Consider the following 257,435-nt stretch of genomic DNA (forward strand, 5'->3'; position numbering starts at 1 on the left):
TCCCCCCGCGCAGCCGCTGCCGTCGCCGCCGCCGCCGCCGCCGCCGCCGCCACCGTCCCGAGACCCCAGCGCACGGCGCGCCCCCTCCCCTCGTGCGCCCCTCCGGCCCCCGCGGAGAACGAGAGGGCAAGCGAGCACGGCGCTCCCGGCCCAGCCCGGTCCCCCTGTCTTCACCATCGCCTGCCCTCCGCCGCCTTCCTTCGCTTCCACCTCCACTCCCCCCCCCAAGTAGAGGCCCCCTCCGGGGGGGGGAGGCCCGGGTCCCGGAGCGGATTCCCCCAACTCCCTCAGGCCCGCCCCCGCCCGGCCCGAGTGTGAGGAGGGCCCGGGCCGGCCCGCGTCGAGAGTGAGGAGGACCCCGGGCGGGCCCCCGGGCCGTCTGGGGCCTGATCCATCAGGCCCCGCCAGGCGTGTGAAGACAGGGGCCCGGCCCGGCCCGAGGGCGAGCAGAGGGGAGGGGCCTGGTCCGGCCCGGCCGGTGCGCGAGGACTGGGGCCGCGGCCCCGCACGGCCGCCGCCGCCGCCGCCGCCGCCGCCGCCGCGATGGCCCAGCAGCAGATGACCAGCTCGCAAAAAGCCTTGATGCTTGAGCTGAAATCCCTGCAGGAGGAACCAGTGGAGGGCTTCCGGATCACCCTGGTGGATGAGTCCGACCTCTACAACTGGGAGGTGGCCATCTTCGGACCCCCTAACACCCTCTACGAAGGCGGCTACTTCAAGGTACCCCCCCACCCCCCCCACCCCTTCCCGGACCCGCTTCCCGGGCCTCCGCTCTCCGCCGCGGGCCGGGAGCGGGAGCGCGGGGGAGCCGAGGGGGCTCCTCACCTCGCAGCCCCCTCCCCCATCCGTGGAGGCAGGAAGGCCTTGCTCACCAAGTGCCTTTTCTTTGTCATGGGGCGGGGGCGGGAGGCCAGACTGCACCGGGAAATAGGAAAGCCTCTGTGGCTGGGGTAGTTGGCTACCGGGAAGGAGGGCTGCCTTTGTTTTGTTTCTCCAGCTGAGGGTGTGTGGAAATAGAGATGGTCTATCTTCTCTTTCTCGACCCATCCGAGCCTTCTCTGCGCAGGCTGGAACTGCCCCAGAGGGCAGGGTGACCTGCACTTATTGGATTGGACTTTTCTCTTTTTTTGGGGGGGGAGGGAATGTGGGGGAGGAACAGTAGCCTGTCATTCCCGATGTTGCTAGTGCCCTGACATTTGGAGGATTTGTTGGTCTTGGGTAGGAGTAGTCCAACTTTTGATTCCAGTAGGTGGTAATAAGGAAGAGGACCCTGGGGGAGGGTGGCCAAAAAAGGGAGGGTGGTGTGCTGGCTTTGCCTTGCTCATCTGCTTGAGGGGACTTTAATTTAGCCCTCTTTCTGCCCTCATTTACTCCATAGTCTCCCCTGCTTTCAGAATGCCCTTTGTCCTTTCCTACCAAGTTTACAAGCACTCCCCCCCCCCCCCCCCGTACAAACATCCACAAAGGGTGGGACATGTCAGGCAGAGAGATTGATAGTTTCCCACTTTAGGGAGAGAAAATTGAATGCTTTTGCTTAGGTGGTTAGCTTCTGCAAATGGGGTCGCCCCACAAATGAGAAGCAGCTGAGGTGAGAGGGTTTCTTCTCATGGTGGAGTGGCTCCTTAGGCAGCCTCTACATATACATTGTTTCTATTGTCTTCCACGAATTATTCCCGAGTTCAGTACTTGGAGACACTGAGGGTTTTTTGTTGTTGTTTGTTTTGTTTTTGTTTTGTCTTGATTTGACTAAAGCGTTTTTGTTTTTTTTTTGTTTTTTTTGTTTTTTTTTTTTTGGAGGGTGGAATCCCTGAGTGAAGACGGAGTTGGGGGTAGAGTCAGAGGAAATGAGTGTTTAGGAATCCATTTTTTTTTTCTAATTTCTAGAATTAAGTAAAATAGGCCAATGAGTCAATTTTAGTTTGTTTTGAAGGGAGGGGTTATCTTGGCACAAGTTTTAAACGAATATCTTAGTCATGTAGTTGTGATGTGTATTTTTAGGACTACCCAATTACTTAACTCTTATTTTGTACCGTTCAAAAGCCTCAATTTCAGGCTTTAAACTGGGTCAACTTTGTTGAAAATAGGATTGATAGAGAATACTTAACATTCATGCATGTGATAGTTGCTGAACACTTAGTAAAAGGACATTTTTAGAATCTTATGTAAGAGTGGTAGGTATCCTTACCAACTGTTTGCTTCATCTTTTGTGGTCAGTATACACTATACTTTTTAGATGCAGGTGCTTAAAATTACTGAGTAAAGGTTCACGTTATTAGTGACAGATTGGAAAGGAAATTTTTGTGTCCATGTTGAGGTGTGTTGTATGTACTGTCAAATATAAACAATCATTTGTAGATATTGGAAGTATTGCACAAAGTGGAGTTCATATGATAACTTTCCTAGAAAACAGTTGGAAAGCAAATGCCTGGTTAGTTTTAAAGGATACAGTTTGTTAGTTTGCTTTTTGTTTTTTGTTCTTTTGGTTGAGACAGGGTTTCTCTTTGTGGCTTTGGCTGTCCTGGAACTCTCTCAGTAGACCAGGCTGTCCTTGAACTCACAGAGATCCACCTGCCTCTGCCTCCTGAGTGCTGGGATTAGAGGCCTGTCCCACCACACCTGATTTAAGGATACAGTTTAATTTCCAAAAAGTATTATTACTGAATCAATAGTTCAGGTAAATGGGTTGTAGTAAATCTTCCTCTATTGGAGTTTTTTTTTTTTTTTTTTTTTTTTAACTATGAAAGAAAATAATACTTCTGCTTACTAATGGGGAACAGAATGTGGCACTCTTGATTTGGAAATGATAGTATAGAAATACTTCCTGTAGCATAATTTAAAATAAAGCCTTTGGGCTGAGACTGTAGCTCAGTGGTAGAGTACTTGCTTATCATGCATGAAGACCTGATTTTAAACCCCAGCAACACACACAACAAAATAAATTATAGCTTTAGTCCTGGTGCAAAGATTGGCTTTGGGGACTGGGTGTACCTCAGTGGTAGAGGGCTTGTCTAGCATGGTTAAAGCCCTGGGTTCTGGACCCACACGTGTCCTTGAGATCCCAGCAGTCGAGAAGCAAAGGCAGGAGTTTTGCAAACAAGTCAGAGGCCAGTCTAGTCTACATAGAAAGTTCTAGTCTAGTCTACATAGTAAGTTTCAGTCTAGTCTACATAGAAAGTTCCAGTCTAGTCTACATAGAAAGTTCCAGTCTAATCTACATAGAAAGTTCTAGTCTAGTCTATATAGTAAGTTCCAGGCTAGTCTACATAGTAAGTTCTAGTCTAATCTACATAGTAAGTTCTAGTCTAGTCTACATAGAAAGTTCTAGTCTAGTCTACATAGAAAGTTCCAGTCTAGTCTACATACTAAGTTCTAGGCTAGTCTACATAGTAAGTTCCAGTCTAGTCTACATAGTAAGTTCTAGTCTAGTCTACATAGTAAGTTCCAGTCTAGTCTACATAGTAAGTTCCAGTCTAGTCTACATAGTAAGTTCCAGTCTAGTCTACATAGTAAGTTCCAGTCTAGTGTACATAGTAAGTTCCAGTCTAGTGTACATAGAAAGTTCCAGTCTAGTCTACATAGTAAGTTCCAGTCTAGTCTACATAGAAAGTTCCAGTCTAGTCTACATAGAAAGTTCCAGTCTAGTCTACATAGAAAGTTCCAGTCTAGTCTACATAGTAAGTTCCAGTCTAGTCTACATAGAAAGTTCCAGTCTTATCTACATAGTAAGTTCCAGTCTAGTCTACATAGTAAGTTCCAGTCTAGTCTACATAGTAAGTTCTAGGCTAGTCTACATAGGAAGTTCTAGGCCGACCAGGACTGCATAGCAGGAGGGGGTGGAAAAGAGAAAAGAAAGGGCTTTAGTTCCTGTTTAAGATGGTTTTTGCCAGGCGGTGGTGGCGCACACCTTTAATCCCAGCACTCAGGAGGCAGAGCCAGGCGGATCTCTGTGAGTTCGAGGCCAGCCTGGGCTACAGAGTGAGTTCCAGGAAAGGCGCAAAGCTACACAGAGAAACCCTGTCTCGAAAAAACCAACCAACCAACCAACCAAACAAACAAAAATATGGTTTTCGTTTTTTCCAGACAGGGTTTCTCTGTGTAGCCCTGGCTATCCTGGACCTAGCTCTGTAGCCCAGGCTGGTTTCAGACTCAGAGATCTGCCTGTCTCTGCCTCTGCTACCGAGTGCTGGGCTGTTTTTGCTTTCATGTATGTATGTCTACCATGTGTGTGCTTGCTTGGTGTTTTCAGAGTTCAGAAGAGGGCATTGGATCCTCCGAAAACTTGAGTTACAAATGGTTGTCAGCCACCTTGTGGGTGTTTGGAATTGAACCTGGGTCCTCTGCAAGAGCAGCAGATACTCGTAGCCACAGAGCCAACTCTTCAGTTCCTGTTTAAATTTTTTTATTATTTTTTTTTAAAACAGGGTTTCTCTGTAGCCCTGGCTGTCCTGGAACTCTCTGTAGACCAGGCTGGCCTTGATCCACCTGCCTCTGCTTCCCGAGCGCTGGAATTAAAGGCGTGCACCACCACTGCCTGGCTAAATTTCTTAATATTAGGATTTGTGTGCCCTATTTTTTTTCTGTCTTAATTTTTAAAAATTGTGTTTTTGTGTGTGTGTGTGTGTGTGTGTGTGTGTGTGTGTGATGTTTTTGTGAATTTGGGTGAGCACAGGCCACAGCTTATTTGTAGGGGTCAGAGGACAGCTTTTGGGGTGTAGTTTTCCTTCCACCTTTGTGTGGGTTCTAGGGATTAAACTCAGATTTACAGGCTTGTATGGCAAGAGCTTTACTTGCTGATCCATCTTGTCTGCCTCGTACTAATTTTTTGATGCTGGGGATTGAACCCAGGGCTTCTCAAAGTCTGTCATTGAAGCTATGCCCTCAGCATTTTTACTAATTTTTTTTTTTTTTTTTTTTTTTTTAAGAAAAATGCCACCCATTCCCCATTCCCATCCAAAACTCCTTTCTCCCATGGTTCATATTTGTAGTGTTGGTGCCAGCCTGTGCTCCAGAATGAGATCCTGGTTACAGTTCATGATGGCCAGGAACTTACTCTGTAACTTGTGTGGACTTCCAACTCACCATCCCTCTTCTCAGGCCTCTGAAGGGCCAGGATAATAAATAGGTCTGTGCTACCCTGTTCTAGTAAAGTATAAAAATACTTTTTTTTTTTTTTTAAAGACATGCCTCATATAACCTAGGTTGGCTTGTAGCCAACTATGTAGCCAAGGATGACCTTAAACTTCTGATCTTCTTGCCTCCCACCTCCCAAATGCTGGCATTACAGGCTTTTGTCATCATGCCAGGTTTATGCCATGCTGGAGATTGAACCCAGGGTATTGTGTGTGCCAGACAAGCACTCTGCCAACTGAGTTATATCCTCAACATCAAAAATGGAAACTCTTTTAAAAACACTTGTGTGTGTGTGTGTGTGTGTGTGTGTGTGTGTGTGACAGAGAGGGAGAGAGAGAGAAAGAGAGAGAGAGAGAGAGAGAGAGAGAGAGAGAGGAGAGAAGAGAGAGTCTTCTCTCTTGGGGATTGGGTGCTTTCAGAAGCCAGAAGAGGACATCAGATCCCCTGGAACTGAGTTGCAGAGGGTTATGGGCCCACTAATGTGGTTGCTGGAAACTGATCTTGGGTCCTCTTGAAAAACAGCAAATGCTCTTAACTACGGAACATCATTCTCGCTCTCAGAAATTCTTTTATTTTGGGGGGCGGGGGAGTGGTTATTGAAACAGGGTTTCTACATAGTCCCCAGTGTTCTGGAACTCAATATGTTGACAGGCTGGCCTTGAACTTATTTTGTGTGTGTGTGTGTGTGTGTGTGTGTGTGTGTCTGGGTGTTTGCCTGCATGTATGTCCATGCACCATGTGCATACCTGATCTTCATAGAAGATAGAAGAGGTCACCAGATCCCCTGAAACTGGTGTTATAGATGGTTGTGAGCTGCTATGTGGGTACTAGTACTTGAACCCTGGTCCCCTGGAAGAGCAGCCAGTGCCCTTAATTGCCTGAGCCAGCTCCAGCTCCTAGAATTTTTTTTATTGCATTTTACATACACATTTGTTTTGTTTTGTTTTCAAGAAAGACTCTCTCTGTTAAGCTCTGGCTTCCTGGCACTCAATCTGTAGACCAGGCTGGCCTTGAACTCAGAGATCTCCTTGCCTCTGCCTCCCGAGTGTTTAAGATATATTTTTATATATTCATTTTAATCCCTGGAGACAGAGACAAGTGGCCATAGTGCCAGGACAGTCAGAGCTATATAGAGGAACCTGAACTCAAAAAACCAAACTTATTATTATTATTAATTTTTATTTTATGTGTATATGTGAGTGCTTGTATGTATGTATGTGCATTATGTGGCCTGGTCTGAGGAGGCCAGAAGAGGGCATTGGATCTCCTGGAACTAGAGTCACAGGTGGTTGTGAGCCTGTAAATGAGTGCTAGGAACTGAATCTGGTTCCTCTTTGAGAGCAGCCAGTGGTCTTGAAGCTGAGCCATCTCTCTAGCCCATGTTGCACCTTTGTTTGGTTTATTGTCTTTTTGAGACAAGGTTTCTCTGTGTAGACCAGGCTGGCCTCAAACTCAAAGATCCGCCTGCCTCTGCCTCTCGAGTGCTGGGATTAATAAGGTGTGCCGCCACCACCTGATTGCCGCTTTTTTTTTTTTTTTTTTTAATAGAAGTGCTTTGCTTGCATGGATGTCTATGTACCACATGTGTGCCTGGTGCCTGAAAAGATCTGAAGATGTCCACCTGTGAGCTACCCTGTAGGTGCTTGAACTCAAACCTGGGTCTTCTACAAGAATAACAAGTGTCCTTATCCTCAGAGCCATCTCTCCAGCCCTGAATCTTATATTTAAGTGTATGTGTATGCTCGCATGATCCTTCTGGGAGTGAGTTCTCTGCTTTTGAAGTGTGGGTACCAGAGATGCAACTCAGGTCAGCAGACTTGGCAGCAAATGCTTTTTTACCTGTTAAGCCAGCTCTTTGGCCAAGTATGAAAACTCTTAACTTTTTTTTTTGTTTCAGTCTTTGGGAGAAATTTGTTTAGTGGCATTTTCTGCTGTTTTTCTCCTTAAGTTATCTGATTAGTTCTTCCTTGGAAAAAGGTCAATTTGTGATCATTGTTTTTGTGTTTTTAAATTTCAGTTTTTAGTGTGCTCCTCTCCAGCTGCAGCTGAAAGTTGGCACAGGGACTGACTAGCTCACTCAGCTGGTTAGGAGTGCTTGCTGCCAAGGCTGATGACCACTAGTTACAGTTCCAGCTGAAGTTACTCTTGGTTAATTGTGGCATAAGTTAAAGAGGTCACTTAATAAACATTGTAGTGGTAAACTGGAAAGGAAGTTATAGGAAGACTACAGTATTCAATTTTAAGGGAATCTGTTATTTCTAACTTTGAAAAATGCCTTCTCAGGCAGTCTTCGGCTTTGAGTCTTTCCGCTTGCTGCTGCATGGAGCTCTTTTTCTACCTCAGTAAAGCTTTATTGTTCTTTAAGAAACGCTTTCCAAGTTGGGTGGTGGTGGCACACACCTTTGATCCCAGTACTCGGGAGGCAGAGGCAGGTGGGTCTCTGAGTTAGAGGCCAGCCTGGGCTACACACAGAAACTGAGGGCGGGGATACTTTCCAGCTGAGGATATACCTCAGTGATAGAGGTCTTACCTAGCATGCTACAGGCCATGGGTTCAGTCTTCACTACTGCAAAAAAATTTTCTTTAGCTAGTAGGCATGGTGGCTCACACCTATAAACTCAGTACATGGGAGGCTGAAGCAGGAGGATTGTCATAAGTTTTTGAATTACTGAGGCCAGCCTGTACTGATAACTGAGACCCTGTCTCTCTCTTAAAAAAAAAAAAAAAAAAAAAGCTTTCTCTAGTGAGCAAAGCTTGCTAGTAGTGTTTGAGTATATATGAACTCTTAAGGTTATGGGCTCTTTTGCTCTATTATTTCTTGTTTAATTTGTTCATTTATTTTTAAAAATTATATATATATATTTGTGTATTATGGATGTGTTGTCTGCATGTACATGAGAAGAGGACTTTGGAGCCTGTGGGTCAACAGGTGGGTGCAGGGACTTGAACTCAGAACTTGGAAAAGTAGCCAGTGCTCTAAACTGCTGAGCCATCTCTCCTGCCCCGGCTGTTTATCACCACTTACTTCATCTGTGTGCACCCTGAGGTCAGAGGACAACTTTGGGATTCATTTGTCTCCTCCCACCTTGTGGCTCAGACCCTGCCATTGCTTTAAGGGGAGTGCCAGTGTCTTCATTGCTGGACTGTCCCGCCGCCCCTTGTTTGAGCCTTTTCTTTCCAGACAGGATTTCTCTGGGTAACAGCCCGTGCTGTCCTGGATCTCACTCTGTAGACCAGCTGCGATCCTCCTGCCTCTGCATTCTGAGTGCTGCGATCAAAGGTGTGCACCACCACCGCTGGCAAGCTGTTTGATTTTTAGAGACAGGCTTTCCTGTACCCATGTTGGATTTGAAGTGAATTCCTGAATTCCTCTTCTTTTTGCCTTTGCTTCACCCCCAAGTTCTAAGCATTGCTACTACATCTGGCTTTTTTGTTGTTGTTTTTCGAGACAGAGTTTCTCTGTGAAGTAGTCCTGGCTGTCCTGGAACTCTCTCTGTAGACCAGGCTGGCCTGGAACTCACAGAGATCCACCTGCCTCTGCCTGTGCTTTTCTTTTCCCTTTCTTTCTTTCTTTCTTTCTTTCTTTCTTTCTTTCTTTCTTTCTTTCTTTCTTTCTTTCTTTCTTTCTTTCTTTCTTTTTTTGAGACAGGGTCTGTACATAGCCCTGGCTCAACTGGAATTCACTGTGTAGAACCAGCTGGCCTTGAACTCACAGAGATCCGCCTGCCTCTGCCTCTCAAGTGCTGGGATTAAAGGCATGTACCACTGCTGCCCGGCTCTTTTTTGTTTTTCTGAGAGGGGCCTTACTATGTTGTCCAGGCTGGCTTCAAACTTCTGGGCTTAATGGTTTCTCCTGTTTGAGCTGAGATCAGCTTTGATACTACATACTATTATTTTTTGAATTCTCTCTCTGAGATAGGGTCTCTTATGTAGTACTACTCTCTTGGAACTTACTCTGTAGACCAGGCTGGCCTCAAACTCAGAGATCCTTTTTGTTTGTTTGTTTGTTTGTTTGTTTTTTTAGAGACAGGGTTTCTCTGTGTAGTTTTGGAGCCTATTCCTGGATCTCGCTCTATAGACCAGGCTGGTCTCGAACTCACAGAGATCCGCCTGGCTCTGCCTCCCAAGTGCTGGGATTAAAGGCATATGCCACCTTTTTAAGACAGGGTTTCTTGACAAGTGCAACCACCCTAGCTGTCCTGGAACTCATTCTGTAGACCAGGTTTGATTTAAACTTTCAATCTATTTGGACTGTGAAGTTCCTCTGGTTACATTTTTCCTCCTACGAAGAAGTTGGATTTTACTTTAGAATTTGATGTCAGTGACATTTTATCTAGTTGCTGGGTCACCTGATTTAGAGCTCAGGCTCTTAATGACTGAAGGGTTGACTAAACAACAAAAGAAGATGATTGTCATCTTGGTAATATAGTCAGTATAGCACATTAGCATCTTTGTAAAGACATCCTATAACTAAATGTATGTAGGGGGAAGCGAAGCATTCCACAACAGTGATAATGAGGACCATTAATAAAACCTGCTGGCAGTAACAGCCTTGACTTCTGTGAAGATAAAGATTGCTTAACCTCATTTGGAGAATCTAAGAAGCAAAACAAACCTAATTCTATCTTTACCTTAACTTTTACAATATAGAAGTTAAAAGCCTGGTGTGGTGGCCCACGCCTTTAATCCCAGCACTCAGGAGGCAGAGGCAGGCAGATCTCTGTGAGTTCAAGGCCAGCCTGGTCTACAAAGTGAGTTTCAGGACATTGAGGGCAGTTACACAGAGAAACCCTGTCTCATCCAGTTCCAGGGTATCAGATGCCCTCTTCTGACTCTGGCAGGCACCAAGTGGGTATGTGGTACACACATTTACATGAAATAATAGAATAAATCTTAATTTTAAAAGTGTGCAATTAGCCGGGCGGTGGTGGCGCACACCTTTAATCCCAGCACTCGGGAGGCAGAGGCAGGCGGATCTCTGTGAGTTCGAGGCCGGCCAGCCTGGGCTACCAAGTGAGTCCCAGGAAAGGCACAAAGCTACACAGAGAAACCCTGTCTCGAAAAACCAAAAAAAAAAAAAAAAAAAGAGTGTGCAATTAAAAATAGTTTAAAAAAAAAAAAACAGGAAAAAGAAGTTGTCTCCAACAGGGAGGCATACCTGATTGATTTTGTGCTGTAAGTGTAACTCAGTAGTGGAGTGGGAGTTTAAGCATGTTTGAGGCTTTGGGTCAGTCTCCAACATCACTAAAACAGAAAAATACTTGCTCAAGGTACATACTTAGAATGAGCAAAATGGAGCTAATCTTCAAAAAAATGTTTTTCTTTTGGATTTTTTTTTCTTTCTTTTTTTTTTTTCTTTTTTCTTTTTCTGTTTTGGTTTTTGAGACAGGGTTTCTCTGTGCCAATTTGGCTGTACTGGAACTCACTTGGTAGACTAGGCTGGCCTCCAGAAATCTGCCTGCCTCTTGGTGAGTGCCAGGATTGAAGGTGTCCACCACTGCCTGGCTATGTTTTCAGTTCTTTTGGGTGTTAACCTAGGAATAGAATTGCTAGTTCATAGGATAAATCTATGTGTACTATTTGAGGAACTATTAGACTGCTAGACATAGTAGGTCTACCATGTTACATTCCTAGCCGTAGTCTTTGAGAGCTCTAATTTCTCCGTATTCTAACTGTATGTGTCCACTCTAAGAAAAATTAAGATCTGGTGTGATGGCATGCACCTTTAATACCAAACTTGGAGGCAGAGGTAGGCTTTGTGAGCTCCAGACCTGCTTGGTCTACATTATAGTGAGTCCCAGGCCAGCCAGGGTTACGCGGTGTTACTTTGTTTCCAGAAAAAGAGGTGGTGGTGCTGGCAAGATGATTCAGTGGATAAGGGTGCTTGCCACTGACCCTGAATGAAGATTGTGAGTTTAATATCCAGGACCCACATAGTAGGAGAGAACCAACTCCTATAAATTGTTCTGATTTATACTATAAATTGTTCTGATTTATACACGTGAGTGCACACATGCAAGAATACTTCTTTAAATTACATGTGGGTATGTGTGTCTGTGTGTACATGTGCATATGAGCACAGGTGCCCAGAGAGGGCAGAGGCATTAGATCACTGGAGCTGGAGGACAGACATCTGGGAGCTGTCCTCTGTGAGAACAGAGCAGCAGTGCCCTTAACTGCTGAGCCATCTTACCTCTCCAGATCTAAAACATTAATTTGTAACAGTTGAGTGTGTTTAACAGCTGAGATGCTACCTTCAATTTCGTGGAATTGACTGTTGGATTGTTACATTTACATATTGTTGTAAACCAAAGAATTTCATCAGAGTACTAATGCTACTGTCCAAAGGTTGGCAGTTACAAAGTAATGGGAAGTTGGAGCTCTAAACCTGTTTAGCTAGCCTTGCCTCTTTCTCCTCCATTTCAGTCTTTAAACCCTTGTTTATCCACACTTCAGGATGGAGCTATCAGGCCTGAGGTCGTAGCTCAGTGGTTGGTGCTTGCTTAGGGTGCATAAGACCTTTCCTTCAGTTCAACTCCTGACGCTACAAAAGTAAAATGAAAAAGAACAGTTTAGTAAGTTAAATGTTTTTGTTTTTCTTTATAAGAGCTGTTTAAATATAGGTTTGTAAATTTGGTAAGGAAGAAAAAGTCCAAGATAGGATGAATTTTTTCCCCCTAGAGACAAGGTTTTTCTGTGTAGCCTTAGGTGTCCTGGAACTCACTCTGTAGACCAGGCTGCCCTTTATCTCAGAGATCCTCCCCCAAGCCCAGTGGATGAAGATAATATAATTTTATCATCATAGATATTATACAGAAATTCAAGTTTTATAACAGTGATATTTAGCATGTTTATTTTTTTAAAAGACTGGTATAGGAAAACAAGCAATATGAATGTCTGTATTACCCCTGAAAGCCACTTAACTGTTCAAAATGTAATCCTCCAGAAATAGTCTATGCAGATGTAAACATACCTATATTCTCTAAAATTAAAAGCTGCAGCCTGGTGTGGTTGTACACACCTGTACTCTGCAGGCTGAAGCAGAATGATTGTCCCTTATAAGATGATATTAAAAGTGTTAACCAGATAACATTGTTTTTAAATTTTAATTTTATCTTGGAGATCTCACTGTTGCCAGTATGTGTGAACTAGTTGTATTGTTTGTGAAGGGTGTTGTGATTGTGAAGGATGCAACCTAAGTGACCTAGAACTTAAGACGACTACTTCTGCAGTCTCCTGAATGTTAGGACTACAAGCATTATAATGTACCACACCACTCTGGGCTTTTTTTATACTGTAGTTTTATGTTTTTATTTCATTTATTGTTATCAGACTTAATTTTATGTGTGTGAGTGTTTTGCCTGCATGTATGTATATATGTATGTACACTCTGTGTCTGCTTGGTGCTCCTGGAGGTCAGAAGAGGGTTTCAGATGCCCTGGAGCCACCACTGCCACGTGGACACTGGGAACCGAACCCAGGCCCTCGGCAAGAACGAGTGCTCTTAACTGCTGGCCCATCTCTTTCCATATCTAATTACTTTTCTTTTTATTTGTTTTGAGACAACTTGGGTAACCATGAACTCCTAGTCTTCCTTCACCTCCTAAGTGCTGAGATCTCAGGACAGACAAATACCATCGTGTTTAGTTTATGCCACATTTTTAATTGCTATTTAGTATACATGCTATAATTTTGTACTGCCTATGTTGTTGGACTTTTTTTTCCCTTTACCCTAATATAAATTTTATTTTCTAAGGAAGTTTACTCTATACACCCTTAGGATGTACTCTTTGCAATGAAGTGTTGTAGATTTTAGAAATATAGCCCAAACAGAGGTGTGCATCCATTCCAGAAACTGGGAAGATTGAGGGAGTAAGAGGCATAGGAGTTTGGGAGTGGAGGCCAGTCTAGGCAACATACACACAGCCCATCTCAAAAAGGAAAACAAGTGGAGTCATGGGTGCCCTATAACAACCCCCATCCACCTTGGCCAAAAGTATTACAGATATTATTTGGTTTTATCTATTATAAATGAATAGAAATAGATTTCTATAAGTCAGTATGTTTACATTGGAAACTTAGTAGTAAATTTAATGATTTCACAAAAGTAAAATTGAAGCAAGTTCTGAAGGATGTTTAGATTTTCTTTATTTTTTTCCTGAGTGATAGCTAGTATCTGAATTTGGAAGCGTTGAATACCAGTATCTTTTAGTTTAATATTTTTCCTTTTACATAGTTTCTTTTTACATAGGAACTAGATCAGGATAACAAGGCAGATTTCATTAAGTTTGGCCAAGGATTTCCAATATTTGGTGCTTTCCATAAATTCGATTATTGGGGGAAATGATTTCTATTTATTTATTTATTTACTTATCTATTTATATTTGTTTTTTTTGGTTTTTTGAGACAGGTTTTCTCTTTGCAACAGCCCTGGCTGTCCTAGGACTCACTTTGTAGACCAGGCTGGCCTCGAAATCAGAGATCTGCCTGCCTCTGCCTCCCCAGTGCTGGGATCAAAGGTGTGTGTCACCACCCCTGGCGGCGAATTTTTTTAAGGGTTTGTTTATTTATTATGTATGCAGTGTTCTGTCTGCACCAGATCTCATTATAAACGGTTGTGAGCCACCATGTGGTTACTGGGAATTGAACTCAGGACCTCTGGAAGAACAGCCAGCAGCCAGTGCTCTTAACCTCTGAGCCATATCTCCAGCCCCCTTGAAGTTTTTGTCATGGAGATCTCTAAATGCATTTTAGGTGGGGCTTAGGGCAGTGTTCTAAGAATATTAAGCATATGATGAAGGGCTAAACTACTTAAATCAATTTTGGAAACTTGTATAATGGTTGAAATGGGTAAGGTGGTACATGCCTGTAATCCCAGCTCAGGATCACATAGTAAAGTAATGGAGTCTGCATATTTATGTAAAATACTGTCTATTTCTCTGTCCTTTGTCTGTTTTTCTCTGTTTTAAATGAGGCTGAATTCAAGGCTAGTTGGGACTACATAGCAAGAACCCAAAGCACACCGATTTTATCAGCTTGTACTTTTCAGAATCAGAATCTTTAGGTTAGAGCAAGAATCTGGTGGAAATCTCTACATGTAATTCCACTTTTTATTGAATGTGTTAGTGTGGAGGCCATAGTGTGCATGTGGAGATAAGACAGCTCTCAGGAGTTGGTGCTCTCCTCTCCTGGCACTGAGCTCAGGCCATCTGGCTAGTGTGGTAAGTGCTGTTTACCTGCTGAGCCATCTTGGCTGCCCACAAGTTGTAGAGAAACTGATAACTTTTTATGTTTGTGTTTTGAGACAGGGTCTCATTGTATAGCCCTGGCTGGCCTGGAACTTGCTTTGTAGACCAGGCTGGAGTACTAGGCTGATAGCAAATGCTGGGACTAAAGGTGTATGGAGCTATACCCAGTTTATTATTTTGTTGTTGTTTTGAGATGGGGTTTTATTGTAGGTGAGGATGACCAGAGTGCTAGGATTATATACTACCTCAGCCAGTATCCATGTAATCCTTGCAAATCAACATATTCAGTATTGTTTTATGATTAGAATGTGTTTGTTTCAAAGTTATGTACTTGTAAGGGTTTTGTTAGTTTGTTTCAGTTTTTTTTTTTTTTTAAATATTTATTTATTTTTTTTAAGTTTTTCAAGACAGGGTTTCTCTGTCAGCTCTGGCTGTCCTGAGACTGCTTTGTAGACCAGGCTGGCCTCAAACTCACAGAAATTCACCTGCCTCTGCCTCCTGAATGATGGGATTAAAGGTGTGTGACACTACTGTTTTGTTTTGTTTGTTTGTTGTTTAATTAAAGATAAGATCTCATTATGTATTACTTTTTTTTTATTTTTTATTTTTTCATAATGTGTGTGCTTTTGTGAGCTCATGTGCATCACATGTGGGCAGCAGCCTGCAGAGACCAGAGGAAGGCATTGGGTCCCCTGGAACTGGAGGTGGAGGTAGTAGTTGTCAACTGCCACATGGGTGCTGGGGACTGAACTCTGGCTCCTCTGCAAGAGCAGGAAGTGCTGAGCTGTGTCCATACCCTCTGCTCTGTGTTCCTGACTGGCCGGGACTTGCTGTAAAGCAGAAAGGTTTGGAACATGTTTTGACCTCCCCTTCTTGACCGTGAGTGCTGCTGTTACTTATATGACCAGCTGATAAGTTCATTTTTTAAAAGAATTTATTTAATTTTATTTTCTGTGCATTGGTGTGAGGGAGTCAGATCTCTGGAATTGAAGTTACAGACAGTTGTGAGCTGCCGTGTGGTGCTGGAAATTGACCAAGGTCCTCTAGAAGACCTTAACCGGCAAGCCATCTCTCCAGCCCCATAAGTTCATTAAAAAAATTAATTTGTGGGTATATAAACCAGGTGCTAACTTTATTTAAATTTTGAAAGATTTGGAAAATAGTTTGCACTGCAAGGGAATAGAAGACTGGGTAGTAAGTAGAAGACTAGATTGAGTCCGGAATTTTTTTTTTTCCTTCAAGAACCCTCTTTTGGTGACACCACTTCTTTTTTTTTTTTCCAGAGCTGAGGACTGAACCCAGGACCTTTCGCTTGCTAGGAAAGTGCTCTACCACTAAGCTAAATCCCCAACCCCCAGTTTAGAATTTTTATGCTAATTGCCTTTGTAATTTATTCCAAGGAAAGTTTTTTATTTTATTGTTTATTTATTTTGAGACAAGAACCTAGATCTTACTGTGTAGACCAGGCTAGCCTTGAACTCACAGAGGTCTACCTGCCCCTGTTCTAATCTCCATGACTATTGAGACAAGGTTTCACTCTCTTAGGCTGGTCTGGAACATACAACTGGAACATACAATTCTCCTGTCTCAGCCTTGGGAGTAGTAGGATTATAAGTGTGCGGCCCCTGCACCCAGCCAGCATGCTATTCTTTTTCCCTTGCAGAGTTTTATCAGATGGAAAGAAGGCAGAGAGTGAAAGTTGTTTTTCTGCTGTAAAGGCTTCCGGTTAGTTTAGATTATTTAAAAAGTAGTTATTATGTGGATGCGTGTCTTGCCTGCATGTATGTGTAGGTGTACTTTTGTGTACCTGGTGCTTTTGGAGGTCAGAAGAGGGTTGATCTCCTGGAAGTAGAGTTGCAAATGATTGTGAACCACCATGTGGGTGATGGGAACCAAACTTGGGTCCTTTGCAAGAACAAGAAGTTTCTTCACTGATGAGGCATCTCTGCAGCCCAGCATGTGTTTTTAATATTGAGTAACTGAGGAGAATTTGTTCTTGACCAAGAATAGGAGAAATGGTAGGTAAAAACTAGGCATGGTGCTATATGCCTGTCAATAATCCCAGCATCAAAAAGCTGAGACAGGAGGATTTCTATGAGTTTGAGGCCTTCCTGGGCTGCATAGTAAGTTCTAGGCCAGTCTGGGTTTTCAGAGCAATAGGGATGAGGGAAGAAAAGAGAAATTGGATGAGACTCAGTTTTCCTTTTTTTAAGAAAGATTTATTTGGGACTGGAGATGGCTTAGCAGTTAAGAGCACTGGCTGCTCTTCAGAGGACCTGGGTTCAATTCCCAGTACCCAGCTGGGAGGCCAGCCTGGTCTACAAGTGAGTTCCAGGACAGCTACACAAACCTTGTCTCAATAAACCAACACATTCATTCATTCATTCATTCATTCATTCATTGTCTTAGTGTTCTGTTGCTGTGAAGAGACACCATGACCACGACAACTCTTATAAAGGGAAACGTTTAATTAGGGCTGGCTTACAGTTCAGAGGGTTAGTTCATTACCATCATAGTGGAAGCATCGCGACACTCAGGCTGACATGGGGCTAGAGAGGTAGCTGAAAGTTCTACATCCAGATCCACAGGCAGCAGGAAGAGACACTGGACCTGGCTTGAGCATTGAAACCCAAAGTCCGCCCCCAGTGACACACTTCCTTCAACAAGGTCACATCTTCTAATCCTGTCAAGTAGTGCCTCTTCACTAATGACCAAGTATTCAAATATATGGGCTTATGGAGGCCATTCCTATTCAAACCACCATATTGATTGTGTTTTATTTATGTGTCTGTGTTTGGGTATGTACATACGTGAGTGTAGGTGCTCATGGAGGCTAAGAGCTGGAGTTGCAGATGATTTTGAGTGCTGAAACCGAGCTGAAAAAGGTGCTGGGAACTGAACTCAGTAGTTCTTTTAACTGTTAAGCCGTCTCTTTAGTCTCTCTTCCTTTTTGCCTGCCTCCCTCCCCTCCCCTCCCCGCCCTCCCCTCCCTCACTCCCCTCCCTTCCCTGCTGCTTGGAACTAGCTGTGTAGACCAGGCTGGCCTCAAACTCACTGAGCTCTGCCTGCTTCTGTCTCCTGAGTGCAGGGCTTAAAGGTGTGCGCCACCATGCTCAGCCCCTTTTCCTTTTTTAAATTGATTTTTTAGATTGAAAATCAAAGTAATGGTTGCATCATGGCCTCTTCATTTATATGTATACCATATTTTGTTGTCATTTATTTCTATCCCCACTGCCCTTCTCATGTCCCTTCCCACCTCCCCCCTTCTGCTTGCCTGTTAAACATACTCCATACCTTCCTTCTGTATTCCCCACAACCCTTAAGACCTCATCCCCTCTAATTCCCCTAGGTTTGTTTAAAGTTAGATTTAGTGCATCTAATTTCTTGAGTCCTTATGGGTTGATTTTTTTTACAGTATAAGTAACCTTAAGAGGTGATAAAAGTCTTGAGTGCCCTTGAAGCTATTGATATTTATTTCTAGTGGAGTTAGAGACTAAGCATTCTATATTTTCTTTTTTTCTTTTCTTTTCTTTTTTTTTTTTTTTGTTTTTGTTTTTTTGTTTTTTCGAGACAGGGTTTCTCTGTGTAGCTTTGCGCCTTTCCTGGAACTTGCTTTGGAGACCAGGCTGGCCTCGAACTCACAGAGATCTGCCTGCCTCTGCCTCCCGAGTGCTGGGATTAAAGGTGTGCGTCACCACCGCCCGGCCCCTATATTTTCTTGATACTTTGAATTTCATTGTGCTAAAACTTCATTCTTAAGATTAATCAACAGGATAAGGGGGTTATAGCTTGATGGAATGCTTTATTATCATATTCAAGTATATAGCTATGAAAATAAATACCTGTTGAAATTTTTAATGTTGCCCAGCGATGGTGGCGCAGGCACTCTAGCACTCAGGAGGCAGAGGCAGGTGGATCTCTGTGAGTTTGAGCCCCGCCTAGTCTATAGAGTGAGCTCCAGGACAGCCAAGGCTACATAGAGAAACCCTGTCTCAGTTGTTTATTTATTTATTTTTGTGTGTGTGTGTGTGTGTGTGTGTGTGTGTGTGTGTGTGTGTGTGTATGTGTGTGTATGTTGGGATTACTGGCCAGGTGTAGAGGTATATCCTTATAATCCTGGTACTGAGGCAAGATGATTGAGAGTTCAAGATGAGCCTCAGCAACACGTTGTCCTCAAACTTCTCAGCCAAATTAACAGGGAAGCAGTATAATAGATGTATTTTAAAAGGTGGGTCCTAATGCCAGGCAGTGCTGGCGCATACCTTTAATCCCAGCACTCAGGAGACAGAGGCAGGTGGATCTCTGTGAGTTTGAGCCCAGCCTGGTCTACAGAGAGAGATCCAGGACAGCCAGGGCTACACAGGGAAACCCTGTCTTGAAAACAGCCAGCTAACCTTTGTTGTTTTTGTGGAAGATGATCATGAGAAATGCCATTCATTTCAACTCTGCGGCATCTCCTTCCACTGTTTAGTTTGTTTAAGATATCTTTTTTGTGTGTATGTGTAAGATGTAGGAATGTGCACACATGGCTATGGTGCACATGTAGAGTACAGAGGACAGCTTTTGGGAGTCAGTTCTCTCCTCTCCCTTAGCACGTTCCCTACTGAGCCTTTTCCCTGGCCGCCTTCCTTCTCCATTAAAACAACAACAGCAAACTTTCTTTTTTCTTTTAAAACTGTGTGTGTGAAGGCTAGAGGACACCTGGGTGTGATCCTAAGCAACTGTCCACCTTCTTTGAGACACATCTTGGCCTACAGCTTACCAGTTAGGGTAGACTGCTTGGCCTGGAGCCCCAGGGAATCTTCCTGTCTTTGTCTCCTTGGTGCTGGGAGTCCAAGCACATGTCACAGCTCCTGGCTTTTTTTTTTTTTTTTTTTTTTTTTTGGTTTTTCGAGACAGGGTTTCTCTGTGTAGCTTTGCGCCTTTCCTGGAACTCACTTGGTAGCCCAGGCTGGCCTTGAACTCACAGAGATCCGCCTGGCTCTGCCTCCCAAGTGCTGGGATTAAAGGCGTGCGCCACCACCGCCCGGCAACAGCTCCTGGCTTTTTATGTGGGTATTGGGGCTCAAACTCATGTCCTCGTGCTAGCAAAGCAAGCACTCCATTGACCGCATCAGCCCTCATCCACTGCCTGTGGTGCTGGGCGTGGACCCCAGGGCCTCTCATTCAGCAAAAGTGCTACCACTGAGTTACGAAAAGTCCAGCCCTTGAAGAGCTTTTTAAAAAGATTTGGGGTGTGTGTATAGACTTGTGAAGGTCAGAGTACAATTTGCAGAGATTGGTTTTCTCCCACCATGATGTGCATGCCAGGGGTTGAACTCAGATTGTCAGGCTATCATAACGGATTTACTATGTTATTTTAAGGATTTATTTGTGTATGAACATTTTGCCTGCATGTGTATCCCATGTGTGCTTGATTCCTAAAGAAGTCAGAGTTACAAATGGTTGTGAGCCACCATGTAGGTTCTGGAAACCAAACTTGGGCCCGCTGTAAGAAGAAATTTTCTTTCTTTTCTTTATTCTTTTTTTTTTTTTGGTTTTTCTCAACAGGGTTTTTCTGTGTAGTTTTGGAGCCTGCCTCTTGAGTGGTGGGATTAAAGGCGTGCGCCACCACCACTGGGATCTGTTTTTTTTAAAATTTTATTTATTTATTTATTTGTTTGTTTGTTTGTTTGTTTTTCGAGACAGGGTTTCTCTGTGTAGCTTTGCACCTTTCCTGGAACTCACTTGGTAGCCCAGGCTGGCCTCGAACTCACAGAGATCCGCCTGGCTCTGCCTCCCGAGTGCTGGGATTAAAGGCGTGCGCCACCACTGCCCGGCTTTTTTTTTTTTTTTTTAAGAACATAATTTATTTAACTTTTTTTTTTTTTTTTTAATATGTGCATTGGTGTCAGATCCCTTGGAACTGGAGATAAAGACAGTTGTGAGCTGCCATGTGGGTGCTGGGAATTGAACCTGGATCATCTCTGGAAGAGCAGCCAATACTCTTAACTGCTGAGTCCCCCTCCCCCCACACTAAAATAAAGACTAAAGATAGAGGCTTTGAGAAGAAGCTTTGCCAGGCAGTGGTGGGACATGCCTTTAATCTAAGCACTCAGGAGGCAGAGGCAGGTGGATCTCTGAGTTTGATCCAGTCTGGTCTACAGAGTGAGTTCCAGGACAGTCAGGGATACACAGAGAAACTCTGTCTCGAGAAACAAAAATTAACTATGAAAACCTTTCTTATACTGACAAGATGGGTCAGTTAGGTAAAGGTGTTTGCCATCAAGACTAAGGACCTGAATTGGAACCCCAAAACCTACATATTAAGAGGAGAGAATGAAGTTCAGTTGGTCCTTGGACATCTACATGCATGCTGTGGCAAATGTGCACCTCCTCCCAAAATGAATGTAATGTTTTGTTTTTTTTTAAAGTGTTTTCTTGGAGCTGGGGAGTAGTGGCTCATGCATATAATCCTAGTATATGGAAAGCTGAGGCAAGACTACTGTGAGTTTGAGGGCAGCCTGGGCTGCACAGCAAGACCCTGCCTAAAAAAAATGCAACAAAACAAAAAGTTTCTTTTCTTAAATAAACAAAAACAGAACAAGAAAACTTACTTTCTCCTTCTCCCAGAATTCCTCAACTCCCATTCATGCTGGATATTGACATGCCTTGGTCTAGTTCCCGTCTTGTGTAGGCAGCCACAGCTGCTCTGAGTTCACGGTACAGTGGCCTGTCCTGTCCAGAAGACGCTGTTTTAGAGCTTGGGGCAGGTGTGTGTGTGTGTGTGTGTGTGTGTGTATGTGTGTGTGTGTGTGTGTGTGTGTAGTGGGGGGTAGTATGTCATAGGGTAGTAGTGATACACATCTTTGATCCCAGCACTCAGGAGGCAGAGGCAGGCAAATCTCTGAGTTCGAGGCCAGCCTGGTCTACAGAATGAGTTCCAGGATAGGCAGGGCTACACAGAGAAACCCTGTCTTGAAAAACAAAGATTTCATTTGTGGCTGAGCATTCCATTGACATTGGTTTTCTACAGTTAGACCAGTTGTGAGTTTCTGTGTTAACCACTTTAACTGCACAAAGAAACTTCTCTGATGAGATCTGAGGGTTGTAATAATCTATGGGTAGACAGATAATGAATTCAGAGGACAGTAGTAGTAAGTTGTCCTCTGGGGCATGTGAGCTCCCCAGTCATGGGCTCTTTATTAGATTTACAGTGTGGATACATGTTTCCTCCTATGGAGTGGGCCTTAAGTCCAATCAAAAAGTGGTTGGTCTGGGCTGGAGAGATGGCTTAGTGGTTAAGAGCACTGACTGCTCTTTCAGAGGACCCTGGTTCAATTCCCAGCACCCACATGGCAGCTCACAACTGTCTGTAACTCCAGTTTCTGAGACCCAACACCCATAGCAAAACACCAGTGTACGTGAAATAAAAATAAATAAATTAAAAATAAAAAAAAAAGTGGTCACATCCATAATATTCAGTGCTGTGCTACCTTTGCACCGATGGGTATACCTTTTTTTGGTTTTTCGAGACAGGGTTTCTCTGTGTAGCTTTGCGCCTTTTCCTGGAACTCACTCCGTAGCCCAGGCTGGCCTCGAACTCACAGAGATCCGCCTGGCTCTGCCTCCCAAGTGCTGGGATTAAAGGCGTGTGCCACCACCGCCCGGCTGAGTATACCTTTTTTGAAGACAGGGTCTTACTGTGTGCCACAGGCTGGCCTGGAACTCCTGTGTGGACTAGGCTGACTGTCCTCTGCCTCTGCCTCTGGAGTTGTGTGATTAAAGGTCTGTGCCACCACTCCTGCCCTATGGACATATCTTGCACATATTGTACTTCACAGGATTCACAGCTGGGTAAGACTGCTGATGACTCTCTTCATCCTCATCTCCAGCTGCCTACATAAAACCTTGCAGTTTTGAGAGCTTGCCAGCAGAGATAGATAACGCTTCCTTTTTAGTACCAGCTTGATTTCTCCATGTCATCTGACCAGTTCATGGGATGTCTTCAGCAGCAGGGTCTTGTCATTAAGCCTTTTTCAGCCTTCACACAGTATCACTGTGTAGACTTGCCTGGCCTTGGACACATAGGCAAACCTGTGTAGACATTCTCTTGAATCAGCCCCCCCAGTGCTGAGATTACAGACACATGCATGCCACTATCTAACTTTTTCATCCATAGGAAACTGCCATTCTACGTTCTGTCTCTGATTTACCGATCCTGAACATTTCATATGATGAATTACATAGTATGTAACATGTGGTCTTTTATGAGTGGTTTCTTTCACTTAGCCGAATGTTCTCAAAGTTTATGTGTAGCGGGATTGGGGATTTAGCTCAGTGGTAGAGCGCTTGCCTAGCAAACACAAGGCCCTGGGTTCGGTCCTCAGCTCCGGAAAAAAAAAAAAAATTGATGTGTAGCGTAACATGTACCTCTTTTTATTTGTTTTGGAGGCAGTATCTTTATTACTCGATCTCCATCCCTGAGTACTGTTATGCAGCACATGTACCACCATACCCAGTTTGCAAGCCTACAGATGAGCTATATGTCCATCCTACTTCATTTCTTTTATTGCTGAATAACGTTCTGGTGCCTGGGTACATTTATCTTCTGTTCTATTTTTGTTTTGTGATTCTGAGGATTGACTAGAGCCTTGCAGATGCTCAGCAAGTGCTTTAACTACGGAGTTAACAGTCTATATCCCCAGCCCTGAGCACGTTTTGTTTTTTCTCTTCTCTTCCTTTCTCCTCTGTTTCTTGCTTTTTGAGACAGTCTTTCTTATAGACAAGCCCTGCCTTGAAATCCCTATGTAGCCAAAGATGACCTTGAATTTATTTCATTCTCCCAGCTCCACCTCCCAAGTGCTGGAATTAACAGGCTTGAGCCACTGTCCCTGCTTTATGCACTGCTTTTGACATCAAACAAACCCAGGGCTTTTGCATGATAGATAAGCACTCCACCAACTGAGCTCTGTCCCCCAGCCCTTTCCTTTAACTATTTCCTTTAAGACATTTGCTGTGCTCCCATTTACTCATTTGGTAATATATTTGGGTTTCTACATTTTGACTGTTACCAGTTTTGATTCTGTGAACATTTTATTTGTGTGTGTGTTGATGGGGATGTTACCCAGAGCCTTATATCGTAGTCAGGTGTTCTATTACTGAGTTAATTCTGATTTATATTGGCAAGTGTACACACCCATATAACTGCCACCACAAATTATAGGGCATCTCTGTCATTCTAAAAATTCTTTTATGCTGCTTTTCTGATCATTCCTACCCCACATTATTCTCAGACAATCACTTTAAGTTTTAATTAAAAATCGTTTTATGTATACAGGTATTTTGCCTGCATCAATGTATTCCACTTTTGTCCTGATGCCTCCAGGGTCACATGTGGAACCACCATGTGGGTCTAGAAACTGAACCCAGATCCTCTGGAAAAGTAACCAGTGCTCTTAACTGCTGAACCATCTCTCCAGCCCCACTTTACCACTTTACATCCTTTTTTTTTTTTTTTTTTGAGACAGGATTTCTCTGTGTAACAGCTCTGACTGTCTGGGAACTTGCTCTATAGACCAGGCTGGCCTCGAACTCACATAGATCCACCTGCCTCTTTCCCAAGTGCTAGAATTAAAAGCATGCACCACCATGCCTGGCAAAATTTAAAAATTACGTTTATGTATGTGGTGTTGTGTGCATACCACAGCACGTGTGTCAGAGAACAACTTGTAGGATTGGTGGGTCCTGAGGATTGAACTCAGGTTGTCGGGCCTGGCTGCAAGTACCTTTACCCACTAAGCCGTCTCAGCAGCCTGGCAGGTTTTTTTTTTTTTTTTTTTTTCCCCCCCAGTCACTTACTGTAATTTAGTTTTTCACGTTCCAGACATTTATATGAAATATTCAAATGAAATAATGCAGTGTATATTCTTGGGTATGGCTTATTTTGCTTGACAAGCGGCTTTAAGATTCACATTGTTGAGTAGGTAGAATGTTTTGATTGGTTACTTGTATCCTGTAATTTGTTGATCCTCTTGACAGACATTTGGATTGTTTTCACTACCTTTGATTTGTCATATGCTTAATTCTTCTATTTTCTTTCTTTGCTTCCCCCCCACCCCCCCACCTCTGACGCAGGGTTTTTCTGTGTAGCCCTTACTGTCCTAGAACTTACTCTGTAGACCAGGCTGGCCTCCAGATATCTACCTACCTCTGCCTCTTGAGTCCTGGGATTAAAAGTGTGTTCCACCACTGCCTGGCCAGTGCTGAGGTTTCTAATACTTGGGTAGTGGTTCCAGTTCATTTGCATTCGTTTGTTCGTTCATCCCTCCCTCCCTCCCTCCCTCTTCCCCTCCTCCTCCCCTCACCTTTTTCTTTGGAGACATGGTCATTGGATGTAGCTGAGGCTAGCCTTAAACTCCTGATCTTGCCTCTGCCTTCCAAGTGCTGAGGTTACAGGAATACACCGCCACACCTAGATTATGCAGCATTTAGGTAGGTGCTCCACCAGCAGAACTACATCCCCTTCTTGATCAGAATAGCAGGGAAAAAAACATTTATTCTTTAAACGCCATCCAGTTTCTGGTATTTTTGTTGTAGCAGCTCAAAAAGACTTAAGGCAGTTTTCACGGGGCTGGAGAGATGTCTCAGTGGTTAAGAGCACCGGCTGCTCTTCCAAAGGACCCAGGTTCAATTCCCAGCACCCACATGGCAGCTCATAACTGTCTAACTCCAGTTCCAGGGGACCTGACACCCATGGCAAAACACCAATGCACATAAAATAAAAATAATTTTTTTTTAAAAAGACAGTTTTCATTTATAATATTTGTATTGTGAATTAAGCAGAAATAGAAACAGCATTCACACTGAAGCAAGAAGAGCAGTTTCAGACAGAATAGGTTGTGAAAAAAAAAGTGAAATATATTAAAAATCTAAAGCATATACAGATAAATGGAAGGAAGGGAGGGAGATGAGGATGTGAATTGTTGGTGGAGCACTTGCCTGCATGTGGGAGGCTTTGAGTCTGATCTCCAGCACATTAAACAAAAACAAAATAAATACATTTTTCTAATATTAATTTTTAGTTTTTTATTTATGTCTATGCCATGTGTATGAGGGTGCTTGGGGAGGCCAGAAGGTGTTAGGTCCCCTGGAGCTGGAGTTACAGGCAATTGTGAGTTGTTATGGGTACTAGGAACCATACGGGCCCTCTGGAAGAGCAGTAAAGTGCTCCAACAAGCATATTTTAAAAGAAAATATGGCAATTTTGCCAGCAGGCTTGTACTATTGCAATAATTACTGCAACAATTTAGAGTTAATTAAAAGAAAGTTATAGGGACAGTGAGATGGTTTAGTATGGGAAGGTGATTGCCTCCTAATCTTACAGCCTGGGTTTGATTCCTAGAACCCATATGGTAGAAAGAGAATTGACTCCCCAAATTGCCCTCTGTTCTCCCAAATGTGCTGTGGCCCTTACTCTCCCACATATATACACATACAATAAATAAATAAATGTAAAAAAAAATTTTAAAAAGAAAAGTTCTTTTTTTTTTTTTTAAAGATTTATTTATTTATTATGTATACAGCATGTATGCCTGCAGGCCAGAAGAGGGCACCAGATCTTGTTATAGATGGTTGTGAGCCACCATGTGGTTGCTGGGAATTGAACTCAGGACCTCTGGAAGAGCAGTCAGTGCTCTTAACCTCTGAGCCATCTCTCCAGCCCCAAGAAAAGTTCTTTAGACTAAAGAGAATGTCTCATTTCAAAAGTATTCTAGTTGGAAGGAATAATCAGTGGAGTAGAGAATGGGTTATTGAATATAAAAGAATAGTATTCTTGACACATGAACATTATATGAAATTTAAGTTTCAGTGCCCATAAAAGTTTTGCTACAACTTTGCTTTTTTGTTTGTTTGTTTGTTTTTAGTAATATTTAAAGATTTATTTTATGTATATACTGCTCTATCTGCATGTACACCTACATGCCAGAAGAAGGCATCAGATCTTATTGTAGATGCCTGTGAGTCACCATGTGGTTGCTGGGAATTGAACTCAGAACCTCTGGAAGAGCTACCAATGCTCTTAACCGCTAATCCATCTCTCTAGCCCTGAACTTTGCATTTATTAATGCTCCAATGGCAAAGTTCAGTAGTTTCCACAGGAGACAGGTGGTGGTCTCAGCGTTCATGCTGCCCCATGGTGTACTACAAATCCCATGATGGCATCAGCTGTGATGGCTCACAACCATCGTCTGAGTTCTCAAGAGGCTGAGGCAGGAGGATGGCCATGAGTTTGATGCCAGCTTGATCTAGGGACTTTTTGTTTGTTTGTTTTGTTTTTTTGAGACAGGGTTTCTCTGCAGTTTTGGTGCTTGTCCTGGAACTCACTCTGTAGACCAGGCTGGCCTTGAAGTCACAGAGATCCGCCTGCCTCTGCCTCTCGAGTGCTGGGATTAAAGGCGTGTGCCGCCGGGCGGTGGTGGCGCACGCCTTTAATCCCAGCACTCGGGAGGCAGAGCCAGGCGGATCTCTGTGAGTTCGAGGCCAGCCTGGTCTCCAAAGCGAGTTCCAGGAAAGGCGCAAAGCTACACAGAGAAACCCTGTCTCGAAAAACCAAAAAAAAAAAAAAAAAAAAAAAGGCGTGTGCCACCACTGCCTGGCTCAGCTTGATCCATATAATGAGTTCTAGGCCCACCAGGGGTATGCACAGAGAACCTTGTCTCCTAAATAAAACATGTATTGATGCAGTTGTGTTCATGGTGTTGACTAGCATGCTTATTTGCTGTACTAGGATATTTTAACCTTTTTTTTTTTGGTATATTATTTTCATTTCATAACCCATTGGTAGCTCATGCTTATGATCTTAGTAATCAGGAAGTTGAAGCAGGAGGATTTCCACAAGTGTGAGGTCAGCCCAGATAGGGTAAGATCTTCTCTCAAACCAAAAAAGAAAAAAAAAAAAAAAATGAAAAGACAAAAGTCGACTTTGAGTGACAGACTCCCAGGCACAATGGAGGATTCTGTCATCAAATCATGTTAAATGGCAAAGCATTGTCTTTATTGTGCTACCACAGTGTAACTATGTGAAAATAGTAGATGTTATCAGATTACACTCCTCATAAAAGTCTCAAGGGAAAATAGTTAAAAAAGACTAGAAAATTGAAATGGAATATCTCATAAAAATTTCTTCATGAAATTAAAAATGAAAATGAAAGGGCTGAAGAGATGGCTCAGCGGTTAAGAGGATTGGCTGCTCTTCCAGAGGACCCAGGTTCAATTCCCAGCACCTATGTGCCAGCTCAAAACTGTAACTCCAGTTCCAGGGGATCTGGCACCCTCAACACAGGTGTACATATAGGCAAAACACCAATCTCATAAAAATAAATCTTTTTTTAAAAATGAAAATGAAATTGCAACCAACCACACAGCCATTTACCAGTGGTAAGTAATTAGTGTTTAATTCCAACACTAGGAAAATAAACTTTTAGGGTGATTAGCTTTTGGTGAGGACAGTTGCTGAGCGAGTTGAGGATGTTGACAACACCATCAGTGCTAATTAAGAAATTTAAGTGATGTCAGGTTGTTTCCTTGGCTCTAGATGAGTCTGCATATGTTACAGATACTGCTCAATTGATGTTCATTTGACTAGTGGGTATAGTATGAAGCTATGGAAGATTTAGTTTGTATAGGGACCAAGGATGTAGCTCATTTGGTTATAGTGTTTGTCTGAAACCAAAATGAAAAGGAATTTGTACGAATGCTTTTTTGGAAGAACCTGGGTCAAGAATTCAGTACAACACAAAAGTAGAATCTGCTAAAACACATTATAACTGATTGTGGTAAAAATGCATGTAGAACAGAAAAAGGCAAATTAGCAAATTGGTGAACCTATGCAATGTAATACGTGTTTCAAGCTTATGATTATTCATTTCATTATTTATTAGCAGATGCTTTAAGAGCAGGAAATATTTGAATCAGTAATGGACCAGTAATGATGAGAGAGGAATTTCATTCACTTTTGTGTATTTCCCAAAGAATGTCCTGATGTCCCTGTATGTAGCAATTCAGTGGCATGACAGTGGCTGATACTTAAGCTCAAGCTAGTAACTCACTGCATAGCCCAGATAGACCTCAAATTCATGGTATCCTCTTGCCTTACCTGCTCAGTTGCTGGATTACAGGTGTGAGCCACTATACCTAGTTCATTCTAGCTTTTGTTTGTAAAGCCCAGTGCTGAGACAGTTAGCTGAAGAAGGATCACTGAGACATTTTTTCTTTGAAAAACTATTTTGTGTGAGAGCCTGAGTATGTGCGTGCTTAGCAGGCGGTTGTGCTATGATGGGCGTGTGCCTTCTGCCTTGTCAGGGTCTCTCCTGTTCTGCTGCTGCTCTGTGGCTCGCCCGCTGTAGTGCCTGTGGTGGTCGGAGGACAGGCTTGGGTGGTGCTCCTCAATTGCTGCCCACCTGTTGTATCTTTTTTTTTACTAGCTAGAAGAGAAAAAGAAGTCAACACATAATTATCTTTCCGGAAACGAGGTTTGTTAGGAGAAAGGGCTTCAAGGCAACTCTTGACATTTAAAAGTGGGAAAGCATTGGAAAGGAGATCTACCAGGCCTGGTGGCACATGCCTATAGTCCTAGCAGAGGCAGGCAGATCTCCTTTGTTTGAGACCAGCCTGGTCTACAGAGTGAGTTCCAGGACAGCCAGGACTATACAGAGAAACTCTGTCTCCAACCCTCCCCCCCCACAAAAAACAAAAATAAAGAAAATTGTCTTGTTTAATAGAGAACTACAAAGATATAGCTCCTGTTTATTGCATTATTAGCATTTGCCCTTTCCTGTGCTAACGTGGAAATGTCTGTTATCTGTGTTGCATGTTGCATATATACATATATACACAGAGAATTTTATATAAATTTTATATAAATAATATGCAGACTCACTTAAATGTGACCCTATGTAAGTTTCTAAAACTTTGTATTCATTTTCCTTATAATAAGGTTCTGATGGTAACTCATAGTTATTTCAGCAATTAAATGAATTAACACATAAAATATTTTAGAAGCATGTCCAGTACACAGGAAATAAATACACAGTGAATGGTAACTTGCTTTTATCCTATACATGTGTATTATGTGTGGGGGTAGACCTGCATGTGTCTCTGTGGGTGCGCTCTCTGTGCATGCTGTGTAGAGGCCAGAGGTAGAAGTTGATGGCCTCTTCTGTTACTCTCTACCTTATTTTTTTGAGACAGGGTCTTTTACTGAAACTTGAGTCTGCCATTTCAACTAGGCTGGTTAGCTAGAATGACCCCCAGAATCGTCCTGGGTCTGGCTTATCCCCAAGCCCCTACAAGCGTTACAGATGTGTACCTCCATGCTCAGCCTCTCTGTGGTGCTGGGAGTCCTAATGCAGGTCCTTGTGTCTTGTACAGCAAGCGCTTTAGCCCACCGAGTCCTCTGCCTTTCCCTACTGTCACATTGTCACATCATGTGGACGGCAGCTTGGTGAGATGGCACTAACGTGGTTCCATAAATGGGACGGAGCGTGAAGTTAAGGCTTGTAGGGAGTTGAGGAGACTTGCCCAGGGTTAGTTACATGGGTTAGTTTGCCTTCCAGGTTCTGTAGCTTACCTAGTTTGTATGTCTTAACTATATTTTGCCCTGCTTCTCAAAACCGTACTTGAATGTTCAGCTGTGGAGGTCTGTTGTCTGGTAAGAGATCCGTAAAGATCCTTGCAGTTGGACTGTAGTTTGGAGACAGAACGTAGCCTTCAGGAAAAGTGTAATGGTCATGGCTAATAAGATGAATAAACATTAGAAAATTTGGGGGACAGGTAGACAGTGCTGGGTTTTAAGTTGAGGACCGTATGTATGCTAAATAAGTGCTCTCCCATGAGAGCACTTTGTACACTTTGCCCAGTATATTTTCCGGAGAAAAATCAGAGTTGGGGCATACTCTAGTACCTGTGCTTGGGGAATGAGATTGGAATCAAGTAGTTAGGCTGTTTAAGATTGCACCAAATCTGAGAATCTGGACTATTAAAATGAATCAGAATTGTCTGTCAGAATTCCAGTACGCTGATGGAGGTGTGTTTAAGGTAGCAGCAGGACAAGGAGGATTGTAGAGTGGTAGGTAACAAAGTGTCATTGCTTGCGTCATATGTAACCATTCATCCGACATGCTAAACCAGCCTATCCTTATAACCAGCTGAACTACTGGACTCATGGCTTAATGCCCTTTGCAATACCAAGTGTCATTATGTCCTGGTGGCTGATGCCTTAACTGACCTGCTTGTCTGGATTCCTTAATTCTGACTTTAAACTTAAAATTTGACCTCCCCTCCAAATCCTGCCTATCCACATTGCTCACTGTCTTCACAGAGGAAACACATCCACTGACCAGTAGCAATGCCTTTCAGTTCCTACAGAATGCGGAGTCTTTACCTCCAAAGTAAAACCACCTGAAAGGTGTTCTAGCCTTAGATTCCGTCATGGTTTAGTACTTAAATAATTTTTAAGTTACTCTTTCTAGCATTGAGATCATAATCATACTTTTCAGTTCATGGTTCCCTCTGAGATTCTGAACTATTAGAGAAGGAACCAAGGGTCCGAAGCTTGCGATCTCTTGAGCTGTACCTCAAGCCCCATTTTATGGTTCATTATTACTTTGGCTGTTGTGGGTCGCCTTTTATTTGTTGGTCCCCAGGTATTCATTTCCTTTTCTCCTGTTACTCCTTGGACAACAATTCTGATAGATTCTATTCTTTATTAGGCACTCTAATTCTTAAAGAATTAAACACTTTGAGACAAGTTCAAAGAATTTTTGGGAGAAGCCATTTGAAGGTATCTGATGTTTCATTATTACTCTGAGTATTTTAGTGTGTACCCTACAAACAAGGGTATTCTGTACACTCGAATTATTATTAACAATCAAGAAACTAAAATGAAGCTGGCTGTGATGATTAACGAACTCATACTTGTAATCTTATCAATTGGGAAGCCTAGGCAGATGGGTTGTTGTGAGTTTGGGTTGGGATACAGAGCAGGACCTCTGTTCCTCTGCCTCCCCAAAAGAGAAAGTAAGGTTGAGATGTAAGTACCATTTAATACTCAGATCCCAAGAAGATGAGAAAAATAAGGAAAAAAAAAAAGAAAGAAAAAAAATGCTCAGATCCCATTAAATCTGCCCAGTCACCATCAGGTTATGGTAACAAAGGGTGCACTTGTCTTGTACTGTCCTGCTGTAGAAGCTTTGAACACAGTAGCATTCCTAGTCTTGCTCTAGACTTCATGATCTCGATGTTTGGTCATTATAATCACTTATTTTGTAGACTGGCTTTCAGTTAGAGTCTGTGGAATTTCCTCACATTCCTTATATCCTTTAAGGTGGCACATCATTTCACGTCTCATTAATGGTAATATGTCTGCCAGGCTTCTCCACTACAATCACTTTTCTGTGTAATCATAATCTCTGAGTTTGAGGACAGCCTGGTCTGCAGAGCGACCCTGTCTCCCACAAAAACAAAAACAACCTATTCCTACTCAGCTTCCCTCTTGGCTCCCATCTCCTCCTCTCTTCTCTCTCTCCCACTTGCCTGTCCTCCTCCCTCTTCATGTAGCCCAGGCTAACCTCAAACTCTTATTCTTTCTTTCTGCCTCTACCTAACAAATGCTTGGATTCTAAGCATGAACCACCACACATACCTTGTCCAACTTTCTATTTTTAGTTTTTAATTTTTGAGACGGGTCTCACTTTATGGCTCATTACGTGGAACTTATTCTGTATCCCAGTCTGGCTTTGAACTTGAGAACTCCTGCATCAGTCTTCTAAGTGCTGGAACTACAGCACTTCACTTTGTATTCACTTATTAATGTCTCTAGAATTTCATTTCCTATTTTTATTTTTATTTTTTTGTTTTTTCAAAACAAGGTTTGTAGATGTAACCAGCCGTCTTATTAAATAAGAAACACAGAACCAATGCAAAGAAGAAAGCCAAGAGGTCAGAGCTAAGAGCTAAAACCTTACCCTTCCTCCTGTGGTGGTCCTACCTCTCCGAAGGAGAGCTACTTCCTGTGTTAAAGTCTTTATATAGACTTTCTGTTCTGCCTTCTCATTGGTTGCAAACCCAATCACATGACCGCCTCGTCACTGCCTGTCTGTACAGACCTCCAGATCTTCTATGGTTGGTATTGAGATTAAAGGCGTGTGTCTCCAATGCTGGCTGTATCCCTGAACACACAGAGATTTACCTAGCTCTGCCTACCAAGTGCTGGGATTAAAGACGTGTACCACCACTGCCGGGCTTTCCTATGGCTTGCTAATAGCTCTGACCCCTGGGCAACTTTATTTATTAACATACAAATAACATTTTAATACAAATAAAATATCACCATATTTTCCCTTTTCTATTTTAATAAAAAGAAAAAAGGAAAAAGCTTATAACTAACATAAGAAAAACTATATACAAAAGTACAATAACTATATACAGTTATTGAACTTATTGAACTCAGGTCTTCCCACCTCTGTTTCTGATTGCTGTGATGATAAGAATGGACCTGTTCAGTTGTATTGCATGCATATTACACTGGCATAAATGATCATGTTTAACTTTATTTTGTATATAACAGTATTAACGTGTGACTTAAGTCCAGAAGGTCATATTCTAGAATGGCCACTATATAGTTGGTGATATGTAAGTTCTACTTTACTGTGACAAGTGGCGTTAAACAAGTTGCACAAAGTGTGAGATGTTATTTCTGCCTCGGAGTTTCAGGAAATCCTCGTGATCTAAATCTGATCTGGTCTTGGAGGTAGTTTGCCGCCACCTAGTGGCAGTGATCTACCTCAGTATAAAAATGTTAATGGGGACAACTCTAGCTGGCGAAGACTTCTAGGCATTGGCAGCAATTTTATGTGAGGTTTGTTGATGCCAGGTTCTTTGTCACAATCCTGGAGGATTGGGCCAGGAAAAGACTGAGGACGAAAAAGGCCTTTTCTCTACCTCTTGCTTTCGAAGACAGATTTTGTTTCCAGGACTTGACTTTGTGAGAATTGGAGTGAAGGTGGGTAGAAGTGCTAACTATTCAGCTGGTGATTTTTACTTTATATTTAAAAATTGGGAGGCTGAGGACCTGGAGAATGGCTCAGGGTTATAAAAGTCTTTTTAAAATGGATTCTGAGAATATAGCTTAGTGGTAGAGCACTTGCCCAGAATGTAGGAGACCCTAGGGTCAATCTCTAATACCATACTCAAATTATTTTCTGTTTCTTCAGATTAGCATATGAATGGTGTGTGTGTGTGTGTGTGTGTGTGTGTGTGTGTGTGTGTGTGTGTGTTGTACTGGGACTCTACCCAAGTGTTTCACAATGTACCAAATGCTCAAATACAGACAAATTACAGGTATGTACCACTACCACCAACTTGGAAGACAGAATTTTCAAATTTTTTTTTATTTATGTCTGTATTTTATGAGTGCTCTATCTACATGTATGCCTACAGGCCAGAAGAGGGCATCAGACCCCACTGTTGATGGTTGTGAGCTGCCATGTGGGTGCTGCAGATTGAACTCAGGCCCTTGGAAGAGCAGCCAGTGCTTTTAACCAATAAGCCATCTTTCCAGCCTGAAAGACAGCATTTTAAAAAACAGAAATATTTAACTAGGCCCGAAGACATATGCCTGTAACCCTAGCACTCAGAATGCATGTGTCTTCAGGCCAGCTAAATATTTCGTTTTTTAAATGTTGTTTTCCAATTTGGTGGTAGTGGCACATACCTGTAGTCTGTCTGAGCATTTGGATGTGGGGAATGAGAAGATCAAGAGTTCAAGGCCATCCATGGCTACTTAGCAAGTTAGAGAATTAGAGGCTAAGACAAACAGTAAGTAAATTATTTAACTGGGACTGGAAAGATGGCTCAGGGGTTAATTAAGAACATTGGCTTCTCTTTCAGAGAACCTGGGTTTGATTCACAGCATCTGCATGGCAGCTCACAACCATCTGTAACTCTATTCCCAGGAGATCTGATTCTGTCTTCTGGCCTCTGGGTACTGCGTGCGTGTGGTGCATAGATACAAATGCAGACAAAATAGCCATATACATAAAATGATTATGTCCTTGTTTGGTTTGTGCTGTTGTAATTAAATACTCTGAAAGGAAAAGCAGCTTAGGGAAGAGAGTTTTTATTCCAGCTCACAATTCTAGCTTTACAGTCCTCAACTGGGAAAGTCAAGGCAAAGCCTGAAGCAGCTAGTCATATCACAGTTGAGAAGAGAGAAAAAAGAATGCATGTGATGTGAGCTTGTTTACTTTCTTGCTTGCTTAGGCTCAGCTTGAGTTCTCCGTGGATACAGTTCAGGACTCTGCCTAGAGAATGGTGCCACCACCCACAGTAGGCTCTGTTTTCCCACATCAGTTAACTTAAGATGCTACATTGACAAGCCCATAGGCCAACTCGCTGTGAACTGTTTCTCTTTGAGACTCTTCCCAGTTGATTCCAGGTTGTGTCAAGTTGATACTTAAAGCCAACCATCACAGCTTAGTTCTTTGAAAATTGATATATAGTGGTGTACATTGTGTGTGTGTGTGTGTGTGTGTGTGTGTGTGTGTGTGAGACTGGGATTGAACTCTTGTACATGCTAGGCAAATGTGCTAATGAGCTATGCTTCTAGCCCTTTAAAAAGCATTTGAATTTTTTTTAGGATTATTTACTTTACCTGTTTGTGTGTGTGTGTCTGAGTGTATATATGTGCATCACATGTGCAGGTGCTCACGGAGGCCAGAACAAGGCATGTCCTGGAACTTGAGTTGTGGATGATGATTCTGAGCTACTTGGATGTGAGTGCGAGGAACCAAATTCTCTGCCAGAACAGCAAGTGCTCTTCAGTGCTAAGCCATCCTTCTAGCACTTGTTTGTTTTGAGACAAGGTCTCTCTAAGTTACCCAGGCTGGTCTTAAATATACAGGCTTTCCCTGACTGCCAGCCCCCAAATCGTGACACGGAGACTTATTATTAGTTATGAATGCTCAGCCTTAGCTTAGACTTGTTTCTCAATAGCTTTTTAACTTAACCTGTTTCTCCTCCTCTGTTTTGCCTCAGGGCTTTTTACCTTTCTTTCATTCTGTATGTCCTACTTTCCTGCTTCCTCCATGCCTGCCTGGCTGGTGGCTGGCTGGCTGGCCCCTGGCATCTCCCCTTCTTTCTCCCTTGTTCTTTCCTGAGCCTAGATTCCTCCTCTTACTTATTCTCTCTGCTCACTAGGCCTGCTTAGCCATCTCCTGCCTAGCTATTAGCCATTCAGCTTTTTATTAGACCAATCAGGTGCCTTAGGCAGGCCAGGTAAAACAAATGCAACACATCTTTACATAGTTAAACAAATACAGCATAAAGAAATGTAACACCTCTTTGCCCAGTTAGACAAATATTCCACAACAGACCTTGAAATTTTTTTTTTTTTAAATTTTTAGTTACATATAGGTTTGGTGGTGGTAGGTGGCACACACCTTTAATCCCAGCACTAGGGAGGCAGAGGCAGGCCTAGGAGGTCTATGGAGCTAGTTCCAGGACAGCTAAGTCTACATAAAGAAACCCTCTTTCAAAATGCCAAAATAAAACAAAAATTATATATTATTTTATATATTATATAATATTATATATTATATAAATTATAAATTATATATTTGTGGGTGAGTGCAGGTGCCCATGAGTGCAGGTGCCCATGGAGGCTAAAGGTGTTGGATCCTCTGGAGCTGGGGTTACAGGTAGTTGTGATCTGTCTGACAGTGCTGGGAAACAAGCTTGAGTCCTACAAGAGCAGCACATCATTCATTCATTCATTTATTATTTTTGTTTTTTCAAGACAGGGTTCTTCCATGGAGCCCTGGCTATGCTGGAACTCTGTAGACCAGGCTGGCCTTGAACTCAGAAATCTGCCTGTCTCTACTGCCCAAGTGCAAAGGCATGTGCCACCACTGCCCAGCTGTAGTACATGTTCTTAATCCCTGGACCATCTCAATAGCTCCAAAACCTTGATTTTTTTTATTCTCTTGCCTCAGCCTCCCCAGTAGCTGGGACTGAAGGTATGTTAACCATGCTGGATTTGAATATTGAGTTTCTAATTAGAATCCCCAAACATTTCTGTTCCACTCTAGGACTATGCCAGATCAAATCTGCTTTTTTTAGTTTATGGAAATGTTTGTCTCCCCACCTTCCTTCTTCCCAAGGGCTCCACTTTGTAGCCCAGGCTAGCCTTGAACTCAAGGTTACTTTTCCTCAGCTTCCCTGAATACTGGGATTACAGGTGTGTTCTCCTAAGCCTGTCCGTCAGTTACTTTGAAAATACAGATGCTCCCATCCATGGTGGCATAAGCCTTTAATTGCAGCATTCTGAGGTAGAAGCAGGTGGATCTCTGAGTTCCAGGCCAGCCTGGGCTATGTTGTTTGGTGGAATATTTGCTTGCACTGACACTCCAAACTGTCAATAAAGTTTACCTTGAACCCAAAGAGGGACTAAGGAACGATCAGCTGACCCTGTCTCTCCATGCTTCCCAGATTGAAAAGGCCCAAGCATCTCTCTAAGCCCCTCCCTACTACTTCCTTTGTGTGCCCCCCCCCTTCTCCAAAACCTCTATGGCTAATTCCAGTCAGCCAGTTGTTGACTCTGCCCCCGATTCAAGGTAAACTTTATTGGTAGTCTCAGAATGTCAGCGTGAACAAAAATCCTGCAAAATATAGAAACACTCTGTCTCAAAAAATTAATTAAATAAATATAGATGCTTTTTTAAAAATTAATATGTTGTTCATTTTTTAAAAAAATTTGCTGGGTGGTGGTTGCGCATACTTTTTTTTTTTTTTTCTTTTTTTTTTGGTTTTTTCGAGACAGGGTTTCTCTGTGTAGCTTTGCGCCTTTCCTGGAACTCACTTGGTAGTCCAGGCTGGCCTCGAACTCACAGAGATCCGCCTGGCTCTGCCTCCCGAGTGCTGGGATTAAAGGCGTGCGCCACCACCGCCCGGCGGTTGCGCATACTTTTAAACCCAGCATTCGGGAGGCAGAGTCAGGAGGATCTCTATGAATTTGAGGCCAGCTTAGTCTACAGAGTGAGATCCAGGACAAGCACTAAAACTACATGGAGAAACCCTGTCTTGAAAAAACCAAAAAAAAAAAAAAAAAAGCAAAAAAAAAAAAATTTGTGTGTCTATGTGTGTGGGTATGCATGGGCTATGATACACAAGTGTGGGTCACAGAACAATTAGGGGAATTAGTGATTCAGTCTCCCAGGGGTTGAATCAGGTCATCAGGCTTGGTGGCAGGGACCTTTTTCTACCAAGCAGTCCATTGATGGAATGGGGTTGGGGCTTGAGGGTCTGGAGAGTTGGCCCAGTGGTTAAGAGCTCACAACATCTGTAACTCTGGTTCCAGGCTGTCTGATGTCCTCTTCTGCCTCTGTAGGCACTGGTCACGTATGTGGTGCACCTGCAGACCAGGCAAGTGGATTTTTCTCATCCTGGTCCACATAGTGAGTTCCAGGCCAGCCAAGGCTACGTAATGAGACCCTGTCTTAAAAGAATGAAGATGCTTTCCCAGAGCTGACCCTCAGATATTGGTGGACAGTTTATATTTAAAAATTTAAGGCTCACTGCTCAGATTTACTTTAGAATATTTGCCCTGCCTCTTAGTTTTAGACCCCTAAGAGTATCTTGACTTTGTTTTTGTTTGTTTGTTATTTTGAGATACGGTCTCACTCTGTAGCCCAGGCTGTTCTGGAATTTTCTGTGTAGTTCAGGCTGGCCCCAGACTTATGGCATCTTACTGCCTTGTTCCCTCTCTGCCAAGTGCTGGGATTATAGGTATATGTTACCATATCCAGTGAAGATACCCTGTTAGATAGACTAGGTTATTTTCAAGGTATACATAAAATAATTTATGTGCAGTATTAAAATGGACTCAGAACGTTCTAAGACTGATGGACTCGTTGGTACTAGTTCTTTTCTTCCTGTCTTACATCCTTTTTTTGAAATTATACTGGAACTGCCGGGCGGTGGTGGCGCACGCCTTTAATCCCAGCACTCGGGAGGCAGAGCCAGGCGGATCTCTGCGAGTTCGAGGCCAGCCTGGACTACCAAGTGAGTCCCAGGAAAGGCGCAAAGCTACACAGAGAAACCCTGTCTCGAAAAACCAAAAAAAAAAAAAAAAGAAATTATACTGGAACTGTGATTTTATTTCCCTTAAGTAGCTAAAGGTCAAAGTTTAGGTCTTTTGTGACACCAGGATTTTTGAGACTGCTTTTTAGGCTATTCTTCTGAAAGATTTTGGGTTCAAATAAGATACCATTTGGTTGTCTAAATCTTGCCTTCATATTGAACATAAAATCTTTGTGACTGTGTAAGTTACTTTTTTCATTCTTTCTTTTCCTTCCTTCCTTTTGTTTTTGAGACTGGGTTTCTCTGTATAACAGCCCTGGCTGTCCTGGAACTCACTCTGTAGTCCAGGCTGGCTTTGAACTTACAGAGATCCACCTGCCTCTGCTTCCCGAGTGGTGGGACTGAAGGGGTTTGCCATCACCACCTGGCAAGTTACTTTTTTCCCAAGTCATCCCATTAAAATTCTTTTCATTGGAAATCAAACTTTCCTTGGTAGGTCAATAATAAGTGAGCCTTTTTCCTCTGACATCTTAACCTCTGGTCTAACTGAATTGTATTACCTTCCTCTTTTGTCTGATAACTAAAGGATCTTTCCCCTGATTGTCCATTATGTAGCCCTCTGTGGCCTTGAAGTTGGGGGAACCCTCTGTCTCTGATTTTCAAGTGCTGGGATTGCAGGCATATACAATCATGCCTAGCTGTTTTTCTATTTTGTAGTACTAGGGTCTTGTGCCAGTCACTCCCATCCCCTCTTCTGGCATCAGTTATTAGGTTACAAATGGCATGTACCTTTTTGGAAGAGGGATGATCCTACATGTGATAATGGGAAGGCATATATTCTGTACCTTTATTCTTTGCAACTCTAGTTAAAACATGAGTTGCAACAGCCTTTTCATTTGTTCATTCCTGAATTTACATATATTTGAAATCAGAATAATCACAAATATGTGGTTATATAACATCAGGTTTCCAGGGTTTGCTTGTCTGACATAGAGTTTTCTTTCTGGAGGTGGTGTGTTAAAAAAAGACCATGAGCTACCTCGTTACACTTAACAATCTATTATTCAATAATTAGGTAATGTTAGGTAGCATGTTCTAACTTAATCCTCTGCCAGTTTAATTTGTTTTCTGTATCTTAGAAAATGCTACTTTTCTAAAGAGATGGCGTATTTGAACTTGGTTACTGTTTGAATGTAATACATGGATTGGTAAAGGGATGTGAAAACTTTGTTATATTTATTGTTTTTTATCTGAATGACTGTTAGCAGAGATAACCATTGTGTAGTTTCATCTTCTGTACTAAAATCTACTGGTTGACATTTCGTCTGATAAATTGTCAAGAGTTAGAGATTTCTTGTTTTTTCTCCTTGGCCACTGCTTTTATTTTAGAGTTAGTCTGATTCTCTTCAGTTGTCATTCATAGCTCCTGCCTGGGAGTCTGGGTCTGGTGTGTAATGCCAGTCAGGCACCCAGGAGGAGAGTGTGTGGGCACACCACTGTTCGTTCCTCCTTACTGTGGGAAACTTGACACTTGATGTGGACTTCCTTCTGCCTGGCTGGCTTTTTCCTCTGCTCATTATTCCCCACTGGCATATTACTCTACATTTCAAACTGTTGGCTTGCTGTGTAAGAGGCTCTTTTCATATAGACTTTTCAAATTCTTAGTCTATGAACAGGCTGGTGAATAGTATACTGTATTTCTTCTTTTTGGCTCATTCATTCAGGTCCTTTGCTGTAAGTGGCTTTTTGTATTTATGTCTCACATTATAAAATTATTTTCTTACAGTATTTTTGCTTTTTTTTTGTCAGAGTTACTTTTTGTAGCTCAGGCTAGCCTTGACTTTGGCAGTCCTCCTATCTCAGCCTCCCAGTTGTTGGGATTACAAGTATGTACCAGTGTGCCAAGTTTGTTTTTGAGAAGGATGTTGTTTCATATCCTTGACTTCTTCTAAATTCTATCCTTCTTTTCCACCTACAAACTCTGGTATAGGCATGTGCCAGTACAGCCATCTGGTTCATAGGCTTTAGTATTTAGATATTTTGCTTCTGTTGTTATTTTTATTTGTTTTGTTTTGTTTGTTTTGTTTTTTGAGACAGGGTTTCTCTGTGTAGCTTTGCACCTTTCTTGGAACTCACTCAGTAGCTCTGTAGCCCAGGCTGGCCTCAAACTCACAGAGATCTGCCTACCTCTGCCTCCCAAGTGCTGGGATTAAAGGCGTGTGCTATTTATTAAAAATGATCCTTTCTTCTTTGGATCTCTGTGAGTTCAACACCAGCCAGGGCTGCACAGTGAGACCCTGTTGCAAAAACAAAACAGAGAGGAACTATCCTTTTTCACTGAATTGAAATGGTGTCTTTGTTATAAAGTAGGTGACTCTATACAAGTGGGTATATGTCTGCACACACTTCCCTTACATTTGTCTGTTTGTCCTTGTACCTTTAGCAGTCTTAATTACTATAAAGTCTTGAAATCTAATATATATTCAGGTTTATTATGGTTTCTCTTTTGTTTTGATGTTTGGTTGGTTAGTTTTTTTGAGACAAGGTTTCTCTGTGTAGCCCTGGCTGTCCTGCAGCTGGCTCTGTAGACCAGGCTGGCCTCTAACTCACAGAGATCCGCCTCCCTGTGCCTCCCAAGTGCTGGGATTAAAAGTGTATTTTGTTTCTTATTTCAAGATTGTTTTGTCTACTCTTTGTCCATGTGAAGTTTTTGTGGAACTGATGATCAGACCTAGAACTTTGAACATGCTAAGTAGCCACTAGACTACATCCTCACTCATTCATTGAAGTTTTAATATCAGTTTGTTAGTTTCCAAGTGACTCTGCAGGGTGTATATATAATTTAATATGTGTACAGTATATCTGTACACCATGTGCATTCAGTGCCAGTGTAGGCCTGAAGAGGGCATTGGATTCCCTGGGACTAGAGTTACAGATGGTTCTGAGTCACTTTGTGGTGCTAGGAATAGAACCTGAGTCCTCTGGAAGATCAGCCAAGGCTCTTACTGGCTGAGCCATCTCTCCAACCTCCTTTGCTTAGATTTTTTTTTTTTATTTTCTTACACGTGTTGGGATTAAGTCCACCTCCGTGCCCATTGTGTGTGCGCACACCTGTGTATGCTGGAGTACCAGTGCATATGTGTGGGGACTAGTTGGAGTGAATGGGATTTTCGCATTGGAAAATGGACATTTTAATGACAGTTGTTCAGTCTATGTGTTTTATTTATCTCTGCACTTACTTAGGTCTTTATTTTAGAGACAGGTTTGATTATGTAGCTTAGACTTATTCTTTCTGCTTCAGTCTTTTGTGATAGGATTTCAGGCATTTGCTACCTCACTCATGTAGACAAATTTCTAAATGGTCTTATTAAATAAAAACCACGGAGCCAAATATAGGGGTGAAAGCCTTAGATCAGGGAAATACGGAAAGCCACCAGCCAACTTTACCTCACCAACCCTGCAGCTTCCAAATGCTCCAACTTCCTGTGTACCCAGGCTTTTATTGCCTTGCTGTTCTGCCCTCTCATTGGCTATCTTAGCCCAGCTACCTCACTTCCTCTTTCTACTCAGCCTGTCACTTTCTGTCTGTCTGTACAGACCTCCAGGCCTCGATGGTTGGTACTGGGATTAAAGGCGTGTGTCACCACTCTTGGCTCTGTTCCCTAGTGTGGCCCTGAACACACAGAGATCCTGCATGCTGAGGGATTAAGGGCATGTGCTGCCTGACTTCCTGTTTGCCTAAAATGGGTGACTTTTTCCCCTGATCTCCAGGCAAACTTTATTAAAGTACAAATAAAATATCACCACATTTCCTTTTTTTGTCTAAAAATAATTTAGAAAAATAAATTATAACTAATATAAGAAAAACTTTATACAATAAATACAATAACTATACAATATATACAAGCAATAAATCAACAATGTCTAGTTCATTTGCATTGACAAATTCAGAGAAAATATTCCATTATCTATCCTATTTTGGTGAGTCCAAAATATACCTAATTAACTTTCTATCCTGCCTTGTATTACCAACAGAAAACTATCTTATAATGTCTTTCAAACTTACACACTTTACACCTCCTTAGTGAGTTTCTTTTCTGAATTTCTTAACAAGGAAAATTGTTAACTACAACTATCTAATATTCAACTCCCTCAGAGACCCAAGAAGGAAATAATATTACCTAGTGAAACAGGAAGTGCAAACAAGTGACTTCCAAAAAATGAGTTATGACAGAAACAGCCAGCTGCCTGGACAGTCACCTGAGGTTTCTCTGCAACGTTGGGGCATCATCTTCAGCCTACAGGCTTAGTGTGTCTGACAGACTCATTTGTGAAGTAAGATGTACACAAGGCCTATAGCTCGATCTCACATTCAGTGTGAATATTCCATGTACCAGATAAACTCGAATTCCACCAATGTCTTGCCATGATTCAGGATTTTAAATTCTGGAAATTGCTGGTGTTTTTGGAATTTGGCTGCACATTCTTCTCAGCTTATGGGTGGCTTCATCTCCTTTATTAAATGCCAGTCTACCATTGAGAGGTTAAACTGGGTCAGCCTAGTTACTCCTTCAAGAATAACTGTTTCAGCTGCTGTTCCACTGCACACCAGAAGCCATCAGTGCACTGCCTGTTCAGCTGCCTTCGAAGAAAGGGGCACTGTACCTTTTCTGGATTGCAAAGCCACTTCAGCGATGTTGCTGTATTGCCCTGGCCTCAGAGGATGCCTGTTACCAAAGCTGCAACCACGCTTGTCTTGGCAAGGATCGGTAGTCCTTTGTTTTGTGTCCTGTTTGTCCATTTTGGATAGCATACTGTCAGCAGTCAATGTGAGGGCACTTTGTTGCCCAGTCGCTAACTTTTGCCATAGTGAAAGCTCCATATGCATTTTCTTCAATGCCCATATCTTCTCTGAAGTAGATTGGTGCTGCCAGGAGCAGACGTGTCTCATAGTCATAAAGAAAGGAAATCTATGTTACTAAAACATTTTAAATGCCATATTCTGTAGATCTCTGAAGGGTTTGAAGATGACCTGTCCATCTAAAATATATCCCTGCTTGACCTTGAAAACATACCTGATATGACTACAAGTTTGATTGTAATGTCTAACTACTTACTTTCATTTCTTTATATCCTAATAGTTGGTAATAATAACATTCAAGGATTAGCAAATTGCATTACATTGTTAAATGAACTGTATAGATACAATGTCTTGAGCAAGATTAGAAATATACATACAGCATTTTCTAACAATATCAATCTCAATATATATAATTTGTATACAACATATAAAAATCAATTCCAATGTAAAGTATTTAAAACTGGTAGTTGTCTTTTAAAAGTAGATTTAGCCGGGCGGTGGTGGCGCACGCCTTTAATCCCAGCACTCGGGAGGCAGAGCCAGGCGGATCTCTGTGAGTTCGAGGCCAGCCTGGGCTACCGAGTGAGTTACAGGAAAAGGCGCAAAGCTACACAGAGAAACCCTGTCTCGAAAAACCAAAATAAATAAATAAATAAATAAATAAATAAATAAATAAATAAATAAATAAAAGTAGATTCAATATTCTACCTTTTTATCTGTATCATGTCTGTATCCTTTTTTTCTTTTCAGAGTAGATTCAATAATCTACCCTTTATTCTATCATTTCTATATCTTTTTTTAAGTAGATTCAATAATCTACCTCTTACCTATATCCTTTTTTTTTCAAACAAGAATCTTAAATCTAATCTCCTTTGTTTAACCTCTTTCCTGACCATTAATAATAACAACTTAAAACCAACCATCCTAAACAATGACAATTACCCCAAACCCCAAAACCATTGAAAGACCAGCAGGAAGTAGCATGAGAAGCTATGTCCAAATTCCCAAAATATTGTTTATAAATGTTTATTTTTATTTAAAGAGGGTTGATTATAAATGATAAATGCAATCTCTTTGTAAAGAAGAGAAGGGGACATAGATATGATAGGATAAAGAGTAACTAACAACTTGTTTAAAATGTTTTACATTGCTATGGATTTTAGTTTATTGATACAAATTTAAAGTTAATTTTGTTATACTGTATGTATATTTCTACTCTTATTTAAGGTATTATGTTTGTATAGCTCATTTACAATTGTAATGTATAATTAAGAAATACAGATTAATAATTAATCTCCATGAAAATCAAACTTGTCATATTAAGTTTTTTAGATATATGTAGATATATTTCAGTTAGATAGTTAATCTTCAAACACTTCAAAGACCTACAGAATATGGCATTTAAAATGTTTTAAAAACTTAGACTTTTCTGAACAATGAGACACATCTGCTTCTGAAAGCACCAATTACTTCAAGGAAGATGATTGTCATTAAAGATACTCCATATGGAGTTTATCTTCTTCTTGGCAAAAGTAGCCATTTGGGCAAGAAACTGTTCTTGCCTAGATTGCTGATAAAATGTATAAATTGGACATGCAGGACACATAGGAAAATGACCACTGAATTTGCCAAAACAAGGTGAAATGATCCTTCAGGTTCCACTTTGCAGAAGAAACTGCCAGACATTCTACAGGACACAGACAGAAGTGACTGAGAGACTCTAGGCCTGTAGGCTGAAGAATGGATACCCCAATGTTACAGAAGAACTTTGGGTAACTGTCCAAGTAGCCAGCTCTCTGTCATTCTAGATTTTTGGAAGTTGCTGACAATGCTCTTCCTGTTTACTTAGGCAATATTGTATCCTTCTGAGGTCTTTGATGTAGTTGAAGACTAGATAGTTATAATTATGGTTTTCCTTGGTTTTGTTAGGAGATAAGGTAGATTTGAAACCTTGAACTCACAAATATAGGATAGATAGGATACCTTCTTTGATTTTTGCCAAATACAAATAGACTAAATATTATAACTATAATTCTTGCTTGATAACTGTTTTGTTATATGTAATTTTACTATGTTAAAGTTAAAACCTTACTTTTTAATTAAACATAAAAGGGGAAATGCTGTGGGATAATGCTTTTGTACACTGGTTTAGTAAAACACTGATTGGCCAGTAGTCAGGCAGGAAGTATAAGCAGGATAAGCAGACAAGGAGAATTCTGGGAAGAGGAAGGCTGAGTGGAGAGATGCCAACAAACCGCCCAAGGAGCAACATGTAATTGGACGCAGGTAAAGCCACGGAACATGTGGCGATACATAGATGAATAGTAATGGGTTAATTTAAGATATTAGAGCTAGCTAGCAAGAGGCCTGCCATAGACTATACAGTTTGTAAATAATATAAGCCTCAGTGTTTACTTGGGTCCCAGTGGCTGCGGGACTGGCAGGTGAGAGAGATTTGTCCTGACCGCAGGCCAGGGGACACAGGAAAACTTCAGCTGCACACTCATTTAAAAAATTTATCAGCAAGCATGGTTGTGCATGCCTTTAATCCCAGCAGATGCAGAGCCAGGTGGATTTCTGTGAGTTCAAGGTCAGTTTGGTCTACATAGTGAGATTCTAGGGCTACATAGATGATGTCTAAACAAACAAACAAAAAATTCCCCATGAATATTTTATAGTCTTCAGCATAGAATCACAGTTATCCTTGTAGGTTTATTCTTAGGCTTCAGGATTCCCACTCTGCAGTGGAGGGTGACCTTGAATTCCAGATCCTCCTACTTTAATCTCCTGTATGTTGGGATTAAGTGCACCACCATGCCCATTGTCTATATGCATACATGCACGTTCGCGAGTGCAAGTGCATGTGTGTGGGCACAAATTCTCGTGTGTGTAAATGTGTGTTTGGAGGTCAGAGGTCATGTCAGATGCCCTTTTTAATCCTGGCCACAGCCTTACCACCAGGAATATGCCCAGTCTTACCTTAATTACTCCCCATCAAAATAATTGTTACTAAAATAAGAGGTGTTTTTTTTATTTGCCTTGTTTTTTAGTGGTTACACTAATTATTCACTTTGATAAGTTTATTCTTTTGAGTCTTGTACATTTTTAAACATTTGTTTGTGTGGTTTTGGTTCTTTTGAGGTAAGGGTCTTGTTTTGTAGCCCAGGCTGGTCTAGCCTGGTGATCTAGATACCCTGTCTCTTGTTTCCTGAGTGCCAAGCTTACAGGCTTGTGCCACTGCAGTGGTTAGTTACAGTCTTTGGAGTGTGGGATGTGAGGTGTCAGTTCTAAGAGTGTCATTAAAGATAATGTTGACATTATTACATCTGAAAATACACACTTTGTAATTGAAGTATAGTTTTGCTAGATTGAATAATTTTTCTACAGACCTTTGAAAGCATGTGTTGCTTCTAGTATTGCTGTTGAGACATCTCTTACAAGTATTTTTTTTCCTTTGTCTCAAAAAACCAAAAAAGAAAAACAAAAAACAAACAAAAGCAACCCAAAAAAAAAAACTTTCAGTTCTCTTGCCTCAGCCTCCTTTAGTGTCAGGAATACAGTTATGCCCACCTTCTTTATGGAATGAACATTTTTATTACATTTTAATTTGTGTGTGCATATAATAGGTGTGTATGCTGTCGCTCTCCTTTGGAGGTCAGAGGACACATGCAAGAGTTGTTTTCTCCTGCACCACTTGTGTTTGTGGGACGGACCTCAGCTTGTCAGGCTTGGTGGCAAGTGTCAGTGGCCAGTGAGCCCCTCCCGGGCTCTCTGGGATCTTACAGTTTTACAAAGGTCTGCCCTTTGGGTTTTCCCTCCTTCCTTCCAGCTGTTGTGTGTGCATTAATGGGAAACATGCTACTGTGGTCTGTTTCATTTTTATTTTTTCCCTCCGAGACTGTCTCTCTCTAGTTCTAGAACTATGTAGACCAGGCTGGCCTGGGACTCACAGAAGCTTGCCTACCTCTGCTCAAGTACTGGTTTAAAGGTGTGCACCACCATGTCTGGCTTTTATTTATTTTTTAATCTTCAGTTATAATGAATATTAAGCTTTCTAGATTATTCTTTTAATGAAAACTTTCTCATTTTTAAAATTTCACTTTATCTTTTAAGTTATTTTTTTATTTAATAATTTTTGTGTGTATAGATATTTTGTCTGCATGTATGTCTATGCGCCACGTGTATGTAATGCAGTGCCCACAGAGGCCAGAAGGCGGCATTGGATCCCCTGGGACTGGAAGTACAGACAATTGTGAGCTGCCGTGAGGGTGCTGGGAATCAAACCCCGATCCTCTGGAAGAGCATCCAGCGCTGTCAACTGCTGAGCCATCTCTCCAGCCCCTAATTGCACTTGTTTGTTCATCCCATTCATTTCATTCATTCATTCATTCATTCATTCACTCATTGTGGTTTTTCTAGATAGGGTTTCTCTGTGTCCCTGGCTATCCTAGTACTAGCTCTGTAGACCAGGCTTGCCTCTAACTCACAAAGATCCACCTCCCAGTGTCGAGTGCTGGGTTAAAGGCAAGAGCCACCTTACTTACAGTTGTTTTTTTAAGTGTGTGTATATGTATGTGTGTATTTTATATTTTCATAATATATAAAAATACATTTATAAAACATTATCATCATTCATAAATACATTTATTTTATATAAATAAATTGAAGCTTATCCAGGCATGGTGGTGCACACCTCTGACCCCAGCACTTGAAAGGCAGAAACAGATAGATCTCTGTGAGTTACAGGCTAGCCAGGGCTGCTGTAATGAGTCCTTGTCTAAAAAAAAGAAAAAGAAAGAGGAAAAATAAAAGTGTAGAGATTTAAATAGTAGGGTTAATAAATTGTAAGGACACAAACACAAAGCCTTTGTTCCGTTGTCCTATCTTTTCATTGTTCCTCCTTGTCTTAGTTAGGGTTTCTATTATTGTGAAGAGACATCATGAACATGGCAACTGTTATAAAGGAAAACATTTAATTGAGGTGACAGCTTATAATGTAGAGGTTCAGTCCATTATCGAGGCAGGGAGCAGAGCAGTATACAAGCAGACATGGTGCAGGCTACATCTTGATCAGAAGGCAACAGGAAGTGGACTCAGTGTCACAATGAGGGATGCTTGAGCAAGATAGACCTCCAAGCCCGCCCCCACAGTAACTACACACTTCCTCAGCAAGACCACACCCACTCCACAAAGCCACACCTCCTAATAGTGCCACTCCATTTGGGGGCCGTTTTCTTTCAAACCACCACACTCCTACCTCCATCTCCCTTTACCTTGATGGAAATGGTTTGAGACACTTAATACTTTACTTTCCGTTAGGATTTTATGTGTGTGAGACGGTATAGCTATGTGTTCCAGGCTAGCCAGAACTCAAAACCTGTGTCAGTTTCCAAGAACGATTTGTGGCGTGTGCTATCTTGCTGACTCCGTTAGTCCTTCAGCCATAGCTTTCTATAATCCTGTTGAAAAGAGCTAATTTAAAATCTTCAATAGAAAGCCGGGTGGTGGTGGTGGCGGTGGCGGCGGTGGCACACACCTTTAATCCCAGCACTTGGGAGGCAGAGGCAGGCGGATCTCTGTGAGTTTGAGGCCAGCCTGGTCTACAGAGTGAGTTCCAGGACAGGCTCCAAAGCTACACAGCGACACCCTGTCTCGAAAATCAAAAACAAAAACAAAAAAATCTCCAGTAGGGGCTGGAGAGATGGCTCAGCAGTTAAGAGCACCCTGCTGTTCTTGTGGAGTTTTGCACCCAAATTGGTCATTCACAACCAACCACCTGTAATTCCAGTTTCAGGAGACCTCTGATACCCTCTGTGGCCTCCATGGACACTCCCTTCACATGCACAAATCCACACACAGACACACGCGTGTTCGAGTGTATATAGGCACTCATGTGCACGCCCCTCTTCCCCTTTAATTAAAAATCCCTTAAAAATATTTAAAAGTTTTATTCTGTATGAGTGTTTTTCTCACATGTATATCTGTGTATCACATATGGGTCTGTCAGAAAGTCAGAGCCCCTGAAACTGGAGTAATGGACAGTTGTAGGCTGCCATGTGGGTGCTGGGAATTGAGCCCAGATCCTGTGCCGAGAAAGTGTTCGTGACCACTGAGCCATCTCTCCTTCTCCAATAATAAAATTTTTAAAAAATTAAAATCTTCAGGAAATTTAGCCAGGATTTTAATTTCAAATAATCGCTTGCTCCTCTCTCTTTCTCTCTGTATTTTTATGTCTTACATAATTATATGGTTATTTTAAATTATTTTTTGCATATAATATATGTAAATTATGGGTTTTTTACAGTTATTTATGCATGCGTTTGTGTGCGTGCATGTCACAATGTGAAGATTGGAGCACACCTTAATGGAGTTGGTCCTCTCCTACCACGTGGGCTCACACTTAGGTTGCCAGGTGTAATGGCAATTGCCTTTACCCATCGAACCATCTCACTAATACAGTTTTTAAAATTTAACATTTAGTGTGCTTGTTATAATTGTTAGCTTGCCTAGTAATTTTAACCTAATTTTCTAAAGTCTATGTTCTTTTTCATGTGTGGCCAATGAATTCAGTTTAATGTATGCTGATGATTGTATAGAGATAGCTTTGATTTACTTGGGATTTGTGGAGTGTGCCTGTGCGTGCGTGCGTTAGGGAACACTTAACATTGAGCCAAGTGGTTGACAGCTTGGCCTTAGGCTTCAGTTCTTGCTTGCACAGGGAGAAATGTGAGCTTTCTGACCCTTGTCGGGCATGCACATCACTCTGTACATACACACGACCCACACACTGGTATGGTATTCTAAATTCGTAGGAATTTTTCAGAACTTTTCAAAGACATGGACATCTCAGAGCCTAGTTTTGTCTTTCAGGGTTTTGTGTGTGTGTGTGTGTGTGTGTGTGTGTGTGTGTGTGTGTGTGTGTGTGTGTATTTTTCTTACTGCGTAGGGTACTTCTGAACTTCAGTAATTTTAGGCAGTTGTTTTCAACAAAAGCCATAAGTGGAACTGTTTGCATGATTGCCCTGCTTCAAATCAGATGAAATAGACATCTCTCTGCAAGTGGAGTTTGTTGTTTTTCTTTTTTCTTTCTTTTTTTTTTTTTTTTTTTTTTTTGGTTTTTCGAGACAGGGTTTCTCTGAGTAGTTTTGGTGCCTGTCCTAGATCTCGCTCTGTAGACCAGGCTGGCCTTGAACTCACAGAGATCTACCTGGCTCTGCCACCCAAGTGCTGGGATTAAAGGCGTGTGCCCCTGCCGGCCGGCCTGCGAGAGGACTGTTTAGAACACAACTAGAAATAATGACGGTTCCCGGGGTGGGAGATGGTGTCGTCATGGGGCTGAGCAGGTTTCAGAAGGTCACTTCTCCCCTTCCGTCACTGTCACCCCACTACCCACATTCCACCCACCTTATTTTTTTAGGTTGATTTGTAAAATATTTGTTTTAGGGTTTTTTTTTTTTGCAATAGCAGATTGGACTAGATTTAGTTAAACCATAAAACTTGTTCTAATGAAGCTCTGCTGTTTTTGTGAATAGCCTCTGAAAAATGATGCACACTTTTGGTCTTTTAATTTTTTTTCCTTTTTTTGGAGAGTGTCTTGCTGTATAGCTGGTGTTGGTCTAGAGTTTGTCAGTCCTTCCATCTCAGCCTCCTGAGTGCTGGTATCACAGAACTGTGTGCTACCATGCTTGGCTTTGACTATTTTTCTAGAAGTGTGAAATAGCTGATCTTTATAAAGTTTGGGAACTTTTTTCATTGCTTTTATAACAGAACTCATATGGATCCCTTAGTTTGGATTTTAAGAAAAGATCTATGTTTTATTTTATGTGTATGAATGTTTTGCCTGAATGTGTGTATGTCTGTGCACAACATACATGCAGTGAGGAGGTCAGAAGAGGGTGTCAGATCTCCTGGTCTGGAGTTACAGACAGTTGTGAGCCATCATGTGGCTGCTGGAAACTGAATCCTGGGTTCTCTGCAAAAGCAGACAGTGCTCTTACCCACTGAGCCGTCTCTCCAGCCCCCTCCCCCCTTTTTTTAAATATTTCTTAGTATTTTAAATATGAGATCTTTCCAAGAACGTATATTGTAAAAAGTTTTATATCAAAAGAGCAAGGAATAGCCTAACTGTCCCAAGGTAAGAAAGCCCCTTTTGGTTCCACCCTCCTGAATGCTTAAGGGAAGTTCCTTGTCTGTGTATCCTGCATAATGGGCGTTAACAGCTTAGATGCAAGATTGTAAAACATCTGTAGCGAACTTCTGCCCTCCGGGGATCCGCCATTGTGCTGTAAGCCTGTATTTAAGGTTTCCTCCCTCCTTCAATAAACGGCATTCGGCATAAAATAAATAAAAAAAAGAAAGAAGAAAGAAAGAAAGAAAGAAAGAAAGAAAGAAAGAAAGAAAAAGAAAAAGCCCCTTTTGTCCTGATGGTACTCTATTTGAACTAGTCTTGATTGCTTAAGATTTTCATTCAGTTATTTAAGACGTTTGGGGCATCAAGAATGATTTTTGTGTGCAATGTTGTTTTCAGTTTTGACTGATAGTAGGGTTGTAGTAGTCTTCTATGTGTGAATACTTGAAACTCCATCAGTTGTTCTTGAAGATTACAGACAGATGGGCCATTTGGTCCCTTTCCACTATGGCTCTTTTAAGATTAGGGCCTGCTCTTTTGGATTACTATTTGAGAACATTACGGTTCATGCCTGAATACAGAGACTAGGAAAACATGTCATATGTTTTATATTAACTAGTGTAGTAATTAAATAAAGCTCACACACCAAAATTAAGTTTTTAAAGAAAAAGAAAAAACCCCTTTTGAAAGAAATGATTTGTGTGTGGTGGTGCATACCCATAATCCTAGTTACTACATGGGTGGGCAGGAGGACTCCAAGTTTGAGGCTAGCCTGGGCTACATAGCCTGTCTGAAAAAAGGGCTCATCTGTTTATGTATGTATGTCATCAAATATTATGCTAACACTAAAAATCACACTTAGAGAATATTTTATTTTATTTATGTTTTAAAATATGGACTGCTTCATGAATTGGATGTCTTCCTTGGGTAGGGTCCATACTAGTCTTCTCTGTAGCATTCCAATTTTAGTATATGTGCTGCCAAAACAGGTCCTTCTGATACTGTCTACTGCAGCACAGGCTGCCTTTGAGCTTACTGTACAGCTGGAAGTGACTTTGAACTTTTGGTACTCTATTTTTCTCTCCCAAATTGTAGATGTGTCCCACCATGGCTAACTTTTTGTGGATTTGAGACAATCTTATGATCTTATGTGGCCCAGGCTGGCCCAGCATAAGAATATTTTATAATAAAAAAATGTTCATGATATGATACAGGCAAAAACAGAATCTGAAAACAGGGGAAAAAAATTCAGTATATTTACATTTTGAGGTATTAAATTTCCCTTTTTGAATCACTTTTTTTAAACAAATGCATTTTATTGTGACATTTTCATATACATACATACTTTGTTAATATTTTTTTCATTTTTGCGTGCGCGCGCGCGCGCACACACACACACACACACACACACACACACACACACTACCCTGTTATCCAAATTTTCCTTTTTGTCAGTGCTGGGAATTGGACTTAGGGCCTCATACATGCTAGGAAAGTGCTCTACCACTGAGCTAAAAAACCAGCCTGCTATCAAATTTAACAAAACAAAACAAAACAAAAAGGCTTAGGGTAGCCTCGGAGTTGACTCAGTGGTTAAGAGCACTTGTGGCCCCTGCAGGGGACCCAGGTTTGATTCCCAACACCCACGAGGTGGCTCAACAATCCATAACCCCAACCCCAGTTCCAGGGGATCACACACCCTCTTCTAACCTCCAAAGTCACTAGGCACATATGTGGTGCATATTACATACATGCACACAAAACATTCAGTACAAATAAAATAAAATAAATAAACTTTTTAAAAATAAGCTTTAAGCTAGGTGGCGGTGGTGCATGCCTTTAATCCCAGCACTCAGGAGGCAGAGCCAGGAGGATCTCTGTGAGTTTGAGGCCAGCCTGGTCTACAGAGCAATATCCAGGATAGGCATCAAAACTACACAGAGAATCCCTGTCTTGAAAAACCGGAAAAAAAAAAAAAAACTTACTAATGTTGAGGAAATGTGTGAGAAGTGGCACTGTAAGACCTAGGAATTGAACTCAAGTCATGAGGCTTGGTGGCAAGTGCCTTTTATTAGGGTTGAGGAGTAGAAAAAGAGCATTTGTATAATGAAAAGAATCACTGAAAGGAAAAGACACCAAAATGTCAATGTTATTGTTGCTGAGTGAGGATGTAATGTTTGCATGATGTCAGTAAAAAGGAAAAATGTATTCTGTTATTTACTAGAAAACCATATTGTTTTGTTTGCCACAAAAATAATGCTAGCAGAGGATGAGGACCAGCTTAGCAGTAAGGTGCACATCTGGATGTAGTGGGCCCCACGCTGCATGGGAACAGCAGCCTCAGTATTTGGCACATCTTACCTTTCATTCCTGCAAGTTGAATTTGGGTGATTTAACAAAGACATAAATATTTGCTGAGATACTAACAGAATATACTAATAACCCTGATACTGTAAATGACTTCTCAGCAGCCTGCTTTTTAGAAAGGAACTTTGCTTCTTTGGGATATAATAGTGTGAACTATTAGGCAAATTAATAACTTGTCTCATTTATTAGCATTATCTTTTTCTTTCTTTTCAGGCACATATTAAATTTCCTATTGACTACCCATATTCACCACCTACCTTCAGATTCTTGACCAAAATGTGGCACCCCAACATTTATGAGGTAAGAGACATCTGTCATAACTTTCTCTGGATTTTTCAGATTAGTTCTTTAAAAAGAGACTAGGGATTTAACAGTCAAGGCCCTGAGTTTGATTTCCACATCACATTAAAAAAAGTAGTTTGGGCTTGAGGGTGTAGCTTAGTGGTAGAGCATTTGCTTAGCATGCACAAGGATCTGGTTCAGCCACAACACCACGCCCCCACCCACCTCTGAAATAGACGCTATATCTCAGTAAATTGTGTTTTGCTGTAACCACAGAGAAATATTCATGATTTTGTACTTACTCTGTAGCCTCTGATTTAATTACTTAAAATCAAGGGTAGTTTTATAATATATAGTAATTATATTCCAGTTAAAGATCAAGGCTTTAAGCCTTTGCAGCTCATTGCTAAGATTATAATGCACACGTGTTAACATTTGCAATTTAAAAATTTAGTAAAGTCTTATGAATTTATTTGTGTACCTATCCTCTAACTTTACAGCAAGGGTCACCTGTTGCTATGGGCAGAGCCTCAGCATTTTGGGGGGATTTACCCTCTTACATTTGGACTGCCTCCTTTCAGAGTTACTGCTGAGCACTTGAGACCCTCTTTTGGGATAAATCCAAGGTGAGGTTCTTCTGTTGGACAAGTCAGTGTGCCTGCAGGGAACATTTCTAGAGAACTGTTGGTTGAAACCTGAAGAAACATACTTAGCTTTGGGCAAAATTATGACACTGTTGGAGTAATGTATTAGCCTAGTAGAGCAGCCTTTTTATTTTTCCAAAGTTGCCTTTCCTTTTTTATTATGTTTGTTTGAGGCCAGCCCTCATAGTGTATCGTAAGTCTGTCTTCCAAGTTGTAGTCCTTGGAGCCTCACAAGTGGGGTTCCAGACAGCCACAGTTTTTGGTTTTTGTTTTTTTCAGATAGGACAAACATGATGAAATGGTGATATGTGCTGTCCTTTCCAGAAATAGCCTCCTGCAATACTTTCTGTTAGAATTAACATCATCATAATGTAACAGGACAGCAGTGGGGCCGGCCAGATGGATGGCTCAGTGAGTAAAGCCACCAAGCCCGACAGCTGGAGTTTAATTTCTAGAACCCACAGGCTGGAGGGGAGAAGTGACTCTTCAGAGTTGTCCTCCGACCTCAACACATACCATGGACACTTCCATCTCCCACCTCCAGTAAATACATACATGTTAAAAAAACCCAAAAAACAAAAGATGGAGTTGGCATTGTAGCACATGCCTTTAATCTCAGGCAGAGGACAGCCAGGGCTACACAGAGAAACTTTGATTATAGTTTGCTAAATACTGTTATCACCCAAAAGGATGTAAACTTTAGTATTTGTGAATTTAATTATTTAAAAAATACCATGTCTGTGAAATTAATAAAGATGGAGTTGAGAAAGTGGCACACACCTTTAATCCCAGCACCCAGGAGCCAGAGGCAAACAGATCTCCGTGAGTTCAATACCAGCCTGGTCTACAGAGTGAGTTCCAAACAGCCAGACAGCCAGGACTTTACACAGAGAAACCCTGTTGAAAAACCAAAAAAAAACTTTTACAGAGTGATAATGCTTTTGTAGAGTTCCTGTCATTCCTGAGGCTCTCACAACCTATTGTAACCCCAGCTCCTGGGATCTGACACATCTCACCTCTGCAGGCATCTACCCGCCCCACATACACACAATTAAAAATAAACCTTCACATAAAAAGCCAATTGAATATAGATTTGCCATCAGCGATTGTATAGTCTGCAGCAGGGTGTGGTGATGCTCACCATCATCCCAGCAGCTGGAAGGCAGAGGCAGGTAGATCTCTGTGCATTTGAAGCTAGCCTGGTCTACATAGAGAGTTCTAGGCCAGATAGGGCTACGTGGTGAGACCTTATCTTTTTATTAAGTAGTTTTCTGGTTGCATGTTTTAGTGCACTCAGAAGTGCACAACTGGATCCTGTGGCTTCATAAACACTATCATTTTCATACCAATGATTACAAACCTTACAGATAGGATGACCCAAGTGAAACATTACTGTTCCTGATCTCCCCCACCAAATTTAATGTATATGGGAGAGCCTGGTGTCACGGCACATACTGTAGTCTAGCCCAGAGAGGCTGAGCCCAGGAACTAAAGGCCAGCCTGGTCTACAACAAACCAGGCATATGCTATATTGATAGTGCTTATATATAATTTGCAGGAAATATATTTGAATCCTGGAACTGGCAGAATACTTTTGCTTACTTTTCCATTTCCTGTACTTTTTCACGGCTTTCCTTCCCTCACATCCGTCCCACCTGCTGACGGGTTCAGTGTTGCCAGTGTTGGAGTTGAACACTCTCTTGCTTGTAGAGTGTGGCCCGGCACTGTGCCCAGCCTCTGCTGTGTTTGGTGATAAGCCGTGGTTAGGTAGTGGACTCGGCGGCGGCAGCAGCTTGGGGAGTGAAGCAGGTGGAAGCACGTGTCTGTCGATTGTTTCTCTTCATTTCATTGCTCTAACTACACTGAGTTACTTTCTTACTACCTAGTAGATAGAATTATCTCTTTTGTAGAGCTTCTACTTTCTCTGAATGTTAACTTTAATAATTTATCCTAATTAGGAATCAACTGGCAAAGCTAAGGATAATACATTAGGATTTATATTGCACAGATTATATATTGCATGCAGTCTTATAATCTTTCAAACTAGAGAAATAGTTTAATATCTCATTGTTATTAAACTCACGTAAAATTAAAATCCAAAATTTTAAAATTCTAAGGTTTAGCTTAATATATGCTTTGCTTTAATTGTCCCAGTGTTTCAGGCACATTTAGATCAACTAAAAACCATTTAGATCAACTTTTTAAATTAATTTTTTGAAGCTACTTTGGATTTTTTTAAAAACTTGCATGGGGCTCGAGAGACGGTTCCGTGGTTAAAGAGCACTGGCTGCTCTTGCAGAAGGTCCAGGGTTAGTTCTCAGCACCACATGGTGGCCACAGCCATCCATAACTCCAGCTGCAGAGGGTTCAGTGCCCTCTTCTGACACCTGGGGACACTGGACACATACGTGGTGCACAGACATACATGCAGCTGAACACTCTTAGAATAAGAAGACTTCACGGCTAAAGAAAGGTTACAAAAACAGTCCTACTTTGGTCATTTTGAGGCAGGGTCTCACTCCTGCCCTGGGTAGCCAGACTCTTGATTCTCCTGCTCTACCCTTCCCAGTGGTGGGTTTAAAGGTGTGGAGCACCACTCCTTGTTCCCATATGTTCTTTCCGTTCGGGTGTTTTGGTTTGGGGAGAGTGGGGTTGAGATAGGTCTCAGTAGCCCAGGTTATAATCCTGTAGCTTCTGCCTGTTTCTGTTTTCCAGATTTTGGGAATTTATAGGTGAGAGCCACTGCACTCAGCTTTGGCTCTGTGTGTTTTTATTTTTTATGTTTTATTTTATGTTTATGGATTTCTTCCTGAAAGGATGTCTGTGCACCACATACATGCAGTGCCTGTGGAGGCCAGAAGGACGGGGTTAGATCCCCTGGAACCGGAGGTACATGTGATTGTGAGCTCCTGTGTGTACTGGTAATTGAACCTGGGTCCTCTGGAAGAGCAACCAGTGCTTAATCAATGAGCCGTCTCTGCAGTCCCTGGTTCTTTGTTTGTTGAGACTGGCTGTTAAAAGAACTCATTATAGAACCTTAATGCATGCTTCAGCCTGTACATTCCCACATGCATGCATGCATGCATACATACATACATATGTGTATACATGCATACATATAACATATGGAAACAGGCTCTTATTATGCACTAGGTAGCTTCCATTTCAGGGCAGTCCTGCTTCCACATCCCCAGTGATTGGATTATATTCCTGTGTCTTATTCCTGCCCCATTTGAAATCATAGGAAACAATATGCTTCAAACACTGTGCTTCAACTTTGTAACCCTAGTTCAGGGGAAAATGCTGAGTGTTGTGTTAAGATTTTGTTATCAGTGTTAATGGTGATTCTCTCTCTCTCTCTCTGTCTCTCTCTCTCTCTTGCTCGCTTGCTCGCTCGCTCGCTCGCTCGCTCTGGTTTTCAAGACAGGGTCTCTCTGTGTGTCGGTCTTTCTGCCTCTGTCTTCCTAGTGCTGGATTAGGTGTGGGCCACCACCACCCATTGATCATTTTTCTTAAAAACTTATGGAGCGCAAACCTAGGGCTATGGGCAGACTAGACCAGTGCTCTCCCGCTCTGGTCAGCGCTCTTTACTTTTTAACTGTGTATCCCATGGGCCTTCATGTTGCCAATCAGTTGCTTTTCTTTTCTTTTTTTTTTTGGTGTTTGGAGACAGAGTTTCTCTGTGTAGTTTTGGTACCTGTCCTGGAACTCACTCTGTAGCCCAGGCTGGCCTCAAACTCACAGATCTACCTGCCTCTGCCTCCCGAGTGCTGGGATTAAAGGCCTGCGCCACCAGCGCTCGGCTCAGTTGCTTTTCTTATTGTTGTGAAGAAAATACCTCACAGAACAGCTTCCTATGGAAGAGAAGGTTTATTTTGATTCCCTTTGAGGGAGAGTTACAGCCTCGGGGGCTTAAAACAGTTGATCACAAGCCCAGAGAGAAAGGTTTTAGGGTTCTCTGCTTTTTTTTTTTTTTCCCCCCAAGACAGGGTTTCTCTGTGTCAACCAGGCTGGCCTTGAACTCAGAGGTCATCCACCTGCCTCTGCCTCCTGAGTGCTGGGATTAAAGGTGTGTGCTACCAGGCCTGGCCACTCTGCTTTTCTTTGTTTGTTTGTTTTTGTTTTTTCTAGAATGGTACTGCCTATGTTAAAGTAGATTTCTCAAATTAGATAATCCCTCACAGACATGCCCAGAAAATTTATTCCTATTGAGATTCTAATCAGATTCCATCAAATTGGTAATTAAGATTAATCATCACACCAATCATAGATTTATAATTTCCATAACTTCTTTGAAACAGTTTTATTAAAGATAGTTTTCACATAGGCTTAGGCATGAAAGAGAAGAGAGACACGTAGAAAAGACAACCAGGAGCATGGGTGTGAGCTTCTCAAAGAAGAGATGCTCATTCTGTTTTACTCAGCTTCCTTTAAGAAGGACCATGAAGGCTGGAGAGGTGGCTCATCAGGAAAAACAATGACTGGTCTTGAAGAGGACTCAGGTCCAATTCCCAGCACCCACTTGGTGCCTCAAAACCATCTGTAACTCAAGTTTCAGGGGCTCTAACACCCGCTTACTGTGTCTCCACAGGTACCAGCTACACACATGACTCAGACATAAAATACTCACGCACAGAAGATGAATGTGCCTTACAAAAAGAAGAATTGTAGAAATAGTTGTTTTTTTTTTAAGGGGGGCATAAATACAGCACTCTAAAAGCGTTTTTCAAATACACAAATTCTGTTTAAAAAATTTAATTCATTTTAGCTTGGTGTGGAAGCTTACCCCTTTAATCCCAGCACTCTGGAGACAGAGGCAGATGGATCTGTGAGTTTGAGGCCAGCCTGGTCTACAAAGAGTTGCAGGACAGCCAGGGATACACAGAGAAATCCTGTCTTGGGATGGATATATATAATTTTAAATTAAAAAAAAATGTATGTGTGTGTTTTACCTGCATGTGTGTCTATGCACCATATTTCCGCCTGGTGCTCAGATGCCAGAAGAGGGCAGCAGATCCCCTGAAGCTGGAGTTACAGAATTGTGAGCCACTTTGTAGGCGTGCGAAATGAACCCAGGTTCTCTGCCAAAAAGAAAAAAAAGTTATTTTCTTTCCCTCCCTCCCTCCCTTCCTCCCTCCCTCCCTCCCTCCCTCCCCCCCCCCCTTTCTCTTTCTCTTGAGACATTGTTTCTCTGTGTAGCCCTGGCTGTCCTAGAACTTGCTCTGTAGACCAGGCTGGCCTTGAATTCACGGAGATCTGCCTCCCGAATTCTGGGATCAAGGCCACTACCTCCCAGCTACAGCAAGTGTTCTTGACTGCCAAGCCATCTCTGTAGATCCATACATATATGCTTAATCAGAATCTTTTATTTTTTTAAGACAGGGTCTTGGCTAGCCTAGGACTTATATGTAGACTAGGCTGGCCTTGAACTCATAAAGACCCACCTGCCTCTGCCTCCCGAGTGCTGGGCTTCAAGGTGTGTACCACCATGTTCTGCCCAGAAATCTGTTTTGGAAGCAGTGTTTAGTTACTGTTTTTATGATTAAAACAAATTATTAATTTCCTCCACTCTATAGCTCCTGCTGATCTGGAACTTGCTATTTAGACAGGCTATCTATCCTCCAACTCACAGACTCATTTGTCTCTCTGGGACTAAAGGTATGCAGCACCATGCCCAGCCAAAACAGGTTTTCTTTAATTGGCTTGTATAATATTCCTCATACCTGATACTCTGGAGAAAATTTCTGTATATTCTCCTATTTAACTCCCAAAGTCTGTATGTGGGTTTCATCTTAGGTTTTGTTTGTTTGTTTTTTCTGAGACAGGGTTTTTCTGTGTAGCTTTGGTGCCTGTCCTGGAACTTGCTTTGTAGACCAGGCTGGCCTCGAACTCACAGAGATCTGCCTGGCTCTGCCTCCTGAGTGCTGGGATTAAAGGTGTGCACGGCTCCCCCCCCCCCCCCCCCCCGAGAATTTCTTTTCTTCTTTTTTTTGTAAGTATTATTTTAGTGTTTTGAGGCAGGATCTCCTTTGTATCCCAGGCTGGCCTCCAGCCTCGGCCTCCGCAGTGCGGGGATTACACACAGAAGACCTGCCTGTGCTCACAGTGCTGAGTGCTGGACCCGGGCTGGGCCTGTTTTCCTTTCTTCTCCACATCTCTTTCTTTCTCTTCTCTATCTTTTAAAAATATTTATTTTATTTTATGTGCATTGGTGTTTTGCCTGTTTAAATGTCTGTGTGAGGGTGCCGGGTACCCTGGAACTGGAGTTACAGGCAGCTGTGAGCTGCCATGTGGGTGCTGGAATTGAACCTGGGTCCTCTGGAAGAACATTCAGTGCTCTCAACCACTGAACCATCTCCCTGGCCCTCTCTTTTTTCTGTTACTGCTTGCAGTTAAACCCCCAACCTTGCACATACTAACCACATACTCTACCAAAGCTTAGACCACTGTCTCCCATCTGTACTTTTTCTCTTCTTCGTGTGTGTGTGTGTGTGTGTTTGTGTGTGTGTGTGTGTGTGTGTGTGGCGGGGCCGTGTATCATGTTCTCATATATATATAGAACAGGAAAGACTGAATTTCTTACCACTATCTCCCAAGTGCTCAGATTACAGATCTGCTATTTCTGTACTTAAATCTGTGTGTGTGTGTGTGTGTGTGTGTGTGTGTGTGTGTGTGTGTGTGTGTGTGTATACCTTCAGTTTTTCTCAGATGTGCATTAGCCGCTTTTAGAACATGTTAATTTGGGGGCTGTTGGTTTTGTGCTGAGATTAGAGGTGTATGTGCAGTCAGGAAAATGCTAATCAAAATGACATTGCAATTCTAGTTCACTTTAGTCAAAGCAGTTAATCAAGAAAACAAAATACAGGGACTGGATGGAGAGATGGTGAGTGGTTAAGAACACGGCTGTTTTTCCAGAGAACCCAGCTTTGATTCTCAGCACGTACAAGGTGGCTTACAACCAACTGTAACACCGTCTCTTGGGGTCCAAAGCCCATTTCCCAGCTCTGTGGATGTCAAGCTCACACATGGCACAGACATAGTGCAGCAAAACACCCATACACATGAGGTTTTAAAAAGAAAGAAGGGGGTGTGGAGGCAATGAATACTACACAAGTTGTGAGAGAACAAGGAACTGTATAGTGGTTAGGCCTGTGAGTTAGTACAGAGACTATAAAGTCAACATGGAGGTTCCTCAAAAAATCAGAACTACCATGTAATCAGGTTGTATTGTTCCTTGCTATATACTTAGGGGAATCAAAGTTAGATACAGTGGAGATTCCTGTGTGCCTTGACACTATTGACAACAATCAGGTTACATAATCAGTGTAGGGTGCAATAATTGTCAACACACAATTACATAAACTAAATAGAACATTCCTGTTACTTTAACACTTAGGAGATGGAGTCGGGAGGGTTTCTACAAGTTTGAGGGTATCCTGGGCTAAGTAGCAAGTACCCAGGCCAGATAAGGCTTCCTGTCTCAAAAGTAAAATAAAGTGCAAGCTTTTAACCCCAGCGTATGAGAAGCAAAGGCAGGCAGGTCAGTGCCAGTTCTGGCCTAGCCAGGGCCGCAGAGTAGTTACCAAAAACAAAACAAAACAAAAAAACAAAAACAAAAACAAGGCCAGGCGTGGTGGTGCACACATTTAATCTCACTGCACCCTCTGGAGGCAGAGGCAGGCATATCGCTGAGTAGAGGTCATCTGATGTCCTGTCAGCCAGGACTGTGTAGTAAGACCGTATTTCAAACAACAAAACATACAGAGGGAAAATGAAATGTAGTATATACTCACAATGGAATATTATCCAGCCAAAAAGAATAGTCCTGTCATTTGTAGGAAAATGGTCAGAAATGGCAATTATTAGGTCAAACAAAATAAGCCAGATTTAGAAAGACAAATACTATGTTTTCTCTCTAATGACTCCAGATCTTAAAAATAGAAACAGTAAACAAATGAGACACACAAACATAAAAGTAGAATGGGGACTATTGGAAATAGGGAGGGTATCAGCAGGAGGAAAAAAAGAAGAGAGGGTGGAGGGGTAGATATGCTCTAAATATGCTATCGATGTATGTGAGAATGTTAGGCCCAAACCCAGTATTTTGCACATTTATACATGCTAATAAAAGAAACTGTTTTGTGTGTCCCTGTGTGTGTGCACACATGGAAGCCAGGAGAGAACCCAGATGTTGTTCATCAGATGCTGTCCACCTTCCTTTCTGATACATGCTCTCTCGGTAGGACCGAAGGACCACTAACTAGTCTAGGGTGGCTGGCCAGGTGGCCCTGGGAATACACCTTATCTGTACCCAGCACTGAGATTATAAGTGCCCACAACACTCAGGTTGTTTTTTTTTCCATCTCTCTTTATTAAGAAATAACACTCAGGTTTTTATGTGTATGGGTATTTTTATGTGTGTGGCTTGAGGGATGGCTCAGCCGTTAAGAACACTGGCTTCTCTTGCAGATGACCAGGGTTTGATTCACAGCAACCACATGGCAGCTCAGAGCTGTCTATAGCTTCAGTCCCAGGGGGTCTGATGCTTTCTTCTGGCCTCCTAGGCACCAGCATACATGTGGTGCCCATATATACCTGTAGACAAAATACCGATACACTCAGATTTTTATCGTTATTTTTTTTTTTAGCTTTCTATGTCATTTTTATTTTTTTATTCTTCTCTCATACATGATACTCAGCTTTTTGTGTGCACACTGGGCATTGAATTTAGGTTCTTCATGCTTGTATTTCGAGTCCTTTACCAGCTGAGCTCCCGAGAAAGACAACTTTAGGGGGGCAGATAGTATTTGGCAGTCTGACCCACAAACAATCCTATATCAAAATCTCTCTCTCTGTTTTCTGCAAACATCAGCAAGATGACTATAAAATTTATAAAGAAATAATAAAGAGACCTAGAAGGCCAAAACAACATTGAAAAGGAATTAAAACATAGTATGAAACTGTTCTTACCAAGAGAGTTTAGTACTGCTATGATGAAGAATTGAGAACCTTAAAATAGTGGAGAGCATCTGTAGCTATGAGAATTTTTGTTTTTGAGATAAGATATTGCCATGTAGTCCAGAGTAGCCTCCAGCATGCCATCGTCCTTCCTTAGCTCCCAAGTATTGGGATTGTAGGCAGGACTGTGATGCCCAGTGACAATCAATAGATTTGACAGAAATGACACCAAACTCATTGAGTGTTGTCCTTGCTAGGATTTCTGTTGTGATAAAGCACTACAACTTCTGGTGGAAAAGGTTTATTTGGTCTGCATATTCTGGGGCACTGCCCATCAAGGGAGGCCAAGGCAGAAACTGATGCAGAGGCCATGGCGAAAGTCTGCCCTCTGGCTTACTCTTCTCATAGTTTGCTCAGCCTGCTTTCTTATACAACTCAGGACCACTGCACAGGGGTGGCCCCAACCCCTCATCCACATCAGTCAGTGCCCCAAATACTTGTCCACAGATCAATTTGATAGAGGCATTTTCTCAGTTAAGGTTCCCTCTTCCCAGATGATCCTCCTAGCCTGTGTCAAGTTGACATAAAAATTAGCACAAGTGGGAAGTAGCAGTCTCATTAATAGTTGGATTTTCACAAACAAAAAAAATGATACTGAATCCCTTCTTCATAGAAAATTCTTCAGAAACTGCTCAGACATATACTCAAGAGGCAGAGGCAGGAAGATTCCTGTGTTTGAGGCCAGCATGGTCTGTAAAGTTCTTTAAAGAATTTTAAAAAACACAGTTAATAAAAGGATTAACCTAATTGAAAAGTAGCCAAAGTAAGCCACAAATGTGTACTTAGGAGGCCGAGGCAGGAGGATTACCAAAGCCCAGGAGTTTGAGGCCAGACTGGGCAGCCTCGGATTGGAGATACAGAGAGAACCAGACAATGAATAAGCTGAAATACATATCAGACCCACAGTGAGACTTCACTAACTCACAAAATGGTGCATGTGTTGTTAGGAAAAAGGCCCATGGAAATTAAGTTAAAACGATGCCACAGACCTCGGCATCTAACCCCACTTTGTAGATAAGGGAAAAGAAACAGGTACTCACATAGGACAAGCAGCACACAAGTGTAGAGAGCAGCACCGTTCACATACAACCCCAGTGCCCACCCACAGAAACGACAGCACAAGCTCCCCACGTCCATGGAATAGTGGAGTAGTTCTCAGGCACCTGCTACCAGGAAGAGCAACTAAGTGAAAGAAGTCCAAAAAAGGTTGCATGTGTGATTCCATTGATGTTAAAGGTTCATAATATATAAGGCACTAAATCGGAAAGCAAGTTGGTAGTGACTAAAGACTGGGGAGATAAAGTAATGGAGGAAAACCACTAAGCAGAGTGCTTTTTAACTGAAATGATAGAAACTTGACAGCTACTTGAAGTGTTAATCTCGCAGTGCTTTGAATGTACTAAAAAAACCACTGGATTGTGATTGTGTGTGTGTGTGTGTGTGTGTGTGTGTGTGTGTGTGTGTGTGTGTGGTATTGGGATCAAACCTAGAGCCTGAGGCATGCTAACACTGAATTATACTTCCAGCCAGCATCATATCCTCTCCCCCCGTCTTTTGCTAACTGTTTGTTTGTTTGAGTTTATTTGAAACAGTTTTACTCTTGTACCCTTGGCAGACCGATCTGTATCTCAGTAGGAAAACTAGGCTAGCCAGGAACTTAGAGATACCCACCTGCTTCTGTCTTCCAAGGGTTGGGATTATAGGTATGTGCCACAATGCCCCACCCAATTATTCATATTAAAAGTTTGATTTAGTCAGCCATGGTGACAGGTCTTTAAAGGCAAGGGATGGGTGGCTCCCAATTTCAAGGTCAGCCTAGTACACATAGAGTGCCAGGTTAGACAAGGTACTGAGACCCAGTCTCAAAAAACAACAAAAAAGTTTAATTTAGTAAGTGGAATAAGCTAAAATTTTTTTAAGGCATAAGTTCTTACCTCTAGAAAAGTAAATCTGGAGCTGGGTGGTGGTGGCACATACCTTTAATCCCAGCACTGGGGAGGCAGAGGCAGGTAGATCTCTGTGAGCCCAGCCTGGTCTACAGACCAAGTTCCAGAATAGCCAGGGCTACACAGAGAAACCCTGTCTCAAACCACACACACACACACACACACACACACACACACACACACACACAAAACAAAAACAAAAACAAAAACAAAACAAAAAAACCAAAAACACAAAGAGTAGATCTGTGAGCTTGAGGACCAAGAGCCCCTGTCTCAAAAAAAAAAAAAAAAGAAATGTTCATTAACTATCATACTGGGTTTCATTGTGACATTTTCATACGTGGATATAATTTTGATTATATTCCCTTCCATTATTCTCCACTTCCATTCTCACTGATCCTTTTTCTCTCCCCAACTGCTCCTCTTTCTACTTTGTTATCCTTTTTTCGTGAACGAGTTGCATGTGGTTGCTTACATGAGCCTGGGTACCTTCCTAGTGGCTTTTCCATTGAAGAGATTGTCTTTCCTTCCCCAGCAACCAGCAACCATTAACTGTCGTCAAGGAAGGGTAGGACCTCACGACTCCTCTTTCATGATAGGATGTTGGCAGGCCTTCTTGTTCAGGGATTATGAAGGTCTTCATAGCTGCTGTGAGTTGAAGAGAGCACCTGCCACGTCATGTCCAGAATCAGCCTTCCAGTCTCCATGATCTCTTAGAGACTTTCTTGCCCCTCTGTGGTGTCCTGTTGTGACTGAGCCGTCACTTCTCACTGCCTCTCTACACTTGGACTCCTTATGAGCCTTTGCAGTTAATTGCTCTCTGCCACAGGAAGGAGCTTTCCCGACCAGAGCTGACAGACAGCAGCACCAGTCTTCGGACGTAACCGTAGTTAGCTGGGAGACAGCTTGGCAGGCATCATGTCCACTTAACAGAGCAACACAGTAGCTTCCTTAGGAGAACTTAGAACTGCCTCAGCTACGGCCTTTGGCCAGCAGTCTGTCTGTCTGTCTGTCGGTCTATTTCTGGGACTGGAGAGATGCTCAGTGATTAAGAACATGTACTGTTCTTCCAGAGGACCTGAATTCAATTCCCAGCACCCAACCTGGTAGCTCACAGCCAGCTGTAACTGCAGTCATAGGGGTGGTAGGTCCTCTTAGGGCTTCTGTGGGCGCTGCACACCTGTGGTGCACAGATAGAGATGAAGGCAAAACACATAAAAAGAAAAATGAAATCTTTAAATAAATAAATAAGTAAATAAATAAATAAATATAGTGTGTGCGTGTGCGTGTGCGTGTGCGTGTGCGTGTGCGTGTGCGTGTGCGTGTGCGTGTGTGTGTGTGTGTGTGTGTGTGTGTGCAGAAGACAAGAAGAGGATGTCAGATCCCCTGAGGCTGGAGCTACAAGTGGGTGTGACCTGCCTGATGTGGGTCCTGGGAACTGGACTTGGGTCCTATGAAAAAGCCATATCTCTAGCTATTATTATTTTTTAAATATTTGATTGCTGGGTGTGGTGGTTCATGGCTTTAATTCCTACTTGGTAGGCAGAGGCAGGCAGGTATATGTGAGTCTGAGGATGGCCTGTTCTACATAGCAAACTCCAGTCCACCCAGGGCTGCATAGTGATACCCTGCCCCTCCCAAAGAAAAATGAGTTGTATTATATATTTTTTTTTTTTTTAAAGTGGTTTTGTGTTTTTTTTGTTTTTTTTTTTTTTAAAGATTTATTTATTTATTATGTATACAGTATTCTGTCTGCATGTATACCTGCAGGCCAGAAGAGGGCATCAGATCTCATTACAGATGGTTGTAAGCCACCATGTGGTTGCTGGGAATTGAACTCAGGACCTCTGGAAGAACAGCCAGTGCTCTTAACCGCTGAGCCATCTCTCCAGCCCGTATTATATATTTTTAAAAGTGTGTGTGTGAGATTATAACATAGTCCTAACATTTCCTCCTTGTCTTCCCTCCCTCCACACCCTCCCATAAGCCTTCCTTGTTCTCTTTCAATCCCATGGCCTCTTTCTTTCATTAATTGTTGATATATACATAAATACAACCTGCTCAGTCTGTTTAATGTCACTTATACTTATGTTTTCTGGGCTGACCATTTGTTATGGGATAACCAGTTGGTATGCTCTTCCCTGTGCAGTTTGAGCATTCCTTAGTTCTTTGTGGAGAGTTGAGGCCTTTGTGGACTTTAGTCTGTGTCTCAGTTGCCTCTTGCATAGCAAAAATTCTGAAATTTGCTCTGTTAGTGATTTCCCAATGTCTTGCATATTCTGATTTTTTTTTAGTTGATATCCGAATGTACCAATTCCTCAGTGTCTTTAATCCCTGATATTAATTAAGCCGTCTGCCTAGGCCACTTCATTTGTGATGTTTAGTGAATGATTTTTCTTAATTTTTTAATTTTATTTTATGTGCATTGGTGTTTTGCCTGAATGTATATCTGTGTGAGGGTCAGATCTTGGAGTTACAGCCAGTTGTGAGCTGCCATGTGGGTGCTGGGTATTGAACCCGGGTCCTCTGGAAGAGCAGTCAATGCTCTTAACCCCTGAGCCATCTCTCCAGCTCATAGTGAATGATTTTTAAACATTTTTCTTTTTCACAGTTTCCTCCCACTCCCTACTCTGTAATCTCTGCTAAATTTCTTGCCCAAGTTCTGGATTTCTTGTCCAGTTTTTTTTTTTGTTTTTTTTTTCATAGTTCTTTGAGAGTTTTGGATTTTGTATTTGCTTGATCATCTTTATCATCCCTTTCCCCATCCACTGAAGTTCCTTTTCTTTTCTCTGCTCTTACTCTTTCTGCCTCCCTCATCTCTCCTCTCTCTTAGAAACTCTTCATACTAATTTGTATTGCCCAAAGTGTTCTTGGATGTGTGGTCTCCCACTGTAGAATGCTCACCTTCCTAGGTCCTGGGGTCTTAGAGGATCTGACCCTTCCCTCCCAGCAGCTAACAGTAGCTTGTTTCACAGCTGGAGTGGGATTGTGTGCCCAGCTTTCCTCTCCATGTTATTTGATCAGGCTTGGGCTTGTCCAAGTGTTGTGCATGCTCTCACAGTGCTGAAGTTCCTATGTGCAGCTGCTCTGCTGTGTCCAGAGGAGCTTGCCTTGTGGTTCTTTCACCTCTGGCTCTGACACTGTTTCTGCCCTCTCTTTACAGTCATTCCCAAGGGTGGCAGTGGTGAGGTATATATGTCTCCTTTAGGGATGAGCATTTTGTAGTCTCTTATTTTCTGCACCTTGGTGGCCAGCTGTGGGTCCTCTGTGTCAGTCGCTGTCTCCTGCAGATGAGAGTTGAGAGATGGAAAGGAGCATAGAAGGCAAGCAGGCAGAACGTGAGGGTGTCAAGCAGTTCACAGGGCTTATCTAAGTTTCGAATTTGAGTAGTCATTGGGGTCATTGATCTTTTTTAAACTAGATCTTTGAACTCTTTTCTATGTCAACCAATTTGGTATCTTTGTATGTCCTTGTTGAAGAGTTAGAAGTTCCCTTGAGCCATCTCCCTGGCCCAAGAATAGTTTTAGTATAGGGAAAGGGAATGCCAACACATTGATATTTAACTCTGTCAGAATTAGCCAGCTGGTAGCCGGGCGGTGGTGGCGCACGTCTTTAATCCCAGCACTCCGGAAGCAGAGCCAGGGAGGCAGAGCCAGGCGGATCTTTGTGAGTTCGAGGCCAGCCTGGGCTACCAAGTGAGTTCCAGGAAAGGCGCAAAGCTACACAGAGAAACCCTGTCTCGGAAAAAAAAAAAAAAAAAAAAAAAAAAAGAATTAGCCAGCTGGACTCAGTTTAGATGTTGGCAACATCCAGAGCATCATAATCAGGAGCCACCCAAACATAACGCCTTCTTCTCTCTGTCAGGCCTCACCAGGGTATTGACTATGGCCGCATCAATGTTGTAGAGTTTCTTGACAGCCTGTTTGATCTCATGCTTGTTGACCTTGACATCGGTAATGAGCACAAGTGTGTTGTTGTCTTCTATCTTCTTCATGGCAGACTCAGTGGTCAGGGGGAATTGGATGATGGTGTAGTAGTGGTCAGGCTTGTTTCTCCTGGGCATGCTCTTTCAAGGGTATTTGGGCTGCCTTCAGAGCTGCAGGGTCTTGGGCTGCCGGAAGGTGAGTGACATGTGGATCTTCTCTTTGTGGCTGTGGACACCTTTCAGCACTGCCTTCTTGGCTTTCAAGGCCTTCGCTTTGGCTGCAGCTTGAGGAGGGCCAGGAGCTTCCTTCTTCGCTTTTGGTGCCATGTTGGCAAAAAGGTTGACTTTGCTGTTTACTCCATTGTGCTGTGGTAATTATTAGAGCAGTAATAGGAAATAAGTCCCCTGGATTATTTTATTTTTATCACCTGTTTATTTTTTACTTATTTATGTATTTATTATGAATGGGTGCACATAGTATGTGAGTGCATGTGTGATTGAACCGAGGCCAGAGGTCAGTCTTAGGAGTCATTCCTCAGGAACCATTTATCCTGTTTCTTTGGATACAAGATCTCCCTGGAACCTGGAGCCCATAGGCTCTGCTGGCTGCCAAGGAAGCCCAAGGAAGCATCTCTGCTGAGATGATGATGAGCACGCTCCACCACGCCCAGCTCTTCCATGGATCCAGGGGTCCAAGTCAGGTGCTTATGTTCATGTAGCAAACACTGCCAGCTAGGCTATCCCCAGCTCCTATTCTGATGTTTATGATGCTGATGGATTTCTCTAGATAGACACACGTCTAAATTTCCTTTAGGGTTATGAAATTTCACTCATTATCGGGGACCTATGTAAAAGCTCCTACGACCACAAAGCCTCTTGTGTGTTTTTTTCTCCTGTTCTCCCCACATACAGTTCTTTCTTTTACTGTGGTCTGTCTTTCACCTTTCTTTGATGTCCAATTATAATCTAGCTTTTAGAATACACTATCTTAATCTTATTTTCCTAAAATCTTATTCTCTTAAATATATATATATATATATATATATATATTTTTTTTTTTTTTTTTTTTTTTTTTTTCTGGGCATGGTGACTCACGCCTTTAATCCCAGCACTCAGGAGGCAGAGGCAGGCGGATCTCTGAGTCTGAGGCCTGCAATCACTTACTGAAGTAAGTGATTGCTGTGCTGGCATGAAGACCTCAGTTCATATCCCCATCACCCCTGTGAAAAGCCAAGTATGACAGTGCAGTGCACATCTGTAATTCCAGTGCTGTGTAGACAGGGACAGGAGGACCCCTGGCGCTTTCCAGCCAAGCATATGCTCAAAACTACAGTAGAGAGCCACTGAGGAGGCCCCGTATTGATGACCACTGGCTTCTGCAAATGCTCACAAATACATTCACATACATACAAAGAAGGGTTTTGTTTTGTTCTTTAAGACAGGGTTTCTCTGTGTAGCCCTGGCTATCAAGGAACTCACTCTGTAGACCAGATTGGCCTCAAACTCAGAGCTCAGCCTCCTTTGAGGATTAAAGGCATATGCCACCACTGCCCAGCACACAGAAGTTGGTTTTTGTTTTTTTTCCTCTTTGAGACAGGGGTTCTCTGTGTAGTTTTGTGCGTGTCCTGGATCTCAGCTCTGTAGACCAGGCTGGCCTTGAACTCACAGAGATCCACCTGGCTCTGCCTCCCGAGTGCTGGGATTAAAGGTGCATGCCACCACCGCCCGGTGCACATGGAAGTTTTTGGAAGCTCTATTTTATAATTACATAAACATCTGTATGTGTTTTAAATTTGAGTTATATGTAACAATTTTGTACATTATATTATACATATAGGTTCAAAAATTTTTTAACTCTTACCTCTCAGTTTTGATTCTTAAAAAACAAATGACTTAGCTGGGCGTGGTGACACACACCCTTGATCCCAATACTCAGGAGGCAGAGGCAGGCAGATCTGTGTGAGTTTGAAGCCAACATGGTTTACAAAGTGAACTCTAGGACAGCCAGGGCTCTTACACTGTGAAACCAACCCTGACTCAAACAACAACAAAAATAAAAAACAGACATAAAAAACCACAAGTGACTTGTTGGGCATTGCTGGCCTATACCTTTAATCCCAACACTCAGGAGGCAGGGGCAGGTGGATTTCTGAGTTTGAGGCCAGCTTGGTCTACAGAGCGAGTTCCAGGACAGCCAGGGCTACACAGAGAAACCCTGTCTCAAAACAACAGGAAAAGAAAGGCAGGGAGGATTTAAAGAAGCACATGACTATTTTACTTAAGCTATACTTTTCTGTTGAATGTGTGTCCATTTATATACCTCTCTGTATGGCATATGTAGGTCATGTGATGTGTTTGAAGTAATCTGAATGTACTTGTTGGATTAATTCTTATGTTTATGCAGCAAACTATAATAACTACACCAGTTAGTGTTTAACCACATAGTCAAGAATTATCTTGTTTGTTTGTTTATGAAGGATGGTGCTACAGACAGGACATACATCTTGGAGATTGGCCCAAGTGTTTTTGTTTTGTTTTATCTGAGAAAGGATACAACTTCTGCGTAACCCTGGATGACCTGGAACTTAATATATGTAGATCAGGCTGCCTTAAACTTGGAGTGATCCTCCTGCTTCCTGTCTTACTAAGTGCTGTGATTATTACAGGCATGTGCCACCAAACCTGGTCCAAGTGAATTTTTATACTATTTAATTCTTCTTCAACTTTGAATTTTAACATGGAGAATTGTTTTTCCCACAATAAAAAGAAACAATTTTTAGCAAAAAATTATATGCCTTATACATTGTATATTTTGTTTTTTGTTGTTGGTTTGTGTTTGTTTTATTAAAGACAGGTTCTTAATGTGTAGCCCTAGCTGGTTTGGAATTGGCTGTGTAGACTGTTGTCCAGGCTGCTGGCTTTTATCACACAAGTGTGTGTGTGTGTGTGTGTGTGTGTGTGTGTGTGTGTACACACGTACGTACGTATGTGTATGCAAGTGTGTAGACCAGGTGTGACTGTAGTCCAGGCTGGCCTCATCCTTGAGATCCTTTTGCCTCAGTCTGAGTACTGGGATTGCAGGTGTATGTTGTCACGCCTTGCTTACATCAGTTTTTACATATTTACCAAATGTCGTATTGTTGTCTTGTAGAATGGAGATGTATGCATTTCAATTCTTCATCCGCCTGTAGATGACCCACAGAGTGGAGAACTGCCCTCTGAAAGGTGGAATCCTACTCAGAATGTGAGGTAAGGAGTTCTGTAAGAAATGAAACTTACCATGTTTTGTTCTGCTTCTTCGCATCCATTCCTTTGTTTATTGGTATTTTGAGACAGGGTTACTTTGTGTACCCCTGCCTCCTGGAACTCACTCTGTAGTACAGGCTGGCCTTGAGCTCACAGATCCGCCCGCCTCTGTCTCCCGAGTGCTGGGATTAAAGGTGTGCGCCAGCACCGCCCAGCTATTTTGGAGACATTCTTACTAGGTTGCCAAGGCTAGCCTCAAACTCCTGGGCTGAAGTAAACCTTTTACCTCAACCGCCCAAATACACAGGACTACAGACACTTGCTACTTGAGTCCTGTTTTGGGTGGGTGGGGTCTCATTCTGTTTGAAGCTGTGAGAAGAATCTTTCCTGTGTTTGACAGTTTTCTCTCTGGGTTAGAGCATGAGGATGTGTTATGTAAGGCTTTTGCTTCAGAGGGGCATCTTGGCAATTGAAGGGTCAAGAAATGCTGCAAAAATAGGAAATTTATTGGGGTGGGGGAGGGTGAGAGGCTACTTCTGAGCTGGGATGAGAGAGGGGAGCAAGCTGTGGTGGGACGGGGGAAGGTGGGGAACGTTTGTTCTCAAAGGGAACTAGGAACGAGACAGTGGGTCGGTCACAGTGGTCTTTAGTGACGAGGATTGAAGGCGGCAGGTGCGAGTTGGGGAGCACCTGGTTCTGGAATGTGGGCGATCTTGGTTGACTAACAAGTGTGCCTACATCACTTTGAAGTGTTGACTTCCTGAGCAGTGGTGGTTGGGATTCCCATTTCTCTCCATCAGGTTCTTCATCTTATATTAAATTTTATTCTTCCTTAGACCCCATAACTCCTGTGTTTAAACTTTATTTTTATTTTTTTTTAACATGTATGTATTGATTTGACCTTTATCACAGAAGAGTGTGTGTTTGTGTGTGTCTGTGTGTGTCTGTGTGTGATAGCTTGAGTTCAGAACTTGTAGAAGTCAGTTTTCTCTTTCCATCACGTGGATTCCAAGAACTCAGCTCTGTTATCAGGCTTGACAGCCCCCTCCTCACCTGCAGTTACCACCTTGCAGACCTCACCTGGCTGTTTTTGAGGTACCTAGGCATGCCCGACTAGTTATAGTTTTGATGAAGTAAGAAATATACTTTTGGCCATTGTGGTGGCACACACCTTTAATCCCAGCACTCAGGAGGCAGAGGCAGGTGGATCTCTGTGAGTTTGAGACCAACTTGGTCTACATAGTAAGACCTCCTGGCAGAAAAAAAAATAAGAAAGAAAAGGTAGAGACTTTGGTTGCTGCTGTGAGACAGTGTCTGTGTAACCCGGGCTGGCCTTGAACTTCTGTGATAGTCCTGCCTCAGGTATCTGTAATGATATGGAGTGGGGGAGGCCTTGGCGGGTTTAGACCAAGGTGCCCAGTGGCGGGCGGTGGGTGAGACCCGCCATGTGGAGCTGCGGACTGTGGAAAGTTACTCACATGGCAGAGGTGATGTCCAAGTTTATTTTGTGGGGAGGGAGGAGGGAATGGAGGGAATGAGAGAAGGAGAGAGAGAGAAAGAGGTGCATAGTGCTACCTCTAGCAAGAGGAGGGGAGAGATGGCAGCAGGATGCTGGGCGGGTCCCCAAGGGGTGGGTCCCCAAGGGGCAGTTCAAAATACTAACAGTATTAGCCATCATATGTGATAAGACATATACTTAACTATGGTACACCAAAACTTTGTTTTAAATACTCAAGGTATTAGGTTTTATTAGTCATTAGTACTGTAACCATTAGAGGGACCTTTAATGTCGCTGGTTCTCTCATCTAAAGGCCTAGGGTAACACCTTGCTTAGTGGATAGAAGCCATGAGTAGATGGACTAGGAAAGCTGCTGGAATGGCGCTTGGTACCTAGCTGACTGTGGTCACTACTAATGAGCTTCTGGGGTGAGGAGTGAGGGGTGGGGTCAAATGTGAAATGACCATTTGCTATATATTAGAAAAGAAATACTCTTCTTAATTCCTCAGATACCTTTCATTTGCCTATGGGGAGAAATTGCTGCTAGCTTCCTGTATATATCACAGCCCACTTTACATAATGTCAAATTTAATTTGAATGCTAAACACATAAAAATAAGCATTATTTTAAACACTTTATTAAAATGCATCCTACTTGTTTTGAGAAGAACCTATAGCAAATGCTGCATATAGGAGCTATCTTTAGTTTTTTAGTTTTTGTTTGTTTGTTTTGTTTTTTGCTATTGGTTTTTTCGATACAGGGTTTCTCTGTGTAGCTTTGGTGCTGTCCTGTAACTCGCTCTGTAGACCAGGCTGACGTCAAACTCACAGAAATCCACCTGCCTCTGCCTCCTGAGTTCTGGGATTGAAGGTGTGCACCACCACACCCTGGTTTATAGGAGCTGTCTTAACAGACATTTAAAGTACTGAAAGTTAGGAGGTTTTTTTTTTTGTTGTTGTTTGTTTTGTTTTGATGTTTTGTTGTTTTGTTTTTCCCACTTTAAGTTGAAGTGTTTAGAAGGCTACTCGGGAGAGATTGCCATGCTCCGCTTTCCAAAGTAATTTGATAATATAATTAAATAGACAATGTATTTTGCTTTTATAATTTTGGTTACCCATAGTCAGTTGTGGTCTGAAAGTATTAAATGAGAAATTCTAGGAACGATCTCTAAGTTTGAGGTTGTACCTCTCTCCCTTGTGTCCTGACTGTATATTACACACCCATTAGTCACCTCGTGGCTGTCTCTCTACCAGTGCAGGGTATCACTTACTGTGTGTAGGAATGCACTGTTGTGTTTCAAGGGAACTTTATTTTTCTTGGCCCCTAACACAAGTGTAGTTGTAGGAGGTACAGCTTAAAGGAAGCACTGGAGCACCCAAGCTTGTCAAGCATGCAGACCTGCTTTCTCCAAAAACAGGAAGATGATGCCCAGTCACCCGAATGCTGAGTGACATGGTCACACACCCTGGTGATCCTTTGCTATTAGCAGCCAGCTCAACTGGAATTTCCCCCAACTCCTGAGAATTGTTTAGGGCTTAGTCCTAGGCGTTGTCTCTCAGTGCCTGGAACTTACCCTTATGAAAGAGGCCTCATCAACTTTGCATTCTCCATCAGTAGCACCCATCCACATGCTTACTACAAATCCTTCCTCTCTAGGACCCAGCATTGCTTCCCAGACAGTAGACCTCAGTTTATAACGAAGCTCTCAGGTGCTCCTGCTGTAGAGGGTATTCTGCAGAGGGCTTCCTTCCATGCAGCCATCCCTGAAGCTTTGGTATGAGAACTGTCAAGTGGAGACTTCCCTAAAGTTTGACTGTGTTTAAATATGGAAGACAATTAAACCAGGGATCAAACTCTCCAGAAGTTTTGGTCCAGTCTGACTGACCAAGTTCAGCTGTAACTGAGTTTTCCTGTCAGCTGTGATACCCGTAGGGACCCCACAACTGTAGACCAGGCCTATACTGTAGGCCTTGAATCACACATATCCACCTGCCTCTGCCCCGAAGTGCCACAAGCCCAGGATTTTTGTTGTTAAGAGAGTCTCAGACCTATTAGCTGAGGTTCCCTTTGAACTTTGAACCTTTTGCCTTAGGCTCCTGAGTACTGGGATTACAGGAATGAGCGCCATGCCTGGTTCTGTTGTTGATTTCTGATACCTAGTTTATAGGGTGCACAGCATACTCTCTGTAGTTCTAGTATCCCTGAAGGCCTTGAAAACTACTCCCAAGGATAAGAGGGGCTACTTTATGTAAAAGTTTTTTAGAAAATTTATTGAGATTTGGACACAAATACATACCCCCATCCTGGTTGTCCCTTGAAGTATGAGTCTGTTTTTTATTTCTCAGGGCTAGGGGACACCTGGGCCTGAGGATACAGTCTCTAAGGGACTGCTGCTACTTCTCTTTAGAGGCTGAGTGTTGAATCAATGTTTCTGTTTTTCTATTCAGAAAATAAGCCTCTTCCCTGATAGACAGCCTAGAACAAGATTGTTAATTATATTCTTTCCTGGATGGTGTATTCATTCAAGATATTTTTCCTTGGTAGATCTCTGTGAGTTCAAGGCCAGCCCCGTCTACATAATGAGTTATAGGACTACGTTGTAAGATCCTTTCTCGGGAGAGAGTGGAGAGAAAGAAGAGCTTTCTCCTCACCCAGAAATGCCTTTTCCTGCTTTATGCAGGTCTGTCTTGGTGGTGGTCTGTGAGTTGTACCTTAAGGTACTTGTATGCAAGCTCAGTGTATGGCCTTTGCTTTGGAACTGACTACCTTGCATCTCTGTGCTCCATGTAGCTGTTGGTGTCACTCCAGCATAAGCTCTTCTCGGTTTGTGAGATCTCTAGGGTCGCTCGGGAAGACTTTTGTACTGTATTGCTTGATGTCCCCTGGTTGTCTTTGAGATTAAAGTTAGGAATGTGCCGCCTCAGGATTTACAACAATAGGAAATGGTTTGACTTGTTCTTTTTGTTTCTGTTACTTGAAGAGGCAAAGTTTTTTGTTTTTTTAAACAATGTTTTAACTGTGTAGCCGAGCTGACCGCAGACTTGGGGTCTTCCTGCCTGTCTCCTGAGTGCTGGGGTTACAGGCTTGCACCACCGTGTCTAGCTTGTTAAGGGGGTTCTAAAGGTATGTAGTCAATAGCTAGTCTGTCTGAGGCTTGCTTAGGACCCTGCATGGCTCACTGTGTAATCTGACTGGCCTGGGACTTGCTCTAGAGACCAGGTTTGCCTTGCATTTGCTGCCTAAGTGCTCAATAAACTCATGACACCAAAACACTGACCCACCTTTAATCCCAGCACTCGGGAGGCAGAGGCAGGCGGGTCTCTGTGAGTTCCAGGCCAGCCTGGTCTACAGAGTGAGTTCCAGGACAGTCAGGGCTGTTACACAGAAACCCTGTCTCAGAAAACAAAAACAAAACAAAACAAAAAAAGACACACAAGGCAGATAGGGTGATCTTTTCTTCACATGACCTCGCTGCTAATTTGTCAGGGGTCATGGCTTGTCTGACTCGGGATTGGATCTGAATCCAGCTTTTGGGTTGCTGTAGCAGGACTGTAGTGGAGTTCCCATGGGGCGGTGTCCAGCTGTTCTGTCATGAGTGACAGCTGCTGCATGGCACTGGCATTATAATCTCTTGTGTTGGGGTTTCTTGTGAGCAGGTCTGTGGCTGTTGAGCACATTAGTGGGCATAGTCATAAGGTAGAGTTGTGTGTAAGGGTCTTTGTGACCGAAAGAATATAAATAAAGCCTTTTCTAAGAGCTGACCCTATACAGTGGTAAGGGTTGACTACAGCAGTAAGCAAGAAAAAGTCCAGCTGTCCTGCACTAAAGTCTGATGGGTTTGCCATCCCTGAAGGGTGGGAGCCGTCTCCTTTCTGAAAGAAATCCAGACACCCAGTGAGGAAGGACACTGGTGATGAGTGGTCCTTACATCCCTTGTTAGTGGGAGAAACAGCCTACCCTAGTTCTTGTTTTGGCCCTAGCCATGCTGAGACCAGGGCGTTTGTCACAGCCTGCTTACAGTCCACAGATACTTTCTCTGAAATACAGCTCCAGAACCACTTGTTCTCTCTCCTGTTTCCTGTAGGGTAGGGGAGCCAAACGGATGGACCTAATCCAGCAGCCACAGTTGGGTATAGAGTTTCTTCTCTCTAGTCTTTTCTACAACCCACTGGAAGGGCGAAGAGCCAGGGTCTGCCCCGAGCATTTGCTGGCAGAATAGCCGCAGCTAAGGGGGGATTGTAGTCTCACTTGTCCAGGACTCTTTCAAACTTCACTTGGGGCAGGGAGATTTTATTTGTTCCTTTGTGTGTGTGTGTTGTGTGTGTGTGTGTGTGTGTGTGTGTGTGTGTGTGTGTTGTGTGTGTGTGTGTTGTGTGTGTGTGTGTGTGTGTGTGTGTGTGTGTAATACCAGTGATCATTACCATTACTTTTTTTTTTCTTTCAAGTAAAGATATTTTATATATTTAAATTTGCTTCTATTTGAAAGGCAGGGTCTGCTGTAGTTAGTTCAGCCTGGCTAGGAACTTGCTGTGCAGCTCTGGCTGACTTTGAACTTAGAACTCCTGATCCCACCGCCTCTTCTTCCAGCTGCTCGGTGTGTGCCAGTGCTTACTAGTAAGCTTCCTTGTAAGCCTGGCCATCCAAGTTTCATCCCCAGAGCCTACAGAAAAGTGGAAGGAGAGGACTGACTCCACAAAACTGTGCTCTCACCTTCATACATGTGCCATGCCATGCATGCACGCACACACACATGCACACATATGCACACAGACACTTCATGCAATCATAAAATTTTTAAATTACTTTTTTGCATGACTTGGCAAGGCCCTAGGTTTGATCTCCAGAGGCATGTCCACCTCCTCAACCTCCACTCCAGTCTTAGTTATGTAGTTGTTGTTATTTTGAAACAGGGTCTTTCTACATAGCCCTGACTATCCTGGAACTCACTACACAGACCAAGCTGGCCTTTCAGTCTTAGTTTTTAAACTTTGTACTTTTATGTATTTAACTTGGAGATCCGTGGTTTTGCATCATATCCTAGGAATACTACATTCTGAACAACAGTCCAGCACTTCTCAGCGGGAACTGTTGTCTTAGTTGCTTTAGCAGCACATGTGTTATGTGAACCAGTTAAAAGTTACTATATGTTTGCCATGTGTTGTCCTGTTTGCCCAGTTAGAAGTGGATTCTTTGACCTGATGTTCTCTTTAAAGATCTCTTCCACAGGGGTTGGGGATTTAGCTCAGTGGTAGAGTGCTTGCCTAGCAAGTGCAAGGCCCTGGGTTCAGTCCTCACCTGGAGGCGCAGGGATCTCTTTCAGAGTTTTAACTGGATTATCTTCTGGTGTTACTGGCTGGTCTTTCAAAGAATCCTTTTAATTAGCAGAGTCAGGGTAAGTGAAGCTAATACAAGCAGTAGCAGCAGTATGTGGAGTTTACTTCTGGCAAAAGAATCAAGTTATACTGGGCCTATAACGCTCTTCTACAAATCTCTGTGTTAAGCTAGTTGTTTGTTTGTTTGTTTGTGTGTGTGTGTGTGTGTGTTTGTTTTCTTTTGTCTTTTTAAGATTTATTTATTATGTATATGGTGTTCTGCCTGCATGTGTCCCTGCACACCAGAAGAGGACACCAGGTCTCATTACAGATGGTTGTGAGCCACCATGTGGTTGCTGGGAATTGAACTCAGGACCTCTAGAAGAGCACTCAGAGCTCTCAACTTCTGAGCCATCTCTCCAGCCTTAAACTTAGGTTTTTAGGAAAGAACTTTTTGCTGCTCAAATGCCGGGGGGAGTATATGTAGACTGAGGAGGGGGGAAGGCCAGACTAATTTGTTGGTTTTGGAGGCATGGTCTCACTGTGTAGTCTTGGTTGGCTTAGAACTTGCCTCTGCTTAAAAGTCTGCAATAAAAATCTGAACACCATGTCCAGGTGTTCTGAGATCTACAGACTGCCACAACTTGCTAGTTTGCATACATTGTGTACGCGTGTGCATTTCCCTGCATGCACTGTGTGTGCGTGCGCATTTCCCTGCATGCACTGTGTATGCATGCGCATTTCCCTGCATGCATTGTGTGCGTGTGCTCTTTTCCCTGCATGCACTGTGTGTGTGCGCATTTCCCTGCATGCATTGTGTACGCGTGCACATTTCCCTGCATGCACTGTGTGCGTGTGTGCATTTCCCTGCATGCACTGTTTGCATGTGCGCATTTCCCTGCATGCACTGTGTGCGTGTGTGCATTTCCCTGCATGCATTGTGTGCATGTGCGCATTTCCCTGCATCCACTGTGTGTGTGTGTGCATTTTCCTGCATGCACTGTGTGCGTGTGCGCATTTCCCTGCATGCAGTGTGCGTGTGCGCATTTCCCTGCATGCACTGTGTGCGTGTGCACATTTCCCTGCATGCATTGTTTACGCGTGCGCATTTCCCTGCATGCACTGTGTGCGTGTGTGCATTTCCCTGCATGCATTTTGTAACAGGCTTTGTCCGTGTCCTGTTTTTCCCGCAGGTGTCGTATGTTTTCTTCTGAAGTAACACAGGATTTTCTTATTTCTGTTTTTTTCTTCTATGATTTTCTGCCCACATCTTTTTTTCTACTTATAGAATGTTATGCTGGTCCATTTTCCATTGTTAGCAATGATGAATTTCTTTGAAGAAATCAAGAAAACTCTTTGGAGAAAGACCCAAGAAATTATCCTTAACCTAATGGAGATGGAGTGCATGCGTGCGTGCGTGCCTGTGAGGGTGTGATACTTTAACTAGGGGAAGGTTTTCATTGAAAATTACTTTATGTGATTCAGAACAATCATGACAGCAGCTCTGCCCTTAGTCCTGTTAGGACAAAAGACTTCATCGAATCGGACATCTCGTCCCTGCTTCCCGCCCTTGTAACTTGTCCGTTAGCTTAGTTGTTTGGGGCCAACCTCAGGAGTGCGGAAATGACAGACTTGTACCACCCTGCCCAGTTCAGTGGCCTGACAGGTGACTGCTGAAAAGCAGTTTGTTAAAAAGATTCATTTTATTTTTAATTGTGCATTTGTACATCTGTCTGTGTGTGTGTTTGTTCATCTCTGTGTGTGTGTTTGTGCATCTGTGTGTGTGTGTGTTTATGCATCTGTCTGTGTGCATGTTTGTGCATCTGTCTGTGTGTATGTTTGTGCATCTGTCTGTATGTTCCTGCATGTCTGTGTGTATGTTTATTCGTCTGTCTGTGTATGTTTGTGTATCTGTCTGTGTGCATGTTTGTGCATCTGTCTGTGGCCAGAGGCTTTAAATCCCCAGGAGCTGGAGTTAGCAGGCAGTTTCAAGCATCCTGGTGTGGGTGGTGGGCGCAATAAAACAAGACGAAATCCCCCATATCAAGGCTGGACAAGACAACCCAGTAGGAGGAAAAGGGTCCCAAGAACAGGCAAAGAAGTCAGAAGAATACCTGTTCCCACTGTTAGGAGTCTGTCCCGCAAACCCACCAACCTAACAGCCGTACGTACGCCAAGGACCTGGTGCAGACGCAGCAGATCCTACGCTTGCCACTCGAGTCTCTGTGAGCCCCCGGGAGCCCTGCTTAGTTGATCGCACAAAGCTGTGGTCTCCCAGTGTCCTCCACCCCTCTGGCTCTCACAGTTCTTATCTCCCTCTTCTATGGGGTTCCTTAAGCTCCAGTGGGAAGGATCTGATAGAGACCTCCAACCTAGGCTCTCGCCCATCTAATTTTTGGCTGTTGGACTCTGTATCCGATTCCATCAGCTGCCAGAGGAACCTCTCTGATGACAACTAGGTTAGGTATCGATCTATCAATATAGCAGAATAGCATTAGGATTTTATTTTTTTTTTATTTTTCATTTATTGATTTTTTTTTTTTTTTTTGGTCAGTTGTGTTTAGTTTTACCCTAAGTCTCTTGACTATCCCGCCTCTGATTTCTACTCATCCAGGCAGTGTCGGGCATGGGCTCCCTCTCGTGGAGTGGGCCTCAATTTAGACCAGTCATTGGTTGGCCACTCCCACAAGTTCTGCACCTCCATTACCCCAGCACATCTTGTAGGCAGGATGGATTGTAGGTCGAAGGTTTTGTGGTGGGTTGGTGTCCCAGTCCCACCACTGGAAGCCTTGCTTGGTTACAGAAGATGGCCCGTTCAGGCTCCATATCCTCCATTACTAGGAATCCTCTATAGGATCACCATGTAGATTCCAGGGAGTTTCCACATGGCCCCCAAATACCGTCCAATTACAGTCACTTCTCCTTGTACTCTCTCCCTCCATTCCCCGTCCCCCTCCCCTGATCCCTCTATTCCCCTCCCTGCCCACACCCAGTCCAACTGCAAAATCGATTTCCCTTTTTCAGGAAGATCTTTGCATCCCCTGTGGTCCCTTGTTCCTCAGCCTCTGGACCGTAGATTGTAACATAATTATCACTTACAGCTGACACTCAGTTGTGAGTGGGTACTTGCCATGCTTGCCTTTCTGAGTCTAGTTCTAGCCCTTGTCCTGCAGTTTCGTGATGTCATTTTGTTTTTACCTGTTTATCTTTAGTTGAGGGACATCTGGGTTGTTTCCAGTTTCTCGCTGTTATGAATAAAGCAGCAGTGAACACGGTTGAGCAAGTGTCGTTGTGGTAAGATAGAGTGTCCTTTGGATATATGCCCAGGAGTGGTAGAGCTGGGTCTTAAGGTAGATCGATACCAGATTTTCTGAGGAACCACCATATTGATTGCCATAGTGGCTGTACAAGAATATGCTGCCACCAGCAATTGAGTGTTTCCTTTGTACCACATCCTCGACAGCATGAACTGTCACTTACATTGTTGATGTTAGTTAGCCATTCTGACAGGTGTAAGATGGAACCTCAAAGTAGTTTTGATTTGCATTTCCACGATGGCTAAGGATGTTGAACATTTCTTTAAGGATGTTGAACATTTCTTTAAGTGTTTCTCAGCCATTTGAGATTCCAATGTTGAGACTTTTGTTTATTTTTTAATTGGATTATGTGGTTTGTTGATGTTATATGTTTTGGATATTAGTCCTCTGTCGGAAGTGGAGTTGGCAAAATCTTTTGCCATGCTGTAGGCTGCCGTTTCGTCCCTATTGACACAGTCTCCTTTGCCTTACAGAAGCTTCTCACTTTCATGAGGTCCCGGTTGTTACTTGTCGATCTCAGTGCCTGTGCTATCCGTGTTCTGTTTGGAAGTTGTCTCCTGTGTCATGTGCTCAAGATTATTTCCCACTTTCTCTTCTATCAGGTTCAGTGTGTCTGGATTTATGTTGACGTCTTTGATTCATTTGGGGTTGAGTTTTGTGCATGGTGATAGATATGGATTTGCATTCTTTTACATGCTGACATCCATTTAGACCAGCACCATTTGTTGAAAATGCTTTCTTTTTTCATTGTATTTCTGGCTTCTTTATAAAAAAATCAGGTGTTAATAGGTGTGTGGATTAATGTCTGGGTCTTCTATTTGACTCCATTGATGAATGTGTCTGTTTTTAATGCCAGTATCATGCAGCTTTTATTACTATAGCTCTGTGGTACAACTTGAAATCAGGGATGGGGAATGACATCTTCGGGTATCTCTCTTTTTTTGGTTCTTTTCTTGGTCAGGATTGTTTTAGCTATCCTGGGTTTTTTGTTTTCCATACAAAGTTGAATATTGTCCTTTCAAGATCTGTAAAGAATTGTGCTGGAATTTTGATGGGGATTGCTTTGAGTCTGAGTCTGTAGATTGCTTTTGGTAGGATGGCCATTTTTACTAAATTAATCCTACTGTTCCTGGAGCATGGAAGATCTTTCCATCTCCTGGTATCTTCTTCAATTCTTCAATGACTTGAAGTGTTTTTTTATCATACAAGTCTTTCACTTGCTTGGTTGGAGTTACCTCAAGATATTTTATATTATTTGTGGCTATTGTGAAGGATATTGTTTCCCTGATTTCTTTCTCAGCCTGTTTGTCATTTGTGTGTAGGAGGGCTACTGAGTTTTGTGAGTTAATCTGTATCCAGCCACTTTCACTGAAGGTGTGTATTAGCTGTAGGAGTTCCCTGGTAGAATTTTTGGGGTCACTCATGTATACTGTCATATCATCTGCAGATAATGATACATTGACCTCTTCCTTTCCAATTTGTATCCCCTTGATCTCCTTCAGTTGTTTTATTGTTCTCGTTAGAAGTTCAAGCACTATATTGAATAGATAGGGAGAGAGTAGACACCCTTGCCTTGTTCCTGATTTTACTGGAATTTCTTTGAGTTTCTCTCCATTTAATTGATGCTGGCAATCAGCTTGCTTTATATTGCGTTTATTATGTTTAGGTGTGTCTTTGTATCCCTGATGTCTCCAAAACTTTTATCATGAAGGGGAGTTGGATTTTTTGAAGGCTTCTTCAGAATCTAAAGATGATCATGTGTCTTTTTTCATTCAGTTTGTTTATATGGTGGGTCACACTGACAGATTTTCTAATGCTGAACCTTCCCTGCATCTCTGGGATGAAGCCTATTTAGTCATGGTGGATGATCTTTCTAATGTGTTCTTGGATTCGGTTTGTGGGTTTTTTTGTTTTGTTTTGTTTTTTTTTTGTTTTTGTTTTTGTTTTTTTTGTTGTTTCGTTTTTTGAGACAGGGTTTCCCTGTGTAGCCCTAGCTGTCCTGAAATTCACTCTGTAGACCAAATGCTGGGATTAAAGGTGTATGCCACCAATGTCCAGCTTTGGGGGTGGGAAGTTGTGATTATTTTATTGAGTATTTTTACATCTGTGTTCATGAAGGAAATTGGTTTGTAGTTCTTTTTCTTTGTTAAATCTTTGTGTAGTTTGGGAATCAAGGTGACTGTGGCCTCATAAAATGAATTGGGCAATGTTCCTTCTATTTCTATTTTGTGGAATAATTTGAGGAGTATTGGTATTAGCTCCTCTCTGAAAGTCTAGTAGAGCCGGGTGGTGGTGGACACCTTTAATCCCAGCACTCGGGAGGCAGAGGCAGGTGGAGGATCTCTGTGAGTTCAAGGCCAGCCTGGTCTACAGAGCGAGTTCCAGGACAGGCTCCAAAGCTACATAGAGAAACCCTGTCTGGAAAATTCTGGTCTCTTATGGAGCAGGGGGTCTCCACCTGAGTTGGGGGCTGGAGTTCTGGTGGTCTGCATGGCCTTTGATCCAGGAGGGGAGTCACTCTTTCCTTGTGTTGGGCTGGGACAAGGCCATGGGGAGGAGGGGTGTGTTGGGGATAGTGTCAGGGTTTGGGGGCATTGAGAGAGTGGGGAGGTCCGCTGGCAGGCTGCCTACCTGGAGTTCTGACAGCCGTAGTAAATGGCTTCTTTCTGGTCCTTAGAATCCTTTAAAATCATATTTACTGTGTGTGTATGTATGGCATCCAAGCAGAAGCGTGAGGGCAACTTGTGGTAGTTGGTTCTCTTCTCGTCATGTTCATCCTGGCTATCAAAGTCGGTCACCAGGCTTGGTGGCAGCACCTTTACCTGCCGGGCCATCTCAGCCCACTGCCATTGTATCATCATTTTTCAGAAGTCATCAACTATAACCGCAAATTTGTATCAAATATTTTAAGAGAAAAACTTTAAAACTGTCTGTAAAAAACTGTTCTTTGTGAACATGGGATTCACAGTGGATTCTTCTCTCCTTTTCAGGACTATCCTGTTAAGTGTAATCTCACTGCTTAATGAGCCCAACACCTTTTCTCCAGCCAACGTGGACGCCTCAGTTATGTTCAGGAAATGGAGAGACAGTAAAGGAAAAGACAAGGAGTACGCTGAGATCATTAGGTGAGTCAGACCACGTGACTTTAGGACAGGCTCTCCATAGATCAAACTGAGCTATTGAAAGAGGACCCAGAACAGAAACCACAAAAAAAAAAATAAACTCCCTAGAGAGCAGTGTAAACTGTAGTGGTTTTGTTTGTCCTGGGGGGAAGGCATTTAAACCAGGCTAGCCTTGAACACAGAGGTCCAGCCTCTGCCTCCCCAGTCCATCACTGTGCCCTGCTTGTTTTTAGTGGTCAGCCACTGTGGGAGATTATTTGTATCAAGAATTGTAAATGGTAAAGACCTAGAGAAGCTACAGGAACATCCATGTGCAAAGTCTGGCAGCTAAAGCTTCAGGAAGTGGTGTTCTTACGTTTTCCGTTTCTCCAGTCCCCTATCCCCATCTTGATGACTTTGTACTTTGGGAAAGAGACTATTCTACAGTTAGTCAACTTTCGCTGCACGCCTGTTATCTGCCAAGCCATCACTAGGTAATGGAAAAGACTGAGGGGGACAGGGCACCTGCTCTTAGGAAGGTCATACTCTGATAGGAACCAGGCAGTCAAGAAAGGTGGAAATGCCCAGTAGGTATAAGCAGGATTATGTGAAGGTGTGACTCCCTGGATTCGATCCCCAGCACTCCAAAACAATGAGATTTAGTGATATGGGGGAACCTTAGAAGCCAAGGGGTTAAAGTCCAGAGTGACGGGCTTCGTGCATTCAAGGCATTAACAATGTGCTGGGCCTCTAGCTCAGTGGCAGCATGTTTGCTGCGTGTCCTGGGTTTGATTCCTAGCACCCCCCTGTAAGCTTGACCCTAATTCAGAACCCACAGAAAAGTCCAGCAGTGGATGTGTAATCCCTGAGCCCTGGGCAGGAGATGGGAGGCAAAGACAGAATTTCCAAACGCTGTGGGTAGTTAACCTAAGCCACACAGCAGTCAGCAGGAGGCTGAAGTGTTGAACAAGGACCCTCAGGATGGCACCGATAGCTGAGAGCCTTTATGTGGTGCAGGCATCTGTTCTCTGTCTGGAGTTTGGAGAGTGAGTCTGTCTTCAAGACTGAGGCCGAAGCCAAGTACGATGGCTTTTGCTCATAATCCCAGCCTAAGGAGGTTTAAGGACAAGAGGCCAGTTGAAGGCTAGTGTGGGTTAGTGAAGTCTTCTCAAAACAAAACCAAAGTAGACTTCCACAAACCATTTTGTGTTGTCCTCTGTTCAGGAAACAGGTCTCGGCCACTAAGGCTGAAGCAGAAAAGGATGGAGTGAAGGTCCCCACAACCCTGGCAGAGTACTGCATCAAAACTAAAGTGCCTTCCAATGACAACAGCTCAGATTTGCTCTATGACGACTTGTATGACGACGACATTGATGATGAAGACGAGGAGGAAGAAGATGCCGACTGTTATGATGATGATGATTCTGGGAATGAGGAGTCGTGACATGTTCCTTCAGTGCCCCTGTACTGCCCTGACGTCTCAGGCCAAAGGGAGGGGAGCAAGTGGGGATCTATGGTGGCCCCTCAGCAAAAACTTACTCATGGGGTGGGGAAACACACAGCTCCTGCTGACTCCCCTGCGGATCTCAGTTTGCTCCTTTTTATGGACCTTTACTGGAGAGAAAGTACCCTCCACGGAATGTCTGAATTTTTGCGTTCTTGACTCTCTCATCACTGTATTGATTCTTTTTTAAAAAACAAAAACAGCCACCACCCTTCAAACTCCCACCTCACTTCATCTCTGCAGAATGTTCACAGCAAAACACGTTGGTCTGTTTTTAGATTCTCGAAGATTAGTCTGTTTAAGACATTAATGTGTTTAAAGCTGGGAACCCACTGGGAGTCCACAAGTGCTGCATATATTGGGTAGCAAAAGAAAATGGGGGAAAAAAAACACAAAACCAAAAAAAACAAAAAACAAACAAAAAAAACCAAAAAAACCCACAAAACAAACTTAAAAAAAAAAAAAAAAAGCCAATTTGCCAAGATTTAGCTGCTCCTTTCCATTAGTGTGTGTGCATTTGTTCAGCCCCGTGGTGGTGAATTTTGTTTCTTTCCCTTCCTAAGGCTGGGATGCGGTGGGCATCAGGGACTTACTCTTGCTAAGCCTGATGAAATGTGCTGCTTCTGCCTCTGTGACATCGTCCCCACATGGAGGCTACAGCTACTCTGAGGAGAGAAATCAGATTTTGTTTTTTGGAATCGATTGGGATCTAAAGCCTGAAATAAATATTCATACTTTACATAGAACTGAGCACTTGGTTGCTATTTATTTTAAAGGTAGGGTAACTTTTTTCTACCAACGAGTGGGGCAAGTTGGGGGGGGGGGGAAGTGGAGGTTAGTGTGTGTGGGTTTTTAGTGGTGAAAACAAAGAATTAAAGATTACAAAATTATACCAGTTTGGTTGATGCTGCTGAGGGGAAGAGTGAAAAGTACTAGTGGCCACTGTTGGAGAGGAAACATCGCAGACACTCTCACATGAAGTTTTGTGTTTTTATTTAAGTAGCCACTTTGAATTATTCAGTATTAATCCTAGGTGCATGTGTTAAGATTTTGGTTTTCATTGAGCTGCTTATACTGGTAGTGGTCATTGTGGCTGTGTCGACTTGGATATGATCTGGAGGTTTTTCTCCTCTCAGTGTGCTTTGGCCATGGCACTTCCCCGGGCCTCTGTTGGGCGGGGCCCCAGGGACTGCAGGCATTTCCCAGATTTGAGCCAAGATTGAGCTCCAGCCTTCACCAGCCAGGGACTTCACGTTTGAAATGAGATTTCTGTTCCTGGTGTATCAAACTGCTATAATGTGAAGCCAGTTTTCAGGATAGGATGTTAAGATCCTAGAGCGCCAGTGTCAATTTTTACCTTCAGATCACAGCTCAGAAAGAAACCAAAGGGCAGACAGGAACTGGGGAGGATGGAGGAGGGAGGACGGATCCTCCACTGTCCAGTAGGCAGCCCTGCCTTCCATGCTTCCTCCTCCTTTCTGATCTCAGGGTTTTCAGTCACTCTTCAAACGCTCCTGAATGAATGCTATTTCCCAGCAGTTCTCTGGCCTCTAAAGTTTGTTCTGTTATTAAATGAGAATGTTGAGTCTGGCCCTGAAATAACTGATATTAATCTCCATGGGCCCAGGGCTGTACGTGCATCTAGTGACTCAGGAACACAGCTGCTGTGCTGTGTGGACCACAGTGAGGAGGAAAAACTCCCAGGGGCACCAGCTTGGTGTCCCCTCAATGCTCCCCAGCCTGCAAACCTGGAGCCAGAGCTTGTCATAACTAACGCCCATCCTCCTCCCCTGTGCCCACCCCCGAGAGCTTACAGCTAGTAGTTTGATCTTATTCTCTTGGCACCCTAAACATAAGCCTTTCGTGCTAAAGGATCTCACACCTGGACATGCTAGACACCTTGGCATTGTGGGAGGTGCCCTGCTGGCCTGTGTTGCAGGTTGACTCAGGGAGCCAGAGAGGCAAGTTGAGGTGGGCCTCTTAGCCTGTTGACATTGCTGTTGAAGGCTAGGTTTGAAATGGACGGCAGGCAGCTCCAGCCATGCTGACTGGCCCTGTGGAAAACCACCTGAGTGTTTTCTCTTGGGAGTAGATGGAGGTCTCGGCTGCAGGTAGATAGAACCTTCTGAGTACAGTTGGAAAGAACAAGGTTTTAGTCTATCCCCGCCTCACTGAGTGCTCTACTTCATGTATCCTCAGGCTGAGTGGACAAAGTGTGTAGTATCATGATGCTGTTGTCGCTTCTCAAAGTCTCCCCATGTCTCTCATCATTCCAGAATTCTCTCAGCCACACTATACTTGTGTACTCTCCTCTTGGCCCTCTCCTGGCCATTCTTTGCTGGTTCCCTTATGTTTGATCCTGTCCATTGGAAGGGAAGTGCATAGCTCTCTTGGAAAAGTACCCCCCCTCCCGCCCTGATACACAAGGTTTACATTTACAACTAAAAAGATGCAGATGCAATTCAACTGAAACCAGCGGACACACCTGACTTTAATAGTTTTCTTAGCTAAAATTGTAGATGGATTTTCAGTTTAACTTATGAGAAAAGTTTATCCGATGCATTTTGTGTTGACTCCCCCTTAGTGATTTGATTTTGTCTTTTTCTGCCCATCTGTCTACTAATAAAAATGTGAAATAAAATACACCTGTATTGCTACTTCCCCATGGGTCATCGCCCTTCCCTCCATGTTAAAAAAAAATACACCTCACTGTCACCCCGACAGGTCTCTGCCAAATAGTTAGAACTTGGGCTCCACTACCTACCTTCAGTCAATAAGCTCTTTTAAGATTCTTCAAGGCCTTTGTTGAACTTGCCTGAGGGGGGTTGCCATTCTCCCTGGGCAAACATTGTGTGTTCATTGTCAGAATAGAACGAAGCAAAAGAACGAGTCAGGCAGCACCATGCTCAGTCCCTCGTTCAGGAAGCCAAGGGACAAGGACTGTCACAGGAGACACAACATGAGCAGGCCAGGAGCCTAAGCTATGGTCGACAGCTAACAGGTGTCTGATGGCTGACCACTGCTCCTGGCTGTAATGATGTCTGTCACTGTGACCCCCAAATCCTCCAGACTTCAAAGGTGGTCCCATTTAAGTAGACATGGCCCACTTCAAACTCACTAATCCCCCTGACTCTGCCTAGGTCCTGGGATTATAGGGACATGCCCTTAGGCATTTCACTTAGCCTAGTCTGAAATAGAGCTATGACACTTCAGGATACTGAGCATCGTCTGTCCCCAACCCGACTCAACAGTTACCTATCTCACAGTGAAAGCAAAGGACAGGCCCAGACAGCTCTGGGGCCTTGAACACTGGCACGTGGCTTCCTTTCAGGTCATTTGGGATTTGGACAGCACTACCCTGAAACTCCTGCTCTCTGGACCATACAAAGATGGCCCCGGGTCCCAAGTCTTACTAAGGTGGCCAGAAAAGGCACATTAGCTTTCATGAGTACGGCCTGAAGAACAAGCGCAGAAGGAGACAGCAATTCAAGTGGCCGTCCCTGGGAGGTCGGTCCAGGGACTCTCCCAAACATCTTTAGTCACAGTACGCAGAAACCCAGCATGCTCTCAGAACTTTATTAGGTGGAGTTTGGGTGAGAGAAAACCCTGAACAGTTGCCTTTCTGGTTCAGGACAACTGGTATAGACAGAGGAGCCTTTGTTTGGAGACAGGCTTTCACTGAGATAGAAGCAGATCTTGGATTTCTTTACACGGGAGCTGACTGGCTGAACATCTCTGAGACCCAGTTGGGATTCTTTTTTGGATGGTTGGTCAAAGGCAAGCCCCTGGGGCAGCAGACCAGAAGCAGAAGGCCTTGCTGCGCAGGCAGACAGGTGTATGCTGGATAGGGTCATCTCTGCTATTCCCAGATTCAGATTTGTTGGAGGGGGGCCATGACAAGTGACAAGAGGATCAGTTGCTCAAAACCAAGTATGAAGCATTACAGAGGAGAGAAACGTAATGGTTCACAGGGAATGAGATAAAGAAAAGTCGTGATTCTTCATTGGTACCTGACCCCAACCCCCCACCACCAGTCCTTCAATGGCACACAAGCAGCCCGCTGAGCTGAGCTGGGAACCACGTGCAAGGCCTGAAGGCAGAGAGGCGGGGGTGGGGCTTGCTTCCTTGGCTACATCGAGGGTGTCCAGATGGGGAGAGCACACTTTTATGCTACCTGGTAGCCACACCCCAGCTCCTCCAGGCTTCTATCACATTTACAAATACATACATAAATACATTACATACAATAGTGGGTCTGGGAGGCAGGCTTCCCACAGAGGCTCAGCTGACAGTTACGTCTCAGAATTCTAGGAAAGGGCACCGGGTTCCCAGAAATGTGCTCCATGTGTGCTCTCCTGCCCAAGTGCCCACCCTCTTTTTCTCAGGGTCTAGTTTGTCCAGTACGGAGAGTTGCCATAGGTGGGTTTGGAGGCTTGAGACTTGGGCTGCAGGGAGCTGGGCTGGCTGCGCTGACCAGAGCCACTCTGAGGAGGAAGAGGAGAAAAGGCTGTAAAGGCTGGCACAGAACCCCCGGCCCACGGCAAGGAGGCTGCCTCCATCACTGCGCTCACCGGGGGGGCATCCTGCGGGAGGTGGTGGTGCAGCAGCTGGGAGTGAGGCTGCTGGTGGGCCGGCATGATGTGCAGGAAGGGTGCAGGTGCATAGCCGGGGGCCGCGCCAGGGGCCAGGGGCCCAGTGGAGCCCAGGGCAGAGGGCAGGCTGAAAGGCGGGGGTGTCCCTGCGTGAAATCCCTGCTTGTCAAACGTCTGCAGGACAGAGGTGACAATGAGAAGGGCAGACTGAACTAGACTTCCCTCCCCTCCACCTGCCCACCCCTGTACGCCCCCCTCCTCACCTGTGTCTTGTTGTAGACAGAACCAGTCATATCCGGTAGGCCAGTGGTGCCTGAAGACACTGATACTCCTAAGAGCAAAAACAGTTGTTCCCCTGGCATTCAGGCCAGTTCCAGAGACCCCGGGGTAGCCCTGCCTCAGCCAGACACGAGACAGTCACTCCAGGTTCTAGTCCTGGAGAGGGGATGACACTACCTTTAGCAGGCCCGGATCCAGCCGACTTGTTGGGTGCCTGGGATGATCCCCCATAGCCGCCCTTGGTGTAGTCTCCTGCTGCTGTCCCCTGGGTCAAATCGTCATAACCTGCATGGCAGGACACAAGAGGCATGTGTGGGCGAAGCAAGCCTGGCCTACCGTGGGCCTCTCGGGACAGGGCCCGCCTTTACCTGTGCTGTAAGTATGCTGCCCATAGCCACTGGCCTGCTGAAACGGGGTAGGGGGAGTGCTGAGGGTCACGCCATGCTGCTTCGCCGAGGTTGGCGGGACCTAGTGGGACGAGCAGGTGAGGTTGGAGTGTAAGAATAAGACAAAGAGGAGATCAGGCAGTCTGGGCCAGAGCCTCCAGCAAAACCAAGTCATAACCAAAAGGCCCAGGATTTTCCTAAGTGGAATCCGTGATGGACCTAAAGGCAGCTGGGGAATGGAATCTGACCCTGAGCAATCCTCAAGAGCAGATGTAACTAAATGGGGCTTGTGGATGGCCACACTCCTACGACTGACAGATGCTGGAAAACATGCCCAAGGTTTCAAGCTTGGAGGAGCCCACAGCCCTGGGAACCATCTGCAGAAATACTCACAAACATAGTGGGCCCATACTGGAAGGCACTGGGCACGCCTGTGTAGTAGGGGAGGCCGGTATAGCTGTAGCCAGGTGGCAGAGCAGGATTCAGAAAGGGCTGCTGTGCTGTGTGGTGGGTCTGAGACTGGCCCTGCTGTGCCTGAGCTGGTGTTGTTGGAGGAGCAGGGGATGCAGAGTCTCCTCGGCCAAACTTAGTGACATCACCTAGAAGAACACCACACCTCGTATCCAGGGCAAGGCCAGGCTGGCTGTTACAAACAGGAATAGGTCTAACTGCCAGCTCACACTCACACCTTCAAGCACCCCAGCCCTTCTGCATCCACCTTCTGGCCTCCTAGGACTAGCCACGGGCCAGCCCATCACCTCCCACTCTTGCCCACTGAGCCAACTAACCTGAATACGGATTATTAGCTAAACTCCCATCTCGGCTGGCAAGGGCTGTGGGTGCTGCAAAGGGAATTCCATAGTAATCCTAGAAAAGACCAAGGAGACTCCCTGAGCAAATGGTCTCACCCACCCTCAGAGAGCAGATCCAGCAGGCCCAACAAGCATGGGCACTCTGGGGGATGGCATACGCAGAGTACCCGTGACAGGCAGCTGTCCCAGAGAGCTGCAGGTGTGACAATACCCTCAAGTGTGCACAGCCCGGAACCCCTGCTTCAGCTGACAACAAACCCTAACGCTTGTCAGACAGAGGCAATCTCACACGACTTTTGTCACCACACGTGGAGACCTGGTAAATGCTATGGACCAACCCAACTCTACTGTGAGACTCTAAATGAACAGCCACTGGAAAGGCAGAGGAGGAAAGCCTGGAAGGCTTACCGGGGGACAGGGAGCAGTGCTAGGTGGGTACAGAACCCAGGTCTAGGCCCTAACAGTCTAGTCTCTCCCAATTCATTTAGCTCCAGCAACAATGGCGCTGCCCAGAGTCAAACTCAAGAATGTCAGCTGCAAAGGCTAAGAAGGTCATGCTCTACGGATGAAGAAATGCTTCCCTGGCCGGTACCACCCAGGGTTCTGGGCTGCCCTAGTCCTGAGTTGAGGTCACACCACACAAGAGCACCGCTACTGGGAACGGCACGCGCATCCTTTCACTGCAAGCCTGGGTAAGCTCCAGGAAAAGCATGCAATTCTCAACTAGAATTCCAAAAGGCACAGGAAACGGTGGGGAGGACACCCAGAAGGGGGAGCCCTTTTCACATAAGAGGAGGAAATCCAAAGGCAGGGAGAGGTTTAGTCCCAAAAGGAAGCCTAAAATATGATCCAAGGAAAACTCGAAAGCTGTTTCCACTGTGGGCTTATAGGAGATGTCCTCTAAGATAGAACTTTTAAAAAGAAAAAGTAAGGGCTGGAGAGAGAGCTCAGAGGTCAATAGAACTGGCTGTCTACCACTAACTCACATGGAGGTTCACAAATGTAACCAGTTCCAGGGATCTGATGTCCTCTTCTGCCCTGTGGCACCAGGCACACACAACGTACAAGCAGGCCAAACATGCATACACAGGACATTAAGGAAGGAAATGGAGACCCAGGAAGAACCCCTATGGCAGGATGACTTCATCTGTGAGTGTCATCGCTTCAGGCTACTCTTGGATTCTACCCAGGAGCTCTCTCTGCCTCTGAAAAGGACTCCAGCAGAAGGAGTGAAGGTGTACCTGCAGCTGTACACTCTGGGTGGCCTGGACAGGCAGCAAGGTGAAAGGGTGGTGTGTGTGTGTGTGTGTGTGTGTGTGTGTGTGTGTGTGTGTGTGTGTGCACACACATGCACCTACACTTGGGTAGAAGTCTCTTCCTCTGAGGAACATGAAAGGCCACAATCTATGCCTGTCACTGACCGATGCCCTAGAAAATACCAGGCTGAGACCAGCTATGCAGAGGGCAATCCTGCTTCATGAGGGCCCATTCCGGGTTTCCCTGCTTATCACTGCGGCTTTGCCACAGACCCATTCTTTTATCTCTAGACCCGGAGTCAGAACAGACGACCCTGGCCGACAGTGAGGCCAACAGCACAAGGGCCAACATTCTTGCAAATAAAGGTGAAAGGCTAACCCAGAAGGCACTTTGATAAGAAGTCAGCCAATTCCTGCCCGTCATTCCCTACAAGCAGAAGGGCATTGTGAGTGTGGCCATCGGCCACTCCAGCCCAAAGGAATCCTGGTGTCCTGAGATGAAGACAGGATTCAATTTCTAAGAGCAACTCTCACGTGATGTTTGCTTGTTTGTTCTGAGACAGGACCTTAGCATGTAGCCTAGGCTGGTCTTGAACTCAAACTCAGACGAATGCTGTGATTACAGGAATGTACCTCCATGTTCAGCTGTTCATAGTTTTGTTTTCGAATACAGGGTTTCTCTGTATAACAGTCCTGGCTGCCTGGAACTCAGTCTGTAGACCAGGCTGGCCTTGAAGTCAGAAATCTTCCTGCCTCTGCCTTCCTAGTTAGTGCTGGGATTAAAGGGGTGTGCTCCACCACAAAATGGAGCAGGAAAATAAGGGACTAGATTGGGTTCGGGGCATGGCTTACATGTGCTCTTGTCTGAAGTCTCAAATTTCCCCAGGATAAGCACTGCTCCCTTATCTGCCAAAAGAAATGCTCAAACCAAGCACAGCACCCCCAGACATAGCTTCTCAAAGGTGCTATGGGGGAGTCCCATGGCTGAGGTCCCGCAGGCCACAGACGGTGGCAGTCAAGCAAGGGAAGGAGGAGCCCTGAGTCTGCTGCCCAGGCCCACAGAGCCACTCTGTACTCACCATTGGCAGCCGAGACTGCAGCATCTGGAGCTCATCATAGCTGTAGATCTGCGGGAGAATCAGCGATACGTTAGGGACCACACACCAAAGCCATGTCGGGGGCCAAAACAGACACACTCAAGAATGGGACCTGGGTCAGGTGCTATAGGAACAGATCCTGTCTACGTAGTCTAGGAGGAGGAAGACACACACACACACCAGGTATTAGGTGGACAGAGACAGAGAGATGAGCTGCCTCAGGTGGGCAGCTGTGGCCTAACTCACAACCCCTCACCAGGTCCTGCAAGGTACCAGCGCCTGAGCCAACCAGTTCTATGTGCTCACCGGGTAAGCAGGAAGCAGTCCTCCAGGGCCCACGAGGTACTGATTGTGTAGCAGAGGAGGCACCCCTTGAGGCAGGTTTGGGGGCGCTTTGCCTACAAAGAGGAAAAATCACTCACTTCACCATGGGGTGGCTCAGCTGTTTGGGGGTGTAGGCAGAGGTCTGGAAGATCACTGTTGAGGGGGCAGGTAAGGGGCTTGGAGTACACACCTGAGGTCACCAAGGCTGTGGCCCTGGTACTATTGCTGGGCACGCTCACAGTGGTCCCACCCAGGCACAGGCTGCTTCCAGGCAAGACGACCCCTGAGGATGGGGCACTTGGGGCAGAGGTTGCTGCTGTTGAGAAGGTGGCTGATGACGGAGTGCTCTCCACACTGGCATGCTGGCAAAACAAAAGCCGAGACATGTGGATTTCACAGCAAGGAAGATGGACTCTCCCGGGCAGTGGGCAATACCAGCACTCGGTGACTACAGGGCGGTGAGTCACTCTGTCGTAGGGGCAGTGCAGCCTCTAGCTATAGGGCCAGATTCAGCCACCAGGACTCAAAGTGAACACCAAGACGACTAAAACTGGGCTGGAGGCTGGTCATGATGACACACATCTTTATTCCCAGTACCTCAGAGACAGAGGCAGGTGGATCTCTGGGAGTTCCAGGCCAGTATGGTCTACAGAGTGAGTTCCAGACCAGTTTGAGACTGTCTTAAACATAAACCCCAGTGGTTAAGAGCATAGACAGCTCTTCTAGAGGGCGAGTGTCTCTGCTTCTACCCCAGTACCACAAAAATAGCAATCAGGTGTAACTAGCCCCATGGAAAGGGCAGTTTGCTCTGCAAGACAAGATATTGAGAATCCGCTTTTGGAGACAGAGAGAAGAGAGGTATCTGAATACACTTACAACAAAAACAAACTATTTATAGGGTACTGGAGAGATGGCTCAGTGGTCAAGAATATGTACAGCTCTTGCAGAGTTTTGTTCCAAGCCCCGTTATCAGAAGGCTCACGACCAACTGTTATGCCAACTCCAGGGGCTCCAATCCCGTTTCTAGACTCACTGGGTACCCGCAGTCACACACAGATGCACACATACAAATAAGATAGTTCGGTGATTGAAAGCACTGGCTACTCTTACAGAGGACCTAGATTTGGTCCCTAGCACACACCTGGTGTCTCAATCAACTGTAGCTCTAAATGCAGGGAATTTAATAGCCTCTTCCTGACCTCTGTGGAAACAGGCATATATATATATACACCGTGCACACACACAAATGTGAGCAAACACTTAAGGGCATTCCCTAGCTGACCCTCCACTTTGAAACTCTCCTAGCCTGGATTTCTTGATCTTCTGAAAACATCATTCCTCAAACTGTTTGTCTCTAAGCTGTCAGTCAACTAGACAACTAATCACTAACACTAGCAAAGTCCCAATGACATTCATACACAATGGAATGCAACTAAATAATCTTTTAGACCAAGAAGCAGAACAATAAGTTTCCTGCAGACAGAAATTAGAAACAAACCTATTCTTCAACCAAGAAGAACATAAATAAATAAAGTGTAAAATAAGAAAAATCGTAAGAAACAAAATGGTCCCTGCTAACTAGTTGTGTCCTATAAGGAAAGAGCACACTCCAAGTCTTTGAAGACAAGCAAAGCCCTGACACCGAGAAAAAGCCCAGGAGTCCAAGGCAATGAATTATGAGGCCCTGGGTCATCTGAGATCTGATGAACCACTCTGCCCATGACTCACGGCGGTCGGGGGGGACTGTGCAGCAGGGCTGGGTACTTACAGTGTGTGGCGTGCTTGCGGGACGCGCTGCGTGTGCAGAGGACAAGCTGTTCTGGTGGCTGGAGAGGGAGCTAGAAAATAAGATAGAGCGCCACATGTCCAAACAATGGAGTTTTCCACAGAAGCCAAGACCGACCTGGTTTGACAGGCTATAATCAAGGTCAATCCTGCCCTTAGAATCCTGTGGCAAGTCTTCCTTGTGGTCAAAAATGATCCACAGGGCCATACACCGTGATATCTGATACATCCTGGCTTCAATAAATCATCACCTTTTTTGGCTATACTAGAGAGCTCAGAAGACTGAGTCACATGACGTTCTATGTGTGGCCCACATCTAAGAGTCCAGCTTAAATTCCAATCACATCCAGAGTTTGAATCAACTACGTTTGCTCTGAACTAAATGGATCAAAGACCTCTACCCAGAAGGTATGGGTAACAAGCCAATTCCTTTTCCCGTAACCTCTTCCAATAATTTATCTCTGGAATCTGGACAAAGGTGAGTCAGACACACATCATTCTTACTCCACATGACAGTGGCGTGGGTCAGGAACTAGAGCCAGGCAAGGCATCCAGTATCTACCTGCATGTGGCCCCACTGCTTCTCAGGAGGGTTTGGATTCCCCCAGCAGGAACATTAGAAGCAGTTAGCGAGGTTGGATGTGACCACAGCCCAAGCCAGTGGACTACAACCGAACGAAGCCTGCACGCTCCACCAGAGGTGACAAGTGGGTTTGTTCATGGCGTCCCCATCCCCTTCCTTCTCTTGCTGTCCCCCACATACCTGCTAAGCTGAGAAAGGGGGCTGCTGGACAGGTCCCCAGACTGGGACAAGGAGGGCAAAGTGGCAGTGTGCTGGGACGAGGAGGGCATTAGAGCAGTGCACGAGGTGGTGCTGGGAAGAGAGCCCGCAGACGGGAGGCCTGGAGGAGCCTCTGTCGCCGCCGCCGTCTTTGGAGCTGGCAGGGATGTAGTAGCTGCAAGAAACGCACCTCTTCAGCCTCAGAAGCACAGTCCCTAGCTGCTCACGTTCAGATGCGATATACCACACGGTACATTTCCTAGGACAGCGCCTAAGCACGCCACCGGATGGCTGCATTTCTTACAGACAGGACTACATAACCAGATGGGAAGGAAGGGTTTGAACAAAGAACCGAAAATGACCCGACCATAAACCGTCTTGATATGGACACATCAATCCCACTTTCACGACCTGGACACAAGCCCTCAGGAAAGACAGGCCAAAATCGATGTGTATGTAGTGAGACCATTTCCCTTCAGAAGCATGGCCCAAGAGAGTGGAGAGCGGACAGGCAAGAGCTCCTCAGGCGCTTCCATCCACTGGAAAGCAGTGAAGGCCCGGGCTGCCAGAGTGCACTGCACCTCAGGGAAATGTGGGAAGGAAGGGCTGTCCTCTCTCCAGCAGGAAGAATTCACACCAACGTCTACTTGCAAAGGCACAGCGGGCACTTCCTTGGGGTGTGTTTCAGAAAATCAACCACAGAGCAGAGACGACATGGACACAACTGGTGACCTTTGGAAAAGACTCAGCTTGACTGTCATCCACACATCTCAATCAGATATGTGCTTGGAAACACATCATTGTCTTTTCCCTCATGCAGAACTCCCTGTGACGAAGCACTCCGCTCTAACAAGGGGAGCTGAAAGTGGGCAGGGGACAGGTTGACCTGCAGCTAGGTCAACTCCGTTTCTTTCTGAGACAGTCTCATGTAGCACAGGCCAACCATGAACTTCTAAGTAAGCAAGGATGACTCTGAACTCTGGATCTGTCTGCCACCAGCTCCTGAATGCTGGAATTACACTGTATGCCACCACACCCATGAACTTTTGATTCTCACGCCTTCAAGTGCCACCATTACAGGCTTCTGCCAGTACACTCGGTCGGTCAGATGTGGTCCTGGAGATTGAACTCAGAGCTACAGATAGGCTAGGTAGGCACTCTACTGACTGAACTAATATTAAATATTTTAATGTTGTTGGGTGCTAGTTTAATTGGTACGAAATAAAGGGTAGAGTCGGGGGAAGGTGGGTTTGAGGTGATTTGACACTCCTAAGTCTTAGTGTCTGATTCTGAAGATAAAGCATCCAAGAAGCATCTCACCCCAGATTAAGAGGCCAAAGTCACCCCCACAAGCCAAGCTGACTTGACAAAAGTCTCACAGGAAAAGAGAGAGTAAGAACAGCTCAAGAAGGAAGTCTGACATGCACATTGGGGTTCCCAGGTAGTTCAAATTTTATTAACTGGGAAGTCTGAGGTCAGCCCGGATACACAGTGAATAAAACACCCTCTCAAAAGAAATAGTTTTGGGGTGTGGTGTGGTAGTAATACATCTTTAATCCTGGCACAGAGGAGGCAGAGGCAAGCAAAGCACTTAGAGTTCGAGGCCAGCATGGTTTACATAGCAAGCTCCAGGTCAGCCAGAGCTAGGAGTGAGACTATCTCAAAAATAAACAAAAAGTGGATTCCAAGGAAAATGTCAAGTACAGATTTTGGAGAATTAACCACTGATCAATTGGTGGTTTTCAAATTATGTTAGCCAGACTTTCTGTTTTCCACCAGTTGTAATGAGAACATACTTACTGTCTACTGTGTGCTGACTTCGGCCACCACCATGTCCGTTCTACAAAGGACATAGAGAGAGTTAACACACAGACATGTCCAGACAATCACCAGACTGACTCACAATTGGGACTGCAACAACCACATGTACAGTTAACAAAGATTTTACTCTCTCTTTCCTTATGCATCTATGTCTCTCTCTGTAAACGCATGTCACTCAGGGACCAGAAGAACTAGGGGCTGACACACGCCCGAGGTGGCTGCAAAAGCAGCAAGGGCTCTCAACCCTGAGCACGTCTGCAGCCTCCTGTCTCTCTCACCATACAACCGACTTCAGTAGATCATCGCTTTAACAAGTGGGCATTCCAAAAAGCGGACTCAGAACTTAGGGAAGTAACAAGGCTAAAAGCACTCCTAAAACAACTATCAAAAGTTGTTGAATTGATAAAGATGAAGTCCCATTATAACTACATCGTGATACTTTCCATTTCTCATGCACAAATAAAATTTCTAAATTAAAAAAAAGTAAAACTCTTTTCTAAAGAAAGAGTAACTTCCATACCAGGAATATTTCTAAGAAGATGAGATATGATCTTAAGACACGGCTTTTTTGAAGGCACAGACTGGCTTGAAGAGCGACTGTGGTGGGACTGACTGAGACACTAACAGGACACTTGCCTCACAGGCTGGGGAGGCAGCAACAGTGCAGCCAGCAGCAGAGCCCCGGAGGCTCAGACACCATCCCCAGGAGAAGCAGGAACAGAAACCGACGTGCTCTTTAGGATAAAAAAATGTCCAAAGAGGACTGGAGAGCCGGCACAGCAGAAGGGGGGCTGGCTGCTCTTCCAAAGGGTCTGTATTCAATGCCCAGCACCCACAGGTGGCTCACAGTCTAAAAGTGCAGTTCTAGGAGACCCACCACACAGCTCCACATGCTGCACTTCATACCTCTAGAGACTCCTGTCTGTAGATGCTTGCCAACCCTGCCCCTCCTTCTTCTCTGTCTGCCTACCAGCAACTGACAAGACTTCGACATTGTCTGCCCTGCTGCTTTTCTCTCCAACTCTTAACAAAATGGTCCTTCACATTATTTGAATGGTGATATCAAATATTCATCGATCAAGCTATCCTTAGAAACAATAGATTAGTAAACAAAAACCCCAGCACCCCAAACAATACAAGTAAATTCATTATTGTTGGTGGATATTATTAGAGCTGGATTCTAAGACCTTATTGCTATGGCTCCACATGTTACTATCAACTGTCTTACTTGGCTGTGGACCTTGTATACAATAATTCAGACCAGCCAGGCAAGAAGAACCTACTGGTTAATAATGATAAGCCTGTTATGGGGATAACTAATGCTTTCTGACTGGACTTGATGACTGTTCCACAGGAAACAGTTCTCATCTGGTACCACAGGCTGGGGAGTAAAGTACTATTATTGTTTTGATAAACAGAAAGCCCTTTCCCCCAAGCTACTACAATGGGCCAGCAAGATGGCTCTGTGAGGGGTTGAGGATTTTTAATTCAGTGGCAGAGCACTTGCCTAGCAAGCTCAAGGCCCTAGGTTTGGTCCTCAGCTGGGGGGGGGGGGGGGGGGGGGGGATGGCTCCATGAGCAAAGGCACCAGCTGCCAAGCCTGATGCCCTGAGTTACATCCCCAGGACACAAGTTAAGAGAGAACAACTCCTGCAAGTTGTGCTCTTGACTTCCACATGTATATTTCGCTCGCTTGCATGCACGCACGCATTAAATATATATTTGTTTTCCTCTCCTTTTTTGAGACAGGATTTCTCTGTTCAACCTTCGCTGTCCTGGAACTTGCTCTGCAGACCAGGCTGGCCTCAAACTCAGAGATCGGCCTGCCTCTGCCTCCTGAATGCAGGGATTAAAGGCGTGCAGTACCACTGCCTGGCTAGTAAATAAATTTTACAGCATAATTTGCCAAACTGCACACTAACTTCCTGGGAGAAGAAGCACTTACAGCAACAGAGCCTGGAGCTGAATCTGGTGGGTTGGCAGAGCTTTGGTATGCAATCCTGGTATGCACAGAACTCTGGTCATAAGAGGAAGACGTCGTCACTGGACTAGTGGAGCTCAAGGACGAGCTGGTCAGACTGGAGGAGGTAATGACTGAAGTTGTGTAGGTGGAGTTCTGTACAGCACTGGTCATTGGTAAAGAGGCATTCAAAGGGTCACTGAAAAAGAGTACACAGTGTTAGACGCACCCTGGCATCATATGACAGCTTCACCTTACAGAGGAACTCAATGTCACTTTAGAGTGTGATACTAACTACAAAGTTGCATTACAGTCTAATGTATCAGCATTTCCCTCTAGACAACTAATAAAACAATCTCAAATCTTTGTATTTGCAAAATAGCCCACTGAATCAAAATGAGGTGTTGGAGCGCTGTGGGTCACTGGGGAGTGTGCTACTGATACTGTGCAAGTCTGGCCATCTCCAGGTGCTTAGGACATGACTCAATAGTTCTGCTACCAGGAACGTTGTAACACAGCAGTATGATTCACCGCAAGCAAAAAGAGAAAAGAACCTAAATGTCTACCAACTCTGAATGTACCACATTTGCCTAGTGAAATGCTTGGCAACAGAAGCCCACACACAGTATGGATGACCTTTGAAAACTTTTAAGTAAAAGCTAAGGGATGCAAAAGCCACATTTTACACGATTCTAGTTACATGTCACATCTAGATGAGACAAGTTCTGACATACAATTTTTCAATGGGAGGGACAAGACAGGACTAATACAGGTGCGTGCCATAGCATTGTCTGGGAAACTAAGCATGTTGAGAGCTGTACAAAACCATTATTAGATTGTCTTCACCAGATTCTTAGACTCTGTTTTGTTTTCTTTTGCAAAGAAAGGACTATGTTCTGTCACAACTAAACTGTGAGCTCTGTACCTTAAAGACTTCGGGTACAAGCTGATAGGAATCGCATTACTATTTTCACTGGCTGAAGCTGTTGATCCAAACTCAGACAGCGATGGTTCTGATCCAAATTCCAGGGCCCCAAACTGAACATTTAATCCTGTGACATCTGCAGAACCAGGCATTTCCACTGCTGAAGCGGGAACCTGAAAAAGCAAAGCTCTGTCAGGAATAGAGGGCAGGGTCTCCAGGTCTCAAGGTTTAAAAGCAGATGCAAGCAAGTGGCTTCCCTGGACTGCACTGTCAAAGGCTGAGAAAAAGGAAGAAGACAAACAGAACCTTTTAAACAGGGAATGTCCACATGAACATTATAAACGGCTGTAGCGTTGTTAGGGGATGTGTCATGGTAGTCGGTACAAGAGGATACAGCGGTGATGAAAGCATTATCTGGTGAGGTAATCATACACCTCCCAACCAGGAGATATCACACACAATAACAAAAGTGGGTCTGTACTTGAACTAAGAGACTCTGTCTCCCAGCATGAATTCACTCTAATAATTAGCCCAGTGCCCGAGAAATGGCCAAATTCTCCCAAGTGATGATGAGCTATGCTTGAAGACACTGTATCCCAATGTCTAATATTCAGTTTTCCAACACTTGAGCTAGTGTGAAATAAACCCTTTGGGACAGGATTCATGATGGAATGCCTACCTTAGAAGCTGGAGGTATCCGGCGCTTAGGGAGTTTGATGTGTTTGGGCTGCGGTTGGTGGGCAGATACAATGTTTTCAACAGCCATATTGGGAAGCTGCAAAAGTCTGTTGACAGTAGCAGGACCATCTCCAGGTGCTGACTCTCCTCGGGGTTTGGCCTGGGCAGAAAAGGACTCCAAACCAGGAGGAGGAACACTGACTGCCGGGCTCTGCTGTTGCTGTTGCTGTCGCTGGCTCAGCTGGCTAAGGACTGGGGACGGCTCAGGCTGAGATTTGAAGTCTATGAAATGTAGAAAGAAACAGTGAGCAGAAATGAGGAATTCTGCAACGTCTGGACGTCTACAGCTTTACTTTCAAGAGGCGGCCATCACTACCAGGTGTTCTGAATCTATCTGAAAAGAGTGAAAAGGACGGAACAGGAGGGAAAGGAAACAAATCCAGTTGGTGCCTGAAAAGGTGACTGAATGGTTTGTTCCTTACCTCTCATGCAGAAGACATGAAGTAGAGACATCTATGGAAGGGCTACACACACCTGTACGTTGGCTAACAGATTTAGATGCTTATTATTTTATCAATTTTGCTATATTCTCTGTGTGTGTAGCCAGAGGTCACCACTAAAATGTTTTCCAGAGTGGCTTTCTACCTTATTCTATTGAGACAAGGTCTCTCCCTGAACCTGGAGGAACTCCCCATTCTGCTAGGCAGTCAGCTCCCATCGGCCTCCTCGGTGCTAGGCTTATAGATGTGCACCACTGCACCCAGCTTTGACGTGGGTGCTGAGAAACCAAGCACAGATGTTCCTCCTTACACATCAGGTACTGCACAAACTGAGCCATCTCCCCAGCCATCAACTTGGTACCTACCTTTACAAACTATTTTGATTACTACACATTATGGGTAATATTACAAACTGTACAGAACATGTGTGACAAACAACTCTTTCCACTGCTGCTCTCGTTCTTGACTATCAAAAACACACAGACGTAATTATAGATCTTCATTTCCTTTTCAAAGGCTGCTGCTGCCTTTTTTTTTTTTTCTCTCGCTTGGTTGGTTGGTTGGTTGGTTGGTTGGTTGGTTGGTTTTTGGAGACAGGATTTCTCTGTGTAGTTTTGGTGCCTGTTTGTTGTTTGGTTGGTTTTGGAGACAGAATTTCTCTGTGTAGCTTTGGTGCCTGTCCTGGAACTCACTCTGTAGGCCAGGCTGGCCTCAAACTCACAGAGATCTGCCTGCCTCTGCCTCCAGAGTGCTGGGATTAAAGGCATGTGCCACCGCTGCCCGGCCAAGGCTCCTTCATTTTAATGTGCAGAGAGCATCATCCCTCATCTTTAGGGTACTGAACTCAGCATATACAGTCTATTTTTTCATACTGGTATTATATGGATGAGCTATTAAAAACAAAATGGTAATGAATGAACCTAGTACACTTTTCTCAATACAACCAGATCAATTACTAGAACATGTCAATTGCATTTTTTTTTTTGGAGGGGGGGGTGAGGAGAGACAAAGTTTCTCTGTGTAGTCCTGGCTGCCTTGGAACTCACTCTGTAGACCTACCTGGCTGTCCCTGAATTCAGAGATCTGTCTGCTTCTGCCTCCTGAGTGCTGGGATTAAAGGTGTGCACCACCACTGCCTGGCTCCAATTGCAATTTAAAACAACAACAACAACAACAAAAATCTTTTCTAGTTTTATTGAATAGAAATCATGAAAAAGAAATGCAAACTGCCAGGTGATGTGGCATATACAATTAATCTCATTACTTGGGAGGCAGGGGCAGGTGAGTTCAAGGCCAGCCTGGTCTACAGAGCAGTTCCAGGACAGCCAGGACTACACAGAGAAACCCTGCTCAAAAAACCAAACAGAAAAGAAAAGAAATGCAGACTACCTGAGTGTTAGGATGCATGCCTATAATCTTAGACTGTCACAGGCCGAGACAGGAGCATTGTGAGTTAAAAGCCAGCCTGGGCAACATAGCCTTGTTTTAAAAAATTAAAGTAGCACATCCTATTTAAATGAGTTCATTTTCAACTTAGAATTTGGCATGTACCAAAAAGTTAGGCTTCATAGAGAACATGGAAACAAAACAACGTGCTTCTATCCATAAACTTATTAATTACGCGAGGAGAAGATAACAGGAGAGGCTTATAGCTATTATCTGATGGTGTGTTTGAATGCTGGCTGGATCCAACATCAACGCTTGTATGTGGTAGGCACAAGGCGTCAACACATGACCCAGGAAGAGTGGCTTGCTGTCCTAGAAGGTCTATACAAACAACATGGTTTGTACTTAACATCTGTTTCCTTAGCAAATCTGTAACTACGCTCTGTCAGGAAAAGGGGCTATGAATCCAGCTTCCAAGACAGCCGAAGGAGTAGCCCTCACAGACATTACTTTTGAGCATGGCAAGTTATTTCATGAAGCAGAGAAACCTGCAGATAACTCTAGAACTGAAGCAACCCCTACTGTCCTCTCCCACAAGCTTTCACAGGACTGTAACTGGAAATGACAGAGTAGTGTCAAAAGGGGACTTCGGTGGGAGTTTTGTGCAGAAAACATCAAGTTCACACATGCTCCCTCTATAGCAGAAAGTAAACCTGGACCAAATCATGATGGATTCCACAAAATGACTGAATGAGGATGCATCTTAGCTCTTATGGGCTTTCTTTCCCTCTGTAGTGTATGGTTAAAACCCAGGGCCTCACACAGCAACCAAGCACGCTACCTCTGAGCTGCACCCCACACCCTTAGAAAGTGACTGCGCGACACTCCATATTACTCCTAAGCGTCTTTAGTCAGTGTTGCAGACTAATGTTTATATTCCCCTACCACGCATCTACTTATCTTTTGTCTTTTGGCTGCCTACTTGCTTAAGTAATTATACTTCTTATGTGTGTAGCTGTTTCCCTACGAGCAGATCTGTGTACGGTGTGATGTGCCCACGAAGGCTAGAAAAGGGCACTGGATTACCTGGAACTGGAGCTACAAACGGTTGTTGAGCAAGGCCATGTGGACGGTGGGATGGAGTCCAACCTAGGTCCTCTGAAAGATCAACCAGGACTCGCTCATTCACCCCTCTAGTCCCAATTGCTTGGTTTTCCTGTTGTTTTTTTGTTTGTTTGTTTTTTTAATTTTTTGACAGGCTCTCATTATATAGTCCTGCAACTCAGACCAGCTGAGTTCCTCAAACTGACAGAGACCAATTTGCCTCCCAAATTCAGAGATCAAGGCATATTAACAAGCAGGCCCACAGCAAACAGCTTCTTTCTGTGACAGGTTCTTGCTCTGTACTAGGTTGGTCTCAAGCTTGTGGTGATCCTCCTCCCTCCCCTCTCCTGCCTGTTGGAATTTCAGGCATGAACTACCACACAACATTTCTGCCCTCCTAGACAGGAATCTGTCTACTCCTGTTAACTGTACAATAAAGAAATGTAGGCACTGGACAGTAAGACGACTCACTCCATTTTCCAAGGCTGCATGGATTCTAAGAGACCCTGGACAAGTTCCTCCATACTGCTCACATAGAACATGTTCTGCTGACTGACTCAATATACTCAAGCAGCTCAGAACACATACTTACCAAAATGATTGAGGACTGAGGACTGGGCTGCTGAAGGCTTGAGGTCCCAAGAAGCAGTAGTGGCCGGAGGACTTGTACTGTTCTGCTGTGCACTTGACGTGGCCGCGAACGGGCTCAAACTGGGTGCTTTCAACTTGTCTAAAATCTGGGAGCTGGAGATATTCACCATCTTTGAGGGGGCCAGCTCTCCAAATCCCGAGCCCAGGACGGATGACTGTGAAGACAGGGAAAGAGAGCAAGGCCTGAGCTTTTTTTCACTTCAGGCTTGCAAACACAGTGGTCTAGAACACTGCACCTCGGACCATCTGAACAGGCAAACCTTGCTTTAGAGAGCAGTAAGTACATGAAAATACAACTATGCCTTCACAATCAACAAAACAAAGCAGCATTCCTCCCTGGTTCTGATGTGAGGTTAAGAAAACAAACCATTTACTACAATCTTGAAAAAATTTTTAATTGTTTTATTTATTAGTTCCATTTATTATTTTTAATTCATGCCTGCTGGGAATCAAACTTGAGTCCTCTGTAAGAGCAGTAACTGCTTTTATCATCTCGCCTTCTCTCCAACCCAAAAATAAACTATTAAGAAACAAACCACTACATGACAAAAATATGCTGGATAGACTACACACAGAACTTCCATAACCTGCAAACAGTAGTTCTCTCTAATAACAGGAATAGCAGAGGTCAGTTCTGAGCGTTCCCTGCAATGTTAAACTGAAGTGAATGTCAAAAGCTCACATTCTAATGCCAGATACTGAAACCTGCAGGAAGCTAAAGAAATGCCCCGACGGTACTGGGCTCAGGTTCTTCAGATCACTAAGAACACCAGTCATTCTCTATAAGTAAGAAAAAACAACAACAATGCTTCCCTCCTCCAGAGACTCTACTTTTTTTTTTTTTTAAAGAATTATTTATTATAGTGTTCTGTCTGCATGTATGAGTGCACTCCAGAAGAGGGCACCAGATCTCATTACAGATGGTTGTGAGCCACCATGTGGTTGCTGGGAATTGAACTCAGGACCTTTGGAAGAACAAGCAGTGCTCTTAACCACTGAGTCATTTCTCCAGTCCTAAACTTAGGTTTTTAGGAATGAACTTTCTGCTACTCAAATGCCCGGGGGAATAATATATGAGCCATGTTTCCAGCCTGAGTGTGTGTATCTTACAGAAGTTAAATCAAAGGAGAGGAAAAAAAAAAGTTTTTAATTATCAATACTTTTTTTTTTTTCTTTTTCATTTTCTTTTTCTTTTTTTTGGCATCAAACTCTTGAGATCCTCGGGCCTCTGCCTCCTGAGTGCTGCTGGAGTTAAAGGCATGCACCATCATGCCTGGCTATTATCAGTATTCTAAGGTGTGGAATAGCCCAGTTAGAAAATTCAGAGTTCTTCACTTGAGAAAAATACACTAGGTCATGGGCAGCTTTGGCCCATCAATCACAGCTCCTGCCTCTTAGCACATTTGTGCCAATGTTATTTTGCCATCAAAGCCCTGCTCAAGCCCATCTGGCGTAAGTCTACCCACGTGCTAGTCTTCTTACTGACACAGCATCCACCATCCATCCCAGCTACTATCAAATACTTTCTCTACAGCCACTGCTTTGCTCTCTGTAACAGTACAGTCTCAATTCCATCTACTTCACTGAACCAATAAGATACAGAGTCCAAGTCCTAATACCACTGTCTCATTCTGCCTTATGTTAACCTATTTTTACTATTAGTAGTAGTAGTAGTAAATTGTTATTTATTTAATTTCACCAATGATTATAAATAGTAGCAACTTTTAGAGCCATGGCTCTAATATAATGCTAAATAGCCTTCACTACTATAGCGTCTAGAGCTACTGATTATAGTATCAACAGACTTGATGGTCGAGCTCCATCTTGGACTCAGGGACCACACAGACTCTAGAAGTTAGAAACACTGTATCAGCAGCTAACGGGAAGGCAGAGGGAGCACACTATAGGGTTTCCTCTGTATTTACTTTGCATTACAACAGACTTCAGCCGTCCTCCTGGAGCTGCATCCCTTCACAGGCTGCTCTCCAAGCTTACAGCCCCACCTGCCTGTCTTTGTCACTACCAACCCCAGAATTCTTCCTGATCCTTGCAAAAGCACTGAGGAGCCACAGTCACTCCGCCTCTAACAGTGGGTGGCACGATTTGAAGGAAAACATAACACTGAAGTAAGGACCTCTGTCATATTACTTGGCAATTGAAGAGAAAGGAGTGTATTTCAGGGAGTAGAGTGCCAAGTAGGCACACTTGGACAGACGAGACAAACATCTGCATTTTATTCAATTTGAAAACAAAAATTTTAGAACATATTCAATACACAAACAGACCTTGAAACAAAATCTAGGAGGAAATAATCTCTTGGGCTGCCCTGATGGCCCACACAGTACAGACAGAGTGGGAACTGACTCCTACAAGCTCTCTCTGACCTCTTCAAGGGGGTCATGGTGTACACACGGGCCTACCCTCAAGTACACTCATAATAAATAGAAATGAAAGAAAAGTTTTTAAAAAATCATTAATAAGAAGGAACTCTTCATCCCAGTTACTGGTCACTGACAAGTGAAGAAGTTTTTATCTCAGCCCAGGAAACTCAGTAGCTGAGCTCCACACGGAATCATCAGATATGTGCTTGGAAATCATCACATCATTGTTTCCTGGACGAGGACCTACTGCCACATTTCACTCCTTGTCAGGAGAAACTGCAAGGTGTGAGCCATGAAGTCTTGAGGACTTGCTAACGGGCGCCTTCCTAAAGACACCAACTGGAAATAAAATGAGTTACCAAGCTCTGAGGCGGATAGGCGTTGGCGGAAGTGGAACCACCAGTCCCTGGTGTCGTCTGATTGTTGTGTTGAGAATTTGTGAAGACGAGCGCTTGCCCAAAGCCCTGCTGCTGGGATGCTTCAAAGGAGTTGGCTTCTGCGGCTTGAGTGGGAGGGACAGGCTTCTGCAGCAAGGCCACCAGGTCAATGCTAAGCAGAGGAGAGACAAAGGAGCAATCAGCTGTCAGGAGCAAGTCACACCAGCCAGCAAACTGGAGAGCAAATCAATATAAAGAAAATTTAGCCAGAGATTGAATAAGCAAAACCAGTGGACAATGGAGTTTCAGAAAGATTAAAAGAGAAGCTGAGCAGTCACCAAACAGGTTACAAAGGCAGAGAGAACTGCAACTTAGAAACAGGCACTGACGGGTTCCAATGACACCCCGAGAGGAACTGCAATGTCTTACAGATACCATTACTTGAGCTCATGTTTCTTCAATTTTCTTTTTTTTTTCTGTTCAACATTTTGATTTATGTTTGCTTTGAGACAGAGTGTCACTATGTACATCAGGCTAGCCTCCAACTCAAGAGTCCCCCCAGACTCTGCCTCCTCAGTGGTAGGATTAAAGATGTGTGCCACCTTCAATTTTCTTGAAACAGAGTGAATCGATATTCTTAAAGCATCAAGACCTCAACCATGGCAGAAGTTTTTAAGTCTTAATTTTATCTGAAATATCCATATAAGCTGTGTACTCTATCCCATAAAACATTTAACCATGTATAATTTTCTCTCTAAAATATTTAATAATAAAGGAATAACAAACTAACACAGACTTTCAAGACAGGGTTTCTTCGCTATCCTAGAATTAGCTCTGTAGACCAGGCTGGCCTTGAACCCACAGAGATCAGCCTGTAAAGGCATGCAACACCATTACCCAGTGTAACCAAGTATCGTATAATGTCCCCATCACCCTGCCCAAAAGCATGGACTCAAGAAAATGAAGTTTGGGCTAAACGCTGCCTGCCACATGGATGACTTACCCAGTAGAGTGGGAGCTGCAAAGAAAGCTTTGCCCAGGATGGTACACCATGAGTCCTTCCAAAGGCTTGCTCCCAACAGTTCTCTAACTGAAACTCTCACCACGCCAGTGAAACAGGGTCTGGGGAGGTCAGTCATTCAGGCTTTCTTCCACATACAGAGCACGCTGCTAGGCCATGTTCTTTTCCTTATACACAACCATTTTTACTCTCCTGAAACCAATTCCATTTTGAGGCTAATAATCTAAAACCTAAGTTAGTGTTCTAATACATGATATCCCAACTCCAGTGAAACAAGTCAGTTATGTATACTGCATATAGTGCTAATAAAACTTGCAACACTACCAGAATCAAAGCAAGTTCTACTCCAAAGGTTAGAAAGACTCAAGTGAGAACCAGGACTGCAGGGTCTTCTGTAAAAGCACTGGAGCCTGGCATGGTGGCACACACTTTTTATCCCAGCATTCAGGAGGCAGAGGCAAACAGATCTTGGGTCTACAAAGTTACTTCCGGGACAGGCAGAGTCCACAGTTTTGACCAGTGAGATGGCTTAGAGAGTAAAGACGCCTGCCACCAAAGCCTAACAGCCTGAGTTCAGCCGCAGGGACCCACATGGTGGAAGGAGAACACCAACACTCATAAACTGTCTTCTGACCTGCACTCGTGTGGGAGCACATCACACCTACACCCCAAAATAGAAATCAAATGCACATACACAATAAAAAAAAAAGGAGGAGGAGGAGGAGGAGGAACTCTTCATCCCAGTTACTGGTCACTGACAAGTGAAGAAGTTTTTATCTCAGCCCAGGAAACTCAGTAGCTGAGCTCCACACGGAATCATCAGATATGTGCTTGGAAATCATCACATCATTGTTTCCTGGACGAGGACCTACTGCCACATTTCACTCCTTGTCAGGAGAAACTGCAAGGTGTGAGCCATGAAGTCTTGAGGACTTGCTAACGGGCACCTTCCTGAAGACCCCATACTGAATGAGGTTGTGCATGGTGGTACACACCTTTAATCCCAGCAAGTGGGAGGCTGATGCAGGTCGATCTCTGAGTTTGAGGCCAGCCTGGTCTACTTGGTTCCCAGACAGCCAGGGTTACAAGGTGAGACCCTATTACAAACAAGTAAGCACAAAAGCACATCATACCGAAATAGAATGGAGCGGCCAAACTCTAGGGATAACGGTCACTGGCAGCAGTGGAGTTTGCAGTCCCGGGTGCCATCTGATTAGCTGTGTTGAGCAGAGCATTTGGGAAGACATTGGCTTGTCCAAAACAGCAAGGTTTTTGTTTGTGTGTGTGTGTGTGTGTGTGTGTGTGTGTGTGTGTGTGTGTGTGTGTGTTTGTTTTGTTGTTTATCATTTCGGTTGGGTTTTTTGTTTGTTTGGTTTTTCAAGACAGGATTTCTCTGTGTAACAGCTCTGGCTGTCTTGGAACTCTGTAGACCAGGCTGGCCTCCAACTCACAGAGATCCACCTGCCTCTGCCTCTGGGGTGCTGGGATTAAAAGGCGTGCACACCACCACTGCTTGGAAATGTTCGGGTTTTTTAACATAAGGTTTCAGGTAGTCAAGGTCAGCCTCAAATTTACTTTGTATATAAGCCTTGCTTTGAACTCCTGATCCTTCTGCCTCCCACTCCTGAACACTAGGATTAAAGGCATTCCCCATCATGCCTAAACCCCTTATCTTGTTTTTCATATTTATTCATTTTATGTGGTGTTTCACTTGCAGGTGCATCTATGTGCCACATGTGTGCCTGGTGCCCGTGGAGACCAGAAGAGGACGACAGGTCTGTGAACTGGAGTCATGGACCACTGTGAGCAGCCATGGGAGTGCCAGTGTCTAAGCTGGGCTTTATGCAAGAATAAGTGCTCTTAACCACTGATCCACCTTTCCAGCTCTCTCAATTATCTTCCTAAGAAATTAAAGTACCACTAGTAAATTAGTCATTTTTCACTTAGTCATAAATGCAATGGAGGTGTATGCATCTTTCTCTCCTATAATAAAGTTCTAACTGTCTCATTTAGCTTGTTTTTGAGAAGCCAGATTCAAATTTGCCTTCTAGCATTTAAAATTTTTTTATTTTAAAATTAAATACCTTTAGAGCATGTGTGTACACATGTTTGCATGCTTGTATTAAGGTCAGAGAACAGGCTGTAGGAGTCAGTCACACAGACCCTTAAAATCATTTTCAAAGGTGTTTAGAATTACTGTGAAAAGTACGATTCAGTAAGAATTCAGCTAAAACCTGGTATGGTGACCCCCATCTGTAAGCCTAGGGGAGGAGTACGAGGAAGTAGAACTGCTGTGGGACCAGCCTAGACTACAGGGCAAAATCACGAAGAGGAAATAAGGTAATTCCGCCATGTATACATTCATTTCTGACCAGTCTCACTATAGCACACATTATCTTTAAACCCAGGACACTTCAGCCTCAGCCTTTGGAACACTAGGATCACAAGCAGTATTAACTACCAAGCCTGACCATCCAATCCAGGTTTAAGAATGTCATTAGCCTCAGGGCTGCACAGACCATCAGTCAAGAGATGTCCTAGCAAATCCAAGGATCTAAGTTTGATCTCTAGACTCTGTATGAAAAATACAGGGCCTGGTGGCACTGGAGAGGACAGGACAGATGGACTGACTCTTAGGCGAGGTGGGAAGGCCAGCCTAGCCTCTTTAATAGTTCCCAGCCACTGAGAAACTTATCTCCAAAAAAAAAAAAAACAAAAAAAAAACACTGGGCCCAGCAAGATGGTTCGTCAGGCAGAGGTGGATACTGCCGAGCCAGAAAACCTGAGTTTGAAATCCGGAATCCACAGGATGGACAAAAGTGAATGCCACAGGTTTTCCTCTGATTTCTTCCACAACAGTGCTATGGCACATGGGCATGGTGCACATGCACCAATGTGCACAAACACACAAAAATAAATAAATGTAAAACAATGTTTTTTCAGGGTGGACAGCACCTCTGAAGGACAACACAAGCCTGTCTGTCCTCTAGCCTCTACACACTTGCATCCTTACACACAGAGAATGTTAACCTCAAAGGGCCTCCTTCTTTTTCTGGAATTTAGCACATTATAATTAATATACCCATTTAAAATGACTAGTTTGAATCAGGATAGAGACCATCTAAACAAGTGCATGGAGAAACCAAAGAATTAATGTAGTAAGTGTATTCTTTAAATGAATAAATTGTTTTAGCCAGGAATAGTAATATAACACCCAGAACTCCAGAGGCAGAGGCAGGAAGATCTCTAGGTTCTAAGCTAGCCTGGGCTACATAGTAAGACCCTGTCTCAAGGGCAAAAACAAAACTTTACTAGAGACTAACTATGCATTATAACTAGGTTTAGTATAATCTCCAGCCAATTGCTAACAAATCCCAACAACACGTCATTCAATCACCCTTGGACACACTAATAAGACGTGAGTGAATATGGGTGCTGCAGGCAGGGGAAATACAGGCTAGATAGAGGAAGGAGAGAAACTCAAAGATCTGAGTAAACACAAAACAGTTGCCCTAAAACAAATAAAATTTCAATTAGGCTCTGAATGAAAAAAAGATAAAAAGAACCCAGAAAAAAACGCTTTACCTTTGCCCAGGTGAGATGTGGTTCTCTGCTGGAACAGATGAAGCAGTGAAAACTTTGGTTTCAGAAAGCTGTATGGAAAATTCAAGAGGAAAATCTTTACTCTTGGTCTGCACAATACAAAGCAAGGCATATTTGACTGGTGACCTTTTCAGACAGCAGAGTTCTTAGGGCTACCTAGAGGGCATCTAAGCTAAGCAACCAAGTGATCTCCCCAGGCAAGGCAAGCATGGCTCAGTACACCTGCAGGAACGACTTCACACTGAGGGACCAGCCTTCAAGTACTAGGATTCCATCTGTGACACCACAGAGCAGTGAAAGTGCTGAAAAGCAGGACACTCTGAAAAGGGTGAGTTTCCATTTCATTGATTAGTAATCTTTAGTCTATTTTAAGTCACAGGCTTATTACCTTTAGATCCACTTTTTACTTTATGTGGATGTTTGCCTGCCCATGTGTGCCTGAGGCATCAATTCCCAAGTCTGTCCTTGACCTATAAAACCTGAAGGCTCGGTTCTGCCCCCATCGCTAAACAAACAAACAAAAAAAAACAAACAAACAAACAAACAAACAAACAAACAAAAAAGACAAGCTGGGTGGTAGTAGCACATGCCTTTAATCCCAGCACTCAGGAGGCAGAGGCAGGAGGATCTCTGTAAATTCTAGGCCATCCTGGTCTACAGAATGAGTTCCAAGACAGCCAGAGCTACACAGTGAAACCTTGTCTGGAAAAGAACAAATAACTAAATAAAACAAACAAAAACAGCTGGGTGTGGTGGAATATGCCTTTAGCCCAGCACTTGAGAGGCAGAAGCAGAAAGATCTCCCTGAGTTCGACCAGATTCGTCTGGAGTTCCAGGACATTCAGGGCCACGTAGAACAGTGTCTCAACAAACAAACAAAAAACTGAAAACGCCCATTTCTTTCTGAGAAACACATACTGAAAAGCCAACTCTTTGAGAAGCCAGGGACAGAAGACAGGAGAAGGGGAGGAGGGGAGAGGGGAGAGGAGGGGGAAGGGACTAGGAGGGGGTGGGAGGGGTGGGAGCAGTGGGAGCAGCAGACATAATGAGATGAAGAGCTCTGGGCTTTTTCTGAGAGCAGCCATGACACACTGAGAGGAGGAAAAGTCTGAATGGACACTAGACACCTACATCTTCAGTCCAGTCTTCTGTTGGCCACTCTTCCACAGAATTTTTCCAGGCACCTGACAGGGAACAAAAAGGGCCCAGCATAGGTCAACCATATTACCAATGATTCTGTGTATTATGCAAGAAAAACAATTCATCTCATTAGTAATTTAAACATGATTTCTTTAAATCTATTCTAATCTTAGTAAAAATAAAAAATGATTCTATATAAAATACCCAGAACTAAATGCTTAAACCTAATTAATGCCTCAAACTGCAATTTAAGAAATATTTTAGCAATTCTGCTGTAAGAAAATGCAAACATGCTAAAATAAATAAATAAATAAAAAACCAAGACGATCAACAACAGATTTATTCCTTATGATACACATTATTTTACAACTGAGTAAACACAAAAGGGATGTGGAGCTCCTAAGAAATGACACCCGAATTTGACCTCGGCTCCATGCATGTGAACCCACATGAGCACATAATTACAGTTTAAAGAGAAGATAAAAATTTAAAGGAACATTATTTTAATGCAAATCTGCACCAGGCCCTATATCAAGTAGATTACTGTTATCAGATTTAGAGAACAAGGTTAAAAAATATTAGCTATATTACAGAGTTCCCAACTAAGTACAAACAATGTCATTACCATAACTGTCATCCTGTTCTAAGTTCAGAGGAGCAGGAAAATTTTAAAATTAACACAAAAGGAGGCTGTGAGAAACTGAGTTTGTTTCTAAGCAGGAAGACATGTGTGATGACAGCTGTAGGCAGGAGTAAACCATGAACTGGTGTGTTGAGAAACTGGTGGGAAAGCCAGAGGCATATGGTGCAATAGCCTACAGAATAAAAATGCCGCTCACTGGCTAAGAGGGAGGGCAATTCAGACTCTTTTTGTGCCCTGTTTTTTGATACAGGGTTTCTCTGTGTAGCCCTGGATGTCCTGGAACTCGATCTGTACACCAGGCTGGCCTCGAACTCATGGAGACCTGCCTGCCTCTGCCTCCTAAGTGCTGGGATTAAAGGCGTTCGCTGCCGCTGCCACCACCTGAATGAGCCCAGACTCTTAACAATTCTAGAACATTTAAACTTTACAGTAAGAATTTCATGCAAATAATTGAATTTCAGTCTATGGTCCTATACCCCCAAACCTATGGGATAACTTTGATAACATTATTTTCAGCCCCAAACAGTATGTTGGGTTGAGCTGGCTGAGAATCTAATTTACTGGTGGTGTCTGAACAGTATTGCAATGCTCTGGCTTCAGTCCTAGCATGCCAAAAACTAAAAGCCCAGGAGCAAGGAGTACAAGAAAGAGCCATAGGAACAAAGTAAACACACACTCGTTTTATAAAAAGACACAACCAATCTCCTTCCTTCTTCTCTCCCTCCCTCCCCCATCTCTCTCCATCCCTTTCTTTCCTTTTTGGTTTTTTGAGACAGGGTCTTACCATACAGCCCTGGATGTCCTGGAACTCCCTATGTAGCCCAGGCTGGCCTTGAACTCACAGGTCTACCTGCCACAGCATGAATGTGGAGGTCAGTGGACACTTGTAAGGGTCAGTTCTCTCCATGTTATTTATGGGTCCCCAGAATTAAAGGCATCAGGATTGGGGACACGTGCCTTTACCATTACCTGACTGGCTCAAAGGCTTATTTCTTTTCTTTTGAGTCTGGCCTCAAACTCTCTTCAACCTGCACCACACCCACTTCTGGGGTCAAACCTGGGCTTTCAAGCACTCTACCAGGAAATGACATACTCGGCTCTGTATGATTCTTAACTACGCAAAACTTCAAAACAAAACATTCATCATACCTTTGAGTCCATAAGAACTTTTACTTGGCAGCTCCTGAGATATACTGTGAGGCTTTGCTATCCCTTCTGTGGACCAAAGTAAAAGGAAGGCTTACAGCATATGAAAACAAGAGCAATGTCAGCACACAAAATAGTTCATTATTACAGCAGCCCCTCCGCATGCAGAGACCAAGGCCCAAAAAAGTTAAATGAAAATTCTAGAAACAAAACATCAACCACATTCATATAATCCTTAGTTTTGATTTCATTTAGTTAGTTCTAATAGTTAAATGTCTTACTATGCCTAATTTATACATTAAACTATTGGGGCTTGCTGTTAAGCCTGGTGTTCTGAGCCTATTCCTGGAATCCACCAGTGGAAAGTCTTCTGACCTCCTCACACTCACTCACACAAGAAGAAAAAGGTAGAGGGCAATAAAGAGGACTCATGGGGCCACGGTTCTAGTTTCTGCAGGTGTATACGTGGGCACAAGAACCCACACCCATGCCCATACACACAAATTCTTAAGGATTCATGCTCACTAAGATTTTTATACATAATCTGTGCCTTGCCCAAAGCAGGTAAGATTCACTCCTGTCTTCTCTGTGAAATGTGTGTCGGCCTCACTTGGGCCTGTTTTCCCACTCGGGGTTGCTCCGTTCTATTCACTATAGTGAATAGCCCTGAAATGTCAAAATCCTCGCCCCAGTCAGCTAGACAAAAGAAGACTCATGCTTCCCGCTAGGCTACAGTGTCAAGCCATGACAGGCTTCTGCTAGCTCCATGCTGCCTATTATTGTAATTGGAGATTAAGCTCTTGAGTTCTTGGTTGTTTTGTCACAATTGTTTGGATTACCATAAATTCTCTTCCATGTCTTTAGAATGAAGGCAAAGCCTGCTAAGATGGGAAGTGGTACCCATGCTGAAGCTACCTATCAGTACCCTGGGGAAAGGAGGTGGCAGCAAGGATGAGAACTCCGACTCCAGAACACTGTGCATGCCCCCCTTTGGTAGAAAGGGTGCTAGATATTCTCCACAAACAAATCAATCTTTCACATCCATTATGTACCTTTTACTTCTTCAATGCCAGGGATACATCTCAGGGCCTTACACATGGAACACTCTACCACTGAGTTACATCCCCAGCCATAAAAGATGCTAGTTTTAAATTATGATCTATTTTTATTTGACTTGTAATTGTTTATTGCTACTAGAAAAATATCATCTCAATTTTAATTATGGTTACAAATGTATATGCATTTATTAGAATTCAACTTGCTCTGCCCCTAAAAATTATTGAATTATTATGAATATCTTCCTGCATGTAGGAACATATACTATGTGCCTGGTGCCCAAGAGGTCAAAAGAGGACATCAGGTCCCCTGCAACTGGATTTTTGAATGGTTGTGAACTACCCTGTGAGTGTTGGGACTCTACCCAGGTTTTCTCTAAGAGCAATAAGTGCACTAAACCACTGAGAAATCTCTTCAGTCCGTTGTTTGTTTGGTTGTTTGTTGGTGTGTCTGACTTTAAAAACAGAGTCTTCTAGGTAAACCAGACTGTCCTGACCTCAATCCTCAGTCTCCCACGTTGCCGGGAATATAAATGTGTTCCCCAAGATTGGGCTCTGGTCTTTTAGCACACTTAAATTCCAACTGTATATATGTATTTGCAAGCACGCACACACTTATTTCTCTTCCTTTCTTCCCTTGTTTTTAAATGTGTATGTGTACCCTGTTCCTGCAGGAAGTGGTTACAGGCAGGGTAAACTGCCTGGTGTGGGTGCTGAAACTCAAACTAGAATTCTCTGGAAGAGTAATTAAATGCTCTTAATGGCTGGGCCATCTCTCTAGCCAGTCTCTTTTGGTAGTGGTGGTACCAGGGCTTTGTGTATGGTAAGCAAACCCTTCATTGCTAAGATAAATGGTATTATCATTTTTCTTATTTACGATACTGACTAACAGCTTATTCAAAATGTTATAGTAACAAAAGCACACAGAACTTCAAAGTTGTTGATATAAATTTATCTTTCTCTTATAAGAAATGGTGTTGGACATCACATCTACAAGCTGAGCTACAACCCCAGGGCATAGAACTATGTTCTGATATTATCTATAATGTATGACACCAATTCTTTCCCTTGAGATGTCTCATTAAGTAGTATCAATTACACTAGTAATTTTTGAGAAGTTTTAGGGTCTCTCTTTTCAAGACAGACTACCATGGTTAGTATACGGCATGTTCTCTAAAAGACTCGTTCGTGTATGGAAGGGTTGCTTCCAGGTGAGTCAATATGCTGGAGTATAATGAAACTTAACTCAAGTGGACCCCAGAGTCAGTGTGACCTAGGGAGCTATAAACTCTCAGAGCCACTCTTTCCTGGCTATCGTGAGGTGACAAGCTAGTTCCTCTACGCCTGGCTTGTCATGATGTTAATGCCTCATCATCAAATTAAAAAACAAAAACAAAAACAAAACAAAACAAAAAAACAAAGAGGGCTAGGCATGGTAACCCACACCTCTAATCATGACACTTGGAAGGCAGAGGTAGGTGATGCTCTGTAAATTCAAGGCAGGCCCTGTCTACATAGAGAAGACTCTGTCTCAGAAAGTTTAAAAAAAAAAAAAAGTCAGCGATTACAGACTGAGACTGTGTTAAAGTAAATCACTCCTCTCTTATTTTTCAGGTATTTTATCACAAAGAAAATAAGTCTGACTAAGACACAAGGTCTCACTACAGATTTCATGCTGTCCTCCATTCTGTGGTCCTTCTGCCTCAGCCTAAATTCCACCACACCCGAATACTACGTTATGGTGATATTTTATTTGTACTAAAATGTTATTTGTATGTTAATAAATGAAGTTGCCCAGGGGTCAGAGCTATTAGCAAGCCATAGGAAAGCCGGGCAGTGGTGGTACAAGCCTTTAATCCCAGCACTTGGTAGGCAGAGCTAGGTAAATCTCTGTGTGTTCAGGGATACAGCCAGCATTGGAGACACACGCCTTTAATCTCAATACCAACCATAGATGACCTGGAGGTCTATACAGACAGGCAATGACGAGGCGGTCATGTGGTTGGGTTTACAACCAATGAGAAGGCAGAACAGAAAGTCTATATAAAGACTTGAACACAGGAAGTAGTTCTCTTTCAGAGAGGTAGGACCACCGCAGGAGGAAGGGTAAGATTTTAGCTCTTAGCTCTGACCTCTTGGCTTTCTTCTTTGCATTGGTTCTGTGTTTCTTATTTAATAAGACGGTTGGTTACATCTACACTAGGTCTATACAAATATTTCTAAATAGTTTTTGTCTTCTCTGTAGATTCATTTCTAGACCATATGCTTCTGAGATAGTTCTATGTATTATAGAATGTGTTTGCTTGCTTGAGACTGGGTCTCACATAGTCCAGGCTAGCCTTACACTAATCACATAGCCAAGGCTGACCTTCAACTCCAAAGCACCCTGCCTTTACCGCTCAAATGTTAGGATTAGAGTTGTGTGCCACCACGAAAGGCTGCTGCTTCCAGGTTTATAACTTCTGTGCATTGGGCTATAATTATTTCACTGTTAGTTTATTGTATAATTATATTTTTTATAAATAAAGCTTCTGTAGTTAGACTACCAGGAATTACTCATCAGAGGATCTCTAAGTAAACAAATAGTTAACAACTATTGACTTATATATTCCAGAAAACAATTCAAAAAGCTGAGCATGGTGGTACATGCCTTTTATCCCAGCTACTCAATAGGTAGATGCAAGTGGATCTGAGTTCGGTCTACAGAGCAAGTTCCAGGAGAGCCAGGACTACATAGAGAAACCCTGCCTCAAAAACCACAGCCAGGCAGTGGTGGCCCAGGCCTTTAATCCCAGCACTCAGGAAGTAGAGGCAGGTGAATCTCTGTGAGTTCAAGGCCAGACTGGTCTGCAAGTGAGTTCTAAGATAGACTCCAAAAGCTACATAGAGAAATCCTGTCTTGAAAACACAAAACAAAACAAAAAACCAAAATAAATAAATAGCTAGGTGGTGCTGGCGAACAGCTTTAATACCAGCACTCAGGAGGCAGGAGCAGGTAGATCTCTGTGAGTTCAAGGCCAGCCGGGTCTACAGAGTGAGTTCCAGGACATCCAAGACTGCTTCACAGAGAAACCCTGTCTTGATAAACAAAAAAGCAAAACAAACAAACAAATTCTAACTTTTAGCAGCCACAACACAGAACACTAAGCAGTTTTATTTTATCTCTTAGGGACGGAAAGATGGCTCTGCAGTTAAGAGCACTGGCTGTTCTTCCAGAGGACCAGAGGATGATCCCCAGCGCCCAAATGGCATTGTACAACCACCTACAACTCCAGTCCAGAGGATCCAACGGCCTCTTCTGGCCTACTCAAGTACTGCACACATGTGGTTTCCAGATATACATGTATAAAAAACACCAATAAACATAAAAGATAAAAATAAATCTTAAACTCTTCTAACTGCAAGCAGTGGCACATGCCTGTAACTCTACACTTCAGAGGCTGGGATAAGAAGATTGGTGGTCCAAAGCCAGTTTAAGATATAAAACAGTACTTCATCTCATTTTGAAAAGGAAAGGCTGAGCAGGAGAGATTGCTCAGTGGTTAAGCACATATACCTGACTCGGACTCAGGGAGCTAAATAAAGGTCATGCCTCACCAAACTCAGATAACAAAACATTTTAAAACCATCTCTAGGGGCTGTTAATGATGTCTGCTTCTCTTCCAGAGGACCTGCATTCAGTTCCCAGCATCCAAGTCAGGTATACCACAGCACCTGAAACTGCTCTAGGAATGTGGAACCCAAACTCACATGCACTCTTCCCACCAGACAGACAGACAGACAGACAGACATACTAAGAAGTCTCTGAAGATGGGTGTGATGGCTAAGTTTTGAAATACCAGACTTCTAGACTATGGGACAGGAGGATCACTGAAAGTTCAAGGCCAACTCAGGCTGTAGTGAGACCATTTCTCAAATACAGACATAGAACAAAACAAAGATTTAAGACAAAAACAAAACACTTACCAGGACCTTCATCTGTACCATTCTGGGCAGCTTCCCAAACTACCAACTTTGTCCCACAGCCATCTGTAGAAGCAGACTCTGAATAGTCTGCAGGGTTGAATGTCCTGGGGTTTGAAGTAAACAAACAGAAACTAAAGCAAGTTTCAAAATCACAAAATAAATTTTGTGTACAAAAATATTCCAAATTTGGCCAGGTGTGGTAGCACACACCCACAATCTAGGTCTGGGGAGGCAAGACAGGCAGGTCTCTGATAGCAAGGCCAGCCTGGTCTACACAGCAAGCATCAGGCCAGCCAAAGCAACCTTGAGAGACCCTGTCTCTAAACACAAAAAAGAAAAAGTAAAACATATTCCAAACCAAGTAAGCTCAAGATCCTTGGAAGGGCTGCTGTAAAAGGCCTCGGCCGCCTCCGCTCCTACTCCTGCTCCTCCTCTTTGATGGCAGCCAACTCTTTAAGCCATTGTGATATAGATATTATTTTTTTTTGAGACAGGGTTTCTTTGTGTAGTTTTGGTGCCTGCCCTGGATCTCACTCTGTAGACCAGGCTGGCCTCGAACTCACAGATTCACCTGGCTCTGCCTCCTGAGTGCTGGAATTAAAGGCATGCGCCACCACCGCCCGGTGTGATGTAGATATTTTGTAAACATTTATTTTTATTTTACTTTATTTGTATGGGTGTTTTGTCTGTGAACCACATACTAGGAAGTGCCCTGACCAGAGCCTCCCTTAAATTGCAGTTACAAATGTTTGTAAGCTGCTGGTGGGTGCTGGGAATCAAACCCAGGTCCTTTGGATAAGCAGCCAGTGCTTTTAACTGTTGAGCCATCTCTCCAGCCCCTATAAGGAAGATTTTGTTTGTTTTGTTTTGAGACTGTTTTTCAATGTAGCCCTGGATGTGCTTGAACTGACTAAGTAAACCAGGGGTAACCTTGAACTCACAGATATCTGCCTGCCTCCCAAATGCTGGGATTAAAGGTTTATGCCACCACGACCAGCCTGATTCAGATTTTTTCAGTTTTTATTTAGCGTGTGGTGATTCACATGTGCTACAGCACACTTATGAAGATCAGAGAACGGCCTTCAGGAACAGGTTCCCTCCTCCACCAAAAAGGTCTCAGAGACGGAATTTAAGTCACAAGTCTGGGCAACAAGCACCTTTAACCATTAGGCACAATGATACACATGTCTTGTTTTTGTTTTTGAAACAGGGTCTCACTATGCAGTGCTAGCAAGCCTCAAACTCGCATAAATATGCCTGCCTCTGCCTCCCAAGTACTAGGATTAAGAGATATGAACCTCCACCCCATTTTTTCATTTTTTGAAAATAGGATCTGTCTCATGTATCCCAGGATGCCTATAAACTCATTATGGAATTGAGGATGACCTTGAACTTCTGATACTGTAACAGGTCCGGGACCTAATACAACTGATACCATGATGGAAGTATCATTCAGGCCTTGGAACCCAGCACAGAGGCAGCAAACCCTGCCAAAACAGTAACAAACTCCCAATCCAAAGTCCACAGTTCTGGGAAAGACCCTAAATGTACCAACCTTGCTTTTTGGCTTCTGTAGCTCTACTTTTGGCTAACTGTTCTTGCTAACTGATGTATGTCAACCCAGGGTGTGGTTTTTGTGCTTAAAAGCTCAGCCTGACAAAGGCTCAGAGCTGCAATGTGTCTCAAACACCTAGAGTAGTTACTGGCTAGCTAATACAGACTCTCTATTGACTTGAACCCATGTCTGAGTAGTTTTCTTTGGTGGATACCTCATAACAATACTCCTGGAATTACAAGTTTGTGCCAGCATCTCCTGTTTTATGGTGTGCAAGGGCCTGAACCCAGAGCTCTCTTTGCCTGTGCTAGGGAGGCACTCTATTAACTACATCTCCAGCCAAGCTTGCCTATCTTCTACAAAGGAAAGGCTACTTTAGGATCATCTATCTACTCTTATAAATGGTCCTCAAGTTTCTACAATTTGGTCTTTGGCATCCTAAGTAGTTATGAGACCTGAAACTTTTCTAGCCAAGAAAGAACACCAGTAAAAGTTTCCAATGAAGAGGCGGGCGAGATGGCTCAGTGGTTAAGATCACTTGCTGCTCTTGCAGGACAAGACTGTTCAAAATGGCCCGGAACTCCAGTACCTAAGTACCAAAGACCAAAAAAGTGGACAAACACTCTCAATGCATTGTGTAACTTGTTAATTTCAGAGGGAAACCTCATAGGTACCCTCCTACACATGGAACACAAATACACACTCAAGGCTCACACACAAAATAATACATCTTTAAAAGACTTCCAATGAGAAGTAATATATCAAGAGTTAACCCATCTCCTTCCCTCATGTCAGACTCTAAGCTTGGCATGTTTATTCAGGAGAAGTCAGTTTTTTGAAATAAGGTTTTTCAATGTCACTCTGGCTGTTCTGGAACTTGCTATATAGACTAAACTGGCTTTGAACTTACAGAGATAGATCTCCTGCCTTTGCCTTGGTGTGCTGGGGATTAAGGAAGAGTCTGTGCCATCATTTTGTTTGTTTGTTTGTTTGTTTGTTTGTTTGTTTCGAGACAGGGTTTCTCTGTATAGTTTTTGGTGCCTGTCCTGGATCTCGCTCTGTATACCAGGCTGGCTTCGAATTCACAGAGATCCACCTGGCTCTGCCTCCCAAGTGCTAGGATTAAAGGCATGCGCTACCACTGCCCGGCTGTGCCATTATTTTTATTTTATATGTAGAAGTGTCTGACCTATATGCACATATATATATATCATGCACATGCCCCTGCTCATAGAGGGATCCAGAAGAGTACATCAGATCCCCGGAAACTGAGGTTACAAATGGCTGTGAGCCACGATATGGCAGCTGGGTGCTAGAACCAAACCCAGGTCCTCTCCAAGAGCAACAAGTACTCTTTAACCACTGAACCCTCCAAGGCCCTAACCTTGCCTTTGAATGGAGTTATATTCTTCTTCATGTACAGCTATAGCTAAAGAAATGTTCCGCACTTCTCTGTATTTTCATTAAAATCCTAACTGGTGAGATGGTTCATCAGGTAAAGGCACTAGCTGCCAAGACTGACAGGCTAAATTCAATCATTGGACACAATGGTGGAAAGGATGTCTCTCAAAAGTTGTCCTCTGACTCCATATGGATGCCATGTGTATGTTCACAAATACACAATAGATATAAAAAAAATACAAATAAGATAATTCAATCCTAACTGAACAGCCATAAGGCATCATGATACCAGTGATTAATGAAGAACAAAATAAATAGAAATGTTACAATAAACACAGGAAGTAAATAGAAAAGCTATGAGCTTAAAGGTTGGGGATTGATATTTGAGTTGTATTGCCACACACAAAAGAAACAATGAGAAAAAGAAATCCTAGAAATAATAGTAGCTAATTATGACACCTTCCTAGAACGATCAGCCTTTACTACTATCATTTGGGATAAAAGTATTATTTATACATAAACATATTTCGTGTACAGTGACGGGATTTAGCTGGCTTTCAACTAGGCAACCGAGGATGATTATACACACATGCCAGCTCCGTAGGGAACCTTTGGCAGTGTCTGCAGACATTTTAGTAACTTCACGGGGAGAGGGGTGCTAGCTAGAGGAGAGGATGATGCTACGCATCAAAGTACACAACATCTACTATCCCAATGAAGCATTTATCCAAGCACAACTGCCAGCAGTGCAAAGGTCAGAGCCCTGATTTAATATCTACAGAAACAGCAATGCTCTAACTATACACAAGTCAGAGGGAGAGAAACTAGAATAACTAGGAAATAACTACAGCAATAGGATGGCTGTGACTTACCCCATGCTTTGAGCAGAGAACCTTCCTGCCCCTCTGCCTCTGCCACGTCCAAATCCTTTAAAAAACACAATTGTGGAATATAGTGGTATTTTTATATATATGTAAGTTGAATGGTTTAATCAAGCAGAGAGTTTCAGGCCAATCAGGGCGGCACAGAGACTTCCTAACCAATCTAGACTGTAGTATGAGACTTTTTAAAAAACAAACAAACAAAAACACAAGTTGCTGGGTGGTGGTGGTGGTGGTGGTGGTGGTGCACCGCTTTAATCCCAGCACATGGGAGGCAGAGGCCAGCCTGGTCTATACAGTGAGTTCCAGTTCAGCTAGGACTATTACACAGGGAAACCCTGTCTCAAAAAAAACAAAAAATAAAAATAAAAATCACAAGTGCTGGAAAGGTGGCCCAGTGGTTAAGAGCACTGGTTTCTCTACCAGAGGAGTTCCATCTCCATTCAGCACCCACATGGCAGCTCTCACCAACTGTACACCAGTCCCTAGGGGCATCCAATGCCCTCTTCTGCCCTCCACAGACTCTGCATACACGTGGCACACAGAAATACATGCAGGCAAAATATCCATACACATAAAACATTTTAAATAAATAATGCCCCATGGTGGTATATGCCTTTAATCCCAGCACTTGGGAGGCAGAGGCAGGCATATCTGAGTTTGAGGCTAGCCTGGTCTACATATAAGTTCCAGGATAACCAGGGTTGCACAGAGAAACCCTGTCTAGAAAAAAACAAAAAACAAAGAAAACCCTCCACAAAACCCCAAAATAAAGGATAAGCTATTCTTGCATTGTTAACAGTCTAAGTATAGCAGAACTCTCCAGGTCCCTGCATGACTCCCAAGTGCTGGGATTACACCTGGAACCACCATACCTTACTATAACAATAGGATTCTAGGGTCTGGGGTGTAGCTCAGTGGTGGAGTACATTCTTATCAAGGACAGGCACAGGGCTCAATCTTCAACACCAAAACAACAGAATCAAAGTAAAATGTAAACACAAAATCACTACGCGTCTGTCACAGGCATCAGTAGCTACATCTTGCCATCTTAGAGGACGGCATTCCTTCATAATGCATTTCCACACATTCTCAAAACCCAGCAAATCACCAGCCTGCCTTCTCCTCTTGTGCCCAGGATTCCATCTGGTTCATTCTCCCTTACCTCTGCCTCGGGCCCGCTTGCCCCGCTCTGAAGGTTTGTCTCCTTGGTTGCAATCAATTCCATTCTCTTCACCTTTGACTAAACAGGAAAAAGCAGAAAGGTCAACTTTTCATTTCCAAACCTTTGTACCAAACTTTTTTGGCACTTACAAAACCAAGCGCAAAATGAAAAAAAAATAAAAAATAAAATGCCAGGAATGGCTGCACTCTCTTCTGATCCCCTAAGTTGAAGGCCAGCCTGGTCTTCAAGTGAGACCCTCTCTCAAACAGCAGGTTAGAATGAAACAACATTTAGAAAACTGGAAAAATAAAAAGTGGCACAAAAGTGGAAGCACGTGACCAAACACTTCTCCATCACTAGGATGGTGGAACCAAGAAAATCAAGAATTCAAGGCCTGTTGGACAACACACTGAGACCTAGTGGGGAGGGTATGTGTGTGTGGAGGGGAACCACAAAAAACTGAATGGCCACACATGCAATCACAGATATAAAAGTGAAATTAAAACAACATGGTGCTGAGCATGGTGGCACATGCTTTTAATCCCAGTACTCATGATGCAGAAACAGGATCTCTGTGAGGCCAGCATGGTCTATTTATGGAGCTACGAGACATCCAATCTACATAGAGAGACCTTATCTAAATAAATAAATAACATGGTAATTTTACTTTCTCTGTATGGATCTTCCCTCATCAAATAAATTTTCTTTAAACAGTAACAACAAAATCAACATTCATTATGCAACAACCATAACAGAATCTGCTCCTTAGTTAAGTTAAAGGCTGGTAAATGCCGGGCAGTGGTGGCACATGCCTTTTGATCCCAGCACTCGGGAGGCATAGACAAGTCAAGGTCAGCCTGGTCTACAGAGTGAGTTCCAGGACAGCCAAGACTACACAGAGAAACCCTGTCTCGGAAAAACAACAACAAAATAATAATAATAAAAAATAAAATAAAGGCTGGAAAACAAAACAGTAATATCACATAGATGACAGACAGACAGACACAGGCACAGACACATACAGTATCCTTGTAAAAGGTACAATGAAAGACAGGTTCTTTAGGGTACTACCCAGAAGAGGCAAGCACAGACTCCTATTTCTCATATTCACACTGGCTTTAACGGCTCCATACGATAGAGAACCTTGACAGGACATCTTGGTCTCATTAACTCCCTTCATTTTTTAGTGGCTACTTAACTCCATGAGCTCCCAGTGAAGCCTCCTTTGCAGTACATTTAAATTTACTATATCCCTTCCCCATCTCCACCTGTCTCTGAATTTATTTCCTCACATACGATGTTCTATATAACACTACTAAAGTATTATATAAGGCCAGGTGTGGTGGCCCATGCCTTTAATCCCAGCACTTGGCTATCAGGGGCTGGCAAAGCTCTGTGAGTTTAAGGTCAGCCAGGGCTACATAATGAGAACCTGTCTCAAAAAATAAAGTAATATTTAAGAGATCGAGATGTGGCCAAGTAAGAATTCAAGTTAAGGCCCATGATTCAATCCCCAGCACCAAATTATACATTTTCCATTACATAAAATACTTTACTTCTCATTCTTAATGCTATCACCCAATTAACCTTAATTTAAAAACAGGGCTAGTGAAATGGCTTAATAGGTAAAGGCTCCAGCCAACCCTGATGACGGAGTTCAATCCCAGGACCCAAATGGTGGAAGGAGAGAAAGAGACAACCCAAAGTTGTTCTCTGAGCTACTACATGTGTGTATCATGGCATGTGCATACAACAAACAATAAATAAATAAAAATAATTTTAATTAAATGTAAAGCCAGGCTGATGGGCAGTGGTGCTACATGCCTTTATAATCCCAACGTGCAGGAGGCAGAGCCAGACAGATCTATGTGAGTTCAAGGCCAGTCTTGTCTACAGAGTGAGCTCCAGGACAGCCAGAGCTACACAGAGAAACGCTGTCTTGAAAAACACAAAACAAACAAAAATTTAGAGCAAAGCATAGTGGTGGATGTAATTTCACTGCTGGAGGAAGGAGAATTTATTAAAGCCAGAGACATATTGATAGTCTAATTAACTTCTAATTAATTTTATGAAGACTGAGGGGAAAAAAGGAGAGGGTGTTTTTTGAGACAGGATTTCACTATGTGACTCAGGCTGGCCCTGAACTCAATTATTCCTACTAAAAGCTCTCAAATTCTAGGATTACAGGCATAACCAGGCTATCAACCTTTTAAAAAATCTGTTTTAATCATTTCCATAGGTCTCTACACTACACAGCAAGTAGGTGATAAATATCAAAGGAATAAACTAACTATAAAATGTCTCCTGGCCTGTTCCAGTAAAATGGTGTCAAAATAGGGAACCCCAGGAAACCCACCAACGCACACACGTGGAGCTCAGAGAACAACTCCAGGTTAAACTCAACAAAAAACCCACCTATTGAATTTATCTCCTTTAGGTTTGTTTGTTGGGGGGTATGAGACAGGGTCTTATTATGTAACCCTGGTTGGCCTGAAACTTACGATGTACACCAGGATCAGCCTCAAACTCACAGAGATCCACATGCCTTTGCCTGGGATTAAAGGCATACCTCTTATTAATGTTATCCGTATCTATAGCATGAGTATCTATATATAATTGGGGAAGAAAAATAGCTTCATATATCAGTGAATGAACCTATACCTACCAACCCCAGTTCACTTGACCTCTAACAGAAACCAGTCTTAAAGGACACAAAAATGAACTACCTGCAGCCCAGGTCAGCACTGACAGGAAAGCCCATCACAGCACCTAACAGACCAGTGCAAGTGATTAGACTGAGGAATGTACCCTGACAGGTGGATGTATGGGTATTCTCTGAGCTGTTTTTCCAGGGGTATGAAGATGCGAAGCAGAGAAGCTGTACTCACACTCTCTGCCTCGGGGGCCACCTCTTCCTTTCCGGTTGTTGTTTCCCCGTCCACGATTCGTTTCTCTCTCCGTCCTCTTCTCTCTGTTTTCTTTGTTTTCTGAGCTTTCTTTTCCAAAATTCTTCTTCTTTCCCCCGACAGTCTCCCATGACGTCTATGAAAAAGTATCATTGAGTTGTCATATAGCTTTCAAACCCTACATTTTCATTCTTTCCCACTTAGTTCTGCTTTTCTGAAAAAGACAAAACCTAGAGGGACGGCTCAGTTTCCAGTACCCACATCAGGTGGCTCACAACTGCCTGTAACTCTAGCTCCAAGGGAGTCTGACAACGTGGACCTCTGCAGGCATACACACTTGTGAGTGCACACACACAAACTAAAACTAAGATCAAATCTCAAAACGGACAACAAACCTTGTTAAGCTCTTGTAATTATATATTGCATGAATAATTACAGACAAGATGTTCCTCTCTCACCACCAAGTCTTTTCCTATACAAATACAGGAATAAAATTAATAATATTTCCTGAAGCACTTCCTCTATATTTTAAATTGGAGACCATAAAAATTGTTGTTCCTCGAGTAAAAGTCTGCAAATTCAATTTATTACGTTTGCAAGTCTGATTAAACTAAGCACAATCCCACCTTCACATGTTACAGAACAGAAGCAAAGCCATATACCTACAACCCCAGTACTCAAGAGGAAGAGGCAGGCGGATCAAGAGTGCAAGAGCAGCCAGGGCTACACTGTCAGACCCTTCCTCTAAAATACAGTCAGTTGTAGCCCAGCACATGCTAGTAGGACATGCTGTAGAGACAGAGACAGGAAGACCAGGAGTTCAAGGCCATCTTGAGCTGCACATTTTGGGCTAAATAGATGGCTCTGTGCTTAAGAGTGGGCTCTGCTCTCGCAGAGGACCTGAAGCTCAGTTCTCAGCACCCATGGTAAGCAGCTGACAACTGCCTGTAACTACAGTACTCTTCTATCCTCCTGGGCCATTGTCTCGGAGGCACACACACACATGCTTTAAGATAAAACTCTAAAAAGAATACATTTCCAGGAAATTTATTGGAAGACCATGAAGCTAGGACAAGGCAGGTATATGCATATGAGACAGAGACACAGAGAGATCTTTACAGAACCAGACCAAAAGGTGGATAAGCTATTCATAAGCTATTCCCCATGAAGGGGTCAGGTTTCTATGCAAAGAATTTAAGAGAGAAACATTTTCTCCCATATTGTTCAGCAAAAGATATACCAGCCTTAAGCAACTCTTGGCTTGTGAGTTGTCCATAGACTGACAAGAATTCATTTGTGAGGGAAATCAGGAAAAGAAGCCTTTAAGGAGGCAGTCTAACACTATCATAACTACTAAAGAGATGATTGTATACAATAGTCCTCAAGTGTATGGACACAAGGTTTTTAAAGAGAACAAGGTCATTAAAAATACAGATTTCCAAAGCAACTTTAATCCCAGCATTCAGGAGGCAGAGGCAGATGGAACTCTGTGAGTTCAAAGCCAGCCTGGTCTACTTAGCAAGGTCCAAGACATCCAGGGCTACACAGAAAAACCCTGTCTCAAACAAACAAACAAACAAACAACAAAAACAAAAAACAAAGGAACTTTGTAACAACCTGCATCATTATGAATTTGCTATTTGTAAGATATGTCCAAAAACATACATAAGATCTGCCCTGATACATCTCAGTGATAAAGAAAAACTGTTTGTTCCAAATTTGTCTCAAAACCATCAGCACAGCCATCAACTATCAATATTATCCGTTAAAAACAAATACATACATTAATTTAAAGAGCTGATATATTAAACTGTATGTAGACATAATGAAAGAAAAAGTTCAGTACTTGTCATGCTCAGTATTTCTATCTGCACTTACATGAGAAAAGAAAATTCATCTTTAAAAATACCGATACCCAAGGGGCTAGAGAGATGGTTCATCGGTTAAGAGCACTGAGTGCTCTTCCAGAGCACCGGGTTCAATTCCCAGCATCCACGGCAACTCACAACTGTCTGTAAATCCAGTTTGAGGGGTCCCAACACCCACGGCAAAACACCAATGCACACAAAATAAAAACAAATTAATATTCAAAAAAAAATAGGATCCTCAAATGAACACCATTTCAAAGTACCAATTTTGTTTCTGAGACCCTGGCACAGAAACAGGGCTAGTCAACAGACTAGAATCCGTTTGCCTTCACTGCTTATCTGGCTGCTGGCCAGCCTACCCTGTCTGCACGCTTACCCCACTGCAGTTAACATGGGAAGACAGGCATTACCACTGGCTAGTCATTAGCCACAGAGCCAAAGACCATATCAGGTAAGACACATGGCAAAGAGCATGAAAGAAACTATGTCTCACACCATGTCCTCCTAACACAAATCAGAATTTCAAAAGGACTTTTCCTCTGCTTCATTTCCTTTACACCCACTCCCCTGTAAACAAGAGCACTCTTGTGACTTTGTCCAGACCCTAATTTGCTACTTTCTGCTCTTTGACAAAAACAAGGATTCAGATCTAACCCCTCATTATGAAATTTCCATGTTCATTTGAGCTGGTGGTAGGGCTGGAGAGTTTGTTCAGGAGTTAAGAGCACTTGTTGCGCCTGTGTGGCCTCGGCAGGCGTCTCCATGACGGGTAAGGTGACCTGCTGACGTCCCACGCAACCTAAGTCAGAAGCTCATTTTTTAGTAAAAGGGGGACCTGTAGAGCCCTAGCTCCTGTTTTGGATAACTGTTGCCTTGTGCTTGCTGACCTTGACCTTGATATCCTCCCTGTGCTAATTCCCTGCCAGGTTCCACCCTCCTGAATGCTTAAGGGAAGATCCTTGTCTGTGTATCCTGCACAATGGGCGTTAACAGCTTAGATGCAATATTGTAAAACATCGGTAGCGAACTTCTGCCCTCCGGGGTTCTCCTATTGTGTTGTAAGCCTGTATTTAAGACCTCCTCCCTCCTTCAATAAATGGCATTTGGCATTAAATAAATAAATAAATAAATAAATAAATAAATAAATAAATAGCACGTGTTGCTCTTGGAGAAGACCTGGGTTCAGTTCACGGCAGCCACACTGCGACTCCAACCATCCATAACTAATAACACTAGTTCCAGGGAATCCAACACCTTCTCCGACACCCTCAGACACCAGGCACACGCATGGTGCATACAAATATGCAGGTGAAACACTCACAGACAATAAAATGAATACATCTAATAAACAATTTTAAAAGTTAAATACTGAACAAGGCATGGTGTAATCCCAGCACTTATGAATGCCTTGAGTTTGAAGTCAATCTACCATACATAGTGAGTTCTGGACCAGCTAGGAGAACTTAACACAAAAAAAGCAGTAACAATCAGGCATGGTGGTACATGGTTGTAACCCCTGCATGGGATGCTGAGGCAAAAGTATCAGGAGTTTGCAGGACGGTGGTGGCGCACGCCTTTAATCCCAGCACTGGGGAGGGAGAGCCAGGCGGATCTCTGTGAGTTCGAGGCCAGCCTGGGCTACCAAGTGAGTTCCAGGAAAGGCGCAAAGCTACACAGAGAAACCCTGTCTCGAAAAACCAAAAGAAAAAAAAAAAAAGTATCAGGAGTTCAAAGCCATTCTTGGCTACACAGCAAGCTCAAGACCAGCCAGGGTTACATGAAACTTTAACTCAAAATAAAAGCTTACCCAACTATCCTGACCCCCAAATTGATATCTAAGGAAGCTAGAGGAAAGCAGTAAATATCAGTGTCTGGGTACACCTCCACTGAAAAGAACAAGGCCCTAGTAAATGACTTGGAAAAGTTCTTTTCCCACTGATTTCTTCTTTATTAGAAAGGAAAGTGCAGTTGAGTTTTTATAAAACCAAAGAAATGTACCCCAAAATGTCTGTAAAAGGGCATGAACTTTGGGGGAGACAGGGCTTCACATAGGGAAGGCTAGTCTTACACTCACCATGTAGTCAAAGATGAACCTGACTTCCTGATCATTCTGCTGCCTCAATGCCCAGTACTATGGGTGACAGGCAAGAAAACCAGGCCTTACGTAAACATGCTAGGCCAGCACCCCAGCAACTGAGCTGCATCCCTACATACTGCTGAACATTTTAATTCTCCACCACTCCGCCTGCCCCCGGAGCTGAGAACCGAACCCAGGGCCACTGAGCTAAATCTCCAACCCCTTAATTCACCTTTTAACACACATTTTCCCAATAGATTTATCTTTGATGTATTAAGCACACGGAGTGGTACTCTCCTACACGGAATCTTATCTACAGTTAAAGCTGCACTCCAATAGCGAACTACCTTCCAAATTATCTAAGGCTTATGCAACAAGGTTCTTTTTGTTGTTGTTTGTTGTTGAGAAAAGGGTCTTTATATGTAGCCCTGGTTGGCTTCACACTAAGATTTCTCTCCCTCCCTGGGGATAGGATTACAAGCATGTGCCATCATGCCCAGCATTCATTCATTTAAAAAAAAAAAAAAAAAAAAAAGATCATTTTATATGTTGTGTATTAGTGTCTACATGTAGACGTGTGTACCATGTGCTTGACTAGTGTCCATGGATGTCAGATGTGAGTGCCAGATCACCTGGAATTGCAGTTACAAAGTTGTGAGCTGCTGTGTGCTAGGAAATGAACCCAGGGCCTCTTTGAGAGTAGCATGTACTCTTAACTGCTGAGCCATCTATCCAGCCCCCCAAAAATTCATCTATCAATATCAACTAAAAAGAAAGCACTGTTTAGTTATGGTATTTGGTTTCTTACAACATTCAATTTTTATATAGTGGATATTTGTAATAACCTCCCCTATAAAGTGGCAATCTGGCTAAACACAGACATTCAAAGAACGGCAATCACAGGGCAGTGGTGGCACACACCTGTAATACCAGTACTCTGGAGGCAGAGGTGGGCAGATCTCTGTGGGTTCAAGGCCAGCCTGCTCTACAAAATAAGTTCCAGGACAGCCAAGGCTATATAGTCAGACCCTATCTAGGGGAGAGGAAAAAAAAAAAAAGAAGAAGAAAAGGAACACTAGATGCTCTTACAGAGGAACCAGGTTTGAGTCCCAGTATCCACATGATAGCTCACTACCATGTGTAACTCCAGTTCCAGGTGATCAAATGCCCCCAGTTCTGGCCTCCACAGGCACTACATGCACATGATACACAGACATAAATGCAGGCAAAACACTCATACACATAAAATAAAACATATATATATATATATATTTCTTAAAATAATGTGGTATTGGGGCTGGAGAGACAACTCAGCCTAAGGGTATTGTCTGCTCTTCCAGAAGAGCTGGGTATGATTTCCAGCACTCAAGTAGTAGCTCACAACAGTATGTACTCTAGTCCCAGACGATCTGACACCCTCTTCTGGCCTTCTCATGCACCAGAAAAACAAGTAGTGTGTGTGCGCGCACACGTGTGTGCACAAAGAGAACACCTATACACATAAAATAAAATGCATAAATCTTTTAAAACAAAGTCTCTCTGTGTATGTAGCATGTGTGCATGCATGCATGTGTGTGCATGCATGCTCTTCTGTGTGTACATACATATGTAAGTGCATTCAGGAGAAGGTGTCTGAATCCCCGGAGCTGGAGCTATAGGTCATTGTGAACTACCATAGGAGAGTTCTAGAAACTGAACGTAGGTCTCTTAACTACCGAGCCACCTTTCCAGCCCCAAGAAAGTCATTTTGGGTGCATTCATCAATATTCTTTCTTTTCTGTGAAGTATTATTTGTTTTAACTTGCTCTGAAGTAGTTTCCTCAATTTAGAAACATAAACCAAATACAATCCAATTTCCATATAGAGATCAAGGGAATAAAGCTTATAACAGCCTGGTATGATCTTCTATATCTGTGTATATTTTAAGTGTCTATATTTTAAGTCTTAGAACATGCTTATGGAAAATTCATTAATAAAAAAGTTATCCGTAAATCCTGGTTTTCTGTTAGTCTAAAGATGTAAGTAGGGCAGAAGGGGCTGGAGAAATGGCTCAGTGGTTAAGGGGTCTTGTTTTCCAGCATTTGAAAGGCAGATGAAGGTGGAACTGAGTTCGAGGCCAGCCTAGTCTACAAAGGGAGTTCCAGGACAGCCAGGGCTACACAGAGAAACCCCAATTCAAAAAAACAATACAAAAAAAAGAGAGTACTTGTTGGTTTTGCAGAGGACCTGGATTCAGTTCCCAGCACCTATCTGGTGGTTTACAACCACCCATAACTCTAGTTCCAGGAGATACAATGCCTTCTTCTAATCTCCTGGGGTACCAGGCACTTAAATGGAGTACGTACATACATACATACACACACACACACACACACACACACACACACACACACACACACACACAAATACAGACACAAACTCATTTTTTTTTTAAGCATGGCTGGGGATGTAAGTCAGGAGTGCCCCAACCCCTCTACCACAAGCTCCATCCAAGAGTAAACCAAAAGCGCAATCTGAAAGTGTGGAAAACAGTAACACTCACCGTGTCGGAATCTCCTTCCAGCAGTATATTGATAGCTTTGTTCACATCTCCATTACAGTCATGTAGAGCCACTATGCATTCATCCTGATTTTTTCCGGTCACTTCCATAAGCTATTCAAAGTTTCAGAAAATAGTTAAGGGGAACCAGAACACTCAATATTAACTTTGCTGATTCTTCTACTCAAATCCAACAATCATGCTGTCCCTCCACATGGGCCTTTTCTAGACTCCAGTAAGTTTAGGTTCTAAGTGCAGGTGGACTTTCCCATGCCCCCCACTAATACTAGTAGACTCACCCACAAATCAATTTCCTCGAAGACAAGCCACTTTTTTATTTTTGGAAAGAGAATCTTATTATGTAGCTGTAGCTGGCCTGGAACAACTTGCTATATAGATTAGGCTGGCCTCAAAGTCATAGTGATCTGCCTATCTCTGCCTCCTAAGTGCTAGTATTAATGAGGTGCACCACAACCCCAAGCCTACTAATCAGTACAACACAGACCAACATTCTCAGAACTCCTAGATCATGCTCAAACTTCGGTCAATAGCATAAAACTCGCAGAGTTTTGATTCCTAAAACATTAACTGGGACTATATTTGTACATGGCCACCATCATTAACTGCATTAGAATATTCCACATAGAAATCTAATTATAAGACTTTAGAGTCTCACAAGTAGAATTCAACAGCTGTCACAAGCTACTCTCCTAAACACAGTATTGTCTCTAGAAACTTAGGCATGATTACAGCTGAAGTCAAAGGATACCTCAGGCCATCCTCCTCATTAGCCTAACTACTTAGCATCTTCCTCAGTAGAACAATCCACATATTAGATCTAAGTTCCTTAATTTACTAAACAAATCTATAATGTAACTATTGCGTTTTAATGGAATTTAATTTATTTTAATGTACTTAAGTTCAAAACAGCTTGACTTCAATATTTCATGAGCTTCGTGCCTGTGGTCCAAAGGCTAGTTATAGGAAGACCTGTCTAGAACAAAAAACGTGGGGGCTGCAGCTGTAGTTCAGTGGTAGTGTTTGTTTAGGATGTCTGAGGCTTGATGCCCAGCACTGCAAAAGTAAGTAAATCTAAGTGCAGAAAGCAGGCCTCCTGGTCTAATAACATAACCGCAACTCTTTGCATTAGACCACTGGACTAACTACAGTTCTAATACTTTACAGTTTCCCAATGCTTTATGTTCAGATTTTTTTTTTTCTTTCACTACTGGAAGAATAAACTTAAGGACTTATATACACAAGACAAGTATTCTACCAGTGAGATAAATCTTTAGTAACCTTTTACTTCCAATTTGAGACAGGCTCTCACTAAGCTGCCCAGGCAGCCATCTCAGCCCTCCAAGTAGATGAGATCACACACCACTTGCCAAGTATTTTGCTACTGATAGGAACTATCTGTACTACTTGCCACACACAATTATTAAGACATACAGTAAGAATCAAGCTTTGCCTACTGACTGGATGAGTAAGATACAGAATTAAGAGCAGAACTTCACTCTGAACTCACAGATCAATGGTGTGTTTTACAAATGTTTTATTACTCAGATAACTGGCAATACAATACACAGGAGTATTTCTCAAGCTGTACCTAGGTACCCTATCGGAAAGGAAGAGAGAGTTCTAGACACTTCCTTTTTTCTTTTAGGGAGGAAGATAGAGCATGGCTAAGCCCTACAGACTGCTCTCAAACTTCTAGGCTCGAACAATCCTTTGGCCTCTGCCTTCCAAGTAGCCAGGACTATAAAGAGCACAATCAAATGAGTTCTGTGGTTTTTAATCGATTACTTTGATAACTTCAAAACAATCACTATGAGCCTGATGTCAACAACTGTAAAAACAAGGAATCCACAAAGTAAAAAAGCATACTGTGGAGCACTTGTTCTCAAGAACAGTTGCTAGAACACAACTAAGGACTGAAATATCTGAAATTGGCATAGAGAGCAATGTCTGATTTCTAGACTCTAGAAGGGTGAAAAGCAGTAAAAAGGGTTTGGAATTCAAGTTAACTTATCCAAAAGACTTCTACTGAAATTTGAAATGAAAACATCATTCTAAAAAAATCTATACTTTGTCAATTGAAGTTTGAAATCACACTGACATTTGAAAAGGCATCTCTTTCCTAGAACTAAAAAAAATGTTCCTCACATCCCAAAAGTTATTCTTTCTAAATCTAGGTATACAAAAATATTAGTGAGCTTTCATAAATGTCTAGTCTGATGGTCACATGCAAACACACTAATTACTTTAAAAAATTCTGTTTGTCAAGATAAGCATGCTTGCTGGGCAGTGATGGCACACAACTTTAATTCCAGCGCTCAGGAGACAGAGGCAAGTAGATCTCTGTGAGTTCAAGGTCAGCCTAGTCTCCAGGACAGCCAGGGCTGTTTCACAGAGAAACCCTGTCTCCAAAGAACCAAAAACCAAACAGAAACAAAACAAAAAAGATAAGCATGCTATATTTCATCATCTGGCTACCAATAATAAGTATTTGATCACAGACCCCAAATTCATTATCAAATACAAGTTCAGACTAAACAATAAGCATATTTTAAAACTAGAAATCTCTAGTAAAATTATCTCTTTAAGATTATTAAGAATCAGGCTGGAGAGATGGTTTAGAGGTTAAGAGTATTGGTTGCTTTTCCAGATCTTAAGTTCAATTCCCAGCACCCACATGGTGGCCCACAGCCATCTGTAAGGAGATCTGGTGTCCCTCTTCTGGCATGCAGGCATACGTGCAGGTAGAACACTGTATACATAATAAATAAAATGTTTTAAAAAAAAGACAGTGCAGGGGCTAGAAAGATGCCTTGGCAGTTAAGAGCACTGGCTGCTGCTGCTGCAGAAAACAGGTTCAGTTCCCCGAATTCATAGGGTGGTTGATAATCATCCATAATTCTAATTCCAGAAGAGCTAATGCCCCCTTTTGGCCACCCTGGATAACAAGAATGCATGCAGTGTACAATGTGTTTTGCCTGCATGAATGTTTGTGTGAGGGTTTCAGATTCACTGGAACTGGAGTTACAGACAGTTGTGAGCTGCCATGTGTGGGTGCTGGGAATTGAACCCAGGACCTCTGGAAGAGCAGCCAGTGCTCTTAACCACTGAGCCATCTCTCCAGCCTCAGAAAATATGTTTGTAACTGAGAATAAAGTACAAAGTCACAGTATCCTTTCCTAGAAACATACCTGTTTAACTTTAGCTTCGAAATCTGAATCATTCTTATCAAAGATCACCTGCGCGAGCCGCATCTGTTCAGCCGTTGCCTATGAAGCAAAAAAAAGTAGTAGATTTCAAAACTAAAATACAAAGACAGGTGCTAGAATCCAAGTCAAACAGAACTCTCAACCACTAAGCATCACACTTTTGAGAAACACTGATTAACCAAGTGTGATAGTACACGTTCATAATCCCACCACCTGAGAGGCTGAGGCAGGAGGATCAAGGTCATCTTTGACCACATGAGAATTTGAAGACACACTAAGTTATGTGAGTTCCCATACACGGAAGGGAGGAAGGGAGGGAGGGAGGGAGGGAGGCAGGGAGGAAGGGAGGCAGGCTGGCTGGCTGAAGTTAGGACTTGAGACTATATGTAACCTGCTCCCATAAGAAAACTGCCATGAAATTAAACAACGTTAAGCATTTGTTCCCTTGGCCAAATGACCCGACAGTCATGCTGCTTATTGGGATTTCCTATCCACTGAGGAGGCAGGAACAAAGCAGAGCAAGATGCCAGTGGTGGTGATGGCACGTGCCTGTGATCCAGCACCCAGGAGGGTCCTTCTGCCCAATCTACACACCAAGTCCCAGCCTAGTCAGGGCTACACACAAGACAACACAATGACACCCAACTGGTTCTGGGTGGTTCTAAAGGGAAAAGCCTGCATGTAGTTGAAGAGAATAATTCTGAAGTTAATTCTCTGTTCAACTACACTGGCGGGGTGGGGGGGTGGGGGGGTGGGGGGGTGGGGGGGTGCCGCTTTTAGTCAGCTCCACAGAAAATGATCCTTTATTCAAAACTCTGTTCTTAGAAAACAGACTTCTGGAGGCAGAGGCAGGCAGATTTCTCTGAGTTTGAGGGCAGCCTGGTCTACACAGCAAGTTCCAGGACAGCCAGAGCTGTGAGACAGAGAAACCCAGTCTCAAAAACCAAAAAGGAAGGAAGGAAGGAAGGAAAGAGAAGGAAGGAGAAGGGGAAGAGGGAGGGGGAAGGGGAGAGGAAGGAGGGACCGAAAGAAAGAAAGAAAAAAAAAATGGACTTCTGGGCCCAGCATGATGGTGTACACCTTGAATCCCAGTACTCAGGAGGCAGGCAGATCTGAGTTTGAGGCCAGCCTGATCTACAGAGTGAGTTCCAGGACAGCCAGAGCTACACAGACAAAACCTTTCTCAAAAAAAAAAAAAAAAGAAGAACAACAACAACAACAGGAAGAAGGAGGAGGAGGAGGAGAAGAAGAAAACGAACTCCTGAATTTTTAAGGTTTCCTTCTGTATTATTTATAGCAATTAAATATTAGTAGCATTGTGCAGTGACCACTATAAAATGCTCATTTGGGGTTGTGGTTGTGGTCTGATGTTCTGCTCTTTTGTCTTGTTTTTATAGCATCAGAAATTGAATCTAGAGCCTCCCATATGCTAGGCATATATGCATAAATAAATTTTATATATATATATATATATATATATATATATATATATATATATATATATAATCTCCCCTCCGCAATCTGTTTTACATTTTTGTTGTTTTGAGACAGTCTTACTAAATTGCCCAGGTTGAAGCCAGACCTGGTGGCACATGCCTTTCCCATTTTAATTCCAGCACTCTAGAGGCAGAAGCAGTAGGAACTATGTAAATTAGATGTCAGAGGTATACAAAAAATTCCAGGACAGCCAGGGTTACATAACAGACTCTGTCTCAAAAATAGACAGACAGACAGATAGCCTAGGTTGGCTGTGAACTCACTCTAACCCATATAGGCCTTGAACTCCTGTATGCCCCCCTAAATAGCTGGTATTACAGGATTGTGCCACCAAGCCTAACTGGATTCTCCTTTTATTTTCTTTCTTGAGATAGTCTTGCCACATAGCCCATAGTCTTGAACTCTTCTCTCTCCAGCCTCAATCTACAAAGTCCTGAGATTACAGGCATATGTAACACTATGCTTGGCTCCTATACAGTATCTTAAATTTGAAAAAAATGTAAGGATCAGGTCCACAAGTAAATTAGGTAAAAGATATCAACCTTCTGTCACATCCCTGTACAAGTTTTTAATAGAGCTAACATTACTTAAACGCTTACTTCTTCAGTTAGTCTCTTATTTGCATGTCTACTGGACTGTTCTGGTGCATGCATGGTGGCATGTCTACTGGACTGTTCCGGTGCATGCATGGTGGCATGTCTACTGGACTGTTCCGGTGCATGCATGGTGGCATGTCTACTGGACTATTGGTACATGCATGGTGGCATGTCTACTGGACTATTCTGGTGCATGCATGTGTAGGTGTGTGTTGTGAACAAGGCCAGAGGAGAAGTTAGTCTTTTCCTGACCTTGGGGCCCATGTTTCCTTGGCTAGATGGAAGCCAGAAAACACCAAAGAAGCTCCTGTGTCTGAGCCCTAGAGCTGGGGTTACTGGTATGCCCGGGACTCCCAGCTTATGTATGACATGGGTGCTGGAATCCAACTCCAGATCTCAAGATTGTACAGAAGCGCTCTTGCTGTGCCATCTTTCCAGGCCCAGGGTCCTGTCTGGAAGGAGAATTTTTTTGTTGCTATTGTTTGGATTGCTGTTGTCAGTTGACTTGGGGGCAGTCTTATTATGTAGCACAGCCTATACTGGAGTCACTATATAACCTAGACTAACCTCAAATTCAAGACAATTCTCATGCCTCAGCCCTTAGAACACCAGGACTAAATAACACCAGGCCCAACTCAATGTAGAGATCCTTTCTCTCCTCCCACCATGTGAGTGTTGGTAACTAAACTCTGGTCAGATTTTGTCAGAAGCACCTTTCCATGCTGAGCCATTCCACTGGCCCTAAATTATCATTCTTTGTTTTGTTTTTGTGAGACATGGCTCCCTACATAGCCTGGAACTCACCAAGCAAACCAGGCTGGCCTTGGAATTCACATAGATCCTTGTGCCTCTGCTTCCCCAGCACTGGAATTAAAGCTGTGCACCACCATGCCTGGCTAAATTAGCATCTTAACTAAATAAAGTCTACATTAATTCCTGAACACATATTTAAAAACCTAAATACAGGGTCAGGTATGGCATGTACTGTAAAACCATGGCTGAGGAGAACGAAACAAGAAGATCACAGGTTCAGGAGCCAGTCTAAGGGACAGAGTAAGACAGCTTCAATCAGTACATCAATCAAAGCTTTTCCTGGGTTTGCTTTGTTAACAGTCTCCTAAAGGCTAAGCTAGGCTCTAACTCACCATATAGCCAAAGACGACTTGTGACTGTCCACTGCTTCTACCTCACAGTCAGATTACAGGCCTGTGTCTCCATAGCCAGTTTATGTGACACTAGAGACTGAACCAGGGGTCTTGTGCATGCTAGGTAGGCACTGTACCAACCCAACTACAGCCCAGCTCCATTCAGCTTTTATTATATAGTTCACTCGTTACAAGGAACCTTAACCAAGATGCATGGGGGTACTGGCAGTTTCTGCATTGTAAAGCACCTTTCAGAAGGCCTTTCCATTTCCTGTAGGTGGGTAATTATACAAATTCCAGCAGCTGTGGCCTATTATATCCAATCTAAAAGCCAATCCTATCATTCAATCTATTCATGCTGTTACCTCAGCTTAACTGCTAAATACTATTGCATTACACCCAGAAAGACGTCTGTACAGAAATTCAATGTCCATATTTGTTGACAATGTTAATGCAATCTTTCCCAATATACACAAGGACCAAATACACTTTCATTATTCCTACTGCACACCAGATAACCATTCCCCAGACCCACCATCAACTGAGAAATCCCAGTGTTGTAGACAAAGGCCCAGCAGCATGATAAGTGGACAAGGCAAGAGGAAAGGCCAAAGAGAACTACAACCTCTGAAATGGAGCTCCCTTGTTACACTGAATCTGGATGAGAGTCATTTCTGATCAAGCCATGAGAGCTCCTGGTGCTAAAATCCCAAAGGAGCAGTCTGTCCCATTTCATTAATACAATACCTTCCACTGCTTTTTATAGCAGATCTAAACATTGTATATCACTTTCAATGTAATGTCTGGGGGGTAGGGTGGGATAGGGGAACTGGAGCGATGACTCAGAGATTAAGACCAATGGCTGCTCTTGCAAAAAACCCAGGTTCAGTTCCCAACACCCACATGGCAGCTTAAAACCACCTGTAACTCCAGTCTCAAGAGAACCAATACCTTCTTCTGGTCTCTGTAGTACCAGGCACATATGGTCCACATACATAAATGCAGGCAAAACATTCACACATATAAATGAATTTTTAAAAATGTTGTGGGGCAGAGAAGACAGCTCACTTGGTAAACGTACTTGTGCAAGCACGAGGACCCCAGTTCAATACCCAGAGCCAACAGAGAAAGATGAACACGAGAACACAGGCTTGCAATCCTACCACTGAGGCAGCAGAGGCAGGCAGACCTCTGTGAGAACAGCTCGGTCTACACAGTGAGTTCCACACTAACAAGGGCTACACACTGAAACCCTGTCTCAAACAAAACAAGTAAAAAAAACCAGCAAGGTGAACGGGCTAGCAATATGGCTCAGCAGGTAAAGGCACAGTTACAGGCGATTAGTGACCTAAATTCAATCCCCAGAACTCTAATATAAAGGTGAAAAGAAGGGAACGCTACAAAGTTGACCTCTGACCTCTATTCACACCAAGACATGCTTGCCTTCCTGTGTGCACACATGCAAGCTTATGTGCTCTCATGGACTCATAGACTCTTTCTACAAAGACTCAAAACTAAACAAACAAAAGAAGAAGAAGAAAACTTTTACACCTTAAGAAACTAAAAAAAGAACAGCAAACTCAAACCAAAGCCAGGTGAAAAGTAACGGAAGGCAAAGAAAAGAAAATAAATGAAGATTAGAAAGGAGGATATAAATCAGGTTAGAACTCGATCCACAGCTGGATACAGTCACTCACCCCTTTAATCCCAGCACTGGTGAGACTGAGGAGGAGGATCTGGTCAAGTTCAAACCCAACCCTGGCTATGTATTGAACTTTCAGATCAACTGAGTTACAGACTATGACTCTGTATTTAAAGGGGTGGGGAGGTTGGTTCTTGGAGCCTTGCGGGCTTGGGGGGGGGGGGGCGCAGTGCTTTGCTTTGCTTTGTTTTTATGAGGCCCTAGGCACAGAACCCAGGGCCTCCAGCAAGGTAGTTAGTCACTCTTCTACTGAGGTAGCTACAGTACTACCTGCTCAAGAGCTGACTCGTAGTTGGGCAGGGAGCAGGAGGTATGTGTCATTAAAACAGATAAAACACTCAGCTACAAACAAAGAGATAAGATTCGAGAGTAGTAATATTAAGAGTAAAAGAAAAGGAACTCTATTACTAGAGAGACTGCAAGATGCGGCAGCATACACCCGAAATCCTAGTACTGAAAAAGGAGAGTGAAGCAGGAAGTTAGTGAGTTCAGGAACAGCCTAGCAAGACAGTGAGACCTCGCCTCAAACAAACAGCAACAATGGAACAAAAGGAAACCTGAACAAGTATGTGTCACCAAATTAGACAGCCTAGACAAAACAGAAAATCTCGAAAAAAGCCCAAACCAACTAAGCCTGACACCTGAGTTCCTCCACCCCTGGAATGCACATAAATGGTCAGGATGCAACAGTGTGACTCTAACCCCAGCATGACTACCAAAAGATGTGACGGGAGAACTGGCTTGGAAATTCGAGGGGCAGCTAGCAGAAACAACAAAAGAAACCCTGCCCCAAGAAGGCTGTCCTCTGACCTGCAAACCCACACTTACATCACACATACAAAGGAATGGGGCAGGGGCATCACCTACCAAAAGGACACTAATAATAGGCTAAGTAACTAAACTACTCATCACAACTTCCAAAAACAGTGGGGCATGGTGGCTCACACCTATAATCCCTAGCACTCACAAGGCTGAGGCAGGAGGATTGCAATGTGCTTGAGGGCTACCTGGGCCACAGTGACTTCTATGCCAGCCTGGTTTACAGAGTAAAATCTTGTCTCAATGAATGAATGAATGACTAGATTGTGAAAGAAAAACCCAAGCATAGTCAGTTTCTCTAGTTAATTCTAATTCACAAACTCTGAAAACAAGGGATACTTGCAACTCCGTGTAAACCAGGACTGTAGTAACACCAAAAACAAAGACATAAATAAGCATACTTTATCAGTAGATAAAAAAATATTATCAGCCGGGCGGTGGTGGCGCACGCCTTTAATCCCAGCACTCGGGAGGCAGAGCCAGGCGGATCTCTGTGAGTTCGAGGCCAGCCTGGACTACCAAGTGAGTCCCAGGAAAGGCGCAAAGCTACACAGAGAAACCCTGTCTCGGAAAAAAAAAAAAATATTATCAAGCCAGGCACTGATGGCACAATCCTGTAATCCTAGGTGGATCTCTGTGAGTTCGAGGTCAGCCTGGTCTACAGAGCCAGTTCCAAGACAGCAAGAGATACACAGAGAAACCCTGTCTCAAAAAAAAAACAAACAAAACAAATTATCAACAAACTACCAATAAACTGGCAACTTATAAAAATGACCATGCTCTAGTACCACATCAGGCTTATTTCAGGAATAAAAGTTGGTTTCTATAGTAACATCTGACATCAGAAATCCGAGAGTGTACCTCAGCAGTAGAGCATTTGCCTACTATGAGGCCAAGGTAAGGCAAGGGGAAAAATATGCAATGTATTATATTATATTTCTACAATAACAGATATAAACAACATTTTCTAGGGCTGAAGTGTGGCTCAGTGGCAGAACACAAGGGCCCAGGTGTTCAAAACAAACAAACAAACAAACAAAAACTATAATCATCTTCAGAGTCACAGAATGTACTTGACAAAATCCAACTTTTTCTTTAATTATAAAGAGAGTCCAAGAAACTCAGAATGGAAGAGAACATCCTAAATTTGATAAAAGGAACTACAAAATATGACAATTGTCATACAAATGATGAAAGATGACTAAAACTTTAAGATCAAAAACAAGGCCAGGCGGTGGTGGCAAACACCTTTAATCCCAGTACTCAGGAGGCAGAGACAAGCGGATGTCTGAGTTCAAGGCCAGCCTGGTCTACAGAGCAAGTTCCAGGACAGCCAGGGCCACACAGAGAAATTCTGTCTCAAAAAAAACAAAACAAAACAAACAAACAAACAAAAAGATTTAAATTTAAAACAAAACAAACAAAACAAAACAAACAAACAAACAAAAAAACCACATGCCTTTGACCTCAATAGAGGCAGGTGGATCTCTGTGAGTTTGAGGCCGGCCTGATCTATGTAGTAAATTCCAAAACAGGGCTTCATAGAAAAACCCTGTCTCAAAGACAAAAGTATCCCAAGAATACACCCTTCAATGTGCAAAGCATTTTGAAAATAAAGAGTAAACAGGGTAGGGCTAACAATGATCTGGTAAGCCATTATCAGTTTTTCCTATCTTTAGAAATTACAAAATCACAAACACAACTGATAGACAGGATCCTGTAAGTAATCTCCAGTCTGCTATCATGCCAGAACCAACTGATACTATTTGTTAATGGCTCAGATCTTAAGGTATACAGTAGAAAACACATTCATCATGCTCCCTCTTAGGCACTGAGTGAGCTCTTTAGCATCTAACAATGTAGCAACAGAAACCTGGACTGTAATAGGGAAGCAAGGTACAGGGAGTTGTGTTTTTCTTTCATTTAGTTTATTCTGTGTGTCTGTCTGGGTATCAGAATGCCCCAGCACACATGTGGAACTCAGAGGACTTGTGGGATTCAGTTCTCATCTTCCACTATTCAGGAAGTCATAATTTATTTACGATAACATTCAGGTGCTCAGGCTGGACATCAAGTGTGTCTACCCAATGAGCCCTCTCACTGACCTGAAATACTTGTGGTATTTAATACCTGAAGACTGGCAAAGTGACTGTACAAGTTCAAAGACTGGAATCCAAGAAAGCACAGCCCACATTGGTGATGTGCCAAAACCCGTGAGATAATGAAGTAAACAGGAAAACAGACAGGATGATGACTGGAGTTGAGGGTGACAGGGTAAGGTTGGAGAGATGGATGAATCAGTAAAGTACTTGTTGCACAAGCATGAAGACTTGAGTGCAAATCTCAGCACTAACCCTTTGTGTATGTGTTTTGAGACAGTGTAGCTTTGGCTGTCCTGGAACTCGCTCTGTAGACCACCAGGCTGGCCTCAAACTCAGAGATCCTCATGCCTCTGCCTCCTGAGTGATGGGCATGCGCCACCTCTACCCAGCTAACTTACCCATTTTTAAGAGGGAGAGCTAAAGGTGAGAGTTTAGTATATGGAAATTGCCCTGAAGGAGGCCAAAAGAAAAGAGACAAGTAGGTATTAAAAGAGCTAAAAGAGCCTGCGGTGGTGGAGTTTGATCCCCACTACCACCCAAACCAGAGATGAGCATGGTAGGACATGCTTGGAATCCTAGCACTCAGAAGTAGACGAAGTGGGATCAGGAGCTCAAGGCCAGCCTCTGCTACACAGAGAATTCAAGACCAATCTATCGTGGATAAAGCACTGTCAAGGCTGGGAGTGGTGGTACATTCCTTTAATCCCAGCACTCAGGAGGCAGAAGCAGGCAGGTCTCTGTTGAGTTTGAGCTCAAGGACAGCCGGGACTACACAGAGAAACCTTGTCTCAAAAAAAAAAAAAAAAAAAAAGGAAAAAAAAAGGCTGTCTCAAAAACAAATAAATCTGGGGGCTGAAGAGATGATCAGTGGTTAAGAACACTTGTTTTTCTTGCAAAAAGGACCCAGGTTCAGTTCCCAGAACCAACACTCACAACTGTAACTCCATTTCCAGGGGATTGGACTCCCTCTTCTGGCCACCACAGGCACTGCATAAACACGTAACAATGACATACATGCAGGCAAAACACTAATGTTCAAATAAAATAATCTTAGAAAAAGAGAGAGAGGAGCAACAAAGTTAGCATGGCATTGAAGAGCACACCTTTAATCCCAGTACTTGAGAGGCAAAGGCAGATGCATCTCTGTGAGGTCAAGCCAGCCAGAGCTGTATAAAGAAACCCTGACTCAAAAAAACAGTTTTCAATATATGTATATGTATATATGTATGTGTTATGTAGACACACACACACACATATATATTTATAGCATGGAGTGGGATGCATTGGTTTGAGAGTTTTCAAAGAGAAAATACTTCATGGAGTAACGCTGGAGACATCTCAGCAGTTCAGAACACTTGCTGTTCTTTCAGAAGACCAGAGTTCAGTTCCCAGCACCCACATCAGACAGCTTACAACCATCTGTCACTGCAGCAGAGGATTAGACATCCACATCTGGCATCCTCCAAGGTTGCCTGCCCACACTCGATATGCACATACCCACATATAGACATACAAACACACATACCCCATATTTAAAAATTATAAAAATAAATCTTTAGGGGTTTTTGTTTTTGTTTTTAATTTCAGATCCAACAATACAAATAACAAAGCCAGGAACTGTGGGTGTTATCTTTCTGAAGGTGGGTTTGAAAAAGTCTGAGCAAAAATGAGCAACAACTGTTGGCTCTACAGAGAATGTTGTTTTGTTTTGTGAACCAAGGGCTGGGCAAAAACCCAACCGCTGGCTATGCCTCCAAGCCCAAGGCAGCAACATTTAAGCCTGAAAATTCCTTAAGAAATGTCCACTGCCTGTAATTACACACAACTTATAACTTTTATTCCTTGACCCTATAAAAATATCACATAAAATATTAATTTTGAAAAGGCATCTGCATCAACAAGCACAGCCTAAGATTTTCAGCAAAATAATTACCAAAGGTCTCATACAAGCTAAGCACCATCTCATACATTTCTAACTATAAAGACACTCTTCCTTGTCTTACTCACTAAGTATCAACTACTGATCTATTGAGAAGATTCGGCCTTTTTAGTGTATTATGACTTTTACAAACATTCTTTACATTTGTCTGTGAAATCACTGCTTTAACTCTGAACAGAGTGCAGACTAGAGGACTTCTGAAAGCACAGCTGATAGGCTTAGCTGTTCATAAGCACAGTATTACAACAGTAATGCTATACATCAACAGTCTCAGTGCTAACTTGTGTTACCTTTATAAAATACTTTACAAACCTTAATCAATACGATACTTTACTCAATAAACAGTTCAATTATTTAAAAAACAAAGCACCAAACATAAGAGTATAATAGGGAAGTTACCAGGCTGAGCTCAAGAAGTGTCAAGAGGTCTGTACAGCTTAGGGAAAAAAGAGGAAAAAGCAGGGTCAACTAATAATTCCAACTTAAAACAACTTTAGTGCACCCTCCCCAACAGTTTGTAATTCCAGTTCCAGGGAACTCCAATGCCCTCTTCTGGCCTCCAAGGGCACCAGGCACGTAAAACAACCATATACATATATAATTTTTAATTTGTAAGAAAACTATGCTGGAAGATTCCCTAGTGAACCCATTTCTTTTTCTTTTTTTTTTTTTTTTTTTTTTTTTTTTTGGTTTTTCGAGACAGGGTTTCTCTGTGTAGCTTTGTGCCTCTCCTGGAACTCACTTGGTAGCCCAGGCTGGCCTCGAACTCAGAGATCCGCCTGGCTCTGCCTCCCGAGTGCTGGGATTAAAGGCATGCGCCACCACCGCCCAGCGTGAACCCATTTCTTTAGTTGGACTGTTTTTCAGAAATCTTTGAATAACTTATTGAAGTAAGGGTATCTTTTTGGTTTAGAATTTTTGTTTTATCTGGGGGCAGAGGCTGAGACAAGGTCTTTACAGACCATGCAGCCAGAAAATCAGTATGTAAACTAGACTAGCCTGGAACTCAGAACAATCCTCCCACATCATCCTAGTATTACAATAAAAGATCCAGTTGGCCTATTTTTTGACTACTTTAAATTTTTTTTTATACATTTACCTATTTATTCTTCGTGTTTGTGTATGTGCCCATTCACACACATGCACCAAGTACATATGCAGAAGTTAGGACAGACTGCCAGACTGCCAGAGTCAGCCCCCACCCCTTTTTTTTCTGGAGCTGAGGACTGAACCCAGGGCCTAGCAAGCGCTCTACCACTGAGCTAAATCCCCAACCCCAGAGTCAGCTCTCTCTATCCATTGTGAGGGCCCTAAAAACCCAACTCAGCTCATCAAGCTGGGCACCAAATACCTTTATCTCCTGAGCCCCTATTTTATTTCTTTTAACCATCGTTACAGATGAGCATGAGGACTCATGACGGTAATATGAGCACTAAGAGGGCAAAGGCAGAGGGATATTAGTTGTACGTTTAAGAACAGTCTTCTCTAAATAGTTGACACTGTCTCAAAACAAAACAGTAACAAAAAAATCTGTAGGCATATTATTTTGCCTAATTATTATTATTTATATAGTAAATATAAATACATATTTTCTTAAACAGAAACCACGTTTTCTATAATATTTAATAAAATTTTATTTTCTACTTGTTTGTTATTTTGTTGTTTTTTGAGATAGGGTCTCTCTATGTAGCCCCGGAAGTCCTGAAACTTGCTATATATATGTAGACCAGGCTGACCTCTAACTTGCAGAGATTTGCCTGTCTATGCCTCCTGTGTGCTGAGATTAAAGGCACACGCCACCAACCCTGCCATCTTGTTTTTTAAATTATTTATTGTGTGTGTGTATGTGCATATGCACATCCCCCCACAGCACCCATGTGGAGGACAGAGAACAATCTGCAGGAGTAGATCCCTTCTTCAATCATTTGAGACCCAGGATCAAATTCAGGTTGTCAGTCTTAGTAGCAAGGACCTTTATTGGCAGAGCCTTCTCGCCAACCCTGACTTCTACATTATAATCCTCTGCCTTAGTCTGCCTAGTGCTGGGATTACAGGCATGGACCATCATGTCCACCTCAAATTTCAAATAATAATTTTATAATTTATGTGGGAGATACAATAAAAATTACCACTTCCTGATAGCAACTGTTTATAATTTCTAATTCTTTACAATCATTCTGCAAAGAATTAATACTCTTATTTTGTATTTTAAAACCTCAGTTGGCCTCTCTAAGACACTGGAGGAATACTCACTACTTTAATCAACTGGTAGAGCTAATCAATAGTCAAACAGAACAAACCTAGATCCTATGATATCATAATATCTTATCCAGTTCACATATAGTTCACCCATCATATACAGTTCAGAAGCAGAGCATTTGCCTAATATATTCAAGATTCTGAGTTTGATGCCTAGCACTGAAAACAGGAAAAATAATACATCACATTTACTTATACCAAAAATATAGAATTAATTCTAATCATAAAGAAGTATCACACAAACCCAAATTAGAAGACAATGTAAAATATAATTATCCTATACTCTTTAATATGTCAATGACAAGAAACTGAAGAACAAGCCTACCCTACTAATGGCAGACTTGAAATTCCAGCTACCCAGGAGGCTGCAGGAAGGGAGGCTGAGAAGAACAGCCTGTGCTGAGCATAATGGAGTTGGTATGGAGAAGAGGAGGACAAAAGGAGACATCGACTAGAGAGAACTGATGCCTAAATAATACTTAACTAAAAAGGAAAACAAGCACTCCAGAAATTGTATCTTGCCTAATTAATGAAGATGTAGACCCCGAAGACCCAAACTCAGCTTTACACAAATTCAAAACAGCTCTTGCTGCACTTAACTTGGACAGAAAGGCCCCTATGACTGGACATTTAGTGGGCAATTAGTATCCTAACCAATATTCTTTATTGCCACTTTAAGGTAATTTTGAGGAACTATTTTTACATTGGAATTAACATATAATTTAACAATCATTTTCTCTTCTCTCTCTGGGGTCTCATGTAGCCCAGGCTGGCTTCAAACACACTACAGCCAAAGATAACACTGAATGAACTTCTGATCCTCCTGCCTCCACTTCCTGAGTGCTGGGGTTACAGGCCTGTTCCCCTACACCCAGTTTTCATGGTGCTGATGTTTGGAACCCATGTAGAGGTAGAGAGCCAGAATTGATTGCAGAGGTTTTCTCTGACCTCCACATGTGTACTGTGTGCTTCCCCTTCCGCCTATGTGCGTCGTGCATGTACATACACCTTTATAACAAGAAAAAAGGGAGGGTGGTGAGATTGCTCAGTTAGTCAGAGCTCCCACCATACAAGCCTGGAGCCCAGGAACATACACATTGTAAAGTAAGAGAATCAGCTCCCCAAAGCTGTCCTACTTCTACAGGCATGCCATGGCGTGCAGAAGCCTGCACTCACACATATGTTCATCATAATAATAAAAATGAGGGGGAAAGAAACCTTAAAAATGGAATCTTAAGATGTTGCCCTAAGATCGCCTCAAAAATTTGTCCTCAAGTCATCTTGTCATAGCCTCACATGTAGCTGAGATAATTTTCCTTTTTGTTTGTTTTTGAGACAGAGTCTGTTATGTAGCTCTGACTGTTCTGGAACTCACTCAGGCTGGTCTCAAACTCACAGAAATCCACCTGCCTCTGCCTCCTAGGTGCTGGGATTAAAGTCATGCACCACTATGCCTGTGATAATTAATATCTGATACTGCTTTTTATAAAATTATGTAGAGAATCTTTTCAAAAATACTACTAAGGAAAATTTTATATTGGACTGAGGGTATGCTTGCTTGATGGTAGAACATTTGACTAACATACATGAAGTGCCAGTCTCAAGTTCCAGCACAATATACACATGAGTACACACTTGGGAATGTCACATAATGATGGTAAAGTACTTGCAAGTCTTTTACCCACTGAGCCATCTTATAGGCCCAAAATGCAATTTTAAAAACAACAGGAGGGCTGGAGAGATGGCTCAGTGGTTAGGAGCATTGGCAGCTATTCCAGAGTTTCTGAATTCAATTCCCAACAACCACATAATGGCTCACAGCCATCTATAATGGGATCTGATGCCTTCTTCTGGCATGCAGGCATACATGCAGATAGAGCACCATATACATTTAAATAAATCTTTATTTAAAAAACAAACAAACAATAAACAAAAAAAACCAAAAAACTCAGAAAACAGGGCTGGAGAGATGGCTTGGTGGTTAAGAGCACTGACTGTTCCAACAAAAGACCCAGGTTTGATTTCCAAAGAACACGTGGTAGCTCACAACTGTATGTTAACTGTGTATGTGGTATAGACATTCACATGGGCAAAATATCCATACAAATAAATAAAATGTAAAAAAGAAAAAAGGAAGTTAAGACATGATGGTACAAATCTATAAGGCAAGCACTGGAGAGTAGGAGGAAGGCAGATCTTCAGTTAGACAGCAGCCTGGATGATACAGCACACTGGACTAGCCTGAGTGAGCTATGACATCCTGTTTCAAAAAACTGAGATGGCTCAGCAAGTAAGAGCACTGGTTGCTCTTCCAGAGGACCTGGGTTCAATTTCCAACACCCACATGGTGGCTCACAACCATCTGTAACTCTAGTTCCAGAGGATTCAACAGACACCCTCTTCTGGCCTTCACAGGCACACACACACACACGGTGTGCAAAATGCAAAATACAAAATCTATACAGGCAAAATGCACATGCATGTTAACTAAAAATATTTTAAAAAGCAAAGCAAACAAACAAAAACACCAAAAAGGAAACAGATCCTCCTCACTGTTCAATCAGCAGCTTTTTCCTTTAGATGACCTAAGCTATCCCCCCCAGAGGCTCCACAAAAAAGCTATCAGTGAACATCTTTTAGTGTAGTCCAAATCCCAGGGAAGCTGGGGAGAAAAATCTAAAGTTTTGAGACCAGCACTGGTTACACAGAAAGCTCTGGGCCATCCTGGGCTACATAGCAAGACTCTGTTTTAAACCACTGAAAACGAAACACGATAAAAATAAAACCCTTTTGGAAGGAAAAAAAAAACTAATTCCCTGCTCCAGACTTGCAAACGCTTGCAAGGCATACAGGGTACCGTCTGCATCACTAACATTCATTTGGCCTTGCTTCGAAACCTCATACTTGTTGTGGAATAATACTATGTAATAATACTATGTAATACTATGTAATAATACTATGTAAATGCGTAACATTTGTTTATGCTGCATTTGTTTAATTATGTGAAGATGTGTTGCTGTTTCACCATGTCTGCCTTAGGCACCTGATGGGTCTAATAAAAAACTAAATGGCCAACAGCTAGGCAGAGGAGGTATAGGCAGGGCTGTTGGGCAGAGAGAATAAGTAAGTAGGAGCAATCTAGGCTGGGAGAGGAGGGAAGAGAAGAGAGTGAGGGAGAGAGAGAGTGAGACACCAAGGGCCAGCTGGACACAGAAGAGGAAAAGTAAAACATACAAAATAAAAGAAAGGTAAGAAGCCCCAAGGCAAAATGTAGATGAAGAGAAACAGGTTAAATAAGTTATAAGAGCTAATGGGACAAGCATAAGGCTGAGCATTCATAACTAATAAGTCTGTGTCATGATTCGGGAGCTGGCTGGTGGCCCAAAAGAAAGCCTGCTACACATACTGCTTTAATTTCTTTTTATTTCTTTTTAAAGACTAACTTTATTATTATTATTATTATTATTATTACTACTACTACTATTATTATTATTAATCACCAGGACTTCACTTATGGTTATTCTAACCTGTTTCTTCCATAATACAAGATAATTCATTTAATAAACTAAAAGATAGCCTAGCTACAACAGTTCAACAACAGAGTCTCCTATGTTGTTCTGTTCTGGCTAGCCTGAACTTGCTGGTAGACCAGGCTGGCCTCAAACTCTGCCTGCCTCTGCCTCTGGTGCTGAGATTAAGATTGTGCTACCACATTCAACATGGTAATCTTTCTTGACCAATTGTAAAGAATACTTATCAGAGTAAAAGAACTTAGGGGTAAGCACTAACATAGCAAATATTTATCTGTTAACAGCAGCAAAATACAAAGCTAATTTTAGACTCAATTTAACACAAGAATTATGTAAAAAAAAATTCTACTCTGTACCAAATATAACAGAAAATTTCAGTATGAAATTCTACAAAACTCCTGAAAAGAGTAAGGGAAATAACTCATTGGTAAAATATTTGCCTCATGCACAAAACCCTGTGTTCCAACCCCAATACCAAAAATAAAACAGAGTATCATCCAAGGCAGCCACAGTGGTCCAAGTCTGAAACCCCAGCACCTGGGAAGCTGAAGCAGAGAAATCATGAGTTCAAGGTCTGATTGGCTGGCCTGATAAGACCCAATCTCAAAAATCAAAAAGAACAATAAAAATGTATCAAGCCATGGGTCTGAAATTAGAAAGGAACAGATAAGACTCATTATTCGCTAAGATACTGCTTCATAGCCAACCCTGACACCTGAGTTCCATCCCTGAACTCACACGGTAGGAGAGAACTGGCTCTCTCAAGCTGTCCTTGGAGCTCAAAAAACACAAGGAGATACATATGTGTGTGTGTGTGTGTGTGTGTGTGTGTGTGTGTGTGTGCATGTGTGCATGCACAAGTATGCACACACACCGTTAATAAATGTAAGGACAATAAATCACATGAAGGGGAAAAGGTACTCTTTCTGTTAAGAAGCTTGTCAACTGGATCAATATAGTACAGAGTATTAATAACTTTGTACCGGACACTGTGCTCAGTGCCGTACTGAATTAACTGTCTCACTTCACTTGCAAGAATAACAAAGGAGCTGGGGGTGTAGTGCAGTAGTAGAGTGCTGGTCTAGAGCACAAGGGGTCTGGGTTCAATTCCTAGTGCTATAAACTGGACCATGAGACAAAGGAAGGAAGGAAAGTGCTGTAGCAGAGATGATAACACCTGGAATTCAGGATGAAACAAATGGTTCTCCTGGAACAACATTCAATTTGACCATTATCACCTCTTTCCTGCACTTACTATTTATTCACTCTGTAAATGCAATGTTAAATCCTGAGTGTTCTAGAAAGGGCCGATTAGAGCACTCCTTCTCCCTCAGTGTCTTTACTTCCACCCAAGAGACTCACCTGCACCACTTGTTTCTGGGGCTGTGCTGCGTGTGTTGTTGGCATCTGTGGTTTTTCCCGAGCACCTCGGCAACGATCATTGCTCACCGAAGTCATCATATACAGAATATACAAAATAATGTATGTACAAAATACAAAATCTGCAAAGAAAGAAAGCATTATAAGCAAAACTTCCAAATCATGGTTAAAACACACACACACACACACACACACACACACACATCTAATTCAAGGGGGGAAAGACACACAAAATAAAACATAAAAATGCTTCAGAATATTTTTTCAAAAAGAGCTAAGTACGGTAGTGCATGTTTTTAATTCCAGCACTTGGGAGTCTGAGGCAGACAGACCTGAGTTGAGACCAACCTGGTCTACACATAGCAAGTTCCAGGCCAGCCAAGGCTACAGAGAGACTCTGGCTCAACTTGGAGAAAGGAGAAAGGAGGGAAGGGGGGAAGGAGGGAAGGGGAGGGGAGGAGAGGAGAGGGGAGGAGAGGAGAGGGGAGGGGAGGGGAGGGAAGAGAAAAGAGGGGCTAGAGAAATGACTCAGTGGTTAAGAGCACTGGCTGCTCTTCCAGAGGTCATGAATTCAATTCCCAACCAACCACAGGGTGGCTCACAACCATCTACAGTGGACTCTGATGCCCTCTGCAGGCATAAAGGCATACATGCAGTTAGAGCCCTCATGCGCATAAAAATAAATAACTCTTTTTTTTTTTTTAATTTCAAAAAAAGAAAAGGAAAGAAAAATTGGCCCAGAAGCATTCTAAATTATGCTTGTATAATTTTTGGTGGGTGGGAGACAGTTGAACACAGAGCTACATAAATATTAAATGTACACTCTACAACACAGCTACATCATCAGTTACTTGTAAATCTTAAGGTAATTTTGCTCATGTAATCAAAAATGTTATGGTTGGGTCTGACAAGATGGCTCAGTGGCGACACCAGACCTGACAACCTAAAATTCACTTCCCAGGACTCACAAAGTAGGAAAGAATTAACACTAACAGGCTGTCATCAGACCTCCATTTGTGCACCTTCACACACACACACACACACACACACACACACACACACACAGTGAGAGAAAGTAAAAAAAATGTAAACACAATTTTATGTTAATGAGGACACAATAGCTCTGCTTGTAATGCCAATACTTGGGACACTGGGACAAGATGATTAAGAGTTCCAGGGGCATAGAGAGATGGCTTAACAGTTAAGAACATTTGCTGGGGCTGGAGAGATGGCTCAGAGGTTAAGAGCACTGGCTGCTCTTCCAGAGGTCCTGAGTTCAATTCCCAGCAACCACATGGTGGCTCACAACCATCCGTAATGAGATCTGGTGCCCTCTTCTGGCTTGCAGGCATACATGCAGGCAGAACACTGTATACATAATAAATAAATAAATCTTAAAAAAAAAAAAAAAAAAAGAACATTTGCTGGCTGGGCGGCGGTGGTGCACGCCTTTAATCCCAGCACTCAGGAAGCAGAGAGACAGGTGGATCTCTCTGAGTTTGAGGCCCAGCCTGGTCTACAGAGTGAGTTCCAGGACAGGCTCCAAAGCTACAGAGAAACCTTGTCTTGAAAAAAATAAAAATAATTAAAAAAAAAAAAAAAGAACATTTGCTGTTCAATTATGAGGACTAGATTTTGCATCCCAGCATTCAAAACAAGCCAGAGCTCCAGGGAAACCTTTAAACACAAGCTCTAATTGAAGCAGCCTTAAACCCAGCACCCCTTAAACCATGCCTAGAACCATCTAAAGGCAGATATAGAGATAAAGTAGCCCATGACTATAATCTTGGCACTCAGGTATAGGGAGAAGGATCAGAAGTTCAAGGTTATCCTCAGCTACATAGAACTCAAGGGATGTCTGGGCTACTTAAGACTTTATCTCAAATAAGTTAAATGTCAAATTCTGGATAATTTTCATCTTTGGCATAACCACCCCAGAGCATAAAGGGGAATAATTCAAACAGGCCAAAGCTAAGTTTCTACCCAAGTTTATCTACTGAAAATATCTCTAACAGAATGCAAGTACCCAGGATTGTTTTCTAGCAGTTTTCCCTGTCCCTGTTCCTCTGTCCTCTTCTCTGTGGTGTGGGTTCCATTATGCTGCCCAGACTGACCGCAAAATGAACCGCTTTGCTTTAGTACCTGGTAATACTGACCAGACTCTCCTTTTATGTATGCACTGCTTTCCTTTGGTTTCTTCAGGATCTACATTCAACTCATACTTTACTCTAGCTATTCTGTTTCCAGACTTGTCTTCATAATCTTAAGTGTTTATAAGACCAGAGGGCTGGGGATGCAGCTCAGCTGGTAGAGTGCTTGTCTAGCATGCACCCTGGGTTCAATCCCCAGTTCCCTGTAAAACAGGATATGATGGCATACATATGTAATGAAGGCCTGGGGAGGTAAAGATAATCAGAAATTCAAGGTCATCCTCAGCTATCTTGGGACTTCTGGGTGTCCTTTAGATCTGATGATCATAAATTACAAGAAACTAACTGTGGTGGTCTGAATGAGAATGGTTCTCAAGAGTCACATGTTTAAATACTTGGTCTCCAGTCAGTGGAAGTCTTTGGGAAGAATTAAGACGTGCAGCCTTATTAGAGGTGTGTCACTGGGGGTGGACTTTCAACTCTGAAACTCCTGATCAGATGTGAGCTCTTGGCTACTTCTCCACCGCCATGCCTGCTGTCTGCTGCAATGCTCCCTCCCTCCCCACCATGGTGATAATAAACTACTCCCTGAAACTGTAAGCAAGTGCCAATTAAATGCTTTCTTTTATAGAAGTTACCTCGTTCATGGTCTTTTCACAGCAATAGAACAGTGACTAAAAAACTACCCAAAACTCATCACACTACTTCAGACACTATAAATAAATATGTGTTTCAAATGTATTCGTTAGAAAAGGCCTAATATCTTCTTAATCAGACACCCTGATATTTACTTTCAGGGCAGGTCCTGTACTAACTGGGTATATTACAGCACTGCTTTTTACATTATAACAGCAAGTAACCAATTAACTAGAACATCTCACATACCCCAAAGGCTAGTTTAAACATTTTATCTTATTTCCAACTGCCTCTCAGTCATATGAAACACACTCCACATCCTATTTTGAGCTTAACAACTTTGAGACTACTAATTTGGTTACTTTGTTTTCATTATATAGAATGCTGGTTTTATCATAATTGTTTTCCTTTGAGAGCATCCTCTGAGTTTTTAAATTTTTATTTTACTCATGATTTTTGTGTGCTCACGCCCACTTGTGTGTCACAGCCAATATGTGGAGGTCAGAGGACAACTTTTGAAAATCAGTTCTCTCCTCTACAGTAGGATCCAGGAACTGAACTCAGGCCTCAGATTGTGTGGCAAGTGTTTTTACCCAATGAGCCATCTCAGAGACATCCTGTTATCTGAGTTTAAAGATCGCAGTAGGAAGTAGGGTAATCCCTGTACTTGGGAGGCAGAGGCAGGTGGAGCTCTCAGAGCTACACAAAACCCTAGTGAGGGAGGGAAGGAGGGAGGGAGGGAGGGAGGGAGGGAGGGAGGGAAGGAAGGAAGGAAGGAAGGAAGGAAGGAAGGAAGGAAGGAGACAAATTTTCTAAACCACAAAGAAATATTTATATTGCTTAAATGAAGCAATTCATTTTGGCAGGACTAGGGACTAACCTACAGCCTCACACATACAAGATAAGCAATCCATTTGTGAAAACAATGTAAGTATGTTTAATATAATAAAGAACCTCTTCTTATAGAATGTCGTCCAGTGAGAAAACTACAAGAACTTAATACACACCCTTACACTAAATTACATGAACTTTGTGATTTACAAAAGACAAGTTTTATAGCCTATTACAACAAAACATTATTTTGATGATTTTTCTCAAAATGCGTCAGTAATTAAAGATACTTGCTATCAAAGCTGACAACCCAAGTGAAATCACCAAGACCCATATAATGGAAGGAAAAGAACTGGCTCCTGCAAGTTGCCCTATCACATTCCAACATGGCATACACATACAATAAGTGTTTTTTAACAGGTTTTTTTTTTTTTTAAAAATTGGGGGCTGGGGATGTAGCTCAGTAGGTAGAGTACTCAGCCAGCACGCATGAAACACTAAATAATTCCCAAGTACTCCATTAAGCTGGGCATACTGATGCACACCTGTAATTCTCCATTCAGGTAGAGATAGAAAACCACAAGTTTAAGGCCATCTTCACCTACAAAGTAAGTCTGAGACCAGCCTGGGATACAGGAGACCCTGTTCCTCCTAAAAAGAGCAAGATTGTTGCAGAATACTTATTTACAGTGTAAAGATGTATCTCTACATAAGGCACCCTCTGATTGGTTTAATAAAAAGCTGAATGGCCAATAGCCAGGCAGGAGAGAATAGGCAGGACTTCCAGACAGAGAAAAGTCAGAGGTATGAATCAAGGCACGAGGGAGACATGTACCAAGTCTGATGTGCCATACCGAGGAAAAGTAAAAGCCACATGGCAGATGGGGCTGGAGAGACGGCTCAGCGGTTAAGAACACTGGCTGTTCTTCTAGAGGTCGTGAGTTCAATTCCCAGAAACCACATGGTGGCTCACAACCATCTGTAATGATATCCGGCACCCTCTTCTGGCCTGCAGGCAGAATACTGTATCCACAATAAATTTAAAAAAAAAAAAAAAAGCCACATGGCAGAATGTAGATTAATAAAAGCAGGTTAATTTGAGTTATAAGAGTTAGTTAGGGACAAGTCTAAGCTAAAGGCCAAGCTTTCATAATTAATAAGAAGTCTCCGTGTTGTTATTTGCTGCCTGGCAGTCCAAAGAGCCAGCCAAGAAAGCTAGCTGCACAAGATGGCTCAGGAGGTGAGTGACTGCTGAGAAAGGCTGACAATCTAAGTTCACTAAGGGGGAAAGGAGAGAACCAATCCCCTAAAACGACCCTCTGGAGTCCACGTGAGACCTAGCCCACAACAGCTAAATATTAAATTAAAAAATTAGGAGCTGCCAGTGGTGGTGGCAGTGGCACATGACTTTAATCCCAGCACTCAGGGGGCAGAGGCAGGCGGATCTCTGTGAGTTCGAGGCCAGCCTGGGCTACCAAGTGAGTTCCAGGAAAGGCACAAAGCTACACAGAGAAACCCTGTCTCGAAAAACCAAAAAAAAAAAAAAAAAGTTAAAGAGCACTGGCTGCTCTTCCAGAGGACCCAGATTCAATTCCTAACATCTATGTGGCAGTGTGTAACCATCTGTAACTTCAGTCCCAGGGGATCTGACACCCTCTTCTGGCCTCCCTGGGCACTGCATGCATGTAGTTCATAGACATGCCTACAGGAAAATCATTCATACACATAAAATTTTAAAAAATAAACAATTTCACTAATTCACTGAGTATAAACATTAAAATTTTATATCTCCACTTATCAGCAAATAAAACATTCCTAAACCGGGCGGTGGTGGTGCACGCCTTTAATCCCAGCACTCGGGAGGCAGAGGCAGGCAGATCTCTGTGAGTTCGAGGCCAGCCTGGGCTACAATGAGTTCCAGGAAAGGCACAAAGCTACACAGAGAAACCCTGCCTGGAAAACAAACAAACAAACAAACAAACAAACAAATAAATAGCATTCCTAATGAAGATGTAATTACGTGATAAAAATGCCCCCAGTTCCAGACTTAAAGCAAAATGCTCTAGTCCTGGCTGTCCTGGGGCTATCTATTTAGATCAGGCTGGCCTTGAACTCAGAGATCCTCCTACTTCTACCTTAAATGCTGGGATCAAACACATGAGAAACCACACCCAGCCAAAATACTTGCTTTGTAAAACCTAAGACCACCACTCGGTTTAGAGCTCAGTTTGCTTTTGGGTTTCTTTCTTTTCTTCTTTTGAGATAGTCTTACACACCACAGGCCTGGCCTCCAAATTTAATATATAGTTTAGAATGACTTTGAATTCTTGACCTTTCTGGCTCTACCTCCCTAGTACTAGGATTATGGGTAGGTGTTACTAGCATCAGCCGGTTTTGGTTTTTTTTCCGGAGCTGAGGACCGAACCCTGGGCCTTGCGCTTGCTAAGCAAGCACTCTACCACTGAGCTAAATCCCCAACCCTTGTTTTGTTTTTTAAGATTTACTTTTATGTGTGAGAGCTTTACCTGCATGTATGTGTGTTCACCACTTGTGTGCCTAGGAGATCAGAGAGGTCATCAGATTTCCTGGAACTAAAGAGTGATTGGGAACTGTTACAAGGATGCTGAAAACGCAGTCCAAGTCCTCTCTCTGCAAGAGCAGTAAATGTTTTTTGGTTTTGGGGGTTTTTTTGTTTTGTTTTGTTTTTGTTTTTTTAGACAGGGTTTCTCTGTGTAGTTTTGGTGCCTGTTCTGGATCTCACTCTGTAGACCAGGCTAGCCTTGAACTCACAGAGAGATCCGCCTGGCTCTGCCTCCTGAGTGCTGGGATTAAAGGTATGTGCCACCACTGCCCAGCTGCAATAAGTGCTCTTAACTACCGAGGCATCTCTCCAGCCTGGGTTTTTTATTTTTTTGAGATAGGCACTTGCAATACTATAGCCCAGGCTGGCCCAGAACACAATCCTCCTGTCTCAGCCTCCCAAGTGCTGGGATTATTGGTATAAACAAGCACTCTTAGCTTTACATTGCTTCCTTTACGTTTATTTGAAAAATGACAGGTCTTTTTTTTTCCTCTTTTGTTTTTCACAGGCACACACGCACGTGTGCACACACACACACAAACATACATGCCTACATACAAATAATTAAATTACATAGCTCAGTAGCAGAACACTTGTCTAGCATGTATGAAGTTCCAAGTGCTACTCTAATACTACAGGAGAAAACACACACACACACACACACACACACACACACACACCAAGTGCTACTCTAATACTACAGGAGAAAACACACACACACACACACACACACACACACACACACACACACACGCGCGCGCGCGCGGCTACAAATTTATGAAATTTAGCAAAACAAAAATAGAGGGTGAACTGGCTCAGTGAGTAAAAGCTCTCACCACAGAAGTCCAATCCCTCCAAGCCAGCAAAGAGCCAGATTAGGTGGCATGCGTGCACTTATGCCGAGACAGGAGATGAAGACAGAACCAGCAACAAGTACAAAGCCAGTCAGCCTGGAATACACAGCATGACAGACAGAAACAACAGACTGCCTCAGCAAGGTGGAAGGCAAGAATTAACCCCTACATGATGTGCACACATGCACATGCACACACTACAAAGGGACGGAAGAAGGGAGGGAGGGAGGGAGGGAGAAAGAGAGGGAGAAACTTACCAGAGTCACTAAAAAACCCTTAAAATTGTTTACTCCCTCTAAACTGAAAATGGAAGGCATGGAAACCAGATTAGGAAGAAACACCTTCAACTAAGACACCAAAACAATACATGGAGAGACTCTGCTTTCTTCTGGAAACAGACCCTTGGGTAGTAAATATATCTGTGTTTGCAGCCAGTACCCAGCTGCCAGACATAGGAACTGCATTTACACTTTTTCCATCAGCTCTACTACTTTGGAACAGGTTCCAAGAGAATTCTTAGAATAGAAACAGACAAGAGCAAGAGACTTCTAAAAATAATCTGTCAGAAACTCTTCCATATCTCAGGTTCTTGAGCTACAGAAAGCATGAGGTTACTCCAATCTATCCAGTAAAATTTCAAAACATAAATGAAAAAATAAAATAGAGAATAAAAAACCAAATGAAATTTCTATCCTTTTTACCTCATCTTATTCAAAGTAAACTTGATGTGATACAGTGATAGATTTTTAACTTAGAATTGCTGATACATTTTTAACTTCTTTAAAACAAAAGTTAGGGGGGCAGTGGTGGTGGTGCACGCCTTTAATCCCAGCACTTGGGAGGCAGCAGCAGGCGGATCTTTGTGAGTTCGAGGCCAGCCTAGTCTATACAAAGTGAGCTCTAGGCTAGCCAGGGATATACAGGGAGACCTCTCTCAACAAACAAGCAAGACTCCACCAAGACTACCTACAGAGGGGCAGGGGATATGGCTCACCTAGTGCTTACTTGTCCTATAAACATGATAACCTGAGTTCAAGCCTCAGGACTCACATAAAAGCCAAGCATGGTGGTGCACACCTGTAATTCTAGGGCTGATGAGGTGGACCTAAGGATCTCCATCGGGGCATGTGGTCAGCTAATGTAGCTGAACTGACAAACTGGGTTCAGGGTAGAGAACTGAAGAAGACACCCAGCATCAACTTCTGGCCTCTAGACACACTCACCCACAAACAAAGAAGAATGCCTACAGAGAAAATTAACTCATTTCTAAGTCTCTGCCTTTGGTAAAGATGATCCCAGGTGTACACTCATTCCCCAAATTCTAAAACCAGTAAGTAATGACAACAGCAGCAACTATATATTGTTTTATAGGTGCCAGATACTATTTTAAGATCTCAGATAGCCTGTACTTGCTATGCAGCATGACACTGGCTGTGTAGCCCAGGCTACCCTCAAACTTATAACTGGCCTCCAGCCCCAGCCTCTAAAGTGCTAAGATTATCAACATGTGCAATCAAGCCTGACTTTTAGGATATTAAATCACATACTATTCAGCACTCCAAAGTATATAATACTCCCATTTTACAGAGTCACAGCTCATTAAGTGACAAAGTGAAGACTTCAAACCCACCTGGCTTCCTCGTCTGTGAGGTACACTATACCATATTCAAATGTTCAATTATAGAAATAGAACAGTCCCCAACTTGGCCTCCTTCTATAAGGCAACCAGTAACTGTTGACATCACCTAAATACCTCATTCCTAATCCAAAATATCTAGCCTGGGCCAGAATCCCAGCAAGATCCACAGCCTTTCAAATACCCAACAACAATTACTCCTTTTGAGTCTCTAACATTATTGAACTCTCGTGATCAGTTCTGTTTTCTTACTTTCATTTAATTTCCAATCTGCATTCTTGCTTTTTCCATCAGAATCCATTATGCTCAACCTTCTTCTGCCTGGGAAATTAGTAAAGAATCTCTACTGGTTTAAAAAGTCCAGAACAGGCAGCAAGAAGAACTCAACACTGCCAGTCTGGGGGAGAATAAGGCAACAAGGGTGCTAAACACTCGATTCCGAGGCCTAATTCCCCGCAGCTCAACTGCTAGTGCTCACTTGCCAGGAGCTGACCAAGCTGATACTGTTATTGTCCCCAGCTGCAGAGGGCAGGGTCAGGCCTCCAGCAGCTGGTGGACAAGGATGAACTCCCTACACCCACACAATGCTATCAGCTAGGCTGTGCTTATAACCTGCCCATGAAAAAGATGAATGCTGGTGCACTCTTGAACATTAGAGGACATCCAATTTCATCTGGTACAGTTACAGTTCTCTGGCTACCTACAGTCAGAGAAAAAAAAGTATTTCATTGTCTGGGGCTTCTTCCATACAGGTGTCCCATTCCTATCCAGCTTTCTCAGCTTTAAAATCTCACTTTTTAAAAAATTATTTTATTGCTCTTTCATGGTGCTAGGGATCAAATCCAGGACTTCACATATGCTAGGCAACCATTTTATCACTGAGCCACATACCCAGCCTTTAAACCCTCTCTTCCTAGCAGGATTGAGGATTCTTTGCCCTCCAATGAAGTCACTCATTATTCATAACTAATCTTTACCCCTACTTCTACAAAACCCATGTCCAAACAAACAAACAGCCCATATTACACACAACATTTACTATGATGCAAAAAGAACCTCGGAAGTGTATTCACTAAGCTGTTTATTTGTTCTGAGAGGCAGGATCTCTCTTTGTATCCCTGACTGGCCTACTACATACCTCAGGCTTGTGTGCGGCAGAGGCAGGGGGCCTCCATGAGTTTAAGGCCAACCTGGTCTACATAGTTAAGTTCCAGGATAGCCAGGACTACATAGAGAGACCCTGTCCCAAATAAATAAATAAATAATAAATGAATGAATAAATAAATGAGTGAGTAAATAAATAAAGGCAGTGTTTCCTTCCTTGGCAATAGAGTATTACAAACACTGATTTTAAGCCTGGTGGTGGTGGCACACTCCTTTAATCCCAGTACTTGGGAGGCAGAGGACCGTGGATCTCTGAGTTCAAAGCCAGCCTGGTGTACAGAGCGAGTTCCAGGACACCAGGACTACACAGAGAAACCCTGTCTTGAAAAACCAAACAAATGCTAACTTTTCAGACTCATCAGCTATTTTAACTGTGTAATGAGTGATAAAGGAAATAATCCCAAGTCTATCTGAAGACACACTGAAGAACTTGCTTTCCTAATACAAACTCATCACATCTTTGTCTTCTTGTCCTCGGCTGATTTCTCAGAGTGGCAGCACTTATGTCTGCATAACTTCTGGGCAGCAGTAAGATGGCTACTTTCCAAAACCAAAATTCCAAGCCCAAAGACAATGCAGTTTTTCAAATGGTTTTCCTGTCATGCATTTCTCAGATGTCTTTACTGTCTTAAATCACTGATTCACAGACCTTTTTTAAAGTAGGAAGGGTATTTTTAACCCTATCATTACAGAGCAAGCCTTCAAACTTTAAACAGCTTTGGTTTTCACCAAGTTGCAGAATGAATTCCCTGCTAACTTGGATAATTAAGAAGCTGTCGGGGGGCTGGAGAGATGGCTCACAGGTTAAGAGCACTGACTGCTCTTCCAGAGGTCCTGAGTTCAATTCCCAGCAACCACATGGTGGCTCACAACCATCCGTAACGAGATCTGGTGCCCTCTTCTGGCCTGCAGACATACATGCTGTATACATAACAAATAAAAAAATCTTTAAAAAAAAAAAAAAAAGAAGCTGTCTCCCTATCTGCAAGCATCCACTGGCACAAGCACATATTGTATCATAACCCTAAAGAGGGGTGGGGGGCCAGCCCCCACCATTATTTACCCCAGGGACTCTTGAGGAATGAGGGATAGGAGACTTAGAAATAGAGGGGGAGAGAAACGGAGAGAAAACACAGCATAGACTCGAGAGGGCCTGGATCATTATCTAAACAGGCCCAGAACCTTATTCCAAAGGGCTACTTATAACAATGCCAAGGGGTGGAGCAAAAGACCTCCCCCTCGACCCTTACAAACACCTGATACTCAGGCCCGTGGTCCAATCAACCTCTTTATGCAGTTCTGCGGAGTACAGCCACTAGGAAACCTAGTGGGCTACAACAAAGGGGCAGGACAAAAAAGTTAAGACAAAAGAAGCAGAAGCAGCCAGTGGTGGTGGTACACCGCTTTAATCCCAGCACTCAGGAGACAGAGGCAGGTAGATCTCGGAGTTCCAGGCCAGCTTGGTCTACAGAGTGAGTTCCAGGCCAGCTAAAGCTACACAGAGAAGAAACACAAACAAACAAAGGAAGCATAAGCACATAGTTCATTTCTGTGTCATTTAAAAAACACTTGTCAAGGCTGTAGAGATGACTCATCAGTTAAGAGCACTGGTTAGTCTTCCAGAGGATCTGGATTCAATTCCCAGAACCCACACAGCAGCTCACAAGTGTCTGTAACTCCAGTTCCATGGTCTCCGACACCGTCATACAGAATACACACAGGCAAAATATCAAAGCACATAAACTAAAATAAAAAATTAAATTAAAAACTTGTCTTACTGGGCAACACTTGGGAAACAGAGGCAGGAGGATCTTTGTGAGTTCCAGGATAGCCAAAGATGCAAGGAAGTGAGGTAATGGTCTGTTAGTAAGTACAGGAGCCATATTTGAGCCCCAGAACCCATTTACAAAAAGTAGCCCCTGTATATCCTAGCATTATGGAGGTGGAGACAGGAAAATACCTAGGGCTTGCTGGCCAGCCAGTCTAACTGAATTGAGACCTTCGGGTTCAGTGACAATCCTATCTCTTATATACATATAGGGTGCGCCACCATGTCCAGCTAGTGGGGAGCGCTTTCAAGACAAAAGGATATCATCTCTAGATACTACTATAAAGCTAGGATTTTTTTTTCTTTTGTTTTTTTGGTTCTTCAAGACAGGGTTTCTCTGTGTAGCTCTGGCCACCCTGGAACTCACTCTGTAGACCAGGCTCGCCTGGAACTCTGAGATCTGCCTGCCTCTGCCTCCCCAAACAGGTATGATTTTTAATAAGGATATTGTTTTTATTCTATTAGCATCCTTATTACTGTTTTCACCATAAAAACCATGTCAAGTTACCTAAAGAATGTGCCAATCAAGTCATTTAAACATTAACACACCCGCTACTTATGTACCTACCAGTGTCAGCTTTTTACTAAAACACCAAAACACAAAACCCCTTAAATAAGGAAATCTCCCACCATACTACGCAAAAAAAGTATCCCCTATCTATTTCCCAGATGGTAATGTATGTAGAAAGACCTGTTAAAACTGTTGTCTAGGGGGCTGGAGAGATGGCTCAGAGGTTAAGAGCACTGCTTGCTCTTCCAAAGGTCCTGAGTTCAATTCCCAGCAACCACATGGAGGCTCACAACCATCTGTAATGGGTCTGGCGCCCTCTTCTGGCCTGCAGGGATACATGTATACAAATAAATCTTAAAAAAAAAAAAAACCAAACAAACAAAAAAACTTATTTAAAAAAAAAAAACAAACAAAAACCTGTTGTCTAAGTGCAGATTAACCTCAAGAATGGAAGCTCAAAAGATAGTTCCTTCCAGTCTCTACTGGGAACTCAGCACTCTATGTTGTAAGCAATGACTACTTCAGCTCTTTCCCGAAGGAACACACTCCTGTCTCCACTCTTCCCTAGTCACCTGCTTCACCTTCAGTCTAGTTTCTATCACCTCAGCACTCCACTGAAGAAATGCTACCCCAGGCCAGGACTCCTGCTTGCAGTCCTCCTCCTGCTCTCTTGTATGTTTCTACCACACAAGGTAATTTGAGTCAGCCTCCCTTGCCTTCTCAGGCACTGACAACACCATCTTGTTTCCTTTTGTCCTCAAACACTCAACACTGTTTCATTCTCTTAGTCCTGAAATATAAAAGTCAATACTTGAGCATGTCCCCTCGCTACAAACTGTGTGCTCTCCCTGGGGGAGTGACATAGCTCAGGGTAAGGCACATGCTGGGCAAGAGCAATGCTGTGGCTCACGAGTTAGAGCACCAGCATTTAAAAAGAAAGAAAAAGGGCTGGGGGTACAGCTCCTTAATGTATGCACACTTCATCGGATAAATATAAACTGGCACAGGGCTTAGAGATCAGCTCACCATACTGATTTCAAAAGCTACCAAAATCAGAATGGAAAAATTAAAGGAAAAGTAGCCTATTGTATTGAATCTCAGAACTCAAGTTCAACCAACTCGAAGTATCTCCATACAGAATACATAAAATAGAAAAAAATAGAAGTGTACAGTCTAGTGGAACCCTACACAGTTCAAAGACCCCCACCTCCGTATCCCACTCCCATTCCTTATCTAGTATCAAGACACAGCTTTTTACACTACAAAGGTATTCAATTTCCTTTCCTTTGCTTGCTTTGATTTATCAGCTAGCACCTGGCTGTACTCCCAGATAGCAGCATTTCAGACAAGCAAACAGCAGAGCAGTATGATTAAGAGCACTAGTCCACAAGTCAGATACACTTGAAATCTACTACACTGAGATTAGGAAACCTTGATCAAATACTGTTTCCTAAGTCTGTGGGAATTTAAAAAAGACATTGGATGCCAGGGGGTGGTGGCGCACGCCTTTAATCCCAGCACTCGGGAGGCAGAGGCAGGCGGATCTCTGTGAGTTCAAGGCCAGCCTGGTCTACAGAGCAAGATCCAGGACAGGCACCAAAACTACACAGAGAAACCCTGTGGGTGAGGGGAGATAATGGATTTCTAATGCTTGGTTATCATAACTGGTAATAATTATAGATTAATGTATGCTGCTTGAGTTTTTTGTTTTATCTATTTAATTTGCTTACGTCAAAATATTTATTCCAAAAAAAGTTGAATAATTTGACTGGAGTATGGTCAAAACACAAAGTTCACTTTATGTAATTAAATGACTTTTAGTTTATTTGCTAAGCTTTGCAACTATCACCGCAATCTAGCTAACAAATAACACTTGCCATTTCCTTGTCCCCCTCTGGGCCAGACCAGAGTACCTACCTTGGTGTAGGTACATGGCATTGTGCCAGCTCTACCACATTACCAACTTTTGTGGTAGTAAAATAGTGAATGACCATTTAACTGACAAGACTTTTGATTGGAATACCGGGGTTCTCCTATAGTGTGTGGGGATATTTTCCAATCACTGTTTTGAAGAGGGGAGCAGTACTAGGAACTGAATCTACGGTCTAGGCAAACACTCTACCACTGAGTTGCAGCACCTCCAGCCTTTTGTTGTTACTCTTTCTTTCTTTCTTTCTTTCTTTCTTTCTTTCTTTCTTTCTTTCTTTCTCTCTCTCTCTCTCTCTCTCTCTCTCTCTCTCTCTTTCTTTCTTTCTTTCTTTCTTTCTTTCTTTCTTTCTTGTTTTGAAACAGGGTCTGTGTAGTCCTGGCTATCCTGGAACTCCCTATGTAGATCAGACTGACCCAAACTCTCAGTGATCCCATGCCTCTACTGCTTCTCAAAATGAGACACAGCTTTTAAAAAATTGTATAAAGCCGGGCGGTGGTGGCGCACACCTTTAATCCCAGCACTCGGGAGGCAGAGCCAGGTGGGTCTTTGTGAGTTCGAGGCCAGCCTGGTCTACAGAGCAAGTTCCAGGAAAGGCACAAAGCTACACAGAGAAACCCTGTCTCGAAAAATAAAAAAAAATAAAAAAATAAAAATTGTATAAAACAAGCATGGTGGAGCATGCCATTTATCCTAGCACTTCAGAAGAGAAAGCAGGAAGATCTCTAAGTTCAAGGCCAATCTGGTATACAAGGAGAGTTCCAGGCCAGCTACAGGAACATCATAAAATTGTCTTGGGAGGAGGGGGGAGGGGACTCAGCAGTTAAGAGTGTGTGCTGCAGTTTCCAGCATTCTTGTTGGGCAGCTCACAACTGCCTGTAACTCCAGCTGGCCTAAGAGCACAAAAGCTAGCCTGGTCTACATGTCAAGCTCTAGGACAGCAAGGACTACACAGATTGTCTCAACAACAACAAAAAAAAAAACATGAGCTAGAGATACAGCTCAACAGTTAAGACAGCATACTCTTCTTGCAGAGGACTAACTAACTAGTTCAGTTCCCAGCACCCTTATCAGACAGCTCATACCTGCCTAAAATCCAGCTCCACAGAATCCTAGGCCTTCTAGCAGGTGCACACACACATGTTCACATACCCACATACCCACAAATAAATAAACGTGCACATTTAAAAAAACAAATAGGGGCCGGGCAGTGGTGGTGCACACCTTTAATCCCAGGATAGCCAAGGCTACTCAGAGAAATCCTGTCTCGAAAAAACCAAAGGGAGAGTGGGAGGGAAACTTATGGCAAAAAAAGTTTGATGGTTCAGAACTGCTTGATAATCCTTCCTCTCTTACTTCAATTCTTTCTTCCCCTTTTCCTTTGCACACACCCCCTTTTCCTCCTTTACCTCTTGTACAAAAACACTCCAAATAGTCACTGAACCTAACCTCAGAATAGTGTTGACCCCTGCATCATTGTGAAGTGTGATCTAAGACCATAATTATCATAACATGCTGCTCTTTAAGTTAAGCATACTAAACCCAGTATCTCTCTATATCTCTCACAGCATAAGCTGTGTGTTTATATGCCTAGATTATACATGTCCATCATGTGTACTCTAACAGGTAGGATTTTTCATTGGAAAAGTTTTGGCATTAAACAAGAAAATAAGTAGGCTTCTGTTTTGGTTTGCTTTTTTTGTTTGTTTGGTTGGTTTGGTTTTTTGTTGTTTGTTTTTTGTTTTGGTACCTGTCCTGGATTTCACTCTGTAGACCAGGCTGGCCTCGAACTCAGAGATCCGCCTGACTCTGCCTCCCGAATGCTGGGATTAAAGGGGTGCACCACCAATGCCCAGCCTTGGTTTGCTTTTTTGAAACAAGGTCTTACTATATAGCCATGGGAGGCTTGGAACTCTAAATGTAGACAAGACATCAGCAAATATATGATAATCCTCCCGCCAGGAGAACTTACAAATGCAAATTTACACTAGATGTGGTGGCAGTTGCCTTTTAAACTCAGCCAGCCAGGAGGCTGAGACAGGAGGATCACCATGAACTGAAGGTTCCATGCCAGCCAGAGCTATACAGCAAAACCCAGACTCAAACAAACAAAAAGGAAAAATAAAAACAGGCATTTTCTCCTCTACAAATAATCTTTTAAAACAGTCTTGAGGCTGGAAAGCTTGCTCAGCATTAAGAGCACTTGAGCTTTTGCAGAGCACCTGTGTTCAATTCCCAGCACACACATGGTACCTCAGAACCAACTCCAATTCCACTGGATCCAATGACTCTTCTGACCTCCATGGGTACCAGGCACACACATGGTGTACATACAAAACATTTATTCACATTTAAAAAAAAAACTTTAAAAGAAAAATATTAAATGTTAAGCCTTAGAAACAAAAATGTAGGGCTGGAGAGATGGCTCAGAGATTAAGAGCTCTAGCTGTTCCTCCAGAGAACCTGTGTTCAATTCCCAGCAACCACATGGCAGCTCACAACGGTCTTTATCTCCAGTTCCAAGAGATCCACACCCTCACAGACACACATGCAGGCAAAACACCAATGCACATAAACAAAACAAAAGAAAAAAAGAAGCAATAAGGCATGTTCTAATAAATTTTAGATGTCCAAATTGGGGGAGAAAAACCACATTTTTTCTCAGTGCTGGAGACTAAGCCTTGATGCTTGGGCAGGAAGCTCTCCATTACTGAACCACACCCACATTCCTAAAAACTGTTTAAAAAACAGTATTATTTTATATATGTGTGTGTGTGTGTGTGTGTGTGTGTGTGCGCGCGCGCACATGCCACAGCGTATAAGTGGAGGTCAGAAAACAATTGACAGGGACCTAGTCTCATTCTACCGCAAGGGTTCCAGGGATCAAACTCGGGCATCATCAGACTTGGAAGCATTTGTCTTTACCCAGTGAGGCATCTCACTGGCCTACGACTAGGTTTTGTTTTGTTGTAAAGGTGTATGGGTGTTTTGCATTTGGGTACTCTGTCCATACCACTAGAGGCCTGGTGCTCAAGAAGGCCAAAAGAAGGTATCGTATCTCCTAGAGCGAGAGTCTTATAGACAGCTGTGAGCCATCCTGAAAGTGCTGAGAACTGATCAGGGTCCTCTTAAAGAGCAGCAAGTGCTCTTAGCTAAGCTACCTCTCCAATCCCCTTAACACCTTTTCATTCAATCACTGGTTATCCCGGAACTCATTACGTAGACTAGGCTGGCCTGACCTCATAGAGATGGCCTGCCTCTGCCTCCAAGTGTGCTGAGATTAAAAGTGTGTGCCACCACACCCAGCACTCTAACAGCTTTTTTTTTTTTTTAAAGCTTACTACCTTTTTTTTTTTTTTTTTAACTTTATGTGCATTGGTTTGAAGATGTCAGATCTACTGGAACTGGAGTTACAGACAGTTGTGAGCGGCCATGTGGATGCTGGGAATTGAACCCTGGTCCTCTGGAAGAGCCATCTCTCCAGCCCCCTCTAACAACTTTTTTGTTGTTGTTGAGATAGAGTTTCTCTGTGTAGCTTTGGAGCATTTCCTGGAACTCACTCTGTAGACCAACCAGGCTGGCCTCGAACTCAGAGCGATCCGCCTGCCTCTGCCTCCTGAGTTCTGGGATTAAAGGTGAGTGCCCCCACTGCCCGGCCCTCTAACAACTTTTAAAAGGAGAATATTGCCTAGTCTTAACCAAGGCACTTCACTCCTCAACACAGCCCTGTTCCATACCTCAATTCCAAACACTTAACTGGGTACCAACTGAAACTCACTTCAGTTCACAAGCAACTATGTCCCTCTGCCAAAAATTCATAAAACCTGGTCTTCGATGCCCGTATCAAAGAATTTCAGAAGCATACCTGTGGAGCACACCTGTAAGAGGTAAAGGTGGAGGCAGGGAAGTCAGTTCAAGCTCATCCTTGGCTACCCATCAAATTCAAGGCCAACCTGGTCTACAAGACCCTGAGTTTAAAAAGACAAAATTGCCGGGCGGTGGTGGAGCACGCCTTTAATCCCAGCACTCGGGAGGCAGAGCCAGGCGGTTCTCTGTGAGTTCGAGGCCAGCCTGGGCTACCAAGTGAGTTCCAGGAAAAGGTGCAAAGCTACACAGAGAAACCCTGTCTCGAAAAACCAAAAAAAAAAAACAAAAAAAAAAACAAAGCACAGGGATTTGCCAGGAAAAAAAAAAAGTACAGGGATTTGAGGGTATAGCTCAGTTGCAAACTACATCCTCAGCCCTGAGTTCAATCACCAGCAACCCCATCACCCCTCCCCCAAAAAAGGGAGAAAGAAAAGGTAACTTTGGAAGAAATACTGATCAAAGAAAGACAAAAATTATTTTTTTTAAAAAAAAAAAAAAAGGTAAAAACCCAAATATAAGCCTTACACATTCCGACTGCTGGAACTCAGAACTGATCAATTTGGTTGACTTTGAAAACAGAAAGATGGACTGATTTCTCAGTCAAAACCTGCAAAACTCTCCCACGGGCTTTTTGGTGGCATTTCCTACACAGGCCTTCCTTTGACTTCCTTTAAGTTCATCTCCACTCCCCGTTCTGCAAACAGCAACGAAACAGCTGCAAAACTCTACCAAAGAGGAACATGGTGGCACAGACCTGAAATCCCATCACCTGGGAGTCTGGGCAAGAGGACTACAAGTTTGAGGCTACACCCTGAGCTGGAAGCCAGTCTGGCTACAGACTAAGACTCTGTCTCAAACAACATGCACACATAGAGGCTGCACACTAGGTGAACCTCCGAATTTCAGGCCAACCAGGGCGGTGTAGTGAGGCCATCTCAAACAAACAAAAACAATGTCAAGGCTAACATTTAAAAGCGAAATCACTTTAAGCTGGGTGGTGGTGGCACACGCCTTTAATCCCAACACTTGGGAGGCAGAGGCAGGCGTGAGTTCAAGGCCAGCCTGGTCTACTGAGCGAGATTCAGGAAAGGCGCAAAGCTACACAGAGAAACCCTGTCTCAAAAAACAAACAAAAAAAAAAAAAAAAAAAAAAAAAGCAAAATCACTTTAGACCATGCCTACATTGCAAGACAGGATTATACTTCCTAAATGCATTCTATATCCTTAAGAGGTAAACATCAAAACCTAAAATCAGGCCAGAATAGTATGCCACATGCCTGTAATCCCAAGAGACTGGGGCAGGCAGATTTTGAGTTTGAAGACATCTTGACTGCACAGTAAAACTTCATCTCAAAAAATAAAATAAAAACTACATTAGTTAAAATAAACTCATTTTTAACTAAATTAAACTCATTTAATAATTAAAATAAACTTGTAACCATGTTCTTCCACCATTTCTCCAAAATAATAAAACTCATTCAAACTAATACTAAGAGAGACTCCTGATGAGCACTTCACCAGTTACCAGAAAGAGAAGTAGAGTACTTCTAAAGGAAGCTTCATATGACTATGGCTAGCCCAATCCACATTTAAAGAGACCAGAGGAAACCAGAGCAGCAGGAAACAGGACGGAGAAGCAATTACCACAATCCTTTCTCATGGCCTCATTCCCTGCCATGCTACTTACTTCCACCCATATTTCAAACAAAACAATCTCCCTTTCTCTGAAATGTTTAGTTTTTGAAGGTCAGAGGCAGCAAGGAAGCAAATGGGGGGGAGGGATGAGAAGTGTGGGAAACATACACGGGGGGGGGGAGATATCTTACAGAACACGAGTAAACCGGAAGTAGGAAAATCAGGCAAGAACATAAAGTCAGCAAGCACAAGAGTGGAATGGGAAACTAAACACCTTTGCTCAGTAAGACAAATCTTCATAGCAACTGGAAAACAAGCCTAGCCAAAAGGCCCTAAAGGCAGGCAAAATATAGTGGATCATCACTAAAGAGTGGAATTTATTCTCTCCTAAAACAGGTGAAGACCATACCAAAGAACCAGTCCAATGTCTAAGCTATACTTCAGAACTTAGGTATGATATTCACCTTCCTTCTACTTTATTTGAAAAAACCAACATCAAAAAGAACAGGCACCAGGAAGTGATGGCCCATGCCTTTAATCCCAGCAGATGGAGAAGGATCTCTGTGAGTTCAAGGCCAGCCTGGGCTACAGAGTGAGTTTCAGGAAAGGTTCCAAAGCTACAGAGAAACCCTGTCTCAAAAAAAAAAAAAAAAAACAACAACAACAACAAAAACAAAAAAAGTTCATTCTAAACAGGCACGATAGTGCTTGCCTGTAATCCATGCAACCTGAGATCCCACCACAGAAAAACTGAGGCAAGGGGATGTTGAGACGGAAGCCAGCCTCGGCTAGGTAGTGCAACCCTATCTACACGAAAAAATGACTAAAAAAAAACAACATGCTCTTCAAATAAAAGATGATCTCTGGGTACCTCTGGGTACCTTGAAAGCTCTAAATTTTTACTGAACACAATGCTGGAGAACGTCAAAATGTAGGCAAATGTACACCTTGGAAATTAAGTAGAAAGGTGTAGAGATGGTAGAAAATTACAGGATTATGTTAAAGCAGGAAACAGCTGGAACGATGAGAAGACAAACCTCAAGAGAAAACAAGAGTCAAGAGTCCTGAGTGGTGACAGTTGACATGCCTGGGCAACCAACTCAAACTTGGGGGAAAGGTAGGAAAGCCAAGTGGTAAAGTAATTCAGTGGTAAAGAAAACTGAGTTGGAATGCACCAGGCTAAAGAATTCTCATTTGAATTTCTAACAGCACGCTTTACAGTTTACAAAGCACTCTTAACTTACGGTAAAGAAAAGAATAAACTGTGACACAACCAGACTACAAGAACAGGGCATGAGGAAGAAAACTTTAGTTTCAACTAACACCAAAGCCCTCCGGAATGAAAAGAAGTAAAAATTGAACTATGCCTTCAGGTTCAGTAGGGAAAGACTAGAGCGCAGAAGTTGGGCTTTAAGACCCGTCCCAGGACCGGCGCCAGACGTGAAAGCGGAAAGGTGGTCAGGATGAGGGCGACAGCGTGGCTGGGAGCTCCAGCCTACACGCAGGGACCGAGGTGGGAGAGAAAACCACACCCTCCGGGACAGAAACCCGGAGGGGGGAGGGGAAGGCGCCCCCTGGGGCTGGGTGGGGCCCGGCCAACTACGATGTGGGGGGAGCAGGAAGCACAGGGCAACCTGAGCGGGAGAGGAAGGCGGGTGCCCAGGCCTGGACACACTAAGGAAACAAGAAGCCAGCGAGGGAAGCTCGGCCCGGTCCACCCGTGTAGACCCTGGGGCATCCCAAAGCGGGCTGGGAGTTCAGAAGACCTTAGCCCAGGCCTAGAAAGCACACACTGCAGGTTTCAGGGCCCTGGAAAGGCGACCGAAGGGGACAGGATGACAATTACCGCTGCTGCTCTCGCTGGACTCGGGACCCGCCGCCGCCGCCGCCGCTCGTTACCTGCCAATGTGCCTCTTACAAAGCGGCGGCGGCGGCAGAGGCGGCCCTGCCCGTCACGTGATCTTACGTCACGGGAGAGGGCGGAGCCAGTACTCGAAGCTTGAGCGGGTCGACCCGGCTGGCCAGTACTGGCCTGGCAGCTGGGCAAGGGGTACTATGTGGAGGCTGTGGGGATGCTAGCATTGCTCGTGCTTGGAGTTTCAGAGTCATTTTATCCGCTGCCTACAGGGAACCCAGTACTAGAGCGTGCTGTCGCGCTTTGATGACCTCAGAGACACTGCAAGCTACTCGCATGCGGCCATCTCTGTCATCACGTGACATGGTCCAACCACTCAAAGCAAGCCGGGCCTCTGGACCTTGCCGGAGTGGACTACAACTCCCAGCGTGCTGCGCGGTAAAAGCACTGTGTAAGGCCGCCTTTTCCCGTCGAATTCGTAGATGCAACTCCAGACTCTGGCTACTACAAGTACGGTAGGACTAGCTTCCGGGTAGTACCAGTGGGTGCCACCTGCCAAACGAACCAGCGTGGTTCCTGCTGGGAGGTGTAGTCCTGGCGGAGAGTGGATCCAGCCACCACGTTGCGGGACTGGCGCTCCGCCCTGCCCTCTGCGCGGGAAAACGCCAACGGCTAGCCGCTGAGCCGAGATACCAGGAACGTCCTCCGGCTGATTGGCCCCGAGACATTAATGTAGTCAAGTGCGGATTGCTTTCTGCGTTCCCAACACTCCTCTTCAGGAAACGACTACCATTTTTTGAACGCCTACCCGTTGTCAGAGGTTTATAAAATCGTGTACTAGCCCAAGAGGCAAGGATTGACCCGGTTTTGCGATAAGAAAAGGGAGTTACTCCTGACCTAAGAGACCTGAATCGAGTTTTGGGTCTTTCGAAGTTATCAGAGCCACTTCTTAGTAAAGAGATTAACCCAAAGGGATTAAGCACAAAGAATGCTTTTTTTTTTTTGGTTGAGGCGGGGAGAGGGGGTGTATTTGGTTGGTTTGTTGGTTGGTTGTTTTTTTTGTTTGTTTTGGATTTTTTGAGACAGGATTTCTCTGTGTAGCCCTGTGTAACTCTCTGTAGACCAGGCTGGCCTCGAATTCACAGAGATCCACCTGCCTCTGCCTCCGCGTTGAGCGCTGGGTTTAAAGGCGTGCGCCACCACCGCCCGGCTCAAATAATGATTTATAAATGTGGCATATCTTTTTATTTTTTTTTATTTATTTATTTATTTATTTATTTATTTTGGTTTTTCGAGACAGGGTTTCTCTGTGTAGCTTTGCGCCTTTCCTGGAACTCGCTTTGGAGACCAGGCTGGCCTCGAACTCACAGAGATCCGCCTGGCTCTGCCTCCCGAGTGCTGGGATTAAAGGCGTGCGCCACCACCGCCCGGCAATGTGGCATATCTTTAAAAAAAAAAAAAGCCGGGCGGTGGTGGCGCACGCCTTTAATCCCAGCACTCGGGAGGCAGAGGCAGGCGGATCTTTGTGAGTTCAAGGCCAGCCTGGTTTACAGAGTGAGATCCAGGACAGGCACCAAAACTACACAGAGAAACCCTGTGGGTGGGGAAAAAAAAAAAAAAAAAGTTGAAAACAGTTTCACTCCAGCCCAGACTAACCTAGCCTCCTCATGCAGTCCACGATGGCCTCTTATAGCAGTCATCCTGCCTTGGTCTCCCAAGTGCTGGGATTACAAGCAAGAGCCATTCACCATGCCTGCTTAATAAAAATAATTTTTTAAAAATGTTTAATATATATACATTCGTATATGCACCATGTTCCTGTCTGATCAGAAAATGGTATCAGATCCCCTGAAACCGTAATTAGAGATGGTTGTAATCCACCTTCTGGGTGCTGGGAATCAAGCCAGTGTCCTCTGGAAAAACAGATAAACCCTGTCCTGAAAAAAAAAAAAAAAAAAAAAAGAGTATGTAAAGTATCTTCGTGGCACACCATAAGCCCTCAACAAACAGAATTATATTCACATCCTATTTGTACCCATAAGGTGCAACTGGTTTAAACATGATAGAAAGGGAATTAGCTTATACTGATGGGGTACAGTGCTAATTAATAACTTGCTAGTTACTAATAGACTTGTTCTATTTAAATTACTTGGCTAAAACAATTGAAATTTTTGCCCAGATCAAGGGAAGCCTTTGTTTTTCTGCCTGAATTGATCAAAGAATGCTCAGGCTGTACCTCTAGCAACAGGAACTTATTATCCTGGTTATTCATGTGTAGATGCATCTTATCTCTCTTGGCTAGTGATCGAATATTGTGTCTGGTCAGTTCAGTCTCTGTTTTCTTTTTCTATAGAAATGTTTGGGAAAGTCAAAGATTTAAAAAAAAAAAAATAAATCCACTATTGAAAATCAAAGGCTTGGGGCTAGAGAGATGGCTCAGCGGTTAAGAGCACTGACTGCTCTTCCAGAGGACCCTGGTTCAATTCCCTGCACCCACATGGCAGCTCACAACTGTCTGTAACTCTAGTTCCAGAGGTTCTGACACCTTCACACCAATGCAATGTAAAATAAATTTAATTTTTTTTTTTTTTTTTTTTCTGAGACAGGGTTTCTCTGTGTAGCTTTGCACCTTTCCTGGAACTCACTCTGTAGCCCAGACTGGCCTCGAACTCACAGAGATCTGCCTGCTGAGTGCTGTGATTAAAGACATGTGCCACCATCACCTTTAATATTTTTTTTTTTTTTTTTAAAGAAAATCAAAAGTTTAGCCAAGCAGTGGTGGCACATGCCTTTAATCCCAGCCCTGGGGAGGCAGAGGCAGGCAGATTTCTGTGAGTTCAAGGCAAGCCTGGTCTACAAAGTGAGTTCTGAGACAGTCAGGGCTCTCTGCCTGCTTGCTTCTTGATGTGACAATAATGAACAAAACCTCTAAACTGTAATCCAGCCCCAATTAAATGTTTTTCTTTATAAGAGTTGCTGTGAGGGCTGGAGAGATGGCTCAGCGGTTAAGAGCACTGACTGCTCTTCCAGAGGACCCTGGTTCAATTCCCAGCACCCACATGGCAGCTAACAACTGTATCTCCTAGATCTGACACCCTCACACAGACACATGCAGGCAAAACACCAATGCACATAAAATAAAAAGAAATAAATTTAAAAAAATAAAAAGAGTTGCTGTGGTTATGGTATTTCTGTACAGAAATAGAAACCCTAACTAAGATAACCCCTAAAAACCCCATCTTAAAAAAAAAAAAAAAAAAAAAGGCAGACATGGTTGCAAAAGCACTTGTGGGAGGCATAGGCAGGCAGATATCTATGAGTTAGAGGCCAACCTGGTCTACATAGCAACTTCCAGGTCAGCCAGGACTACATAGTGAAACAATCTCAAAATATAAAAATAATAATAAATAAAAATGAGATAAAAGAACAATTAGAAAGACATCTGAACTCAACCTCCAGCCTACATACATAGACACATAACACCAAACATACACACACATATACTTCACTGATTACAGTTATGACCTAGATACAATCTAATGACCCTTGGTGTCTTACTTCTCTAAAAGGCCAGCAGATTCCCACCTTAAGTATTACTTGTCCTTGGGCTGGAGGATGTGACTTACTAGGAGACCCTGAGTTCAACTCCCTCCCCTAAAAAGAAGTCCCCAAATCTCCTTCATCTGTGTAAAGGACATTTTCAGGTCCATGTAAAATGATGCATGTCAGAGACTTGAAAAAATAATTGAATTCTTAAATCTTGGTGGGGCTGGGAGTGGGGTTGGTGTAAGAATGTTTATCTAATATGTACAGGGCCCTGAGTTTGATGTTCAGCACCACATGCACACACAAAGTTATAAGGAACTTTTATTACAAATAAGAATATATTGTGGGGAAGGGGTTAGGGAGAAGCTCTGTCAGTCAAGTTCTTTCCTTACAAGCACCAAAATAAAATATAAAATAAAATAAGTATAGAGACTGTGAGGTGGCTTTGCAGGTAAAAGAGCTTACCACCAAGCCTGGCACTTGAATTAAATCGCTGTAACCCACATGGTGAATGGAGAAAATGAAATCTTGCACATTATCCTTTGACCTCCACTTCCATATGAAGTATGTGTGCATACACATACACAATAGATAAATGTTAAATTTTTTGGTTTTGTTTTTCAAGACAGAGTCTATGTAGCCCTGGCTGTCCTGGAACACTGTCCTGGACTTGACTGACCTTGGACTCAGAGATCGCCTGCCTCCGCCTCCCGAGTGCCGGGCTATGTTAAAATATTGTAAGAGCCTTGACATAATACTTCATAATACAATGTTTCGTGTGCTAAGTGGGAAAACAAAAAACAAACAAAAAAAAAAAAAAAAACAAGACTGGGAGAAGATGGGTTAGCATATATTCCTAGCAGGGGAAATTGTGTGAGCCCCAGGCAGAAAAGAATTCAATTGTTTGTCTAAATGGACAATGCCTTGGGAGTCAGTGTGATGCAAAACAATCATAGGGGTTGGTGGTGTCTGTGCAGTGCTTTGCATGTCAGGCTAACGAAGTTATTTCCTCCAGCTACTCATCTCTGTCTTTTCCATAAGAATTTGATGTTGTGCTCACTTCAGCAGCACATATACTAAAATTGGAACGATACAGAGTTAGCATGGCCTGCACAGGAAAACACGCAAGTTTGCGAAGCGTTCCATATTAAGAAGAAGAAGAAGAGGAGGAGGAGGAGGAAGAAGAAGAAAGAAGGAGGAGGAGGAAGAGGAGGAGGAGGAGGAGGAGGAGGAGGAGGAAGAAGAAGAAGAAGAAGAAGAATTTGATGTCAGTAGAGGTCCTAGAAGCAGAAAAGTGTAGAGGTAACAAATATCACCATAGAAAAGTCTCCTTAGAGACACTGGGGATTAAGCTCTAATGGTAGCGTGACAGGTGGTGTTGTTGATATTTTAGAAGAGAAAGGAGCCCCCTCAGATCCTCTGTTGCTGATAGGGCACTGGTTCTGCAAGCTTGAGGATGGGCCGGCTGGGGTCACGAAAGAAAAAACATTTCCCCAGACTACTCTCTTGTCGATTTTGTCTAAACTCGTGCAGACCTTCTCTTGGGTTTCTCAGGTTCCCCAATGTTACTGCCTGCAGAGAGCTGATCAGGACTGGCCATTTGCAGCACACGTGCTAAGAGGGAAAGAAGCTCAGCAACCATTCAGTCTGACCTTGACATTCCTCCAAACAAATGCTAATCTCCCAGCAGCTTGAAACCTGTTCCGGGCCAAAGAACAAAGTGGGTACACCTGTTTTCGTTCTAAAGCAAGACTAAATGCCTGTTAGTTAAGGATAAACCATAATGCTCTCATCTTTGCTGACAATGGGCTCTACTCTGGGGGAAATTGGGAGTAGGTCATCCATGTGGGACATGAGCTCTGAGCTCATCTCCAGCTTCCTAGTAGGAAGGAAAAACGCGCGCGCGCGCGCGCGTGCGTGTGTGTGTGTGTGTGTGTGTGTGTGTGTGTGTGTGTGTTTCTTGATTTTGTTTTGTTTTTTAGATAGGGTCTCAATATGCAGCCCTAGCTGTCCTGAACTCACTTTGTAGACCAGGCTAGTCTTAAATTCACAGAAATCCACCTGCCTCTGATGCCTACCTAGTGCTGGAGTTAAAAGTGTGCACCACCACGTCCAGCTTTGTTTTGAGAGACGATCTTACTAAGTAAGCTAACCTGGCCTGGGACTGTCAGCAGTCCTCCAGCTCTGGCCTCAGAAATGCTGAGATTACATGTATGAACTATAAACTACCTTTTGAAATAAGGTCTCAGTACCCCATCCTGAAACTTCAATATGTAACCAGGGATTAACTTGAACCACTGATCTCCCTGCCTCCACATTTACAATGTGTTGCCCGGATCTTAATTGGTCTTATAATAAAAACCTCGAACCAGATATTGGGGTAAATGCCGAAGATCAGAGGAAACAAGCCACAGCCACTTCTCACCTCGCCAATTCCTCTGCACAGGGGCCTTTAATCCCAGGAAGTGATGGCTGGGCGGAGAAAGGTATGTAAGGCGGGAGGAGATGGGAACCAAAGGCTTTTCAGCAGAAGTGTCCCTTTCAGCTAGAGTTTTTTCGGCTGGAGCCTTTCGAGTGAGGACTCAGAGGATTTCAGAGGATTCAGAGTTGGTGAGGTGAGACATGGCAGTACCTTGTTCCTTTGTCTCTCTGATCTTTCAGCATTTACCCCAATATCTGGTACCGGGATTTTTTTTTATTAAGTGACCAATTTAGCAGTTCATGTAACACCTGCCTCTTTGCCTGTCTCTTCGACAAGCAACTGTCAAATAAACGCCAGAGACAGAGACAATGAATCAATCTGTCTTTAAGTTATACATAATCTAGCAAGAAGATAGATGTGTATTTACACATGCATGTTTGTGTGTATTATTTATTTTTGTGAAACCAGATGTGATGGTCTGGCCTATAATTCCAGTACTTGGGAGACCAAAAGAAGAGGATTACTGTTCACTCAAGGAAAGCCTGGGCTACCTAGTGAGTTCCAGAACAGCCTGAACTACAGAATAAGACCCTTTATCTTAAGGGCTGGAGAGATAGATGGTCCAGCAGTTAAGAGCACTGGCTGTTCTTCCTGAGGGCCAGGTTCAATTCCCAGCACCCATTTGGTAACTCACAACAGTCTATAACTTCAGTTTTAGGGGATTCAGTGCCTTCTTCTGACCTCCATGGGTACCAGGCACCAAGCAACTCACAGATATACATGCAAGCAAAACACTTATACACCTGGTCGTGGTGGCACACACCCTTAATCCCAGCAACTAGGGAGACAGAGCCAGGCAGGTCTCAGAGTTCAAGGCCAGACAGCCAGGGCTATGTAGAGATGTTTTCTTTTCTTTCTTATCCAGCTAGATTTATTCTCACAACACATTACATTTAAGAGTAAAGTGGTCGGCAGCAAAAGGCATCAGGAGGGGAAAATGTCCTTCAAGAAATAGCAACTGCCGTGGCTGAAGGAACTACTCTCATTAATGGCACAAACCACGAGCTTCAAGTTCAAACTTGCGTGGTTTTGAGACAGGGCCTTTTAACTATTATTAGGTTGGCTACTGACTTGCTATGTGACCAAGGCCCTTCTCTCTTCTGCTTTTTATTTTATATAACGGATTTTATTGCAAACGATCTGTAGCTCCAGTTAGAGAAATTGTAGCCTACCTCTGGTTTATAAGTACCTTTCCTTTGGGGAAATCACAGGTGTATGACACCTGGGGGGCTAGGAGACAGCCAGGTGGATTCTGTCCAAAGTGGACTCGGTCCAAAGAGCAAAGTTAAAACTAATTCTCAGTCTTGGCCTCATTCGGTCTGGGAAAACTTCTTTGGGGCCAAAACTTTCCGAGTGGGATTCTTTTCTGTTGAGTGACAGCTGCAGGTGCTGGTCAATTCTGGCTGCTTAGTTTAGAAGCAGGCCAGATGGTGGTGTTCAGGGACTTAGATGTCTCTGGCTGAATGGGGCACCAGGGGAGAGGGATATCTTTTTCTTTAATTTGCTTAGTTTTATTTTTTTTTATTTTTTATTTTTTTTTTTTGGTTTTTCGAGACAGGGTTTCTCTGTGTAGCTTTGCGCCTTTCCTGGAACTCACTTGGTAGCCCAGGCTGGCCTCGAACTCACAGAGATCCGCCTGGCTCTGCCTCCCGAGTGCTGGGATTAAAGGCGTGCGCCACCACCGCCCGGCGATTTGCTTAGTTTTAATGGAGAGAAATGGAAAAAGAAAGCAGAATTACCGAGAGAGGTATTGATTCATAGAAATCAATAGGGGGGGGGGGGAGAACAAGCTTCCTGACATTCTGTAACAGGAAAAGATAAATGCTAACAGAGCTGGACAGAAGATAAAAGGCAGTTTCAGGCCTGGAAGATGGTTCAGGCATTTACTGCCAAGCCAGAAGGTCCAAGTTCCATCCATGGACCCATGTAGTAGGAAGAGGATTCCTTCAGGTTGTCTCAGACTTGTTGCATTACACATCCCAACCCCCAAATATAATAATTTGGTTTATTCAAAATATTTTAAAGCACATTTTTTACAGCTAGGGATTTTTTTGGAAACGACTGTTTAAAATGAATACACATTGTAGCACAGAGGGAGGTTATTTGTTGCCTTTCCTCTACCAACTCTGTTTTTCTGAGACATTGTCTCATGTAGCCAAGGCCTGGCCTGGAATTTCTGATCCCCCTGATTCTACCTCCCAAATACTGGAATTACAGGCTTTCTCGAATATGTCTGGTTTTCTAATGAACCCAGGACCCCAGGACTTCATGCATGCCAGGTAAACTGTGTCAACGGAGGTATAGTCTCCAGCCCGCAAACTCTTTTATTTATTTATTTATCTCTCTCTACATAGTCCTGGCAGTCCCAGAATTCACTATGTAGACCAGGCTGGCCTCAAACTCAGAACAGAGATCCACCTGCCTCTGTCTCCAGAGTGTTGGAATTCAAGGCGTGTACCACCTGGCCTGGTTTATTTTCCTTTGTTACCATGCCAGCTGAGGACTGAACCAAGGGTCCTAGGCTTGCCAGGCAATTTGCTCTACCACTGAGCTAAATCCCCAACCCCCACTAATTCTTAACACTGAGATACTTAGAACATGCATACTTCTTCCCCCAAACCCAAATGTTCCATCAAAGTAATTGTACATACTTTTCTGCTTAGGCCCATGTTCTTGTTTAAATTGATTTTGTTTGTTTGTTTTGAAACAAAGTCTCATGTAACTCAAGCTGCTTTTGAACCATATGTAACCAAGAACGACTCCTGATCCTCATACTTTGTCTCCCAAGTGCAGGGATTACTAATATGTGCCACAAGGCATGGCTTGGTTTGTGTTTGGTTTTTTTGTTTTTTGTTTTTTGGTGGTGGTGGTTTTTTGTTTGTTTGGTTGGTTTTTTCGTGACAGAGTTTCTCTGTGTAGTTTTGGTGCCTGTCCTGGATCTTGCTCTGTAGACCAGGCTGGCCTTGAACTCACAGAGATCTGCCTGGCTCTGCCTCCCGAGAGCTAGGATCAAAGGCGGGCGTGCACCACCAGCGCCCGGCTTGGTTTGTTTTTTGACAGGACCTTACAATGAAGCCCTGGCTAGCCTTGAACTCACTATGTAGGTCATCAGCCAGGCCTTGGATTTGCTGCCACCTTCTTGCTTCTGCATCCAGAAAGCAGGGATTACAGGAATGCACCATCATGCCCAGAGCTTTGTGGTTGAATTCCATGAGTTAAATAATCACCTTGTTACCAACTTAGAACCAAAGATGACCTTACAGCAAGCACCCTCTTCTCCTGGGGATATTTACATATGAGGGAGAAAAAAAAAGCACAGAGAAGTTGGGTAACTTGCCCAAGGTCTTGCTGACAGATCTCTGGAACAGCATACACCCTATCAAGTAGAACCCATCTAAACATTGATGGACAACTGATGTGAGTTTGATAACAGAAAGGTTACAAGATTTGGTCAAGTACCTCGGAGCCATTTTTCAGGGAAGAGAATAGATCACTACCGGTTCAAAGGGGACAAGGCTTCCTGATAGGTCTGTAGGGACTCTTGGGAAGGTGGTATATGCAGTGGAGATCAAATGACCACAGACATTGTCCTTCCCTGTCTTCTCCCGACTCCTCCACCTCCCAAGTGCTGGCGGTCCAGGGATGCCCTCCCACCAAGTGCTGAATTTCAGCCACTGCTGTTTACAGCCTTAATTTGGCCTTGAAGTGTGTAACATAGTAAACTTCTGGGAAACTAAGATAACAGTAAAACTTCAGAAACTTACAGGGTAGGGAGCCAAGCCTTCATGTACTAACAAAAGCAGAGCTAAAGCAAGCATGATGGCAGCTGTCTGTAACTGCACCACTGGAGAGACACAGTGTTGCTGCATTCCGGACCAGTCAGGGCTGCACAGAGCCACTGTCAAAGGAGGAAAAGGACACTGACGGCATGGGATTTTGAGAGGCTGCTTTGTCCTCTGGCCCAATACCCGCTCCACACAGACCTGACAGATTTAGACAGCAGCTCAGACCCTGCTTTCAAGAAACCTAAATCTAGCCGGGCAGTGGTAGCACACACCTTTGCCTTTAATCCCAGCACTTGGGAGGCAGAGGCAGGTGGATCTCTGTGAGTTCAAGGCCAGCCTGGTCTACAGAGAGAGTTCCAGGACAGCCAGGACTATACAGGAAATCCCAGTCTTGAAAACCCACCCCACCCCCCACCAAAAAAAAAAAAAAAAAAAAAAGAATAGCAATGGGAACTGGAAACAGATAAGACCTGAGACCTGACTCTGAAAATCACTTCTCCAGAGACTTCCTAGGTAACAACAGATTTCTTAAGAACAGGTAGATCTCTTTGGCTATTTCAGGTCTTTGACCCAGAACCCCTCCACTTCCCTTCCCTGAGGCTTAAGGAGTCTAAGGTGGAGTCAAGACTCTGAGAAGCAAGTTAAACCAGTTCCTGCAGGCCTGGACCTGCCCTGCTAGAGAAGAGCCCTACTGTAATGTAAGCTTCTTTCCACCTTAGCTACAGCCAACTTCACTACTGAGGTACAGGAGGAGATATGGCAAGGAGCGCACAGATCCGCATCCGTCTCTACAAACAGACGGGAGCCCAACAGGGTCTTTTTTTTTTTTTTTTTTTAAGAATTATTTATTTATTATGTATGGTGTTCTGCTTGCATGGATGCCTGCAGGCCAGAAGAGAGCACCAGATCTCATTACAGATGGCTGTGAGCCACCATGTGGGTGCCGGGAATTGAACTCAGGACCTCTTGAAGAGCAGCCAGTGCTCTTAACCTCTGAGCCATCTCTCCAGTCCCCCCAACAGGGTCTTTAGTGCTGTGGTCTCCATGGGTAAAACTGACATTCAGATTGCCTCTCCCCTGTTCTGCACAGTGGTAGCTGATACCTCCTCTGAGTCCCACCCAGACCTGCTGCATGGTGCCTGGTTCCTACTGGACAGCTCAGCTCCTCAGAGTCGCTGACACAACAGATTCTCAGGGAGCCCAGTTTTCAATTTCTCCCTCCAGGTTGCTTAGGCCCCTGAGTCCTATGGAAAAGCCACATATTTTTCTTCAGTGGCTGGCCTCTTGCCTAACTGTGGTTATACAGGGTAGATACAACCAGAAGGAATTACCAGGCTCCAGGTGAGAGTTTGGAGAAAGGCCTGGCGGGAGCCTTTAGGGCATGAAGCAGTGTGTTACAGTTCTCTCTAATCAGTTCCTCTATTCCTTGCTGCTCATGGTTATTCTGGCTGAGTTAAAATGAAAATCTGCTGTCTCCCCAGAACTGTAAAACCCACTCTAAAAATCTCAATAAATGACTCAGTTTGTTCAAAGCCTCAAGAATGCCTTACGGAAGCAACTTCATTCCCTGATCAAAGGAGGTCACATTGTCCAGAGAGATCTAATGAAGTGCTTACTTGCAGTCCAACAGCTACCTAGAGCCAGGCCTAGTAGACTTGGGAGACTGAGGCAGGAGATTTGCAACTTCAAGGCCAGTTTGTAGTGCAACACTATTTCAGAAAAGATAAAGTTTTGGGCATAATGGTGCACGCCTTTAATCCCAGCATTTGGGGGAAGCAGAGGCAAAAGGACCTCAGTGAGTTCCAGGCCAGGCTGGCCAAACAGACCCTGTCTTAAAATAAATAAATAAATAAATAAAAGATGGCTCAGCAGGTGCCTACTGCCAAGCCTAACCACCCTGGGACCCACACAGAGGAAGAAAGGGAAGACTCTCACAGGTTGTCCTCTGACCTCCACATGTGTGCTGAGACACCCTCCCCCCAACAAAGTGTAGTTAATTAAGCACACTGCAAAACTTATACTTTACCAAAACAAACAAACAAACAAAAAAGAACCCAAATCAAACAAATAGAACATCACCCCAAACCCCAAATACTAGGAGAATCCACCCGGGATGCAGTGCTCTTTCTCCAAAATGCTGCCAACCTAACTGCTGCAGGGAAGTACTCTAGCCCCAGCTACATCCCCTTGTACCCATTTGGCATTGCGTGAGTGCGTGCGTGCGTGCGTGCGTGCGTGCGTGCGTGTGTGTGTGTGTGTGTGTGTGTGTGTGTGTGTAGTGGGACAGCTCATCATGGGTGGCATGGTGCACATGTGGAAGGCACGGGACAACTGTGGTTCTCTCCTTCCACCTTAACATAGGATTCTGGCTGTTCATCCTTTGAGCCATCTTGCTGGCCTCTGTTATTTGTTTTGAGACAGGGTCTCATAGAACACAGGGTGACTCCAAATTCTGTTTTGTGATCTTTGTTTCAGGATCCTCTGTGATGAGATTACAGCCATATGTCATCATCCCTGGCTTCCCATATGGCTTTAAATGATACACACTTTTAAGAAGTTGTGTACATACGCTTGCCTTCGTATATCAATCCAGACAGAAAGCATGGGGAAGGTTAGGGATTACTGCTCCGGAGAACTTCATTACAGTACAGAAACTTCCTCAATAGCTGGCACTATAGTCCTGCCTGCCTTGCCCTTGCCCCCAGTCCTACGAATTTGCTTTGTAGGGCTGGGGAGGCAGTTCAGGGGTAGGGGCCTGAGTCAGGTGCACCCTGAAACAAATAGTTTTATAGTGCTGTTTCTGGGGGGGCGGCTGTTGTTTTTCAGCACTCTATTAGGTGTTGATTCAGGAGCGGTGCCTCAGAGTTTGCCTAAGCTCTGGCTCCCCCTACTGGGAAGGTGATAGATTCCTTGACCTCACAAGGCTAAACAATCTAGCTCCCCAACGAGAGGCTTGAAGCACAGAAAACTCCTTTGTTTTTTCTTTCCTTCTCCGTTTGTGATACAGTAATAGTCTTGCTGTGTAGTTCTGGTTGGTCTGAACCTGGCTATGTAGTCTACGTTGACCTTAAGCTTATGACAGTTTTCCTGTCTCTTCCAAATACTGGGATTACAGGCATGTGCCTGCCACTGCACTCAACTGAAGTTGGCAAAAGTATCTCTGCGGCCCAGAGACCAACTATTGGCAAGTCTAGTGATAGTTTAGATTTCTGTTGTGTGTATAGATGCGGGAGCCCACAAAGGTTTCCTAGTGAGATCGGAGCTTGCTTTACACAGCAGGGCTACATTAGGGGATGGCTGGACCACGTGCGTGGTCACCAGGTGTCTGGGATGGTCTACACTTGCTGTGCTGGGGGAGGTCTTTTGCCTCACCCCTTGGCATTTCTTTAAAAAGCCCTTTAGTAGAGACAGAAGGGGCTTGTGGGTTTGGACACAGGCCCTCCCAAGGCTGTCCTGTGTGTTTTCTGTCTCTCTCCTCTATCTACAAATCCTCCTTTCTCTCCGCTCAAGAGTGCCCTGGGGGAGTGAGAGGGAGCTGGCCTCCTCATATAGATACCTACGATTCTACAGAGTGCAGAAAGAGAGGAGTGGGAAGGAGGAGGGAGAGAGATGGAAGGAGGAAGGGGGAGATGAGAGAGGGAGAATGCTTTCATTGTAACCACTTTACGTGGGGGGCCTTAGGGTTTTATTTAACCTAAGCTGGCCTGATGGAGCCAAGGATGATCTTGAACTTTTTGTTTTTCCAGACAGCGTTTCTCTGTGTAATAGCTCTGGCTGTCCTGGAACTCCCTCTATAGACCAGGCTGGCCTCAAATTCAAAGATCCAATAGTCTCTGCCTCTCAAGTGGATCTTGAATTTCTGATCCTTCTGCCTTTGTGTGCTAGGGTACAAGCAGGTGCCACCCACCACAGTACCCAGTATGCCATACTAGGAATTGAACTCAGCTTACAATCCTCCTGTCTCAGTTTCCCCAATGGTAGAATTACAAGAGTGGGCCATAGTCCTAGCTTATTTTGGGTAGGAGTTGTTAGTTTGCTGTTGTTTTGTTTGTGCTGGGGATTAAAGCTAGGCCTTCGTGCATGCTGGACAAAGTGTTTTACAGTTGGGCTATATCCCTAGCCCTTGTTCTTTGTTTATGGGACTCTATGAGACAAGTATTGCTATATGGCCCAGCTATATGTCTACCATGTAGACGGCCTGTCTCAAACTTGTCAGATCCTCTCGCCTGTCTCCTCAGTGCTGGGCTGACAGGAGTACGCTACCACACCCGGCTGATTTGTTTGGGGCTGTCTCCTGTTACCCATCTGTCCTTGAACTATATAGCTACTCACAGGTAACTACTCATCCTGCCTCCGCCTCCCAGTGCTGGGATTACACGTGTGCACCACCCTGCCTGAGAAAAGCTGTCGTCCAGCAGAGGGACTCATTTTGTCCTAAGCAGCTGTGCAGCTAAAACTGCACAAGCTCCGTCGATACTCACTGTTGGCTGATGGCACCTAGGGGTGGGTATCCTTTCTCAGGAGTCTGTTAGTACCTTAAAATACACTCCACATCTTTAAAGGAAAAGGCCCAAGCCAGGCACACACACATAATCTCAGCACTTGGATTTTGGAGGCAGGAGTTAGTTTGTGTGGTTATCGGAGACCTTATCTCAAAAAGCAAAATTAAAAAATATCTAGTGATGGAACTCTAAATATTACAGTGATAATTTTGTATTCTTAGTATAATAGAGGGCAGAAAGGTTGCTATGAAGATGTTTATTGGGTGACACACTGAGGATGTAAACCTGCCACATACCTCTCACCAAGGCAATCAACTATGCCATTGGCAAATGCCCTTACCACAAAATACCAGGGATAAACCATTTATGAGGTCCGATACCTTTCGTTCTTTCAGATGAGGTCTCACTGTGTACCTTTGGCTGGCCTCCAACTCGAGATCCATGGACTTCTGCCTCCTGAATGCTGGGGTTCAAGTGCTGTGCTCCCATATCCAGCCTCTGGTTATCATTATTTCTGCTGTGTTGGGAGACAAGGTATCATGTAGCCGAGGCTGGCTTTGAACTATGTAGCTGAGACTTCCCGTGAATTCCTGATCCTTCTGCTCCCATCTCTCAAGCACTACAGTTACACCAAACCTGGCTTGTTTATTTCATTTTCTTCCTTGAGGCTTTCAGGCATCCCTTTTTCTTGAAGTTACTCCAGAGGCAGCTGGACCCATTGTTTTAGGGCCTGTGGCAAAGCTGGCCATTGTAGCTGGGACTGTGACAGAGAACAACAACTGCAGAGCAGAGATTTGACAGTAGAAAGGAAAAGGCGAAGAGGTTCCTGTATCTTCAAGGACACAGCCCCATGATCTAGTTTCCTTCCACCTCCTAGAGGACTCCACCACTTAACAACAGCCTCTCAGCCCAGGACCAAGCCTTTACTACATGAACCTGGGGGACACTTAGGATCTAAATCTTAACACTCAGAGAACAGGCACTTCATTGTTTCCAGTCCTCTGACTGGGTTGTTCCTCATTAAGAAAAAGTAGTCACAAGTGAAGGGAGTTTATAGAAGGCAGTGGTTGACAGTTTTTCTTCCTGCCCACAGCACTAGGACGTTAATTACAGATCTAGATACAGTTAATAAGCAGCATAGTAAACATGCTGAGCTCAGATAATGAGTAGGAATAGTACCTTCTAAAAATTCTTAACTGGTCAGGCGTGGTCCTTCATGCCTGTAAATCCAGCACTGAGGGGCTAAGGTGGATTACTTCAGAGCCAGTCTGGGCTCTTCAGTGAATACCAGGCTGGGCAGGGCCTCAGTCACCTCAAATAAGACTGTTAGGGGAATGGGAACATTAATGAGTGTTGATGGGCTAGGGATTCTCTTCAGCAAAGGACCCAAGGCATGATGGGAGGAGCCAGTAGCTCATCTGGAATGAGGCAGGCAGCACATGCTTGAAAATGAACAAGGAAATTCTTTCATGGCTGGCAGGAGAGGCTGCTGGCAGGAAGTGGCACCAGGAAGTCCACAAAGCCCTTCTGTGCTATGTATTTGGCTACAGTCTGACTGGAAAATGGGAGTAGGCCAAGAATCCACGGAGGCCAGAGGTTGAGGCCAAGTCCACTGCCTATCTGCTAAGGCACCTTTCTCTGAGCACGTTTCATAGAACTGAGTCCTGCAGTGACATTCTAAACACTCAGGAGGAAGATGACGGGGTGTAGTGGTGCATACTGGTAATCCCCGCACTTAGGAGGCAGAGGCAGGAAAATCAAACTTCAAGCCATCCTTGGCTAGATAGTGAGCTCAGTGCCAAAGTCCATCTCATAAAAGCAGTGGTCATTGGTAAAGACTTTTTAGATTTATTTATTTATTATGTATACAGCATGTATGTCTGCAGGCCAGAAGAGGGCACCAGATCTCATTACAGATGGCTGTGAGCCACCATGTGGTTGCTGGGAATTGAACTCAGGACCTCTGGAAGAACAGTCAGTGCTCTTAACCTCTGAGCCATCTCTCCAGCCCGGTAAAGACTTTTTGTGTGTGTGTGTACATTGGTGTTTTGCCTGCATGTACGTCTGTGTGTGTTGGAACTCCTGGGAATTAAAGTTACAGACTTATGCCTGCATGTGCATGTATGTCTGCATACGCACTGCACAGCAGAGGCCACAAGAGGGCATCTGATTCCCCTGGGACTAGAGGTAAGACAATTGTGAGCTGACATGTGGGTTCTGGGAATTGAACCCTAGTCTTCTGAGAGCAGCCAGTGCTCTTAACTTCTAAACCATCTCACTAGCCCATCAATGATTTGTTGTTGTTTTGGTTTTTTGAGGCTGCGATTAAAGGCATGTGCCGCCACCACCACCCAGCTCAGTGATCATTTTTAAAAGGTGATTTTTTAAAAGAAAATGTAAGATTTTTTCATGTGTATGATGAGTGTTTTACCTGCATATATGTACATGTGACATGTGTGTGTGACATGTGAATGCCTGCTGCCCTCATTTTTCAGAAAAGAGTATTGGATCTCCTGGAACTGGGGTTACAGATGGTTTCGAACCACCATAAGAACCAAAGTCAGGTCCTCTGCAAGAGCAACAAATGCTCTTAACTACAGAGCCATCCCTCCACCCTGATGCTTGTTTTATTCAGGCCCTGTCCAAACGTACTCTTTTCTAGGAGTGCTCTCATATTGCTTCAACGAACCCTCATATCCTTCCCATCTCGAAGTCTTTGACCACTGAGGTCCCGATGTGAGTTTGGTCTGAATTAGCTTATAGTATAAGTGTAAACACAACTCTAGCTTGTTTGCTCGGAAGGCAGTTAAGTGCCATGTGGCAGAGGACTAGGACTACATTTTTAGGCTCAGTGCCCTAGTACTGCTGGGTCTTGCAGAGTTAGTGGCATGAAGCCGGTAGGACTTAGTAGTCTTTTTCCCCACAGCTTTGGGAAGACCATCATTCACTGTGGCCACTGTGTCCTACCTTATGAAGAACATTGAAGATCCGTGGTTCCAGTTACAAAAAGGCCAGGATGAAGCCACTTCCTGTCATACTTTGTCATTCTCGGGGTCCACCAGTGACCCTGACTTACTCAGTTTTGTTCCTTTCCTGCACTACACTACTTCCCCTGGGCACAGCCACCCTCAGCTGCACCAGTGCAGCCCCAGAGCTGGGGAGCAGGAGCAAGTCACTTCAGGTACTCTAACCTTGACAAAGCCCAGCATGCCCACAACAGTCCTCTGGGTCCGTCCCTGCAGCTTCCCTGCCATATAGATGCACTCAAACAGCTCTGCACTAGGATAGTATTTATTTTTCCTTGGCAAAAATTCAAATGCTACATTTTAAAAACAGAAAATCTCAAACAAATGCATCACAGGAGACGGTCTGGCCACGGCACAAAGCATCCTACTCAAGATTTTTGTTTTTTTAAATATACAAGTCAGTTTAAAATGACAAGTTCTGTGAGAACTAAGAAATCTACAGCCTGTAGTTTAATAATAGAAAAAAATTAAGACAAAAGATTCATAGCATCCAGCATTTTGCTTAATTTCCTGTTCATAGCACCTATTTCTGTAGATTATAGGATGATGATTCTGAAACCTGTGGCATATGCTGTGTACTGTCATGTGAGCCGCCGCTTCCCTTCCCCAGCAGTCCCTGCCATTATCAGGACACTCTCTTGACACAAAGAGAAACTGGGAGAACTGGGAGCGACTGAGAAACTGGATGCAGGACGATGACTTCATTTCTCAGGCCTGGGTGCTGCCAGACCAGCACTGCACGCCTCAGCAGGACTAGGGTGGGTAAAAGTTCCTTTCGACATGATGTGTGGAGAGAACAACTGGCTTACGCTCAGTTGCCTGCAAGTTAAAAAGCCTCAGACGAAATACAAATAGTTCAAGAGAGGGACACGCCAAGTACGAATCCCATCGATGCTGTCACATGCAGTGAGGCTATCACAGCCACCCTGTCGCTACCCCAGGGATGAGCCAACAGAGCAGGAGCGTGACCTCCAGTGCTAAGCTCCACTGCACTGAGAAAACAGACAGCCCACACACAAAGCACTCACCACAAATCACACCTTCCTGAACAGAACCCAGTTAGAAAATACCAGCAAAACCCCAGGAATGGAACAGTTCCCTGTAAGTCATAGGACTATGAATGGCCACCATGCCGAGCTTCAGACTTCCTGCTCTTGGCCAGATCAGACCCCAAGCAGAGGCAGGAGGAGACTGGGGAGAGGATACTCTTCTACCAGGAAGCCTTCTACAGTCCCAGAGATACACCTCATGTTTTAGCCAAGTGACCTGGGCTAAGCAGACAGGAGGTTAGGAAGCGGAAGTAACACATATACAGGCATTCTTTCTTGGGGATACACGGGTAGGAAGGACAGGCAGGGGTGGGTCACTGTGGAGTCCTGGCATGAAGCCTCCCCTACCCCCAAGGCTGCTACTCTAACCCAAGGGTTTTCCTGGTGGGATTTGTTTCTCTAAGTTTTCACTTCCTACAATGTCAGACTTTAAAAAAGATACAGGCTAGTCCTAAACTGGACTCTGAGTAAAGTTGTTTCTTTTATAAATACTTTAATACAGATAATCCTCACTCCGAGTAGTATCAGTGACACAGTACCTCCAGGCACACAAGTGCACACACACGCACACACTCGCACGCGCACACATGCGGCTCCCAAACTTTCACAGAAAGTCTGACAGCTACCACATAATTATAAAGGGGCCCTACCTCTCAAGTGAAGTAAGGGTGAGAATGACCTTGTCATTTCAGTGTAAAGAAGCCAAAGAAAGGAGAGCGTGTGTCACTTAAGGAAAAAATTAAAACAGGGATTTGTAACAATGTTTGGTTGAGAAAGCAGAAGGTGGGGATAAATTCTGATTACTGAAAGGGGAAACAACAAAAATATCTACCAAACAAATTAACAAAAACCCCAAAACAACAAACCACCAAGCAACCAAAGAAAAGCCCCACCTTTTGGGTTTCCGCATAGCTTCCTCCTAGGGACTGCCTGAACTGGCAGACTGCTGCTGTCTGCACTACACAGAAAAGCTTCCACAGTCGGGGAATCAAAAGACCAAACGAGGAAACCGAGGGGGACGTTAGTGTAAATCTGCATTTTGGGAGAAAGTTAGTTGTCATTAACTCCACAGTCCAGCATAGTTTCCATGGAGCCCAGAAGGGAGGGGCCCTCCTGCCACAAAGAGCTTCGTTCCAGACGAGTCGTAGCAGTGGGTGTAAACAGCGTTGGGGAAGAAATCAATATCCGAAAAGTAATTCCTCCAGGTTTCATCATGATTCTGTGGGAAGAGAAGAAGACTGTTAGCACCGCTAGGAAAGGACAGGAAGGGACAGGACTGACTTCCGGTCTCTGCCAGAGGAGAGGGCTCTATACCCACGACCTGATGTCACACGATCGGTTTTCATGGGAACTGGTCTCATTTTCCCAACTAAACATTAGGATAAAAAATTATTGCGCTGAGCCGGGCGGTGGTGGCACACGCCTTTAATCCCAGCACTCGGGAGGCAGAGGCAGGAGGATCTCTGTGAGTTCGAGGCCAGCCTGGTCTACAGAGTGAGATCCAGGAGAGGCGCAAAGCTACACAGAGAAACCCTGTCTCGAAAAACCAAAAAAAAAAAAAAAAAAAAAAAAAAACCAAAACTATTGCGCTGAAAGTCTTCACCTTCAGCTTTCCACAGTCAAACTTGTTCATGACAACTTGCTGGCAGGAGCAACAGGAAGCTCTTATCCTTCTGCCGCTGTTACTTGGAGAAAATCTTAAGGCATCAGCATATCTGACTGTGTCTTTCACTCTGTTCTGCAATCTTCCTTCAGTTTACGGAGTGCTGAGATGACAAGCGTTTACTGCCACCAACCCACTGGGCCTCCATCTCCCCAGGGCCAATATGCGCGGCCACAACACAAAGTCGGGAAAGGACTTTCCTCTGCTCTAAGGAATGTCAATAGCGAAAAGTGAGGAGGGAGGCAGAGGGAAGACGCTCCCCTCCACAGCAAGCAACCATCCTCTCAGGGTTGAGCTTACTCACCAGCCAGCCTTTGCCAGTAGTTAGTTTTAGATTCTCCCCTGCCAGCCTGGGCTTGGACCCATAACAAGCTGAGAGCCTCTCTTCCAGAAATCTCTGTGCTCGGATATCATAGAAGAGCAGGGAGCCCTGCCCTGTGCCCACAGTGATAATGTGTTCATAGAAGCTCACTGATCGGATCCCTGAGAAAGAAAAGCACAGAGCAATCAGGGACAGTATGACCCAAATATCAGATGGTACTGTGCCAATGTCTAAACAGGACTCTCTGCTAATAAGCCACATTGCTGGGAATATCCACGTTGTTTTCTGCCAAAGATCGTGTGTCTGACATTCTCTGTATGCCATACCCTTGAGTAGCACTGGAGTCATCTCTCCTAACTATTGGCTCTGCTCCATCACGTTACTTATACTACAGCTCACTATTATCTTCCTGTTATCAGTATGGCCCTACAGGAAGGATTTGGTATTATGTTATTTACGGCAAGTTATAAACTACTTTGGATCAAAGGGAAAATACATCTGCTGTATCTGTGACTAAGTAAGTACAGGGCAAAAGGTACCTCTTGGCATCTGTGTGGAGCTAGGAACCTTTGTGAACTAGTATTTCTTCATGCAAGCTACCTCCATGAATAGTAACCAAAATCCTTTCAAAGCTGGGTATGGTGGTGTATGCCTTTAATTCCAGTACTGGGGAGGGAGAGGGGGAGGGAATCAGATCTGTGAACTCAAGGCCAGCCTGTGACACAGCAAATTCCAGGTAACCAAAGATACCTATGTGAGACTTTGTCTCAAAAACAAAAAGTTATAATGATGATGATGACAATAAAAATAAAAATTTTAAAAATCCTCTTAAAACTTCATTGTACACTATTCCAGCTACACCCTATTCCTTCTCCAGCTTTCATTATATCCACTGTCCTCTAGTCTAAATTTATGCATCTTAACTACTTGCAAATAGATCCTAGCGTTGGTGAGAGGGTGTCAAGGCTGACCACCTAAGTTTGATTCCTGTAACTCCCATGGAAGGAGAGAAACAACTCCCTCAAACTGTTCTCTGACTTCCAATCAGCACCATGGCACCCACCTTCTCCAACAATAAACAAAACCAAACTAAACAGCTTTTGTAATATCTACACAGAAACAACACTGTTTGAAAAAGAGGCTAAACTGTAGCCCCCACTGTTCCTTTTGTTTGTTTTTGTTTTTCAAGACAGGGTTTCTCTGTGCAGCCCTGGCTGTCCAGGAACCCACTCTGTAGACCAGGCTGGCCTAGTGCTCAGGGAGTTTTGCCTGATTCTGCCTCCTAAATGCTGGGATTAAAGGTGAGCACCAGGGGCTGGAGAGATGACTCAGCAGTCAAGAGCACTGGCTGCTCTCTCAGAGGACCCGGGTTCAATTCCCAGCACCAATATGGTTGCTCAAAACTGTAACTCCAGTTCCAGAGGTTCTTATCTGACACCCTTACACAGATATACATGCAGGCAAAACACCAATACACATTAAAAAAAAAAAGTGTGCACCACCGCTTCAGCTTCTGTGTTTTTAAAAATCATTGTGTACTGTGTACTCTGTGTGTGTACATAGGAGTGCTGCTGGCCATGGAAGCCAGAACAGGATGACAGATCCCATGGAGCTGATGTCATAGGAAGCTGTGAGCCATTCAATGTGAGTGCTGGAACCTGAACTCAGGTTTTCTGGAAGAGCAGTAAGTAGTCTTAACTATTAACTTTTCTAATCTGCTCTCCACAGGAGTCTTGGTGGGAGGAAGAGAGTTCTCAGAAAGAAAGGATTCTGAACTGTGAGTGTAGTACCAGCATGGGTGTCTTCCACTAAAGAAAATAAGTGATAGCTCTTAGAATACCCTGTCTGAATAGCAGCTGGGGGCTATGGGTACAGCTCAGAGGCAGAGCAGTTCAAACAAGCAGAGCCCTGGGTTTGGTTCCCAGCCACAATCCAGTGTTAGATGCTAAGACTTAGGACCCACTGACCAGAACTAAAACCCATGCTTTCTTCAGCTTCTTGAGGTGTATCTGTACCTTACACTACGAACTTATCATCACATCCAAAAGGGACCTCCTACTCCTTAACTCCACCCACCAAGTCAGTACCTAAGACTTTTAGCTCAGGCAGGGCCCCAGAAAAACTTCCCAAGGGACTAGTGCTAACCGCTTATCTCCTCACGGTGGTTCACACCAAAGGCTTCTTCAGCCTGGACATTCTGTTGCCACATGCAGGTAAGTAAGTTCCTCTCTTCTGTCACCAAATACTTCTACATGCTACACACAGATCACTATTCTTGTTTGGAAGTCAAAGAAGAAACAAAAGGGAAAACCCATTTGCAATGTAGTGGTAAGCCTGAAGGAACACACAGGGACTTACCACTGCCTCGCTCCCTGGAGCAGACAGACTTGACGTTGTATGATGGCTGCCGTGGATCCAAGAAGGAGACATGCGCTTGAGAGCCCACTGCATACACTGACCATTCACTACCATAGGCCAGACATACATTCTCTCGACAATATGGCAATTTGGTGGAAAGGAGCTGAAAAGAGGTACATCCATAACTAGCATAAATGGACATTCTTGTGCTCTTACCTCTGTGTGCTTCCTTTATACACAAATTACCTACCTAAGCCAGGGACAAAACCAAGTGAATGAAGTAACTTCTGGGTTGGGGAAAAGGTAAGGCTGGAATTAAATAATTAGAACGCCAGGAAAAGCCAAGAACTGTAGTTTATTTCCAGGAATGATTCCAGGCCACTAAGCCTAACTCTCACCCTGTTGCTCTTCAGATAAAGGGACTCATTTCTGACTACGCTCAGCCAGTTTCCCAAGCAATGGGAACTGTACACCAGAGAAAGCGTACCCATAGGACTGACTCCGTCCCAGGGAACCTGAGTCAGCCTTCCTCTTTGACCCTGAGGACTAGCAAATCTACAGGCTCTGCCTGCTTATGTAAGACACTAGGCAGAGCCAATGGGATGCAAAGCTGCTGTGTCAATTCCCAGAGCTTTGCTTTCTCTTTAGAAAAAGCTCCTTACAAATATTATAAGCAGCACAGACAAGACATGGACTAATGACCCACATAAACACTTTACTGTACAAAAAAGTTTCTAGCAGGTATTATTAATAAATCTGTTTTCTCCTTAACCGTGTTGTTGCAATCTCGGGTCTCTTTAAGACTTTCCTGTAGTTCTGGCACTGGAAAGCTGAGGGAAGATCCCAAGTTTGAGACAAGCCAGGGCTACCTAGTTAGCTAATCTTTTAAGAAAGAAAAACAAAATTAAAAAAAAAAAATTAGATGCTGGGTGGTGGTATCACATGCCTTTAATTCCAGTACTTGGGAAGCAGAGGCAGACAGATCTCTTTGAGTTGGAGGCTAGCCTGGTCTACAAAGCAAGTTCCAGGACAGCCAGGGCTACACAGAGAAACCCTGTCTCAAAACGTAACAAAACAAAGGCCTTTTCCTGCTTAAGCATGGTCTGGTTGTCAGTACTTCCCGTCTTTGAGAGGTATTTTAGAAGTGGGAAGATCAGGCTGGAGAGATGGCTCAGAGGTTAAGAGCACTGACTGTTCTTCCAGAGGTCCTGAGTTCAATTCCCAGCAACCACATGGTGGCTCACAACCATCTGTAATGAGATCTGGTGCCCTCTTCTGGCTTGCAGGAATACATGCAAACAGAACACTGTAAACATAATAAATCTTTTTTTTTTTTTTAAAGAAGTGGGAAGATCACAAGACCAGACTGGGCTACACACAGAGATCATGCCTCAAAAATAAATGTAAAAGATACAGACTTTTCCTCAAGAGAAACATGCTAGACTCACACCTTCATGTACTATGCAAGTTTATTCTCAGACCTTGGGAGAAAAAGTGTTTTGGACAAATCCACTCTGACTCTAGAAGAATGACAGTATTTTAAACCTATGATAAATTATCATATAAAATTACCAAGTCATGTTCACACCTTAGACAATGTATTTTCAGCTTTCCAGAGATGGAAGTAGCCATCCAGTGATACTGCTCCCAACTCCTACAAGAGCAATGAAGAGGAAGTTATACTATGCTCTGCAGCAAACTAAAGTTTCACATATGCAGGGGAGGAGCCTGAGGGGTGGGGCTCTCTTGTCCTCCACACCTGTCCTGGAGACTACATCAAGGATGCTTTCACCTCATCCCACGGACTGCAGCAGGTAGTATATTCAACTCCGCAAAGCAAGTGTAGTCTCTAACAATCACATGAACACACATCTGTGGGTGAAAATGTCTTTCCTATGTCAGAGTCCCCTGATATCCTCAAGACTATTAGAGCAGAGCTCACAAGCGAAAGGCTATTTTTCTCAGCCCCAATGTGGGAGCTTAAGTCAGGGCCTTGTGTGCACACACCCATGCACAGATGCAGGCAAAATACTCATATACATAAATAAAAGTTTTAAAAAATGAGTCCAGTTGGGGCCTTTTTCAGATTTTGCAGAAGCCTGTCTCCTTTCTGGGCCCTGGGTCTAGTCTTAGATTGTGCTTACAACCCCACTGTGAGGAGAGCTGGCACAGTGATTTAGGTGAAACTCAGGGGCAGGTGTAAGATAAAGGAAGCAGGGAAAAGTGAGGAGCTTAAAAACAAGATGGCTTTTAGAGGTATGGAAACCAAATCCAAACTAGAGCACCTGAGAAGGCACACGCAAATGAGCAGTGTCAGAGTAGGGTGGGCTCAGGGAAACTATGAACCAGACCACAAACACGGTCACCCCGGCCAAACACAGCAGAGACAAAGGCTTAAGCTTCACAGTCCGTTGTAACTTCTCACCAGCAGTCCTAGCCTCTAAAGAGGGTGCCCCGTGAGTTTAAAGCCAAGTCAGCAAGCACTGCCTTGGAGGAAAAAGGATCCCCCAAGACAAAGTCAGAAGGGACAGGCTTCTGAGGTCCCTTGGTGAGTTCATACCTTGTTCTTGTTGTTGAAGGCTAACGCTCGCACCTTGCAGTTGTCCGGGTTTGTATCCTCCTTGGGAATATCCTTTAAGGCCTTGTGAGTGATGTGAGCGTACACTGGGACTGCTGACACATTATGTCTTGCATCGCTTTTGGTCAATACATCATCTGTCACCTCCCAGAGTCCCATAGAACCATCCCGTGAACCTGCAGCATAGGAGATCGCCAGATGTCAAATATATTTAACTCTCCATGAGAAAACCCCCCAGAAGACTACATGGGCCTTTTCAACATGCTGCCTGGCAGAGCTTGGCTACATGGTCCACCCCAAATATTGCAGTATGCTTTGTTTTGTTTTGTTGTTGTTGTTTGTTTTTCAAGACAGGGTTTCTCTGTGAAGCAGTCTTGGCTGTCCTGGAAATCACTCTGTAGACCAGGCTGGCCTTGGACTCACAGAGATCTGCCCGCCACCTGTGTGTGCCACCATTATCACTTGGCTGGTAAGCATTAAGACATCTCACTCTGTAACCTAGGCTGGCCTCAAACCTGTAGCATTACTCTTTCCTCAGCATCCTGAGTGCTGGGATTACAAGCATGGGCCATCATACTCAGTTCAGATTTCTTCATCTAGACTTCTTTCTCTATAAACATCTCTTTATATTCAATTTTACAGAGGTCCATCAACCAATTTAAAGAGATCTGCCTGTCTCTGCCTCCCTGAGTACTGGAATTAAAGGTGTGTGCCACCACATCTAGCCAAGAATGAATTCTTAGTGCTGGAGATATAACTTGATAGAGCACTTGTCTAGCATGCATGGAAATCCTAGGTTCAATTTCCAGCATCACAGAAAACCTTGGGAGGGGGAGGCAGTTGGATCAGGTGTTCAATGTCATCCTTAGCTACATAGTGAGTTTGAGTTAAGCATGGGCTATGGAGACCATCTCAGGTATTAATAAAAAAACAAAGAAAAGGAAGAGAGATGGCTGGGTTTTTTGTTGTTGGTTTTTTAATTTTATGATCATTGGTGTTTTGCCTGCATGTATGTCTGTGTAAGGGTATCAGAAGCCCTAGAACTGGAGTTACAGTCAGGTATCAGTGCCATGTGAGGCTGGGAATTGAACCTGGGTCCTCTGGAAGAGCAGCCAGTGCTCTTTTTTTTTTGGAGGGGGGGGGGGTTTGAGACAGGGTTTCTCTGTGTAGCTTTGCGTCTTTCCTGGAACCCGCTTTGGACACCAGGCTGGCCTCGAACTCACAGAGATCCATCTGCCTCTGCCTCCCGAGTGCTGGGATTAAAGGCGTGCGCCACCACCGCCCGGCGCAGCCAGTGCTCTTAATGACTGAGCCATCCCTCCAGCCCTGAGATGGCTGTTTTTGTGCTCGGAATGTAACTCAGAAGTAGAATAGTTGCCTGAGCACAAGGACTTGAGGTCTGTTCATCTATCTATGTTTATTTATCTATCTATTTATTATTTATTTATTTATTTTAAGGCAGGATCTCTGACCCTGACCCCCTAGCTCTCCTGGGCCTCTCTATGTAGACCAGGCTGGCTTCAAACTCACAGAGATCGGCCTGCCTCTGCTCCAGGAGTGCTGGGATTAAAGGTGTGCACCACTATGCTTGGCTCCTAAATTCAATTTTAAATCTCATAAGTCAAACAAAACCTATTAATTATTTTCCTTAGTAAACAATAATGAACAAGCAGCTTTCTTTTCTTTATCCCTGCCCAGTGCTGACTTCATTCCCAGCCTCACACATTCAAAGAGGACTTTTCTCTGTAACCTGTTCCTGATTGTCCAACAAAATAAAATGTCGGGGTTGGGGATTTAGCTCACTGGTAGAGCGCTTGCCTAGCAAGCACAAGGCCCTGGGTTTGGTCCTCAGCTCGGGGGGGGGGGGGGGGGGGACGGGACGGGACGGGGGGACGGACACGGACGACAAAACAAAACAGGTCATCCACAGCAACACCGAACACTTATACCCCATTAGAAACAATTCACAACATTAAAGCCCATACACAAAGATACTTATTTGCTTATGTTTCTGTCCTCCACTCTCTCTCTCCTCCTACTTTTTAAGATTTATGTATTTTAAAGTACATATGAGCACTCTATGCACATACGTGCCTGCATGCCAGAAGAGGGCAATGGATCTCATTACAGACGATTGTGAACTACCATGTGGATTCTGATAATTGAACTCAGAATCTCTGGAAGAGCAGCCCATGCTCTTAACTGCTGAGCCATCGTCCAGCCCTCTGTTCCTATTTTTTAATCTTTGAGACTGGATGTTAACATAGCCCAAGCTGGCTCATGAACTCCTGATCTTCCTGCTTTCACCTCCCAAGTTCTGGGAAGGAGGAGAGAACTAAGAGCTGAGAGTCACCCTTGGGTCCCATGTGTGCCAAGGCATGAGCGAACTCACCCACACAATTACTTAATCTAAAACACTTAAGGTGGAATGACTGAGGAAAACAGTCCCCTAAGCTGGGTACAGTGGGTCATTCCTACAGGATCAGCAGAAAAGAGGCTTAGACAAAGGGAATGCTGCAAGTTCAAGACCAGTCTAGACCACGTATGAGTTCTACACCAGCCTTGGTTACAATGGGAGACCCTGTGCCCCTCAACAAAAAATGGTGGTCAGGGGGTGAGGTAGGGGCATCTGGGAAATATAGCTGAGTGGTAAGGGGACCCAATCAGCATACCCAAGGCCCTGACTTCACCCTAGTACCACCTCAATAAATGAATAAATAAAAATAAGAAAACAAGACAAGGCACCCCGGCCCCGTTAGTGTTAGTAGGTTATTTTCTATCACACTACTATAATTTCTAAACTTCCTCTTTGCCACATCAAATCTTCCTAAAGGAAGGCAACTTTACCAGACACTGCCATAGTATCGTTGATCCATGCAATGGAAAAGATCCAATCCTTGTGTCCATCCTTAGAGGGTAAGTGACATGAACAGAGAGGAAAACAACAACAACAAAAGATTAGTAAAATAAGGATCATAATGAATTCTCCTAAAAAGCATACAGGTCAGACTGGAAATATCTTGTAAAACATTTAAGTACAAAAGGGCATGGTTGCACAGGCCTGTAATTCAGGAAGTTGAGGCAGAGGACCCCAAGTTCCAGGACAGCATGAGCACATATGGAGACCGTGCCATAGAACAAAACAGGGCCAGCAAAGCAGCTCGGCAAATAAGGTGCTGCCAAGTCTGAGGACCTGAGTTTGATCCCCAAAACCCACAGCGAAGGAAGGGAGTACTGCAGTACTTCTCAGTGTCCTCTGGTCTCCACATGTGCGCCAGCACGTGCATCCACACACAGATCCACGTGTGCACCCACACACATTCGCATGTGCACCCACACACAGATCCACGTGTGCACCAGCATGTGCACCCACACACATTCCCATGTGCACCCACACACAGATCCGTGTGCACCAGCATGTGCACCCACACACATTCACATGTGTACCCACACACAGATCCACGTGTGCACCAGCATGTGTACCCACACATTCCCATGTGCACCCACACACAGATCCACGTGTGCACCAGCATGTGTACCCACACACATTCCCATGTGCATCCACACACAGATCCACGTGTGCACCAGAATGTGTACCCACACACATTCCCATGTGCACCCACACACAGATCCACGTGTGCACCAGCATGTGTACCTCCCCCCACACGAATAAATGTAAAACAACAAACAACAAAAACACGGCCTCCGATGCTCTTAACCTGTAGAGTAAGAGCTCAGAATATCTGGGAAGAATCAAAGGCAGAAGAAAACTGGCACTCCTGCAGACAAGAATTCAAAAAGGGGCGCACACCTTTAATCCCAGCACTGGGAAGCAGAGGCAGGAGGATCTCAGTGAGTTCGAGGCCAGCCTGGTCTACACAAGGAGCTCCAGGACAGCCAGGGCTACTTAGAGAACCTGACTCAAAATACCAAAACCCAAAATCAAACAAACAAAATGTCCAGAGGACACAGCTTCCAGCTTTCTACCTCAGTCTTCTCTTCACCTGGAACACGCCCATGGCGCTGCCCATGCTTCCTTTAGGTCTCTCCTTGTTCATATGTCTTCTCACTGAAGCTCTCTCTGCCTCCCTCTGAAACAGCATCCTCCCACTACACCCATCCCTGTAGCCTGCTGCTACTCCTCTACGGTGTATGTCACACTACACGTTACTGACTTGTATGATACACACACTGGTTCACAGGTCACACTCGCTGCTACTCCTCTACGGTGTATGTCACACTACACGTTACTGACTTGTATGATACACACACTGGTTCACAGGTCACACTCGCTGCTACTCCTCTACGGTGTAAGTCACACTACATGTTACTGACTTGTATGATACACACACTGGTTCACAGGTCACACTCGCTGCTACTCCTCTATGGTGTATGTCACACTACATGTTACTGACTTGTATGATACACACACTGGTTCACAGGTCACACTCGCTGCTACTCCTCTATGGTGTATGTCACACTACATGTTACTGACTTGTATGATACACACACTGGTTCACAGGTCACACTCGCTGCTACTCCTCTATGGTATATGTCACACTACATGTTACTGACTTGTATGATACACACACTGGTTCACAGGTCACACTCGCTGCTACTCCTCTATGGTATATGTCACACTACATGTTACTGACTTGTATGATACACACACTGGTTCACAGGTCACACTCAGCACTGTACTAAAGGTAAGGGCTTTATTCACTGCTATGCTCCTGGAGCAAAAAACAATGCCTGACTATAGATGAATTGGTACGTTTATTTTCTGACAGGGCAATGGGAGATACGTGGACCCTGTGAATTAAAAACAGCCCACTATTAGCCACAGAGATGTGCCATTTGTCCCTTCTATCAAACACATGTCCTAGCTCTTACCTATGGAATCCCAATCTCCATTCTACTCTCTGTTCTATCCCTCACCTCCAAGTCAGGAAAAACCACCCCTTTCTAGGTTAGGAGAGGATCCATGTTTTAAAACAAGGTTAGTTCTAATGAGGACCAATGAAAAAACTTACGTCACCCACACACACAGGATCTAATGTAGGCAGTCGATAGATGGCAAGACTGTTTGGGTTGTCTCCTCCAGTGGCTAGGAGTGTTCTAGAAGGATTCAGCTCTATTGCATGGATACCACAGCCCTGCTGAGACACACCTCCAGGTTCCCGGTCTTTCAGAATGGGAATCTTGGTGATCTGGCCTGTCTGGACATCCACTACGAAGAGCTGCAAGAGAAAAGAGGCACACAAAACACAGTTGCTATTGAGTGTGGTCAACACTGAGTACAAACACTCATTTGTTCAATTAAGAGTCTCCTCTATAGCAAACTCTGGGGAGTTTCACTGCTGTTTTCTGTTTTGAAACAAGGTCTCACTGTGTAGCCCTGACTGGTCTGGAACTCACTATGTAGACCCATCTGGCCTTGAGGCTCACAGAGATCCATTTGCCAAACACAGCAGGACACTTGGAATTATTAATGGCATAGCTAAGGCCATTAGTCAAATGAAACATGAAATAACTTAAAATGACTTAATATTAAAGTTTAACATTTTTTTGTTTTGTTTTGTTTTTTGAGACAGGGTTTCTCTGTGTAGTTTTGATACCTATCCTGGATCTCGCTCTGTAGACCAGGCTGGCCTCGAACTCACAGAGATCCGCCTGGCTCTGCCTCCCGAGTGCTGGGAAAGTTTAACATTTTACATCAACAGATTAGAAACAGATTCTGTCTACGGTCAAACCACCCTGAATGCCCCTGATCTCCTCTGATCTCATAAGCTAAACAGGGTTGGGCCTGGTTAGTACTTGGATGAGAGACCACCTAAGAATACCAGGTGCTGTAGACTTAAAAAAAAAAGAAAAGAAAGAAAAGAAAGGAAAAAGAAAAAGAAGAAAGAAAGTATTAAATTTTGTCCAAGCTTAACATGGGGTTCTCTCCTTCCACTCTGGGGGTGTCTAGCCTGGCAGTGGTGGTGCACGCCTCTAACTCAGTAATCAGGAGGCAGAGGCAGGTGGATCTTTGTAGGCCAGCCTGGTCTACAGAGTGAGTTCCAGGACAGCCAAGGCTGCACAGAGAGACCCTGCCTTGACAACAAAAACAACCAAAACCAAAACCAAAGAAAAAAAAAAACAAAAACAAAAAACCCACTGGGGGGGAGGGCAGGGGAGGTCCAAGGGTTGAACACATCTGTCTTCACCCTGAGAAGCAAATACCCTTACCCGCTCGGCCTTCTTGCTGGCCCTTCAGTCTTTCTTATTGGCACTACAAACATTTGGCACCACTGTAGAGTGGCACACACCTAGAATCTCAGCACTGTGCAAAGCAGAAGCAGGAGGAACAGAACTTTGAGGTAGCCTGGGCTACAAGACAGCCTATCTCAAAGAACAAGGGGCTAGCGAGAGGGCCCAGTGGCTAACAGGTCCTGCAAAGGACCCGTCTGGTTCCTACCACCCATGTAAGGTGGCTCCCAAACACCGTAATTACAGCTCTAGGGGAATCTAACTCCTCTGGCCTACACAGGCATCTTCATTAACATGCACATATTCACACACACACACACACACACACACAATTAAGTAAAAGAAACCTTAAAATTGCAGTATATAATTATTGTATTAAGTAGTTGTACAGCCTTTTAAGCCTTAAGGCTTAAAAACCGGTGAAAACTGAGGTGGCTAGGAACGGAGGGCTCAGAAAATCAAAATCTCATCTCTATCTTCACCCTTGAACTTACAGCGGGATGGCCAACAGTGCAGGACTGACCATCCTGCCTCTTCCCAGAGGAGCACAGGGATGTGAGGAACTGGCACAGAATTGCTTTCCACACTCACAAGTGCAGAAGCTTCAATGCAGATCCCTGTTACACACTCAAGTGCGGCTGTTCCACACTAACCTACTGGGACCAGTGCCAGACACTGGTAGCACCGAGGAAAGCCTCAGGCTCCGCTCCCTGGATCTTCAGGAAGAGCAAGCAAAGGTTGTTACTGAGACAGATGCAAGATTAGGAAGCGATGCATGTGGGCGGGGTGCGGGCGGGGTGCGGAGGACACATAAATGCACCCGCAGGACAATGGTTTTCCAAAGGGAAGGGAACCTTACAGAATTACTAGAAACACAGTATCCATTTCCAGAATGGAATTTAACATAGAGAGGAGAGCAAATGTAGCCAGTTTCCCAGACACTAAGACAAACCACACTGGGCCAGGGAGGGCTCTGCGTGAAGACACCTACTCCAAGGCAGACACCCTGAGTTGGATTCCCGACAGCCATGTGGTGCAAGGAGAGAATCAATTCTCTCAAATGTTTCCCTCTCATCTCCACACCCACCAATGTAAACAAACAGAGGTCTTGATACTGACATCAAAGAAGAGGAGAAATTATTACAGATAGAAAGAACAAAGGGGAGAGCCAAGACAAAGAAAGAACACAGTCAGTGTGCCAAGAAGGCCAACGGCTGTACGAGTCATCTGTCTCACTGCAAGAAACCACCGGACAAGAGCAGCTGAAGGAAGGGGCTCTCTGGCTCACTGTTCCAAGGTCCTGTCTTATCCTGAGAGCAACATCATGGCAGCAGGAGCTTGTGGCAGCTGGTCACACTGCACGCATGGTCAGGAGGCACAGATGATTAACGTGGGTCTTTCCACCTCGAATAACCTGACCAAGATAATCCCTCCCAGTCATACATTGCATATTTATTTGTGCTCATGTTTGCCTGTCTGCGCATGCATGCACACACACAGGTAACATGGGATGCCTATGGAGGTCACATGACAACCTGCAGGAGTTAGCTCTTTCCTTCGACCAGTGAGTCCCAGGGATTAAACTCAGGTCAAACTTGATGCCAAGTGCCTTCACCTGCTCAAGCATCATGCTAGCTCACCATACTTCTTTTGTGTATGTCTGTTCAGAATCTGAACCAGGGCTTCATGGTATTTCTATACATTTTTGGGGGAGGGTGGAGTGTCCTCAGACAATTACACTGTCCAGAGCTGGCCTTGAACTTACTCTATAGCCAGGCTAGCTTTGATTTTGTTTTGTCTGTTTTTTTTTTTTTTTTTTTGGTTTTTCGAGACAGGGTTTCTCTGTGTAGCTTTGCGCCTTTCCTGGGACTCACTTGGTAGCCCAGGCTGGCCTCGAACTCACAGAAATCCGCCTGCCTCTGCCTCCCGAGTGCTGGGATCAAAGTCATGCGCCACCACCGCCTGGCTTTGTCTGTTTTTTTTTTTTTTTTTTAAACACGGAGTCTCAGCCAGGTGGTGGTGGTACATGCCTTTAATCCTTTGATCCCAGCACTTGGGAGGCAGAGGCAGGTGGATCTCTGAGTCCTTTTATCCCCTGCCCAGGCCAGGGCTACACAGAGAAACCTTATCCTGAAAAACTAGGAAAAAAAGGGGCTGGAGAGATAGCTTAGAGGTTAAGAGCATTGGGAGCTCTTCCAGAGGTCCTGAGTTCCATTCCCAGCACCCACGTGGTGGCTCACAACCATCTATAATGAGATCTGGCACCCTCTTCTGGCCTGCAGGGGCACATACAAGCAAAACACTGTATACATAATAAATAAATCTTTTTTTAAAAGGAGGGGGGAAAAAAAGAAGAAAAAAAGAAAAACCAGAAAGAAACAAAAATCTCACTAAAGAAAAACCAGAAAGAAACAACAAAAAAAAAAAGGTCTCACTATGTAGCCATGGCTATCCAGAACTCAGTATATAAACTAGGTTGGCCTCAAACTCAGAGAGAGCTGCCTGTCTCTAGCTCCTGAGTGCTGGGATTACAAGCCTGTACCAACAGGTGCTGGTCACATTACTTACTGTTGTCTCTTTTTTGAAAGAGGGTCTCATGTAGCCTCTTGGCCTCAAACTTGCCATTCAGCAGCAGACCACCCTGAACTCCTGATTCTACCTCCCCAGTGTGACAAATGTAGGTGCATGCCACTATTCCCAGCTTTCTACACAGATTTTCATGGCTACAAAGTACTTTACTGCACAGATAAACTAGCACTTAATGAATAAATTCCCTGTTCTTCAAAATATATGCTGTGTCCAAATTTTTTATAATAGAAATGTAAGATCAAAAGTTGGGCATGGTGGCATGTTTATGTATTTGGTGCTTTGGTTTCTACAAGAAACTAGTACCTCATCTGGGAGCACTCATTTAATCAGTAGATGACAGAAGACTTCCACACCCCAATACAGTATTTAGAGGGTGTGTGTTGCTGAGGATTGAACCCTGAGTCTCATGAACTTTCCTAAGCTACACTCCCAGAAACAAGATATTTTTTGTTAATACAATGGCAAACATATATACATACAAGAGCAAAATACACAATAATTTTTCGAGACAGGGTTTCACTGTGTATCCCTGGATGTCCTGGAATTAGTTCTGTAGACCGGGCTGTCCTGGAACTCACAGAGATCTGCCTGCCTCTGCCTCCCGTGTTCTGGGATTAAGGGTGTGTGCCCCCACTGCCTGGTTTACAATATTTTAAAGATTATTTTAGAACTCCAAGGATTCCACACTGGCCCAGTACTGTCCAGATATTGACTGAGCAGTCTAGGGGTATTTCAGCGAAAAGTCTGAGAAGTATGGTTTAATATAAAGAATCCTGACAATCCATATAGTTTCTCTTATTTTTAGAACTGGAAAAAGCAGTCCTGTACTTCAGATTTAGGAAGGGAAGTAATACTCATGGATGCCACCAGGACAAACTCTTATTTGTCTAAGTGCCCACTCTCCTTTCATTTCTGGTGCTGGTGTCAGGCACAGTAAGTACATGTTTGGCCACTGGGCAGCTATCCCCCACCCCAACCTCTCATCAACCACACTGGGATTTGAACAGAAAAATGTCCAGCTGGCATGGTGGCACACACCCGTAATCCCGATACTGACTATAATGCCTACCAAAGATCCAGCTTGGATAAAGGCTATGAGCACCAAAAGGGGTGACATGTTCCTTCTCTGTTCACTGAAACCACAAATAAACTGCGCCTGAAATAAAGGGCTCAGATCACATCCAATTATGCAGGTGTTATTTATCAACTGGAAGTACAAGTGCTTAAAAATGCGTGGTAGTGTATCTATGAGTTTACACACATTTAATCATTATAGTAACTGGAGATGTGGAGACAGAAAAAGTGATTTCTGGCCCCCACAGAGCAGAGCCCAGGTCTGAAATCTCCTTCAATGTGGCACAGTCCTGGACAACAAAGAAATCATCAATATCCCAAAGGAGGAACGCTGCCCTAAATAACGTCTTGTCTCCTCCCTCCTGCTCCCCATGCTCAGACCCTACCTTGCTTTTCTACAGAGCTGAGGAAGAAACCAGGACCTCATCATGCTAGGCAGAGTGTTACTGAGCTATATGCCCAGCACAGGCTGGGGAATATGGGAATATCATTCGCTTCCTTACATACAGAGAACAGCCTAAAAAGAGCAAAGCACTACATTAAACAGGCCCAAATCTCATTCAAGCAACGCTTTCCAAAAGACGAGACAGGAAGAAACAAGTCTACTATCACCACACATAAGAGGCATAAACTCATTCTTAACCTTTATTCTTCCTAAAGCCTTATGCACGGATCAACTTTGCACAGAACCTTAGGGAGTATAAAATATTGCCACAATTATTTCCAACCAGAAACATTCAAATATACACAAAGAAATAATTTACCAACCTAAATATCCTCTCAATAAAATCAAATTGTCTGCTAATCCCAGCACTTGGGAAACAGAGGCAGGCGGATCACTGTGAGTTCCAGGGCAGTAGAGCTACACAGAGAAACCCTGTCTTGAAAAACAAAAACAAAACAATCAAAATGAAGTTGGCTGGAAGTGGGTGCACACACTTTAATCCCAACACTAGAAAGGCAGAAGCAGGCACATCTCTGAGTTCTAAGCTAGCCTGTTTTGTATATCAAGTTCAAGCATACCCAAGACTACTTATTGAGACCCCAAGACCCTGTCAACAAAACAAAAACAAAATTAGTCCTAAAAATAAGGAAACCACCCATTCTGGGATTAAAGAGGGAGGGGAGGCAGATAATTAGCAAGTTTCTCTCCTAACTACAAAATTTGTTCACCTGACAGTACTGTGATTAGCCCTCTGTGTGGTGGGGGATAAGGATATATGCCTAAAACGGGCAGTGGTGGCACACGCCTTTAATCCCAGCACTTGGGAGGCAGAGCCAGGCGGATCTCTGTGAGTTTGAGGGTAGCCTGAGCTACAGAGTTTGTTTCAGGAAAGGCGCAAAGCTACACAGAGAAACTCTGTCTTGAAAAAAAAAACAAAACAAAACAAACAAACAAAAAAGATATATGCCTGGTAGCTAAGCCCAATACAATTATTTTTGAAATGTTTTGAGATACGGAGTCTCTATCACCCAGGCTTTCTCTTGGAGAACCTTCTACCTCACCTCCTGAATAGCTGGGATTACAGATGTGCCCCCTTTTTGGGGGCAGTCGGGGAAGTATTAGGATCTAAACCATGGTACTGCACTGCACTAGGCAAGCACCCTTGAGCTACCACCACACCCACCCTGCCCCTCCAGAGCCACTCCAACAAGTGGCCCTGCCCTCAATTGTTCCATCTCCACCCACCCTCCTCTCTAATGCCGGGGGACTGACCCTAAGGCCTTGCATTCTACTACCCAGCCCTATCTCCAGCTCTCTTTACATGGTTATGTGAGAGAGAGAGTGAGTGTAATGACACACGCATGTCATGGCTGCACACGCAGAGGTCAGAGACAACGTCTCACTTGTTTCTGCTTGCACAGAGCGTATTTTAACTACTCGGTGATCCCAACTGCCCTTACACTTTATCTTGAGACAAGGTCTCACTAACTTCCCTAAACTCATACTGTAGCTCAGGAACACTGAAGTTCTATTTTTTATTTTTCTGTTTTTTTTTTTTTTTTTTTTTTAAGACAGGTTTCTCTGTGTAGCATTGGCAGTCCTGAAACTCACTTGGTAGACCAGGCTGGCCTCGAACTCAGAGATCCACCTGCCTCTGTCTCTCAAGTGCTGGTATTAAAGGTGTGGGACACCACTGCTTGGCTTTATTTTTATTATTTTTTTAAATAATTTATTTTTATTTTATAGGCATTGGTGTTTTGCCTGCATGTATCTGTGTGTGAGGGTGTCAGATCTTGGAGTTATAGACAAGTGTGAGCTGCCATGTGGGTGCTGGGAATTGAACTCCGGTCCTCTGGAAGAGCAGTCAGGGCTCTTGACCACTGAGCCATCTTTCCAGCACCTATTTTTATTTAATGATAGGGTCTTATGTCATCTAGATTGGCCTCAGATTTGCTATGTAGTCAAGGACAGCCTTGAATTCCAGATGCTCCTGATCTACCTCCCTAATACTGGGATTATAATAAATGTGCAACGCCATATATAGTTTTCAGAAGTGCTGGGAATATAGTTCTAAGAAGTCCAGTGTCTCCTGAATGACAGGAAGGCACACTACCAATTGATCTAGCCATAAACTTTTTATAAAAGCAGGCAAATGCTCTTAACCACTGAGCCATCTTTCTAGCTCCGCAGGCCGAAACCTTGATCTTCCCTCACGTAGTCTCTGGGGTAGTTGGGATTATAGGCTGGCACCGCTGCATCTGGCCAATAAATCCTTCTTTAAAAGCCTGTATCCCACTGGTGCACATGCCTTCAACGTCAGCACTCAAGAGGCAGAGGCAGGATCTACTCAGCAAGTTCAAGCTACCCATGGCTACACAATGAAGTCTCAAAAACACAAGACAGACAGACAGACAGACACACACACACACACACACACTACTTATCAGGAGAACTGAATATCTGGCCATGGAAAACTAAGTGTGCTATTTGCTTCATGTGTCAATGGTGACTACCATGTTATGCTTTTACGATTTTGGTTACTCTGAGAAGATAATCTCAGAAATCATTAATATTACAGCTACTTTCTCAACCCTGATGCTTAACCATCCTACCTCCAAAACTGGGCTGCCACAAAGGTCTCCCTATTTGACAAGCAGTTACAGCAATTAACTTGGATACTTCATGACCACAAGTCCATCTGTGAACTCAACAGGACATCTACGGCCATGACTTTAGGAGACGCTGAGAAAGAAAAAGCAGCCTGAACTTTGGCTAGGACTCGGTGTTCATCAGCATCAGAACAGGCCATTCTCTAATCATCTCTGAACAGAGATCAAACACGACTACTGTCAAAGCCACAAGCAGATGAAACACGTCCTTACCCTGGTGAATATGAGCGGCTGCTTCACCATCATCAGCTTTACCTTCCTTCTAGACAAGGTGTACAAGGAACTCACCCTCACTTCCTAACAGCATCCCATCCAGAGCAGAGTCCTTAAGACTTCCTCTCAAACACCCAACGCAAATCCTTTCCAAGTTCTTTCCGACACCCTCTTACAGGGAGGCCCTCCCTCCTACAGTACAGGTTATCCCTCTCTAGAGTGAGTTTATCTCACTTGTTCTACTACTTGGCTCCCTGGTAGTTTTTGGCTAGAAGGCATCGCGATGAGAAATGAATTCCTCTCTAACTGAAATATCTCTGCTAGGGATGGTGCCTTACAGGAGAACCACTTCCAGTTAGAAGCCAACCTCGTCTACAGGGAAGGAAGGAAACCCCATCTCAAAACCTAGCTAGCTCCACATGGGGTGATCCATGCCAGTAATCCCAGCACTTGAGAGCTGGAGCCAAGAGGCAACCCTAACACCAGGAGTTCAAGGCCACCCTAGACTGTATGAGATCTTGTCTCAAACAAAAAGCCTACCAGCAAAAACCTTTCTAAATAAACAAAACGCCTAACTGCACATCAGACCCATCCCTTTAAAGAGCCTGCTCTCCCCACCCTCCCCCTGTTTGCACTCCGTGTACTCTCCAGGCTCCTGCCTGCTAAACACAGGTGTCCCCTCCAAGGCTGCGTGGAGCTCCTCTTTTAAAGATCAAAGGTCCTTAATCATTTGGGCTCAATAGTACTCACCTTTGGGGGGGAAAAAATCACAGGAAAACTAGGAACTATCCCATATCTTGCCCAGAAAATTTACATACACAATAAATTTTGAAATTTTAAGAAAAGGTTATAAGACTGAAGCCAAAGGTGTCTTTTATTTCATAAATTTATAAATTAGTAACTCCCAATACAAACTTACCTTCTCCTAAACATCGACTAATTGATAAAAGCACATTATCTCAGATTCTACCTGAGATAATGTCTTCCATCTCTCTCTCTAGCCTCTCCCTCATCATTTGGATTTAGTCTATTCTCTCTCATAGTAAAACTCATGGCAATTCCTCTTGGATTTTTCTCTCCCTGAAGCAGTATCTTAACCATATTCTCCCCATGTCTCTCATACCCCTATAAAGTAAAATCCTAGGTGGTCAGACTTTACAACCCATTCCAACTCTCTTTAGATACCTGAAGCTTGTCATACTGGAATCGAAATCTCCCTCACAGATCATAGTTTTCTTTTCTTTTTGAAGCAGGGTCTCACTATGTAGCTCTGGCTGTCATGAAACTCAAGAGATCCACCCACCTCAACCTCAAGTGCTAGGGTCTCACCCAGCTAGTTTCCAGAGGACTGGCAGGCCAGATAATGCTATTACTGTTTTACAGAAACAAAACCAAGGACAGCTGGGAGGTAGAGGCAAGAGGCTCAGGAGTTCAAGGCAGGCTTTGGCTACATAAGATCAGGTTGCAACCCACCCTACCCCCAACATAACGAAATACTAAAGTAGGAAGCATCTGCCAAATGTCACCAAGTCAAGGGGGTGGGGTGGGGAGAACACTGTTCTTGGTTCCCTGCTTTGGTTCTAGAAGCTGAGCAAAGAAAAAAATAACACTATAAAAAGAAAACAGCCTGACATGGCGGTACATGCCTTTAATCTCAGTACTCAGGAGGCAGAGGAAGGCAGATCTCTGAGTTCAAGTCCAGCCTGGTCTACAAAGTTTCAGGACACCCAGAGCTACAGAGAAACCCTGTCCCCTAGCCCCCAAAACAAAACAAATAACCACCACCACCAAAAGAAAAGGCAACTGGTTCTGGAGCCCTGGCTGCTCTTCCACAGGATCCCGCTTTGGTTCCCAGCACCCATATGACGGCTAATCTGTTAACTACAGTTCCAGGGGATCCAATACCACTTCCTCAAGTACTCCGCACACACGGCACACAGACATACACACAGGCAAAGTCCCCATACACATAAAAATGAAAAAAAGAAGACAGCCAAGTGTGGTAGGACCTGTGTACAATCCCAACAGTTATCGGAGAGGAGCTAGAGGACTGGGCTTTTCAAGGTCAGCCTTGGCTATACAGTAAAAGAGATGCCAACCTAGCCTACATGAAAGAGCCTCCACTACTTCCAAGCACTTTAAGTCATGAAGACATAGGAAGACAGAGGTATTAAGTCTAAGTTAGGAATCAGGAGTGATTACACACAACTGTGATCCCAGGATTGGGGAGGCAGAAGCAGGCACATCTCTGTGAGGTCAAGGCTAGCCTGGTCTACACCGAGTTCCAGGACAACCAGGGCAAACAGAGAAAGGGAAGAGAACAGGCAAAGGATGGATGAAGTTAGGAGGGGACTGAGCTCAGTAGGCTGAGATCCATTCCTGGAGCCCACGTGGTGGAAGGAGAGAACCAACATCTGTAAACTGTGACCTCCACGTGCTCATTGTGGCAAACGCAGCACCCACATGAAACACACATGAAATTTTAAAAAATGAAAAATGTTTTTGATTTTTTGAGACAGGGTTTCTTTGTGTAACTCTGGCTGTCCTGGAACTCACTCTGTACATCAGGCTGGCCTTGAACTCACACAGATCTGCCTGCCGCTGCCTCCTGAGTGCTAGGATTAAAGGCCTGCGCCACCACTGCCTGGCTAAAACAGATTTTTAAGTTAGGAAAACAGAGTAGGTATTAAGAGTAAATTTTGAGCCGGGCGGTGGTGGCGCACGCCTTTAATCCCAGCACTTGGGAGGCAGAGGCAGGCGGATCTCTGTGAGTTGAAGGCCAGCCTGGTCTCCAAAGCGAGTTCCAGGAAAGGCGCAAAGCTACACAGAGAAACCCTGTCTCGAAAAACAAAAACAACAACAAAAAAAAAAAAGTAAATTTTGTAGAAAACTTATGTTATGAATGGGTGTTTTGTCTGCATGTATGTCTAAACAGCACACATGTGCCTGGTGCCCTCAGAGGCCAGAAGAGAACATCAGATCTCCTGGATCTGGAGTTACAGATGATTGTGAGCCACATGTGGGGCTGGGAATCAAACCTACATGTGCCCTTCACTGCTGAGCCATCTGTCTAGTCCAGAATACATTCAATTATCAGTCAATATGCTCACCTTCAATATTGTCAATGGGTTAAAGAAACAAGATACTTTTTCTACTCCAAGTGTCAACAATAAGTTTCCTAAACCACTGAGGCACGTCTGAAATCAGAAAAAGGAAGTTTTGTGCAGGCTTGCTACCAGCACCTAGTTTTGAAAGTGTTATGTGTAACACAAACAACCTTTAACAGAAGGAGAAGTGAAAATTAGGCCCCAACCACCATAGTATTATTTCCTTCCTCAAAATTGTTTAACATTTGGCCTGGGGTCTTTATAAAGACACTTCTCGTAGTTAAGGTATTTGATAGTTTTCGTTGTTTTTAAATTTGTATTTATATTTGGCCATGGGTACACATGCCACAGCAACCATGTGCAGTCACCTCGTAGTAGTTTGTTCTCTTTCCATCATATGGGTTATTTTTGTGTGCACTGGTGTTTTTGCCATGGGTGTCGGGTCCCCTGAAACTGGAGTTACAGACAGGTGTGAGCTTCCACATGAGTGCTGGGAATTGAACCCAGGTCCTCTGGAAGAGCAGTCAGTGTTCTTAACCCCGAGCCATCTCTCCAGCCCCATCACATGGGTTTTGAGGGTCAAACTCGGGTTGGCAGGCTTAGCAGCTTTTGCCCACTGAGCACCCAAGATTTTTTTTTTAAATTTATTATTATGTGTTTGTGTTGTTGAGTGTGGTGTGTGCCATGGCAGACATGTGGCGGTCAGAAAAAAAATCAACTTTATGGAATCAGTTCTCTTCTTCCACCCTTTATGTGGGTTCTGGGGATCAAACTCAGGTTGCCAGGCTTGGGCGGCAAGCATCTTTCCACTGAACAAGCTCACTGGGCCAAGGTTTTCTCGATGTAGAGTAACCTCTCTTTTAAGTAACCCCAAGTATGTTTTGGTCCAGAGTCAATTTACTCACCATTCAACATTACCCGTCTAGTCACACTAGGCGAGTTGAAATGGAGGGAGGGCTAGACAGAATCATTTATCCAACACGAGCCCTGTCTCTTGTAGCATCAACCATTTCTATAGCGTCTAAAGGCGGGCACCACCACCGCTGTCTGTCTGTCTCACAGTAAACTGTTCATATCATCTCTTTTTGTTTCTTTTGAGACAGGGTCTCAGTGGACAGTCCTGTCTGGAACATAAGCAATTCTACCGCCTAGCTGTCCAGGCACTATGATTGGATTCCATTACATGAGAAAGAATATTTGCCTTATTTCTGCTTTCAGTCAAGTTCTAGACACTTTTATGTGTGTCAAAGGCTGGTACACAGCAACTAAGCTGTCGCTGTCATGTACCCTGAGTGGTGCGCTGAACATCAACTTCTGTCCTTCCTTTGAGGTCTCCTACGTAAAAGATGACAAAACACCAAAACACCAGAAGCAGCAGCCGACACAGAGCCAGGGGCCTAAAGACACATGTTCATCTGACATTATCAGAAGATGCAGAAGTGTGAAAAGGAGCAGGAAAAAGGGGATGAGCGGGTGGAAAGGAAGAGAGTAAGTAAGGCACTCATGGGGGGACTTCTCCTGAGGAGCCCAGACCCACACCTGGGTTTGTTCCTCCTTGAGCACCTCTCTGTCCTAACACTACTACTGAAAAGTCTTTAAAAAAAAAAAAAAAAAAGATTTATTAATTATGTATACAGTGTTCTGTCTGCACGCCAGAAGAGGGCGCCAGATCTCATTACGGATGGTTGTGAGCCACCATGTGGTTGCTGGGAATTGAACTCAGGACCTCTACAAGAACAGCCAGTGCTTTTAACCACTGGAGCCATCTCTCCAGCCCATGAAAAATCTCTTAACAGATTCCAAATCTGCTTATATAAAAGGAAATGTAAACAGATGGGGACGATGCACTACACTTACCGTGTTGCATTTTGTGCCACACACCACTTGCCTATGATTCAACCACTGAGAAGCAAACACTTTATTAAGGGTCCCAAGGTGAAATTCTCTCTCCTTCAGGAGACTGGGAAGTTGCTGTGCTGCGTAACCATGTAACACCCGAGAGTAGTTGGTTCCATTCTGCAGCCGGACCTCCCGGTTCTTCAGGTAGTACACTAAGGATCTCTTCACCGGGGGGAGCCTTTTTCGTTTGTGCAGAGAGTGATCCCAGCCAAACTGTGGAAATCAACATCAGAAATCAGAGGTTTGGCCACTTTCCTCGAAGACAAGAAATCCCACTGTATTAGCGAAGAAGAACCGAGAATTCGTCCTTCAGGATTTACACAATCAAAAATGTAACAGAAGACTCACAACCCAGAAAGTACAGCTCAACTCGTCTAGCACTGAAAAACGGTTCTCACAGTGAATCCTACTTAGAAATGGGTAGACACGATGAAACGTTTCCCAGACCTTTGAGGAAAGTGGAGGACTCAGAAACCCTATATACTCAGGTGTCCTTGACAGGGAAGGTAATGAGGCCCCGATCACAGAACCCACCTGGGCTGCATTTCTACCCAGCCCCCTTCTCCCTCTCCGCCTGTGCTCCCCGTAGAGCATAAAGGGTATTCAAAGAGCCAGCGTGGGATCCCGTGTCTTCCAGGGATGTGGTCAATGGCCGCTCATCTGACATCGCGCGACTTGCGCTGCGGGCAGTTTTAGAATTCGAAAACTCAAATACCAACGGGGTGCAAAGGAAGAGTAACCAGCGTCGGAATCCCAACTCCGAGGGGCTCTCCTCTCCAAAGGGGGCAGTATAGAGATGACACCTGGTGTTTCTTCTACGTGTCTAAAAGAACCAGCACCTAGCTTGGAAGATTGTTTCCTTGATAAGAGACAATCAGCCCACATTCACGGCGTCAGCGGCAGGCTGACTTCGGTCTCTACCCAGATTCCCCCTGAATTCAGTTTCCTGCAGGACCCAGGAGGTCCTGGCTTCTCCTCCAGCTCTATCCCCAGCTGCAGACTTCCAGCAGAAGGCGTCATGTTGGAGTTTCCTTTTGGCTCTTCACCCTTCCGGCCTGCCTGCACGCCAGTAAACTGCAGACGGACCGGCCACGGCTCTACAGTCCCGGACCCCGGCTCTTGTCCCGCCCTGGCCCCTGGTTCCCGGCCCCAGCTGGAACTCCCTACGCCTCTGCTGGGGTTCTGGCCATGCCAGGCCTGTAAGCCCTCACCTGCGGGCCCTGAGCGTCGCTCCCGGCTCCAGGCGAGGCAGGCGCTTTCCGCTTCCTGCTAACTGCTTTCCGGGCCATAGTGGGCAGCGCCGCCGTGGCCCCGCAGCCACATGGGGCGGAGGAAGCGAGGGGCGGCAGGGCGGCGGATCATATACCGGGCCCGGGGCCGCGCGCTTTCGTGCGCCCGGCCCGGAAAATGGCCCGGACCCCGGGCGGCAGCCGATCAAAGAAAGGCGCGTAAAGGGAAGGAGGGAAAATCCGGGTCGGGAAAGGGAAGGGAAGGGGAAGGCAAAGCAGGACCGAGCAGCTTTCCGACAGCCAGGTCTGGAAAGGACGGCGAGCGGCGAGAACCAAAACACCCCCTCCCACTCGCCCGAGCCCCGTCACTCTTGCGCAGCCGCACATCGCAGCATGTCGCCACGGAGACGCCGCCTAGACCAGAGGGGTGGGACTTAAAGGGTTGCAAGGAGAATTGGTGTCCTCGGAGAACTTCCGCTTGCCACTTGCCAATGGCGGTTTAGCTGCGGCCAAGCTGAGGCCACAGGAATCCTGCCTTCTGGCGGGACATTTCCGACTTCAGCCAGCTCATCCTCTGGCATGCGGAAGTAAGCATGAGCTGTCTCGCTGCCGGCAGGTATATCCCTTCCAATCTCGGGCCTCTAACCATCCTGGCTGGATTAAAGATACTCTAGAGACCCTGATGGATGACCGTTTGTAATCAGACTATGAAAACACTGGACTCTCCAGAGGTCGCAGTTTCCCTGGGAGTCTCATGTTGGGAGAAGGAAAGACTAGGGCACAGATGGCAGCCAACAGGGGAACTTGACTCCAGGAAAGACATTTCACAGTTCCGAAAACTTGTCAGACTACATTACCAGAGAAACTGGAAATGAACCGATGATGGCTGGGACCACACCTCAACAAAGGACTGCTTAGTTAGGCATCCCTCTTGTCTTCTATGTAAGCTTAAACTAAACCACTTGTCAGAACCCTGGAGATAGACTTGGAGTAGAGAATGTCACTAGACGTCACTGTACTTTCCAATGTGGCCATCTTAATTAAAATATCTCTGCTCTTTTTTTTTTTTTTTTTTTTCACTTCAACTTTGTCTTTTTAATTGGCCTGTTGAGAATGAGTGGCCCAACCTAGTTTGTTAAGGTTGCCAAGGCCCAAGACTCTTACAGCTCTGATAGCAGTTTTTACTCCTGAAACTCCTTAACTTTTAGCACATTTCCCCAAATCTCTTACAAACTATCACTGAGCACACAGGATTGGACACTGTGAGGGAGGCAGAGAATCCTACTTCACGCTGCTTCAAGATGGATTCAGGGTAGAAAGCCACAGCAGTATGGTCAGACTTTCCCCTGTCAAAGTACCTTACCAAAGCTAACCCCGGCTACCTCACACACCTGTGGCATAGGTCACCTACACTTGGGGAGTTTTCAGATTCCATTCTCCACTTCTTCCTTACTCTGGCCCTCTCTCCTTCCTGACTCCTGTCTGAACCTCAAGTCACTTTTTTTTCTTCTTTTTTTCTGTTTTGTGAGACAATCTCAATATGTAGTCTTGGCTGGCTTGGAACTCACTATGTTATGTAGATTAGGCTGGCCTTGTACTTAAAGAGATCCACCTGCCTCTGCCTCCACAGTGCAGGCATGAAAGGTGTGCTCCACCACGGCTGGCAGGTCACTTTCTTTCCATTCAGCGTCACCCCTTTTAGGTCCCCAAGATCTGCTGTCACAGTTACACTGTACTTGTGCTTCAGGAAATGGGCCCAGTGTTATAATTCATGTCGTCGCCTGCCTCTCTCTTGGAGCCCAGGGTCTGTCTCCATTAAGGAGTGAAATCCTGAACCACAAAAAAGAGAGTGGTCATTTTTGGCATGCCAGTATAGTTTGGACTGGCACTGGTCACCAAAGTGGGTAGGGCTTCAGGATCACCCTTGCCTCCATTTTCTGAAGATCCTGAAGGAATGTGAGTGCCAGCTTCCACTTTCCTCAGGCAAAGAAACCCTTGGAGGAAGCAGGATGCTCTTGCTTGAGCCTGACTGGCCTCAGGCTGTGGTGCCCAGTTACCTGCTGGTCCCTTCAGGCTTCAGGCCTCACACCTCCAGGGAACTGTGTTGGCCCATCTGCAGTTCTGCCTACAAGAAGATTTGATTGATTTTCCAGATTGAAATGATGTGCCACCATCCCAAATCAGCACTGCGGCCAACCCCTGATACCACCTTGGGAAGGGCAGTCCCGTCCGTCTGTCTTGAGTCGTCCTGTCCCTTCAGAGATAAACACATTGTGAATGGGCAGGGCCGTGGTAGCGGTAGCTTCATTTTTTGGTTCTCTCTTGCCTCACAATGCTCTGGATGACCCAGGAGTCCACTGGACAAGAATCTGGAATCCTTTGAGGATCTCTAGGCTCAGGCTGAGTGGGGCTGGGATCTTGGTGTCTTCAACTACGTTAGGGCACACAGGGCACTGGTACAGGTTCATTCTGTAAGTTGTCCTGCACATTGGCATTCCAGGATCAGCATCAGATCCACACCACAGGTCATTGTCTCTGTGGAAATGACTAAAGGCCTGCTCAGAAGAGTGAAAGTTCATAATTGCTTGTTGTGCTGGGGGCTCAAACTCAAGGCCTTTCTTATTCTCAGCAAGCTCTTTACCACTGAGCTATGCCCTCAGCCTCACAATTTTTTTTCAGTGATATGAATCAAACCTAAGTCTTGCATGGAAAACACACAATCACTGAGCCACAACCCAGACTTTTTTTTTGACCTTCCTTTTTCTCCCCCCCACCCCCACCCCGATTCTCTAGGCCAGATTACACTCAAATTCCCTCCGTAGCCAAGGCTGGTCTTGAACTTTGACCCTCCTTTCTTTGTGTTTCTGTTGCTGTGATCACAGACATGTGCAGCCGAACCCAGTTTATACAGTGCTGAGGATCAGACCTAGGGCCTTGTGTATGCTAGGCAAACTTTCTGCCAACTAAACTAGACTTCCGTCTTTTTGTTTTGTTTTTAGAGGGGCTCATACTGTGGGGCAGGTTGGCCTTGAACTCCTGGCACTCCTCTGACCTCAGCCTCTGAGAGCTAGGATTACAAACGTGAGCCACCATGCTTGGCTTTTCTTCCTTAAGAAGTACTGTTTTGTCTCCCAAGCTGGACTTAAACTTTCCATCCTTCAGTCTTAAGCATCCCAAGTGACTATGATTACAAGTGTGTACCACAATGCCTGGCTACCTACAATATGTATGTATATAAGTATGTACATAGTACATGTGTATTATGTGTGTGTATGTGCATGTTTTTGTGTGGAATCATGGTGTTCGTGTACCTATTGTGGTGGTTTGAATGAGAATGGGCTCATACATTTGAATGCTTGGTCCCTAATGGGTGGAACTGTTTGGGAAGGATTAGGAGGTGTGGTCTTGTTGGGGGGAGGTGTGTCACTGTGGTGGGCTCTGAGGTTTCAAAAGCCCTCACCAGGCCCAGTCTCACTCTCAGCTACATAGGCAGTGGTGGGGAACGCCTTTCATCACTCTCAGCTACTGCTCAGTGCCATACCTGCCTGCTTGCTGTCTTGCTTCATGCCATGATGGTCATCAACTCTCCCTCTGAAACTGTAAGCAAGCCCCCAATTAAATGGTTTTTCCCCCCTTGGTCATGGTGTCTCTTCACAGCAATAGAAAAGTAACAAAGATACCCATGGATGTGCCGGCATATCAAGGCCCAAGGTTGATGTTGGAAATCATCCTCCATGACTCTTCCACCTTATTCAGTGAGGCAGGGATCTCAATCAAACCTGGAGCTTGCTGATATGGCTAGTCTCACTGGCTAGCTTGAGCTGTATAAAAATAAGATTTTCTACCAGGCAGTGGTGACCTTTAATCCTAGCACTTGAGAGGCAGAAGCAGGAGGATCGCTGTGAGTTTGGAAGCCAGCTAGTCTAAAAAGCTAGTTCCAGGACAGCCAGGGGTACACAGTGAAATGAAACCCATAGGCCCATAGGGAGTAGTAGCACTACTAGGAGGTGTGGCCTTGCTTGAGTAGGTGTGGCTTTGTTGGAGAAAGTGTGTCACTGAGGGTGGACTTTGAGCTTCAGATGCTCAAGCCAGGCCCAGAGTCTCACTGTCTTACTGCTGTCTGCCAATCCGGATGTAGAACTGTCAGCTACATCTTCAGCTTCCTGCCATGATGATAATAGACTAAACCTGTAAGCCAGTCCCAATTAAATGTTTTCTTTATGAGAGTTGCCATGGTCGTGGTGTTTCTTCATAGCAACAGAAACCCTAACTAAGACATCAGGGAAATTTGATTTAAGTCAGCATTATATATATTATATATATTTTTATACACATATGCCAAGTTCAGCATATCCCTCTGAGAAAGAAAATCCTTCTTTCTTATTCAATTGTAAACTGTTGGGGAATATTATTTTAAGGTGTGTTACTTTTGTTCATGGTGCATTTGTTTAACTCTGTGAAGCTGTGTTACTTTGCCTGTCTAAAACACCTGACGGTCTAATAAAGCACTGAATGGCCAATGGCTAGGCAGCACAAAGGATAGGCAAGGCTGGCAGGCAGAAATAATTAATAGAGAAATTTGGGAGAAGAAGGAAAAAGGAACCAGAGAGGAAGGAGGAGGATTTCAGGGGTCAGCCATCCAGCCACCCAGCTACACAGCCAGACACAGAGCAAGAAACAAAGAAAGGTATACAGAAATAGAGGAAGATAAAAGCCCCAAGGCCAAAGATAAACAGGATAATTTAAAGATGAGAAAAGCTGCCTAGCAACAGACCAAGCTAAGGCCGGGCATTTATAATTAAGAATAAGCCTCTGTTTGTGATTTGTTTGGGAGCTGAGTGGCAGGCCCCCAAAAGAATAAAAACAACTAACAGTAAACTGCACATTTGGTAAGTGAAAAGTGCTGGCAGCAGAATTAAGAAAGATAACATGAAGGCCTTGGGAGACAGGTCAGCAATTAAGAGCACTGCTGCTCTTCCAGAGGACCCAGGTTCAATCCCCAGCACCCAAATGGCAGCTCACACCTTTATGTGTCTCAAGGTCCAGGAGACATGACATGGTGTTCTGGCCTCCTTTGGCACTGCATACATGGTGCACTGACATGTTGAAATTCCCATATATATAAGATTAAAAAATGGAAAGGTACCATGTCCCATGAACAAGGAAGGGAGGACGTAGTACACACAGCAACAACAAAACAATGACATGTCCCTTGAATCCACAGGCTCAGCACAGGTCCCAAGTCCTGCTTTAAGAGTCTGAGATACATGTCCACATACACCAACATGTCTCCAGTGTCACAGCCAATCTTCAGGTGCAAAGTCCAAGGCACTTGTTTAGTGCAAAGGCAGTTCTGTTTTGCTGACAGAATGAAATAAGTAAATGCAATTGCCCTGTTTTTTCTCTCCAAAAAGAGAGAAACTCAGCCCCTAAGGTGTCTGTGGTCTGTCCCAGAAAACTTCACGTAAACATACAGGCAGAAGCAGCACTACCCAAAGGAGGTCCATCCCTTTGAGCCAAGAGGTCTGGCCCTCTGAGGTGGGCAGGAAAAACCATTATCTTTGGCTTGGATTTGTCAGGGAAATAAAAATTCTATAAAATGGCCGGGCAGTGGTGGCGCACGCCTTTAATCCCAGCACTCGGGAGGCAGAGCCAGGCAGATCTCTGTGAATGCGAGGCCAGCCTGGGCTACCAAGTGAGTCCCAGGAAAGGCGCAAAGCTACACAGAGAAACCCTGTCTCGAAAAAACAAAAAAAAAAAAAAATTCTATAAAATGTGAGCCAGGCATGGTGGCAGAACCTTTAATCCCAGCACCCTCTAGGCAGAGACAGGAAGTGCATTTGGTTTTTATTCTAACTCAGGTGGTAGGTAGCTGTGTCTTTACCCTAGTAACTTTCCTCAGACTTCACAATCCTATTCCATTGGCTAGTAAAAAAAGAACTGACAGACAGAAAGTCAAGGAAGAGGGGGAAATGTATCACTGTTCCAGGCCATCATATTCCAAGAATAAAGCGTGGGCATTTCTCTAAGTAAAGGCTTACTGGGTAGGTAGTATTAAAACATTTATATAAGGCTGGAAAGATGGCTCAGTGGTTAAGAGCACTGACTGCCCTTCTAGAGGTCCTGAGTTCAATTCCCAGCAACCACATAGTGGCTCACAACCACCTGTAATGAGACCTGGTGCCCTCTTCTGGTGTGCAGGGACACATGCAGGCAGAGCACTGTATACATAATAAATAAATAAACCTTAAAATTTTTTTTTGTATAAAAGTCTTACAAGGTGAGGAAGGTAAAAACATTTTAATTCCTTGTCCTAAACACAAGATTTATTGTTGTGGAATAATCTTTTTGTAGATTGTGAAGATGTGTCTTTGCCAAGGCACCTTTTGATTGATTTAATAAAGAGCTGAATAGCCAACAGCTAGGCAGGAAGAGGTTAGGTGGGACTTCCTGGTAAAGAGAGAGGAAAAAGAGATGAATCTAGGCGGCACAAACACCAGAGGACATGTAAAGGAAATAGGAGGTACAAGATGAAGAGAGATAAAAAAAAAAAAAAAACATGAGGCAAATTGTAGGTTAATATAAATGGGTTAACTTAAGTTATAAAAGCTAGTGGGACACGCCTAAGCTATAGGCCAAGCTTTCATAATTAATAATTATAGAGGGGCCCCAAAGCAGCTTGACCACACAGCTTCCATGACTGGCTTAGGGGCCCAGACACAGCTTCTGTGACAGGCTTACTGGCAGGCAACACCCAGATCCAGGAAAAGCCATAAGCTGACACCACCCAGGGATTCACCCAGGAATGGGGATGTACCTAACATCCCAAACATTCCAACCATTAGATAAGGTGGACAAATGTCCCTGAGTCTAGCACACACCTGTTTTTGTTTTACTGATACCCCTAGATAATTGTCAGCCAATCAGGGTCCTGAACCTTGGAAATCCCCTCACCCCAACCTCTGCTATAATAAAAACCCTACTCTGCCTGGGCTCAGGGCTCTCTGCTCCCACCACTGTGTGAGACAGACAGACCAAGCCCTAGAGCTTGAAAATAAAGGCTCTTTGCTTTTACATACGGGATTTGGTTTCCGTGGTGGTCTTTTGGGGGTCCTTGAGATCTGGGCATAACAATAATAAGTCTCTGTGTCATTATTTGGGAGCTGGCTGGTGGTACAGAGAAAGAATCACTACATATTGCACCCAACATGGAGCTCAATTATCCAGACAGGGCTGAGAAAGCTAAGAAAGATTCTTGACAAGTTGCTGGATGTGGCTTTCTCATCCGACAGCCTCTCAGGCAGGCCAGTGTTCAGCATACAGAGGTGTAGCTACTGGCCACTGCCTGTGGGCTGGAGCCAGCCACCAGTGCCATGTGCCAGCTCCATATGCTAAGCTAGGCCACGTGGCAGCTGGCATAACAGTTTAAGATTTATCTCAACGTAGTCAGAGAACACTGCGGGTGCTCAGTAAAGCTAGGTCCAGACACACACAAAAGAAATCTAAAAAGGTACAGTATGTTTAAAAATATGGTTAGATGCTGAAGAAAGACAAGAAAATGGGTGTAGACAGTCATACAAAAAATAATTAAAAAAATAAAGTCTTTAAAGAGAGAGTAAAGTAATATGAAAAAAAAATAAGCCACATAATGATGGGAAATACACAGGGTGCCTGGATTCTGTATGGTGCTTTGTTGAATATGAGTTTTTTTAATGCTAATGTACAAAAAACAATAGCTGCTGAGAGACATTGGATTATGGAAACTGCTAAATTAAACCAACCTATATATTTTAAGAATGTCTTCACTTAAGAATGGAAGTCAAAAATATGTTGCGTTGGGAGAGAGGTTATGCTTTTGTTTCCACAGGAAACAAAAAGTTATGGTTCTCATCAAAATTAACAAAGATCAGATTTTAGCCAGGTGGTGGTGGTACATGCCTTTAGTCCCAGCACTCAGGAGGCAGAGCCGGTGGATCTCTGTGAGTTCGAGGCCAGCCTGGTCTACAGAGTGAGATCCAGGACAGGCACCAAAACTACACAGAGAAACCCTGTCTCGAAAAACCAATAATAATAATAATAATGATAATAATAAGTTAATTAGATACAAAACTTTGAACTCACAGAGATAGGATAGATAATGGAGTATTTTCTCTCAATCTGCCAAATACAGATGAACTGGACATTGTGAATGTAATTCTTGCCTGATAATTGTTCTTATTGTATATAGTTTTACTATGTTAGAGTTAAAACCTTTCCTTTTTATTTAGACAATACCTGTTAGTTGTTCTTATTGTTTATAGTTTTATTGTGTTAGAGTTAAAATCTTCCTTTTTTATTTAGACAAAAAAGGGGAAATGTTGTGGAATAATATTTTGTACACTGTGAAGATGTGTCTTTGCCAAGGTGCCATCTGATTGGTTTAATAAAGAGCTGAATGGCTAATAGCTAGGCAGGAGAGGCTAGGTGGGACTTCCGGGCAGGGAGAGATGAAGAGGAGATGAATCTAGGCACTGTAGAGACACCAGAGGGCATGGAGAGGAAACAGGAGGTGCAAGATGGAAGAAAGGTAAAAAGCCACAAAGCAAAATATAGATTAATAGAAATGAGTTAACTTAAGTTATAAGAGCTAGTGGCACACGCCTAAGCTATAGGCCAAGCTTTCATAATTAATAATAAGTCTCTGTGTCATTATTTGGGAGCTGGCTGGTGGTACAGAGGAAGACTTGCCACAATTTATAGTATTTGATAGAAAAGACTCCTATTTGTTATTTCTTACATGATGCAGATACTTTAGAGGCCTTTGAGGCACAGGGATGTAATTACTTCACCCACCTTGGGAATACTTCTGAGACCCTGGGGCACAGCATATTTAAGGTTAATGTAGTTGGGTTTAATGGCACATTCCTGTAATCCCAGCACTTTAGAGGCTAAGGCAGGAAGGTCAGTGGTCCAGGCCAGTCTGGCTACATAAGGAGAGTCTGCCTTTTTTTTTTTTTTTTTTTTTTTGTTGTTGTTTTTTCAAGACAGAGTTTCTCTGTTTAACAGTTCCGGCTGTCCTGAAACTTGCTTTGTAGACCAGGCTGGCTTCTAACTCACAGAGACCCACCTGCCTCTGCCTTTTGAGTGCTGGGATTAAAAGTATGCACCATCATTGCCCAGCAAGGACAGTCTGTCTTAAAGTAACCAAAACAGACAAACAAACTGTAGCAAAAAATCTGCATTTCCAGAACCCTAGAGGTAAAGTCCGGAGGATTAGGAATTCAAGGCCATCCTTGGCTACATTGTAAATTGGAGGTCCATTTGGGCTACGTAACACCCTGGACCAGGTCTCCACATAAATAAATAAGATAAAAGGGACTTGAGATGTGATTTAGTGGTGGAGTGCTTGCCCAGCATCCAAAAACCCTGAGTTTCTGACCTCCACACTACAGAAGCAAGCAAAGAAACAAACAGAAACAAAAAGAGGAAGCCAGCGAAATGGATTGGCAGGTGAAGATACCTGCTGCCGAGCCTGACAATCTGAGTTCAGTGTTGCCGCCAGATAACAAATAAACTGGATCCCAAACCCAGTAACACTGGCCTCAAGAAGTGTAAGGTGTCCCACATTGAACATCTGGGTGGGACCTGAAATATTTTATCCACGACTTCAACTCTTTTGAGAACACAGATTCTGTTAATGTATGGCTTAGAACAGCACACACTGGCAGGATTTGTAAGTACACAGGTGCAGGATGTTTGATCACACTGTGTGAAGATGTATCTGTCCTTCCTCACCTGCCTAAGGCACTAAAGAGTTTAATGGCCAATAGCTACGCAGGAGAGGATAGGCGGGACTTCTGGAGAGAGAGAGGAACTGGGGGGTGGACTTCTGGGGAGAGAGAGGAACTGGGGGGTGGGCATCTGAAAGGTGGAGATTCTTCAGCCAGACCCAAAGAAAGTCAGACATACGTACTGTACTAAGGAGAGGTAACAAGCCACGTGGCAAAACATAGATTAATATAAATGGGTTAATTTAAGTTTTTTCGAGACAGGGTTTCTCTGTGTAGCTTTTGGTGCCTATCCTGGAACTCGCTCTGTAGACCAGGCTGTAATTTACGTTTTAAGAGTTAGTTGGGAACAAATCTAAGATAAGGCCAAGCAGTCATAATTAATAATAAGTCTCCGTGTCATTATTTGGGAGCTAGTGATCCAAAGAAAGTCTATCTATACATAGGCAATTAGATTTTGTTGTTGTTATTATTATTATTATTACTCCTTTTATTTTTTTATTTTTATTTTTTTGTAAAGATTTATTTATTTATTATGTATACAGAAGAGGGTGCCAGATCTCATTACAGATGGTTGTGAGCCACCATGTGGGTGCTGGGAATTGAACTCAGGACCTCTGGAAGAGCAATCAGTGCTCTTAACCTCTGAGCCATCTCTCCAGCCCCTCCTTTTATTTTTTTGCAGCACTCTGGCTTCCATGAATGCTAAGCAAGCGCTCTGCCACTGAGCTAAACCCAGCCCCGAGTTTCTGAGTTATTGAGGTTCCTTGTTGATCACAGTGGGATTGACACACTCTCCTGTGTGTCAATCTCACTGTGAGAAAATGAAGAGGTAAAACTTTTATACTCTTTGTCTGCTTGTTTGTTGTGTTTGTTTGAGAAAGGGTCTCATGTAGCCCAGGATGTCCTAGAACTTGTAGCTAAGGATGACCTCAAACTTCTGATCTTCCTGCTTCTACCTCCCCAGGGCTGAAAATGCAGGCCATGTGCCACCACTCCAGGTTTAATGTTGGTGCTGGTCTACAGAAAAAACTCCAGGCTATCAGAGGCTATTTGAGACCCAGACTCAAATAAAATAAAACAAGGACCAATGAGATGCCTCAGCAGGTAAAGGCACTTGTCACAGAAGCCTGGCAGACTACACGGGACTCTCAGTTTGACTCCACACAAACACCTTGACACATGGTCTCGGACACACAAATATAGATGTCCTATCAATTGCTGAGGAATATTCTAAGAGTAACACACTTTGTAAGATAGTCTTTTTCTTGCTTTTATTTTGATCACATATGCCTCCAGCTACTTCATCTTTATGGTTATAATGTGAAAGCTGCCATGTTGAACCCGAGGATCTACTACAGCAGTGGTCTTCAACAATACTTTTCTACCAGAGAAATGCATTTCCCAAAAATGGGCATATAAAGGCTTGGGCAAGATGGCACAGTAAGTAAAGGTATTTGTCACCAAGCCTGATGACCTTCGCTCCATTCCTGGGACCCATATGGTTGAAGGAGAGAACCGACTCCTTCAAGTTGTCCTCAGGTTTCCATATGCACACTGTGGCACTCCCAAATAAAATAACTTTAAAATTTAAAATGGGCAAGCAAAGCGGAGGATGGTGGTGTATTCTCATAATCCCAGCACTCACTGGAAACAAGAGCATCAGGAGGTTGAGGCCAGCAGGGCTACCCGAGATCCTGAGAATAAATAAATAGAAGGTAGGTGTGTACAGCTGAGTTTCAGTTTGAGTCTATTCTCTCTTCCACGCCTTTAAATGGGTGGTGATGCTTGTCCATAACATCTTCCTGCATTAGCTGCAGCTTGTCCAATCATAACACTAAAGTCTGCATCAGAGGTGGAAGACAGTGTGATCCTTTTTTTGTCTGCCGTGACTATAGCCACATCCACTGGAGAGGGTCAGTGGGTTCTGTGGCCTATCGGCCACACCCTGCTTTTGCTTGCCTGCTTCCCATATATTGCTCTGGGGAGTCCTTACCCACAATGGGGACAAGGCACCCCATGGTCTGTAGAGAACCTTGATGCCCAGGCAGTGGCCACTCACCCCTGAGCCTGGTCTGTGCTTACTCGAGAGGGTCAGGGCACACCCCTCCCCAGCCCCCAAGGCCCAACTTCCTTGAACCTGTGTTTATGCAGAGGAAATAAAACAAAATTTCCCTAATGTTGGCTCTGGAATATCTGTCTTTTCCCAGCACACTAGCTCACATCCAACCCTAAGAATGCCTTTCTTTCCTCTTAATTAACTTCTGCTATCTCTCTCTCTCTCTCTCTCTCTTTTTTTTTTCTTTTCAGGTTTTTCGAGACAGGATTTCTCTGTGTAGCTTTGTGCCTTTCTTGGAACTCGCTCTGTAGACCAGGCTGGCCTCGAACTCACAGAGATCCACCTGGCTCTGCCTCCCGAGTGCTGGGATTAAAGGCGTGTGCCACCACTGCCCAGCTAACTGCTGCTATTCTATCATTAAAAATGTGTGGGTGGGCTGGGCGGTGGTGGCACATGGGCTTTAATCCCAGCACTCGGGAGGCAGAGCCAGGCGGATCTCTGTGAGTTCGAGGCCAGCCTGATCTACAGAGCAAGATCCAGGACAGGCACCAAACCTACACAGAGAAACCCTGTCTGGAAAAAAAAAATGTGTGTGTGTGTGTGTGTGTGTGTTTTCCAAGAAAGAACATAAAGTTGAGTGGGTTGGAAATGGGGGAGGATCTGGGAATAGTTGGGGAAGAGAATATAATCAAAATCTATTGTATAAACAGTTTTTTTTAATTAAAAAATAGTCCATCTAGTGGTGCACACCTTTAATTCCAGCCCTCTCAAGGCAGAGGTAGATGGATCTCTGTGAGTTCAAGGCCAACTTTGTCTATATAATGAGTTCCAGGACAGCCAGAGCTACATAATAAAGAGAAGACCCTGTCTCAAAATAAATAATAAACAAACAAACAAAAATGTAACCCAGCACAGTGGCACATCCCTTTCATCCCAGCACTAGGGAGGCAGTGGCAGATACAGCTCTATGTGTTTGAGGCCAGCCTGGTCTACATAGTGAGTTCCAAGCTAGCCAGGGCTATATAATGAGAGCCTGTCTCAAAAACACAACAACAACAAGAAAATGGTAATAAAAGAAGTGTTCATGTGGGCGGGGAGCGGACTCTGTTGATAGAGCACTTGCTGCACAAACATTAGGACCTTTGATCACTAGCATCCACGGAAAAAGCCAGGTGTGTTAGCGTACCTGCAATCTCAGAGCTGAGCAGGAGGAGACGGAGAAGCCTAGGGCTTGCCAGGTAGTCAGCCTACGTGAATCAGTGAGCTCCAGGTTTAGCGAGAGACTGCCTCCAAATAAACAAACAAATAAAAGCAGGGCAGAGAGTGATCGAGAAATACACAAGACATCCACCCCCTAATCTCCAGATGCAAGTGCACACGGAGGTGCAAGAACACTGACACACACACAAGTCACACGCATACATAAACACACTCAGTACACAAAAGAAGTAGTAATCTAAAATGTCTAATCCTCTCCCAGGACATCAAGAGTCTTAGAGTAACTGAGGAGCTAGGGATAGGTCGGTAGAGTGCTTGCCTAGCATTACAAAGTACTGCCAGCACTACATAAAATGTGTGTAGGAGTGTAGTGCAGCCTGTCTAGCTAACACCACTCTGGAGGTAGAGGCAGGAGAATCAGGCATTTAAGGTCATCTTGACTATGTAGTTTGAGGTCAGCATGGGATACGTGAGATCCTGTCTGAAAAAAAGTGGGGAGGATGGGGCTGGAGAGATGGCTCAGAGATTAAGAGCACTGGCTGTTCTTCCAGAGGTCCTGAGTTCACTTCCCAGCAACCACATGGTGGCTCACAACCATCTGTAACGAGATCTGGTGCCTTCTTCTGGCATGTGTATACATAATAAATAAATAAATCTTTAAAAAAAGGAGGGGCGTGGGGTAACTGAGGCATTTTCAAGATTTGTAGCATGATGGTAAGTGTTAACTGTCAGCAGGATCTAGAATTGCCTTGGAGAAGGGCTCCTGGGCCTACCTATGGGTGATTCTCTTGATTATGTTAATTGATGTGGAAAGTGTTAGAATCCCCAGCCACTCCCCTAGCTACATGACCGCTGTCCAGTAGCCAGGCAAGATGCTTAGTCATCCTAGGGCCTTACGTCCTACGTAATCCATGCGCTGTGTGATCACATAATTTTCATTTAGCGTGATCAGTATCTATGCGCATGCATGGCATAGCTATGTAAGCCCATATGCCCATATGGGGGGGAAGGGTACCTATAAAAGTGAGTTCCACCTATTCCTCCCCTCTCTTCCTGCACAGTCATTCCATAGGCCTGTGCATACTCCTTCTGTTCCTTTCCCTTAATAAACTCTTACAGTGGGTTTTGTTGTGCCTCGTGGCTTTTCTTCCATGGTAAACAGTGCCGCTTAATAAATAATATTGCGCCTATAATAGATAACAGAAAGACCCACTGTAATTGTGAATGGGACCATTCTCTGGGCAGGAGAGTCTGTACTGTATAAAATGAAGAAAACCTGAGCACTCGCCTGCATTCATCCCTCATTGTTCCTGGTAGTGGGCATGAGGTGACCAGTTGTCTCAAGCTTGATTCCCACCATGATGGACTGTGCTTTGAACTAGGAGCTAAAATAAACCCTTTCTTGCTGAAGTGGTTGTGTTGTTGTTTGTTTGTCTGTTTTTTCAAGACAGGGTGTGTGTAGCTCTGTTTGTCCTGGAACTTGCTCTGTAGACCAGGCTGGCCTTGAACTCACGGAGATCCACCTGCCTCTGACTTCTGAGTGCTGGGATTAAAGGAGTGCACCACCATCTCCTGGCCTGAGGTTGCTTTTGTGAGAGTATTTTTTCACATTAGGAAAAGAAACTGAGACTCGGGGCCACCTTAATCAATGCAATACCAACTACCAGCTTTTACAATGCCTTTGTTCAAATCACCAGACTACCGCTTACCAAGGATGACCCAGGCATTGCCCAACTGACTTAATTTTTGTATCTTTGACCTTGCCCACTGAATACCTTTCTTATACAACCTCAGGACTTTTGGATGCACCTTAAAAGGACAAACTTCCAATTACTAAAGGTTTCGCACTTCTATGGACACAGCTGTCCCAGCCACCATGCCTTCTGTGACATGGTATACTAGAATGCTGTAGAATATTTTAAGGTGTGTTACTTTTGTTTATGGTGCATTTGTTTAACTCTATGAAGCTGTGATACTGTGCCTGTCTAAAACACCTGATGGGCTAATAAAGCACTGAACAGCCAATGGTGAGTCAGGAGAAAGGATAGGTAGGGCTGGGCCAGAGAGAATTAACAGAAGGAGAAATCTGAGAGAGGAAAGAAGAAGGAACAAGAGAGGAAGGAGGAGAACTTTCAGGGGTCAGCCACTCAGCCACCCAGCCACCCAGCCATTCAGCTACACAGCCAGACATGGAGCAAGAAACAAAGAAAGAATAGAGAAGGATAAAAGGAATAGAGGCCAAAGGTAGATGGGATCATTTAAAGTTAAGAAAAGCTGGCAAGAAACAAGCCAAGCTAAGGCCATTATTTATAATTAAGGATAAACCTCCATTTGTGATTTATTTGGGAGCTGGGTGGCTGGGCCCCCCAAAAAAGCAATGACAACCAACAACACTAGAACCTCTGAAACCATGAGCAGAAATAAACTTCTCTTCCCTTCAGTTGTTTCTGCCAGGGATTTTGCCCTGGTGATAAGAAAAATAATGACCTTGAGTCAAGTATGCCCTGAAGTGTACCTGCCATTTTTCCTTGTTAAACATCACCTTAAACTAAGCATGTTCAAGAATGCCCCCACCCCCAAAGTGCTTCCCTATATGAATATGCACAGAATCTGCCAGTAAAATATTCATCTTTCCTTTGGGGACAGAATTACTTTAGAAATAATCCCCGTGCACTCCTTGCCTGCTTCAGGTAATAATTTTTTTCTGTTGCCTTATTTCTTGGCCACAGTGCTCACAGTGATGCAAACGTACTGGGCTTGGTAAGAGCTGAGCTGAGCCTCTAGTCTAGGACCATAATCCCAGTACTAAGTCAATGATTATAAATATTTTAAGATTGATTATGCCAGTTGTTCTCCAGAAAGATCGTATCAGGGTGGACTCCTTATTTAAGGATTTTTATTAATTTAGTTTTACATATAGGAGAGTTTTGCCTGTATATATGGGTATGCACCATATGTATGCCTGGTGCTTAAGGAGGCCAGAGATGATGTCAGATCCCCTGGTACTGGAGTTACAGAAGGTTGTGAGCAGCTACCATGTGTTCTGGGAACCAGGCCTAGGTCCTCTGAGAGTAGTAAGTACTCTTTACTACTAAGCCACTTTCCCAGGCCTTGTTTGTTTGTTTTTTGTTTTTCAAGATAGAGTCTTAAGATCATTCTCTGCTTGCTGTATAGAAAATTCAAGGCCAGCCCAGGCTACAAGAAACACTGTCTCAAACAAGGAAAATAAAGGGAGAGTAATAAAAAACATGTAATATCAGCAACTTTTTACATAATAACCCCAGCTATTGGGAGGCTCAGAGAAGCTCCAACATGGTATTCTTCTGCATCTGTGAATTTTCATTTGTCTCCAGCTCAGACTAATCCACATGCCAAAGTGGTATAGTTGTGATCATAATATTATGATGAGATCGTAAGTAACAGGACCTGACAGTAGCTAACGTGATTCTTTGGAGGATATAGAAGTGTTCAGTCTTGACAGAACAGCTGAACCTCCAGGCCTTAGAAAACAACAAAAGGTTGGTGTGATGGTGACTGTCTATAATCCCAGCACTGGGAACATGGAGGCAAGAGGACCAGAAATTCAAGGTCATTCTCAGCCATTCAGTGAGTTTGAAACCAGTCTAGGCTACTAGGGACCTATGTCAAAAGAATGAGGGAAGAGTCAGGAAGGCATGCCTTTAGTCCCAGAACTTGGAAGGCAGAGGAAGGGCAGATCTCTGTGAGTTGAGGTCAACCTGTTCTACAGAGTGAGTTCCAGGACAGCCAGGGCTACACAGAGAAACCCTGTCTCAAAAAATAAAAAATAAAAAATAAAATAAAAAAATTGTTACTTATTTTCGTGTGGTGGGGAGGTGTGGTCAGAGGTGTAACAGAATATTATCTTAAGGTGTGTTATTTTTGCTAATGTTGCATTTGTTTAACTCTGTGAAGCTGTGTTACTGTGCCTGTCTAAAACACCTGATGGTCTAATAAAGAACTGAATGGCCAATGGCGAGGCAGGAGAAAGGATAGGCGGGGCTGGCAGCAGAGAGGATAAATAGAAGGAGAAATCTGGGAGGAAAAGATAAAAAAAGAAGTAGCTAGAGACGGAGGAGGACTCCAGGGGCCAGTCACCCAGCTGCACAGCAAGCCATGGAGTAAGAGTAAGATTTACAAAAATAAGAAAAGCCCAGAGGCAAAAGGTAGATGGGATAATTTAAGAAAAGCTGGCTAGAAATAAGCCAAGCTAAGGCTGGGCATTGATAAGAATAAGCTCTGTTGTCAGAGCTGGTTGTTAGACCCTCCAAAAAGAGCCCAAAACCAACAACACAGAGGGGTACCAGATCACCTGGAGCTGGAAATACAGGCAATTTCGAACTGCCTGTTGTGGGTGCTAGGAATAGAGCTCGGGTCTTCTGCAAGAACAGTTTGTGCTCTTAACCACTGGGCCATTTCTCCAGCCCCGAGCCCTCTCACATCAATCATTAATCCAGAAAACGTCCCATAGGCTTGCCTACAGGCCAGTCTGATGAAGGCGCTTTCTCAACTGAAGTTCCTTCTTCCCAGATGGTTCTAGTTTGTGTCATGTTGACCAAACAACAACAATAAAAACTATCCAGTACTCCAGTCAAGACCAAGGACTTGAATTCAGCCCCAACTACTTCTGAAATCTGTTCTCTGACCTCTACATGGGTGCAGCAGTGATCCTTCTTCTGCCCCGACACAGGCTGACTGGGAACTCAGCATCATAGATGATGCAGTTGACCAGAGGCCTTTATAAAGTATTAGGCAACAAAAAAGGACACCTCCTGCCTTAGTCACTGTTCTATTGCTGTGAAGAGACACCATGACCACGGCAACTCTTATAAAGGGAAACATTTAATTGGAGCTGGCTTACAGTTCAGTGGTTTAGTCTGTCATTGTCATGGCCAGGGAGCGTGGCAGCATGCAGGCAGACATGGTGCTGGAGAAGGAGCTGAGAGGTCTACGTTTGCATTAGCAGGCAGCAGGGACAGAGTGAGACACTGGGCCTGGTTTGAGCACCTGAGACCTCAAAGCCCACCTCCTACCTGCCGTGACACATTTTCTCTAACAAGGCCATACCTCCTAATAGTGCCACTTCCTATGAGTGCTGAGGACCATTTTCTTTCAAGCCACCACACCTCCTTGGGTCTAATTTGCTTTATGAATGTGGGCATGCCCTCAGTGAACTGGCTTAATCATGGTCCCTAAATCTATTTCTGTTCATGCTCTTTTGGTGTCTTCTGAAGTCACCTTCTGTCTCTATTTAATTTCTTTTTGCTGGAGTAAGAATCTAGGATAAAGGATTAATTATCAGTTCTGTTACAAAATGCAAAGGAGTGATGGGAGAGAAGGCGGGTAAATCACATCAGTTTCCTCTTATAACCCTTAATGCTGTATTCATTTATTTATTTATTTATTATTCATTTATTTATTTAGAGACGGGGGTCTCAATGTAGCCCTGGCTGTTCTGGATCTCGCTCTGTAGCCCAGGCTGGCCTGAAACTCACAGAGCTCCACCCACCTCTGCCTCCCGAGTGAGTGCTGGGATTAAAGGTGGATCTCTGTGAGTACGAGGCCAGCCTGGTCTCTGAGTTCCAGAACAGTCAGGGCTACACAGAGAAAGCCTTCCTTGGGGAGAAAAAAAAATGCAGGCGTGCACCACCATCACCCAGCTTAAATATAAGTTTTTTTGAGCCTTAATGCTTTTTTAAAAACCATAACAGCAGTATCTAGTTTGAGGCTTTCAAAAATCGCCATTGAAAGGGGAGATTTGAGCCTCAGAGGTCAGGCAGAGGTCAGGAAACAAAAGGCCAGTGAATAAATGACAGGGGCAGGACCAAAACCAAATAGTTGTCCAACCCAATTTTTTTTCCTAAACACTGGTTTAGGGACAGAGTTCACTATCTGCCATGGTGGGATCAATACAGAAATGGCCCATCACAAAGCAAGACGTTGTCCTAGGCACAGGCCATTATGTTAAGCCTTATGCCCCTCTGGATCTTCATAATGCCTCTTTGTCCGTGGCCATGCCCAAGGGATTTGTCTGACACTAGGTACTTCAGAACAGCTGAGATTATGGGGCACACCTGTTTGCTAGCTAGCACTTTGGAGGAAAGAACAAGAGGTCTAGGCTAGACTGGGCTAAATAGAACACACCCCCAAGAAAAAACCCACCCCAAATAAATTCTCCATCAACATTTATCAATAAGAGTGTTTCATTAGAATTAGAGACAATTCCCTCCTTCCACAATGTAGGTTCTAGGACTCAAACTCAGAGTGTCAGTCTTGATGGCTTTACCTGGTAAGGCATCTCTTGTGTACCATTAATACTCCCTAAGGAACTTGACTGAATCAGAATCAAGCAGTAATCTTGAGCCATCTCTCCAGCCCATCTCCCCATTTATTTTAAGACAGGGTCCCCAGCTGGGCAGTGGTGTCACACACTTTAATCCCAGCACTTGAGAGGCAGAGGCAGGCAGATCTCTGAGTTCGTGGCCAGCTTGGTCTACAGAGCAAGTTCCAGAACAGGCAGGGCTGTTACACAGAGAAACCCTGTCTTCAAAAAGCAAAAACAAAAACAAAAACCCACAAAACAACAACAACAACAACAACAACAACAACAAAAAGATAGGGTCTCCATATTTAGCCCAGGGTGACCTTGAACTCACTATATAATCCAGGTTGGCCTAAAGCTCACAAAGTTTCTGCCTTAGCCTCCAAAGTAATAGTTTATCAACCTAATTTTTTAAAACTTTTTGTTTGTTTTTTATTTTTTGAGGTAGGGTCTCTCTACACAGTCCTTGCTGACCTGGAACTCACTATGCAGACCAGGCTGGCCTGGAACTCACAGAGATCTGCCTGTCTCTGTCTCTTAAGTGCTGGAACTAAAGGTGTGTGCCACCATGCCCAGTTTAAAAAACAAAACAAAATCATTTTTTGGTTTTTCAAGACAGGGTTTCTCTGTGTAGCCTCCAACTCAGAGATCTGTCTGTCTTTGGCTCCTGAGTTCTGGGATTAAAGGCATGAGTCAACACACTTGACTATTTTTTTTGTTTGTTTGTTTGGTTTTGTTTCTCTGTGTAGCCCTGGCTGTCGTGGAACTTGCTCTGTAGACCAGGCTGGCCTTAAACTCACAGAGATCCACCTGTCTCTGCCTTCCAAATGCTGGGATTTTCAGTTAAAGTGATTAGAAAGAACCCATAAGAGAAAATGTCTATTTTATCATGGTTGTAAACACCTGTAATTCCAGCACTTGGGAAGCTGAGGCAGGAGGATTACAGAATTCCAGGCCAGTCAGAGCTACACAGCAAGTATCTGTCTCTAGTTTGCTAAAGTTAACATACACAGAAAGAGAAAGAGAGAGAGAGAGAGAGAGAGAGAGAGAGAGAGAGAGAGAGAGAGAGAGAGAGAGAGAGAGAGTGTGTGTGTGTGTGTATGGAGAGAGAGAGAGAGAATTTATATGGGCCCTCTTATAGAGAGTGGAGCTGCAAGGAGAGACAGAAATGAAACTCAGACAATTATGAAATGACAATGGGGTACTACGCTATTTCTGAGAAAGAATGTTAGATGCAGTACTTTGCCCAAGCAAAACAGACCTGGCGATTCAAATCGTGTGCTTTCTCTTTCTCTCTCCTCTTTCCCTTTCTTTCAAAGCTCCTTCCCTCCCCCTCTCTCCCCTCACAGTATGGCTGTATGAAGATCAAATTGCTGCGGATTTACTTTCTCTAATTACTTGGAAGACCATCTGTATTCTGCTTTGATGCACAAGGACCTGCTCTGTGCGGGGAACCATATGTTGCCCTACCTCCCACCCTTCCTTTCTTCCTCCTTTGCTCTTCCCACCTGGCTGTGGGTTCACTCTGTCAGAGAGAGTGGGGTGGGGAGATGAAACTCTAGACAGACATCCTCTGCACCTGCTGTGGCGTCCCTGATACTCTGGGGCCTGGCAATCATCAGAGGACCATTAACCATGAGCCATCCTTGGCTAGCAACCAATGGCCAAGAGTTGTATGTGGGTGGAAAGCTACCGTGGTTGATGAGTGAGGTGTTTCCCCCGGAGGAGACTCTGGCACTTTTATCTCCTCTCCTCAGGCCTGACTCGAGTTCAAGGCTGAGTCATTAGGGTGGCATGGGGATATTTTTGTTATGTGTAAGTTCAAATTATGACAGAACTCTGGTAGGCTTACCATGTGCTGATCCAATGAAAATGCGTTCTCTGGAATGAAAAATCATGAGGAAAACTGAGTTTTCAGTTTTATTATCTAGAAGGTAATAGGCTAGACTCTGTTCAGAAGGATAAAAATGTTGACTTAAATTATCAAATATTTTATTTATTTATTTTTTGTCCTTGAGCAGAAATTTCCTTTCAGTTTCCTTTACTTTTCCCTACCTTCTCAGGAATATGAGGAAGAAAGAATCAGGGCTAGAGAGGTGGGCAAGAGAGTAGGAAGAGGCTATCTGAAAGGATGCCCAGTCTTTCTTATCAGTTTCCGTCCTCGTATATTACTGTTCATTCCAGCCATTTCAATGGCAGATATGCGGCCTCCCCCTCCCCTCTCCCCCTCCCCTCCCTCTCTCCCCCTCCTCCAGGGATACAGAGTTCCCTCTGCACAGAATAAGGGACACATATCAGTCTAAAGCTCACAGCTGGCTGGGGTGCAAAGTTCAGTAGGTGAGGCTTGAACTTCGGTCCTCATGCATGCTGGCAAGCTCTCTACCACTGAGCTTTGCTCCCAGCCTGCCTTCGCTCTTGTGTTTAACACAGCAGCACTCAGCTCTGTGCCTTTCATGCAGAAATCAGAGGTAGAGGGACCCTCCAGAGACAGGCGAACCTAACACTTTAGTTTATAGGCAACAGACACTAAAACCATCCTTCTTCTGAGATGACTCTCCTTTCGCCCCAGTAACAAAGGGGTATTCCAGATGAACACAGTGGGGGGGGGGGGGTCAGTGATGGGGTTTTGAGTTAGGGTTCACTTGGGTTAGAAAAGCAATGATAGCCAGGTGTGGTGGCACACATCTGTACTCCCAGGACTTGGCAGGTGCAGTGGGAAGGTCGGAAGTGCAGGGTCATTCTTACCTACGAATCCAATTCCAGGTCAGTCTGTGCTACAGGAAAAATGATTCCAAGCAGCAACTTCACTCTCTAAACCTGCTTCTGTTGTTGAATTATGGATAATAATATTTTCTGTTTCATGAGGTCATTAAGGAAATTGCTCAGGCTGGTGAAATGGTTCAGTGGACAAGAGCACTTGCAGCCAACCCTGACCTGAATCCAAGCCCTAGTGACAGGAGAGAAGTGGCTTCCACAAGCTGACCATGTCCACACACATGTAAGAAACAGGCAATGTGTAAAAAATGTAATGTAAACATTAAAATATAACGTAACACTTATATAAGCATGGACTCGTATATTTGACTATATAGTATTTTTGTGTTATATATAAATATAAAAATATATTTACAAAAATTAGATGATTGCACTCGGGGAGGCAGAGGCAGGTGAATCACTGTGAGTTTGGGGCCAGCCTGGTCTATAGAGTGAGTTCGGGGCCAGTCTGGTCTATAGAGTGAGTTCCAGGACAGACAGAGATACACAGAAACCCTGTCTCAGAAAAAAAAAAAACAAAAACAAAGAAATTAGATGATTGATAAGTCGATATATGGTAGATAGATAGATAGATGATAGATAGATGATTGATAGGTAGGTAGGTAGATAGATAGATAGATAGATAGATAGATAGATAGATAGATAGATATAGATGCACTTATTGTCCCAGAGACTGAGGTGGAAGTTCCCCCAAACCCAGGAGTTCCAGACTTACCTGGAAAACATAGCAAGATTGCTTAAAATTTTTTTTTTGAACACAGTAAGTTTTTGGTTTTGGTTTTGATTTTGAAATAGTATGTAGCCCAACCTGGCCTTGAGCTTCTAATCATCAACCTCTGCTTCTTGAGTGCTGGGATTCCAGACATTTACCACCAACTCTGTTTCAGTTTGTTTTTAGTATAACAGACAGGTTTTCTCTCCTTTCTTCTTTTTTTTTTCTTTCTTGAGACAGGGTTTCTCTGTGTAGCTTTGGAACCTCTCCTGGAACTCACTCTGTAGACCAGGCTGTCCTCGAACTCACAAAGATCCGCCTGGCTCTGCCTCCCAGTGCTGGGATTAAAGGTGTGTGCCACCACCGCCTGGCCTACCAACAAGCATTCTTAAGCACTGAGCCATCTCTTCAGGCCCTCTTTGGTAGTTTTTTTTTTTTTTTTGAGTCAGGGTTTTGCTATGTAGCTCAGGCTGGCTTTGAACTTAATATATTCCTGTCCAAGTCTCCCAAGTACTGGGATAACAATGTGCCACCACACCTGACTCTAAGCGTGGTTTCTGGTGAACAGGTGTTTTTTAATGCCATCATAGAGCCAAAACATGGTCAGCCATACCATTGAAACTCAGGAACCACTGGTATTGGCCTTGCTCCGATTCTTAAAACAGAATTCTTATCTATTTACTTGTTTGTTTGTGACAAGGTCTTATTATGTAGTCATGGCTGACCTTTAACAGTATAGACCAGGCTATTGCACTCATGAATGATCCCTTTGTTTCTGTCTCCCAAGTGATAGGATTCCAGGCGTGTGCTATTACGTACCACAGAACTTTTTTTCTTTTTGTATTTTCTTCTTATTTCTGTGTATGTGTGCTTCTGTGTGTGTAGATGCAGATGCTCACACAGGTTAGGAGAAGGAGTCGAACGCCCTCAACTGGAGGTTATCGACTGGGTATACCAGGGGCCAGTCTGATTCTCTGTAAGTGCTCTTAACTGCTGAACCATCTCACCAGCTCCAGAATATTTAAGACTCTTGGATTTTGCCAGGTGGTGGTGCTTTTAATCCCAGCACTCAGGAGGCAGAGGCAGGTGTATCTCTTAAGTTCAAGGCCAGCCTGGTCTACAGAGTTGAGATCCACAACAGCTAGGACTGTTACACAGAGAAATCCTGTCTGGAAAAACAAACAACAAACAAACAAACAACAACAAAAACGACTGTTGGGTTTCAGACCAGAGCTCCTGAATAGCTTGGCCTGTCCTGCTGGGAGGAGGTGACTGTTAGTGGATGAGCAGCAGACCCCAGGAAGACGAAGCCATGATGACATGGAGGTTGACTTAACAGTCCCTCACACCTAAATGATAAAGCCTCCATCTAATTGCAAAGATATGTATTGCAGAGCTTTTGAATGGGTGAACACAACTGTGTGTAGGCAGAGGTGCCTGTGCAGGGATCCCTCCAGAACTTATTTTTTGTCTACGCCCTTTGTTATATCCTTTCTAACAATGTGTGTGTGTATATGTATGTGTGTGAATGTATACATGCATGCGTGTGTGTGTGTGTGTGTGTGTGTGTGTGTGTGTGTGTGTGTGTGAGATAATCATATACAACGTTGAGTTGTCCTTCCTTAGGAGCATCATGCCCAGATTTGAGGTTGATATTTGAAGTAGAGGTGGGAGTAGAGTTGTGTGGTAGGGATGAACAGTGTTATGGGACTGAGTCCTTGATCTCTGAGACTGGGTTCTGACTCTATGTGGCTAATGTCATAACTGAATTGCTTTATAGGACAACTTGTTAGTATTCCTGGAGAGTTAATGAGTGGGGAAGAGATACGTGTACATCTGCTCAAAGAAATGTCCTGTAGAATGTTATGTGCAGAAAAAGACAATTTGGACTAGTAGGCCAAAGGCTGTAAGTTCAATCCCTTGTAGCACAACAAATATACAAACAAATTTGTTTTTCCTAGCAGACACATGATGTTAGTGTGGGTTTTGAAAGCAGAGGGTTTAAATTTTTTTTTTAATTTATTATTTTGGAGGTATGAGTGTTTTGCCTGGGTGCCTATGCACCATGTGTGTGCAATGTCTGAGGAGGGCAGAAATGGGTGATGGACCCCTGGAACTGAAGTTACAGACATTTGTTGGTGCCGGGAATTGAACCTAGATCCTTCGGAAGAGCAGCCAATGCTCTAAACTGCTGAGCCACTACTCCAGTCCCCAGAGGTTTTTTTTATTTTGTTTCCTTTTTTCTTCTTCCTTTTGCTGTCTGTGTTGCCTAGTGGCCAGGAGCTTTTCTCAGGGATATAACAAAACCCATGTGCTATCTCAAACATATGCTAGGTTATTATGAAAGTGATATTTGTTTTTTATGTAGGGTTTCACTACATTTTTAAAATTTTTACATTATGTTTATATTATTTGTATGAGTGTTTTGTCTGCGTGCGTGTAGGTGTACCATTTGCGTGCTTGGTGTCCATGGAGGTCAAAAGTGGGTGGGGGCTCCCCTGGAACCGGAGTTAAGGACAGTTGTGAGCTGCCATGTGGGTGCTAAGAACCAAACCTGGTTACTTTGGAAGAGCAGACAGAGCTTTTAACCACTGAGCCATTGCTCCAGCCCTCCTCATAATGTATCTTTGAATTCACTATCTATGTGGCTCAGGCTTGTTTTGAACTCATTATCTATGTATCCCAGGCGGGCCTCAAACTCACTAGTCCTGGGATTCCAGGCATGTGTTAGCACATCCAGCTCCCTTTCAAATACTGTAATTATGGAAATGTCAGTCAGGATGCTCTGTCAAAACAAACAAATAAACAAACAAAAGATGCCCAACTGCCCTGGCTATGTGTTATAAGCCAAGTCAGGCCAGCCACACACTTGATTTCTGTAATCTGAATCCTTTTCAGAGTAACACAGTGATAGCAAATGGTTGGAATTGATTCATCCCAAGTCTCAGCCCAAAGAGTTCATGGTTTATTTATTTTAAAATATTTTACTTTTGGTTTTTGAGACAGGGTCTTAACTCTGTAGCTCTGGCTGGCCCGGAACTCACTGTGTAGACCAGGCTGGCCTCGAATTCACAGAGGTCTGCCTGCCTCTTCTTCTTGAGTGCTGGGATTAAGTGTTACCACCGCCTGGCTATTTCTTATTTTATTTTGCAGTGCTGGGGATGGAACCTACGTCCTCATCCTCAGATGTGCTAGGCAAGTGTTATACAACTGAGCTGCACTTTAGTCCAGCCTTTTTAAAAAATTGATCATTATTGTATATGTATGGGCACAAGCCTGCAACGACCCACATGTGAAGTTTGGAGGACAGCTTTCAGGGTCAACTTTCCTTCTACCATGTGATCCAGGGAACAAACGCAGGTCCTTGTGTTTGCCTGGTAAGCACTTTTACCCACTGGACGGAAGGGGTGTGTATAAGCACGTGCTGTCTTTTTTCCTTCCTTCTTTCCCATCAGGGTATCTTGTGGCTTAGGTTGGCTTCAAACTTGCTTTATAGTTGAGGATGACCTTGAATTTCCGATCCTCCTGCCTCCTTCTCCAGAGTGTTGAGATTACAGGCATGTCGCCACTGTGCTGAGTTTATGAAGTGCTAACGATTGAACCAAGGGCTTTGTGAACACTCTACCAACTGGGCTATATCCCTAGCCCCGCCTTTTGTGTGTGTATGTTTAAAGATTTATTTTTACTCATGTGTGTTTGTGTCTGTGAGTGTATGCTGTGTGTATGGGTGCCCATGGAGGTCAGAAGAGGCTGTTGGATCACTTTGAGCTAGATTTACAGGCAGTTGTGAACTGTGTGACATTGGTTGACATTGGTTGGATAATCTGAACTTGGTCCTCTGGAAGAGCAGCAAGCACTCTTAATTGCTAAGCCATCTCTCCAACCCGTTTCTTGTTTTTGAGAGAGTGTCCCATGTAGCCCAAGCTGGCTTCAAACTTGCTGTGTAGCCATATAGCCAAACATAATCTTGACTTTCTGATCTTAGTGCCTCTATCTCTCAAGTGCTGGGATTACAGGATTACAGGTTTCACTGTGCTAGCTAGGTTTATGACAACTTGACAAGCCAGAGTCATCTGGGAAGAGGGAACTTCAACTGAGAAAATGCTCTCCCACCAGATTGACCTGTGGTCAAGCCTGTGGTGAATTTTCTTGATTGATGCCTGATGTGGGAGGGTCCAGCTCACGGCGGGCAGTGCCAGTCCTGAGCTGGTGGTCCTAGATACGATGAGATAAGGGGCAGGCTAAGGGGCAGGAAAGATGGCTCAGTGGTTAAGAGAACTGGCTGTAAAGGTGTGTTGCTCTTTCACCTTGTCTGCCCAAGGCACCTGATTGCTCTACTAAAAAGCTGAACAGCCAATAGCGAGGCAGGAGAGAGATGGGTGGGGCTGGCGGGCAGAGAGAATTAAGAGGAGAGAGAAGAGGAACAAGACAGCCAGGGGGAAAGAGAAGGACATGCCCAGAGCAAGAAGCTAGGCAGCTGCCAGCCAACCATGGAGACAGCAGGAAAGTAAGACATACAGAAAGAAAGAAAGGTAAAAAGTCCTGATGTTGTGGGTTGTCTTTCTGTACTCTGAATATGTGTTGCCCCCATTGGTTAATAAATAAAGCTGCTTTGGCCTATGGCAAGGCAGAATAGAGCCAGGTGGGAAATCCAAGCAGAGATACAGGAAGTAGAGGGCGGAGTTGAGGAGATGCCAGCGAGCCACCCTAGAAGCAAGAAGTGAAAGTACAGGTAAGCCACCAGCCATGTGGTGACACATAAATTAATAGAAATGGGTTAATTTAAGATATAAAAATTAGCTAGCAATAAGCCTGATCCATCGGCCAAACAGTTTGCAATTAATATTAAGCCTCTGACTGGTGGAGAGAGATTTGTCTGTTTACACCCCAAGGCAAAACATAAAGAGAAACAGAAATAATTATAAGAGCTGGCAAGAAACGAGCCTAAGATAAGGCCACGCATTCTTAACTAATAATAATTTTCCATGTCATGATTTGGGAGCTGGTTGGTGGCCCAAAAGAAAAAGTTTGCTTCAGTGTCTGCTCCCAGATTTTATGTTGAAGCCTTGGACCTAATACATCAGACTATGGTTGATTATATTAGAAGACACAGCTTTTAGAGAGATGATTAAATTGCACTGAGGTTGTTGGATGGTCATCATGGATGTGAATGTACAGGAGACAAGCTATGAGGTGATACAGTGGGAAGGGGGAAGTTAAGGGGGGCATAGAAGAAACCACACCCACCACTAAGGAGGGGCCAGAGTGAAACCACACCCACCACTAAGGAGGGGCCGAGGGAAACCACACCCACCACTAAGGAGGGACCAGAAAAGAAACCACATCCACCATCATCTTGACCTAGGAATCTTGACTTTCAGAACTGTGAAAATTTTGTTCTGTCTCTTTTTGTTGTTTTTTTCTTTTTTGTTTTTTGAGACAGGGTTTCTCTGTGTAGCTTTGCGCCTTTCCTGGAACTCACTCTGTAGCCCAGGCTGGCCTCAAACTCACAGAGATCTGCCTGCCTCTGCCTCCTCAGTGCTAGGATTAAAGGCATGTGCCACCACCGCCCGGCTGTTCTGTCTCTTTTAACTTTACTTTTTTTCTTTTATTTTTTTTTTTGAGACAGAGTCTCTCTATATGTTTGAAACTCATTATGTAGATCAGGCAGGCCTTGACCTCAGAGAGATCTGTCTGCCTATGCCTTCCCAATGCTGGTATTAAATGTGTATGCTACCACGTCCAGCTGACCCTGTCTTAAACAAAATAACGGGGCTGCACAGATGGCTCAGGGGTTAAGCGCACTGACTGCTCTACCAGAGGTCCTGAGTTCAATTCCCAGCACCCACATGGTGGCTCACAACCACCTATAATAGGATCTGATGCCCTCTTCTGGCATGCAGGTATAGATGCAGAGCACTCATACGTAAAATATAAACAAAGTAAAAAACATAAAATAAAGGCTGGGAAGATGGCCCAGTGGCTAAAGGCAATTAGGGCCAAGCTTGACCACCTGAGTTTGGTTCCCAGGTGGAAGGAGGGACCAGACTCCTCCAAGTTGTTTTCAGTCTTTTGTTGAGTCTCAGACCTTGGGACAAATGGCTGAGGTGCCTATTTAACATATCAAAGTGAAACTGACTATCAGGTTCTCCCAGCATCCCTCAGCCCCTACCTGTGACAGGGTCCTCATGACTTACATACCCTGCCCCTTACTCTGAACTCTCTAGCCCAGGGGCTGGGCTGCCCTTCCCTATATAATCCAGCCATTTGGGTTACCTGCCCGTTTTGCCCCTTTGCCCTCTTGGCTGCACCTGGTTCCCCTCTCTCCCCTCTCCCTTCCCCTCCCCACTCTCCTCAGATGGCTCAAGGACTTTGGACTTTCCCAGATGGCTCTGACTCTGTCTATGCTCTCCCTTTTATCTACAATAAACTTTCTCTTCCACCATACCTGGGAGCAAGTCATGTCCTTTCTTTTTTATTTTATTTTTTTTAACTTTCACATTTGCACACACACACACACACACACACACACACACACACACACACCCCTCAACTTCAACTCTGACTCTACACCTAAGAGTCCTTGAATTATCTAGGTGGTATGCCCTTTCTCCTTTGTTTGGCTACTCAGATAAAAGGCAGTCGACCTCTTTGAGGAATGCCTGAGGTTTTCACTGCTATAGACATTTATCATGGTGTTACAGGATCTCTCTTTCTGGAGTCTTGGCCTCTCTCTCTCAGTCATTTGGGTTCCAGGTCAGAAACTGGGCAATGAATCATGACTCAGCATCTCGATCATCTCTTCTTTTGAGAGTCTAGGTTGAATAGCTTTTTTTTCGAGACCCGTAGGGACATTGGGTTCCATCCTTTATAGCTCATTATGGTAATTGCAAGGGCACTGCCTCTACTGTTTTGAGGTCCCACTGTTATATTATGCACGCGTGGGAAACGCCCAGCTGGCCAGGCCAGGGTATCCCACTCGTTCAGGGAACCATGCTGGCATGTTGGGCAGATGCTGCAGCGGGCTGGCGGGTGACCCACTCCATGCGGGCATGGCAGTGGGCATTCACAACCCAGATACTACATCCACATGGAAATGGTTTATTGTAATAGAGAGACGAAGAGACGATAGGAAAGAAGAGAAAAAGAGAGAGAGAGAGAAGGGTCGAGGGATACACACCTTATGGGAGTGGAGGGGGAGAGAGAGAGAGAGAGAGAGAGAGAGAGAGAGAGAGAGAGAGAGAGAAAGAGAGAGAGAGAGAGAGAATAGGGTGGGGTTTTTCCTTAAGAAGAGACTTCTATGTCAGGAAGCAGGGTAGCCCCAAGGGGCGGGATCAGAATATTAATACCCACCCTCTCATTTTTCTCAAGGAGCCCTGTTCTGAGAATACAGGGCTATGACTGAGTTTCTTGGTTATGTTAATGCCAATTTCATCAGACTATCCCTAAGGTTATTTCTTGGTAGGAAATGGACATTTCATGAGTTTTCTCAGTTCATCTATTCTGTCACGTTGGTGTGTATATATTTGTTTTGTTTGTTGGTTTGGGTTTTTTGTTTGTTTGTTTGTTTGGTTTTTCATTTGTTTGTTTGTTTGCTTGTTTTGAGAGAGGATCTCATTATGTAGTTCTGGCTGATCTGGAAATCACTATCTAGACCAAGCTGGCCTTGAACTCACAGATACACTAGGCTTTGCCTTCTGAGTGATGAGATTAATGTGCCACCAAGCCCTGTGAAGCTTTTTTTTTTTTTAATTTATTTTTCGAGACAGGGTTTCTCTGTGTAGTTTTGGTGCCTGTTCTGGATCTTGCTCTATAGACCAGGCTGGCCTCGAACTCACAGAGATCCACCTGGCTCTGCCTCCTGAGTGCTGGGACGAAAGGCGTGTCCCACCACCTCCCGGCTCTTTTGTTATTTTTTAAAGACAGGTTCTCAATATGTAACCCTGGCTCTCTTGGAGCTTGCTATGTAGACCAGGCTGATTTTGAACTCACAGAAATCTGCCTGCCTCTGCCTCCTGTGTGCTAAAGGCATGCACCACCTGCCCAGGCTATCATAAAAAAATTAAGAGAAGGAAAGGAGGGAGGGAGAGAGAGATGGAGGGATAGAGGGAGGAAAAGAGGAAAGGAAGAGGGGGGGAAGGGAAAGAGGGAGGAAAGGAAAGAGGGAGAGCATAGTGGTTTGAAAGAAAATGGCCCCCATAGGCTCATAGGGAGTGGCACTATTGAGTTATGGTCTTGGAGTAGGTGTGGCCTTGTTGGAGGAAGTGTGTCACTGGGGGCAGGCTTTGAGGTCTCAGAAGCTCAAGCCAGGTCCAGTGTGTTTCTATCTCTTCCTGCTGCCTGTGGATCCAGACGTAGAACTCTCAGCTCCTTCTCCAGCACCATGTCTGCCCGCACACCACCATGCTTCCTGCCATGATGATAATGGTCTAAACCTCTGAACTGTAAGCCAGCCCCAATTAAATGTTTTCCTTTATAAAAGTTGCCGTGGTCATGGTGCCTCTTCACAGCAATAAAACCCCAACTAAGACAGAGGGAGAGGGAGGAATGATAAGACTATAATGCCAGTTCCAAACTTTGAGCTCATACCACAGTAAAGGGAACCTTGCTGTGCTAGCATAGGATACACTTGTCTATGTATTTGCACTATCTTTGGGCAAGGAAACCTTTTAGATCTAATAACATCATTTTGGAAAGCAGAAGGAAACATCTGGCATTCAACTCTGATAGGAGCAAAGCTGTAAACACCATCTGTCAATTTCCCTTCCAAAGGAACCTTTCTACCTTTCTGAGTTTTTTCTGTGTCTATTCCTTGTCATAGATAGTGGACATCAGAAACAAATGAAATCATTGGGGGCTCCTGATGTTCTGGGCTTGGAGAGGGGGCTTTCAGGGATTCCTGTTGCCCATGACTTCCTAAAATGCTTCCACCTGCCCCCCACCCCCAATGGATGTCAGGCTCCTCGTCTCCAAGGAAGGCATCTATGTTCAGATAAATGCATTGTGCTTTGCATCAACGTGCCTGAGGATGAGTAAAGAGGTCTGAAGTCTAGTGTGTCCACTGTAGCCTAGTGGCTGGCCTTCTAGAAATCACTGAGATTATTTCTTCTTATTGTTATTATGTTTTCACATATTACCTTCCACTGATATGCATTTTTTTCCAAACAGAGTTTCTCTGTGTAGGAGCCCTAGTTATCCTGTAACCCACTCTGTATGTCAGGCTGGCTTCGAACTCACAGAGACCTGCCTGCCTCTGCTTCTGGAATACTGGAGTCAAAGGCGTGTGCCATCACATGGCTCTTTCTCTTTTTTTGAGATTGGGTCTCAGATGATAACATTTTTTGTTTTGTTTTGTTTTGTTTTTGTTTTTCGAGACAGGCTTTCTCTGTGAAACAGCCCTGGTTGTCCTGGAACTTACTTTGTAGACCAGGCTGGCCTCGAACTCACAGAGATCTACCTGCTCTGCCTCCTGAGGGCTGGGATTAAAGGGGGTCTTACATGATAACTTAGGCATCAAAACCACTGTGTAGCTCAGGTTGGCTCTAAGCTACTGGCAAACCTCCTGTCTTAGCTTCCTGCAGGCTAAGACAACAAACATGCCTACAGAGCATCTGTTGTTTGTGTATCGGGCATTTTAGCGGCATGAAGTGTCATGATTAGACAATGTCTCTTTTTTTTCCTAGTGCAGAGCCAGGACCTTGTTGAACATGAGATGATGCTCTATCACTTCGCCATATCCCTAACCTATGATGGTTAATTTTAAGGGCTAATTGGTGTAGATTAAGGAGTAACCTAAATATCTGTTTGTTTTGTTTGTTTCTTACTTTTATTTTGCTTAATGCTGGGAAGAGCAGAATGTATTCTTAACCACCAAGCCATCTCTCAAGCCCACCAATCCTGTTTTATTCAGTGCTAGCGATCCCATGTAAGAGAGGAAGGAGAAAGCCGAATCCACGAAGCTGTACTCTCATCTCCACATTCATGCTATGACACACCCACCTTGCCAATAATAATAACATAAAACATTTAGAAGTTGGGCTTTCTGCCTTATATTGAGAGTTGCCAGGCAGTGGTAGTGAATACCTTTAATCCCAGCACTCAGGAGGCAGAGGCAGGAGGATCTTTGCTAGAGGACAACCTGGTCTATAGGGTGAGTTCCAGAGCAGCCAAGAGCACAAGCCAGGGCTACAAGGCTACACAGAGAAACCCTGTCTGTGTAGGGTTTCTACAAAACAAGACAAAGGTGTAGGGTAGTGGTTCTCAATCCTTTCAACAAAAGGTTGAAAGGTTTCTTAACTCTTTCGAATGACCCTTTCACAGGGCTTGCCTAAGATCATTGGAAAACACAGATATTTTCATTACAATTCACAGCAGTAGCAAAATTACAGTTATGAAGTAGC

At 43.8% G+C, this 257,435-nt stretch overlaps 3 protein-coding genes, 4 non-coding genes and 3 pseudogenes across 10 annotated transcripts; 3 read left to right on the forward strand and 7 right to left on the reverse strand.

The window, feature by feature from the left end:
- Window positions 1–436: 436 nt before the first annotated feature.
- Window positions 437–87,811, forward strand: Ube2r2 (ubiquitin conjugating enzyme E2 R2). 2 transcript variants are annotated; one of them, XM_059254132.1, is made up of 5 exons: window positions 437–720; window positions 54,065–54,151; window positions 72,818–72,915; window positions 86,030–86,164; window positions 87,365–87,811. In XM_059254132.1, the coding sequence occupies exons 1-5, from the start codon at window positions 544–546 to the stop codon at window positions 87,582–87,584; spliced, it is 717 nt and encodes a 238-aa protein (XP_059110115.1). In that variant the 5' UTR covers window positions 437–543; the 3' UTR covers window positions 87,585–87,811. The 2 variants fall into 2 exon arrangements, with proteins under 2 accessions (XP_059110115.1, XP_059110116.1); XM_059254133.1 differs by lacking the exon at window positions 54,065–54,151.
- Window positions 52,372–52,473, reverse strand: LOC131905368 (U6 spliceosomal RNA). Its single transcript, XR_009377899.1, has one exon. It is a non-coding gene; the product is annotated as a U6 spliceosomal RNA (small nuclear RNA).
- LOC131904422 (large ribosomal subunit protein uL23-like) lies at window positions 69,534–69,993 on the reverse strand (annotated as a pseudogene).
- A 3,395-nt stretch (window positions 87,812–91,206) lies between the features above and the next one.
- Ubap2 (ubiquitin associated protein 2) lies at window positions 91,207–179,648 on the reverse strand. Its single transcript, XM_059254134.1, has 30 exons — window positions 179,368–179,648; window positions 157,884–158,023; window positions 151,132–151,168; window positions 140,915–140,992; window positions 137,709–137,819; window positions 131,204–131,357; window positions 128,316–128,393; window positions 127,142–127,196; window positions 123,314–123,417; window positions 118,296–118,361; window positions 116,495–116,547; window positions 115,346–115,413; window positions 110,722–110,911; window positions 107,923–108,136; window positions 104,342–104,622; window positions 103,663–103,835; window positions 102,723–102,936; window positions 100,757–100,796; window positions 98,939–99,131; window positions 98,159–98,228; window positions 96,581–96,752; window positions 96,373–96,464; window positions 96,049–96,096; window positions 93,690–93,768; window positions 93,295–93,500; window positions 92,884–92,983; window positions 92,693–92,800; window positions 92,500–92,567; window positions 92,216–92,410; window positions 91,207–92,128 (listed from the first exon to the last, which is right to left on the reverse strand). The coding sequence occupies exons 2-30, from the start codon at window positions 157,961–157,963 to the stop codon at window positions 92,033–92,035; spliced, it is 3,423 nt and encodes a 1,140-aa protein (XP_059110117.1). The 5' UTR covers window positions 157,964–158,023; window positions 179,368–179,648; the 3' UTR covers window positions 91,207–92,032.
- On the reverse strand, window positions 99,691–99,769 carry LOC131905450 (small nucleolar RNA SNORD121A). Its single transcript, XR_009377959.1, has one exon. It is a non-coding gene; the product is annotated as a small nucleolar RNA SNORD121A (small nucleolar RNA).
- Window positions 110,519–110,599, reverse strand: LOC131905448 (small nucleolar RNA SNORD121A). Its single transcript, XR_009377957.1, has one exon. It is a non-coding gene; the product is annotated as a small nucleolar RNA SNORD121A (small nucleolar RNA).
- On the reverse strand, window positions 112,542–112,622 carry LOC131905449 (small nucleolar RNA SNORD121A). Its single transcript, XR_009377958.1, has one exon. It is a non-coding gene; the product is annotated as a small nucleolar RNA SNORD121A (small nucleolar RNA).
- Window positions 179,649–183,974: 4,326 nt separating the features above from the next.
- Window positions 183,975–184,074, forward strand: LOC131905389 (U6 spliceosomal RNA; annotated as a pseudogene).
- Window positions 184,075–198,783: 14,709 nt separating this feature from the next.
- Window positions 198,784–226,480, reverse strand: Dcaf12 (DDB1 and CUL4 associated factor 12). Of its 3 annotated transcripts, none has more exons than XM_059254135.1 (9): window positions 226,374–226,480; window positions 222,894–223,148; window positions 209,721–209,927; window positions 207,535–207,595; window positions 204,670–204,863; window positions 203,698–203,763; window positions 202,110–202,272; window positions 199,734–199,912; window positions 198,784–198,985 (listed from the first exon to the last, which is right to left on the reverse strand). In XM_059254135.1, exons 1-9 carry the CDS (start codon window positions 226,470–226,472, stop codon window positions 198,827–198,829), a joined length of 1,383 nt encoding a protein of 460 aa, XP_059110118.1. In that variant the 5' UTR covers window positions 226,473–226,480; the 3' UTR covers window positions 198,784–198,826. The 3 variants fall into 3 exon arrangements, with proteins under 3 accessions (XP_059110118.1, XP_059110119.1, XP_059110120.1); XM_059254136.1 differs by lacking the exon at window positions 226,374–226,480 and adding an exon at window positions 224,147–224,520; XM_059254137.1 differs by lacking the exon at window positions 226,374–226,480 and adding an exon at window positions 223,470–223,617.
- Window positions 210,427–210,545, forward strand: LOC131905377 (5S ribosomal RNA; annotated as a pseudogene).
- Window positions 226,481–257,435: the final 30,955 nt, after the last annotated feature.

This window comes from Peromyscus eremicus, chromosome 2, assembly GCF_949786415.1.
Source record: "Peromyscus eremicus chromosome 2, PerEre_H2_v1, whole genome shotgun sequence".
NCBI classification, from domain to species: Eukaryota; Metazoa; Chordata; class Mammalia; order Rodentia; family Cricetidae; genus Peromyscus; species Peromyscus eremicus.

Excerpts from the sequence above, each read along its gene's own strand:
- Ube2r2 (XM_059254132.1), top strand. The coding sequence starts at position 544 with ATGGCCCAGCAGCAGATGACCAGCTCGCAAAAAGCCTTGATGCTTGAG. Across the intron at positions 721-54,064 it reads ACGAAGGCGGCTACTTCAAG|GCACATATTAAATTTCCTAT; the intron begins GTACCCCCCCAC and ends CTTTCTTTTCAG. Across the intron at positions 72,916-86,029 it reads AATCCTACTCAGAATGTGAG|GACTATCCTGTTAAGTGTAA; the intron begins GTAAGGAGTTCT and ends TCTCCTTTTCAG.
- Ubap2 (XM_059254134.1), bottom strand. The coding sequence starts at position 157,963 with ATGATCGTTGCCGAGGTGCTCGGGAAAAACCACAGATGCCAACAACAC. Across the intron at positions 103,836-104,341 it reads GGATACCTCCAGCTTCTAAG|GTTCCCGCTTCAGCAGTGGA; the intron begins GTAGGCATTCCA and ends TTGCTTTTTCAG. Across the intron at positions 93,769-96,048 it reads TGCAGTCTCGGCTGCCAATG|GATTACTATGGAATTCCCTT; the intron begins GTGAGTACAGAG and ends GGTCTTTTCTAG.
- Dcaf12 (XM_059254135.1), bottom strand. The coding sequence starts at position 226,472 with ATGAAGCTACCGCTACCACGGCCCTGCCCATTCACAATGTGTTTATCT. Across the intron at positions 223,149-226,373 it reads ACGGGACTGCCCTTCCCAAG|TTTGGCTGGGATCACTCTCT; the intron begins GTGGTATCAGGG and ends TGATTTCCACAG. Across the intron at positions 198,986-199,733 it reads CTACTGGCAAAGGCTGGCTG|AATCATGATGAAACCTGGAG; the intron begins GTGAGTAAGCTC and ends CTCTTCCCACAG.